The sequence below is a fragment of the Ranitomeya variabilis genome, chromosome 1 (genome assembly GCF_051348905.1).
Source record: "Ranitomeya variabilis isolate aRanVar5 chromosome 1, aRanVar5.hap1, whole genome shotgun sequence".
Taxonomy (NCBI): Eukaryota; Metazoa; Chordata; class Amphibia; order Anura; family Dendrobatidae; genus Ranitomeya; species Ranitomeya variabilis.
In genome coordinates, this window is record NC_135232.1 from 1,095,117,191 (window position 1) to 1,095,405,548 (window position 288,358).

Consider the following 288,358-nt stretch of genomic DNA (forward strand, 5'->3'; position numbering starts at 1 on the left):
ATATGCAGCACAGCCCACAGAGCACTATATACAGCACAGCCCACAGAGAACTATATACAGCACAGCCCAGAGTACTATATACAGCACAGCCCACAGAGCACTATATACAGCACAGCCCACAGAGCACTATATACAGCACAGCCCACAGAGCACTATATACAGCACAGCCCACAGAGTACTATATATAGCACAGCCCACAGAGTACTATATACAGCACAGCCCACAGAGCACTATATACAGCACAGTCCACAGAGTACTATATACAGCACAGCCCACAGAGCACTATATACAGCACAGCCCACAGAGCACTATATACAGCACAGCCCACAGAGTACTATATACAGCACAGCCCACAGAGCACTATATACAGCACAGCCCACAGAGCAATATATACAGCACAGCCCACAGAGCACTATATACAGCACAGCCCACAGAGCACTATATATAGCACAGCCCACAGAGTACAATATACAGCACAGCCCACAGAGCAATATATATAGCACAGCCCAGAGTACTATATACAGCACAGCCCACAGAGTACTATATATAGCACAGCCCACAGAGTACTATATACAGCACAGCCCACAGAGTACTATATACAGCACAGCCCACAGAGTACTATATACAGCACAGCCCACAGAGCACTATATACAGCACAGCCCACAGAGCAATATATACAGCACAGCCCACAGAGCACTATATACAGCACAGCCCACAGAGTACTATATACAGCACAGCCCACAGAGCACTATATACAGCACAGCCCACAGAGCACCATATACAGCACAGCCCACAGAGTAGTATACAGCACAGAGCACAGCCCGCATCTCTTCTCTTCCTCCACCTTCCCCAGCCCCCCCCCCCCCCCCCCCCCCCCCGAGAATGGCCCACAGTCCAGTAAAAAAACAAGAAAACACTCTCCTCACCTCTCCTCGTGCCCCGTGTTGCTTCCTGGTTCCTGCTCCTGTCTCAGCAGCTGCAGTCTGCCCGGGACACAGCAGGTGCGTGATGATATGACGTTATCGCGCACCAGCAGTGTCAGAGGCGGAGCGGGGAATGATGGGAGAGGGAGCGTCTGTAGACGCTCTCTCCTCCATCATTGCATTCAACTGTACCTAGTTGAATGCGACGGCGAGGGGGGGAGTCGGCGGGGGCGGGGGGAGGCGGATCGAGCGGCCCACGACTGGCACCGGCCCTTCTGGCATTTGCCAGAAGTGCCCGATGGCCAGTCCGGCCCTGCCAGCATTCAATCCCAAGGGGGCGGCACCCGGATTTTTCCAGCAGCAACTTAGAGAAAGAATGGTTCAACAGTTAGGCTATCATTCGGATAAAAAAATGCCTCGTTCTGCTGATGGATGGGGGTCCCGGCAGCCGGACCCCACTAATCAGTGAGTTTCCACTTCTACGGATAGGTGATAACTTGTTTTCCCCAGACAACCCCTTTAATTTCATCCACATGCTGTGTTTTTTTTAATATGTGGCATTTGAGCAGAAGCTGTTTTTTGTCACAGTTTTTAAAGGGAACCTGTCACCCCCATAATCGATGGTGAGGTAAGCTCACAGTCATCAGGGGCTTATCTACAGCATTCTGTAATGCTGTAGATAAGCCCCCGATGTTACCTGAAAGAGGAGAAAAAGAGGTTAGATTATACTCACCCAGGTGCGGTCCCGGTATGATGGGCGTCGCGGTCCGGCGCCTCCCATCTTCTTACTATGACATCCTCTTCTGGTCTTCACGCCGCGGCTCCGGCGTACTTTGTTTGCCCTATTGAGGGCAGAGCAAAGTACTGCAGTGCGCAGGTGCCGGAAAGTTCAGAGAGGCCCAGCGCCTGTGCACTGCAGTACTTTGCTCTGCCCTCAACAGGTCAGATAAGTACGCCTGTGCTGGAGCCGCGGCATGAAGACAAGAAGAGGACGTCATCATATGAAGATGGGAGGCACTGGACCGGACCTGAGACACCCATTTGACTGGACCGGACCGGGACCGCCCCTGGCTGAGTATAATCTAACCTCTTTTTCTCTTCTTTCAGGTAACATCGGGGGCTTATCTACAGCATTACAGAATGCTGTAGATAAGCCCCTGATGCCGGTGAGCTTACCTCACCATCGATTTTGGGGGTGACAGGTTCCCTTTAAAGTCTTTGTGCAGAATCAGCCCCAGATTGTAGCGAAACCTGCACCAAACCTGCAGCAGGAAAAAAACTAGGCAAAATCCTTGTGTAACAAGTGGGGATTCTGCTTCAGAAAAACTTGAGAATATGCACCAAAAAAATACGATGTTCTGGAAAAAAAATTAAGTAAAGAAAAAGAAAAAAAAAAAAGCTTTAAAAAAGCAGATTTTTTTTTTAAAAAAACCTGCTCCCGGGTTTATGAGATTAAGAAACAAGGGCTGGAAATAATAAATAAAATATAAAGTAAATAAAAAATAGAAGAAAAAATAGCAAAAAACATAAAAAAATAAATAAATGTAATGAGCGGATTCTGCTTTAGAATAGGTAGAGACTAGTTGGCCCGTGTGAAATTTTCGCACATAGGTTGTCAGGGGCGCAGGTAATTTCTGGAAAATCAAGCTGGTCAAATGTTAATGTTTTAATGAGATGATGAACACAGAGAGGTATTTATATATGTAGATTGGAATACAATAAATTGGTTTGATAAGTAGAGGCTAAAAAAATGTCTTGGGGTTGTGGTGCCACCTGCAGGTTATTGTTTTTCTGCTGGTTTCTGAAATGAATGTTTAAACTGTATTTTTTTATCAAATCGTGAATGTGTGGTTTGTTTGTGTCTTTTCTTGCTGAAGGGGGCAAGTTTACCTTTAAAATGGTGTATTATTTGTGTGTTTGGGGCGAAGTAATCACTGAAAAAGCAGTGCATGTTTACTGTGTTTGCATATGTGACTCACCTGCAGTGAAGTGTGCAATCCTCCAATGTGCCTGACATAGGCTGGGCAAGAACTTCGGCAAGCTGGAAAGACCCCAATGCAAATGCCACCCGGAGGTAATGAAATGGTGTATCATTTGTGTGTGTCGGTGGAGAATAAACGGAGCAAGTGTGCAATTGAATAGGCAGTGCATGTTTACAAATGTGTTTGCATATGGGACTCACCTGCAGTGAAGTGTGCAATCCTCGAATTTGCCTGAAATAGGCTGGGCAAGGAGTTCGGCAAGCTGGAAATCCCCCAAGGCAAATGTTAGGATTTGTTTGTGATGTCTGTAAGCATCTTTGTGGTAGTGTGCTTTGGACTAGTGTGGTGCCAACCGCAGGTCATTTTTCCTTACTGCAGGTTTATGAAAATTAATGTTTAAACTGTATTTTGTGATCACATCGTGAATGTGTGGTTTGTTTGGCTATTTTCTTGCTGAAGGGGGCAAGTTTACCTTTCAAAAGGTGTATCATTTGTGTGTATGGGTGCAGTATGAATGGAGATACAAAGTAATCACCGGAAAAGAGAGTTTAGAAATAATATAGAAGGATTTGGTGTGGAAAAATTGGCACCAAAAAAACCCAAAACGCAATGTATGAACCCAGCCTAGAAATGCAGCTGATTCTGAAAAAAAAAAAAAAAAAAAAAAAAAAAAGCCACATACGGCTACTGCAAAATAAAAAAAAGTGGATTAAAAAAACAGGAATTAAAAAAAAATAAATAGAAAAAAAAAATGTTCATAGCTTTAAGGGGTTAAAAACAAGGAATAAAAAAAATAAAATAGAAGCTAAATGAATAAAAAAAAGGAGGAAGAAAAAGTAAGAATATAAAAAATAGATATTGAAAATGTTTTGTGCTAATAACAAGGCACTGGACAGAGCACAGGTAAATCGCATGCGGTTCTTGTTACTGTAGCAGGTAAATGAAAGGCTGCACTGAGGGCCACTCCACCGGTCAGCAGCCGGACCAATCAGCTGCCTGCATTCGTATCAACACAAGCGTCTCCTAGGAGACAGGAGGAGGCGGGGCCAGGCTGCAGCCGGGGCCGGAGGAGGAGGACGGGAGGCGGCGGCGGCTATTGTCAGCTGCGGGAGAAAACTTCTACGTTACAAGGGAGGGAGAGAAGTTTTGAAATGGCAGCTCCGGTGCAGGGCGGGAGGCCGGGGAGCTGAGCGCCACTACCGGTAATGTATGCATGTGACCTGGGGTGTGGGGGTGACGATGGGGGCGCTGACAGGATCTATTGTGCGTGCTGAGCCCCCCCTTACATGTCATGGGGCCTGGCCCACCTCTGTGCTGCACTGAGGACTGCCCCAACTGTAAGTGCATGGTCCTGGGGGCTGCCCCCTCTATCCCGGGACCCCCATCATGTGACCCTGAGCTAAGTGCATGGTCCTGGGGGCTGCCCCCTATATCCCGGGACCCCCATCATGTGACCCTGAGCTAAGTGCATGGTCCTGGGGGCTGCCCCCTATATCCAGGGACCACCATCATGTGACCCTAATATAAATGCATGATCCAGGGGGCTGCCCCCTATATCCAGGGACCCCCATCATGTGACCCTGAGCTAAGTGCATGATCCTGGGGGCTGCCCCCTCTATCCCGGGACCCCCATCATGTGACCCTGAGCTAAGTGCATGGTCCTGGGGGCTGCCCCCTATATCCAGGGACCACCATCATGTGACCCTGATATAAATGCATGATCCAGGGGGCTGCCCCCTATATCCAGGGACCCCCATCATGTGACCCTGAGCTAAGTGCATGATCCTGGGGGCTGCCCCCTCTATCCCGGGACCCCCATCATGTGACCCTGAGCTAAGTGCATGATCCCGGGGGCTGCCCCTATATCCAGGGACCCCCATCATGTGACCCTGAGCTAAGTGCATGGTCCTGGGGGCTGCCCCCTATATCCAGAGACCCCCATCATGTGACCCTGAGCTAATTGCATGGTTTTGGGGGCTGCCCCTATATCCAGGGACCCCCATCATGTTACCCTGAGCTACGTGCATGATCCTGGGGGCTGCCCCCTCTATCCCGGGACCCCCATCATGTTACCCTGAGCTACGTGCATGATCCTGGGGGCTGGCCCCTATATCCCAGGACCCCCATAATGTGATCACTCTCCTCCTGATCTAATAAGTGCATGGTCCTGGGGTCTGCTCTCCTCTATTTCAGGGACCCCCATCATGTGATCACTCTCCTTCAGATTTTAGTGCATGGTCCAGGGGGGCTGCCCCTATCTATCCAGGGACCCCCATCATGTGATCTCTCTTCTCATTAAGATTTTTCACATATTATATGGGAGGAGATACAGTAAAAAGGAACAAATAGAGAAAGTGGAGTGTGGTGATCTCTCTCCTCCTGAGCTTCATTACCGCAGTCAGTGGCTCTCCAGATGTGTGGAACTACAACTTCCAGCAGACTCCTATTGAGATTATGCGATTCCCACAATGCTCCTTTTTGGACCTCCAGCTGTTGGGGAAACTACAACTCCCAGTATGCATCACTGCAAGTCCAATTCTTCTTCAACTTCTCCCACTCCCAACTCTCCAGGTTGTAAGGACATGCTGGGAGTTGTAGTTCCCCAACAGATTACAGACCCCAGTGTTAAAGGGGATATTTTAATTCCCTGTATGTAGTTATGATTGTTTATTGACTCTTGTCCCAGGAGCTCGCACTCTAGATACAGAGAGTCCTGGACTGCAGAGCAGCACTGAGCGCTTGTATGTTCATCCGCTGTATGGGGGCCGCACATACGTCAGGGGGACGGGTCATAATGCTACCTGCTGCCTAATTACACCCCTCGGACAGATGGCAGCGCCCCCGGGAGGTACACCTGAGGCTGCGACACAATCGCTCCCGTCATCCTGTGCACCCACCATTCCCAAACTACAGAAGTATCCCCCTGTGTAACCAGGGACGTGTCAGTGATGGGTGCAGAAGGGGCCCCTGTGCCAGGACAGTACACGGACCCTCTGCACCCCAGTGTATGTGTGACAGGAGCCACTGTCTGCTTTGGAGCTGCTAGTGGCCCCATTCCCCTTGGGCCCCGGTGTGGCTGCACAGGTTCCTCCAGTGATACTGTATCTCCGGCCCTGGAGAGAAGGAGAAATGAGATACATAGATTAATGGATGAATTATTCGTTACATAAATTCGATTAATTAGAGAGATATTAAATAATTAGAGAGAGAGCTGAGATACAGTATCTATCCATCTCATATCTATGTAGATAGACCAGTGCAGCACAAGTACCTCATCCACACAAGTGCTGATTAATTAGATCAATAGAATAATGAGATTTATATATTAGATTAATTAGATACAAAGATTAACGAGAGATTAGACAGATTAATGAGAATGTATTATTTATCTCTCTGTCTAATTAATCTATGGATCTAATGCATCTCTCATTAATCTGATATAAATGTGTATCATTATTCTAATGTATTTATGTATTTGATCTATCATCATGTCTATCATCTTTCTATCTATTTATCTATCTGTCTATTATCTATCTATCTATCCAAAAAAAAAAATCACTCCAAAAACTTTACGAAACAATCATGTGTCTCATCTACTTCTGTGCTGCTTTAGTTCCCGGTCTCTGTATATCTCTCTATGTATTCCTTCCTTCCTTCCTTCCTTCCTTCCTTCCTTCCTTCTCTCATGTCTTTTTCTTCTCTTTTTCTCCCTTTCTGATCCCCACACATTCCCAGTAGAGGTGTACTCATTTTCCTATATATTGACCTATGCAGTCCCTGTTTGATCCGTACTATGGACGATTTGTTTCCAATAGCAACCAATCAGATCAGATCTTTATCAGACAGCTCTGATAAAATGAAAGCTGCTCTGTGATTGGTTGCTACGGACAACACACACAGGTTTTAGTTTTGGCCCCTCTGCATGGCTTCGTATGTGCTGCAGGCGTGGACTCGGCCTGGAGGGGGGGCAGAAGGGTATACATGGATAGGTGATCAGTTTCGTAAGCCTGAACGACCCCTTTAACTGTATGCATAGATAGTAGTGAAGAGCTGGTACTTACCTACCCTAGCACTGGACCAAGGGAGGGTGAGTACGCTCTTTCCTTTTTCTTTTTTTTTTTTTTTTTTACTGCTTTGATCAGTTTGGGGTCTACTTTTGTAAAAGTGGGAAACCACTTTGATCAATTAAATCAGAATTTTTTTTGAAGATTGAAAAAAAAAAAAAAACCAAAACAAAAAAGACCAGCACCCAAAACGTGACAAAAAACTCAGGATTAGGGATGAACTGACTGGTGAAAGTTGGGTTTCGTCTGGTTCGACCAAATTTTAGTTAAAAGTTCAGTTCGGGTACCTGAACTTGAACCTGAACCCCACAGAAATCAATGGGGACCTGAACCTTGGAGCTGGAAAATCTGGGTGAAAAAACGCTGAAAGAAGTGACCTGATGCAGTTTTCTGAAATCTCATAGCGTTTTTCTTTTACTGTAAAACGCAGCTTAAAAGTTGCCTAAAAAAAGCAGCAGAAACCCAACGTGTGATCATAGTCTTAGGTAGTGAATTCTGCACAAAATAGAAAATGCTCTTTATTTTTGTCTTGAATTTTCTTTGCAACTTTTTACCTCCTAAATGTTATATGTTCTGCAAAAGTGTCGCCAAATTTCAGATGTTAATAGAACTCCAAGGAACAAACTGGAGAACACTTCCGCAAATATTTAACAATTTTTTTATTTTTTTTTTAAAGTGGCAATCGATGAATCAAATATCTGGAATCTCCAAAGCACGACCGCAATGATTGATTTGACATAAAAAAAACAAAACAAAAAAAAACACAGGGGACCAAATTAAAAGCATAATGAGGCGCAAATGAACAAAAACAGGCAAAAACCACCAAGAACCAGACAAAATAATGTGCAATCGCGACAATGAATCAGAACCTTAGTTTTTAATCTTTTTTTTTTTTCTTTTAACAACGATTTTTCGGCCAGAAAATTTGGAAGAGGATCTGCTTGAAAATTCATATAAAAACCCACTTTGACTACTTTTTGATGTGCATTTTGAAGAGGAATTGTTTTAAAAAGCCACATAAAAAAGCAAACTGTGTGTGTGAACATAGCCTTATTGTTTCCTCCTCTATGGGAAAGAAGTGGAGACTTGGCCTAAAGAGCCGATCTTGTTCACAACTGTGGGTTGCTGAGAGACAAGGTGAGAACAGGAGGCATTTGGGGACGAGTCTCCGCTGATTGTGTATTACAGGCGAGGAGGAACAAACATTGCAGAGTGTGGCGAGACTGCTGACACATTGTCACGACTTTTCTGCATCCTCTGCAGCAGTGTATAGTGTCGTGTGTAATTAACGCCGAGGAATGTCCGTTGTTACCTCTGGTAATTCTCCGTATCCTGATCAGAAGCCACAGGTCACAATGCCCAGGAACTGGTTCGGCCTGTTTGCAGTGAATTATATATTTGTTTTTGTTTTTTTTTTGGTGACAGATAAGTGCATGCGGTAATGCTTGTGTTATGGAATGGTTGGAGAGACAAACATAAAGTTCCAATAATCCTCCAACTTTGTCTTGAGAGTAGTGATGAGCGAGCGTACTGGGATAAGGTGTTATCTGAGCATGCTCATGTCCTAATTCGGCATGCTCCAAAAATATGCTTGAGTCCTCGCGGCTGTTAGCTGCAACACATGCAGGGATTGTCTGTCTGTTAGGTAATCCCTACATGTGTTGTGGCTGCCGAACTCCCGTAAGACATGCAGTGGCGGGGATTCGAGGATATTTTTCAAGCACAACACTCTATTAAGACACGAGCATGCTCAGATAACGCCTTACCCGAGCACGCTCGCTCATCACTACTTGGGGGACTCATCAGCGTGCTCCCGCCACTACATTTTTTGGTTATTACATACCCCCTCAAAAAAAATCCATTGCATCTCGGTAAAACCTTTTTAGGGTGTGCACACAATGACTCTTTTCGCTGAGTTTTTGGAGCTGAAACGTTCCGAAATCTGTGTTTTGCTACTTTTTTTTTTAACAGCTTCAATGTTTCGAGACCATGAAGCAGCTTCCACAGGAAAGTTTTTAAGGTTAAATGGAAGAACCATCAAATTCAACCTATAACCTAACATGTGGATCCAGAAGGTAAAATTACCCCATATTAGGGGGAAACTTCCTTCCTGACTCCACATACGGCAAGCAGACTAGTTCCCTGGATAAAAAAAAATGACCACAACGCTGACAGCGAAGACGCTTCAGGGAAAAAGTATGCTGGCATTTTCAGAAAGCAGCTTAACATACAAAAGCCATGGCAGCTCTGCTGGGGAAACAAGGGAGGAACAAAGACGAAGTGTGCACATACCCTTCAGCTATGCGCATGCGGAGGCCCCGATTCCTGAAAACCCAGCTCCTGATGACAGTGCTGCGCTGGAGTCATCTGCTCCTGATGACAGTGCTGCGCTGGAGTCATCTGCTCCTGATGACAGTGCTGCGCTGGAGTCATCTGCTCCTGATGACAGTGCTGCGCTGGAGTCATCTGCTCCTGATGACGGTGCTGCCCAGGAGTCATCTGCTCCCGATGATGGTGCTGCCCGGGAGTCATCTGCTCCCGATGATGGTGCTGCCCGGGAGTCATCTGCTCCCGATGACGGTGCTGCCCGGGAGTCATCTGCTCCCGATGATGGTGCTGCCCGGGAGTCATCTGCTCCCGATGATGGTGCTGCCCGGGAGTCATCTGCTCCCGATGATGGTGCTGCCCGGGAGTCATCTGCTCCCGATGATGGTGCTGCCCGGGAGTCATCTGCTCCCGATGATGGTGCTGCCCGGGAGTCATCTGCTCCCGATGATGGTGCTGCCCGGGAGTCATCTGCTCCCGATGATGGTGCTGCCCGGGAGTCATCTGCTCCCGATGACGGTGCTGCCCGGGAGTCATCTGCTCCCGATGATGGTGCTGCCCGGGAGTCATCTGCTCCCGATGACGGTGCTGCCCGGGAGTCATCTGCTCCCGATGACGGTGCTGCCCGGGAGTCATCTGCTCCCGATGACGGTGCTGCCCGGGAGTCATCTGCTCCCGATGACGGTGCTGCCCGGGAGTCATCTGCTCCCGATGATGGTGCTGCCCGGGAGTCATCTGCTCCCGATGATGGTGCTGCCCGGGAGTCATCTGCTCCCGATGATGGTGCTGCCCGGGAGTCATCTGCTCCCGATGACGGTGCTGGAGTCATCTGCTCCTGATTCATTAAGAGGCACGGAACAGCTTCAATTGAAAACTTTTGCAAAAAAAAAAAAAATGTCGCCACTTCTCACACGTAAACACTTAAATCGGGGCCAGAGATTTTTTTTTTTACTAAGCTCGCGGAGCAGAAACTTAACTGAATGATAACGTTTTTTGGGGAATTTATTATTATTATTTTTTTTTTTAGGAGGATTTGGGGTGTTAACGCTGCAAAAACACTGTGTGCACATAAGCTTTAAAGTGACCAAGACCCCTGACACTGGCTCAGTGAATAGTGCGAGTCTCTACATTATGCGTCCAGATAGTTTCTCCTTCATTCAGTCTCCTCCTGTGCCACCGTCCTTCTGTGTCCTAATCTGGGCTCGTCTGTCTGGAGATTAAAGCAGTATATACACCATATATATATATATATATATATATATATATATATATATATACAGGTCCTTCTCAAAAAATTAGCATATAGTGTTAAATTTCATTATTTACCATAATGTAATGATTACAATTAAACTTTCATATATTATAGATTCAGTATCCACCAACTGAAATTTGTCAGGTCTTTTATTGTTTTAATACTGATGATTTTGGCCTACAACTCCTGATAACCCAAAAAACCTGTCTCAATAAATTAGCATATCAAGAAAAGGTTCTCTAAACGACCTATTACCCTAATCTTCTGAATCAACTAATTAACTCTAAACACATGCAAAAGATACCTGAGGCTTTTAAAAACTCCCTGCCTGGTTCATTACTCAAAACCCCCATCATGGGTAAGACTAGCGACCTGACAGATGTCAAGAAGGCCATCATTGACACCCTCAAGCAAGAGGGTAAGACCCAGAAAGAAATTTCTCAACAAATAGGCTGTTCCCAGAGTGCTGTATCAAGGCACCTCAATGGTAAGTCTGTTGGAAGGAAACAATGTGGCAGAAAACGCTGTACAACGAGAAGAGGTGACCGGACCCTGAGGAAGATTGTGGAGAAGGACCGATTCCAGACCTTGGGGAACCTGAGGAAGCAGTGGACTGAGTCTGGTGTGGAAACATCCAGAGCCACCGTGCACAGGCGTGTGCAGGAAATGGGCTACAGGTGCCGCATTCCCCAGGTAAAGCCACTTTTGAACCATAAACAGCGGCAGAAGCGCCTGACCTGGGCTACAGAGAAGCAGCACTGGACTGTTGCTAAGTGGTCCCAAGTACTTTTTTCTGATGAAAGCAAATTTTGCATGTCATTCGGAAATCAAGGTGCCAGAGTCTGGAGGAAGACTGGGGAGAAGGAAATGCCAAAATGCCTGAAGTCCAGTGTCAAGTACCCAGTCAGTGATGGTGTGGGGTGCCATGTCAGCTGCTGGTGTTGGTCCACTGTGTTTCATCAAGGGCAGGGTCAATGCAGCTAGCTATCAGGAGATTTTGGAGCACTTCATGCTTCCTGGCACCTGCTCACAGTGCCAAAACCACTGGTAAATGGTTTACTGACCATGGTATTACTGTGCTCAATTGGCCTGCCAACTCTCCTGACCTGAACCCCATAGAGAATCTGTGGGATATTGTGAAGAGAAAGTTGAGAGACGCAAGACCCAACACTCTGGATGAGCTTAAGGCCGCTATTGAAGCATCCTGGGCCTCCATAACATCTCAGCAGTGTCACAGGCTGATTGCCTCCATGCCACGCCGCATTGAAGCAGTCATTTCTGCCAAAGGATTCCCGACCAAGTATTGAGTGCATAACTGAACATTATTATTTGATGGTTTTTTTGTTTGTTATTAAAAAACACTTTTATTTGATTGGACGGTTGAAATATGCTAATTTATTGAGACAGGTTTTTTGGGTTATCAGGAGTTGTAGGCCAAAATCATCAGTATTAAAACAATAAAAGACCTGACAAATTTCAGTTGGTGGATAATGAATCTATAATATATGAAAGTTTAATTGTAATCATTACATTATGGTAAATAATGAAATGTAACACTATATCCTAATTTTTTGAGAAGGACCTGTATATATATACTGAGAAAGTGACTAGCCAGGATAGAGGCTCCTGCTGCGGATCAGACACTGTCGCCTCCATTACCGATGGCCCCAGGACAGGATCTTCTTGTAGTAAGAAAATTGTAAGATCTGAGATATATATCTGTAGAACTGTATAAATAATGAAAAAAATATCAAAACAGATCTTACAATGTTCTTACTACAATAGAAATATATGTATTATAATGTCTGTATATTTCTCATCTCCAGGGCTCAGGACAGACCCCTTCGTGCTGCTCTTTACAAAGTGTTGGCGCCTTTATTTGAGCGCTGCTGCCTGTCAGTTATTTCGCCCTTTTACCTGTCCGGGTCACGTGCCTGCAGCAGGTGACAGACGATCCTGTGCCGGCTCCATTAATAATTCACTCCGAGTCTTATTTCAAAGACTTGAACAGGAAAAACGATGATCCGGTGGCAGGGGGCGAGTGTGTACAGCGCACATGTCGGGCTCCTATCTGCCACACTTGTATTCCTCGATTTAGCTCACAGAGTTTTTAGTTTTTAATTATAATCATATATAAATGCCTTGCTATTTACATACTTCTGTTATAAGGTGGACGAGATCAGATTTCAGACTCTTTTCCCCCCAAATGTACAATATCATGGCAGAATCTTAGATTCTCTATTTGCTTTCTTTTTCTTTTGTTTTTTACATTTTTGTTTTCTTCCTGCTTCGATTTAAAAAAAAAAAATAAAATAGTCCGCGGAATGTATGAGGATTGTGGAGAATGGAATCCATCGGGCAGCATTGTATTTCTCATGTGGTTCATATTACAAACCTGTAGTAAAGACTGACTTTGCTGTGATCTAATGTGTTTCATGTACATTGATTTTTATACTCTGCGGATATTTTATCCCGGAATTTCCTGGGCAGAAAATCCGCAGCCTATTACAGTAGCAGCACAGTGGATGAGATTTGTCTGAACCTCACACACACCGCGAGAAAAATAACCTGCGGTGCAGAGATTCTAAATGCAAACTAGACTTTATACAAACTTTGCATAAATCAACAGTAAAAGTGAATATTGGAAGAGTATCGGAGTAATCTTCTTTCTTTCCTACTTAGGAGCCACTTCTTCCCCTTCCTCCTCAGCTCATTATGCACTCTGAAAAAACAGCTCCACTCCATCTTGCTCGGACAGGGCAGTGGTGAGGGGAGCAGGAAGGAGCGAGGAGCAAAGTGAGAGACACGGAAATATCGTGCTGTTGATAACCTGATGTGTATGGGACATAACGATCGCATTCGAGATAATTCTGTCCCCATTATTGTTTGTCAGAGTCATTACACACAGAGTGATCTATTCCAAGTGTTTATTTCTGTTAATGTTGATGATTACGTCTTACAGCCAGTGAAAACCCAAAAGTCATTATCTCAGTAAATTAGAATACTTTATAACACCAGCTTGAAAAATTATTTTAAAATCTGAAATTTTGTCCTACTGAAATGTATGTTCAGTAAATGCACTCAATACTTGGTCAGGGCTCCTTTTTTACTGCATCAATGCGGCGTGGCATGGAGTCGATCAGCCTGTGGCGCTGCTGAGGGGTTATGGAAGCCCAGGTTGCTTTGATAGTAGCCTTCAGCTCGTCTGCATTGTTGGGCCTGGTGTCTCTCATCTTCCTCTTGACAATACCCCATAGATTCTCTATGGGGTTAAGGTCAGCGCGAGTTTGCTGCCCATCAAGCACAGTGATACTGTTGTTTGTAAACCAGGTATTGGTACTTTTGGCAGTGTGGACAGGGGCCAAGTCCTGCTGGAGAATGACATTTCCATCTCCAAAAAAGCTTGTCGACCGAGGAAAGCATGAAGTGCTCTAAAATTTCCTGTTAGACGGCTGCGCTGACTTTGGTCTTGATAAAGCACAGTGGACCTACACCAGCAGATGACATGGCTCCCCAAACCATCACTGATTGTGGAGACCTCACACTAGACCTCCAGCAGCTTGGATTGTGGCCTCTCCACTCTTCCTCCAGACTGTGGGACCTTGATTTCCTAATGAAATGCAAAATTTACTTTCATCTGAAAACACCTTGGACCACTGAGCAACAGTCCAGTTCTTTTTCTCCTTGGCCCAGGTAAGACGCTTCTGGTGTTGTCTATTGGTCATGAGTGGCTGACACATGGAATGTGACACTTGTAGCCCATGTCCTGGATACGTCTGTGTGTGGTGGCTCTTGAAGCAATGACTCCAGCAGCAGTCCACTCCTTGTGAATCCCCCAAATTTTTGAATGGCCTTCTATTAACAATCCTTTCAAGACTGCAGTTATCCCGGTTGCTTGTGCACCTTTTTCTACCACACTTTTTCCTTCCACTCAACTTTCCATTAATATGCTTGGATACAGCACTCTGTGAACAGCCAGCTTCTTTAGCAATTACCTTTTGTGGCTTCCCCTCCTTGTGGAGTGTGTCAATGACTGCCTTCTGGACATCTGCCAAGTCAGCAGTCTTCTCCATGATTGTGGAGCTACTGAAACAAAATAAGGGACCTTTTTAAATGCTTAGGAAGCCTTTGCAGGTGTTTTTTGATAATTATTCTAATTTACTGAGATAATGACTTTCGGGTTTTCATTGGCTGTAAGCCATAATCATCAACATTAACAGAAATAAACACTTAAAATAGATCAGTCTGTGTGTAATGACTCTATATAATGAGTTTCACTTTTTGTATTGAACAACTGAAATAAATTCACTTTTTGATGATTAATTCTGTGAGAAGCACCTATAGGTACAAACTGCCATAATCCACTGACTGTATTGCCCACCACATATTTATTGTGCATTATGTCTTGTATTTTGAAATTAAGAAAATACCTTGATGTTTTTGGTGGCCCAACAATAGGAACTTTTAAAGAGTCTCTGTTAATATTTGTTCTGAATTTGCTTTTCACTGGTATAACCTAATCTGATCATAGATATGAGCATTACCATAGAATTAATAGTTGTGCAAAGCCATTATCTAAACTCCTGATGATCAGCTGATCGCTGCTGGTCAGTGCACAGTTTTCTTGCAGTGGCCACTGCTGGAGAGATTTGGTATTGCACTCTGTCTATTGAAGTGAATGGGTGACTATAGGTGGCGGGCAGTGATGGGCGAGCGCGTTGGGATAAGGTGTTATCTGAGCATGCTCTGGTGCTATTTGAGTATCTTCCGCGTGCTCAAATAATGGTCCCCACGGCTGCATGTCTCGCTGCTGTTAGACAGCTGCAACACATGCAAGGATTGACTAACAAACATCATGTACAGTCAGACATGAAACTTTTTCCGTGTCCCCCATGTCCTTTCCCTAGCAGGCAACAAACCCAACTTGTTCTTGCTTAATATCATCAGCAATCCATAGTGTATAATTATAGTCTAAGCCTTCTCCGAACCTGAAACTTCAGAACTGACCCAATTTTGCTCCAATGTTACACCTAAGGGGGTCAGTAGGGTTGTTTGATGATGTCCTCGTGTCCGTCACTTTGACCATCTGTCATCTGGAGAACACAAAGTTGTCACCAGTCTTCTACTTGTCTTTTTATTGTTCCCTCCTTTCAGGTGACCTTCTGTAATGTTGACCTTGCTCAGCCCAATCCGGTTCTCTGCTGATTTGCTCAGCCACAGAGTCCGCAGAATATTAGGGCATCTATTACATTATTACATGACCTAGTAAAACTACCGCAATCTAACGCTAGGGAAGCACACTGCTGACCACTATATACCGTACTAAGTAACCAATAAAACTGCATTGGATTCCTATTTTTGCAGCATAGCCCACGTGGCCCCGCTCCATTAGCTGGATTATCACCCGCTAGCTTAGTTTTATTAAAGAATATCTACCCCTTTAACTAAGGCGTCATATAGGAAATATTGCGTCTCCAAAATTGTTAAGCTCTTTGGCATAAATATTTTTTTATTAGCTGGTGTAAATGCCGCTGTTCTCCTGAATCCGGCGTTGTTTTTCTTCTGTTGCTCCGCCGCTCCGTTCCTGAGATATGTCCCCCTCTCCCATGCATATAAATCCATTATTTTTAGCATGGTCCTCAGGAAGACTTTAATATGAAGAGCTGGTGACCACACCCATTTGACTGAAAAAGACCTTATTTACATACAGAGAAGAGGCAGCCATATCTTTGAAGCAGAGAGGCGCCGGAACAAAACAAAGTCATGTCTCTCTATACCTTTGTAAAATGAATCTGTCGAGATTTTTGCTATGTAATCTGAGAGCACAATGATGTAGGGGCAGAGACCCTGATTCCAGCGACGTGTCACTTACTGCTCCGCATTCTGTCCTTTTCTTTCAAGCACAGTTTTCTCTGCTGCAGATCTAGCAGAGCGCAGACTGCTGAGCCCTGTATAACCCGCCCACACCACTGATTGGCTGAAAGCTGGTAATCAGTGGTGGGGGCGTGGCTGGACTAGGAGGCACAAAGCAGCTAGTCCTATAGTGATAATCTCCTGCTGATAAAACAATGATTTTATTGAAACTGCAAAACACAGCCGAGTAAGTGACATATCATTGAAATCGGGGGGTCTCCCCTTCCATTATGCTGCTCTCAGATTACATGGCAGAAAACCTGGAGACGGATTCCATTTATATCATCTGTAATCTAACAGTTCTCCTTACATAAGATCTGTCTGCATGACCCACCTTTAGTGTGAAGACCCTATGTTTTGCAAGTTCACATATTTCAGCTTCTCAGACCTTCAAGTACAGTATATGAAATATTGGCATTGGCCCTAGTTGACTATAAAATGGCTAGGGGGCACATTTCTAGGGGTTTTCTATTGATATCTGCAGACGTTTTCATAAGCGACTGGCGATGAGGAATGGACATCATCTACTTGAGTGTAAAAGTAGGAGTAGGAGCTGGTCATTTGGATATTTTCTTTAGGGTACAGTTTGGGTACCCAATGAATGCAAACAATGCTAAAAATCCAAATGTCACCAGTTATTGAATCGCCAATCCGCCCCCGGAGGCGATATATTTCCTCGGAAAGCCTATAAATATTTTGATTAAATTTGGACCTTTCTACCCAATCGAGTATTCATTTTACTTTCCCGTTAATAATCATCTTGAGAAGAGTACATTTTGTGATTTCCACTGTGAGAACCTTCAGGGCACAAGAGAAATGGTCCACTTATTAATGCATCAGCGTGGCTTATATTACTTATGCTTTTACCTACCTGTTAGAAACGTTTGGTTAAAGGGGTTGTCCAAGGTCAAACGAACATGGCTGCTTTCTTCTATAAACAGCGCCACACTCATCTACAGGCTGTCTGTAGTATTGCAACCCTGTCTCATTCACTTCACCGACTGGACAAACCCAATGACAAGGATAACTGTTTCTGGAAGAAAGCAGCCATGTTTCTCCAATCACTGGAAACCTCTTTTTCTCATAACGGATATGTTTGACATTTCTAGGACTTGAAGCGGATTCAGCGGAATACAGCTGCTTAATGTGTTTTGTATTTTTGTTTTCTAGGAGTCTTTGCCATACAGGGGAGCTCCTAATATTTTATAGAAGATTGCTTCACCCCATTGATCACAGAAATGCATAGACCGGGCGAGCCCACCAAAAACTGGAATAAAATGCATCTGCCCCATAGATTGAGGAGTGTTGAAGTTGCTCGAGGGAGAACGGGCTATGGCTTCACCCTTTCTGGACAATCTCCTTGTGTCATTGGTAGCATCATTAAAGATAGTCCTGCTGAATTTGTAGGCCTTAAACCTGGAGATCACATATGTGCTGTCAACGACATCAGTGTCAAGAACGCATCTCATGACGACGTCGTCAAGCTGATCGGCAAATGTTCTGGAGTACTTCACATGGTGATTGCCGAAGGGTTCCGTCATGTAGATCTATGCTCAAGCGATGAGGAAATTGCTTTCTATGAGGGCAAGACTTCATTAAAACCTAGGCCTGATTCCAAAACTTTGGGCATAAACCGAGCGGAAAGAGTTGTTCAAGAGATGCAGTCGGGAAGAATCTTTAGTATGATCTTTGAGAACCCAGTAGGTGGTGGGAAATCCGACCATCAAATGGAAAAACCAAGATCAAGGTCAATGTCTGCATCTTGCTATGAAACGAGAAGGGACAGGCCAAATCACAATCTTGACTTGCTTTCGAAAGACGAAATATCGAAGATGATTAACTGTGACTCTGTGTTCTCCAATGGTGTGCAGAACCTCGAAGACTTTGAGTTGGATGCGAGCATCCTAAACGTTGGCATGATAGTTGGTTACCTTGGTTCCATAGAACTTCCTTCTACAAGCTCTAACCTCGAGTACGAAAGCTTACAGGCCATCCGAGGATGTATGAGACGGCTCCGAGCAGAACAAAAAATACACTCCCTAGTGCTGATGAAAATCATGCATGACAACATTCAGTTGTGTAACGAGAAGACCGGCGTCATAGCTGTGTACCCAGCAGAAAAGTTGGCATTCAGTGCCGTTTGTCCTGATGACAGAAGGTTTTTTGGACTCGTAACTATGCAAAGTAGCGATGACCAAAGCTTGGCGCAAAACGAAGAAGGGGTTTTGAGGACCTCTTGTCACGTCTTTATGGTAGACCCTGAACTGTTCCACCATAAAATACATCAAGGTATTGCTAGGAGATTTGGATTTGAATGTACTCCAGACCCAGATACTAATGGTTGTCTGGAGTTTCCACCCTCTTCTCTGCCCGTTCTACAATTTGTCTCAGTTTTATACAGAGATATGGGTGAGATGATAGAAGGGGTCAGAGCACGAGCTTTCCTAGACAATGATGCTGATGCCCAACAGAACAACAGTACCAGCAGTAACAGTGATAGTGGCATCGGGAATTTTAATCAGGAAGAAAAGGCCAACCGGGTGTTGGTGGTTGACTTGGGCAGTGCGCCAAGTAAACATATTCCTCATGCTATTTGGGAAAATCCGAGTGGAAGATCGCCGAACCAATCTGTCCTACACTGGAACGGTTATTCCAATGAGGATGATGGGCACTTTGTAGCACCACATGGAGCAATAGTTGATAAACCTCAAAACTTCAAAAAGCATTTAGGACCATCTGCTCGAATTGAAGTCCCGGTTATCCCACCCCGAGGACCACAGCCAGCCCCCAAAAAATTCAGCGCTTTGGAGGGTCAAAAGAAATGGCTGCCTGTTCATGTAATTCAGGATTGGCAACAGGGGAATGTCAGTGACCATGAATCCTATGCGGACTCAACCGACGGTTGGTCGAGTGTCAATTGCGGAACCTTACCTCCGCCCATGAGTAAGATTCCAGCGGATAGATACAGAGTTGAAGGGAGCTTCGTACCGCCTACTACTCGCAAAGAAGTCTGGCCCAAGAAGACGTTTGACGTACACCACATATTTGGTGTCGGACATGGTTCCAAAAAGTCAAGAGAAGACAGGAAGGTAAGATTGGAACAAATCTATTGTGTAGATACATTTTACCTGGCTGACTAATATCAGATTATCGTACAAACTGGAAAAGTTATATAAATTGTCATTATAGGTGTTATTTGAGAGATTACAAAATTGATGGCGTCCCAATATATCTATTTATATCTATGTATATAACTCCCTAATCGACCGCTATAGGGGAACAGTGAGTGAGCCCCCCACCGTAGGCAGTCCTACAATGGCCATCCATTGAGGACCATCTCTTACTGCACTCACAGTAATAATGCAGACAGTAGTGCAGATTGTGTAGAATTAAAATGCAATTTTAAAGGTTTTTTACCTTCCTAGGAATAATGTAGGATATTAATGCATAATTAGTGGTATTCCAACCTCCAGTACCCAAACTGATCATCAGAATAAAGGAACGTAGCCCATGTTAGAACTTCATATCTTAAAAGGAATCTGTTGGCAGGTCTTTGCTATTTAATAAGAGATGTAGGGGCTGAGATCCTTGATTCTGGTAATGTGCCACTTACTGGTCTTCGTGTTTCAATAAAATCAGTGTTTTATCAGCAGGAGATTATCACTACAGGACAAGCTGCCTCATGCCATCTAGTCCTGCTGGTCTGTGTAATCCCACCCCCACCACTGAAAAGTAGCTTTCTGTAAATGTACAGTGTACAAGAGAGCTGCCAATCAGTGATGTACGGGTGGTATCATAAAGGTTTCAGCATTTAGAGCACTGCTAGATCTAAAGCAGAGAAAACTGTGATTGTATCAAAATGACAGCATACAGACCAGCAAGTGACAAGTCGCTGGAATCAGGGTCTCTGCCCCTTACATCATGCTCTCGGATTACATAACAAAAACCTCCTGGCAGATCCCTTTAATCCTTTTCCAGATACAGTGGGGTATCCCGGCACAGGCACATATTCTGCTGATCGGTGGGGATTCTGGTGGTCATATTTCTCTTGTACATGGACATCTATACTCTGTACAAAGGATATCTTATTTCATAGGATTGAGATCACTGCAGAGGCAGATTTCATTTTCTGCTTCCCAAAGTCCCTTGTGCTGCGTGATATCAGGCATTTTGGAAAATCTATCATTCGCTGATGGCTGTTTCGCGTGTACATTGTGGTAATGTGAGTTTTTTGGGGGGGATTACTCCTTGATTTCCTAGTTTTGGCAGTGATTTTGGTTGGACGCCATGCATATATCATGCAGAGCAGTCTTGTCTCTTTATGTTAAGCTTGGCTCCTGTTGCGCTTTTTTCTTTTATGGAAACCATGTGAAGCTGTAAAATGATTCACTTCTGTGGATGGCAGTAGGAATAGCTGCGTCCTGGCGTCTGGTTTTGATGGTTTATCTTTTGCCCAAGTGGCAGCCGAGTCTGGCCGGTGTATACGGTAGTCTGTTTTGCCTCTAAAAGTCCAGTAGGTTCTTAGTAAATCATTTATTATAGTGACTTTATTTTTTATTGGTCAAAGGGTTTCCAACATTTTTGGCACCAATACAAGATAAAAGTCGTCTGAACCTGCTAATTTGCATAATTGGCCAAAAATCGAGTTTGTATAAAGGCATTCTGGATGTTCTCCGACAGATTATGTCTGGAGACATAAGGATCCGGCTGTTATTTGTCCGTCCCTTTTGTTCTGCTTGGCTGAGCGTTCATGTGTATGGTGGAGTCAGGAGAGGTAGCTGTTAGCCGAACAATCATTCATGTGTATGGCCTGCTTAAAGGGGGGGGGGGGGGGTTTGGTATTTAGTCTGAGAGCAGCATAATGGCATAATGTAGGGCAAGAGATCCTGATTCCAGAGATGTCGCTTATTAGGCTGTGTACTGTAGTTTCAATGCAATCAGTGTTTTATCAGCAGGAGATTATCACTGCCTGACTAGGTCTCACGTGCACTGTAGTCAGGCTAATCTGTGTAACCCCGCCCCATCACTGATTGGCAGTTTACTGACAAAGTACATACACATCTCAGTATTCATAGCACTGCTACACGTACAACAGATAAAACAAGGATTCTATCAAAACTGCACCAAGCATTCCAACAAGTGACACATCGCTGGAATCCCGCTCTACTGTGCTATGTAATGATGCTCTCAGATTACAGAGCAAAAACCTGCTGACAGATGTTCCTTTCATGTTATGTATTCTTGTCGAATACAGCTGAGAAAAAATATGCAGATCTGCACGGCCTCATTGAATATTGGTGCGAGTGCAATCTGAGTGTATATATATATATAAATTTTTGTTAACACATTCTATTTTGCTAACAGCAGTCATTAACCCGGGCGAAGCCGGGTAGTACAGCTAGTCTAATATATAAAGCTGAATGTGTGTGTGTGTGTATGTATGTATGTATGTATGTATGTCCGGGATTGGCATCTGAACCGTAGCAGCTACAGCCACAAAATTTTGCACAGTCACACGTCTGGACCCCGAGAGCGTCATAGGCTATGTTGTGAGGTGAAATTTTAACCCCGCGCTTTCCAATTCACCAAACAATTTTGCCCCTATCTACATAATGGGGAAAAAGTGAAAGGAAAAGTGTTGGAGGCGTCGCAGCTACAGGCACAAAATTTTGCACAGTCACACGTCTGGACCCTGAGAGCGTCAAAGCTATATTGTGAGGTGAAATTTTAACCCTGCGCTTTCCAAGTCACCAAACAATTTTGCCCCTATCTACATAATGGGGAAAAAATGAAAGGAAAAGTGTTGGAGGCAAATTAACAGCTGCCAGATGTGAACAAGGGGGACTTAAAGAATGACAGCGATGGCACCAAAGAGTATATACTGTACAGTTGCTAAGGTGGGGCCCCAACATGGGATAATCACACCACCACGGGGATATGAACACACACACAAAATGCGCCACACACTACCACGTGCTCGAACACATATACCACCCTCAGTGCACATTTCACCACACATACACCAACCTCGCCACATAAAAGTAGAAACACAAAAGTCGCCGCTCAAAACTCGCCACGCGCAAAACTCTCCACATGCAAAACTCGCCACACGTGCAAAACTCGCCACACGCAAAACTTGCACACGCAGAAAAATTGCCACACGCAGAAAAATTGCCACATGCACAAAAGTTGCAACACATGCAAAAGTTGCCTCACACAAAACTTGCACATACTCAAAAGGCACCACACATAAAACTCGCCACGCGCAAAACTCGCCATGCGCAAAACTTGCTGCACACAACTTGCTACACTAACCTGTCACATGCAACTCGACACACAAAAAGTTGCTACACGCATGTCGCCACACAAAACTCATCTCACAAAAGTCCCTACATGCATGTCGCCACACGCAACTCAACACACACAACTTGACACACGAAACTCGCCCTAAAACACACACAAGTCTGGTATCCTTCAAAAATAAAAATCTGATTAATAAGCAGACAAACTACAAGAGCAACAAATGTACCATATAGGAATCCGGCAGCTGTCAGTCACATGACCAGTCTATTATGTGTATGTGTGAGCTAATATATACTGCCAGGGGGTGGGCTTACTGTTGGCTGGGGATTTATCAGGCTGCCATTTTAGCTTACAAATACTGAGGTAAAAATACTGACCAAATAACGTGTGAACGAGGGCTAATACAGGAGGAGATGGCATACAGCTATATACTATATACAGGAGATGACACACAGGTATATACTATTTACAGGGGAGATGACACACAGGTATATACTATATACAGGAGGAGATGACACACAGATATATACTATATACAGGAGAGATGACACACAGGTATATACTATATAGAGGAGGAGATGACATACAGGTACATACTACATACAGGAGGAGATGACATACAGGTATATACTATATACAGGAGGAGATGACACACAGGTATATACTATATACAGGAGCAGATTACCTACAGGTATATAGTATATACAGGAGGAGATGACACAGGTATATGCTATGTATAGGAGGAGATGACATACAGGTATATACTATATACAGGAGATGACACACAGATATATACTATATATAGGTGAGATGACACACAGGTATATACTATATACAGGAGATTACATACAGGTATATCTAATATATAAAGCTGAATGTGTGTATGTATGTATGTGTGTATGTCCGGGATTGGCATCTGTACCGTCGCAGCTACAGCCACAAAATTTTGCACAGTCACACGTCTGGACCCCGAGAGCGTCATAGGCTATGTTGTGAGGTGAAATTTTAACCCCGCGCGTTCCAATTCACCAAACAATTTTGCTCCTATCTACATAATGGGGAAAAAGTGAAGGGAAAAGTGTTGGAGGAAAATTGACAGCTGCCAGATGTGAACAATGAGGACTTAAAGAATGAGAGCGATGGCGACAAAGAGTATATACCGTACAGTTGCTAAGGTGGGGCCCCGACATGGGATACTCACCACACACGGGGATATGAACACAAACACAAAATGCGCCACACACTACCACGTGCTTGAACACATATACCACCCTCAGCACACATTTCACCACACACACACACCAACCTCGCCACATAAAAGTCGAAACACAAAAGTCACCACTCAAAACTCGCTACATGCAAAACTCGCCATATGCAAAACTAGGCTCACGCAAAACTCGCCACACGTGCAAAACTCACCTCATGGAAAACTCACCTCATGCAAAACTTGCACACACAGAAAAATTGCCACATGTACAAAAGTTGCACCACATGCAAAAGTTGCCTCACACAAAACTTGCACATACTCAAAATGCACCACACATAAAACTCGCCACGCGCAAAACTCGCCATGCACAAATCTTGCTGCACACAACTTGCTACACTAACCTGTCACATGCAACTCAACACACAAAATGTTGCTACACGCATGTCGCCACACAAAACTCATCTCACAAAAGTCGCTACATGCATGTCGCCACACGCAACTCAACACACACAACTTGACACATAAAACTCGCCCTAAAACACACACAAGTCTGGTATTGTCCTTCAAAAATAAAAATCTGATTAATAAGCAAACTACAAGAGCAACAAATGTACCATATAGGAAATACGGCAGCTGTCAGTCACATGACCTGTCTATTATGTGTATGTGTGAGCTAACATATACTGCCAGGGGGGAGGGCTTCCTGTTGGCTGGGGATTTATCAGGCTGCCAATAGCAACCAATCACAGCTCAGCTTCTATTTTGCTACAGTTAATTAACCTGAGCTCTGATTGGTTAATATAGGCAACAAAGACATTCTCAGTATAACAAAGCTAATATATGTTGTGAAATGCTTCTATTTGCTTAGTTTTTGCCTTTTAATAATTACATTTCTATCTATTTGTTTTGTGGTTTTTGTGTGCAGAATAAATTTTTGTTAACACATTCTATTTTGCTAACAGCAGTCATTAACCCGGGCGAAGCCGGGTAGTACAGCTAGTATATATATATATATATATATATATATATATATATATATATATATATATATATATATATATATATATATATATATATATATATATATATATATATATATACTGTATACGTGCGTGCGTGTGTGTGTGTGTGTGTGTGTGTGTGTATGTGTGTGTGTGTATATATAATATGTGTTTATGTATATATATATATATATATATATGTGTGTATATATCTAATATATAAAGCTGAATGTGTGTATGTATGTATGTATGTATGTATGTCCAGGATTGGCATCTGAACCGTCGCAGCTACAGCCACAAAATTTTGCACAGTCACACGTCTGGACCCCGAGAGCGTCATAGGCTATATTGTGAGGTGAAATTTTAACCCCGCGCTTTCCAATTCGCCAAACAATTTTGCCCCTATCTACATAATGGGGAAAAAGTGAAAGGAAAAGTGTTAGAGGCGTCGCAGCTACAGGCACAAAATTTTGCACAGTCACACGTCTGGACCCCGAGAGCGTCAAAGCTATGTTGTGAGGTGAAATTTTAACCCCGCGCTTTCAGTACAGTTGCTAAGGTGGGGCCCCGACATGGGATAATCACCACACCACCACGGGGATATGAACACACACACAAAATGCGCCACACACTACCACGTGCTCGAACACATATACCACCCTCAGCGCACATTTCACCACACATACACCAACCTCGCCACATAAAAGTCAAAACACAAAAGTCGCCGCTCAAAACTCGCCACGCGCAAAACTCTCCACGCGCAAAACTCTCCACATGCAAAACTCGCCACACGTGCAAAACTCACCTCATGGAAAACTCGCCACACGCAAAACTTGCACACGCAGAAAAATTGCCACATGCACAAAAGTTGCAACACATGCAAAAGTTGCCTCACACAAAACTTGCACATACTCAAAAGGCACCACACATAAAACTCGCCACGCGCAAAACTCGCCATGCGCAAAACTTGCTGCACACAACTTGCTACACTAACCTGTCACATGCAACTCGACACACAAAAAGTTGCTACACGCATGTCGCCACACAAAACTCATCTCACAAAAGTCGCTACATGCATGTCGCCACACGCAACTCAACACACACAACTTGACACACGAAACTCGCCCTAAAACACACACAAGTCTGGTATTATCCTTCAAAAATAAAAATCTGATTAATAAGCAGACAAACTACAAGAGCAACAAATGTACCAAATAGGAATCCGGCAGCTGTCAGTCACATGACCAGTCTATTATGTGTATGTGTGAGCTAATATATACTGCCAGGGGGTGGGCTTACTGTTGGCTGGGGATTTATCAGGCTGCCAATTTAGCTTACAAATACTGAGGTAAAAATACTGACCAAATAACGTGTGAACGAGGTCTAATACAGGAGGAGACGACATACAGATATATACTATATACAGGAGGAGATGACACACAGGTATATACTATTTACAGGGGAGATGACACACAGGTATATACTAGTTACAGGAGGAGATGACACACAGATATATACTATATACAGGAGAGATGACACAGGTATATACTATATAGAGGAGGAGATGACATACAGGTACATACTACATACAGGAGGAGATGACATACATGTATATACTATATAGAGGAGGAGATGACACACAGGTATATACTATATACAGGAGCAGATTACCTACAGGTATATAGTATATACAGGAGGAGATGACATACAGGTATATACTATATACAGGAGGAGATGACACACAGATATATACTATATATAGGTGAGATGACACACAGGTATATACTATATACAGGAGATTACATACAGGTATATCTAATATATAAAGCTGAATGTGTGTATGTATGTATGTCCGGGATTGGCATCTGCACCGTCGCAGCTACAGCCACAAAATTTTGCACAGTCACACGTCTGGACCCTGAGAGCGTCATAGGCTATGTTGTGAGGTGAAATTTTAACCCCACGCGTTCCAATTCACCAAACAATTTTGCCCCTATCTACATAATGGGGAAAAAGTGAAGGGAAAAGTGTTGGAGGAAAATTGACAGCTGCCAGATGTGAACAATGGGGACTTAAACAATGAGAGCGATGGCGCCAAAGAGTATATACCGTACAGTTGCTAAGGTGGGGCCCCGACATGGGATACTCACCACACACGGGGATATGAACACAAACACAAAATGCGCCACACACTACCACATGCTTGAACACATATACCACCCTCAGCACACATTTCACCACACACACACCAACCTCGCCACATAAAAGTCGAAACACAAAAGTCACCACTCAAAACTCGCCACGCGCAAAACTTGCTACATGCAAAACTCGCCATATGCAAAATTAGGCTCACGCAAACCTCGCCACACGTGCAAAACTCACCTCATGGAAAACTCACCTCATGCAAAACTTGCACACACAGAAAAATTGCCACATGTACAAAAGTTGCAACACATGCAAAAGTTGCCTCACACAAAACTTGCACATACTCAAAACGCACCACACATAAAACACGCCATGCGCAAAACTCGCCATGCACAAATCTTGCTGCACTCAACTTGCTACACTAACCTGTCACATGCAACTCGACACACAAAAAGTTGCTACACGCATGTCGCCACACAAAACTCATCTCACAAAAGTCGCTACATGCATGTCGCCACACGCAACTCAACACACAACTTGACACATGAAACTCGCCCTAAAACACACACAAGTCTGGTATTATCCTTCAAAAATAAAAATCTGATTAATAAGCAGACAAACTACAAGAGCAACAAATGTACCATATAGGAATCCGGCAGCTGTCAGTCACATGACCAGTCTATTATGTGTATGTGTGAGCTAATATATACGGCCAGGGGGTGGGCTTCCTGTTGGCTGGGGATTTATCAGGCTGCCAATAGCAACCAATCACAGCTCAGCTTCTATTTTGCTACAGTTAATTAACCTGAGCTCTGATTGGTTAATGTGGGCAACAAAGACATTCTCAGTATAACAAAGCTAATATATGTTGTGAAATTCTTCTATTAGCTTAGTTTTTGCCTTTTAATAATTACATTTCTATCTATTTGTTTTGTGGTTTTTGTGTGCAGAATACATTTTTGTTAACACATTCTATTTTGCTAACAGCAGTCATTAATCCGGGCGAAGCCGGGTAGTACAGCTAGTATAAATATATATATAAATATAAATATATATATAAATAAAAATATATATATATATATATATATATATATATATATATATACACACACACACACACACACACACACACACACACACACACACACACACACACACACACACACACACACACACACACACACACCCCAACACAATGTCCTGGTAGATTTAAAGAAGATGTTGCATTAGAGACAGTGACCCCGATTCATCAGAGTGTTTTCGGCAGAAATCGGTTGCCAAATTGTTGCACAAATCGAGATGGAGAGTTGCGACTTTTGATGACTTTTGATGATTTCACACCACTTTCATTGAGCTTTGACAAAATGGGCAGAACGGGGACGATACACCACAGCTCCTCTAATTCATGTCGGTGGAGCCGGGACTGCTCGGTGGTGGAGCTGCACAGCACCGCTCCGCTGACGGAATAATGGCCGCAGCCGGGTACTATTGATTTGAATGGGTGGTGGATATGCAGTACCCAGCCGCGGGCATAATGCAGTTGAAGGAGCTGGGCTGGACTCTGACCAGCTCCAGCCACTGACGACACCAGGAACTGATCGTTGGGGGTCAATGTGGGGGGGATTGTCGCACTCCCACGATCAGACGTTCATACCCTAAGGATAGGCCATCAATATTAGTCTCGGATAACCCTTTTATGTATTTGCAGCAGAAATTGCTCCACCAAAACGCTGCAGTTCACAGTACAGCTGCAGATCATGCATCTCCATGACAACAGACCACAAATAAACACTGCGTAGTCTGATCCTGCAGTCATATTCTCTGCGATCTTGTCTTTCATTTCTGACTAATCAACAAAATGTACGTTACCACGTAATACAAGTATATGTCTGCCGGATTATTCTTCACAGCGTTTATTTGCTATGTTACCATGAAAATACAGTTATTAGGCCTCATTTCTCAAGTGTCTAAAGGAGAACTGGATTGGTTGCCCATAGCAACCAATCAGAGTGCAGCTTTCATTTCATAAACTGATGTGGTAAACTGAAAGCTGCTCTGTGATTGGTTGCTATGGGTAGCGAAAACACTTCTCCTTTTCCACACTTCTGATAAATCTCCCCCCTTAATGTCTGCAGCGGAGCTGTGGAAACAATTCCATAGTTAATTAAGACCTGATGTGAAGTTGCTTCATTTTTCATATTAAATATAGTGGGAAAATTAACCCTAAAAAAAGTAAAAATTGGATGTGAAGCCGAGCGTCCGTATAAAAGCATGGGGGTCAAAAAGCAGCATGGGCTTCACATAAACCAGGGGCAGATAGTGAAAGTAAGCTGAAGCCGCTCATTATAGTTGGATCTCTTAAAGGGGTTGTCCAGGTTTAGGGTACATGTCTGCAGTCAGTGCATGTGATCGTAGACATGTGAATACTCGCGGTGCGTGCTGCCAGGACTCGCCCCGCCGGAATCGGGTGGTCATGTGACTGCACGTCTGTGATTTGTAAACTTCCGGCCACATTCTGACTAGACTTGGCCAGCCTCGATCAATACACTTGTACTGACCACAACCGCGCATGTCTAGTCGGCACGTGACTACGTGTATGTACTGTAAATCATATACTTGTGGTTATGGAGAATCCTGACAGCCCACATACTGCTTGCTGTAAGGATTCACAAGTCTGCAGTCTACTGAACACATCGATATTGACTGGTTCAGCCAGTAATGTGTATGGGGGCGCTGTATGACCGATGGTCGGGGGAGATGTCGATCATGAATGTCCAGTTACGAACTGCTGATTGCATTTTTTCCCCCTAAGACAAGTTCCGGACGAGAATACAGGAGCGTTCGGCCGAGGGCTGTGAAGTCTGTGTCCATTTTGGTGGAGTCTGGAATAAAATGGACCGACACTTAAAATATATAATGCACTGGGTTCAGTAGTATAGTGCTGCAGTTGTTTTTCATAAGAATTTGGGATAGTTATGAAATGTACAATAAATGTCTGTTCTGTCCCTGATCTAAGGATCTGGGTTTTTGAGTGAGATGAATCTGTGCTGCACTTTATGTACATGCTCAGTAGTGACCAGTGCTGTGGAGTCGGAGATGAGATGAATCTGTGCTGCACTTTATGTACATGCTCAGTAGTGACCAGTGCTGTGGAGTCAGAGATGAGATGAATCTGTGCTGCACTTTATGTACATGCTCAGTAGTGACCACCAAAGCGGTGGAGTCGGAGATGAGATGAATCTGTGCTGCATGTTATGTACATGGTCAGTAGTAAGGCTGTGGAGTCGGAGATGAGATGAGATGAATCTGTGCTGCACTTTATGTACATGCTCAGTAGTGACCAGTGCTGTGGAGTCGGAGATGAGATGAATCTGTGCTGCACTTTATGTACATGCTCAGTAGTGACCAGTGCTGTGGAGTCGGAGATGAGATGAATCTGTGCTGCACTTTATGTACATGCTCAGTACTGACCAGTGCTGTGGAGTCGGAAATGAGATGAATCTGTGCTGCACATTATGTACATGCTCAGTAGTGACCAGTGCTGTGGAGTCGGAGATGAGATGAATCTGTGCTGCACTTTATGTACATGCTCAGTAGTGAGGCAGGGCTGTGGGGTTTGGAGATGAGATGAATCTGTGCTGCACTTTATGTCCATGCTCAGTAGTGACCAGTACTGTGGGGTTGGAGATGAGATGAATCTGTGCTGCACTTTATGTACATGCTCAGTAGTGACCAGTGCTGTGGAGTTGTGGTCGCTATAATGGTCATGGAATCATGGTTGTGGTCATGGTCGTGGAGGCGGAGGTTTGGCTTACTGACTGCACAGCCCTGGTTCGGTCGAACGAGCGCTCCTGTGTATGGAAGTGTCGGCTAAGATGGCTGTCAGCTGAACGATCGGCTAAAGCATTGTTTGTTCGACAGCCAACTAGTGTATGTGGCTGGCTTACAGGGGTAACAAACAGCAGCAGATGTTCTATTTTTCTGTTGTGTTTTTTCCGATTTTTGATAATTTTTCTTGTTTTCACTGTCTACACTTACTATCATTCTATATACCAGACACAGCTCTTTAATTGGAAACACAAAATACTGTTCTTCATGATGTGCCCAGTGTTCTCCGTTGTCTAAGTCATGACTTGTGAGATCGGAGGTCAGGACTAGGATTTATTACGATTCTCCCAGTTGCCGCATAAATATTGACATTGAGATAATGTTATGGATGTTAATATTTAGCCAATGTTTGGACACCGCATTTCAATGATGATTTATGTCAAATTACAAAATCAATTTCCTGTAGTGTGTAACCTATAAGCTTGCAGGGCGCTGTATATGGGGAATTGTTGTGGTTATTACACTATGATCGCAGGATGGTCAAATGCTGAGATCCCCAGCGATCAGCTGTAATCTGCTGGGAAAATTAGCTGAAAGTGTTCAATTTCCCTACAGCACCACCACAGGGGAATGTAGGTATTGCATGGTGCTCATTAAAATGGGTAGGCCGTGTAATAGATGAATATATTGGGTCTTCCAACATTAGAAATGATTTTTGCAGACACTGTTCGGTCTGGTGAATAGATGATGGTCCTAACCTTGGACTTTCTTATACTGACTCACTTACTATTTCAAAAATGTTTTTCCCAATCAAATAGGTTTGATTATCCTCTGGCTTCTCGGCCCTTCCCAGGTTCATGCACCATAATCAGCCAGCTATAATTCTTTGGCATAGGCAGAAGTGCTGTAATGCACATGTCTATACTTACATACCCGTGCCAACATGGTCACCTGCATCGTGATTATAGGCATTGGGGCTGGCTTTATCCATTTTTATAGCATTTTGTTTTCTAGATACCAAATTTTCTGTCTTATTGTTATTTGTTATATGCGTATTTTACAGAGTTCAAAATTTGGCCTGTCCAGTGGGATGGTCCCAGGCCCCCAGCGCTCCTCGGGACGTAGGTCGCTTGGACGATCAAAGAGGTTCAGTGTCACGAGGTCTCTGGACAACTTGGAGGTAAGAAACGAGCAGTCGTCATATTGATGGGAATATGTCTTACAGTTTGCTTTCAAGAACATACTCTCTGGCAATTAAGAATTTCTTGCTGTGGATATTACTCCGAAATTTGCCTATAGGCAAGGCAAAAGATATGATGCACCTTGTTTTTATTTTTATTTTTTATTCGTTATGTGTATACAGATTTCCTGCACACTAATGCATCTCCGTGGTTACAGACTGCAAATCATCCTGTTACTGAACTGATGTGTTGGGCTCACTGACCAATACATTTAAGCTATTCGTGGGGAGCGTATACGTCCATAGAAGGACCTGAGCCTCCGTGCAAATTTAATAACCGTACCCTCGCCCACCATGGGGTGTTTGCAGCAGTAGTGTGAAAAGAGCTTTATGATCACCTCAGCCGCCAGGGCCTGTGAATACTGCATCTCCGGAATCTATGCCCCTCATGGCTGCAGCAGCAGAGCTGTGCACACAGACTGGGGACATTTTTGCAAGACTTCGTTTAGACTATTTATTTTACACGTTAAGATGTCAGCACTAGAGATGAGCAGACCCATGGAAGTTTGGGTTCTGGTGCGCTACCCAATCTCTGTTCCAAAGTTTGGTATGGGTGCCAGAACTTTACCTGAACCCCATTTAAAACAATGACGACCTGAACTTTTCAGCTTTCCCATTAACAGCCCCACTTCCACATCTGCATCCCAGCTTCTATCACTAACCACTTCCCTAGGCCTCTCACAGCTCTCAACCTCTGAAACACACAAAGACGGGAACACCCTGGACCTGGTCTTTGCCCGGCTCTGTTCAATCTCTTACCTAGATAACTCACCACTTCCCCTCTCTGACCACAACATTCTCTCCTTCACACTCACAACTCCTCGCCCACCCCAGCACTCTCCTACCTACCAATCAGAAATCTACAAGCCATTAACCCTCATACACTTTCAGACTCCTTACACTCATCACTGTCCCCAATCTCTTCTTTCTCCTGTCCTGATCTGGCTGTACATCACTACAACAACACTCTTAGAAGCACCCTGGACCAAGTAGCTCCCCTCACCCTCAGAACCTCCAAACACAGAGTGAAACAGCCCTGGCTCACATCGCAAACCAGATTTCTCCAGCGATGCCCTAGGTGTGCTGAACGCTTATGGAGGAAAACTCGCACACCAGGAGACTTCATACACTTCAAATTTATGTTAAGGACCTATAACTCTGCCCTTCACCTTGCCAAACAGACCTACTTCATTACTCTGATCTCATCACTATCCAACAACCCCCAAGAAACTTTTTGACACCTTTCACTCCCTCCTCAGGCCAAAAGCACAAGCCCCTATCACAGACATTTGTGCTGATGACCTGGCCTCCCACTTTATAGAGAAAATAGACAATATCCGTCAGGAAATCCGCTCCCAGACACCAAGTGCAATGACTCCCATTCCTCCCTGCATCTCCCCTGGCTCACTCTCCGCATTCGATCCCATCACAGAAGAAGAAGTCTCCAAGCTCCTCTCCTCTTCTCGTCCGACTACATGCACCACCGACCCCATTCCCTCACACCTCCTCCAATCTCTCTCTCTCCAGTCGTCACAACTCACCTAACTACAATTTTTAATCTCTCCCTTTCCTCTGGCATTTTCCCCTCCTCCTTCAAACACTCTATCATTACTCCATTACTAAAAAAACCCACCCTTGACCCATCATGCGCAAACAGACAGACAGGTCTCCAATCTCCCCTTCATCTCAAAACTCCTGGAGCGCCTGATCTACTCCCGCCTTACCCGTTACCTCTCCACTCATTCCCTCCTAGACCCTTCACAGTCCGGGTTCCGCCCCCTACATTCAACAGAAACTGCACTCATCAAGGTGACCAATGACCTTCTGACAGCAAAATGTAACGGTGACCACTCTCTGCTCATTCTACTCGATCTTTCTGCAGCTTTTGACACGGTTGACCACCCTCTCCTACTCTCTAGGATCCAGTCACTAGGCATTAAGGACACTGCTCTCTCCTGGTTCTCCTCCTATCTTTCTGAACGCTCCTTCAGAGTTCTGTTCTCCGGCTCCCCTTCATCTCCTCTTCCTCTCACTGTTGGGGTACCTCAGGGCTCAGTCCTTGGCCCCCTTCTCTTCTCCCTCTACACGGCCCCAATTGGACAGACCATCAGCAGATTTGGCTTTCAGTACCATCTTTATGCCGACGACACACAACTATACACGTCAGCCCATGACCTTACCCCCGCTGTACTACAGAACGCCACTGACTGTCTGTCTGCAGTATCTAACATCATGTCCGCTCTCTATCTGAAACTCAACCTCTCCAAAACTGAACTTCTTCTGCTCCCGCCTTCTACTAGCCTCCCTAAATCTGACATCTCCCTCTCCGTGGGTGGCACCATAATAACACCCCGGCAGCAGGCACGCTGTCTGGGTGTTATGTTTGACTCCGATCTCTCCTTCACCTACCACATACAATCTCTTGCCCGCTCGTGTCGCTTACACCTAAAGAACATCTCTAGAATACGCCCTTTTCTCACCATGGAGACAACAAAAACTCTCACTGTCGCCCTAATCCACTCCCGTCTGGACTACTGCAACTCTCTATTAATTGGCCTCCCCCTCACGCGACTCCACCAAAATGGACTCTGACTCCACAGCCCTACCGGCACCGCAGTGAGAGCTGCCGCAGTCTATGAAAGCCTCTCACTGGTCGTAAAAAGACTGTGTTTGGATGCCAATGAAACAGAAAGCCTGTCCTAAAAATGCTCTGATAATGCCTGGCTGTAGGTGACTGGGGTTCTGATTTTACCATACGTATGCATTCACCTGCTGGTGAACACATATTAAATAGGGATCCATTTGAGATGTATTTTTTTGGGTGAACTGAGACAAATGATCCAACTCCTCTAACAGAGCTAGACTGCCCATCAGTATGAATCAGGACTATCCACAAGAAACACAGGAGTTCACCAGAGCAAGTAGCACTATAACTGGCAGCAAGTAGCAGGATTTCAGGAGCTTAAATAGCTTGCAGCCCGCCCAGAGCAAACGATAACTGAAGACTAGTCCTGAGCTCCCAGCTAGGTGGTACTACAAGTCTCAGAAAACCTAGGACTAGCTTCGTTGCCAGCAATGAAAGAATGGCATTGCGCAGCAAGAGAGGAAGACAGACCGATGTCACAGTGTGACTGTATAGGAGCTTGTTCCCCAATTAAATGATACTTTTTATATAGAGGTCGGATATGGCAGTCATGAGATATCTAGCTATATGCAAATCAGGCTGAAAGTGCGTTGGAGGCGTGTCAATTCACTTGTAGGAAACAGTCCCAGCCCACGGATCTTCATGTGTTTTATTCTAGATTTCCCCTGTCTGGCTCATCAGATCTCTACATAAAAGGTATCATTCTGATTGGGGGACAAGTGCCATACAGTGGCACTACTACTTCCATATGTAAAAATATTCTGATGGGTTCCTTTTAAGTTTCTGCACTAGGATGGAGGAACGTTGGGGTTTTATTTAGTATCTGAGCTCAGGGAAAGTGCAAATGACGGTCATATGAAAGTGCCTGTATTTTACCTGAAACGGTTTACTGTCTGCAGGGGATTGTATTGAATTACATCAGCATGTTACAAAGCATAGCACCGAGATTAAAGGGAAAGAGTAGCGCAGACTCCGTGCGGCAGTGCAGCCAGTGTAATGTTTCTACAGGGTTGGGCTGTTGTGGTTGCACTTGGCAGCGAGGCTGCAGCTCCACATTTTTATCCAAAAGATGTGTATACCAGCCGCTAAAGGGCGACACCCAACCCTGAGCATAGTACTTAGGCTGGCCTCACACTCAGCGTATGTAAATACGGTCCGTTTTTTAGGCAGGGTGTGTCAGCGTATTTTGCGCATGGCATCCTCCGTATGTAATCCGTAGTATGGCATCTGTACTGCGATATTTTCTCGCAGGCTTGCAAAACCGACATCTAATGGATTTATGTGCTCAAATGTTCGTTAAAACATATATACAGTATATATATATATATATATATATATATATATATATATATATATATATATATATATATATATATATATATATATATATATATATATATATATTATATATATATATATATCATTGAGACACACATAGATATATATATATTCTGTATTTATATTTAATTCAGCGCGATATATGTGAAAAGCCGGTAATTCAATTGCCGGCTTTTCATTTCTCCTTCACAAACCCGACATGATATGAGACATGGTTTACATACAGTAAACCATCTCATATCCCTTTTTTTTTTTTGCATATTCCACACTACTAATGTTAGTAGTGTGTATGTGCAAAATTTGGGCGCTGTAGCTTGTAAAATAAAGGGTTAAATGGCGGAAAAAATTGGCGTGGGCTCCTGCGCAATTTTCTCCGCCAGAGTGGTAAAGCCAGTGACTGAGGGCAGATATTAATAGCCTAGAGAGGGTCCATGGTTATTGGCCCCCCTGGCTACAAACATCTGCCCCCAGCCACCCCAGAAAAGGCACATCTGGAAGATGCGCCTATTCTGGCACTTGGCCACTCTCTTCCCACTCCCGTGTAGCCGTGGGATATGGGGTAATGAAGGGTTAATGTCACCTTGCAATTGTAAGGTGACATTAAGCCAGATTAATAATGGAGAGGCGTCAATTATGACACCTATCCATTATTAATCCAATAGTACAAAATGGTTAATAAAACACACACACACACATTATTACAAAGTCCTTTAATGAAATAAAGACACAGGTTGTTGTAATATTTTATTAGACTCTTAATCCACCTGAAGACCCTTGTCACCTGAAACAAAGTTTCAAAAAAACAAACAACAATATTCCATACCTTTCGTCGTTATGTCCCACGATGTAAATCCATCTGAAGGGGTTAAATCATTTTACAGCCAGGAGCTGTGCTAAAGCACTCGCTCCTGCCTGTAAAACCCCGGGTACTGAATGGAAAGCAGTTTGATCTGTAGTTACCTTGAGTCCCGGTGATGCGCCCTCTGCTGGATGTCCTCATATGTACTCGAGCGTGGGAACTTTTCTAAGGCTCCAGTTCATGAGGACATCCAGCAGAGGGCGCCTCACCGCAACTCAAGGTAACTACAGGTCACCCTGCTTTCCATTCCTTACCTGGGGTTTTACAGGCAGGAGCGAGTGCTTTAGCACAGCTCCTGGCTGTAAAATGATTTAACCCCTTCAGATGGATTTACTTTGTGGGACGTGACTGATCATCGGAAGGTATGAGATATTGTTGATTTGTTATTTTTACTTTGTTACAGAACGAGGGTCTTCAGGTGGATTAAGAGTCTAATAAAATATTACAACAACCTGTGTCTTTATTTCATTAAAGGACTTTGTAATAATGTGTGTGTGTTTTATTAACCATTTCGTACTATTGGATTAATAATGGATAGGTGTCATAATTGACGCCTCTCCATTATTAATCTGGCTTAATGTCCCCTTACAATAGCAAGGTGACATTAACCCTTCATTACCCCATATCCCACCGCTACACGGGAGTGGGAAGAGAGTGGCCAAGTGCCAGAATAGGCGCATCTTCCAGATGTGCCTTTTCTGGGGTGGCTGGGGGCAGATGTTTGTAGCCAGGGGGGGCCAATAACCATGGACCCTCTCTAGGCTATTAATATCTGCCCTCAGTCACTGGCTTTACCACTCTGGCGGAGAAAATTGTGCGGGAGCCCACGCCAATTTTTCCCGCCATTTAACCCTTTATTTTAGCAGCTACAGCACCAAAATTTTGCACATACACACTACTAACATTAGTAGTGTGGAATATGTAAAAAAAAAAAAGGGATATGAGATGGTTTACTGTATGTAAACCATGTCTCATATCCTGTCGGGTTTGGGAAGGAGAAATGAAAAGCCGGCAATTGAATTACCGGCTTTTCACTAACACCGCTGCGTATTTCTCGCAGGTCACACTGCTTGTCCATGTGGAATCCGTATTTTTCTCGCCCCCATAGACTTTCATTGGCGATTTTTTTTTTGCGCAATACGGTGACAAACGCAGCATGCTGCAATTTTGTACGGCCGTAGAAAGCCGTATATTACGGATCAGTAAAATACGGCTGATAGGAGCTGGGACATAGGGAATCATTGGGCCGTGTGTTATGCGTATTTTACGGACGTAGTTTATGCGCTCATACGTCCGTAAAACTCGCTAGTGTGAGGCCGGCCTTACACTATAACAACATGCCCAAAATACAATGATGGCATACTGATACGCCGCGTATAACAGGACACCCGGACATTCACCCCGGACACAGACATACACCGCGTGCAACAGGACAACCGGACATTCACCCATTATACACTGGAGCATCATATTAGGGGCCCATTATATATGGAACATTATATTAGGGGCCCATTATATATGGAGCATTATATGGGCCCATCATACACTGGAGCATAATACATGGGGCCCATTACGGTATATATGGCGCATTATATGGGGCCCATCATATACTGGCGCATCATATAGGGTCCATTATATATGGAGTATTATATGGCGTCTATTCTGTATGGAGCATTATCTGGGTCCTATTCTGTATGGAGCAATATATGGGTCCTATTCTGTATGGAGCAATATATGGGGCCCATCCTTTTACTGTATGGAGCAATATATGGGACCGAATATATATGGAGCAATATATGGTGCACATTATATATGGAGCAATATATGGGGCCCATCATATACTGGAGCATCATATGGAGCCCATCATATACTATATGGAACATTATATGGGACCCATTATGTGTGTAGCATTATAACGGGCTCATTATACTGTATTGAGCACTATATGGGGTCCATTATTCTGTATGGAACAATGTGTGGGGCCTATTATAAACTGTATGGAGCAAAATATGGGTCTCGTTCTGTATGGAGCAATATATGGGGCTCATTATTCTGTATGGAGCACTATGTGGTGCCCATAATACTGTATGGAGCAATATACGGGGCTCATTATTCTGTATGGAGCACTATGTGGTGCCCATAATACTGTATTGAGGACTATACTGTCCAGTTTCTGAGTTAGTGTAGAATCTACAGTAGATATTGCTCACGTAATGTCAGAAGTATGGTAAGTGAAATCTTTGGAATTGTATTATACCTGTATTTTTCTGCCGTATCATGAATCGTGATATGTGTTAAAGGGGCCCACTGAGGCTCTTTCACCCGTGGCCCACAAAAACCTGGAGCCGGCTCTGGGGATGAGGGTGCTATACATACCAGGATGGTGATGATGGGGGATATTCGTATTAAATTTACCACTTTTTTTGCATCAATTTTTTGTCTTTTCCTCCTCTAAAGCCTAGGTGCGTCTTATGGTCTAAAAAATACGGAATATATCAGTGAGCGAGTGAGTACGTGGTGGCCATAATACTGTAGGACTGCATTACATTTTATGGGGGGGCTGCATTACATTCTATTGGGAGACTGCATTACATTCTATGGGGGGCTTCATTACACTCAATGGGGGGGCTGCATTACATTCTATGGGGGGGCTGCATTACATTCTATAGGGGGCTGCATTACATTCTGTGGGGGGCTGCATTACATTCTGTGGGGGGCTGCATTATATTCTATATGGGGGCTACATTATATTCTATATGGGGGCTATATTATATTCTATGATGGAGCTTCATTATACTATGAGGGCTGCATTATATTCTAATAAGGGGCTGCATTATATTCTATGAGGGGGCTACATTATATTCTATGAGGGGGGGCTTCCCCAACCCCTGCTATGTCATTAAGACGTGTAATACCATATATTATACCCTGATATTAGCGTGTTTTACTGCACAATTGGTGGTCTTGTATTTATTTCTATTTAGCTACATAGTGGGCCCCAAGATTGATTTTCTCTGGTGGGCCTCACGGTCCTCCAGTCCGATGCTGCCCTGATACGATCACTGCCAACTCCACAACACCAGAAGGAACTACTAGCTGCCACTACCAGTTGTTTATACAGGCCAATTGAACAGCCGTTACAAATAGTGTATAGCTTTAGCGGTGCGGTTTACAGAGCAAGAGGAACAGCACTATCACATTTTATATATTTAATCCGGAAAGGTAGGCTGTGTTTGTAAATAAAGAATAAAAAAATACAAAGATGTTACAAAATGGGAACAAAACAATACAGAATATGCAATTTACATAAAAGGGATAACAAAAGGGAAGAAAAAAAAAAAAGTACCAAAACCCAAATTCCGATTTTTATTAGATCAAGGTTACGCCCACATACCTCGTCTGGGTGAGCTCATGTGGGAGTTGGTTGTGGGATGAGCTAGGTCTTTTAGAAGTCTGAGATCCCCAACTATCAGGCTATCTTCAGGTCTCAGGCAGAAATATGTTTAAAATAAAATGTTCCTGTGCTGAGATAATCTTATTAATGTGCCCCTGCTGTGTACTGTGTAATGGCTGTGTCTGACCATGCAGGAACTGATCATACCACAGCTCCTGGGCAGAGGAGGAAGCAAAAGAGTATACAGACAGAACAGCATGGGATCACAGCTGATTCTTTTTGTGAGCCAAAACATTTCCCTGCCTGTTTTTACAAAATGTTTTAACTCAAAGAAAGAGTCATTTGTGATCCCGTGCAGTCCCTCTTGCGTCCTCCCCTGCCCAGGAGCTGTGGTATGATCACAGCAGGGTCCGGGTCAGACCAGGACAACATCCAAATGTTTTTTGTGATTTCACAATGCTGACACTATATACACAGCAGGATATACCTGCTGTATACAGTTGTACGTGTATACGTGTGCCAGAGCCGGCTGTACTGGTGTGCGCCTTTAGCTCTGTGATTTTCCTAGCCTCGGTGGGAGAATATAATGCGATTTTATAGGTCAGCAGGAGAACCTTTTGAAGACATGAATAATCTCAGGGATAGAATGGAGCCGGTTAACAGGCTTTCCTCTGTGTCGGCGGCAGTCAGTATAAACATACAGAATAGCGCCCAGCTGGGAACTTCTGACCCGCTGCCCTAGATGTGGCCAAGTGTCTATGGTCTCCTCGGAGGAACACAGGAGCCATTGTCCTCCGCTCAGGGAGCTGTAATTTGGTTTTTCAATTTACTTTCCAGCCCTGTTTCTTTTTGGCCGGGTTGCAAATCGCTTCAAGGGTTTCTCTTCGGTTTGCTTTCTAGCAATGACCTTGACTTGACGTGGCTGCTGATTCCTACTGAAAATGCTTCTGTCACTTATGTGGTCCCCGGTCATTTATTAACATTTGGTTTTTTTCCGGAGCGTGTAATAAACTTGATCCTTTATTTAACCCTTTCCTACAAAATAGCTACATTGACGTATTGTCAAAAGAAAATGTGCGGGCATTGCCACTGTTATACACAGAATCGCTCCCACCGAAGCTCCGGGATCAGAAAAGTAAAAGACCCTCACATTGGCCGCAATGCCTCATTTGTTTTATTTTAATTTTTAATCTTTTTTTTTTTTTTTTGCCTTGTTTTCCCTTTTTGTCCCATCTGCCTGTAACAGCAACTGGAGTTCGCTCTGATCGCTGCTGTGTAACCATTTAAATGCTGCTTTCAATTAGCGACAGCAGCATTTAAATGACTTGATTGATCCCATCAGCTCCAAGTGACTGTATCACAAGGAGCCAACGGATCATCATGACAACTGGGGGCTGGCCGATGGCCACAAAAGCTGCAATCTTTATCTTCATGTGGCGCCATTTTCTCTTTTCTCTATATACTGCAATCCAGTAGAATTGATGTATATAGAACAAGCTATCAATCAGTCACAGGTTCACAATAAAAAAAAAGGTTTAAAAATATGAAAAATACAGAAAAATGTTTTTAATCATCTCTCATTAAAAATAAATTTCAAAAAATTTGGCATTTCCATGTCTGTAAAATTCTTAACAAGGAAAATATAAAATTGATTTAACCATACGGTAAATGATATAAGGTGAAAAAAATTGAGAATTGAAAAAACAAGAATTGCATTTTTCTTGTTGCCACATCTCTCTTAAAAAAATAAAATGCCATAAGGAACCATCAAAATGTTGTTTATACCTGAAAACTCCATCGTTAATAAAGTCTCCAAAAAAAGGTGACATGGACCAATTTTTGAAAATAAATTTACAATTTTATTTTACCACTTTTAAAAGGCTAACCTGCAAGTTTGCTAATTCCCTCTGTTGTCGGGTTATTGTTATCACATAGTCTACACTGTCCAAACAAAGCAAAAAAAAACCAAAATAACAATGGTGGAACTGTGATTTTTCTTTCACCATTTTATCCTGCACTTGGAGTTTTTTCCCCAAATTTTTCAATGCTCAACCTGCTTTCCCACCCCCCCAAAAAATAAATTGTCCTATGTCTAGAGAAACATAAGTAAAAAAAACACAAAAAAACGTTGGTTCTTGTAAGACGGAACGAAAGAGCAAAACCACAAAAATTTACTTGAAGATTTCATGATCTTCAGCAGTGTGTTTTTCTAGGTTTTCTCATTACAATGAATCTGTCTGGATGATTATGCTCTTGAAAATAGTTGTAAGGCTGTATAGGTTATAGGACAACAAGAAATATAATACCTGTCTTGTAGTAATCCGATGTGTCAGCACTGAGAAATCAAGTTTTGAAGCCACATGCTAATAGTCCTGAAAGTGCACTAGAGGCGTGTCGCAGAGAAAAATTAAAATCTGTACAGACCTCTCCAGAGAGGGGGCATATCCCCTTCACATTGAACATATGGGAATAATTATAACTGAGTAAGAAATCTGTCACTTTCATCTCCATTGAAGTAGAGGCTCCTGCAGTGATCAGGTAATTACAACAGGAATTTTGCTCTAGGAAAAAAACATTGGGTCTAAAATTCAGTTAAAGACTAGGAACCACGCTTCTCGGGCATAAGCTTATTTTTTTTTGCTCAGAGAAGTTACCGCAGACCAGTCGGAGCCAGTGGTCAGTGATGAATATTGATGTTTACATTGATCCAATAGGTATGGGAGATACATTTTCATCGTAGTATCGAAGGGACAAACATAACACATTCACACACATCACCATAAAGCCATCAGAACCCTTCTAGCTTATTACCATTCCGATGGATGATGCTATACAGGCCATGTTTGATCTCTATGTAAAGGTAAAATCTCAGTACGCAACATGATGATAATATCCACCACCTGGGACCTCCGGGGGTGAAGATATCCTGTAAGTTGGGAATTTCGTAAAATTCTAACAGGCCTAGCACGTCCCACAATCAGACCCCACATGAAGTCATCAAGGGGAGGTATATGGGCGCAACATTGGACTAATGAAAAACAAAAAGTGGGTTTGGTCACTGTTCATTCTGGAAGTCAGAAGTTCGCTGTGAAAGAGTTCCATTTTCACAATCGGAGTGCTTCCCTCAACAAAGATAGGAGCCATTCCTGCAACATCAGGTTTAGTACTTCTTTTTATTTTATGTAATTGTATATATATATATATATATATATATATATATATATATATATATATATATATATATATATATATATTATTGTTTTGTTCCCATTTTGCATAATTTTTGTATATTATTTATAAACACTGCCTACCTTTCTAGATTAAATACAGGTCCTTCTCAAAAAATTAGCATATAGTGTTAAATTTCATTATTTACCATAATGTAATGATTACAATTAAACTTTCATATATTATAGATTCATTATCCACCAACTGAAATTTGTCAGGTCTTTTATTGTTTTAATACTGATGATTTTGGCCTACAACTCCTGATAACCCAAAAAACCTGTCTCAATAAATTAGCATATCAAGAAAAGGTTCTCTAAATGACCTATTACCCTAATCTTCTGAATCAACTAATTAACTCTAAACACATGCAAAAGATACCTGAGGCTTTTAAAAACTCCCTGCCTGGTTCATTACTCAAAACCCCCATCATGGGTAAGACTAGCGACCTGACAGATGTCAAGAAGGCCATCATTGACACCCTCAAGCAAGAGGGTAAGACCCAGAAAGAAATTTCTCAACAAATAGGCTGTTCCCAGAGTGCTGTATCAAGGCACCTCAATGGTAAGTCTGTTGGAAGGAAACAATGTGGCAGAAAACGCTGTACAACGAGAAGAGGTGACCGGACCCTGAGGAAGATTGTGGAGAAGGACCGATTCCAGACCTTGGGGAACCTGAGGAAGCAGTGGACTGAGTCTGGTGTGGAAACATCCAGAGCCACCGTGCACAGGCGTGTGCAGGAAATGGGCTACAGGTGCCGCATTCCCCAGGTAAAGCCACTTTTGAACCATAAACAGCGGCAGAAGCGCCTGACCTGGGCTACAGAGAAGCAGCACTGGACTGTTGCTAAGTGGTCCCAAGTACTTTTTTCTGATGAAAGCAAATTTTGCATGTCATTCGGAAATCAAGGTGCCAGAGTCTGGAGGAAGACTGGGGAGAAGGAAATGCCAAAATGCCTGAAGTCCAGTGTCAAGTACCCAGTCAGTGATGGTGTGGGGTGCCATGTCAGCTGCTGGTGTTGGTCCACTGTGTCAAGGGCAGGGTCAATGCAGCTAGCTATCAGGAGATTTTGGAGCACTTCATGCTTCCTGGCACCTGCTCACAGTGCCAAAACCACTGGTAAATGGTTTACTGACCATGGTATTACTGTGCTCAATTGGCCTGCCAACTCTCCTGACCTGAACCCCATAGAGAATCTGTGGGATATTGTGAAGAGAAAGTTGAGAGACGCAAGACCCAACACTCTGGATGAGCTTAAGGCCGCTATTGAAGCATCCTGGGCCTCCATAACATCTCAGCAGTGTCACAGGCTGATTGCCTCCATGCCACGCCGCATTGAAGCAGTCATTTCTGCCAAAGGATTCCCGACCAAGTATTGAGTGCATAACTGAACATTATTATTTGATGTTTTTTTTGTTTGTTATTAAAAAACACTTTTATTTGATTGGACGGTTGAAATATGCTAATTTATTGAGACAGGTTTTTTGGGTTATCAGGAGTTGTAGGCCAAAATCATCAGTATTAAAACAATAAAAGACCTGACAAATTTCAGTTGGTGGATAATGAATCTATAATATATGAAAGTTTAATTGTAATCATTACATTATGGTAAATAATGAAATTTAACACTATATGCTAATTTTTTGAGAAGGACCTGTATATACCATAATCTCACTGTCAGTTATCAAATAGTAGTAGAAGCAACCCCGTCCATCACCTGTCACTCAGTTGCGTAATTCTGTTATCCTTGACAGAGTGTGTTTAGCTACTTAGTGCATCAATACGCCTCCAAAACACTTAAAGACTTCTTTTCATGTGACGTCAATGCGTGATTTCTCAGTGCTGGCACATCGGATTACTACAAGATGGGTATCATTCATATTGTTGTACTAGGACCTATACACACATACCACTAGTTTCATTAGTAAAACCATCCTGACTGGTTCCCTTTAATGTACTGCCATACTTAGCTTAGGTGTTTGCACTTTGCAATGTACACACTCTAGTGATATGTCTTCTAAAGGTTTACAATAGTTGTAAGTCACACAATTGTGCAGGTCTGTGTTTTTCCCAAGAGGCATGACATCAGGACCAATGTGCAACAAATATGTAATTGGTTTACCTGGTGTAAATGGCGCTGTTCTCCTAAATCCGGCGTTGTTTTTCTTTTGTTTCTGCACCTCTGTGTTCCTGAGATATGAGTTTTTCTTTACTGTTCGTAAATTAATCTTATTAGACAACTGGGTGTGGTCCTATTGAATCCACCCATGAAGAAGTATTTTGTCATGCCACGCCCACTAGGATTAAAAGACTAGATTTATATGCAGGGGAAAGGTGCCATATCTCAGGAACGGAGAAGCGCAGGGACAAAAGGAAAACATCGCCGGATTCAGGAAAACAGCAGCATTTACTCCAGGTACAACAATTACACATTTTTGGCAAGCAACAGGTCCTCTTTAAAGAACATTTATTGTGGTTCATACTGGGATATGGAAGGAATGCTGTGATTGGTGGAGATGGTTGACAGTAAATAGTAATATAAAAAATAAGAAAATATATAGGTTTCTTTAAAGTAGTATTTCTTCACTGGGCTTCTTACTTAAGATGCTGTGGACATGGCGCCTTGTCTGAGGAGATATAGCATATGGGCTTTAGTGCTAAAGAAGTTCCCTTTAATAATTCAGACTCCGAGCTCATGTTTATGCAGTGTATAAATCCAATCTTATCCTACTATTACCGCCAAGCATCAAAGCGGATGACTGCAGCTCGTACCCTCCACCATGTGAAGAATATTTATACCAGAAAATGATGATTATGATATAATAGCCCCAGATAACCGGCAAAAGCCGGAGAAACATTGTTGTTCTCGGCATCTGTATCTTAAAGATAAAGTTCTGGTCAATATTATTGGCACCGCTGAATTAATGATATGATCTAATGATATAATGTACTCCAGGTAAAATCTCTTCCAAAATAAATCGGTGAGCGAAACTGCTCGGTTATATATAAACTTACATGAATGATGCAGAAATGCTCAAGACCCAAATAAAAAAAATAAAAAAAAGTTAAAACCTTTAACCCCTTAGTGACGGAGCCAAATTTTTTAAATCTGACCAGTGTCACTTTATGTGGTAATAACTCTGCAATGCTTCAACAAATCCCAGTGATTTTGATATTGTTTTTTCGTGACACATTATACTTTATGATAATGGTAAATTTAGGTCAATATGTTTGGTGTTTTTTTATAAAAAATATCAACAATTTGAGAAAAATGTAAAAAAATTTGCAATTTTCAAAATTTGAATGATTATCCCTTTAATCCAGATGGTCATACCACAGCAAACCATTAATAAATAACATTTCCCCCATGTCAGCTTTACATCAGCACCATTGTAAAATGTTGTTTTATTTTGTTAGCATTTTAGGAGGATTAAAAATGTAGCAGCAATTTTTCATGTTTTCAAGGAAATTTTCAAAATGTATTTTTTTAGAGACTTCTCCATGTTTGAAGTGACTTTAGAGGTCTCATATATTGGGAAACCCCCAAACGTGATACCATTTTTATATCAGCACCCCCTGACGTATTGAAAACTGCAGTCATGTAGTTTATTAACCCTTCTGATGCTTTACAGGAATTAATGCAAAGTGGCATGACAGAAATGAAAATGTGTATTTTTACCACCTAAATGCCGCTAACTTCTGAACAGATTACTACAGCCGTTAGATTCTTAGGCCACTATTTGGTTGTGAATTGCCATGACAAACATCAGGACCACAAAATCATGATCTGGGGGCACCAATTTGGATAAAGAGGAAGCCCTCACACTCTTTTAACCATTTATAATGATGTAGTCACTATTGACAGCAGCATCTAAGGGGTTAAACAGATATGGACGGTGCAAACACTGATCGTGGCTGATGCAGCAAGTTGTCAGCTATAGTGTACAGCCGACAGCTGCTGGATTGTTACCTGTATGGGGAGACTATTCTTTTATATCTCAGGTCCGTTAAGACGTATTGGCGGTCATTAAGGGGTTAAAAGAAAAAAAGATATAAAATTGTAAACAATGTCAGCACATGATTAATGGCACCTGCTGTTCACAGTGAAGCAAAGGACAAAAGCAGATTAATCTGTAATTAGAAATTAAAAGGGAATTCGTCAGCAGATTTTTACTATGGAATTTGACAGCAGCATGAGGTAGGGGTAAAGTGCCTGATTCCAGTGATGTTTCAGTTACTGGGCTGCTTGCTGCAGTTTTGATAGAATCCTTGTTTTCTCTGCTTTAGATGTAGCAGGGCTCGGAATGCTGAGCCCTGTATAACCCCGCCCACACCACTGATTGGCAGCTTTCTGTGTACATTGTCATCGAGCTGCCAATCAGTGATGGGGGCGTGGTTGCAAGATTAGTCTTACTGCTTTGCTCACGACACCTATTCCTCTAATGATGATCTTCTTCTGATAAAACACTGATTGTATTGAATCTACAGCAAGCTGCTGAGCAAGTGACACATCCCTGGAATCGGGTTCTCAAACCCTACTTCATGCTGCTGTCAGATTACTGAGCAGAAATCTGCAGAAAATTCCCTTTAACACCTCCATACCCACTTAGATAATTTGGCCAAATGATCCGATTCCGGCAGGATAGGCCGACAATCTAATGTGTATGAGGGCCATTATACTCTACTATAGGCGGCTCTGGACCCCGGGAGTGAGGGTGAGTAAAAGCTTAGTTTGTTTGTTTTGTTGCCCACCTTAGCATTTAGAGCAGTAATCTTTAAAAGAGGACAACCCCTATAATCACCTCATGAATGATGGTTTTGATGCTTAAAAAGTTCCATTGTATTCCCTGGTCGTTCTTCACAATGGCAAAGACAAAAAGAAGTTTGAGTAGAAATGAGATCACCAAGCACAAGCAGTCTAAAAGGTACAAGGCTATCTCCAAAGACTTTGGCATCGTGGCTTCAGTAATTCACAATGTTGTGAAGAAGTTTACTACTTATCGAAGAGTTCAGAATCTTCCAGGACATGGTGGAAAGGCAGAGGATAGTGTTGGTTTGTGATGAAAATTGGCGATCCTGCTCCATTAAGCCCCAGTGAAGAGGGAGAACAATGGTCCTTTCTTTGTTGTAACCTGACCACTCGGGAGATTAAAGCCGGGTTTTGGCGCCCCATTTTTGGACCAGACTGGTACATGTAAATGTCGGCAGCTACTGCACCCATCCGTAATGTGGATTAACATCTGGATCTGTACGTGGAGCCAGTCACGACCAAAATTCACGCATGTTACTGACCCGTTTCTTTTCTCATACGGCCACCAAAGGGTTTGACATTCTTCTGCATCGCAATGCAAGCCGGAATCCTGGCCTCTTCTCTGCTACATTATGTTGACCTCAAGTTTGGGCCAAGGAAATGGTAATGTTTTTTTTTTTTACTACCTAAAACCACAAGGCAGGGAGAACTACTGTACGGGCGGCTTCTTGGGTGCACGTGGATTCTGGACCACACTTAGTTCACCTGGTGCGAAGACCGAGATGGGAGATAACCGTGCAATAAAAGAAAAGCATAAAGAAGCCAGACATGTCCTAAATATTAAAACGGATAGCTGTTTTTGTTTTTGGTTTGTGTTTTTTTGGGTGATGGGATGGTAAGCGGGATGGTTGGGCATTGAGAATTCCTTGCCCCTCTGCCTGTGTCGGTCCTCTCTGTTCAGTAACCTGGGCCTGATCGGATGGACAAAAGAAAAACATGATTTCCTAAAATCAAATATAAACTGTTAGTAATACAATAAAAGCCTCCAATTAACCTTTGTGAATGTTAATGTGTTCCAGCATGGCGACAGCCGCGCTCCGCTGAGCCGCTTTCCTCAGTACGGATGTAAGTGTGGATGAAACATGACCCAGGTTCAAGAAGTCCATTACTCTTCTCGAAATAATTCCATTGTTTTCTGAACATCAAGAAACTTTGGGGGAAAATGGCACTACTCAGGCTAAACTCACACACGTATAGTGATCTCCACCGAGCACGATGTCGGGAGTTTGTCAGAATCCACAAAAAACAGGACTCGCGACAGAGCCATTCACTAGTATGAGGCCTTTGGGGTCAGAGTAGTCACTGACTGACCTCCGCCCAGGGAGTATTTGTCTTCTTCAGACATACACGAAAATGTAACAGGCCAGGTTTTGTGCACACTGGAGAAAAGACGGGTTTCTGTCTGAATCCATTTTATTTTTTCAGGGATAACGTCAGAAACCATTATGTAGAACAGTGTATGTGTGTGACCCTAGACTCATGTAGACCTGCTGAGTATAGCGTCTTATTGACAATTCTGTACGGAAATAAAAGCATATAGGTACTCTCTCCAAAAGGGAAAGAAAACTATACGTCTAATGCAAACTATAGAGGTAGCGATTGTGCAAGTCACGGGTGGGCAATGAATTCTCCCACGGGGCCACATGAGAGACCGTGACTGTTGTGGAGAGCCAAACCAATAGGCTGAAATGAATTCTGCTCAATATTAATATTATTGATAATTACCATATATTAATTGTATCACCTAATAATGAGCAGCATTAAGTGTGCTGACATCCCCCATATATCGTTTGAACCCCAATACAGCCCCTTCTATATATCGCATGAGCCCCCTCAGCCCCTTATATACTGTAAGAGCCCCCACACAGCCTCCCCATATACTATAAGATCCCTCACACAGCCTCCCTATATACTGCATGAGCCCCCATAGCCTCCACGTGTCCAGGATGAGGCCCCCACAGCCTCCCCATGTCCAGGATGAAACTCCCATAGCCTCCCCATGTCCAGAATGAGGCCCCCACAGCCTCCCCATGTCCAGGATGAGACTCCCATAGCCTCCCCATGTCTAGGATGAGGCCCCCCCACAGCCTCCTCATGTCCAGGATGAGGCCCCCATAGCCTCCCCATGTCTAGGATGAGGCCCCCCACAGCCTCCCCATGTCCAGGATGAGACTCCCATAGCCTCCCCATGTCCAGGATGAGGCCCCCACAGCCTCCCCATGTCCAGGATGAGGCCCCCACAGCCTCCCCATGTCCAGGATGAGACTCCCATAGCCTCCCCATGTCCAGGATGAAACTCCCATAGCCTCCCCATGTCCAGAATGAGGCCCCCACAGCCTCCCCATGTCCAGGATGAGACTCCCATAGCCTCCCCATGTCTAGGATGAGGCCCCCCACAGCCTCCTCATGTCCAGGATGAGGCCCCCATAGCCTCCCCATGTCTAGGATGAGGCCCCCCACAGCCTCCCCATGTCCAGGATGAGACTCCCATAGCCTCCCCATGTCCAGGATGAGGCCCCCACAGCCTCCCCATGTCCAGGATGAGGTCCCCACAGCCTCCCCATGTCCAGGATGAGGCCCCCACAGCCTCCCCATGTCCAGGATGAGACTCCCATAGCCTCCCCATGTCCAGGATGAGGCCCCCACAGCCTCCCCATGTCCAGGATGAGGCCCCCACAGCCTCCCCATGTCCAGGATGAGGCCCCCACAGCCTCCCCATGTCCAGGATGAGGCCCCCACAGCCTCCCCATGTCCAGGATGAGACTCCCATAGCCTCCCAATGTCCAGCCAAACATCCTATACACATGGAAAAATGAACACCACATACTTGAAATGAACGTCACATTCCCCTGACGCTCTGCTTCTGCTCCTGTCTCTGTGCCTCCGGTGCGCTGACTCTGCACAGTACACAGCTGACGCGATGATGTGACGTCAGCTGTTTCACTATCTGATTGGTGGAGGAAGTGCCTTCCTCCACCAATGAAGTCAGTGCAGATGGAGACAGCGAGCGGGTCGGCGTGGGAGGGTACGGTGCCCATGTGCCACTGTTTTACAGCCCCTCAGCTGTCTCGGTCCGCTGGGTGGACTGGGACAGCCAGAGGATCGGATGTGACCCGCAGGCCACACTTTGCCCAGGTCTGGTGTACGTCAATGACTATTTACCGAGCCTAGCATCGTGACGAGGAAGCCATTTCTAGATACTTGCCCCTCATCAGTAGAGAGCAGAGTTTGGGTCACAGATTTAGTCACCTTTGACATGGTGGGAAAAAAAAAGACAACCAGGGAAGTTATTTGCATTGATTTACTTAAAGAGGCTTGTCCAGAAATAGAGTACTTATTGTTTAAAGGAAGCCCTGTATTTATCATCAGCTATAGTGCTAATCTGCAGATTTATCCATGTATTTAAAGCAGTATTTAACAGTCTACACACCCCTGTTGAAATACTAGTTTTTTTTGTCATGTAAAAAAACCTGATTATAATTCCCTCTACCTTGACTAAAACTCCAGTTCCAGCTTCCGAAAAACAGCCCAGCGCATAGTGATGCCTCCACCATGCTTCACTGTGGTTATGGTGTTCTTTTGGTGATGTGTAACGTTGGCTTTGTGCTAAACATACCTTTTGGAATTATGGCTACAAAGTTCAACTTTGGTCTCATCAGACCCTAACATGTTTTCCCACATGTTTTTGGCAGACTTGATTTAGGTTTTGGTAGAGCCATAACATTTTTATTTTTTGGTCAATAGGGCCAGGTGAGGGCTTGTTTTTTGTGGGACGAGTTGGTTGTACTTTTGAAAGACACCATTGGTTTTAACATATCATGTACTGGAAAATGGGAAAAAAATTTCAAGTGCAGTGACATTGAAAAAAACGTGCCATTCCACAAATTTTTTTTTTCTCTTAACCATGTTCACTAAATGCTAAAACTGACCTGCCATTATGATTTTCCAGGTCATTACGAATTCCTAAACTCCAAACATGTATAGGTTCTTTTTTATTTAAGTGGTCAAAAACATCAATGTATGGTAAAAAAAAAAACAGAAAAAAAACGCCATTTTCCGAGACCCGTAGCATCTCCGTTTTTCATGATCTAAGCTTGGGTGAGGGCTTATTTTTTTGCACGCTGAGCTGCCATTTCTATTGATACCATTTTGGTGTAAATACAATCTTTGTTCACCCATTATTGCATTTTATTGCAATGTAGCGGCGACCAAAAAAATGTAATTCTGACGGTTTTAATTTTTTTCTTGTTACGCCGTTTACCAATCAAGTTAATTCATCTTTTAATTTGATGTATCGAGAATGGGGAGAAAGGGGGGTGGTTTGAACTTTTATATTTCTTCATATTTTTAAAAACATTTTTAACTTTTTGCATGCTTCAATAGTCTCCATGGGAAACTAGAAGCTGTACTACTTCAATCACCTGTGCTACATAGAGGCGATGATTAGATCACCTGTGTGTAGCAGAAATGCTCACTTGCTATGATCGCCGACCACCGGGCGGCACTCATAGCAATCCGGCTATGATAACCGTAGAGGTCTGCTTCAGACCTCTGGTTGTCATGCTGACCCATCGGTGACCCGCGATCATGTGACGAGGTCACCGATGGGCGGGATTTACAATGCACTTCTGGTAAGCGCCAGTTAAATGCCGCTGTCAGAAATTGACAATGTCCTTTAACTAGTTAACAGCCGCGGTTGGATTGCGCTTCCACCCACGGCTGTTGTGGGCACCTGTATATATCAGCTGACACGTGCCTGGAAAGGTGCGGCTGCGTCCGATATTGCCGTACTATTATGCCCGTTGTTGGACAGAGGCTAAGCCACTTGATGACTCTCTTCACAGTGTTCCATGATCTATTTAATGCCGTGGAAAACATTTTTGTACCCTTGCTGTGTGGTAATCTGTTTTACGGACTATGGTTTTTGCTGCAAAGTGCAACTGAAAAAATGTCAGGAAAATCCTACTAGAACAGCTAAACTTTATATAGGGTTAGTCAGAATCGCTGTGCACCAACTAAGATTTAACACAAGTATAAATGTGACTGGCTAATCCTGAACACAACCACGTCTCAAGGTATGAGGGCGTTCACACTTATGCAACCACATTATTGTAGTTTTATTATTTCTATTTCATTCCTCAAAATGATTTGTTTGTTTCTCCATGGATTTGTATGTACTATGGGTGGCATAATTGTTCTGAAACGAGTCTTCTTGATTCTTTTTATTACATGATGGAAATATTTTAACAAGAGTGTATAAACTTATATATCCAGTCTATATGTGGCTTTTAGTTGGAAGTGTGGTTGAAGGGAGAAAATTAAGTTACAGTACTTTCTCCCTTCACCCTGACCAAATACTGAACGTGGCCTAATGCTTCTAGTGTGCAGGGGCGTGATTACAGTGTGATAACTGATCATCGCTGAATCGAGTGGCTGCAGGGAGAATATAACTTTATTTTCTCCCTGCACCTACACTTGCTGTTAGAAAGCCGCATCTATATAAAACTGTATTTACCTGCAGATTAGCTTCATGGCCGCAGCTAAATGCAGATTTATTTATTCTTTGCCTGCCTTACATTTTCATTGTTTTCAAGATCTTTGCTTTTGTTTTGTTTTTTTATACCTCATCTCCTTTCTGGATAAATGGAGGGTCACAGAGAGAGGGAAAATCAGCAGTATGTGCATAAAGCATAAAGTAGATTGTGCCTTCCAGCAGTCGTATGGTAATAGCGTATTTACAGCGCTGGGACAAACGGCACAATGTGGATGATTCCATACTTTATACACCAGAAGTTTCCGATAGCAATGATGATGTGTACTGGGAGAATAGCTATAAAATCCATGTTGTTGTTGTTGTGTTCTGGATGATACGTTCTCTCCACAGCTCGTTCTGTAGTGTTCGCCGTGCCGAGATCAGTGCTGAGCAGCATACGGAATTCCGAGCCACCACCAGACTGCGAAATAACACTGCACAAATAGAGGAAGCTGATTATTCTCCAGCGACAGCTCCACAATTTGCTCATCCTGTGTAAGATTATAAACATGTGGCGCTTTCTTCCAGAACCAGCCCCACTCTTGTTTGTAGGTTATTTCTGATATTCCAGAGACTGGACATGGATATGAGTAATGATGTCTACGGAGAAAATAGCCACATCTTTCTGATCTCGTACAATACTCGTCAATTGAAGTTGAGCAAAATTATTTGCAGAGCCACATCCGTGGTTGCCATACCAGAGCCCTGCGAGCCTCCTCACTGGCGCCCTTTCTGATGTCTGGTGCAATAACATGTCCCTACTAATCAGAAGATGTGCCGAGGTTGCCGGCAGGTAGGAGAAGGTCGGCAGGGCTCCGGTCCAGCAGCCATTGACTACAGATGTGGCCATTGGACCAGGGTCCTGCAAATCTTTTTGCCCAACTCTATCATGAACACAACTTAGTTTACAGCCTACATATAGAATAAACCTACTGTTTATTTTTTTTAGTGTTTGTACCTTGTTTTACTGAGCTAAAATCTGCCTATTTACATTACATTCCCCGTGCCTGCCTAGTTTTGGCAATACAAGGATGCAATATTGTTCCAATACAGCAGAGCTCAGAGAGCTGCAAAATGTGGGTGAAAAACAGGATGCAACTCAGGATCAGTAATGTATGTATACAGTGAGTGCACCAGCAGAATAGTGAGTGCAGCTCTGGGGTATAATACAGGATATAACTCAGGATCTGTAATGTATGTACACAGTGACTGCACCAGCAGAATAGTGAGTGCAGCTCTGCAGTATAATACAGGATGTAACTCAGGATCAGTAATGTAATGTATGTACACAGTGACTGCACCAGCAGAATAGTGAGTGCAGCTCTGCAGTATAATACAGGATGTAACTCAGGATCAGTAATGTAATGTATGTACACAGTGACTGCACCAGCAGAATAGTGAGTGCAGCTCTGGAGTATAATACAGGATATAACTCAGGATCAGTAATGTAATGTATGTACACAGTGACTGCACCAGCAGAATAGTGAGTGCAGCTCTGGAGTATAATGCAGGATATAACTCAGGATCAGTAATGTAATGTATGTACACAGTGTCTGCACCAGCAGAATAGTGAGTGCAGCTCTGGAGTATAATACAGGATGTAACTCAGGATCAGTAATGTAATGTATGTACACAGTGTCTGCACCAGCAGAATAATGAGTGCAGCTCTGGAGTATAATACAGGATGTAACTCAGGATCAGTAATGTATGTACACAGTGACTGCACCAGCAGAATAGTGAGTGCAGCTCTGGAGTATAATACAGGATATAACTCAGGATCAGTAATGTAATGTATGTACACAGTGACTCCACCAGCAGAATGAGTGCAGCTCTGGAGTATAATACAGGATGTAACTCAGGATCAGTAATGTAATGTATGTACACAGTGACTGCACCAGCAGAATAATGAGTGCAGCTCTGGAGTATAATACAGGATGTAACTCAGGATCAGTAATGTAATGTATGTACACAGTGACTGCACCAGCAGAATAGTGAGTGCAGCTCTGGAGTACAAAACAGGATGTAACTCAGGATCAGTAATGTAATGTATGTACACAGTGACTGCACCAGCAGAATAGTGAGTGCAGCTCTGCAGTGTAATACAGTATGTAACTCAGGATCAGTACAATAACGTGTGACTCAATCAGCAAAATAGTGATTGTAGGTGTGGATTATAGTGCATGTTGTATCTCACAATCAGTCGAGTACTGCATGTACACCATGACGCCACCAATAGAGTAGTGAATACAGCTCTTGTAATTCAGGATCAGTAGAGGTAAAGTATTTACAAAATGATCGAACTTTTAGGTAAATATGGGTCTTGTAAAATGGTTCTCAAGGGTGATATGACCAGAATGTTGTTCTAATTTTCATTAAAAATACAATAGGTTCCTAATATGTATGGAAATAAGTATTTGATCCCTTGTATATGAGCATCTCTGCACAGGTCTCTGCACAGGTCTCTGCACAGGTCTCTGCTCATTCCTCGTACGTGTCATAGAGGGGTTACTGCTGTATCGCACCGGAGACGTGCAGCAAATAAAACTGTCCGATATTTATCAAACGTCAGAATGACGGTAGCGGAATCCATTATAAAGATTAATAGCGCGGTACGACATGATTGATACAACTGGAAACATCAGTACATCTCTGAGTAAGAGACATTCATTCATCACTGCAGAAGAAAAAATTAATTAACTGTACAAAGCAGTGCAAGGATTTCATTAGTTGGATTTGCAGCATTCTCAGTATTTTTATTATTTGTGTTTTTTTATTATTTATTTTTGGGGGATAAATGAAATAAATTATCTGCGTGCACTGAACAGAAACCTCATTTTAAAATAACCTTTTAGGCCATTTTTTTTAATTTAATAAGCGATACAGATGGCATCTTTTTTTACCCTGATGACCCAACTCATCTATATATTTTATCAACCGCCCCTTGATTTGAATGAGAACTGGTGTAATGCTTTATTTGTCCTATTGTGGCGCTGCAGAGATGTTGAAAATTTGCTGCTGGCTCTCATACACAATAAGGCTAATTATATGGGGTCCTGTGACCTGATACCCTGTTATTAGCTAATTTATGGGAATGGTCCAACAACTAGTATAATATATTTTTTTTTACCTGTTTTCTCATATTTAAAATATTCTCTTGTTGCCAAAGGGAAAACGAATCTGTCATTCCACGAGAATTTTTTCAGTCTTAGAATCGGGATGCTTGGACACTTGAGCCCATTTCACAACAGACAGTAAAGAGAGGCTCCTTTTACGGTACTAGTGTGAAATCTAGCTTGGTGTACTGACATCTAGTGGCCATCATGAATACTGCAATATCAGAATTAATTTATACATACATGGATTGTCATGCAAAATAGTGCTCAGTTCTGCAACCTCCTTATTATTATGTCCCCTAATATAAGGGGTGCACATAATAGCGTACTGTTTGGAAACCGACATGACGGCTGTTGACATGTCGTCAGAGAGCAGAGAAAGGGCAGGGACAGACAAATACTAATGGTGTACTGTGTGTTCATCCCTGGATCCCCGATATTGGTTGGCAAAAAGAAGTTCTGGCAGATATCAACTCTGAAGCCTGAAGAATTATGAATGCTTCTCTGGAGTATTTTTTTTGCTTGCTGCCTGTGTGATTGATGAATACTGGATACAAATACTTCTAAAATTCTATTTATATAATTGGGACTATCACAAATACATTCATGTTTGATAATTATTACAATTGTTAGAGTTTTCTTTGAAAGTCCTTGGCTTGACTGCACCAGTTGCTGCATTAGGCTACGTTCACATTTGCGGTCGGCGCCGCAGCGTCGGGCGCCGCAGCGTCGCCGCATGCGTCATGCGCCCCTATATTTAACATGGGGGCGCATGGACATGTGTCGCACTTGCGTTTTGCGCCGCATGCGTCCCTGCGGCGCCCGCGTCCGGGCGCAGAGGACGCAGCAAGTTGCATTTTTGCTGCGTCCAAAATCAATGAAAAAAAGGACGCATGCGGCGCAAAACGCAGCGTTGTGCATGCGTTTTGCTGCGTTTTTGTTTGCGTTGTGCGTTGCGGCGCCGACGCTGCGGCGCACAACGCAAATGTGAACGTAGCCTTACTAAACATCCAAGGGCTCATGCACGGCCATATTTTCGGTTCAAGTGCAATCTGACAAAACATCAGATCGTACTCTGACTACGGGGCCGTGCACATGTCAGATTTTTTTTCCATGAACTGTATATAAAAAAAAAAAAAAAACATAGCTGCAAAAAAAATTAATAAAGTGCTTTTTGTACTGGACGTATAATGTGTCCCGGAATACAGAGGAAAAAAAAGCATGCGGATTTGTATACCTGCAGTAACTAGGTTTGGCCACTAGATGTCACCTTTGTAACTTTAATAAGTAAAATGACCCCCAATCACTTCTGTACAGTGAAATGTCCCGTCTTGTGTTCAATGCTGCCTCTCAGAATGCTGACATTTTTTTTTTTTCCATGTGTGGTTTTCTTACATTAACCTTTCTGCACACAAAATGCATCAATAAGGAATTATTTTATTTAGGAAGATACCAGAACGCTGACCTGAGCGTTGCCATAAATATAATTTATTCTGATTGCTTTGCACTCCAGAGCGGAGCGTGCGGCCGCATAGGAATACATGGAGCTGCATGCTCCGCTCCCAAGTGCCGGCGGCAGAGCCGGGTGTTACCATGCGAGACTCGGCCGTATTTCACGCAAGTATGAGCCCTAACATTGGTAATAGGGAACTCTAGGCAATTAAGTGGGCTTTTGAAGAGTGGTGACATTTTCTGGAAGGGGCAGTTCATCCGGTTATGGTAATCGCTGATCATAAATCTTTTATATTTGTAATCCGCTAAGCATCTGACGCCGTGACAGGCAAGATGATTGTCGTTTTTCACCAGATTCAACGTTTTGTGACGTATAGACTGGGCAATAAGAGCCTACGTCTCCTGGGGGTGGAGATAATTACTAACCGGTTCCTATAGTACAGAAAAGGGTGGTTATTGCATCTATATGTTCCGATCTTGAGAACGAGGTGGGGGATGTCCCTGCTGCCTCTCCATACCTGTGGATCTCCAGTTTCGAAAGTTTTTCTAAGTGAACATCATGATTCGATCTTGGCCAGACATCCTGGTAGTAAAGCCACCACAATTCTCCTTACTCTGTGTATTTGTGGTCTGACGTGCACAAGGATGTTTGGGAGTATGTGTCTGCCTGCAGTGTTTGTGCAGTTTCCAAGAACCCTCATACTTGTTCGTCTGGGTCTCTCCAACCATTGCCGATTCCCAGTAGACCTTTGACTAACTTATTGGTAGATTTCATCACTGCTCTACCTGTATCTGCAGGTAATACAGTTATTTTGGTGGTGGTGGACAGATTCAGCAAGAGGTCTCATTTCATTGCACTACCTGCTTTACCCAATTACAAGACCTTGGCGTAATTTTTTATCAAAGAAATTGTGAAATTATATGGGATTCCTACAGATATTGATTCTGATCAGGAGTGCAATTTATTTGCTAATTTTGGAAAGCGTTTTGTGCCGTGAGTCTGTTGGTAAGTGCTCGTTCTTCGTGGCATACGGGTTTTATCCTCCGTTCTGCTGTTTTATTAGCAATCGTTCTTCAGAAGTACCTGAAGAGGAACAGTTTTCATTATCCATTACATCTGTGTGGAAAGGGGTTCTGAATAATTTGAGGTTCCAAATACAAGTGTGGCTGATCGGAGACATTTGGTGGGTCCAGACCGGTGTGTTGGTGATTTGGTGTGGTTGTCCTCGAGGAACTTTGAGTTGAAGGTTCCTTGTTGGAAACTTTGACCCGGGTTCATCGGTCCTTAAAAGATTGTGGCTGTTGTCAATCCTGTAGCATTCTGCCTTGTTTTGCCACCCACTTTTAGGATTCATAATATGTTTCACCTGTCTCTACTCAAAAAAATACGTTGCATCCTCTGAACCATCACCACCTCCCCGTTCATTGTTGATGGGAATTTGAAATTTCAGGTTGATTCTCGCTTGGTTTGTCAGTCTCTTCAGTATCTAGTACACTAGAATGGTTATGGTACTGAAGAGAGAATGTGGGTACCATCAGCATCTGATGTCCATGCGGTCTTTTCACTCTGCACACCCTGATAGACCTGGCCCTGAGGTTCTGAAGGCCCTTCCTAGAAGGGGGATACTGTCTATGGTTTACCACGACAGAGAGGGGCCAGAAGACCGCATTGTCTGATTTCACATATTCCTGCACTAATTAGAAGCACTTCAACCTTCATATTAAATAGTGCAGGTTTCTGCTAGCAGTGTAGGTGTTAATCTGTTCAGTTGAGAGTTCCTGGAGCTCTCCTGCTTTCTCAGCTGTTCAGTGTTGGTAACTCTCCTCTGCTATATATACTTGCCTTTGGCAATCGGTGACTGCCGGAGTTAGTTTCATACTGCCTGGTTCTGAAGGTGTTGGTTGTTTGAGTAGGCGTTTGAAGTGTTGTTCAGAAGACTGTTGCTTGCTGATTTCTGTGTGCATATCCTTATCCTTTGTTTTTTCCTTTCTTTTACTTCCCATTGTTCCACTCTGTTTGTGAGTGCATATTTGTATGATTGGTATTTTAATTTATCCTTGTACGTCTTCCCTTGTTAGTCTGTTTTTTGTATTCTTATACACGACATGGAATGGACTGGATGATGGAACCACTGTGCCGTGATTCGAAGAAAGCCTGGAGGGGCTTTACTAGGTGCCTCACCATGTCCGACTTCGGATGCACGGCTGCTGACGATACCGCGATCTGAGGAGGAACAAGGGAGGTGGGACCAGCTCTATACCAGGACTGACCTTGGGTAGATGGCAGCTGACCCCAAAGGGACAGGAGGCAAGAATGTCCAGGGATCGTAGACTTGGCAAGCACAGGCAGGCACGGCTGATGGACTGGAAGGTGGGCACGGCTCATGGGCATGTAGGCTGGCATGGCTGGTGGGCAGGTATGCAGAAATGCGAGCACTGGGACCTGAGAAGTAACAAGAGTGTTATAAACAAACTTGCAATGTTGCACATGCACCTCCCATCAAGTGGATGTGCCTTATATAATGAGTGTTTCCCTGCCAGTCCCTTTAAGAGCACGCTGGGCGTCAGCAGCCGGAGCTGTAAGTGCAGGAAGGAGGCCGTGGCTGTGAGTGAGTCGGCTTCTTTGCCGGGCAAGAGTCGGAAGGCAGAGGGGACAGATAAAGGCTGATTTAGGAGCTCAGCAAGGCACATGGCCCTGGCATCTTCACCATCAGAAGTAATCCAGGGAGCAGGGATAGCCAAGGTGCCCCTAACCCTGGGATATCCTCAAAACATTACTGTGACAGGAAGTTTTTTTACTTTTAACAATCCTTTTGTTTGGTAAAAATGACCCAGCATTGATTCGCTGCTGGTTATCCAGGTACTTTGGACCTGCAGCGATCAGCTGCAAACTCTGTGAGAGCCAAGTGTTAATTTCTTCTACAGTGCCTTCAGAAGAAAATTAAAGTTTTACATATTACCCTTTTCAAATAAATGGATTTTTGTGTATCGTTCTCCAATCTGGTGATTTGATGAGCTCTTGAATGAAGAATCCCTCTCCCCCTTTATTAACTTACAGTTCCTTTAAGGTATTTGAGAATTGGTTTTGTAAACTTTCAGTTCTGTCTCTTGCGGGACTTCCAGCCTCGTTTCTACTCTACAGGGGATTCCTTACATGAGATTACATAATGCATTTCTTATGCCAAATGTGGAAGTACTATATTGAGCAGACATCCCTTTTATAATAATGACTTTTATCTTATAGGAATACAGAGTTATTTATGTTTTATTAATGTGTAACTCAATATGTAGTAAGAAATAATATATGGCCCTCTGAAAAAATGGATAAGGGGCCTGAGTAGCGTTCCAATCTGTACCGGTAAGTAGATGAAAACTCGGCACTTGGGTAGGTGTAATGAAGAAAGGGTTCATGCAGTCCAAAAAATCCAGAGTGATACTAACATTTCAGTCTTATCTGTACTTTCATCAGAATGATGCAGATCACTGTGTACAGCGCTACACGGCCAGCGACATCCATCCTCCAGCATTATTCTGATCAAGATCCAGACATAGGTTGGAAACATTAATATAATTTTGGATTGCATGAATAAATACCCAGAGGTGGTAAGCACCTGCTGCCCTACTCATTGCGCTCACCCCTCTACTCTCCCCAGTTGCGGGCTGTCTCGTGGAGTTGCCTCTTGTAGCATTTTTCTACACTGCTGCACCCTCCTGCTGCTGACAAGTGTTCACCTTTCTATAGGCATATGCAGCCATTGTGTCCTGCAGAGGGGAGATCCTCTGGCCTATCCCCAAGCAGTATTGGGTTTATTAGGCAGCTCCTCCCACCACTCCTCGCCTGATCTAATCGCCTGATCTAATGTTCTAGTTCAGTTTCTGTCTAGATTCCTGTAAGGTGCTTTTTTGTATTGTCTCTCTCCTGTTTTCTGACCCAATTTGCATACCCGTTTATCCTGACCGTGGCTATGTATATTGAACCAGTGCTGCCTGCTATGTCCTCGCATTGCCTTACTACGTCTTTGCATCCATCCAACTGTACTTCTTACCTGTGTCTGTGACCCTCCGGTCAGCTGTATAGGTCCTCAATTTAAAAGCAGTGGACAACCTCTTTAAGTACACCTTCCCACCTGCTTGGTTTCTATAATAAGGAATGGGTAGAAAAAGGTAGCGGCCCTTGTCTAGCCAAGGTGTGGCCCCAATATTATGCGGTTTTCATGTACTTGTTAATGTGTGTGCTTTTTTTTTTTTTTACAGGTAAATTACAGTTTTGCCTGACATTAAAGGGTTCTTCCCATGTTACCTATGATGGCTGAAATGGGAATATCTGACTTCAGTAACAGCCTTGCTAGCTGGGCCAGGCTGTTTACATAACTCCTGTAGAAGTGAAAGGGAGTAACAGAGTAGCACAGCACTCTATGATGTTACATAACTTGGAGTTTTTCATAACCCTATCCACTCCATATCCATATTCTCGTCTCCGCTATGAATGGTTAATTCGAGATTACCCTTTGAACAATATTTGAAAACAACACCATATTGTTTATCCATTTTTGCTTATGAATAACCTATGTATATACCTGCAAGAAGAGCATTTTTATCAATGGATCTGTTTAGATGTTTTCACATACACAATGTTTTATTTGTTTGTGATGCTATAAATCACGTCATTTTATTTTTGACATGTTATTTTGAAGGCTGCTCCTGAGTGCTATGCAAAATATGGCTGCTGAGGGTGCGGCTACAGCACTCAGCTCTAAGTGATTATGACCAAAACTATTCCATTAATAAAAGTTGTCAACCAAAGAGGAAGCATCTGGATTTTACAGTCTAGTTTCATAATGATTTTAATGGATATGCAGAAATTCAAGAATTTAAAATTTTGTTGAAAATATATTTTGACATGTTTTCTACCATTTCTACATTTTTTTTGGACAAATGTATGTGACCATGGCGGTACCTAATCTTTGTAACTGTGTATTGCCCTATTTCCCTGGTTATTCAGATATACTCCTACCCAAGATGTTAACATAGGGCTCCTTAAATAAGAGGAAATCTCTTGGACCACTAACATAGCAGGCAGGACCCATACGGTTAGTAGTAGTCACACATCACTCCCCCTGAGATGGTATTCACTTTATCAGTGGTGGCAAAGATCCGTACTGATAGATAAGATTTGCACTATTTTTTTTTTAAGTGCGCTGAATCTGTATACTGTAGCTTGCTTGATTTGACAATGTGGCTGTAATGCATTGGCTAGTACCATTTTAGGGAACTGTGGCTTGCAATGCTATTTGAGACTGGTATCGTTATGCGAGTACTATGGCTGGCTCTGTTTTGGAAAACTGTTGTTCCCATTGGTAACAGGTCCAATGTAGATATTTTTTTTTTGGGGGGGGGGGGCTCTGACTTTAAATTTATTACTAGCACCATTTTAATACTGTTGGAGAGCTGTGGCTTAATACATTGCCTTTTTTGATGTTTTGTTTTAAAATATAATGGGACATTTGATGTTCACGCTGTTATAGTAGCATTGTGACTGCCTGTGATGATGTAACAGGTCCACCGTAACTGTTATTAGTCGGTACTGTTCACTTACGAAAATAGCTGGAAGTGTTAAGAGTGCACTTACTAAATTACCACTGGGTAACTGGTAGCGGCCACTGCAGGTAACAAGTGGTATTACACGCCCTATATATAATAAGGCAGTTTTGAGTCCTCCAGAAAGATGGCTGATTTACTCCTTATGGGTATATAATCTACTATATAATTGTCTAAGGTCCACTTCCGTCTTTCTGTCTGTCCTTCTGTCTGTCTTTCTTTCTGTCACGGAAATCCCAAGTAGCTGATTGGTCGCAGTCCGGCGGCAAAATGGCCGCTCCTTACTCCCCTCGAGTCAGCGCTCACACAGGGTTAATGGCAGCGCTAACGGACCGCGTTATGCCGCGGTGTAACGCACTCCGTTAACGCTGCTATTAACCCTGTGTGACCAACTTTTTACTATTGATGCTGCCTATGCAGCATCAATAGTAAAAAGATCTAATGTTAAAACTAATAAAAAAATAAAAAATAGTTATATACTCACCGTCCGTCGGCCCCCGGATCCAGCCCAGGCCTTTCCCACCCCTCACGACGCTGCGGTGACCGCTCCATGCATTGCGATCTCGAGAGATGATGACGTAGCGGTTTCGCGAGCCTGTACGTCATCATCTCGCGAGTCCGCAATGCACTCTTGAGACCGGAGCGCGCGAGGAGCATCGGTAAACGCTTCGCCTGGATCCGGGGGCCAACGGAAGGTGAGTATAAAACTATTTTTTATTTTAATTCTTTTTTTTAACAGGGATATGATGCATAGATACATTGCTATATACTGCGTGGGCTGTGCAATATACTGCGTGGGCTGTGCAGTATACTGCGTGGGCTGTGCAGTATACTGCGTGGGCTGTGCACTGTACTGCGTGGGCTGTGCACTGTACTGCGTGGGCTGTGCACTGTACTGCGTGGGCTGTGCAGTATACTGCGTGGGCTGTGCAGTATACTGCGTGGGCTGTGCAGTATACTGCGTGGGCTGTGCACTGTACTGCGTGGGCTGTGCAATATACTGCGTGGGCTGTGCACTGTACTGCGTGGGCTGTGCACTGTACTGCGTGGGCTGTGCACTGTACTGCGTGGGCTGTGCACTGTACTGCGTGGGCTGTGCAGTATACTGCGTGGGCTGTGCAGTATACTGCGTGGGCTGTGCAGTATACTGCGTGGGCTGTGCAGTATACTGCGTGGGCTGTGCACTGTACTGCGTGGGCTGTGCAATATACTGCGTGGGCTGTGCACTGTACTGCGTGGGCTGTGCACTGTACTGCGTGGGCTGTGCACTGTACTGCGTGGGCTGTGCACTGTACTGCGTGGGCTGTGCAGTATACTGCGTGGGCTGTGCAGTATACTGCGTGGGCTGTGCACTGTACTGCGTGGGCTGTGCAATATACTGCGTGGGCTGTGCACTGTACTGCGTGGGCTGTGCACTGTACTGCGTGGGCTGTGCACTGTACTGCGTGGTCGGCCGTGAACAATCAGTGACAGGCGCATCCTGTGTATTCAATGTATTATTCTAAAATCTTCATAAATAAACTACATACATATTCTAGAATACCCGATGCGTTAGAATCGGGCTACCATCTAGTAATAATAATAATAATCTTTATTTTTATATAGCGCTAACATATTCCGCAGCGCTTAACAGTTTGCACACATTAGCATCACTGTCCCCAATGGGGCTCACAGTCTAATATATTAATATATGGGCAAGTATTGTTCAACTTTTACTTAAAAAAAAAAAGAAAATAAAAAAAGATATAAATAACATTGAATGGGTTAAAGTGAAATATTGCATTGCTGTGAGTACAGGGACTGATTTGTGTGGTTATATAGCAGTTTCTCTCCGGTACACAGTGCATTACATTGCTGAGCCCCGCTATGAGCTCTGTGCAGCAGTCATTATATACCAGCCATGATAGAGTAAATGTTATACTATAACCAGTACGGGGTTAAGTGCTTTGTATGTGGGTATGATACAGTAAACCCTGGCATTATTTTGGCTGCCCTCGCTGCGCCGCTCCGCAGGTCGCCTATTTTCATGTCTTCCTGTCAGAATCTCGACTGCTGTTTCATTATCCTCCCAGACCATTTAACAAAACTGAAGTCCTACGCTGGGTATTATATTGTCATCCATGATTACTGCTCAGAATTCCTCCTCCTCTTCTCTATTGTACGCCACCTGATACAATGGGGCACTTTTATGTATAACATCTAGAAGATGGCGCACGGTCACTGAAACTTAGTTTTACCAAGGCATTCTTCTACACAGACGAAGTTCCAGGATGCTTTCCTGGCCAAGGCAAAGTGGCTTGTTAGCATCCTCTTCTTGTTTTTTTCCGATAGGAAGGGTTAAAGAGTCTGTACTAAGCATGTAATTGTGGATTTAGCGTGTAATGGTGGATTTTACATTGCCGATTTTGCAGCATTACACACGACGGTCATTTAATATCCTTTTTTACATAGGCTGACCGCACTTGGAGGTTGTCTATTACTTTTACACTGATGACCTGTCCTTAAGAAAGGTCATCAATCTTTGATCGGCCAAGGTCTGACACCCGGCACCCCCGCAGATCAGCGGTGTCGGCAGCCGCCGGAAGTACTCCTTTGCAATGGCCAGGGCTTGGTACTCCACATCCGCCTCCTATACTAATCAATACAAGGCGGATGTGTAGTACCCCACAGCGGTCACTACAAGTAGACGGCCAGCTTGACACATAAGTATTTCCAGCCTCCGACACCGCTAAGAGCTAAAAAAAACTTGGTACAATGTAGAGTTGAGCAAAAGATTTGTAGAGCCCCAGTCTAGTGGCCACATCGGTAGACCTTGGCTGCCGGATCATACCCCTGTGAACTTTCACCAACGTGCCAGTATCCCCAGCTCCTTTATCATTGTGGCAGGACACCAGTCCTCCTAATTTGCAGACGTGTGAGGGATGCTGGCAGAGGAGAGTCGCAGGGCTATGGTTTGGCCACCACGGACTACCAACCTGGCCACTAGACCAGGGTCATGCTAATTTTTTGGCTCAACTCTAGTACAAATGTGATTTATGCTGGATCACTACCAGATCCATACCATGCCTGACTTTGTTGATAGCCATAGGAATTGGCTAGAATCAGCCTACCCTATTGTGCTATGGACCCCAAAGGGAGCCTGGTGTCTGCCATGCTTGCTGGATTATCTACAGGGTAGGGCAACCTAAATATGTTTTCACCATCAGAGGCGGCATGTGCCCAGGTGCCAACAAACTACTCTGATTTAGCTAGGGTAATTGGGCTAGGGCAGCAAAGTGAAACTTTGTTCAGGGTTATGGAAATACTAGATCTGTCTAGACCCCAGGTCCTTTGCTGCAGACCTTTCTGTAAACCAGATTGCAGAGATGCCAAATGACGGCGCCTCTTCCCCCAACACCCCAAATTACATTATTACCATCCATTTAAATAGATCCCATGAGATACTTAAGCCAATTATCAAAGAGGTGCTGTGGAAACCAGGCTTAAGGCAATTTCTCCGGCTCTGCAGTTTTCAGTCACCCTCTCTCTGGGAAAACGTTCCATTTTAGTGACTGGGATTCTCATAGAGGGAAAAATTAGTGAAGAAGCCATAGCATTAAAAGCTATGCACAAGATAGGTAACCACACGTATTCAGGAACCCGCACTGATCCTGAAGCAGAGCTCTAAATGCCTTGCTGGAATAGAGCAGTCACCGTGTGCTCACTAATTCTTGTTCTGTGGGAGTCTCTAGGGTTGAGCGAAACGGATCGGTCATTTTCATAAGTCGCCGACTTTTGGCAAAGTCGGCGTCTCATGAAACCCGACCCGATCCCTGTGTGGGGTCGGCCATGCGGTACGCGATCTTGGCGCCAAAGTCGCGTTTCGTATGACCCATTTTTTCAGCCAATGAAGGAGTGTGGGCAGAGTGACATAGGGGTTAGGGGCGTGCACGTCTATCATTATGTTATCGCTTGTGCGCAGTAGGGATTTGCAATGTGTAAAGGAGAGAGAGAGAGAGAGAGAGAGAGAGAGAGAGACTGACTTGCAAAAAGTCGGGTTTCGCGAAACATGACTCGACCCTAAAAAAGTCAAAGTCGCTCAACCCTATGTGGGACTACCGCAAAATGCAGAGGGCTGTACTTGGCTAACTCTGGCAGGGTCATAAAAAATGAATGCAGCAAAATTACACAGGTGAGGCCTCCTTTCCATTCCAACAGAGCATTTTAGAGGCCTATTTTCTGCATTTGTGGGTGTCTGACCCCTGGCATCACATCATCACCAATTGCAACGTTTGACTGTTGGGGATAACCGTTTTGTAGCGCCGGTGTCCCTGCAGGCTGCCCCTCTGCTCCGGCAAGGACACCGACCGCAGCCCAGAACTCCCTCCTTCTCCTGCAGCTGCTGCCCGGGGTCTGCGTATGGCCCGCAGATCCCCGGTCACTGTGTTTAGGGCACGCGTACCTGCCCTCTTAAGGGGATAGCTTGTGTCGTCCTAAACTGTGCCCAGCTAATGTCTGGGAGACACTTATTATTTAAGGCACCTCCACTTGATGGGAGGTGCCTGTGCAACATTGTTAGTCTGTTCTCAAATTTGCTTGCTAGTTCTCAGGTCCAATTCGGCTAGTTCCCACTAGTGTCTGTCCCTAAACCTTCTTGCCAATATGTGACTTGTCAGTCTGTATTAAAACTGGACCCGCCTGCACAAGCCGTGCCAGTCTGTATATCAGCTGGACCCGCCATGCCAGTCCGTATATAAGTCTGGCCCACCTGCACCTTCCGAGCAAACTTGTATCAGCCACACTAATCCGTTCTGTCAGTGCCTGCCTGCATCAGATGCCCTCTCCCTCCTAGCTGTTCCAGCTACCAGTCCATTGTGCGTCCTTGGTCTGTCTTGGAGTAGCACCTAATGTTCATTGGGTGCCAAGCCTAACCCAACCCTCAGGGGCTCTAGTGAAATATCAGGTGCTTACCTAGTCACGTCCCTCCAGGCTCTCCTCGGACCACAGCACAGTGGCTCCACCACTCCCGTTACACATTTAAGTAGTTCAACCCCTTTATTCTAGGGTTTGAGTTCTTAGCAGGAGTTCTGGTAGTTGTATCCGCACTGTTCAGGATCTAAGGGCATATCCTGACTATAGTGAGAAAACCCCTTTAATTTATTACTTAAAAGTATATTCTTCCTGAACACTGGGGGATCTGACCTCTGGAACCCCCACCAATCCTGAGAACAGGGGTTTTGAAGAACCCCGTGCGACCGGAGTTTTGGTTGTTCATGCTGCTCCATTCATTCTTATGGGAGCGCCAAAGACAAGCCGAGGGCAGCGGTCCGCTATCTCCAGCGTTCTCTTTAGGAAAGAACGGAGCCACAGTGCGCATGTTCGACCACCGCGCTCTGGTTTTCGGGATTGGTGTGGTCCCAGCGGTTGGACCCCTTTTTAAAGGAATTTCCGTTTTAACCATTTTTGCAGCTTACTACTTTAGGTCGCTGAATCATTAGTTACATTCATAGAGCACATACATAGACCGCATCGGCACCTACAAACCTTCCTTATAATGTTCTCTCTTTTTTTTTTTTTATTGACAAAAATTTGCTGAATTCCCGAATTAGCTCTTTGTGCTTCCTCTACAAACACCCACTTCTCAGTAGTATTTTAGAAAACCTGAAGGTTCTCGTATAAAGCTGATGGATCTGGATCTGCCGCTGGTCTCCTCTCTGGTGATAGTTGGGGTTTTTGGGTTGATTATGGTGATACCACCATGCTGGTAATTCGGTGTAAATAGTCGGAGAAGCTCAGGACAGCTCATCTCATTAATCGCACCTCTTCTGTCCACAACGAGAAGTGAGAAATTAACACATTGAAACTATCACTTTTTTATTTTTTGTTCATTTAAATTAGGAAAATCAAAGTGTATTTTTGTTTCTCTGCACTGGAAAGTACTGTGCATACCCCTTTCTGTCAGGACAAATTGAGTCATTCTTTTATGTCTTCCATAAAAAGCTCAGAAAAAAATATCTAGTTTTGTGAGAAAAGATTCAGTATAGCTTGTATTTTTTTTTCATTGAAATCCCTGATCATTCTGGACTTAGGAGTCCAGTGGGCGGTCCTAATCGGTTGTCTCTGAATGCAGAAGGGGCTGGAATTAACTAACATTAAAGGGAATCTATCACCAGATTTTTGCTACCTCATTCAAAAGCAGCTTGATGTAGGGGCAGAGACCCTGATTCCAGACTCCAGATCACTTACTATTAGGCTGCCGTCACACTAGCAGTATTTGGTCAATATTTTACATCAGTATTTGTAAGCCAAAACCAGGAGTGGGTGATAAATGCAGAAGTGGTGCATATGTTTCTATTATACTTTTCCTCTAATTGTTCCACTCCTGGTTTTGGCTACAAATACTGATGTAAAATACTGACCAAATACTGCTAGTGTGACGGCAGCCTTAGTGATTAACGAATATATTAGTTGCTCGGGTTTTCCAGAGCACGCTCGGGTGGTGTCCGAGTATTTGTGACTGCTCGGAGATTTAGTTTTCATCGCGGCAGCTGATTGATTTACAGCTACTACCCAGCCTGAGTACATGTGTTTTTTTTTTTTTAAATAAAATCACTATTGTAGCAGCTGCAGATTATCACTAGAAGACTAGCAAATTTCTACTACTGATTGGCAACTTTCTGCCTATGCACAGTGTACATAGAAAGCTGCCACTCAGTGGTGTGGGCGGGGTTATACAGAGCTCAGCATTACAGAACTGCTAGATCTGCAGAAGATAAAACAGGGATTTTATAAAAACTGCAGAAGCAGCCCAGTAAGTGATACATCACTGTAATCGGGGTCACTGCTCTCAGATGGGGTTGCAAAAACCTGGTGAGATTCCCGTAAATTCCTTCACATTCTGATGTTAGGAGTCCAGTGGGCGGTCCAATCAGTGATTTGATAGCTGTTCTTTTAGAAGTGTGCATGCAGAGATAACTTTTTGAGAGAGGGACAACCCGCTGGACTCCTAAGACCAGAAGCAGTAGAAATTTAAATGAAAAAAATTAAAGTTATATATTGTTTTGTGGGAAAAGATTCATTACATCAATCTGCTTTATAATCAGCTACCCACAGACTGGACTGATTTTAGGATGTGATTGGTTCCCTTTATGTAGGCATATGGTCCCCTGACCTACTGTGTTTAAAATATCCAAATATAATCTTTCCAAGCTGTATTGTTGGATTTTATTTTGGATTTTTAGTTTTCAAAAAACCCAAAATTGTCATATATATTTTTTTTTTTGCTCAAAAATATGGAATTTTTGGGTGATTTTGTGTCGGCAAAAGTCACAGTTCTCCCTCCAGTAGATGGGTGGCAGAATAAAAGAAAGGTCTAGACAGAAGTGTGTGTGTGTGTGTATATGTATATATATGTGTATGTGTACATTGCGCAGCCCGCGTAGTATATTGCGCAGCCCGCGTAGTATATTGCGCAGGCCACGTTGTATATAGCACAGCCCACGTTGTATATTGCGCAGCCCACATTGTATAGTCACGTAGTATATTGCGCAGCCCACGTAGAATATTGCCCAGCCACGTAGTATATAGCACAGCCCATGTAGTATATTGCCCAGCCACGTAGTATATAGCACAGCCCATGTAGTATATTGCCCAGCCACGTAGTATATAGCACAGCCCATGTAGTATATTGCCCAGCCACGTAGTATATAGCACAGCCCATGTAGTATATTGCCCAGCCACGTAGTATATAGCACAGCCCATGTAGTATATAGCAATGTGGGCATCATATCCCTGTTAAAAAAAAAAAAAAAAAATAGTTATATACTCACCTTCCAGAGCCCCCGGATCCAAGCGAAGCGGTTACCGACGCTGCTCGTGCGCTCCGGTCTCAAGAGTGCTTTACGGTCTTGCGAGATGATGACTTAGCAGTCTCGTGAGACCGGTACGTCATCATCTCGCAAGATCGCAGCATGGACCGGTTACCGGAGCGTCGCGAGCTGGAAAGGCCTGTTGTCGATCCGGGGGCCGACGGACGGTGAGTATATAACGATTTTTTATTTTTTATTATTATTATTTTTAACATTAGATTGTTTTACTATTCATGCTGCATAGGCAGCATGAATAGTAAAAAGTTGGTCACACAGGGTTAATAGCAGCGATAACAGAGTGCGTTACCCGCGGCATAACGTGGTCCGTTACCGCTGCCATTAACCCTGTGTGAGGGCAGTATGGAGAGCGGGCACTGACTGCGGGGAGGAAGGAGCGGATATATATATATATATATATATATATATATATATATATATATATATATATATATATATATATATATATATATATATATATATATATATGTGTGTGAGCGTGTACACACACACACACATATTTCTGCCACAAACCAAACTGACATTAGACATCCCATGATAATAAATCCCCCCCCTGGAGTGCTGTCCTGTACACGTCTGGAGGCCTCATTTTCGGATGCGTACTGCTAATTTTATTATTAAGCACAGAGAGAATAGAGCCATTGATATGTAATTCCTGAATGTTATTTCCTATGGAGACGGGTGAAGCAAAGGGGAGCTAAAAAGAAATAACGCATGACATTGAAGGTGTCTGGCAGGCCAGCTATACAGAGCCATGTACCCTGTGTGCACTCACAATACATAGCTATGCGTAACTACAGATCTCGTTATGTTCCTGCAGGAGGTCACAGCGGACCTGCACCCCCTGCTGATTGCTTTATATACAGGTTGAGTTGTTTTTGTTTTGTTTTTTTTTGCTTTCCTACTTTTAGGAATTGGTGCACTGACCCCTTTCCTGAACCCAAAGTTTATTTATCTTTAATAGGAACCTTCCAGTCTTTATGTTGGCCAAACCATAGGCAGAATAATACAGCTCTGGCAAAAATGAAGAGACCACTGCAAAATGTTCAGTTTGTCTGATTTTTCTCTTTATAGGTATATTTTTGAGTAAAATGTAAATTGTTCTTTTATTCTATAAACGTCTGACAACATGTCTCCGAATTTATTTTCTGAAAAGGAGAAATGGTCTAAAGTAAAAAACAAACAAACAAAAAAAAAACCCCCCAGTGCTTACAGACCTCAAATATGCAAAGAAAACAAGTTCATAGTCATTTAGAAACAACAATACTAATGTTTTAACTCGGGAAGAGTTCAGAAATCAATATTTTGTGGAATAACCATGATTTTTAATCCCAGCTTTCATGCGTCTTGGCATGTTTTCCACCAGTCTTTCACACTGCTTCTGGCTTTGTTTGATGGTTAGGATCCCAAGGGTTATGGTTAGGGTTAGGATCCCAAGGGTTAGGGTTAGGATCCCAAGGGTTATGGTTAGGGTTAGGGTTAGGGTTTGGATCCCTTTATCACCTTGATGGTGGGGGGTGGCTTATCAGTGACCTGGTGACCAGGACATTCTAATAAAAAGCTACCCCTAACCCTAACCCTAGGGATCCTAACCCTAACCCTAGCTAATTCTATTAATAGTGTGTTTTTTAGTTGATTTTGATGATTGGCAGCTGTCACACACTTCTCAGCATGCGTTTCAAAAACGCCTACGCGGGAAAAAACGCGGGAAAACGCCGCGTTTTGCCGCAAATTTTTTTTTTCCGCAAAACGCATGCGTCTAAAAAACGCGGCGTTTTGCCGCGTTTACATGCGTTTTTTCACCACATGCGTTTTTTAAAAAAACGCTGCAGATCAAATCGCAAGTGTGAAACCAGCCTTACACTCCCTGTCCCAGGTCCACTCATGTTAGCGAATCTGCAGAAAACCGGTGTGAAAATGCCAAAAGTTGCAAAATATTGCATAACGCTGCACTGCGCAAGATTGTTGTTATTTTTCACACCAGTTTTCTGACATGAACACATCGATGAATTGGGCCATGTTTCCCTGCACGTTTAACTTTGATTTTCTCATTGGTCATAAATCAGATGAGGAGAGATCGGAAAAAGACAGATAGGAGAGACTCCCTATTAGTCTGTTATAGAGGGCTCACTGCATTTGGGTAAGAAAAACGCCTTTAAAAATGAGCTGGAATTCGGAAAGGAGTCTTCTGGGCAGCGTTTTACATGTAGGTAGAGACCTGTCATTCAGGACAAATAGGGCAGGTAGAAATTGCTGGGAAAGGCACCGCCCAGCGGACTCCTCTCCCTGTGCCCAGCCTTTTTAACTGAAATGCCACAATGTTTCATAAAGCCATGAGGGACCTCGCCTGCTACTCATGGTTTATGCATCGTGGAATGGCTGACCGACCTCGCCTGGCTGACCGACCTCGCCTGGCTGACCGACCTCGCCTGGCTGACCGACCTCGCCTGGCTGACCGACCTCGCCTGGCTGACCGACCTCGCCTGGCTGACCGACCTCGCCTGGCTGACCGACCTCGCCTGGCTGACTGACCTCGCCTGGCTGACTGACCTCGCCTCACCGATTCCCTTTAACCCTCTAACAATATCTGCCATACATTTATAGAGGACATGTCACCATGGCAAAAGTGGGCAGTTTGTTTGCTTTTTTTTTTTTTAGTTTTTGAAATCCAACATACAGTTCTACAGATTTGGGTCTAATTATTTCTGTATGCCAATTTTTATGGTCTTTTACCAAGGAGGCGGTGCTCACAGGATATTCTGGGGCATGTATTCAGGCTGCTTTGCATATTTACCTTATAAGCAACACCTCCTTGTAAAGACTATAAAAATTAGCACCAAATGAAAAGGGCCATATCACTGGAACCGTGTGGCGGATTTAAAAAGAAAACAAATGGAACACTCAGGAGCAGCGGGAATGTAATGAGAGCAACAAATGGACACTTTCGACCTGGTGACAGTTCCTCTTTAAAGCTGATGTATGCTTTGTTTATATTTGGCTGACTCAGGAGCTGAGCCTGCTTCATACAATGCATGTTCTGGCTGTGTTACACAGCTGGCAGCTGAGAGCAACAGCTGTCATCAGAGTTAACGCTGATCACACCAGCCAAGCATAAGGGGGAATGTTTGAGAAGACCTTATAGTGAGGGGGATGTATGAAGAGGCAGTATGGGGAGTATGTGCAATGTATGATGAGACAGTATGGGGAAAAATGGTAATGTGTGAGGAGACAGTATGGGGAGTATGTACAATGTATGATGAGACAGTATGGGGAAAATGGTAATGTGTGAGGAGACAGTATGGAAAGGTGGAGATTTAGTGACAATGTGTAAATTCTGTAAGAAAAAAAAATCTATATTTATATATTTGCAATATACATTCAGATCTCTAGGCCTAATCTGTATACTGAATCAATGGGAGTCATTGATGACGAACAACAAGAGACCACAAAAGCCTTTTGATAGTGACTGTATTCCAGTGATTATTTATTTTTACCTCTTCGATTTAATTCAGACACAGAAAGATCTTTGTCCTATCACATGTTGGATGTAAAAATAAAATAAAACTAGAATAAACTCAGTGGGAGTCATTTGTCAAAGAAAAACGGTTGTTGTTGCCCATAGCAACCATTCGGAACTTGAGTTTAAACTTTTAAACCGCTATAGTACAATGAAATCTGCACTGTGATTGGTTGTTACAGGGAACAAAGTTTCTTTTTCAGACCGGCCTGATCAATTCGCCTACAATTAATGCTATCACAACGTACAGAAGTGAGGGGACAGATTCAGCTCTGCTACATGCGGACATGTTTATACCCTTGTAACATAATGGCAGGTACACGTGTAATCCTAATGATTTGCCGCTCAGCTCTTTTTACACTAGAGGATATTTTGCCTCTTTAGTGTCTTGGGTGCGTCTGTTGCTTCCCGTCTTGATCCTGACACCGTTATGAAGTCACTTAGTAAGAATGCCTTCCGGATGAGAGTCGCTGAGATAACTGTGCTCGTAACAGAATTCAGCAAATCTTTTCAGATTCCCATTGAAAATAATGTAAAAATCATATATATATTTCTGCTTATTATTGTGCTCGAGGCCTTTATACCCGCACTGGGTGTCTACTAGCCCTGAACAGGTAAAGGGTATATATTACCCATCGCAGCCAATCGGCAGATCAGAGAATAATAGCCGTGATCTGATTGGTTACTGTGGACAATATATCTAGTTTTGGCCATTACTAGTTTTATACACAAGACTTAATACCGGTTTGTCCAAGTTTGGGGTACAAGTCAGCATCACTGCAGACTTTTACCCTCACAGTGAGCATAATGCACACTGTCAGGATTCTCTGGGGCTAGGAGGGGGCAGTCATGTGCCTGCAGGTATGTGATTTGCATTCCCTCTGTCACATTCTGACTAGACAATTCTGTATTGAGCGAGGTTGTGCACGTCTAGTCTGCATGTGACCGAATATATACTAATTACATACTTGCAGTCACGCGCTCACTCCCTGCTGGCGTTCTGGATAATCTTGACTGTGCGCATTGTGAGGATTCACAAGTCTGCAGTCACTTAGATTGTCTGCAGACTTGTACCCCAAGCCCTGACAACCCCTTTAAAGGTTTTGTTGTGTATGGGAGAGGTGGATGACATTGCTGACTGTCAAACGATGAGCTGCAGCGCCGTTCGGCTGATAGCCATCTAATGTTTATGACTAGCTGTTCTCAAGGTTTGGAGCACAAGTCTGCAGTCGCTCTATGTGACTGCAGACTTGTAAAGTGCACGTACGGTCATGAGACCGCAACTATTTGATTTGCATACTCCTGGCCACATTACAACAAGACGTGCCCAACCTCGCTCACTTGTATTGAGCGACGCCGCGCACGTCTAGTCGGCATATGACCGCATTTATGAAAATGGCACACTTGCTTTCACGCACCCGCTTGCTCCCAGGAGCAAAGAATCCTGACCGCGCAGAGTGACAAGTCACATAGTGCGACTACAGACTTCTACGCCAAGGCTGGACAACCCTTTTAAAGGTTTTTTTTTTTTTCCTGCCTTTTTGAATACATTTTTTTTCACTAAATGCATTCATTTAGAGGCTAAAAATCATTTTTGCTATTTTGTTTTCATTAAAAATTTTGCACCGTTTGGCTTTTACAGGTTCATTGTTTCCCTCTTTTTCTTCTGTAGCCTCTGTATTGTACAGCCTATTGCTGGCTGCAGAATGAGTTAACTGAGAATCCATCAGTGAGCTCATTGTAACGGTCTAAGGCCAGTCTCACACGTCCAGATAATTCCGGTACCGGAGAAATCGGTACCGGAGTTGTCCGTGTGCTCACGTAGGCCATCCGTGTGGGATCTGTGTGATGTCCGTGAGTACGTTTTTAAGGTCCGTGTGCTGTCCGTGTCCGTGTATTGCAACAATTTTTACAATTTTAATCCTATGACAGGAGAAACGCACATGGACAGCACACGGATGCCACACGGACGGCATCCGTGTGCGGTACGTGTTTACACGGACCCATTGACTTTAATGGGTCCGTGTGATCCATGCGCTCCCACGAACACTGACATGTCTCCGTGTTTTGCACACGGACACACGGTCCGCGAAAAATCACTGACATCTGCAGAGACACATTGATTTTAATGTGTCTACGTGTGTCAGTGTCTCCGGTACGTGAGAAAACTGTCACCACACGTACCGGAGCCACTGACGTGTGAAACAGGCCTTAGGGAAGGTGCTCATATCGCTTTTAAAATAGAAGATTTTTTTTTAGGAAGACCGGGGGTGTTTTTATTGCCTTCTTTTGTCTTTTTGAGCCATTTTTGCAGTGTTGATGTTGCCGGCTTTTCTTTCATTCCATATTAGGCTAGTTTCACATTAGCGTTTAAATCCGCAGCGTTTAATCCGAATACGCAAGTGGTGGAAAAAACGCATATAAACCCATACAAACGCGGCGTTTTTTTGACGCATGCGTTACCGCATGCGGTTAAAAAACCGCTGCGTTAGTACGCGTTTATATGCGTTTTTTCATGCATTTGCGTTTTTAGTGCGCATGATGAGAAATTTCACAAGAGAAAAATCAAGATAACCAGACACCGCCAATGGGACAATAGAGGGCGTGTATTACGGGATTTCTTTATATAGTCCCCTGAACAGCTGGAATCTTCAGATTTTGCTCCTGTATCCTGTGTCATGATGGATCTTCGCATGGAGAGCTTTTATTTCAACCTGGATTTAAGCATCAAGCTGTTTCTTGCCTGTGCTTTAGCTTGGGAGCAAGACAGAAATCGCGAAAGATGGAGACGGAGACAACGTAGGCGTTTTTGGAGACACCCCATTATCGAACTACGTGAGAGCCGTGGAGCCTATCACACGCTGTATGGCGAGCTTAATGCCAACCCGGAGAAATTCCAGGAATACACAAGGATGTCATAAGACTCGTTCCGGGATTTGCTTTCTCGTTCCAAGGAGCCATACGGCGACAGGACACCCAGCTCCATAGAGCGATTCCACCCGAGGAACGTCTGCTGGTTACATTAAGGTACGTTCCAAATCTAAACCAATCACAGTCCAAATTTTTGGTGTTCTGACATGTATTTTTGGGGTATTTTCCTTTCTTTCTTTAGCGTAACCACACCATAAATAGAATAGTTTTGTAATTTTTTGGGGGTTTCTTTTTCTTACAGATTTCTGGCAACCGGAGAGAGTTTATCATCCCTCCACTTCCAATACTGGCTTGGAATATCCACCCTGTCCGGAATAGTTGTGGACACCTGCCGGGCTTTGTGGAATGTTCTCCGGGATGAGTTTATATCCCTACCCACCGTCGACATGTGGCTTGAAATTTTGGAAAAATTCTGGAGTGTGTGTGATTTCCCCAAGTGTTTATCAAACCTGCCAGAACAGGAGCGGAGTACTTCAACTATAAAAAATATTTTTCTGTTGTGCTCATGGCAATAGCCGATGCGAACTGTCGCTTCATTGCCGTGGACATTGGAGCTTTTGGCCGTGGCAACGATTCCCAGACTTTTAAGAACTCTGATATGGGCCGCCGTGTGTATGGCAAAAATTTCAATTTTCCCCCACCACAACCTCTCCCCAACACTCAAGGTCCACCGATGCCATTTGTTATGGTTGGGGATGAGGCCTTTCAGATGTGTGAAAACCTACTGAAGCCCTATTCCAGTCGGGACTTGAACCACACTAGAAGGATCTTTAACTACAGACTGACCAGGGCCTGAAGAACTGTAGACTGTACCTTTGGCATTCTGGCCTCTAAATGGCTCATTCTTGCATCAGCCATAAATCTAAAAGTGGAAACAGTCGACGAGGTGGTCAAAGCCTGTGTGGTTCTGCACAATTATATAATGGCTAAGGAGCAACCCAACATTGAACTGGATGAACCAGTTGCACACCCACTGCCCGATTTCCAGCATCACCTGCTGCGGTCAACTGCAGCCGTTGGTCACATGCGGGACCAATTTGCTGCCTTTTTTGATTCAGATATTGGACGTGTGTCATGGCAGGACAATGTTGTGTAAATGTCCTGTTGTAATTTTATCTGTACAAGTAATTTTCTACAATGATAATAATATGTCTCATTAATAAACTTTAGTTTTGGTTGTGTTGACCGTGTCTCCTATCTTTTTCCTCTACAAACCAAGGCTGTCCTAAAACTGGCAGTATTTAGTCTGTATTTAATATCAGTATTTGTAATCCAAAACCAGGAGTGGGTGATAAAGGCAGAGGTGCTAGTTATTATGTTAATATCATAATTTACCTCTAATTGTTCCACTCCTTGTTTTGACTTACAAATACTGATCTAAAACACTGGCCACATACTGCTAGTGTTATGGCAGCCATGTTGCTTTATTGGTAGGCTTGTTGACGTCATTGCATCCTGATTCTGTTCTGCTGTATCCATTGGACAGAGACTGAAGAGACAATCACTGTCACACTATCTATACTCATCAAGTCAGGTGTCAGAAATAATGAATTCATGATGCACATATACAGGCTCATGAATTCACTACTTCTGACACCTGTGCAGGTGAGCATAGATATGCCGTGTGTGATCACCATCGTCCCTTCACTTTGTGTGGAATAGATTATGTACACAGAAGAGAAAATGGAGGTTATACAAGGCAGTTCTACACTGACCAGGTCAGGTGTCATAACGAATGAGTTTTTTGACACCTGACCTGTTCAGTAGAGTTCTGCACTGTATGTCCGCCATTTTCTCTTCAGACTGCTACACTAGTCAGACTAAGCAGAAGGAAGAGATTATGAAGATAATACAAGTATACATTTTTTGGCCCACCTCATATCTCTATACTAAAGACACACAAAACTGCAGTCTTTTTTTTCATAACTACTGGAGATATGATGTGGCCAAAAAATAAAGTGTGTGGCAAAGTTTCTTATTTGGCGCACGGTGTGTGTTGCCGGCGGAGGAAGACACAATAAACCAAACATAATTGGGGCAAATCACATTTTTTTTATTTTTTAACAACCAAAAATTTATTTACTGCGCCGGCTTGGGGTAGAGTGATGTAAACGGGGGGTGTGAAGCACTGAGGCCTGGCTAACCGTGGACGACGCAGAGGTGGCAGGAGAAGGGGCAATGAAACTAGTAGGGTCTGGAAGTTCGGGGATGGGGCTTGACACATGAGAGGCTTGAGACGCACTGGAAGGGTGAGACAAACCTGACATTAGACACATTGGGAGGTGAAGGGGGAGGAATACTAAGAGTCCTCTGTTTTTTTTTTTTTTTTTTTTTTTTTGGGTTTGCCGGGTTCTGGGAAGCCTTGGTGGGCTCATATGGCGTGGCGTAGTAGTGGGTGACCTGTCAGGGTCCGGCTGCACCATGCCAGAGTCCATAGTGCTCGTAGAGCGTGCAGCCATGCCAGAGTCCATAGTGCTCGTAGAGCATGCAGCCATGCCAGAGTCCGTAGTGCTCGTAGAGCGTGCGGCCATGCCAGAGTCCGTAGTGCTCGTAGAGCGTGCGGCCATGCCAGAGTCCGTAGTGCTCGTAGAGCGTGCGGCCATGTCAGAGTCCATAGTGCTCGTAGAGCGTGCGGCCATGCCAGAGTCCATAGTGCTCGAAGAGCGTGCAGCCATGCCAGAGTCCATAGTGCTCGCAGAGCGTAAGGCCATGCCAGAGTCCATAGTGCTCGTAGAGCGTGCAGCCATGCCAGAGTCCATAGTGCTCGTAGAGCGTAAGGCCATGCCAGAGTCCATAGTGCTCGTAGAACTTGCAGCCATGCCAGAGTCCATAGCGCTTGTAGAGCGTAAGGCCATGCCAGGGTCCTGCTGCATCGTGGTGGTGGCAATACGGAAGGCCATGCCAGGGTCCTGCTGCATCGTGGTGGTGGTGGCGGCGGTAAGGAAGGCCATGCCAGGGTCCTGCTGCATCGTGGTGTCAGTGGAGGAGGTCCAAGCAGGAGCAGCGGTTGTCATGGTGGTGGCGGTGGGATGTCCAACTGCACTCGGCATGGTGGTGGTGCTGTAGTGGTGTCCGGCAGTGCTAGGAATTGAGGTGGCCGTGCAGTGGTATGCAGCAGAGGTCGGCATTGAGGTTAATCGTGACAGTGAAGGCACAGGTGGATATGCCCCCACTGTCTGCTGGAAATACCGACTCTGCTGCATAGCCTGCACGTAAGCAGCATTGTAGGCCTGCATGACACTCAGCTGGAGATCAGGAGTAAGGTGTTCCAACATGCCCTGCTCAATTTGGTTAAAAAAATGATGTGCTGGCCTCTGGAGGTCGGCTTTCACTTGGTCAAGGCTTTTGGTGACCTCCTGGATACGTGCATTTCAAGAGGTTATGTGAAATATCCATTCGATCACTCAAAGCCTTGATTGCGTCGTGTAAAACCGAGCTCAAGTGCAAAAACTCGGGCATGAGTGACTTCTCCGATGCCCTCTGCCGCTGCCGGGAGGAGCCCCCCAAAAAAGGGGCAGTGGAAGAGGACTGCGAAAGGGGAAGACCTGATGGACCAGCTCCCTGGTCTCCAGTTAGTGTGGAAGGCCCACTTGCTGCAGCGCTGCTGGATGGCTGGGACGGATCCGTGGCTGTCGGATGAAGGAACGCTCCAGAACCTGGGCCAACAGTTGTGCTCAATGTGCTGTGAAAAAAGGAAAAAGAAAATTAATACCAAAAATTAACCAGACGCAAAATCCTGTGGAATATAAAAATACAGATTATGGCTATACAATACAACCTAATGCAAGGGAAAAATACTTAACGTTCTCTGGGCAAGGACCGGTCTTAAAAATGCCAGAACGCGATGGTATTTGTATTTTCTGATCCTTGCTCCTGAACCACTGGGAACACGGCTCTCTTGACGCGGGTCCTTGTTGAAGCGGTCCTTCATCGAACGCCAACGTGTTTTGACTTTGGCCACTGTTAAAAAATTTAAAAAAAAAGTACTTTTGGCCGTGCTCAAACAACTGTGTGTGATGAGAGAAACTCCTGAGAGTTTCTTTCATCACACACAGTCGAGTGAGCACGGCCAAGGTCTCTGCTGCTTCACACTGCAGTGCAATACTTACCAAATGCATTTCGGACCCGTGTCGCGGCGTTGTCCCAGCCATCCCACATCTCTTTGGCCACCTCATTCCATAGGCGCCGCATCGTCACGTTGTTTGAGTGCAGTGGATCCCGGGTGTCCCACAACGGGACTCGCTCCTGGACCAGGGAGATGAGGAGGTCATTTTCAATTAGGTCCTCATCCCGTTCTGGAACCTAAAAATTAAATAAAGTCATTAAATTTTAGTGAATTAACATAAGGAAAAAAAAAGAAAAAAGATGCTGAGAAATGGCATGAATAGGAAAGTCAACATACAAAAGGATTCCAGAAGAAAAAAGTTAAGAAATACGAATGGAAAGAAAGGAAGATTCAAGAATATTACACTGAGGATTCAGTAAACAGTCAGCCTTGTATACGTACCCGCTGCCGTCTTTCCACCCGATCTTGACTCCGCTGCTCCTGCCCAGTCTGTGCCGCAGTTGAAGAAGAGCTCTATAAAAATGAAAAATTCAAATTGTCACATGTGCAGATGTGACAGTGAATACTTACCAATTTGACGGGGCAAATACTCACCTCACTGACATGCTCGACTTCCGACTGCCCAGGACGAAACTCCTCATCGGAAGAAGAAGAAGACATTCTGATGCATGCAGAAAGAAAGAAATGCAAGAAATTAGGACATGTAGAGACAGAAAATAGAAAATAAAGGCATTGGATAGGATATACTCTCATTGTTCAGTGTCTTGTTTTCCTCCAAGATGTAGCCTGTGTCTGGTCTGCTTCAGTGTCTGCTGAGTAGTGACCTGCAAATGTCCACTCCCTCCCTTTATCACCTTGTATGTGGGGGGTGGCTTATCAGTGTCTAGACATGTTTTTCTCTATTGAAACGCATGCGTTCACGAACGCAAGCAAACGCATGTGCTTGTGAACGTATGTGTTCATATAGACTGCAATGTGTTTTTTTGCCACAATCCTTGCTCAATCGACCGCATGCGTTTCCAGGCGGCAAATTGACGCCTCTAAAAATTACTACATGTTGCATTTCCGCGCCAAGTCGCAAACGACGAAACGACGCATGCGTCGTCAAACGCTGCAAAACGCGAAAAATCAAAAACACATGCGTCCCTAATGTTAAATATAGGAATACACAACGCATGCGGATATATGCGGTAGAAACGCTGCAGACACAACCGCAAATGTGAAACCAGCCTTACACAGTGGCAGCTTCCAAGCCGGCTGGAGAATGCTTAGGTCACGTCTTTTAACTGCTTCATGACTTTCGAATATTGAAGCGACAAAAGACGGAACATGTGCACAGCAAGTCGTTTTGCAGTGCCGTATATTCATTCTTTTTTTATTCTTGATGATTGTTTTGTGCTTTTTTTTTTTTTTTTTTTTTTTCTTTTAGGCAGGTCCCAGGTGACCTGAAAAATATGTTGTGTGCACATACCCTATGTGTGTATGCTCAGTATTTGCCGAGTATTTTTCTGCATCCAAAACCTGCTCTTAGCAGTAAAAATTAGTGTACAACGCAGGTTTTGCTGCATTTTTTGGTATTTTATATTTTTTTTTGGATGACTTTTGTGACTTGTCTGCAGTAGATGTTTAGTAAAGTTGGTTTTAATCACCATAAACCGCACTAAAACCCGCAAAGAAGGTGTAAAAGCCAAACTGCGCATCATGGTTCCGTGCTAGTCACATCGATCCCATTGGATCTCGGCCCCGCTCTCCTGTCTGACACTCAGCTGAACACGGTCTCAGAAACCCTCCTTTGTTTTTGTAGCGGGGGAATCTGTCTGGCCACAAACCCTCCTGGCCGCGGCTGGAAGGATAGAGATGTTTTCTATGCAGGGTAATATAATGTATGGTAAGACCACGAAGGGGAAATTTCCTAAGGGATTTTGCCAGTTTCTGGATTTAAAAAAAAAAAAAAAAAAAAGTGCACACATTTTTTTTAAAAGAAAACTTTTTTGCAACTTTATTTAACTGTTTCTGAAAATTTGAGTAGGGTTAGCGGAATAGAAAAGGGCCCTCATAATCTCAGAAATGGACTACAAGTTATACCAGCCCTTAAGTCTGGCCTAGAATTGATTTTTGGGAACGTGAGCGGAAAAAAGATGCAATGTATTGGTTAGGAGGCCTATGCCTTTTAGTAAATTTGTCACTTTGTACGCTAGCGGGTTCTGATTTAAAGGGGTATTCCACGCTTTTCTGCATCGGTCACGTGTATGATTGAGAGGCATCGTGTTCCTATCCTATGTTAATGAATGGGACTGGTGCCAGATTTCACGTTGCTCCTCTGTCTCAGGCTCTGTCTTTTAGACGCCAGCGAGCCTGCACCAACACTACGGCTATTTTCAGACAAAGGTATCTGTGTACGGATCGACTGCCGGCCTCCCAACCTGCAGTTAACAGCTGGACCATAGTCCAATATCTACCACGGAGTAGCATGTATTCTGTGTATTCTGCATATAACCGTGCCGCTAATCCTTCTGCTGCGGCTACACAGCCACTTTACGTGACACAGGTTGGGCAACCTCAGATGGCTCTGTGCTGCAGTGCAGGGTATCGCCGGGAATAGGGTTGCGTTGCGACCAGCAAGATACTGAAACTGTGACAAGTCACAAAAAAATCCAACATCTGCTGACATTTTGCAAGTTGCTTGTCCTGGTACCTTGCGGGTCACAATGCATCTCCATTCATCTGCAGTTTTGCTGTGCATAGTTATCTTTAGCTGTGTGACTTGTGTTGAGGCTAAAATCCCCATAATTCCAGTCTTAAAGGGGTTGTCCGGCCTTGGGGTACAAGTAGTCAGACTGTGACTGCAGATTTGTGAATTCTCTCTCCGTGCCGCTGACATTCTCAGGTGCTGGGAGCGGGCGGGTGCGTTATCGCAAGTATGCAGTTTACATGCATGCAGTCACATGCCGACTAGACATGAGCAGCATCGCCCAATATAAGTGAAGTGGGCGAGGTCAGACATGTCTAGTTGGAATGTGTCCGGAAGTATACAAATCACATATTGGCAGTCTTATGAACCAGAGAATAATGACAGCGTACACTGTGAGGATTTACAAGTCTGCAGTCACGTAGAATGACTACAGACTTGTACCCCAAGTCTGGATAAAAACATTACATGGCTGTTGGCTGAACGATGCTGCGGCCGATCGTTTGGCAGACGGCAATCTCTCCCATACACGGGGACGCTCGCTCAGACGAGCGCTTCATGAGAAATCCGCCGACTGACAGAACAAAGCGATCGGCTGTCAGAAATCTTGACATAAGGCACAGCTTATGGATAAGAGTAAAATAAAACTCATCTTTGCTGATACTATAAAAAAAAATGCTGCGGATTTTACTTGCGTAAAAATCCTCAACCAATCCGTGATGAATGAGCCGAGGACGCGTCGGCGTTCTGAGCCGTGGATTCATCTTTTGTGTTTCAGATACGTTTCCCTTTTGGGATAAACCCGTGCCCAAGACTGCTCCACATGACTGATAACCTCCTGACCGTCCGCCGCGTGTAACACGGAACTAATTCCCTTCATGAAAGAAGCGCTTTTGGCCATTATGACTTGTTCCCAATTCCGTGTAATCTTGGTGACACAGAACCCACTCCCTCCGCCTGCCGAGTCCTAGAAATTGCAGGCAGCTTCTGATTTATTCCCAATTATCAACTTTTTAAGAAAGGTGGAGAGGCCAAATTTAGCTTCCACTTCTCCTCCGCCAATTGTAATATTTAGAAATGAGCAAGGGGATTATAATGATGAAGCCGATGAGTGTTCTTACACCCCACTAATCTCAGCCCTTGCTGGAAAACTGATGGATGGAAGGGGGCGGAATGAATACAATGGCTAAAAATATCACAACAAAGGCCGCACCTTGGGGTTTTTTTTTTCTTTTTCTGAAAAGAGGATCCCTTGAATGGTTGTCAGCGATTGTCCTGTTCTGTAAAAGGGGGGAGGCCTGAGTGTTTAACATGGGCGGAGAAAGAAAAGGGGGCAGAGAGAGCGAGGTGCTGGCTGAGCCAGGCTGCATTTCACTGTGCTGAACTGATGAAGCAACTGGATCATCTGGAGACAAGCTGCAACGTAGAATAGGGGGGCTGTGCTGACCACCATGAAGGAGACCTTCATTGAGGACCTGCTGGGCACTGAGGACACCCTAAACACCAGCCGCTTATCGGTGAGTGCCAGCTGTATACTGCCTGTCCCTACTCCTTAAAGGAATCCTTTATTCTCCCCACCAGACCTCATTATGCTCTGCAGACCTGGACTATTTATTTATTTTTTGTTACATTTACTAATATAGTTGCAAAACAAAATATGGCAAAGCTAGCTCTGCAACACTGTCAAGTTTTAAAGTTTACAAACTTTCACTGCCCAGACTGAAACTTTTTTTTTTTTTACATTTTTTATTTTTGTAAGCACTTTTAGGTACAGTAAAGAGGCACGGGGCGTAGATGTGAGTTTGTTTTCATACATGAAGGGGAGGTGGGGGGGGCAAGTCCCTGTAAGGAATAAAATGCAGCTTTTGTTGAGAATTGCTCCTTCCAGCCCGGGCCACATCTGTGTGTAGACATGAAATTAAATTGTCTGTCTCTTAAGAAAAAAAATCTCATTAATTAGCAAGTTTCAGGCAGTGTTGGTGTCGGAGCAGCATGGGGCAGCGCAGAGCTGGATTTGTCATCGTTGGGGTTTTTCAGGACATTATTTTATGACCTGACCCTATGAAGGGCTGTGATACATATAGCCAAGGGCTAGACGGATTAACCCATAGCTTTCCCAGTCCGAAAAGACCCCATCCAAGTATTTTCATTCAATAAATCCATTGAAGGTTGATTTTGTCCAGCAGGAATGCAGTTAAATTTTACTACTACTGCTTTATGACCAGTGTTTTTTTTTCTTTTTAATTGCATTTGATGCTTTTTAAGATTTCTATTTACTGTTTCTTTTTGTATCTTTGTTGTCTTGTACAAGTAGATGGTTATTTTATTTTAAGTAGATTGTCGTTTTTATTGGTCTGTGCATCATTTTCTGGGAGATATCTAATTTGCGTTGTTTTTTTTTTTTCCCCATTGCCAATAAGTCTCCATACACAGCTGGTCCCTCTGCCATATCCTGGGACATTTTCGTCAAAATATTACCCAGCTCTGTACGCAATATGGAGCACTCAGTAAAATAGTATGGTTATAAAGTTACGTCACTAACCCTGTACGTACATCAAAAACTGTTACGTTCTTATTGATGGCTACCTCGCATATTAGTAATATGGCCCTTTTTGGTTAGCCCACTGAAAAGAGAGTATGGGCTTAAGGGTTCGTGCAGACTGACGTTTTAATCGGACAAGTTTTATGTGGCTTAGATGGAACACACTTGTACCCATGTTATTCTATGGGGCTGTGAAAAGGTCCAATTTTTTTCGTTTTCCTCGAACTGCGTGGTCCGAGGAAAAAAGTGACCGCATGCAATTTTTGCCTTTGAGACTCCGATGGCACTTACCCATACTTGACTACGTGTCCATGACAAAAAAATCGGATCGCACACGGAGTCATCCTAGTACAGTCTGATTTTCATGGACCGACATAATGGAGAAGGTGGAAAAAAGTGCTCCCCTTCCCCCTACCTCCAAGAAAATAAGATTTGAGTGTGATTAGCATAAAGGGACCGATTTTCTCAGATGGAGAGAAAGCGGTCATGTGAACCTAGCCTAAGTATCATTTGCACTGAGCAACCCGTGACCGTAAAGGGCTCCCGATTGGCTGGGTAAGGCTATGTGCCCACCATCCGGAAGCAGCAGGTAAATATGTATGTGTGCACTAAACTGTGCAGATTTGCTGCATTCAATACATTTCTATTGATGTAATTTCTGTTATGGAGACTCGCGTCTCAGCAAGGAAAATTGACATGCTGCAGTCCTGAAAGACGCACCGCATGTCCGTGTCCACGGGTGATCCACAGGCGCACATGCACGCATAGTGGATATGCATTTTCTAGAAGTCCCATCCATTACACTGTCCCAGCTGACCGCCGCGGGTTGGACGCTGCATAAATACACAGCGTCAAACACGCAGCAATTCCTGATCGTGGGCATGTACCCTAATAGGTTGGCTATCCGAAAAAAGCTAACATGCTTAATACAGAGTAAAAAAATTAAAAAAAAAATGCTCTTGGGCCGAATCATCATTTGCTGTTTTGTTTTTTTCTTCAATTTTCTTTTTCTTTTTTTTTTTTTTTTGTCCTGTGATATTCATTGCTGTTTTTGTGCCAAATTCTTCAATATGGTACACGTGGCTCTTGAATTTTTTTGCGCAAAATGAAAAAGGCTTTTTTTCTTTTTGGTCTTTTAAAGCTTCTTGCAGATATTTAACACAAAAAGTCAGAGATTTTTTATTACATTTGTGCATTTTAGTCTATACATAAATATATTATAGTGAGGGGGTGGGGGATTGGCGTACATTTGTACAAAAAACATCTGGAAAAAACCCCCCCCCCCCCCCCACTCCCATCCCTCCTCTAAACAATCAAATATATAAAATACTAAGAATAAGGTGTAGATTAAACACCAAAAAACTGGTCAAAAAATGCAATAATGATTTGGTGCCTTTTGTGTGATGGAGGCTAAATCTCTTGTAGTGCATGGTATGGCGCCATTTTTACACGGCGTGCTTGGGCCCCTTTATAGTGTGCAGGACAATGAGCTTGTTTCTTAGGCTTCATGGCTGTAGATCATGTCGTGATCACGATATTATGGTTCCCCCCCTTAGTGTTACCCTATGTGCTGGTACGTAAGATGTCTGATATTGTCCGGTTTTATTTCAATCACAGATAGCAGACACATGAATTCTGATAGAGCAGCGATGGCGCGCAGCGGCCCTCAGCGAAGGAACGGTCCAATGATACATCCCACGGTTATTGCCATGGATCGGCTCCAGAACTGGCCATAGGTGCTAGTCCAACAACTCTCATCCCCTTGGTGCCACCGGTCATTATTTTTTTTTTATCAATTCATCTATGCAGCTGCTTGTTTTTGAGTGGACGTACAGGAAGGGACGGGTAAAAATCCAATTTCTCCAGTCTTTGGCTGACATCAGAGAACAGTCTGGCAGTCGTCATATTATCAGCTGATCCTATCGTGATCGGTGGAGGGCTGTCTAGACTGGATGCAAACGCTCAGCTGTGAGACGTATAATTAAATGTCCGCCGATCGGTGCTTGTTTAGACCGGCCGACCGCACTTTGCACGCGCACAGAAAGAAATCCAACTCGAGCTGCCGAGAGCAATGATTTTTGCGCCGGCTTAAAAACCATTTTACCCGATGACTAGTTTTTTGGGGTTTTTTTTGCTTGTTTATCGGGTGATTGGCTGGTCAATTATCAAAAAACAAGCATTGGTAGGGATGTTGCTTTCCCATTATCGGCCACGGAGACTACATCCTTCAGCTTAAAAATGCTTTAAAAAACCCACAAAGACTGATTTCTTTTGGAGGAAAGTTTAGTTCCATGTACATATAGGCCCCGATTCATTATTGCCTTTGTGTCTGTTTTTTGTTGTTTTTTTTTTTTTAGTTGTGTGTTTTGCGTCTGTTTTTGTTTGCATTTAATTCAATATTCAAATTTTTTTTTTTTTTCATAATTTTCCGCTTGGTGGGTGGTGTTTAGCAATTCCAGATGTTTTCGTCTAAGTTTTAAAAAGTCACAAATTTTGGCGCACCTCCATTCCCCTCCATGTATCTTTGAGTATGGTTTCTGGCACTTTTTTTTTTTTTTTTGCCACGTTTTGCGAAACTTGTGACTCTTTATCGTAAAAACAGTTCAAGATAGACCATTTTTGACTCTGTGCCAAATTAATGAATCACGTGCGTCATTTTGAAGAAGTTGAAGCAACGAATACCACAAACCAAAAAGGAAAGTGGCTTAAAATAAAAAAAAAAATAAATAAACCCCACAAATGATGAATCACATAGACATAAACTGTCCGTCCAATGTAACTCTCCCGCTCAATCATTACATGACCTGGGCAACCGGTTTGGCGGCATAGCACCGTGTCTCCCCGTGCCCAATCTGAAGAATGAGTGACATTACAGGGACACTTTATGGCTATGTTCCCACAATGAGCTTTTGGTAAGTTTTTGATTTGCATATTTTCTGCACCTATTAAGTAAATTAGTTATATTGCATGTTTTTTCATGCGTTTTTTCTCTTATTGGTGTGTCATGTTATGGATAAAGCTGCTTTGTTTTTGATACTTCAGGTGCTTTCACATTTCATTTAGACACCTGTTCAGTAGCTCACGTCGGGGCTTATGTCCGAACCCCCTGCAAAGTGGGATTTGGACGCATGCACCAACGGGTCCATAGACTATAATGGTGAGGTCAGGACGAACGTCTGCTCTGACATGCATCATTTTTGGATGTATACGCCTACTGGAGACGAACACCCAGCCATAATAAACTGCGTCCGAGTGTCCATATCCAATATGTGTATACACCCAAAAATGTCGCATAGCAGAGCGTACGTTCAGTCTGTCACCACCATTATAGTCTATGGCCCCATTGGCGCATGTGACCGAATCTTGCTTTACCTGAGAAGGGTTGGGCATAAGCCCTGACAGGGGCCACTGAACGGTTACCTAAATGCAATGTGAAAGCACCATTTTTGGTATTTGACAAAACCTTATTGATACAGTCCTGCATTTTTTTTTACCTGTGGATTTTTCCACATCTAATGCAAGTCTATGGTAAAAATCAGGATAGAAAACTCAGCGTACACGCAAGAGAAACTGACATGTTGCGGAATTGACACTTGCACCGCAGGTCAGTTTAGGCAACATAAAAAAAAGTGCAGTAAACAGGAGATTTCTATAATTCTCATCCACTTTGCTGGAACCGTTAGATGCCACGTTCACACATTCAGTATTTGGTCAGTATTTTACCTCAGTATTTGGTCAGTATTTTACCTCAGTATTTGTAAGCCAAAACCAGGAGTGGGTGATAAATACTGAAGTGGTGACGTGTTTCTATTATACTTTTCCTCTGGTTGTTCCTCTCCTGATTTTGGCTACAAATACTGAGGTAAAATACTGACCAAATACTGAACGTGTGAATGTGGCCTAATACCGGGTTTTCAGTATGAAAAGAGACTTTTTTTATTCACTGCCTGTAAGCAGAGGCTTACAATTGTTGAAGGTACATACTCAAAGTAGGTTGTAAATCACTGTTCTCGGACTCTGTGTCCAAGGACAGAAGTGCTGACCGCCATGTCTACATGAGACTGCAGACATTGCACTGGGAGCATTTGTCATGGGGTAACGGTAACTCGGGAACTTGTATAAGTGTACTTTCAGCTTCAGGAAGGACATGTTGTATATGTCCGTCAGTGTATATGTTTACTGACATGACTGTGCCGACAAGCTTGTGCCTCCGTCCTCACGTTGTCACTTGGCATGCTTTCCCCATGACTGGTCTGTACTACTTATATATGGAGAATCCCAGGTGTTGGCTCAGTCACAGGATCACAGACGTGTTGACACACGCCAAGGCCGAACGCTGCAGAACCTCTCCAGCTGTGCTCCTCGTCATTCCTGATCTGGTCCTGGAGCAGTATCTTCACCTCACCATCTTCTTAGGGCCTGGGGCCTATGTCTGCCCGATCTAATGCTAGGATTGTAGTGGTATCACCAATCCTCCGCTATGACTGATCTCCGTATCGCCTGTCTCATGAAGATGACATGGAGGAGGAGAATTCCTTTTCCTCTGGATGAGCAGGTATTGATTTTTACATTGGAGGGAGGGTACCATGATATAAAGTTATATAAGATTGTGAAGTATTGGGGTATGCTCACATGGAGTTTTTGGACAAAGATTTTTCTGACTGTAAAATCCAGTTAAAAAAATCATGCTGTGTTTTCTGACACCGTTTTTGTGAATACAGCACTTTTTTTTTCCCCCGGGTTCAGTAGACAAATTTGGAGCAGAAATGCCCTAGGAATTGACAATGTTGCTTCCCCTCCACTTGAATGAATAGGAGGCTTATTCAGGGGCCATTATTATCACGTGATATGTTTGCGATACATTTTTTTTGCCGCAGTGTTAATGCTTTTTCAGACCTATATAAACACAATCAAAGAGTAAGTGAAGCAGTTTTTCATGCGCAACTTGGAGCAAAGCCACATGAAAAAGGAACATACCTTTAGGCTATGTGCACACGGAGCCTTTTAGGCCTCTGACGAATTTTTCCAGGCGAAACCATCTTGGGAAACCGCTGGAGGTTGTTTACCTGAAGCGGCGTCGGCGGCAGCTTTGTGGATCCGCTGTAGGTGTCTTCCGCTCTGCACTGTGATATAGATAGAGATCAGACGGATTCCAAGCGGTATCGTCTGAAGAATAGCCACGTCCTTTCTTTTAACCGCGTCAGGGTTTCCGAACCCTTTAGCAGTTCAAAGAAGTGACATAAAACAGAACGTATGCGCAGCAGTGGGGTTTTGATATTGCTGTGCATAATATTCATTTTGTGTGGCACTTTTCCAGGTGGAGTCCTGAAAAAAAAAACAACCCGCTGCTTCACCTAGACGGCTAGCTAAGGAGTTTTTTGAAGATCTCTTTGGAAAGAATGGCTAGGTTCATACTGAGTTCCTGATTCATCAAAACTTTTATGCCAGTGTTTGAGTAAAAAGCTTTGAAAAGTCGCATAACTTTGTCGCAACTGACGGCTTCACTAAAATTATGCAACTTTTAGCGTTCTTGCAGCATTTTCGCCCAGCTAAAGCAAAATTGGGCAGAGCTGGGATAGGGGCGTGGCGACCACTCGTCAAGTTTGTGGCGGCTTTATCTATGCCACAATTCTTACTCCAGCAGTGACCAGAGTAGGACTTCTGTACAAATCTTAATGAGTCGGGAGCGGCTGACTCCAACACATCTCTTCATCAGGACCAGTGTGAACAACGCCGGTCTTGATGAATCGGACCCCGAGTCTGTATGCTGAGCTTTGGAAAAGGATTTGGAGAGTTTCCGAAAAGTCTGTGTGCAAGTCTTGGAAATCTCGTCCTGCTCATTTCTATGAGAAATCCACTTTGCTGTTTTTATATGACGATTTTTTTTTTTCTTCAGCTTTTAATGATCTTGCAAAACACTAGTTAGAGAAAAACAAGTGATGCCTCTTATTTGAAATGCATCCTAATAAAATCTTCTCACATCTAAGAGCTGTCGAATCATCAGGCTGCAAAAATTTTTAAAAAACCAAAACCACCTAAATGTATGTCCACGTGCATTTGTACATTGACCCCATGATCATCTTCACCACAGAATTTCTTCATTGTTTTTTGTATAAATTTTAAAGTGGTTTTTGAAAGGTTACCACCAAAATCTGTGCCTTTTTTGGTGGTCTTTTTCAGGGACAATAAGACAGGCAGATTTTTGCTTATAAAAGGTCGCTGACCATATACATGTCGGTCAGTGAAACTATAAGGGGCAGGATGACCCTGAAGACAGTCATTCTGCCTCCATAGAGTATGCTAGATGTTCAGACAGGCAAAAACGATCCAATCAGCCACCTAACGAGCACCGTGCTGATTGGCGTCGTGTTTGCAGGGATTTATGATTGGAAACGAGGAGGCGGTCAACCAATGTGATTGCTTGATCGCCAACAACTAAATTGGCGTTTACCTTATTCGGCAGGTGATAAGTGGCAAATCTTTTTGCAATCATTATTTTGAGACTTTGTTAATGCTAAAATCTTTTGTAAACTTGTTTAGTCAGTGCCTTTGTGTCTCAGTTTGATTTCCGTGGTGAGGATGGCAGCAGTGACGTGATTGTACTGCTTGAGCCCTTTTCTCGTCTTTCCCAATTTCAGTCGGATTCCAAGTGTCATGGGAACCTATCTCAGTATTGGTGGAGCAAAAAAAAAAAAAAACCCCATGAGGGTATTATGTACAATTTACTAACATCTGGCCGCTTTTCTTCTAAACATTTCAAAAATGCACAATTACATGCCTCAGAAAAGCCCGGCCTCCTCCATAAATCTGTCCCTACAAGGTGTGTAAGGTATGTTCACGCGAGGTGAGGAGCAACGAAAAACAAATGTCTGGATTTTGTTGCAGATTTTCTGTGGATTTTAACCTGTGTATTGTCACTCAATGCAAGGAGAAACATTACACCTTAGACCTCAATCCAGAGCCTGTCACCTAGCCAAATCAGTTCTCATACTTTGCACTGAGAAGGGGCAATACCCCGAAACACTGTGTCTGCAAATTGAGATTCTGATTTGACTTTTATCCTGAGTCACATTTCAATGCTCGTTAAAGGGTCGATAGTGACTCGTAGGATTGCTGTTTTCAACAAGTGGGCTCACTTCTAGACCTTATATACCATGAGGTTACCAAGCCTGTGAGTGTGTTTTCTACCTGGTTGCGGCCTTGTCTACAGGAAGGTTTACCGGGCCAGATTTTTGCCCATTTAATTTGAGGTTGAAACGACGCTTGCCAATAACCAATATCCAAACGATCAAAATACAAAACTTGCACTGGTTTAAAGGTCCCCTTGTGGGTAAATAGAAGCTGTTGGCCAACATGATTGTTCTGTTGCCATACACGTTTCATCAGCAGATATCCCCTCTGTTCCTGAAACGCGCCACTGACATTGATTTGCATACCCGTGTAGCTTATCCAGTCAGGCGTTGATCAGGAACAAGGCTTCATAGTATTAGAAGTGTATTCCCATCGTGCCCTGTTGATGTCCCATCAACTCACAGAAAATACCATGGCGTAAAACGCAGTGAACCGCGTCAAGCAAATCCACCCTCCTAGGACATTCAGTGGTGGAGCAGCTGCTATACATCTGTAGGGGAGGGGAGCAATATATACGGCCATGCACATGCTTGTATGGCAGACCACTGTCTCTCCCCACTCTCCTATTCACTCAAGCACTTGTGTTTTCAATGGGGAGAGAGGAGAAAGCCACTGCCAATCACTCTTATCTCCCCTGAAAGCAAAAGGCGTTGAATTTCCGACTGCCCGAGTCTTCTCTTGCCCGGCATCATGAGTCGAGAGGTCCCAATACACCCGGCATCATGAGTCGAGAGGTCCCAATACACCCGGCATCATGAGTCGAGAGGTCCCAATACACATCAGCTGGCGGGCCGGCCGGTGCCATCAAAATCATCAGCTTAGCCGATTTTAATGTGTATGGAGGCCTAAGGCTGTGAAATAAATCTTGTTAACTTCTAAATACCCTTGATGTCTGAGGGTGTTGAATAACCCTTGTAAGCATTTCACCTTTATTAAATTGAGTCTGGTAACATAGACTTTGAGCATCACAGCTTCTCTTAAAGGGTTTGTCCCTAAAAATCTGCCCCCAGGCAGCATAACCTCTAACGTAATTAGATAATATATGCTTGCCCTTTTGCTCCCTGCCTTTATGGTGTCACTCTTTATCACCTCTGTGTACTTCGGACTTCCCATAGACCGCACATGACTGCTGCAGCCAATCGCTGGCTTTTGCAGTCTTGTTTACTTCTGCGGCCAATGATTGGCTGCAGCGGTCACGTGGGGCATATGGGACGTTACCGCAGGAGGGTGTCACTACTTGGCTCGTCTACTTCGGGAGACCCCGATACAGCAGAAATTGGTGAATTCTACCAACTTTGATCTAGTATGTATGGGGGTCAAGGATAAATTTGGACGCCAGTGTGCCATGTGTGAATGGAGCCTGAAGCGTCGGGCGTGCATGATAGCCATCTATCTGTAAATGGCACCAGAGGGAGACTTTCATTTTTTTTTTTTCACGGGGTTATGTTGCATAGTTATTGCCTAGGAGCCATTGGCCTGATTCCTATTATCAGGGCGTCCACAAGGATAATCCGCACCTTCCCAGAGATCTGCAGCACTCCCGCCACGGATGTGCTGTTTGCTGCGGCCCCATATTATGGCCTCTTGGCTTTGCTGGTGATGGTCACCCGGACTCTCACATTACTCATTTGCTCTATTACTCGCCATCAGAGCCGTATAATGATATTCGGCTTTCCCGTGTGTCCTGTTCACACACTGAGTGCTTCTCCATGGACTAATTATTTAGATGAGGTCCCATCTCCATGAACAGATCCATGAATGTTTGTCTATGCTAATAGCAATGTGTACTGTGGGGGATTTTGTTTTGGTGGAAGCAGCATGGGATGAGATGAGACCCTTTAATTAGCACAAGGCTCCAACACAATGGATGACTCTAGGGCGCTGGAGGAACAATTCCACACTTGGCATAACCTTCCCGAATGACAAAGAGGAGGCTGGCTTTGGATTAGTGTGGCCTGGGTGGTGGGGGAGTAATTTGTAATGTTCATGTGATGATTAGAGGGATTTGTGGACTTCCATACCCATGATTTCCACCCTACATAACGAGATGGTGAAAAAAATGGTCATTCTGATAGGTGACACATATATACCGTACTTATTTAAAGGGATTTTCTAGTTTTGTTTTTTTTTTTTTCATGCAATGAAAATGACATACGAAGCATTTGGACCGGTGCTGAGGCAAAGCTGCTACTAACGCTATAGACTTCTCTGAATTTAATCAGCAAGGTATTGAGACGTCTGGGAACACTTACATGTTATGGATTTTGTATTCCTTAAGTGCTTGTTTACACTTTGCATCTTTGCTTATTTTTCCGTGTGTTTTTGCCATGGAAATATGTAACATTTTACAGTCACCAGCAAAGTGAATGAGATTTGTGTAGGGTTAATGTGAAGGTTAGGAAGGTGCCCGGCTGCCGCCGGCTTTCAGTTGTACAGATTTGCTGACTCTGATTTCGTCACCGATCACAGCACTGTGAGCAACGGTTGTAAGAACGGCCTGACACTGACTGATAGCCGGTCTGCACTGATAAACTATAGACTTGGCTGTCAGTTAAAGTGACGGTGTCTGCTTCCAGCCACCACTCTCTGTGCTGTGAGCGGTGACTGTAGCTGCTCGGGCACACCTCTATGACTGAAAGCTGGCCGCTGCCTGGAAAAATAAAGTTAATTTTCTCCCAAGTGTCACACTTTCAGCACTGCAGCCAAGCACCTGCATGACTCTATTTACCTGAAGATTAACCCTATATCTGCTCTTTAATAGTGTAATTCAACCTGACGGGTTCCCCTTAAACTTAAAAAAAACAACAACAACAAAAAAAAAGACTGATGTAGGAGCTGTTGTAAAAACGCCAATGAGAACACTTCAGGAAAAATACTGCCTGCGTTTTACTGAATAGTCTTTGCCTTGGAAAACTCAACGGGTACGTCGGGGTCTAAAAGAGGCCAAATGGCGTGTACATATCCTCAGGGTGGTGAATTCTACCCCGGGTCATGTACGGTTTTATATAATTTTAGAATGTTTGCTTAATCTCCTCCTGCCATTGCTTTTCCCACAACAAGCTACACAGGGAAGGGAGGTAGTGACTGAGAAGAATGAATTGTCTGAAGTTGGAAAGTTTAAAGGCCTCCCAGACACATTGGATGAAAGTTGGCAGAATCTACTGATTTCTGCGGGATCGGCCAAAAATTTGATGTGTGTGGTTGTCTCCTGACTTTTTCCCGATGGATGATATAGTGGAGACAAGGGTCAGGCTTTTTCTTTTCAGGAGAGGTAAGCTGCTGCCAGAGGAGTGTGGCAGTGGCTTTCTCTGGCTGACTGTGCATGAACTCTCTTCCGACCTGAGCACTTCTGCAAATGGGGGATTAGGAAGAGAAAGTAGTCTGGCTGCCAGCTTTCTCTCCACCTTATGTTCTGTTTCCCACCCTGCAAATTTTGTTGTGGATATTTCTGGGGCTGAAAAAGCGTTTCCGATCATCTGAATGGGGGTGTTTCTGGTGAATGGGCAGTTGCAGAACTTTTCACTTTTACAGTTTTGGAGATGATTGGATGGATTCCAACATTCATTCCGTGGATGAAAAAAGTCCTGGGGGGACTGAAGTTCACTGTTAAAGGAGTCTTCTGGATTGATATACATAGAGCTATGTAAACGTCTATGACTTCTTCAAGATCACTGCTGATCAATGAGATCAGTAAGGATGAGTGTGATTGCGGCGGATGAGTGTGATTGCGGCGGATGAGGGCGATTGCGGCGGATGAGGGCGATTGCGGCGGATGAGTGTGATTCCGGCGGATGTATTAAGTTCATCTTAGCCCGTCTACAATTGTACACTTCTCAGCTCTGCAACGGACCAGCAAGTCACTAACATCCGTGTTGGCAGCGTAAAAATGTTCGTGGTGTTGGGGAAGGAGACAGTGGATTAGAGGAATTTCAGTGGTGTTCTTGTCCATGTCTTGGCTCATTTGTGGGCAAGGTTGGTATAAACTGTCCTCCCCCCCCCCCCTTTTTTTTTTTTGCCGAGAACACTGAAAATTTGCCCAGGCTGCTTTAAAAATGTTTTGATTATTCCAGCAAATTTGGGACAGGTGACATGTAGCCTTTTTTGCCAACGCTCGATTCTACGGGATTTATTTGGATCCTCCATACGTATTTGTGCTGGAGCTTCATGTTCCTACCTGTACGGACACATGTTGGGGAACGGCCGTCCTCACCAGACAGGGAAGTCTTCGCTTCCCAGTTGCCAAGAGCGTTGCGTAATCGAGCAGATCAGCAGAATTCCTCGGCGTGTAGAGACGGCGTTCGGGGCCCGGGACGTCCTTCCTGCCTCATCGTTATGGCAGTGCCCCGGAGAAACTCTCCTCTAACATGCCGCGATTGAAGAAAGGAATTTGGAGAAAACAGACCTTTAATATTTTTGATGATAAGGTGAGAGGCGAACGTAAAACTTGTATGTGGAGAGGGGGGTGGGGACACCGATCCATCACCTTTTGTCACTTCAGACAATCGCATAAATGGCAGTTCCTCATTACCGATTTTCTTTTCTCTACTACTAATTGCTTTTACTTTCAATATTAGATTTATCGTACGTATACGATATTTGCTGCAGCTTAGACTCGGATAAAGGACTATAATTAAGGAATAACAATAAGTTTTGTCATCTACAGCAATGTAGTAGGGTTGGCCATAGGTGTACGATAGGGGCGTTTGCACCACTGTTTTTGGAGTGCTTTCCATTGGATGCAGTTTTTTTTTCGGAAGCAGTTTCCCCTAGAAATGTTGGTGTTGCCCCAGATCTTCAAGCAAAATCTAAAATGATCAACAAGCTGACAAAAAATGGAATTTTCCATCCTAAATTGTGTCCCCGTATTATTACTGTACACTACAACCCTCTAATTAGCTGGGATTTAATTGTTGTGTTTTATACATGGTAAACCGGCTGGTATAATCCCCAGTACTAATAATTCATGCAATGCATACATACCATGGAAATATATTTAATTTTTTTACTTATATGCATGTATTTGAGGCTGAAAATTATTTTTGCAATTAGGTTTCATTTAACATTTTGCACCATCCGACCTCTGCCGGCTCATGTGGCCCCGATTCATTAAGACTGGTATTTGGCTTTTTGTAGCCCGTTATGTATTTCTCTACACATTCCACTTTTATGTGTCGGCAGTTCTAAATCAGCAGAGAGGGCCCCCCCCCCCAAAAAAAATAAAATAAAATAAGTTAGCCTCTTCCATCAAGTTGTAAAAATGAGCTCACTAACGGTTTCACAGTTAACTCACTCTACAGCCAGCAATAGATCGCCAAAATTATTTTTAGACCCAAATACATGCATATAAGTAAAAAAAAAATATTGCTCCCAAAGCTGGACAACCCCTTTAATCTCTGACCTCTGAGCATGCCCTCATAACCGGAGGGTCTCCAGTGCAAGAACATTATAAGGGCCCCTAGCTTATCTTAGTGAATGATTAATGTTGTGCAAGTCTGGGTCAGACCAGTGGGATCTTGGTTGTTTCTTGAAAACTAAAGGATTGGGCATGTTGAAATTCATCTGTCTGATCCTTCTACTGCCCAGCATCTGACATCAGGGGAGAGTCGGTAGGCCGCCATAATCATTTAATAATAATATATTAGACAAAATATTGCCAGAATCCATCCCTTCCTCAGCCCTCAATCTACTAAAACTCTTGTGCATGTCCTCATCATCTCCCGCCTCCATTACTGCAACACCCTCCTCTGTGGCCTCCCCGCTAACTCTCTTGCACCACTCCAGTCTGTCCTCAACTCTGCTGCCCGGCTAATCCACCTCTCCCCTCGCTACTCCCCTGTTTCTCCCCTCTGCAAATCCCTCCACTGGCTCCCAATTCCCCAACGAATCCAGTTCAAACTACTAATACTGACCTACAAAGCCATCCACAACCTGTCCCCTCCCTATATCTCTGAACTAATCTCCCACTATCTTCCCTCACGTAATCTTCGTTCCTCCCAAGACCTCCTACTTTCCTCCACACTTATTCGTTCCTCACACAACTGCCTCCAAGATTTCTTCCAAATATCCCCCATCCTCTGGAATTCCATGCCTCAACATGTCCGATTATCCACTACCCTCGGATCCTTCATATGGAACCTGAAAACCCATCTCTTCAGGAAAGCCTACAGCCTGCAATAACCATTCTGCTGCCTCACCACCACCAGAGCTGCCGCCTCACTAACTACTCGTGCTGCCGCCTCACCAACCACCCGAGCTGCCGCCTCACCACCACCCGAGCTGCTGCCTCACCACCCACCCGAGCTGCCGCCTTACCACCACCCAAGCTGCCGCCTCACCAACCACCCGAGCTGCCGCCTCACCAACCACCCGTGCTGCCGCCTCACCAACCACCCGTGCTGCCGCCTCACCAACCACCCGTGCTGCCGCCTCACCAACCACCCGTGCTGCCGCCTCACCAACCACCCGTGCTGCCGCCTCACCAACCACCCGTGCTGCCGCCTCACCAACCACCCGTGCTGCCGCCTCACCAACCACCCGTGCTGCCGCCTCACCAACCACCCGTGCTGCCGCCTCACCAACCACCCGTGCTGCCGCCTCACCAACCACCCGTGCTGCCGCCTCACCAACCACCCGTGCTGCCGCCTCACCACCCCCCGAGCTGCCGCCTCACCAACCACAGTGTACTGTAAACGATATCTATAACTCTGTACATAACCCCTTTCTCATGTACAGCACCATGGAATTAATAATGCTATATAAATAATAATAATTAATAATATTTTCCTCTAGACCTGAGATCTAATGGGTATGGCCAACTTTACATGTGATCTAGTGGGAAGCTGCATTTAAAGGGCCGGTGGCCCTTATGGCATATGCCCTGTTTATGGTGACGGGGCCATTTTACCAGATCTTGACAAACCTAACCGCCTTCTATTTGACTTTGGCTTTTGTTTGCCCGACAGCTGCTGGTTCGGAAGCAGTGATCTTCCTGTCACAGGCGATGGCCCCACATAAAACACAGGCTCATGTATAAGTCATTAGTGTTAGAGGAGGCGCACTAGTTACTCATCTGCCAGCAAACAAATGGCAGCAAATGGGGCCCAGGACCCTGTGAGGACCCCCCTTCCTGCCATTATGGTATCTCTGGGGTTATCCTGGGTAGGAAGGAATGGTGGTCACACCTGAGGTGACAAATGGTGCCACATGCCTGTGACTCACTGAAGAGGATGATTATGTGTTTGATCCCTTAGCTTGGATGGGGCAGATGATGAACGCTGCCGTCCGCTCAGCCCTGTCATTTATACAGTGCACCATTCATCAAAGCCAATGATTCTTCCTCTGTAGGGTTCTTTACAGGTCGCGAGGTCAAGAAAGGAGCGACATCTTCAAAAACTCTTCTGCAATTTCTTAGATATATCTATGTCTGGGGAAACGTGGCGACTACCGATATGGCTGCCATTAACAGATGGGGTCACACCAAGAAAATCCACATCGAAAACCATGGAAACTATTCAATGGAAAATCCACTTTGCTGTCAATACTGCAAGTTTTTGTTTTTTTGTTAAGAGGTTTTTCTTTCCCGCTGAGATTTGAAAAACTTGTACAAAAAACAAGGAATCTGCTCCATTCTCGAAATGATGCAAAACGTCATGTGGGAAAAAATAAACTTAAGGAAAAAAAAACACTTTTGCAATTGGGTTTCGTAAAAAATTTGCGTTGTTTTGGCTTTTCCAGATTATTTTGTTTCCCTGCACTTTTAACTTTGATGTGGTCACTGGTCATATGTCGACTGAGTGAAGCAAATAACCATTACAAAAAATCTCCTCCCGTCAGATTGAGCTCGCTGACGGATACTCTGTTAACTCATTCCGCAGCTGGCAATAGACAGCGCAGCACAGAGAATTGATGGCAAGCAACAAACAAAATCCAACTGCAAAATTTAATTTTTAGCTGCAAATACACGGCTGGAAAGCCTCTTAAGGGAATCCCTCTTGAAAAACTTCTTTTTTTCTCGACTACAAAATTGTGTGTCTACATCATAAGGATCCCATAGGGGGTTTTCCTCCCAGAATTTACAGGAAAAATCTATTTTTATTATATATATTTTTTTACTATTTTTAGCTTTTGAAGCTATGAATAGGTTTTTGTTTTGTTTCTGGGAAAGTTGGGTGACCACCAATACACCTTCCTCATTGCGGCACCAACTTGTCAACTCTCCTGAAACGTCCCGAAAACGTGGTGTGATCGCTATGGTGGGAGATATATTTTTGCGAATAATACTGTAGTTTCATAGAGGATCTAAAAAAGTTGACCAGTATGAAGTTATTCCCTGCCGGGGTTTTTCCTCAGCTTTCAGAGTAGTATTCACGCACTGTGGATTCATATGCTTCAAAAGGGAAAAAAAAAAACCTTAAACCTCAAGACTTGACAATCCTTTTAAGTCTGTAGTCGATCTATGTGACTGCAGACTTGTGAGTCCTCGCAGTGTGCCCTGTCAGGATTCTCTGTTGACAGCAACAGGAGCTGGCAGTCACGAGACCGCAAGTATGTGATTTACATACATACATACATACAGTCACGTGCCGACTAGACTTGTGATGCCTCGCTTAGTACAAGTGAATTGAGCTAGGCTGGGCACGTCTAGTTGGAATGTGGCTGGGAATATGCAAATCATATAGTTTCGGTCACATGACTGCCCGCTGTCGTCATACAGTCCTGACAGTGCGCACTGTGCACACTGTGAGGAGTCACATAGTGACTGCAGACTTGAGCTACAAGCCTGGACAATCCCTTTAATAGCAAAACAGAAATCATTCTTCTAGCTGTACTGACCACAGAATAAATCGATGATCCAGTGCGTTGTTACTTTCCCCTGAAGCTTGCCCTGAGTATAAAGTCCACTGCTCCTCCTTGCGTATTCTGTTAGAGCGCCCCCACCTGCCATGTTGCTTTAGGGCTGTCTGCGATTACCTGGCAGAGGGGCCCTTGGTCTCCCCCAGACTTCAGATCCTGGGGGGTGACCTCTGCTCTGATCTGTGTTTCTCATCCGCCGTGACCTTCCTGTAGGACGGTGACCAGATGCCAGGCTCGTGCCCGCTCTGCCCGCCCCTGGGGTAGTTCTGGGAGTCAGTCACTTACCAGGGAGGGCATTTTGTCTTTTTTGTAAGTATACCACTGTAAGCTGTGAATCACGTTTGACTGTTTGATAATTGCACAATTAATCCTGCTCCCTGACTGCATAGGCATGAGCAAACAGGACATGATCACCTGTGCCCTTGCAAAAATGAGGCCAACTTAAAGGGGTAGTAAGCCGTCGCCTAATTTGTAAACTCTGAATCCGCCATCAGTCAATTAACCCAGAACTTTTCTTATTCCAGCTTAGAATTCTACAGATTGCCAATAAGCTCTGTGTGCTCACATTCACCAGGTTCTAGACAGAATCAGTCTCCTTCCCCCTCTGGGATCCTTCTTAATTTCCCGAAGGGCTTTTTTTTTTTTTTTTTTTTCATGCATTTTTTACCACGGGGAAAAAAAAACAATCTTTTACAGTGCAAAGATAGTGAATGGGATTTCTGAAATCTCATGCACATGCTGCTTATTTTTTTGCTTGACAATTTTAACCATCAATGATTCTTTTTTTTTTTTTTTTTTTTTCCCGAAATCTGCATCTTTCACACACTTAAAATGGTTATCCGGTCCAAGTGTGCCGTCATTCAGTGCGGCTGTTCGGCTGGGGTGCTGAGTGTCTGTTTTTGCCTCTACTTGACATGTCATGTTTTATATTCGGCTTTTGTTTTTGATTCCTCCGGGTAAGAAAAAGTTCAAAATTGATCCTGTCCTCAAAGTTCTGAAGGACCCAAGAGCAAGACATTTAATCCATCATTGATTTGCCTAAAGCGATTTTTTTTTTTATTATTTTTTAACATTTTTTATTTATTTTTTGTCTCGTTACTCTTCGCCTGACTAACAATCCTTTTGGTTGAAATCATCGTTTTTTTTCTACACCTCAGACTGCTGTGTACGGATACTTACAAAATCTCCATTTACTTCCAAGAAAGTGGCGTTCTTGTACTCGTGAGTAGCGGACGTCGTGTTGTAGCCCTCGCCGGGTGTCGTGTCGTCTGAGCCCATTACAATTAGTCATCATCATATTCCTATTACTTAGATTTGGCCTTCTTTCCTATCATTTTGTGAAGTGATATCAGCTGAGAATATTCTTCGGTAAACAGCCCGTGTGCCGGCACCGGGAAGTCCACGGTGTTCATGTGTATGAGAAAACCGGCAAAGGATAACAGGCAGCCGCGTGATAGTTCCCTAAATTTGGTTTTCTCATGTTTCATCCTCGGGAGCGCCCTGTATGTTGGATGGAGACGGTGGGCTTCGGAAAAGTAAAATTTTGGACCGGTGGGCTGAAGTGTACGCCCTTCGATGCTGCGTGCTATACAGTTTTGATGGTGCACTCCAGATATCTGGCCAACACTTACAAACGCACTGCTCATGCTCGGCCACCGCTGACAGTCTACAGAGGTGGTAGGTAAAAACCCATCCAATCCCAGTGCAAAATGACCTTGGAGGCACAGCCCAATGACTATGGACCCGTAGGATCTGCATGTTATGCTTTCTGATATCAGTGGGGTTGCATAGAGTTAGAAAAACTGTCTTCCAAAAACTGCTCCATTTAAAGGGAATCTGTTGTCACAAAATGACTGCTCAAACCAAGCACAGACACTCGGCGCACCCCTGCCATGGCCAAAAGGTTCAGGGCACCTTCCACCTACCGTACTTGTTTTCCAGCAATCTCTGCCCTTCTCTTCCTTTATAAACCCAGAAGTGTCCATCAAAGAGGGAAGGCGAGTGTCAGAGAGCGGTGGGAAGGTGCACTGAATTGTGACACTCTCCATCCCTAGATTTGTCCGTTCACCTCCCTATTCCGTTCCCGCTACAGAATATCTGCCGAATGCAAATCATTCCGAAGTATTTTTATCCAAACCCTGATTAGTGTTTTTTTTTATTTTTTTTATTTATTTATTTATTTTATGCAAAAGCAGCATTTTTCCCCCAATAAACTGCGAGTGACTGATAGGACCCGAGACTCTGATGATCCGAGGAGGAGTCAGTCGCTCTGTTGTTCCTGGCGGGAGGGAGGAGCAAAGCTGCTAATCAGATGGATGTGTTAAGCCGGGACTGTATCATAATCTATCTTGTTTTCCAGACTTCACAGATATTCACCATTTTGAATTCTAGATTTTAATTTAAACAAAATATATATATATTTTTTATTTTTTTGGGAGGGGGCGTTGTAATGCGTTTTTGCACCCATTCATGTCTCTCTCTTCTTTCCCGCAGGCCGCCACAGTCTCCGATGGAGGTAAGACCACTTTCTGCTTATTATTTGAGAATTATTTTGCCTAGAATGAAATGGACTGATGTAGCAAAGCTGATTTTGTTTTCCCATGTACAACTGGATCTGATTTATTTATTTTTGTATTTCACGTTTTAAGTGGCTCCTTTACATCCCATTATTCTGACCCGGTGCTGGGTGCCAGGCGATGGGGCGCTCATCGTCCTCGCCTATGTTTGCAGCAGGGGTGGACAGGTTGGGACGGGCAGCCCGGCATGTCTCTGCCATGTGATCGTTTACTGCGGAGAAAGTTGGGTCCTTACTACCATGGAGACGCCTTGTCTTTAGTCCGTAGCCTCCGGCACAATCCTCTGCGTGTGCGAACAGGCAGGTTGTCAAACACTTTTTTCCTTACAGACGGCGAAAAGAGCCGCAGCAGAGTTGTCTATTGTCTCTGTCATCAGCTGTGCTCTTCATGTACCCTGATTAACTCCATAAATCCCCACCGCCCGCTCTGTGGCTCCGCAGTTGAAATGGCAAGTAAATGGTTAATGCAAAAAGCTGTTTTGCACTTTGATTTTCTTATTTTTGGGGGTTGATGGTTTTAGGCATCTCCTCCTCATACAACGCCTATTCCCTATCCAAAATATTAGTAATGTACTTACCGGATTTTTGCTTAAATATTTTCAATTTTTGGGGTGAAAACAAAAAAAAAAAAAAAAAAAAAACCCTTGAAACAAAAAGTTCTATTTGGCCCAAAAAAAAAATCTGCCATAAATATAAGTACCAGTTCTGTCGTAATGTTGTTGGACTATAGTTTTCGGGATGTGGACGATGAGCTAAACGCGCCAATAATATAATAATATATACGGTAACTTTTGATTTTCTAAAAGTCAGACTTTTTGAGATAAGATCGTGGGTCTATGGTAAGAAATATGATTATATATATATATATATATATATATATATATATATATATATATATATATATATATATATATATATATATATATACATATATACATACATATATACATATATATATATATATATATACATATATATACACAGTCATGGCCAAAAGTATTGACACCCCTGCAATTCTGTCAGATAATACTCAGTTTCTTCCTGAAAATTATTGCAAGCACAAATTCTTTGGTATTATTATCTTCATTTAATTTGTCTTAAATGAAAAAAACACAAAAGAAAATGAAGCAAAAAGCAAAACATTGATCATTTCACACAAAACTCCAAAAATGGGCCAGACAAAAGTATTGGCACCCTCAGCCTAATACTTGGTTGCACAACCTGTAGCCAAAATAACTGCGACCAACCGCTTCCGGTAACCATCAATGAGTTTCTTACAATGCTCTGCTGGAATTTTAGACCATTCTTCTTTGGCAAACTACTCCAGGTCCCTGATATTTGAAGGGTGCCTTCTCCAAACTGCCATTTTTAGATCTCCACAGGTGTTCTATGGGATTCAGGTCTGGACTAATTGCTGGCCACCTTAGAAGTCTCCAGTGCTTTCTCGCAAACCATTTTCTAGTGCTTTTTGAAGTGTGTTTTTGGTCATTGTCCTGCTAGAAGACCCATGACCTCTGAGGGAGAGCCAGATTTCTCCCATTGGGCCCTACATTATGCTGCAAAATTTGTTGGTAGTCTTCAGACTTCATAATGCCATGCACACGGTCAAGCAGTCCAGTGCCAGAGGCAGCAAAGCAACCCCAAAACATCAGGGAACCTCCGCCATGTTTGACTGTAGGGACCGTGTTCTTTTCTTTGAATGCCTCTTTTTTTCTCATGTAAACTCCATGTTAATGCCTTTGCCCAAAAAGCTCTACTTTTGTCTCATCTGACCAGAGAACATTCTTCCAAAACGTTTTAGGCTTTTTCAGGTAAGTTTTGGCAAACTCCAGCCTGGCTTTTTTATGTCTTGGGGTAAGAAGTGGGGTCTTCCTGGGTCTCTTACCATACAGTTCCTTTTCATTCAGACGCCGACGGATAGTACGGGTTGACACTGTTGTGCCCTCGGACTGCAGGGCAGCTTGAACTTGTTTGGATGTTAGTCGAGGTTCTTTATCCAACATCCCCACAATCTTGTGTTGAAATCTCTTGTCAATTTTTCTTTTCCGTCCACATCTAGGGAGTTAGCCACAGTGCCATGGGCTTTAAACTTCTTGATGACACTGCGCACGGTAGACACAGGAACATTCAGGTCTTTAGAGATGGACTTGTAGCCTTGAGACTGCTCATGCTTCCTCACAATTTGCTTTCTCAAGTCCTCAGACCGTTCTTTGGTCTTCTTTCTTTTCTCCATGCTCAATGTTGTACACACAAGGACACAGGAGAGGTTGAGTCAACTTTAATCCATGTCAACTGGCTGCAAGTGTGATTTAGTTATTGCCAACACCTGTTAGGTGCCACAGGTAAGTTACAGGTGCTGTTAATTACACAAATTAGAGAAGCATTACATGATTTTTCGAACAGTGCCAATACTTTTGTCCACCCCCTTTTTTATGTTTGGTGTGGAATTATATCCAATTTGGCTTTAGGACAATTCTTTTTGTGTTTTTTTTTCATTTAAGACAAATTAAATGAAGATAATGATAGCAAAGAATTTGTGTTTGCAATCATTTTCAGGAAGAAACTGAGTATTATCTGACAGAATTGCAGGGGTGTCAATACTTTTGGCCATGACTGTATATATATATATATATATATGTGTGTGTGTGTATATATATATATATATATATATATATATATATATATATATATATATATATATGTGTATATATATATATATATATATATATATTATATTATATTATATTATATTATATTACAATTTTCTATATTTACCAGTATAAATATATATATATTTATTTATATATTTATTTATTTATTTTAGCAAATAAAAATTACGCACTCTTTAATGGAAACTTGCAATATTGTAATATTTTCTGTAATCTTATTTATTGTAAATCTCCTCTTGCTGTCATACCAAAAGGAGCCTTCATTGTTTACCCACAGGCGCAGGGGTCATTACAGCACCAGCAGTGCACCCCCCCCCTGCAGACAAGCCGTGCAGGTTTTCATTAAACGACATCAAGCAAAGAAATTGATGTAGAACATTTTTTTTTTTTTTTTTTTTTAAATATTGCTCAATTTTTCATTATACAGACATTATTTGCAGAGACGGTATTACCCTTTTTGGGGGAATTCTTTCTTTATTCCAGTTTAAATGCATGTATTTGGGGCTAAAAAAAAATGAAATGATATTCGCGATAGGGTTTCATACTGTCTATTGCTGGCTGCCAGGTGAGTTAACTGAGAATCCATCAGTGAGATCATTTACGCGCCAGAGATACATAACCTGTTTAATCTGTTATTCCCTATTATCAGCCATTTCTGGTTGCCAATGGGAATACCAGTAGAAATTAGTTTTACCGTTTTTTTTTTTTTTTTTTTTAAATATCAATCCTCAGTATTATATTTACACCCATCTTTGTGATTATTGGCATGAAAGCTGCAGGATTAGTGGCCCTTTAGATTACAGAGGGCCCTATATTCATCACGGTATAGATGTGCCGCCATGCCTCCTCCCCTGGACCGCAGACTGAGCCTAGCAGTCGATTTATAGATTTTCTTTCTTTTTTTTTTTATTTTATGCACTAAAACCAAACCTCCACACCTGTATCAGTCTTCTCCTAGGATTTTGGGCTGGAACAAGTTTAAGCATCCTGCTAAAAATGGGTAACAAGAGCCTAAACTGTAAACTTTTTAAAGGACATTTTTTTTTTCTTTAATGTGTTTTTTGGGGGGATAAAAAATATTTGCTGTTTATTAAACTTTCCTGCGCAGTTCTTGCCCCCTTTAGCCTCTGTGTTGCATTGTTTATTGTTGGTGGCAGAATGAGTCAACTGGAAATCCATCAGTCAGCTCGCTATGATGGTCTGACCAGGAGTTTTTATCTTTTATGTGTCTTTCTGAGCTTTTATCAGATGATTGATGACCAATGACCACCAGGGCTGTGGAAGTCGGTAAGCCAAACCTCCGACTCCTCAATTTCCATGAGTCCGACTCCACCAAAATGGGCTCCGACTCCACAGCCCTGATGTGACCACATCAATGTTGAGTGGGCAAGGAAACGAGGAACCTGTAAAACAATAAAATGGTGCAAAAATTTTAATCAAGCTCCATTGCAAAAATTTTGAGTCTCAAATTCATGCATTTAAGTGATACAAATTAAAAGGGGCTTCTTTTCTTTTTACCGGGGGAGAAAAGATTCAGACATGTTTGTTCGGACAGCCGATCCTTTTATGCCGCCGGAGGTGCATGACCGGACCTACTCCACTCTCCCCATAGAGAAGCCGTGCACGCTTGATCAAACAGAGTGTGCACCTGTATGGCGAGGTTGGGGGGCCGAATGAGCTACTTTCTGACCCAGAAATAAGAGGCAAGACCTTACACTGAGTTACTACCCATAAAGGACCCGGCCATGTTTCCCGGTTGCCACCTCCTGATGAAGGCGCCCTTCCCCGGCCTCAGCGGCGAGGTGCACAGTCACACTATATCAAAATGAATTTATCCAAACCCAATCAGATCTCCGCTTCTAATCCCATTTTTATGATCTCATGAGAATATATTCTGATTTTAGAGCCCTGCATCTGTTTTGTTCGTCTTACTAATTATAAAACTCTTCTGCATACATTTGCTTGGAAATGGTGGCAGATGTGTTGTCGCATAAAAAGGATAATTTATACTTCTTTTTTTTTTTCCCTTCCCCTGCCTTGATTAGCGGATCATACTCTTACCACTTTATAATCAGCACTAATCAACATTTCTTCACAGTCAAGATGGGGAAAGTTATTTTCCATTTTTTTTAAAAATCCGAATAGACATTATTATTTTATTAGATGCTGGTTACTGAATATCATTGGCCAGATATGATGACTGATACTGATCATATTGGAATTATTAGGGTACGGTCACTACAGACCTCCCAAAAATATGTAACAGTAGGTACCGCTGCAAGAGGATCAGACACCAGGTCAACGGTGTCCAGTTTTTGCTCTTTTTATAGCTGCTCCTCGCCTGAGTATTGTCTTTTTTTTTAATATCTGCCATACATTATCAAGGAGAGATATGAACCTTTTTTATTTCTTGCTCCTTTTTTATGGTCTTTTCTAATGCGGTGTGACTCATTAGATTCCTCGGGGGCGTGTCTTTAGATGCTCCACCCACCAAAACATGCCCCCGAGGAATCCAACAAGTCCCATGGAAAGGTAATCAAAATTATCACTGAATAAAAAGGTGCATATCTCATTAACCGTATGGTGGATTAAAGGAACAAATGGAAAACTCAATGGAGCATTGGGAATAAAAGATTAAAAACTGGACACGTTGGACCTGGTGGCATGCTCTCTATAAGCTCAGTTGTGACATGTGTGCTCATAGCCATGTATAAATACCGCATGAAATACAACAAACCACAAAGAGTGACACCATGTAGCTTTTTTTTTTCCTGTTTAAAGGGGTTGCCTAGGCTTGGGGTGCTCTAGTCTGCAGTCACTCTGTGACGCAGACTTGTGACTAGTGCACGTTGTGAGGATTCTCCGGGAATGGGCGGTCATCTGACTGCCTGAATGGGAGTTGCGTACTCCCTGCCACATTCCGACTAGACTTGCACACTGCATCACTCAATACACTTGTACAGAGTGAGTCTGCACACGTCTAGTCGGCACTTGACCACAAGTATGCAAATCACATATTTGTGGTCACGCAATGCAGAGAATCCTGACAGTGTGCACACTGCGTTCTGTGAGGATCACAAGTGTGCAGTCACATAGAGTAAAAACAGACTTAGCGGTATACCCCGAACCTGGACAGTCCCTTTAATTTTGGATTTTTCTAAAATGAAAATCCATGTCAAAATACTTTGTGTGAACATACCCTTATCATGTGAATGGTTGACCACTCCCTGTTCCTACAGTCCCCTTTACTTCTGGAGACCCCGTCACATCTTGATGCCCTCGTTGCCCTGCAGTAAAGTGTTTGTGGAGTACAACGTACTGGTAATCTGAGTATATTCCCCATTTCTTTGTGCTGCTGTGTGCACAGCCTGGTTCTGCGCGTTGATATTATGGACTGGATGGAGAACGTAATCTTGTTTTTTCTCCTCTGGGTGCTCCTATCTTATCAGTAGAGTTGTGTCCTGATTCATCACACACTTTTCCGGGGTCATATCGGTTCTTGAACACAAGACTGCTCTGTTCTTCTGATATTCTATGAAATCTGTGACAGAGACAGATACGGAATTCCTGGAACGCAGCACCGTGCCGAATCCCGGCCGAGGTTTATGAAGCGATAGGGAGTAAGTGTTTTCTGTCAATCAGAATGTTGTATAATGAGTAAATAACATTTGTTTTTCATTCTACTCCCTATAATGTATGATACAAAATGCACAAATTTCAGAAGCAGCGCCACTCTTGGCCTTAGGTTATGTCTGGTATTGCAGCTTCGTTCAATTCTTTTTATTGAAGCTGATGCTACAATACTATACACAACCTATGTGTGCTCTTCCCTTGCTTCTCTCTGCTGACGCCACTCGTTAAATTTCCAGGGGTATCGGTGTAGTAAGCGGCGTCAGCGGGGTGGAACCAGGCAGGCGACCGCACTCAGCCACCATGGTGGGGAACGGGCAGGCTGTGTTTAGGCAGCACTCTCCCAGGGAAGTGAGCCATGTCAATCAGAAGCAGAGGAAGCCCCAGTATATAAAATGAGGGAGCGTAATGGCGCATCGAGCTCTTGGTCACGGCAAGTGTGAACCGTACCACCCTCCTTTGCGTACAAATTATTCACCAGTGCAATGCTAGTTAGATTTTTAAATGGGCGAAGCCCCTTATATCACTGTATAGCTCATTTACAGTCCATTCCAAAGGTGACCGACTACTGCTCCCACAATTGAAAAAACAGCAAAGGTCCATATTTGTGTGTCCAAATCTCTGTACCTGAGCCTTTCCCACGGGTGGAACAGAATGCTTTCATCGGAATAGTAGTGTGATCTATCATGTCATGTAGGACAGGCCCCCATACACGATATTCAGCTGTTGGCCAACAATTGTAAAGTTGACCACCATCTCTCCCGACTCCTTCGTCCACCAGAACGATCAACTGAGCCTCTCCTATATTCTCTGAGAAAGACGCTGCCAGACTCCTGGTGGCAGCAGATCACCAGGAAGATGAAAAAGATTGGGTGCTAAACTTCAGGCAAGAGTCAGGAGGCCCTATACACATTACTGTCGGATGAATGATCCTGGCTTTAAAGTGACATCACCTTAGCAATTAGAGATTGTCCCTTTCTGACAAACACTTTTTGTTTAAAGTGGAGGAGGATGCCTCATTGTGTGGACCTTTTTAGTGATCACCTGTAATCTGTAGAGCTACCTACAATAAAGTGTGTAATTTCTCTACAGCGCCCCTTCAGGTGAAGTAAAACTTGACGTGGAGCCCTTTGCTGTCCATGTAATGTGGGGTCCTCCCAAATAGAGTTTTTTGTAGACCCTACTCTGCTCTAGATAATTGATTAAGGGACTCCTTTTTAAATATTTTGCCTTCTATGGAGGCCATTGATAGACTGGTATTGCCCCAGTTTTGACGATTGTTGATAACCCTACCCTCTCATTAGTCCACTTTCGCAACAAAAATTTTCTGTGTGTTCTTGATGACTCTCGTTTGCTCTGCATACCCCCATAAAGTACTATAACGTTGTTGCATTGGGCATTGTTGACCTCGGCATGGTAAACCTGCGGTGAGGACACACATGGAGCTTCGCTGAGGTCTAAAAAGACTTGGTTAATGACTTGATTTACATGGTCCTTTAGGCAGTTAGAGCTGAAGTTACAGCCATTACTGTGAAATCCCTGAGGAGTTTCTTGTTTTCATTCTTTGTCTGACTTAGTGACCTGATAAAGTTCTACAAGAAGACTGGCGATCATCTTCTAGATGACTGCAGAATTATCTAATTGCCCAACTCCCCTATTCATGACTTTCAGACTCCTCTGGTGGTGGCTTTTTTCAGGGAGAACAAAAGGATAGTCAATCTGAAATCGGATATTGTAGAACTTTTACCTGCACAATCTGTCTGGGGGGCACCCATTCACATAAGACTGTTGGACAATCCTGTCACTATCCGTGACGTTAGTATAATGTGTGTGATTAAATCCGTATCTGTTGACCATATTATATTCAGGGTGTTTTGGCATGACTGATCACCCATGACAGCACCACTGGAGAAATGGGATCCTCCCTACAAGGACAGGAAACCTACAGAATAAAAGGGTGGCACCTCTCCACCGCATCTGTTGGTTTCTTGTCCTTGGAGAGGGAACCTACATCTTAGTTGTCCAGGGAAATGATCATTGTGGGAAATTAAGACTTACGGTACTCAAATCTTGCCCCGGTCACCTGGGTAGCGGTATGGCACTGCTGTGGCCGGAGCATGTGGATCATGGAGGCGCCACCTTGGTTCCAAGGGGAAAACAGCTGGTGAACGCATGCTGGACGGCAGCAGCATAGTAATCTGATGTCTGCTGGACGCTGCTTTAACTTGAGCCTGCACATAGGCACGGTGCATAGATTTGTGAAGGTCTTTCTGGGCTAATCCTGGGAATCCAAAGGAAGAACAACTTTAGATGTTAGAAGTCTGAGTGTATATCTCAGCCGCAACAACTTGGTAAAGATGTCAGTCACTTTTTATTTCCTTTCAGGCTCTTACAAAAAAAAAAACCTATAAAGCCACACTAGCTAATTGGATTAAAGAGGCAATAGGGTTAGTTTATTCCTCAAATGGTCAGTTCCAGGAGATCTGAAGGCTCATTCTACTACAGCTAGTACAGCCTCCTGGGCGGAGAAAGGGGATGTCTTCATCAAGCGACATGGTCTTTACCTCGTACCTTCTATAGACAATATAGGCTTGATCTGGGTTCTTCTGCTGATTTTTCCTTTAGGCCGGTGTCACACTTGCGTGTGCAATGTGAGAAACTCGCTCATCAATACCCGGCACTGCCACCGGCGGTTCGGACCGGAGCATTCAGCTGCATAGAAATACATTAAGCCACACACTCCGGTCCCGAATGCCGGCGGCAGTGCCAGGTATTGATGCGAGAGTCTCGCGCGGGTTTCTCGCATTGCACACGCAAGTGTGACACAAGCCTTAGATGAAGGCTTTTACAAGTTGTGTTCCCACCCTAAGTTTAAAGTTTTTCTGTAAATATCTCAGGTGTAGCTGTCATGGGTGATAGGAAAAAACTAAATTACTTACCGGTATTGGAATTTTACAGAACCCATGATAGCACCCTTAAATTCCTTCCCATCACTGGTGATGGATGATTATTTCGTTTCCTTTGTGGCTTTGGATTTACGTAGCGTTTAGAAGAAAAAAATCCTTTTGGTCTTTAAAAGTGTATTACAATTGTGTACTATTAAGTCGTGTCTTCTCATGCTCTGTAAGCAATTGATGTTGTGGAGAGGCGCCGCTCTTATTTTGTAGGTGTCCTTGTAGGACTGATCTCCCTCTCGCTGGTGGCGCTGTCACATGTACTGGAAAATCCCATTACCAGTAAGTAATGATTGGTCATGGGTCTCGTGACTCAAATTGAGTCTTGTATGTGTTTGAGGCTGTTGCGATCAGGTCAGGAGACCCGTGACATGTCCAAAAATTTAATGTCTGTACAGAGTGTGAAACCGGCCTTTGAAAAATTAGAACTCCTCCTTGAAGACGGTCAACAAGACACTCCGACAGATCCTGTATCTGTTCTGTGGCATAATATTGTCAATAGTTGGTCTTCTTATGTAAAGATGATCTGGACTCGTGTAGTCTAATACATCAGGAGCTTATTGAATGGTGCCGGGTGTTTTATATCTGAAAATTTTAAGCCAAAAAATCTTTTAGGAGAGAATTTCCTTGTTGATTATTTCTAGGGAAAGTAGTTGTCAAATTTTCCATTTTATTAGAGGAACTCCCTGATCCTACAAAAAAAATATTGCTTGCTAATTCTTCAGATTGCTTTGGGGTCTGACTCATCGCTAATCATATGAAGGGGCTGTAGTGAGATTTGTGTCCTCTACGTCTAGTGGAATTACAACTCTGAGCATCTTGGTCTAATTGAAGTGAACGGTTCTGGGGACACAAGATGAAGAATACACAAGAACATGTCAAGTAAACGATGACATTTTACATTAATTACATAATTCTTTTCAACTTTTATATTTTTTCCACGTTGAAAATAAAAGTAAATGAAAGTTCTGTGTATAAAGCAGAGCGCGTGTAACCTGTAGTAGATGGCTGGGAATATCTGCCGTCTTATGGAGATTATATTTCATCGTAAGCGCATGGCTCCAGTCCAGATTCAGGACTTTACTAGGAGTTCTTGTAAAACTGGCGTCCTTTGTGGTGAGTTTTCCAGCTCTGGAAGTCGGGTTTCGCAGAGTGTCGGTTTGTCTAGAGGTGTAAAGGTTAAGAAGCCGGAAAAGGAGATTGACATAGATTTACAAGTCTTGGTCCATCCGTGGCTTCTCCAAGAAAACCTCTGAATATTTAGTATGTTCCCCGGGGGACCCATGATGCTAAATTCCAGACAGACCAGGAAGAAGGGACATAATACGGTACTTAACATGGGATAGACCTCCCCTTATTATAGAAAATGTAAAGGGCTTGTATTTGGGTGGAGAAGAGAGTTTGCGTTTTATTTATTTTTTTATGTCCCCCAATAATGGCGACACCGTTGTCTATAGGTCGTGCCTGGTATTGCAGCTCAGCCAAGCCATTGAGTGACATTGGTTCTGTTTCTCAAGAAACAAATGAAGTTTTTCTTTTTCAAACTCACACCACTTTTATTAGTGTCATTTTAATATATTTTGTCCATTTATTCATTTTTATTATTTTTTATACTCCGCTGTTTCCAATTATGCTACTGATAGTTTGCACACTATATGGGGACCGAACGATCGTATAATCCTTCATTCATCCTCTTACAGTTCCCGCTGGACAGAGTAAATGGATTTCTAAACTACTGCGGATCTACTTGTTATATCGACACTTGATTAAAAGGGCAAGTCTACGCTGGGAGATTTAAAGAGGACCTGTCATTTCCAATAAATATGTAATTTATTTACCTTGGTATAAATGCCGCTGTTCTCCTGAATCCGGTGTTGTTTTTCTTTTCTTCCTGTGACTCTTCGTTCCTGAGATATCGCCCCATCTTCCCTGTATATAATTCTAGTCTTGTCCGCCATGTGGGCGTGGTCCTTAACGCTACTTTGTATGTGTCGTCTTGAAGACCACGCCTAGTTGTCTAGCGGGACTAGATTCCTGTGCAGAGAAGAGAGGGCCGTATCTCAGGAATGGAGAGGCGTAGGAGCAAAGGAAAAATGACACCGGATTCAGGAGGACACTGGCATTTAGGCAAACTAAAAAAAACATTTATGGAACGTGACAAGTCCTCTTTAAAGGGATATTCCCATTTCCTACAAATTCATAAGAAATGTCATAAATGCATATTAGAGGTGGGTCTCATCGGTGCCACAAATGAAAAGAATGGGACTACACCTCTTATACGCAGAATTTTTTGTTCTATAAAAATACCGTATGACAAGCTCGGCTCTGCTAATTAAGTTCAGGATCCTTGGCATTGCAGAGACCGGGTTGTGATGGCAATCATTAGGAGGTGCCTTGAGTCATCTCCCCGTCAGTAGTGCTAGGATTACAGAAGAATAAAGTTGGTCGATGAGTTTTTCTCTTGTTATTGGTCGCGCCTGGCTGTGGCTTTAATAATTGAGGCCTCTTTATCTGCGGCAGGCTAAAGGTCCGCTTTATTAAATAATTCAGCAGCCTTCCCATGCTGCTTTGTTGAGGGCACTATCGGTTTTCACTCCTTCTTCCAGCCATGGCGGAACGGGGGGGTGAGGAAAATCAATTTGTCCGTACGGCAGAGCTGGAAAATGAAATGGATTAGTCCTTACCGTGGAGCTATTAGCGAGGAGCCATGTGCCATTTTACAGTCTGCACGCGCCGGGGCCATGGGGGCTAGCAGCTGAAGTGGGCATGGATTCTGATGGCTGGTTCTCTGTGAGCGAGTTGAAGTATCTGGTGAGATGGCACACGGGTTCCTACCAGCTGTACCCAGGTAAAAGGCTTATCCTTGTGTGCTGGGGGTCACTTACTTTTTTTTTTTCTTTTCTGGTTTGTGTGAAGTGTTTGTGAAGTGTTTTTCCTATTTACCAGAACAAGCTCATTCCGAGACTTGTGTTGACTCTGTACCACGGACGCACGTTTTTAACAGGAAGACGGTGATGCAAAACCCCATGCAAATCAATTAAACAACTATTAATTCTTTGCATACTAATTTCCAGGACCATTTGTTGGCAGACAGAAGCATCTGTGCGAGTAGCATACAACTAGCTCAGAACTAGCCGAGAAGAGTTTGCAAAACAGAGCAAACTCAACTTCTAGGAAATTACATAGGACTGCTGATGAACTTACTGCATAGCCTGAATTCAATAATGGACCTCATCATTTGCATTTTTTTGTGTTATGGATTTTCATAAATATAGTGCACTAAAAAAAAAAAAAAAACACAAAAAACCTTTTTTTTTTTGTCTTAACTGGAGCCTAAGGGGCCAATAAGGTCCCTTTTAACCCATATGAGAAGACCATTACTATTATGGACCAGTGATGGTTGTGGATCTTGTTAAGATTTTGTATTGGGGCCTACGAGATTCACGTTACACCATCTGTATCAAAAATGGTACCCCACCGTGCAATACCTGCAGTGTAGAGGTGGCCATGCTGGCAACCCCGGGCTCTATTCATTTTTATAGGTTGGAAAAATATTGAATATTGGGATAACCCTTTAATTCCAGGCCCTGACTCCCGGTGGGCCAATCTGAATGTCTGTATTTAAAGGGATTGTATAGGATAAAAAAAAAAAAAAAAAAAACTATATGTCTATATATATATATATATATATATATATATATATATATATATATATATATATATATATATATATATATATATATATATAATTTTATTTTTTTTTAATCCTGTACAATCCCTTCAAATACAGACATTCAGCCACCTCTACACTCCAGGTATTGCACAGTGGGGCACCATTTTTGATACAAATGGTGTAACGTGAAGCTCGTAGGCCAGAATATATATACTTAAAAAAAAAATTATATATATATGTATTTATTTTTTTAAATTTCGGCTTTACATGCCCTGCAAACATAAAGCCCACAAGAAAAAGTTTTTTTTTTTTTTTTTTCCCCTGATGACCACAAGCTTTATGTAACTTGCAAGAGAGGTATTTGACCCGGCAGGCTTTCCGTACTCGGGTGACAGACGGCGCCATTCTCCGTTAAATCTGGTATTTATGATGAGGTGAAAAGCAGAAATCGACATTTTACGGGATATTTCACAGAGCGTGGAGATGGCTCTTATCTGGGATAATATCTTGGGCGGATCAGAGAGATACTAGATAAACACTGCCTTATTCTCACAATGTTCGGAAGATGTATATCATGTCTCCAGGAATCCAGCGCACATGAGAAAACAACAATTTCATGTTTAGTCAGAGCGAGGAAGGTTATTTATAGAGGAGCAGAAATGGGGAGAAACAGCACATGAATAATGTTATAATAACCGATCAGACATTCTGTAGGCAATTGCCAGATCCTTTAGAAGAAAAAAATCTGCTCCCACCAATATAAATCAATCAAATCCCAGCTGTCAGGTTAAAAATATAGAATCTGGCTTTCTCCGCACTGCTAACGGAGTCTCATTTCTTAACACACCATTGGATTATAAAATGGCAAAGAAAACCTGAATAAGAAAATATCCTACCCTATAGCAGCAGATGTAGCGTTAATATTTCACCCAACAAATATTTCTCAATCACTTTTTTTTTTTTATGGCTCCCAGGAGAATAAGCTGATCACAGTGATCAGTGGTAACACCTAGCATCAAGTGTTCAATTCCTCCGCAGCACTCCCACTGGAGAAGTGGAGTATTACACAGCTCTCCTTTAAAGCTCAGTGAACAGTAGATGTAATGAAAGGTCAGGCTGAGTCCTCCAGAGTGAGAGACACTCGCTATAGCTGCTCCCAAATCTGGCTCATAGATGAGAATCCTAAATTAGAGACCTCTTAATTTAAATTGGTTGTCCCAAATTATTATAAAAAAAAGGCTAGTACCTAGAGTACTTGATTAAGGGTTTCCCACACCAGACAAACCAAATGCCTCAAGAGTTGCATGGTGGAGACCTAAAATGTATCTTTTGCCCCATCCTTTTCTTTGTAAGATCGTATTTTAGTTACACCAAGTAGTGATGAGCGAATGTGCTGAGATAAGGTGTTATCCGAGCATGCTCGTGTGCTAGCCGAGTGTCTTTGGCGCACTAGAAGAATATGTCCGGTCCCCGCGCCTGCATGTCTCGCGGCCGTCATGTCATGAGATATTTGAAGTATACGTCTTATCCTGGTAATATTAAGAAAGCTTAAAGGCCAAGAGCAATTTTTTGGCAGATCTAGCACAAAACCACTCATTCAAGCCTGGGGTCCTTGTGACCGCACGGCCGGAGACTTGTAGAGGAAACCCAGGCCTCTGGTTAGGAAAGTGTCCAGTGAAAGCTGGCTAGATGCAAACTCTTAGAACTTGAGTTTCTTCCTCCTGGACTTCTTCTACATGTCACTTCTCCTGTTCTGTAGTGAGCTGGATGAGTGCCTCGGAGACAGAAATGTGGAAATGAGGACAAACGTGAGCTAACCTATGAGAATTGGCGTGTAATGATAGATTCAAGCCGGACTTGTAAGCCAACTTGGATGCCATCACCTCCATCGTTTGTGTTTTTATGTTTGTTTCCAGTCTTTTTATGTGTCTTGGCTAAGTTTGACAACATTTATTCTCACTGTAGTAAAAATCCTTAGCCAAACTGTAGGTTGACTTTTGGCTCTGTAAAAAGAAAAAAAAAACACCCAGACCCTTTCCTACGAAGTGCTGCCAGATATAGTGCTCAACATTGAAATTGCAGCATCAAGAAGCTAAAGTCATGGAATTGTGGAAATCAGACATGTTAATAATATACAAATAATGTAAAAATGGAAACCATTTTTTCTAAACATCTCGATTTATTCAATATGAAAGCCACATGCAGAAATCCCCGCACTTACAGCATCGGCTGCTATCTGTGAGGGTATTAATGGTTGTCTGACGAAAGTTCTGCTGCTCAAAATGCACTTGGGCAAATCAAGATCTGCTGCTGGCAGCTCCCTTTTGGAATTGACGACCAATGATGTCCCAGATGTGCTCGATGGGAGACCAGTTCATTAAATTTCTCCCCCACCTTCGCAGCTTTGCTATGATCATCTCTATGCGCGAGGATTGGTGCACAGTGGCATGACACTTGGTTTAGAGCATGAGCCAAGAGTCATTAGCATGATATACTGGTGTGACTCCAGCCTAAGGCAGCAAACGGTGTCTACAGGAAACATCCCAATGCGTTTGCACGACACTGGACTCTGAGTTAGACATCAAGTACAGGTGCTCCATTGACATCACCTCTCTCAAATTCTATGATGGTGCAGAACCAGAAGGCATTGGAGGCTGGAATGAAGGTGTATCCTGTTCTGTGATAAGTCCCGCTTTTGTAGACTGGTCTGGAGACCACGTGGACAACGCTATGAAAAGGTTTCCACAAGGGAATGCCACACCAGTCCGAGTCCTTGTTGGGTGGTATAATTTACGGTAGCCGAACCCTTTAGTCTTCATTCCAGGTACACTAGCAGCTCAGCGTTACATTGATTTGGTCACTGAACTAGTGGTGCAGCCATATCTCAAGTGTCCCATAAGCCATTTTTTCAAGATGACAACGCCAGCCCACACATTACTTGCACTACTTGAGCAGCCTACATGGCCTAAATGTGCTACCATAGCCTGCAGGGTCACCAAGACTGGTCTCCCGTCGAGAACATATGGGACGTAATTGCGCAGCATTTGCAAAAGGAGGATTGTTCTTCTTCTACAGTACCTTTTTTTTTGGTTTTGAAATTCAAGATGTTAATTTTTCAGCGCAAAGTGAACAAACCGGTGTTTTGGCTTCTTGAATGTGTCTTCTACCTACTGTTGGTTGTCTACAATAATCAATCAATTGGGAGGAGACTGGAATAAGCACTAAAACAGTGCGGAATAAAGTTGAATAATTAATACAGCCATTTTTTACACTTTTTGGTCTAGATCTTCTTTTTGTTTTAGACCTTGCTGTGAGCATAATAATAAAAAAAAAACTTGACTGATGTGTTCAATTTTAGCTGTCTGGCATGATGTCATCTAAACCACTTATCTTCAGATTGATCTTTATCCATTTGGTAACAGGCTCTAAAGGCCTTGATACACATTAGATAGCCGAATCTCCCGACAGCCAGCAGCCACTGCCCCACAGAAAACAGACTGCTCAGCCAAGTGTTCCTATGCTCCGAGAGAGGCGCTTACCTCTCTGGAAACTGATTTACTCCTCATGGAACAAAATGATCGGTTGTTAAAATTCAACAGACCTGATTCTTCTCTCTCCTCACATATGTTAGAGGATAGTCGGGGGAGGTCTACATACACTTGACTTCAGATGGGCAGTCAGTCCCACCATAATTGGCAGGTTCTTCATTTTCCATTTAATGTGTTTGGGAACCTTCATAGCCCAAACTTGTCTTGTGGAATTTTTAATTGCCCAAAGCCTTTGCTCCAAGAAAGATATTTCCATAAACTTTCACGTTCTATTCGCCACCAGTATTTACCAAAATTGGGAAGACTTTCAAATTACCCCAACACCCATTTTTTTTTCTAAGGCCAAAGAGCCTTCACGAACGTGTAAATTAGGCGGCATTCATATATCTGTGTGTCAAGGTCAGAGTATGTCCGCCGATCCCCTGTACCTTGACAGTCTGAGGCTGTCCAGTTTGGGTCAGGAGACCCATGGCTGGTCCTTGAATCATTGATGGTGGTCTGAACGTGAGACACAGATGTGTGAATACAGCTTTACTCACCACAAGACTGACCATAGTACAAGTGGTAAATGCCAGTTTCTCCTCTCCCTAAGACTTTATATGGGCTCCTTTAAAAGGTATTTCATTATTAAAATCCTACTAAAATCAGATCATATAGTTTTCGTCAGGCTCTGTGGACAGTCTTTATCATGTACTTGCCAGCTTCAAAAAAATGACCACAGTAGATACTCGCTGATAACAAAAACAAAAAAACAAAATAAATATTGACCCAAAGAACAAGCGCTTAATGAGGTCTCCTCCAGCACAAATTCTAACATCTGTTTGTCCTCACCAATTCGGGTTCATGTAGGGATAATGTTATGTCAATGGCCGCACCATCTTATAGGCAGAGTAAGCCCTATCCATCCCAGTTTTCGAGCTTCGGCCTATTGTACATCTTCCATGGTTGAGCACATTTGCCCGATGCGTCTCCTCGGTTGCTCTGCAGAATTTCTTGGCACATACTAAATAAACAATAATGAAAATAACAGGCCTTTTCTGCTCGTAGATGAATATGCACGATTGTGGAAAGCCCTCTTTTGTTGCACATGGCCCGTTCACATAATGATAGGTCTTCGGCACATTCTCCTTTCTCTAGTCAAGTTGATTGCCCATTGACTGCCGCCCTGCACATGCGGCACAGAGGGGGAGGCTTAATTATCCTGACGAGCTTCTCCTCCACTGTCTTGTGGGCTGTGTGATGATTTGATCGCCTGCTGTCAGAACGGGTGCATCCCCTATGTTGGATCACTATGTAGCCAGATTTCTCTTAAGGGTGTACGGTTATTTGCCAAATCTGAGATAAAAGTTCTGATACTGTAAGATATAACCTTGGTGCACCGACTATGGCAGACCCTGTAAGGACTGAACTAGAATTTACTGTTTTCTGCAGAGAACAAGGTTATAAAACACATTTATACCTATATTAAATCACGTGATTGTTCAGCGTGTCCTTGCCATTGTTTTATAGTGTCACTTTTCTCAAATAATATTTGCACATGTTGGATGAGAGAAGGTTTACAAGGTTATTTTATTGGATGCCAGACAAACCATGTTCTCCATAATCAGGGTGTGATCGCTCTTATTGCTTTGTGTGTTTTGTATCTTCCGTACAGTATTTAGATTTTTTTTTTCCATTTTCTGTAAATATTGTTATAGACATTGAGAAAAAGGTGTATACAGGCATAAAGGCTTCAGTGCCAGCCCACTAGATTGGTTGGCTGGGGTCCTGCAGACTTTGATTGGAGCTACTTTGCTCATTATCAACCATGAGCCCATTATATCTCTTATTGTTGGGGAAACAATGGACCTCCTTGTAGCAATCAATGGACGCCCAATGGACCTACAATGTAGAAATCCATGTGCTTCCAGTGGACCTACAATGTAGAAATCCATGTGCTCCCAGTGGACCTACAATGTAGAAATCAGTGGGTGGCCAGTGGACCTACAATGTAGAAATCAATGGGTGGCCAGTGGACCTACAATGTAGAAATCAATGGGTGGCCAGTGGACCTACAATGTAGAAATCAGTGGGTGGCCAGTGGACCTACAATGTAGAAATCAATGGGTGGCCAGTGGACCTACAATGTAGAAATCAGTGGGTACCCAGTGGACCTACAATGTAGAAATCAATGGGTGCCCAGTGGACCTACAATGTAGAAATCAATGGGCGCCCAATGAACCTACAATGTAGAAATCAATGGGCGCCCAGTGGACCTACAATGTAGAAATCAATGGGCGCCCAGTGGACCTACAATGTAGAAATCAATGGGCGCCCAGTGGACCTACAATGTAGAAATCAATGGGCGCCCAGTGGACCTACAATGTAGAAATCAATGGGTGGCCAGTGGACCTGCAATGTAGAAACCAATGGGCGCCCAGTGGACCTACAATGTAGAAATCAAGGGCGCCCAGTGGACCTACAATGTAGAAACCAATGGGCGCCCAGGGGACCTACAATGTAGTAATCAATTAGTGTCCAGTGGACCTACAATGTAGTAATCAATGGGCGCCCAGTGGACCTACAATGTATAAATCAATGGGTGGCCAGTGGACCTGCAATGTAGTAATCAATGAGTGCCCAGTGGACCTACAATGTATAAATCAATGGGTGGCCAGTGGACCTACAATTTAGAAATCAATTAGTGTCCAGTGGACCTACAATGTAGAAATCAATGGGTGCCCAGTGGACCTACAATGTAGAAATCAATGGGTGCCCAGTGGACCTCCTTGTAGCATGACTGTGTATACAGATGGATTTCACTATGTGAGTAGGATCACCCTCCTGAATCATTCATACAAACACCAGGGATTTTAATGAATATAGTCCAATTGTACTGAATTTTTTGTTAAAAAAAAAAGCAACAACAAAAAACCGGTCTATATATAATGCTTCTCCTTCTTTGTGCTGTGCTGTCAGCAGATCAGACCGTGTGTACAACCTGACAGGTTCCTTTTAGGACTGCAATTTAAATGAGTCTGATGAACCCATGGACACATTGGTGCCCCAAGTGTTTGGGGAAAGAAGGATCGGGTGATTGGACATAACCGGAATCCTTTAGTTCTCATGGAAAATGAGCCGCCATCAGAGGAGACTGCTAAAGGCTTCCTCAGCTCTCCCCATTCAGAACTTATGTATTCTTGAGTGAGAAGAACATGCACACATCTATGGCGGGGTTGGGAGGAACGGCTGCCTGCAGCTATCCAAAGAGTTTTCCCGGCTGTAGAGTTTTTCTCTATCTGGAGGACATGTGTTGTGTAAACACAGAAGCCGTTAATGTTCATGGGCACAGTGTTATGCCTTCCTTCTCCTATGGTGGCGCTGCAGGGATCCTGATCAGGTGATCTACAGTACTCCAAAAAGTTCTAAATAAATCCCCTATGAAATGCCATCTAGTGCACGTCAGTACTTCCTAACCATACTGGCCACTACCCATGTACTTCTTCTCTATGGAAATGAATGACTGACCTACCTACGTTGTACTTCATGATTTTCTCTTTGGTTTTCTGGTAGAACTGAACAGCACTGATCTTAAAGGATGTATCAGCGAGAACAGCCTGAGCAGCAATGCCAGCCTGCCCAGTGTGCAGAGCTGCCGGAGGCTCGGAGAGCGGCGGGTGGCCAGTTGGGCTGTGTCGTTCGAACGTCTTCTTCAGGATCCAGTTGGGGTTCGATATTTCACGGTTAGTACGTTTCTGTCACTGATGAGAAGTGACGGAATTACTTTTTGGGGTGAAGTCTGGATGGTTTATATGGTGAGCATCCTACGAGAAAACTGCAGTGGTCCTGGTAGGCCGTGTCCAAATTGTGGTAAATTGGTTGTCAAATTGAGCGGAAAACAATCTATAAAGTTTCAGAAGGCATGACTTATCCCAGACACGTGCTCGGAGGAGAGCCAAGAGCAGCCAAGGGCACGCGGCTTGGTGAGGCAAACTGGTGGAAGGGAACTGTCATAAAGCAGAGTAATTGCCAAGTGCTCTTCAAGCCATGAGTGGAGCAGCTGCTGCTAAAGTGCCTCATTAAAAAATGGTCTGACAATCAGTCTGCAGAGAAGAACAAGTTGTATGTGGAAATTACAATAATGCGCTCACTATGTGAGTATTCCGGTTCAGGCTTGGTGCCTTCTCTAAAGGTTGTGAAGACTTAAATGGTTTGCACCCAGATTAGAAGTTAGCGCCCTACGCCTAGGATAGGGAATACAATCAATGGGGGTCTGACCTCCGGTGCTTCCGCCAATCCCAAGAACATGGTTCGAAGAGCCCATCTGAATGGAGTGGAGGTTGTGCATGCATACCTATGATGCATTCTTCTGGTCTCCATCTCTCCCATTAAGAATGAATGGAGTGTAGCTGCGCATGCTCACTCTTCGCTCCATTCTGAAGGGACGTTTAGGGTCCCAGAGGTCAAACGCTTCAATGGTTAGGGGATGACTTCTAATGTTGGTACATATCCTTTAATTGGAGTTGTCTGGCAAAAAAAGAGTATATTCATCTCCTTCTCTTGAGGATCCTGCTTGTCCAGGCGGGTAGACATCTTAATGGAAACTGTGTAATGCTTCATTCGCCCAGTGGGGGTGCTGTAGGGAAATTGTCTGGTGTCACTGCCAGGTTCCCTCGGCGATCATTGCTGATCCCTTTTATTATTAAAAGGGAGACTCGTGGAAATAAGATTATTGCTGGTGGAGTCACACACATGTGCAGGAGGTGATCTATGTGCGCTCAGGTTTCATTGTAATCTGTATTTTGTGTCTTGACCCCCTGCAGGAATTTCTAAAGAAAGAATTCAGCGAGGAGAACATCTTGTTCTGGCAGTCCTGCGAATATTTCAGTCATGTTCCAGCTCATGACAAAAATGAGGTAGACTGCTTACGTAATGAGTGATATTTCTGCAGAACCGTATTTCACCGCTCTGTCTGGGCTTTGTGTATACCAAAAGAAAATCCTAAAATAAATGCAGAAAAAAAACACAGAACTGTTTGCTCCGACTAATATGTAGAAATCCTCTCTCCACTGCATAAAAGCATGAGGCACATTCGACCTCGTGCCTTAGTTGTTAGAATATATTAATTACTGCTATAACATAATGTTGTATATATTATTATTAGTAGTAGTAGTAAAAAATGAAAACAAATATACATTATTACCGTTTTTAATAATAAAATTTGTCTAATTATTATTTATTTTATATCTATCTATCTATCTATCTATCTATCTATCTATCTATCTATCTATATATATATATATCAAACTATATATATATATATATATATATATATATATATGTGTATAAAATATATGTATATATGTATATCTATGTATATATGTATATCTATGTATGTGTGTGTGTGTGTGTATATATATATATATATATATATATATATATATATATATATATATATATATATATATATATATATATATGTGTATATATTACTATGTATATATATGTATGTATGTGTGTGTATATATATATATATATATATATATATATATATATATATATATATATATATATATATATATATATATATATATATATATATATTATAATTTACTTTTTTTTTTCTTTACTTACTACGGTAGCTGTCCTATCGAGCCCGGGAGATATTTAATAAGTTCTTAAGCAGCAAAGCGACCACACCAGTAAACATTGACAGCCAGGCTCAACTGGCCGATGACATCCTGAACGCTCCGCACCCTGATATGTTCAAAGAACAGCAGCTCCAGGTACGGCTGCAGAAAATAAAATATTCGGACCATGTTCCTGTGTGCGAAAACCCTGCTCTTTTTCCTTTGCTTTATTTTAGTGCAGACACTTGTAGAAAGAACTGCTCTGTTTATTGCACGTTTGCTGTGCTTTTATTTGTGTTTCTCTGTCTTTTATGGACATTAAAAAATAAATAAAAGTTTTAGTGAAATCCCGTGCACTTTGCTTGAACTCTTTCCCGCGGTGGATTTTGTTTAGAAACAAAATGCAGCGTATAAAGTGTTGTACATAAGGCCACAGAGCCAAATAATGTTATTATTATATTATTTTTTTAATGCCCGTCGTCCTGTGACACATTTTTATTTTTGTTCCTTTTCAAGCTCATTAAATCCTCGGCCTGCTTTCAAAAGCTTTATATTGCTACCACTAAGTGCATAAACTCCTTTAGAGTAGGGACCTGTTGTTAAAATTCTGTTGTCTTCCATCACTAGAACAAGACAAATATATATATTTTTTATATAATGTTTTTCTATATTTATTGGTCTGTGGAATTTGTTGAAAACACTAAATAGGTTTTGTCTTTGTTTGTAGATTTTTAATCTTATGAAATTTGACAGCTACACGCGGTTCCTAAAGTCTCACCTGTACCAGGAATGCATGCTTGCCGAAGTGGAGGGGAGATCTCTACCAGACCCCCAAGAGGTACCAAGTAGTCCCACCTCAAAACATAGCGTTGGCTCTGACCGCTCAAATATCTCTACACCTAAGAAGGTATCTATATTTTTTGTATTTTTTTTTTTAAAGGGAATCTGTTAGTAGGTTTTTGCTCTGTCATTTGAGTAGGTAGCGGTTAAACACTGACTTCAGCTATGTGTCACTTATCAGGCTGTGTGCTGTTTACTTACAATGAAGGTTTTATCACTAGGAGATTATCAATGATCATATGAGCTGCCTTGTGCCAAGGTGTCCAACCACGCCACCTCCTGTGATTAGCAGCTCACTGTCGCAATTTGCATGTCTGTGTAGGACTGATGTTTGGATGCTGCAGATATCTCCAGGACTGACTATAAGTGGAGACTTGTCTCTGTGAGTGTCCTGGAATGTCCGGACTGGTGTCTTGTCTGGCAAGCTTCAATCTCCAGATAGTGAGGGATGAGCTGTATAAATGGTCTCCAGTGCTTTGGGTGGTCTGTCAATCTCCAGATAGTGAGGGATGAGCTTTATAAATGGTCTCCAGTGCTTTGTGTAGTCCATTCCACGAGATAAGCAGAATGTCAGCGTTGCCACCCACTGGTGTGAGAGAAGATAAGAATGTCATCCCTTAAAGCGCATGCTTTTGTTACTGAAGTATTTGGCCTGACCTGTCTTTCCTGTACTTGTTCAGCAAGCCAGCAAGAAAACCAAGTCAGGAAGATCGCTAAACGAGGAGTCTGGAGGGGAGGATGAGAATGAGAAGAGGAAGAAAGGCACGTTCTTTTCTTGGTCAAGGAGTAAAAGCATAGGGAAGTCTCAGAAGAAGAGAGAGAATGGAGAGATCCCAAACGGTAACTATATAATACTGCTGTGACCTGCCGAAAAAAAGTACCGTAATACTCAATGTGACTAGCGTGTGGTCAGGATTAGGAGAGGGCAGCGACTTATCTCCCCTGGGAACAAAAGGATCGGACGTGTTGAAATCAAAGTGCCTGATCCCTATTTGCTCCCACTGCTGCTGTATTGAGTCAGGAGGGGCCATATGCACACAGTCAATTAGTCCCGACCCGGCTCACTGTAATACAGCTCCTGTTTAATTTATGAGATTGTGCTTGGACTTACTGCTGGGAGAGAGGAAGAGAGAGCTGCCTGGTTAACTAAGCTGTACATGGAGAGCGCAATGAGCTTGTCTGGGGCCCTCAGTTTTTCATAAACTTTTATATTCCATGGCTGGCTATTGGATTTATTTGAGTGCGGTACTGTTCAGATCTGGGAAACCTATACAAAGGGAACACAACACCAGAAAATAACCTACTGTTTAAAGGGAAGTTACAGGATCATCCGCACAAGGAACACAATGACTTCCCTTCCAAAAACATTGTCCAGAGCATGCCCATAAAATACTTCTGTGCGACTCAATAGACAGCGCCTTTCTATGTATCCAATATTAAAGGGGCATTCCCATCTGCAAGATCCTATCCCAAATATCTAGTAGGTGTAATATTCGTAACTACCTGATTCACTATGTCACTTACCCCATGTACAGGGCATTGCAGTAGCTTAGCCTTCCATGGTTACGACCACCAGCAACTAACTGTTATGGATACCTAAGCTACTGTACTCTATAATTTGTAAAGCGCTGCGGAATATGTTGGCGCTATATAAATAAAAATAATAATTATTATTATTATTATATTACTGTAATGCCCTGCACATGAGGAAAGAGACATGGCAAATCAGAAGAAATATTCTACATGTATATGTGTGTATATATGTGTGTGTGTATATAATATATATATAATCTACTGCAGGACTGCTCTTCAGCTCTGGACAATCAGGCGGAAGCTTTTCTTGTTACCTTTCCACTCATTTTTTTTATTTTCATGAACCTTTTTCCTGGCAGAATCCTCCATTAGCAACGGGGCTCCCTGCAGGAGGCGAGGGTCGCAGGGTTCTGTATCCTCTTCAGCGAGTCTTGAGATGATTAATTGTGGCAGTAATGGCAATGCGCTGGAGGTAAGGATCACATTAAAGTTGTAATTGTTTTACAAGACAAATTCTTATCGTCCGTCTTGACATGGGGCTCTGCCTTTATAACCTTGCGTTACTGACTACCCGCATGTTAGCAAATGACTTGTGGGCACGTCCCCTCGGGGGGATTGTAAACTTTACATAGCTGGCTGGTTTAATTCTGAAAGAACTTGGACGTGAATCCTTCCTTTCCATCTGTTCTGGCTTCTTTCTGAGGAATATTAAATGGCCTTTAGTGGATTACAAGACTAATTATTTGTGTGTTGTCATCTAATTTTGGACATTACCTTACATATGCTAAATTAATAAAATGTATAAACCTTATGCTGTGTAAGAAAAAAAGAAAAACTCGAATCCTACATATTTCTAGTGTCAAAACTAGTCTTTCATTGACATATCTTCAAAATGACAAAAAAAAAAACTTTTATAGGTCACTTTCTCCCATAAGTTCAAGCTACTCTGCCTCTCCTGCTTTTGCTACTATTCTTGTCTTCTGATCTAACCTCAGGATGCTCAATACCTGTCCAGGGCAGAATTGCATAAAACTAGAACATCATGGTCCTTTCAGCCACATATGGTTCCTATCAAAAGATTTAAATAGTGGCAAAAGCATAAGAGGAGGAGTAGTCTGATCTTTGTGGGAGGTAGTGACCTGTAAACTCCCAAAAAAGTTGGACGATATAAGTGTGTTGCTGTGAGTGGCAGTGACCAAGTCCATTTTTCATTGTCCCTGTCACATGCCATCATGTCCTCATGATCACAGTTGCATGAGCAGACTGGTCACTGCTCTCAGAAAAATCTGCTCACTCCTCTCCTGCTGCTTCCATCATTCTCATTTTCTGATTGGTCACAGAATGTTGTCACCACCCACTTTATAAAATTCTGTCACATATTCTAATATTTAAGAATCTGCTTCATCTTTAATATGATCATAAATTAGGAAATTACCTCTAATCTCCATGGAAAGATCACCATGGTAGTTATTGTTACTGTTATTGTGAAGCGATTTTGCAGGACCTGGTCAATCGGACAAGTCGGTAGTCTGTGTTCGCTGAACAGGAGCCCTGAGAACCATCTCTTATGTGACTGCATGTATTTTTTTTCGATTAGCCGGCCTGGCTAGACTGGCTAATCAAAGGAAACTGGATGCTGTCCGAAAGGATGGGGTTCTGGGGGCTCCTATCGAGCAGCCACCAGTTACTGAAGTGGCCGAAGGATCGGGTCTTGCAAATCAATTCGCATCAATTCTAGTCACTGACTACTGCCTGCTATTACATTTTTTTTTTCTTTCATTATTTTTTAGAACTATTTAAAGGGAATCTGTGATCAAATTTCTGCTATGTAATCTGAAAGCAGCATGATATCCTGATTCCAATGATGTGTTACTTACGGGTTTGCATGCTGTCATTTTGATACCATCACTGTTTTCTCTGCTGCAGATCTAGCATAGCTCGAATGCTGAGCTGTGTGTAACCCCGCCCACATCACGGATTGGCAGGTTTGTCAATATACAGTGTACACGGCTGCCAATCAGTGGTGGGGGCGGGGTTACACGGTGTATTTGACCAGGAGACACCTAATCCTGCAGTGATAATGTACTGCTGATAAAACACAGATTTTTATTAAAACAACGCACAGCCCAGTAAGAAACACATCACTTGAATCGGGGTCTTGGCGCCTACATCTTGGTAATCGTTTTCAATTTTATTCAATTCTTCTCTCAATTACGAACCATACAGAATATTTTTCATACCTATTGTTTACGATTTTAGTGTGTATAGATATATCTATCACACAGGTTTGCATTTGGTGCACCGTACAGGTACCCTCTCTTGAGATGGTAATTGAGGAGCGTTGTCTGAATCCACGGTTCTGCTGTCTGCTCCTTTATTACCTGTCACTTTTCTATCCCTTCCACAGTTTGAATCGTCGAGAGTTTCTTCTTCCGAGAAATCCCCCAAGCATTGTTGTATTACCCTGCCTGACGGCTCATCCTGTGCCATGGCGGTGAAAAGTGGCCATTCCATTAAAGAAATCCTAAGCAGCCTCTGCGAGAAGAGCGGCTTCAACATCGCAGCAGTGGACCTGTTCTTAGTCGGAGGCAACAAGGTATTATACTTGAAAAATCATCAAGAGTATTTCATTTCAGCAGAAAAAGGGGATATTAAAGGGGTTGTCTCTAGTTTCTATCTTCTAGGGGGTCTCCGCTCCTTTGCCTCTCGGCTTCCTGCTTGCATTGGGGGAGCACAAGGGCACTGATCTTGTGATCAACCAAGCTGGCAAGCCGTTATGTCAAATAGCTTGTAAGCTCACACTCATCACCTAGGAAACTGACCACCTCGGAGACTGCAGAGGTGGCCGGTTACCAGAGTAGTACACAATAGAATTAAAAATCCCAATATTTTTCAGAACCGAAAAATATATATATTTTTTTAAAATAAAAGTTAAATTGCAAAATTGCTTGTTTTTACAAGCACTTTTAAAATGTTACTCATTTAATGAGATGAAAGAACCCCTTTAATAACTTACCGTTGTTATAGTAGAAATTGTTTAATTTGGCAATTTGCTAAATGTAAACTCAAAGCTTGATGTAAAACTTGCTTCTTAGAAAAGCTATCGTAAAAAAAAAAATGATTAAATACACTTCTCACACTGGCCACTGAGGATTTTTTTTAGAACCAGACTTTCAGGATACGATGACTTTCAGGAATCAGCTGTTTTTCCAGGATAACCTTGTATGCGGCTTGATTCATACAAGAACAACCTGCCCAATTCCAGCCTTGCTGAAGCATCCCCAGATCATCACCGATCCTCCACCAAATTTCACAGTGGGTGCAAGACACTGTGGCTTGTGCCTCTCCAGGTCTCCTTCTAACCATTAGAGGACCAGATGATGATCTGGGGATGCTTCAGCAAGGCTGGAATTGGGCAGGTTGTTCTTTGCGAAGGACGCATGAATCAAGCCGCATACAAGGTTATCCTGGAAAAACAGTTGACTCCTTCTGCCAATCTCCAGACCTGAAAACCTCTGGAATGTAATCAAGAGGAAGATGGATAGTCACAAGCCATCAAACAAAGAAGAACTGCTTACATTTTTGCACCAGAAGCCCATGTGAAAGACTGGTGGAAAGCATGCCAAGACACATGAAAGCTGTGATTAAAAATCATGGTTATTCCACAAACTATTGATTTCTGAACTCTTCCTGAGTTAAAGCATTAGTATTGTTGTTTCTAAATGATTATGAACTTATTTTATTTTTGCATTATTTGAGGTCTGCAAGCAATGCATTTTTTTTTTTTATTTTGACCATTTCTCATTTTCAGAAAATAAATACAAAATTTGTTGCTTGGAACTTCGGAGACATGTTGTCAGTAGTTTATAGAATAAAAGAACAATTTACATTTTACTCCAAAATATACCTACAAAGAGAAAAATCAGACAAACTGAACATTTTGCAGTCTCTTAATTTTTGCCAGAGCTGTATATAAGCTTTCACCTATTCCAGTTTGCTATCCTAGCCCTGTATCTAAATTCCATGGTCAGGGCAAAGCGGTTTCTTCCACCTATCCCCTTGGGCACATGTCCGGCAGACCTCGGCCCTGTGCAGCTCGGAGCCGCTACATGTCCGTTAGCCTCAGGTCGTACAGCAGGGAAGGCGTTAATTGTCTTTGTGCCTTGTACAGAACTGTACACCAGTCCCACCCGGCAGCCTGTGATTTGTGCCCACCGGCCCTTCTCAATGTGTAATTTATTGTATGTTTCTGTTTATTTTGTCTCCGCTTATAATGAAGCCTCTCGTCCTGAGCCAAGACAGCAGCATTCTGGAGTCCCGGGATCTAAGAATAGAAAAACGGACTTTATTTCGGTAAGAGAAACAAAATGAATCTAGCAAATGTAAATCTGGGCTGCGGAAAAGTTTTTCCACTCAGACCCTCCTGGCAGCAATGATTTCTTTTTAGCCGTTTTTATAATAAATGTGCACTCAAGATCATGAAGATCTGTGGTCTTGAGCTTCCAGCCTAGCAATCTCCCGGGGATTATGTCTACAATGTATCATTCACAGTGTGCGGCGAGTATAGGATTAAGTAGGCAACAGTAACGCAGAATTAAAAGAATAAAATAAAATGTGGTATCCCTTTTTTAAGAAAATCTTTTAATTTTTGTGCAAAAAGGCAAAAGTAATCTATGAGGTGTTGAAGGATTAATGTTCAAGGAATGGAACAACATATGGATTAATATTAAGTAACCTTTTCTTCTTTCTATTTAGTTTGGACCTTGTACCAATTAACAGGTCTGTTGGACTGAAAGCCAAACCAACGAAGCCTGTAACGGAGGTCCTGCGCCCGGTTGTCGCAAAATACGGGCTGAATCTTGGCGAGCTGGTGGCGAGGCTGGTAAGTGCGCCATTTGATTAATATTTTTGTATTGAGGTTCTACATAATGATTTTTTTTAATGTATTTTATATTTTTTAATTTTTCTAAAAAATGGGGTTGATTAAATTGGGGTAAGGGTTCCAGTTACCACCTATTCTGAGAAATGCTGCCAACTAGGGGATCAATGGGGGTCTCTGCTGTTGGACACTCACAAAGTTGCCAAAGTGAGGGACTTTTGTTCCTTGTTTGAATGGAGTGGTTGTCCAGCATCGGTCCCATAGAGAATGGGGTTCCGGTGCTGGATAGACATCGTGGAGGTTGGACCCCCACTGATCTGCTACTTATCACCTATCCTGATGGTCTGGATCTTACTGGAATATCCCGTTACTTGGTGAGATGCTTCTTGCACCATCATCAGGTGTTCCCTCCAACACCTGGCAATGACTAGAATAGGACAGGTGCACAATGCCCCCAATGGTGCACACATCCCACCAGCAATCTGTAGATGCGACCTTATCTGCACCGCTCGTGACCAGCACCGGAGTAATCATCTAAATACATTTTGTTTAGATCTGTTACTGTTTTGTCAAAAATAATATAAAAATATTATGCTCCGACATTTTAACTTTCTTTCTGTTCTATTCTTTTTTTTTTTTTTTCTCTTTTTTTCATGGCTATTTATACTTTTTTTTTTTTCTTCATTTTTTATTAAAGTCACGCTTGTATTTATAGTTTTGCAGATTAAAGACTGAGTCTTTTTTTATTTTTTATTTCATAATTTTCACAAAAAGTAAGAAACTGGTAATATATCAGAAATCTGCTTCGTTCTCCTCCTGGACTGATCATTCATTCTCAATTCAGGGGTAAAAATCTGTTTTCGGCGAAGACAGATTTCTCCATTAACTGAGAGAGGAGATGACAGTTGGTGCTTATAAGATTCTATGGAGGAGGGAGGAGCTAGAGGCGACACAGACATTCTGCTGCCAGTTCTCCTGAAACAATTGTTAGTTTTTCATAGAATGTTATGAGCACCAACTGTCATCTCCTAACTCAGGAATGGAAAAGTTGTTATTCACCGACGACACATTTTACCCATGAATTGAGAATGAAAGATCAGTCCAGGAGGAGAAAGAAGTGGATTTCTCTAATAAAATATATTGCAAAAGTTTAAATGGTACTTTTGATTTATGAAAAAAAGAAAATGATGGTTATTCTTTAAATATTTCATAGTTTTGTTAATAAATGTAGCCCCACCATTCTCCCCACAGCACCCCCAAAAAAATATTAAAACCAAAATAATGTAGTAATTACACTGTTTGCAGAGCGGAGAACAGGAACCCTTAGATTTAGGTGTCCCAATTTCTACCTTGGATGGGCAGAGGGTTGTATTGGACGAGAAGGAGAGCTCCAGAACTAAGGGTGAGTCCTTTAGTAATTTTATACAGTATATACCGTATATACTCATGTATAAGCCGAGGCACCTAATTTTGCCACAAAAAACTGGGAAAACGTATTGACTTGAATATAAGCTATATGCATTGTCCCCCCATCCCTATCCTTGTTTGCATGGCTCCTTATCCCCATCCTTGTATGCGTCGCTCCTTATCCTCATCCTTGTATGCGTCGCTCCTTATTCCCATCCTTGTCTGCATGGCTCCTCATCCCCATCCTTGTCTGCATGGCTCCTCATCCCCATCCTTGTATGCGTGGCTCCTCATCCCCATCCTTGTCTGCATGGCTCCTCATCCCCATCCTTGTCTGCATGGCTCCTCATCCCCATCCTTGTCAGCATGGCTCCTCATCCCCATCCTTGTCTGCATGGCTACTTATCCCCATCCTTGTATGCATGGCTCCTTATTCCCATCCTTGTATGCATGGCTCCTCATCCCCATCCTTGTATGCATGGCTCCTCATCCCCCATCCTTGTCTGCATGGCTCCTCATCCCCATCCTTGTCTGCATGGCTCCTCATCCCCATCCTTGTCTGCATGGCTCCTCATCCCCATCCTTGTCTGCATGGCTCCTCATCCCCATCCTTGTCTGCATGGCTACTTATCCCCATCCTTGTATGCATGGCTCCTCATCCCCATCCTTGTCTGCATGGCTCCTCATCCCCATCCTTGTCTGCATGGCTCCTCATCCCCATCCTTGTCTGCATGGCTCCTTATTCCCATCCTTGTATGCATGGCTCCTCATCCCCATCCTTGTCTGCATGGCTCCTCATCCCCATCCTTGTATGCATGGCTCCTCATCCCCATCCTTGTCTGCATGGCTCCTCATCCCCATCCTTGTCTGCATGGCTCCTTATCCCCATCCTTGTCTGCATGGCTCCTTATCCCCATCCTTGTCTGCATGGCTCCTCATCCCCATCCTTGTCTGCATGGCTACTTATCCCCATCCTTGTATGCATGGCTCCTTATTCCCATCCTTGTATGCATGGCTCCTCATCCCCATCCTTGTATGCATGGCTCCTCATCCCCCATCCTTGTCTGCATGGCTCCTCATCCCCATCCTTGTCTGCATGGCTCCTCATCCCCATCCTTGTCTGCATGGCTACTTATCCCCATCCTTGTCTGCATGGCTCCTCATTCCCATCCTTGTCTGCATGGCTCCTCATCCCCATCCTTGTATGCATGGCTCCTTATTCCCATCCTTGTATGCATGGCTCCTCATCCCCATCCTTGTATGCATGGCTCCTCATCCCCCATCCTTGTCTGCATGGCTCCTCATCCCCATCCTTGTCTGCATGGCTCCTCATCCCCCATCCTTGTCTGCATGGCTCCTCATCCCCATCCTTGTATGCATGGCTCCTTATCCCCATCCTTGTATGCATGGCTCCTTATCCCCATCCTTGTATGCATGGCTACTTATCTCCATCCTTGTATGCATGGTTCCTCATCCCAATCCTTGTATGCATGGTTCCTCATCTTCATCCTTGTATGCATGGTTCCTCATCTCCATCCTTGTATGCATGGTTCCTCATCTCCATCCTTGTTTGCATGGCTCCTCATCCCCATCCTTGTATGCATGGCTCCTCATCCCCATCCTTGTATGCATGGCTCCTCATCCCCATCCTTGTATGCATGGCTCCTCATCCCCATCCTTGTATGCATGGTTCCTTATCCCCATCCTTGTATGCATGGTTCCTTATCCCCATCCTTGTATGCATGGTTCCTCATCTCCATCCTTGTATGCATGGCTCCTCATCCCCATCCTTGTATGCATGGTTCCTTATCCCCATCCTTGTATGCATGGTTTCCTCATCTCCATCCTTGTATGCATGGTTCCTCATCTCCATCCTTGTATGCATGGTTCCTCATTCCCGTCCTTGTATGCATGGTTCCTCATCTCCATCCTTGTATGCATGGTTCCTCATCTCCATCCTTGTATGCAGGTTCCTCATCCCCATCCTGGTCTGCATGATTTCCTCATCCCTGTCCTGGTATGCATGGCTCTTCATCCCCATCCTGGTATGCATGGCTCTTCATCCCTATCCTTGTATGCATGGCCCCCCATGAGAAAAGCATAAAATAAACCTCCTACTTACTTTCCCTGCATGCCGTCACTGCACCTTGTTCCGGCGACAAGCCATCACGTGTCCCCGCTCATTAAAAGAATGAATATTCACCTCTCTCCATGCCTATGGGAGTGGAGAGAGGTGAATATTCATTACCTTAAGGAGCGGGCACCCGTGATAGCTCAGCTGCTGCTGGCACTGTGCGCGCTATAGTAGAAATGAATATTCATTGCCAGCACAGTGAATATTAATTTCTCTTTAGCAGCGGGCACAGGCTTTAGCCGCCGGCTCCTGCCTCCGGTGACCCGCTGCTTTCCCTCCCCCGCCAGCTTCTCAAACAATGACTCTTGTATAAGCCGGGAAGAGAGGTTTCAGGACAAAAAAATGTTCTGAAAAACTCGGCTTATACACAAGTATATACGGTAAATGCTACATGCTGATATATCTTTTTTTTTTCCCCCTTTTTTGGCACTAACAAGGCATACTTGACTCCTTTCTAACATTTTTATTTTTTGTCAAACGCTTAACATAATATTTCTATAAATTGGCTGCTGTGTTTGGTTTTCTCCTATTCTGGAGACTGATACAAGAATAATTTTTTTTGTGAAAATCCGATGCACTAAAACCACATTTCCACACCTCTGTGTCATTTATGATCCCCGCACTTTTTGGCCTCTGCTGTGAATAGTCTCTTTATGTTTTACGGAGCTGAATTATGTTTTAGTTAAAGTCTCGGATTGTATCGTTATTCCATTGCAGACAAATCCAAGAACCCAATGATGAAATCGACTCCCGCGCTGACTAACTCCAGGAGTAATAATTCCATGGTAATTACACCATTGATCTCCATATTAAGTTTATGATTCTTAAGGGAATTCCATTTTTGCTAGTTTTCATTTTGCAAATGAAATGGGTTTTTTTTTTTCACCTTTTTTTATTACATTTTGCAGTAGAAATCTACATAATGCATAAAGTTTGTTTTAAATATCAATGGAAAATTAAATTCCAAAAAGTTTGCGCCTTGCCAGAAGGGAGCGCGATGTGAGAGTTCAGATGGGTTACAAACCAAGGTTGCTGTTCACCGTATTTTTCCCTGGTCTTTTCATGGAAAATCAGCAAAATTTTAAAGCTGTTTTAGAGATGCGTTATTGAAAAGCTTGTTCTGGTCCCCGCGGGACTGTTCGACACATGCAGGCATTGTCTAACAAACAGGCAATCCCTGCATTTTTTTCCTCTGTTAGGGTATGTGCACACGTCAGGATTTCTTGCAGAAATTTTCCTGACAAAATCCGGACATTTCTGCCAGAAATCCGCATGCGTTTTTTTTTTGCGGATTTTTTTGCGGAATTTTTGCGGTTTTCTCCTGACACTCCAAAATCATGGGAAATCCGCAAAAAAATCCACAAAAATAATGAACATATTGCTTCTTTTTCCGGATTGCGTTTTTTTTGCAGAAAAAAACGTAACATTTGCACAAAAAATGCGGAATGCATTCTAAATGATAGGATGCATAATGTATGCATTTTTTGTGCAGAATTATAGCGTTTTTATCGGGGAAATCTGCAAAAAAAAAACGCAAAAATTCCTGAAGAAATCCTGATGTGTGCACATACCCTGAAACAGCCACCAAACTTGCAACTGCGGGGACTCAGAACATGTTTTCGAGCATGCCGAAGACACTCTGTTAGCACACGAGCATGCTCAGATAACACCTTAACACCTTATCTGAGCATGTTCGCTCATAATTATTCATGACCCTTGGGTCAATTCTAGACATTAACGCTGCCCTGGGTCAGTGTTTTGGTCTTTCACGACATCTGCTCTTGTCTTCTGAGCCTGGCATCCTAGGTGCCTTTGACTCGTACTAGACCCTGCAATATCATGATGTGCATCTCAGGAACTAGTAAGAATCGTAAGCACCCATAAATGAAAGCCAGCTGCCATAGAGGACTAGCCTCGACGCTGGACCTCAAATAGATCATCTCTAGTTTTTTCCCAACACCCTTACACTGAGGACCCTCTAAAGTGGGATGTCCCACAACAAATGGCAAAGGAGAAGAAACCATCCAAGGCTGGATTGTCTTTCCCCAAAGGGCCTTTAGTTGCTACGTAATTTGCCTTTATGGGATGCTTGGGTGTACTTATGAGAAAAATTAAATCAGGACCCCCTTTTGGTGGTTTTTGATAGCACTACTTCCCATCTGCTAAAGTGAGGCTTGCAGGCAACAAGTCCTTTTTCTCATCTCTGTGATTTTTGACCTGTTCCACCAAGGATCACCCATGAAGTGGTAATGTCTACTGAGATTGTTACCACTCATTATCATGAAGCCAACCTGGGTAAGGTCCATTCTCTTTTTGACTCCCCAAACCAGCTGCATTGGGCTTTCTCTATGGCAAGTAGCTCCTTGTCAGGTCATGAGGTTAGTCTTGGTGCTCTTTTGGCATTGGGTTCTAGATATTTGCTCGTAAACAGCCGTCCTCAGCAAATCCCTTCCTCATCTTTGTCAGGGACTAGGGTTATAGGACAGCACAGACAATTATATTGTAGCGTATGTCATAAGGTTTTAGTATCTGTGAAATTAGAGGAGATTGGGATACTCACAATCATGATATTGGTCAAGGGAGAAGATCGGCCTCTGGTGAAATCTTCATCCATTCGACTGAAGGGCGAATACGGCAAAGGAAGCAGCAGAGATGTCCGACAACAGAGAAAAGATGAAGCTGTTATGAGGATGGGCAAAAAGAAGCAGCATAAGATTAATCTGGATGAAGCAGAAGGTAAAGGCAGGAATTGTGGAATTACATTTTTTTTCTGTGCAAAGCTGTAAAAAAAATATATACTGAATGCCAGAATCCTCGTATTGTGTAAGATTGTTTTTGAACATTATTTTAATATGTCAACACTATTACTTTGTTTCTTTCTAAGTTACTTTTTAGTAGTGTAATAGTTTAACATGACGTCTTTAATGAAGAAATTTTATTTCATAAGCTTTCCGAATTACCTATGTAATTATGTGTAAGTGTAATAATGTAGTTGGCGATCTCTGTCGCTCCCAGTTTCCAGCGGTGCTCCGGTTCTCTTCTTGACCATGTGACTCGGCTCACACAAGGATTTATGTGTGAGACGGAAATTGCTTTCTCTGTAAGTTTATGGAGCCCTGTTCTGAGGCTTCACAGCCTTACAGTGAAGGAAGTCGCTCCGCCCTACACAACAGTCACTGTGCGAGTCAGCAAAGAAGAGGCGCGCTCATGTGGGATTGGAGTCGCGCTGGAAACTGGAGAAGGCTGCAATCCGTAGGTATAACAATACACTTAGGCTGTGTGCACACGTTCAGGGTTTGCAGCAGAAAATGTGCACGTTTTTGCTACCTATTGTGAGATTTTCTGAGATCTTTCACTTTGCTGGTACTGTAAAACGCGGTGTATTTACTCTGTCGTCCCCCAATTAGAGGCTAAGAGAAAGAGATTTTACGGTGAGTACACAAAAATCTCCTTTCTTGCACAAAATTCGTACTGGGAAAAAAAAAACGCGACGTGTGTGTACATAGCCTTACACATCATCACATTAGGTCAATTTATGAAATGTATGTTTATACGAATATATATTATGCGTGTGTGTAGGAGGGCAGTATGTCGTCTAATGATGGGACGGGACGCGTGTAGTCATGTACCTAAGGCCTGTTTCACACGTCAGTGGCTCCGGTACGTGTGGTGACAGTTTTCTCACGTACCGGAGACACTGACTCACGTTGACACATTAAAATCAATGTGTCTTTGCACATGTCAGCGTGTTTTCACGGACCGTGTGTCCGTTTGAAAAACACGGAGACATGTCAGTGTTCGTGGGAGCACACGGACCCATTAAAGTCAATGGGTCCGTGTAAAACACGTACCGCACACGGATGTTGTCCGTGTGCCGTGCAGAAGACAGCGCTACAGTAAGCGCTGTCCCCCCAGCTTGTGCTGAAGCCGCCATTCATTTCTTCTCTCCAGCAGCATTCGCTGGAGAGAAGGAATGAAAAATCATTGTTTTTTTTTTTGTTTTTTTGTTGTTAAAATAATGTTCCTGGAAACCACCCGCCCGCCCGCCCGCTGGAAATAAAATACTCACCCAGCTCCCTCGATGCTTCCTCTCAGCGTCGCAGCTCTTCCTGTATGAGCGGTCACGTGGTGCCGCTCATTACAGTGATGAATATGCGGCTCCACCTCCCATAGGGGTGGAGCCGCATATTCATCACTGTAATGAGCGGCACCACGTGACCGCTCATACAGGACAAGCTGCGACGCTGATAGGAAGCATCGAGGGAGCTCGGTGAGTATTTTATTTCCAGCGGGCGGGCGCACAGGGGGTGGGAGGGGGTTGGTTACCGAGAACTTTATTTCAACCGCAAAAAACCGCAATGATTTTTCATTCCTTCTCTCCAGCAAACACTGCTGGAGAGAAGAAATGAATGGCGGCATCAGCACCCAAAGCAGGGGACAGCGCTTAATGTAGCTCTGTCTCCTGCACGGTCCGTGTGGTACCCAGTCGGCACACGGGCGGCACACGGCTGCCGCACGTGTGCCACACTGATGTGCCACGTGAGCACACGGACACGGATAACTACGGTACCGATTTTTCCGGTACCGGAATTATCTGGACGTGTGAGACTGGCCTAAGCTGTAACCGCGTATAACAGTTCTGCCCTAATGGAGATGAGCTAAGAAGGAAGATCTGAGAGCTACCATATAAATCAGATCTTCATCCACTCATACTGACTTGTGTTTCCGTTTGACTGGACAGCCCCTTTAAAGGGAACGTGTCACCCCCCCCAGGCGTTTTTAACTAAAACAGCCACCTTGTGCAGCAGTAATGCTGCATTCTGACAAGGTGGCTCTTTTAGTTCTGGGTGCTGTAACTGCCGAAATAATCCGTTTTGTAATTTGTCCTAAATACCTTTTCTTCAGTCAAGGAGGCAGGCCTTTCCCCCCCTGCTGCAGATGCCACACAGCCGTCACTCAAATCTTCCTGGCGCCGCCTCCTTACCGCTGTTTTGAAATGAGCCGGCGCCTGCGCTCTTTTCTCCTGCCTTGGGCAGGCGCAGTGAGCGCTGCCCGTCCTCATATGCAGTCTAGCTGACTGCGCCTGTTCGGCCGCCCTGCCTGTGAATCCCAGCCCCGCAGTGAGAATAAATCAGAAGACACTGCGGGGCTGGGATTCACAGGCAGGGCGGCCGCACAGGCGCAGTCAGCCCAAGGCAGGAGAAGAGAGCGCAGGCTCATTTCAAAACAGTGCTGAGGAGGCGGCGCCAAGAAGACATGAGTGACGGCTGTGTGGCGTCTGCAGCAGGGGGGAAAGACCGGCCTCCTTGACTGAAGAAAAGGTATTTAGGACAAATTACAAAACTGATTATTTCGGCAGTTACAGCACCCAGAACTAAAAGAGCCACCTTGTCAGAATGCAGCATTACTGCTGCACAAGGTGGCTTTTTTAGTTAAACATGCCTGGTTGGTGACACGTTCCCTTTAAACTCACATATTTGGCCCCAAAAAAGAGCTCTTGTTCAGTATTTGGCAGGACAATGTATGCATTCTTTTACTTTATTATTACAGTAATAATATAGAATTCAAAAAAGAAAAATTGGAAAATAAACAGAAAATCAACGGTGAAGAAATATAGAACTGTAATATATACATTAGTTACATAGGTTGAAAAAAAGACCGTGGTCCTTCAAATTCAAACTTTATCCACCAAAATTTTCTATATTTATTTTAGACCTTTTTTGTTGTTTTTATGGTATTTTTGACAGAAAAGAGCACATTAGTTGTTTGTTTGTTTTTTACTTTATAGGGGTTTTCCAAGGTTTCAAAGCCATTATGGGTACACATGTTGTGTTTTTCTTATTTCTTCACACTGGCTGACTTTTTTTTTTTTGAATGATTTTGGCCAAAAAATAAAAAAAAACGCTGTTCTTTGCCTGCAGGTTTGTGTAAAACACAAAAGACCTTGTGATATCAATGTGAGACGAATTACATCCTTTACTACATAGACCGGCCATGGGTCTCCTGACCCGAACTCTTCAAGTATAATAGTCATATATGAGGCTACCGAGCTCGATTTAGGAGACCCGCCGGCCAGTATGTGTATCGTGGTCGGAGTATGGACCACAAAATACAGATGTGTGAAGATGGTCTTGGTCATGATGAAATATTGTTAATTTGTTACTGTTTTTTTGTTTTGTTTTTTTAACTCAAAGCTTTCTTTGAGTTGATTTCTAAAGCGCAGAGTTCTCGGGCAGAAGACCAGAGAGGACTTCTCCGAAAAGAAGACCTGGTGCTTCCAGATTTTCTCCGTCTGTCTCCACTTGACGCAACTTCTTCCGGCCTAACATCAGGAAACTCCACCAAGAGGAGACCAGAAAAGAGTACTAGCCTTGACAAAGGCAACAGTGGATCATCCAGTGTATTTATAGGTACGCAAAACGGTGGAGAAAAATCCAGCAAGTACAGCGGACTGGATAAAAGAGACAAACATGACATTGTGCCACCTGCTGGAAGGAAAGCCTATGCTCCATTTAACACTCCATTATCCCCGATTCCACATGTTCAAGAAAAAAACATTCCCAAACGAGAAAGACTATCCAGAGACTTGTCCACTGGAAATATCCAGACTGTGGAAGATGACAATGTCGCCGATCTCACCCTAGTAGCCGAAGGAGACATTAGCAGTCCCAATAGCACTTTACTACCATTACCCCCATCACCGCCTCGTGATGTCAGTAAGCTCTCCGAAGCCAACTTTTCACCCCCAACTCCATGCTCGGGCAGTCAAGATAATTCTGGATATCAGAAATCAGGTATTTCAAGATTTTAGTGGTGTGTTTTGATTATTATTTTTTTTTTTAAGTTTACAAAGCCCTCCTTTAGTGCAAAAAAAAGTCTCCTTTTATTTTATATTCTTTGCACTTTTAAACATTGCAGAATTGCACATTTTTTTTAAACTGCATGTGTCTGTTTATAACACTATTTCCATTGTGGAAAAAAGTTATTTTTCAAGTGCCAAGTTTCTCCTTTACATGCCACATCTTGTATTTATGACCGATCTATAAGGATAGGCTAAGGATAGTGATGTAAATATTACGGTACATGGATTGTTAAATATTAAGGAAGCCATAATTTACAACTAATGATATTCATTTGTACTAAGTTGACCTTACGGAAGCCAAGTAGTGTTGACTTATATTGGTACCCTGTGATTTAAAGGGTAACTCCACTTCAATCAATCCTGTGACGTGTCATTGAGATATTTTAGAAGATAATGATTTTTGTTGGAGGTCCTCAAGCTATGTCTCCCATCAATTCCCCAAACCACTGATGGATACTAGACCACTCCTCTGCTTATGGTAGAATAAAATAACTCGTAGGGTTTGTTCACGCTGACTTTTTTTTTTTTGAGTTTTCGGAACAGGGACTCTCAAACTTTGTAATTTGGTTTTTGAACTCCCCTGAGTATTTTTACAGAGTCTTTGAAGCAGATACTCTCCATACACTCAGCGTGAACACACCCTTACATCGTGGAACGCTAATGAGCTTCTCTGTCCCATCATTGGTGGTGGTTCTAGGTCACTGATCCCCCATCAAAAATGCGAAATTCCTCTCAAAAGTTTTGGTGACTTTAGGACTATTACTACCATGTTCTACTTTCAAGGGTTGTCTCAAGATATTTCTTCAAGAGCAGAGACTTGCTTGTTTGCCGAGAGGAAGGGGCGTTGCTGTCCTGAATGGTTGACTGTTGGGACCAGTGGCATGGTTGAGCCGCTGGCCTGATCTATGGACTCTATTTCTGGAAGCGGTGGCAGCTTCATCTCTGCAACATCGGAGTAGTCCAGGGGCGCTGAAGCTGGTTGGATCTACCAGTCTTGTCAATCTACAGATCAGTGCTTGCAAGCACGTGCTCCTTACCTGGGAGACCATCCACCACCAATTAGGCTGCAGAGGTGGTCGATTAACTCGATAACAAGTAGTGAATTATACAATGAAAGATCCTTCTGATCTTAAAAAAGAAATAGCTTTTTAGCAATTTATGGTGATGCGAAAACCCCCGTAATACAACAAAACTAATTATGACTCTATTTGGTGGTCAATTTTTGGATCCAGCCTGTTTTTATGATATTGAATAGTTAATCAACAGTTCAAAAGCTATTTGAGGGCCATGGAAATTTAAAAAAAAAAAAAAAAAAAAAATATTTTTCTACAACTATTAAAAAAAAAAAAAAAATTCTTAAATTTGTATATATCTTATTTTTTTTATTTAAATTTTACTTTTTGATTTTTTTTTTTTTTTAATTCTGTGAATTTTTCCTGTAAATTCTACAATGACGATATCTTCTGCCCGGCATGTTCTCCCGAGATTCTCATGGTGTATAGTTATCTGTACAGTTTTTATTGATCCTCTTTTCTCTTTTGATTCCTCAATTGAAACCTTGCTATAAAGTGTGCCTTTATCAAGCATGATCTGTGTGTTCCTTCCGTTGTATCATTTTTATTTTTTTCTGCTGTGGTCTGTCAATGATTTTAGATAACGCACTGAATTTTCTTAACTCTCCTTAAAGGCATTCTACATTTCCTTTATCTTCAGACGTAACCACTCATCTTAACATTTACCCATACTAATAGGCAGCTGTTCATAAATTATTCTCTGATCAGAGGGAAAAATGTTCATTCAACTAATGGATCACAATTAATAAATTGGTTTATTTTGTAATAATTTTTTTTTTTTTTAAATAGCCAATTAAAAGTAGCTTTTAATCTGAATATTTGGTATGAGGAGGAAAGAAAAAAAATGTTGCCTTGAGTTATTAAATTAGATCAATTTAATTTTGGGACCAGATAAATGGGGGAACATTTTTTAGTTATTTTTTTATAAATATAAATTAAACATTATGGAAGACTTGATCTCCTACACAACCACTCTGATAATGGTATGTAGCGTTATGACCCACAAATCCCTTGTTAATGGTCACTCCTCTTCCACAGTTTCCCACTGTACTGAATAAGGTGACCGGGTGTCAGTGTCATGGTCAGAAAATTGTTCCTGGAGTGCTGCTTTCCCCCAAAAATTTGAGGGGCTTTTGAGGCACCTGGAAAATTTTACAAATCTTCCAGAGTCTGTGAGTTGTCCCCTTTTTATGTTCCAAGTGAGATGGTAAAATATGGTAATAAACAAGATATGTTGCCCCATCTCTTCCTTCAAAACTGGAAAAGAAATTTAGCTTCGGGATGATCTAGTGACTTCCGTAGCCTCTCACTTCTGCTGACGTTGTGTGACCCACAACCTGCCGAAACGCGTGGATGTACCTCATCTTAATAAATAGGATATGTGCACAATACCTGCTTATCATACACTCACTGCGGCCTGGCTTGGAGTGTGGATCGTAAGGTCATCCACACAGGTAACTTATGATGCTGAAAGAGCTTGTCATGTCCCAAAATGCTGTTAATCTGCAGATATAGCTCTATACTGATGAGCCGACTGTCAAGTCCGTGCTGGTGCACGTTTACAGCCACCGCTCCCCATGTACTGAGTGTTGACTGAAGTCACTCCAGACGTTCCTTTATGACTGAAAGCTGGAGGGAATAAAGTGCATTTTCTCTTTGCAGCCAGGCTATCCGTGCAGCAGCCACACGGCTTTACAACGCTATTAACCTGTAGATTAACCCCAAACTTATAGGTTAATATTGTTTTTTGAAACTACAGGTTCCCTTTAAGTGAGAGGCTGTGGATGCAGCTGCATAATCCCTTTTAAAGCTTACAGAAGATACACAGACACTCTTAAATCACTGAGTGGAAGTTAAGATCCCCTCCTGAGTACAGCAGTCTGCCTTTCTTTTTTTTTGTGTTAGGACCCATCCCAATATTATGCCGACAACAGCGTACGATAACAAAACAGTTTTTGTTCATTTTTTTAATTTTGCTGTAATCTGAGACTTAAAAAGACAAAAAAAACCATAGGAGCTTGGCAGTTCATCCAATCAAATCCGTGGGAGCTTGGCAGTTCATCCAATCAAATCTGTGGGATCTTGGCAGTTCATCCAATCAAACCCATAGGAGCTTGGCAGTTCATCCAACCAAACCCGTAGGAGCTTGGCAGTTCATCTATCCAAACCCGTAGGAGCTTGGCAGTTCATCTAACCAAACCCATAGGAGCTTGGCAGTTCATCCAACCAAACCCGTAGGAGCTTGGCAGTTCATCCAATGAACTCATAGGAGCTTGGCAGGTCATCCAGCCAAACCCCTAGGAGCTTGGTAGTTCATCAAACCAAACCAGTAAGAGCTTGGCAGGTCATCTAACCATACCCATAGGAGCTTGACAGTTCATCCAACAAAACCCGTAGGAGCTTGGTAGTTCATCCAACCACACTATAAAGAAGGGTGACAATACTTTCCATTTGTCTTCATGAAGAGCGACCATGGCCGGACATGTTGTGTAGCCTTATTTTTTGTACTTACAATAGAGCAGGCCCACTTTTTTGCAGTAAAGACCTTATTCAGTGCCCGTTTCTATAGTATGTAGATGCAGAGAGCTCCATCATAGTCACGCCCCACAAGTAGACATCGGCCACCTGTACAGAACCTCGATCTGTAGAATTCCTTTAAGGGCAATCAATTGTGTTTGCACTTTAAAAAAATCCTGAACTGATCTTTGTATATTGCATGTAATCCCAATATTGTGTGAACTGTAGCCTGTGCTCGTCTCCTCCTATTCTGTAGATCACTTGATCTTGACTGTAGAGATTTTGTGTGCATTTTGTATCAATTCTCTCAAAAAAATAATAAACTGTCTCCATTCTCTATCTTTCTCTTTCTTTCTTGTTTGTTCTTTCTCTATTAATTTTTTTAAAATTTAAGTTTAAAGAAAAATAAAAGCTACTTAACCCATTCATTTACCCTGCATCGTATCATCATATACCTAATTACTTAACGTGAGTCCATTCACTCTAACGAAGCACACCGGGAATGTGATGGAAGGCATCTGATTCTAAAAAGACGTCTTAAAACGGAAAGTCTCAAGGTGAAAAGATTGCACAGAAGGGCGATGCCAATAATTATTGGTTTTCATTTCCATAGAGCCATAAACTTAACTGTTACATGGTAAAGACAGTAATATGAGTTTTGCACTCTATTTACATTTTTTCACTCCCAATTTTGGCCCAGAGTGAAACACATGGCCAAGCTGCAATACCACCTGCAACCTGAAGACCGCGTCTTTTCCTATCCAGCGGAGTTGAAATTTCCTTTTTTTTTTTTTAATACTATTTTACTTTTTATTTTTGCTAATCTAATTTGTGCATGGTGAGAACTTGGAGTAATTGCACCACACTGTGAAGGAGTCTCTCAGATTTAAAAAAACAAACGCAAAAATGTTCACTCTTGCCACTTTGGCTTTAGGGTACCGTCACACCGTGCAATTTTCGTCGCTACGACGGCACGATCCGTGACGTCGCAGCGTCGTATGAGTATCGCTCCAGCGTCGTAGACTGCGGTCACACTTTGCAATCACGGCGCTGGAGCGATGCCGAGGTTCGCTGGTAACCAGGGTAAACATCGGGTTACTAAGCACAGGGCCGCGCTTAGTAACCCGATGTTTACCGTGGTTACCAGCGTAAAAGTAAAAAACAAACAAACCGTACATACTCGCCATCTGATGTCCGTCAGGTCCCTTGCCGTCTGCTTCCTGCTCTGACTGAGTGCAGCCGTACAGTGAGAGCAGAGTGCAGCGGTGACGTCACCGCTGTGATCTGCTCTCACTTTCCGGCCGGCGCTCACAGTCAGAGCGGGAAGCAGACTGCAAGGGACCTGACGGACATCAGATGGCGAGTATGTACGTTTTTTTTTTTTTTTACTTTTACGCTGGTAACCACGGTAAACATCGGGTTACTAAGCGCCGCCCTGCGCTTAGTAACCCGATGTTTACCCTGGTTACCAGCGAACGCATCGCTGGATCGCTGTCACACACAACGATCCAGCGATGACAGCGGGAGATCCAGCAACGAAAGAAAGTTTCAAACGATCTGCTACGACGTACGATTCTCAGCAGGATCCCTGATCGCTGCTGCGTGTCAGACACTGCGAGATCGTAACGATATCGCTAGAACGTCACGAATCGTACCGTCGTAGCGATCGTAATTGCACTGTGTGACAGTACCCTTAGTCTCAGATTTCCTGTCCATGCTGCAAGAAGGCAGACTCCTTATCAGAGACCTGATTACAATGACTGATAACTCTGTTATGCACAACTGATAAAACAATCCAACCATCACTCTAGGAGGTGGTATCACAGCTCACTGCCTCCCCTTCCCTTCGCAATGGCTTTTGCACATGCGGATTAGATGCTACAATCCAAAAGATAGGATTAGGTACAATGTGGCTAATATACGTGTGAATATCCTGAAACAGGAAGTTAGTCTAAAAAAATAACCCCAGTGGCCAGTGTGAAAATTACAAGATTTCTAACTTTTATATTTAACCTCTTATCACAATGGATGGATGTATCGGTCATGGAGCACAGGTCTGTTCTTCCGTCATGCGGATTTCGCACAGCTCAGGTTCTGTACTAATGCAATCAGCAACTGGAGCCCAACTATGACACACAGGCTTCTGCTGCAACTGCTAGTATTAGTGTTCTTGCCGATCCTTACAATTTAACCCCTAATATAGCACATGAGCAGTTGGAGGGAACGCACTCCCTCACTCAACCCATTGGCACCCCGCAGTGCAATCATGGGTGCTGACGAGTTTCTATTGCTACCGGAGTCCAGACAAAACTCTAACATTCATCACAGCCAATCAGATCCCTCCACGGGAGTGGCCTAATAGACTAGCTGTCAATCAAACACTGGCCGAGAAATATTCAGCACTGCTATATTAATATAGAATATAAATATTCTCTTAAATTCTAGTTTACCCCCTAAAAAATGTTTTAATCCCTTCATGATGTTGGATGTATAGGTACATCATCTGTCGTGTCCCTGCATTTGATGCAGACTCTTTCCCTGCACATGACAGCTGATCTGATCAGCTGACATGTTCTTCTAACAGCCGTGGGTGGATCCGAGATCCACCCGCGACTGTTAAGTTAAATGCCCCTATCAATCTCTGACAGCGACATTTAATGTGTTGGCCGGAAGCGCGTCACAAGACCTGACCATCTGCGCCCTTCTCGCGTGATCGCAGAGCGCCGATGAGTTGTCATGACAGCCGGTGGTCTGCGGAAGGCCCACCGTGCCTGTCATTGTAAATCTCCTATGAATGTTGGCTTGTTGCCGGCACAACTATGTATAGCACAGGCAATTGGATGATCACAGCTTCAAGTCACCTTAGGGGACTATTAAAAGCAGTAAAAAGAAAAAAAAAAGTAAATATGAAAAAAAAAGTTAAAATCACCCCTCTTTTGCCCCATTCAAAATAAAGTAAAAAGACATATTTGGTATTGCAGAAAAGTATGATCTATCAAAATATAAAGTAAATGAATCCGATCAGTAAACGGCGTAACAAGAAAAAAAAACACAAAATTGTTTTTTGGGCCTCAGCAACATTGCAATAACAAGGTATCTACCCCAAAATGGTATCAATAAAAACGTCAGCTCGGCTCACAAAAAACTCCAGATCACAAAAAATGGACACGCTACACTTTCTTTGAAAATTTCTGAGGTTTTTTTTCAGCACTTAAATAAAAAGAGAACCTATACATGTTTGGTATCTGCAAACTCATATTGACCCTGAGAATCATAATGGCAGGTCTAGCATTTAATGAACATGGTAAAAAAAAAAATTGTAGAATTGCGCTTTTGTGCAATTTCCCCGCACTTAAAATTTTTTCCCCGTTTTTCATTACACTATATGGTAAAACGGTCCTGCAAAAAAAACAAAAAAAACCAAAGCCCCTCACACGGTCATATTGATGAAAAAGTAAAAAAGTTATTTCTCTGGGAAGAAGGGGAGCAAAAAACGAAAGTGCAAAAAACGGTAAATCACAATGTAGTGAAGGGGTTAATCTGGGGAAAAAATAGTGAGCTAAAAAAAATCCACAATTTATTTGGTGAGCAATGACATGTAGTATAACACTGTCAATATAGTACTGTGAATGCTGCAAACATTTAAATAAAATAAAAAAAAACACCAAACTTGATCAAAAAGAGTTATGTATTGAAATATGGCAGCCATTAATAGTACACCTTATCATGCAAAAACAAGCCCTCATACAGCTCTGAAAAACGAGCCAAAAAAGTTATGGCTCTCAGAACATAATGCAAGTAGAAGTGATTTTCTTCTGCATAAGTAATGTGAAAAAAATATGAAAGTTGGATTTTACTGTAATTGTATTTAACTCCTACAATGGTCTACTGACGAAAAAAAAAAAGGTCTTGGGGTATGTGCAGACGATCAGTAAGCGCTGCGGGCGGGACGCTGCGGACCTCAGCAGTGTCCAACCCGCATTTCCAGATGTTACAGCATAATGGATGGGATTTCAATAATAATAATCTTTATTTATATAGCTCCAACATATTCCGTAGCGCTTTACAGTTTAACCGTTTCAAACACAACAGTCATAGGTAACAATGTTAACAATACAATAATTAAAGCACAATAAGCCGCCCCTGCTCGTGAGAGCTTACAATCTACAATGAGGTGGGGGGATACAAAGTACAGGTGTGTATTTACAATGATGTATTTACAATGATGGTCCAGCCATCTTCAGGGGGTGGGGGATAGATGGAAGTAGTGAATGGGCTACACACACACACATAAAATTACTGATTAGAGAACGTGATGGGCCGCTCTGAACAAATGTGTTTTGAGGGAGCGCCTAAAACTATGCAAATTGTGGAAGGTCCTAATATCTTGGGGTAGAGAACTCCAGAGGATTGGCGCAGCACGGGAGAAGTCTTGGAGTCGGGAGTGGGAGGTACGGATTAGTGCAGAGGTTAGTTGAAACTCATTTGCAGAGCACAGAGGTTGGCTAGGCCGATAGACAGAAATAAGGGAGGAGATGTAAGGGGGTGCTGCACTGTGGAGTGCTTTGTGGGTGAGAACAAGTACTTTGAGTTGTATCCTGTAATGAATGGGCAGCCAGTGTAACGACTGGCAAAGAGCAGACACGTCTGAATACCGATTAGCCAGATGGACGACCCTAGCTGCCGCATATAGACTGGAGAGGGGAAAGTCGAGTGAGGGGGAGGCCAATTAATAGAGCGTTACAGTAGTCCAGGCGGGAGTGGATCAGGGCGACAATGAGGGTTTTTGTTGTTTCCATGGTGAGAAAAGGGCGGATTCTAGAGATGTTCTTTAGGTGTAAGCGGCACGAGCGGGCAAGGGATTGTATATGGGAAGTGAAGGAGAGATCTGAGTCAAACGTAACACCCAGACAGCGCGCCTGCTGCCGGGGTGTTATTATGGTGCCACCCACGGAGAGGGAAATGTCAGATTTAGAGAGGTTAGTATACGGCGGGAGCAGAAGTTCAGTTTTGGAGAGGTTGAGTTTCAGATAGAGAGAGGACATGACAGCGGACAGTCACTGGCATTCTGTAGTACAGTTGGGGAAAGGTCAGGGGATGACGTGTATAGTTGTGTGTCATCGGCATAAAGATGGTACTGAAAGCCAAATCTGCTGATGGTCTGTCCAATTGGCGCCTTGTAGAGAGAGAAGAGAAGGGGGCCAAGGACTGAGCCCTGAGGTACCCCGACAGTGAGAGGAAGGGGAGATGAAGTGGAGCCGGAGAACAGAACACTGAAGGAGCGGTCAGAAAGATAGGAAGAGAACCAGGAGAGAGCAGTGTCCTTAATTCCTAGTGACAGGAGCCTAGAGAGTAGGAGAGGGTGGTCAACAGTGTCGAAAGCTGCAGAAAGGTTGAGAAGAATGAATCAAGAAATCCCATGCCCACTATGCGTCCAGAGACGCCCGCGGTTCACCTGCGGCGACAGACATGCAGTGCGTCTCTCCAGACCACAGCATGACAATGACTAAACTGAATAGTGAACATTGTTTGAAGAAAAGAAAAAATCCAAAATTGTTGAGGTTTTTTTTTTGTACATTTCACCTTCAAAAGAAAAAAGAATTAAAGTGTCCACTGTACCAGAGAATGGTACCACTGAACACTAAATCTTGCCCTGCAAAAAATAAGCCCTCATACAGCTCCTCTAATGGAAAATTGTATTCTGAAGACTGCGCCACAAATAATAGTCATGGACGAAAGTGTTGGTTCCCTTGAAATTGTTATGGAAAATGAAGCATTTGTCCCTGAAAATGATTGCAGTACACACGTTTTGTTACACACCTGTTTATTTTCTTTGTGTATATTGTAGCAAAACAAAAAACAAGAAAAATAAAATCTAAAATATCTCAAAAATGGGTCAGACAAAATTGTTGGCACCCTCAACGTAATATTTGGTGGCATACCTTTTGGAATAAATTACTGCAAATCCCTTCCTATAACCAACAACAAGCTTCTTGCACCTCTAAACTGGAATTTTGGACCACTCTACTTTTGCAAACTGCTCCAGGTCTCTCTTGTATTTGAAGAGTGCCTTCTCCCAACAGCAATTTTAAGATCTCTGCACAGGTGTTCAATGGGATTTACATCCGGGCTCATTTCTGGCCACTTCAGAACTTAACAGCTTTTTGTTTCTATCCATTTCTGGGTGCTTCTTAATGTATGTTTGGGGTTATTGCCCTGCTAGAAGATTCCTGACCTCTGATGCAAACCCAGCTTTCTGTCACTTTTCACACTACATTCGACCCAAAATCTTTTGGTAATCTTCAGATTTCATGATGCCTTGCTCACAGTCAAAGCAACCAATGCGAGAGGCAGCAAAACAACCCCAAAACCATATTTGACCCTCCACCATATTTGACTGTAGGTACTATGTTTTTTTTCTTTGAAGACCTCATTCCATTTTCAGTAAACAGATCTTTTTGGTAAAACACATCATTCTACTATCTTGGTCTCATCTGTCCACAAGACGCTTTTCTAGAAGAATTTTGGCTTACTCATGTACATTTTGGCAAACTGCAGTCTGGCTTTTTTATGTGCAATGATGTCCAATTTGCCTTTTTTCTCACTTTTCTTTGTCTTTGTGTGTGTTAGAAAACCACAAAAACTGCAATAATTTTCTGGGAGAAATGCTTCATTTTCTGGAACAATTTCAAGGGTGCTAACACTTTTCAGCCATGACAGTAAATAATTTACTATCACAGTATATTGTACAAAAGTAGTAAAACCCAAAACTATATATACTCTGTATCGCTATAATCGTGCGTACAGAATCAAGTTAATACTTTATTTGTGCAGCACATGAATACAAAATGCCAAAAAACTACATAATATGTACGCCAAAATTCTGCCACTGACCAATCCATGTCGTCCTGCAAAAAACTATGCCCTCCTACTACCATGTCGACAAAAAAAAAAAATGCCAGGTGTCCCAGTTGATGGGTATCTTTGGTTATGGTTTTGGTAGCTCTACTCTCGGCTTTGTGCTTGACATGGGAAAGTTTTCGGAGACCAATGCTGTACGTGAAGAGAGCAGATTTAACTTCTCTTTTCATTAGCTAAGCCAGCCCCCTTCTCTTTTCTATGAATTGATCGTGATAGAGAGGGCTGACTCACCTACGCAAATGAGAAGTCAGCCGGCAGCAGCTTCATACACATCACTGGTCTTGTAACAACGCAGGAAACTATCTCTTGTCGAGCATGGTAGCAGGAGGAAAGCGGAGGCTCCAGAGCAGATGCATAATAATCAGAGCTGACATAATTATTCATATATTATGATTTTTATTTTTTCACGTTTATTTTTAGTTTTTTTTTCCCAAGACAGCTTTTATTAAAAAAAATATTTAGAATTGAGAGTCCTCAGTGGTTGATACCTTTTAATGGCTAACTGAAAAGATGGTAACAAATTGCAAGCTTTCGAGACTACACATCACTTCATCAGGCGAAGACTAAAAGAAATTCTGAAGAATCACATATTTATACACAACACAGCACTGAAAAAAAAAACCATGGATAAGAGAGGTGACATGAAACAGAATTACCATGAGTGATAAACAGTTATGTCCGTAAATATTGGGCCAGTTCTTAGATAAGGATTGTTGTATTGTCCTCTGATTGGGGTCTGGTTCTGTTGTGATGACCCCACATGGTCTGAGGGGCAAGTTCCTTAGTTGATGTAAAAAAGACATAAATCCATGCGACACATTCATTCCTGCAGTGAGACTGTCAAAGGTCATCATCAGTTTATATTCCCAGACTATTCTGTCTCTCTTAGATTTGAAGCTACCTTTTAACACAAGTAATTTCATGTCCATGATGTTATGATTTGGGAGACAAAAATGTATTGCCACAGGTAGATCCATTCTTTTTTCTCTTATTGTGTGGCGATGAGAGTTCATCCTTGTTCTCAGTTTCTGCCCTGTCTCCCCCACATACAGACCCCCGGTTGGACATTTAGTACAAATGATTAGGTACACCACATTAGAAGTGACGCAGCTGAAAGTACCTGGGATCTTGTAGTCCTGATATGAATTGGGGATCTTTATCTTGTCCGTGGTCATTATAAATGGACAAGTTTTACATTTTTCTGATTGCAAGGAAAGGTACCTGCAGCTGTTGGAGAGGACAGGGAGCTCTTGACAATGATGCTTCTTCGATTTGGGGGCTGCCTAAAACACAGTAGTGGGGGGTCTGGAAAAATGGATTGTAAGCGGGCATCTTTTTGCAGTAAAGGTTTTTATTTCCGTGCAGCTCCCCTTAGCACCTCCAGATTTGGATTGTAGGTAACTACTAGAGGCACCCGGTTATTTTCTTCTTTAGCTTTGTAATGTAGCAGGTGATTCCTTGATATTCTGGTGGCTCTTGTAATCTGGTTTTCAATTGTTCTTGGATGGTAGCCCTGATCCAAAAAGGTCTTTCTGAGGCGACCAAGGTGTTCATCCCTATCCATTGGGTTGGAACATATACGATTGTATCTGATGGCTTGGCTGTAGACAATGGAGTTTTTTATGTGTTTTGGATGGAAACTGTCCCATTTAAGGTATGTTGGACGGTCGATTGGCTTATGATACAGGGATGTCTCTATTTTATTGTTCTGCAGCTTAATGATGGTGTCCAAAAAGTCAATTTCAGTACAGGAGTAGTTGAGTGTCAAGTTGATAGTAGGGTGAAATTGATTAAACTGTTCATGGAACATCTTTAGCTGTGGCTCAGACTCCGTCCAGATGATTAAAATGTCATCAATGTAGTGGTAGTACGCCAGAGGCCTGATGGGACATGAGGACAAAAAGTCGCTTTCAAGCTTGGCCATGAAAAGATTTGCATACTGTGGGGCCATTTTACTTCCCATTGCTGTGCCAGTCTCCTGTAGATAGATCTTCTTGTCAAACTCAAAGTAATTGTGGGTGAGGATGAATTTTTTAAGTTTCACCACAGAATTTGCATCAGTCCCTGTGTTTTCCAGGAAGAATTTGCAGGCATTTAATCCATCCTGGTGTGGGATATTGGAGTACAAAGATTCCACATCCATGGTGGCCAGGATGGTTCCTTCTGGTAGAGGACCTATTGCTGATAGTTTATTCAATAGGTCAGTTGTGTCCTGAATGAAGCTTCTTCTGATTCATAACAAGGAAAAGAAACTACACAGATTGTACCTCAATTCAGGACTCTATGCAAACAGATACAAAACAAAGCCAAAACCTGACAACCTCGACAACCACTCCATTCCAGACACAAAAGCATCTAACTGTGTCATTAATCTCTCAGATTATAAGCCCAACAAAGTGGAGCTGGCCGTGCTTTCCAGAGGACTCTCATTTTGTCCTACTAAGGCCCTGGATAAAACTGAACTCTGCAGTGATATGGAACATTTTTTCAGGAGACTGCGCCTGAGGGAATATTTCAATGATACAGAAGATTCAGAACCCACCTGGACTGAAGGAAAAGGGATCCTAACAACAAAGAAGAGGTCAGACTGGACACCTCCACCTGGACGCAACCCTCATTTGGATAACTATGTAGACTCCTTCAGATATTTGATAAAATCCACCATCATAGATACTAACAGGACACAAGCTTCCAACATCAGTGCCCAGGAGAGAAAGGCCATACAGTCTCTGAAAATCAACAAAGAAATCATCATCAAACCTGCTGACAAGGGGGGTGCAATAGTCATGATGAACACATCAGACTATATGAGGGAAGCAAACAGACAACTTATGGACACACGCTACTACAAAAAATTGGAGTCGGATCCTACACAGGACTATTACAAGGAACTAAACAAGTTGGTATCTTGTCTGCCCGACGTATCCATAAGAGCCAATGACCTGATACCAGAAAGTCCAAGAACAGGGACATTCTACATGCTTCCCAAAATCCACAAATCTGGAAACCCAGGAAGACCAATTATCTCATGTGTGGGCACCCTTACTGAGCAGGTATCTGGATGGGTAGAGGGTGTTCTTAAACCACTGGTAAAGGATACACCCAGCTTCATTCAGGACACAACTGACCTATTGAATAAACTATCAGCAATAGGTCCTCTACCAGAAGGAACCATCCTGGCCACATTGGATGTGGAATCTTTGTACTCCAATATCCCACACCAGGATGGATTAAATGCCTGCAAATTCTTCCTGGAAAACACAGGGACTGATGCAAATTCTGTGGTGAAACTTAAAAAATTCATCCTCACCTGCAATTACTTTAAATTTGACAAGAAGATCTATCTACAGGAGACTGGCACAGCAATGGGAAGTAAAATGGCCCCACAGTATGCAAATCTTTTCATGGCCAAGCTTGAAAGCGACTTTTTGTCCTCATGTCCCATCAGGCCTCTGGCGTACTACCGCTACATTGATAACATTTTAATCATCTGGACGGAGTCTGAGCCACAGCTAAAGATGTTCCATGAACAGTTTAATCAATTTCATCCAACCATCAACTTGACACTCAACTACTCCTGTACTGAAATTGACTTTTTGGACACCATCATTAAGCTGCAGAACAATAAAATAGAGACATCCCTGTATCAGAAGCCAATCGACCGTCCAACATACCTTAAATGGGACAGTTTCCATCCAAAACACACAAAAAACTCCATTGTCTACAGCCAAGCCATCAGATACAATCGTATATGTTCCAACCCTATGGACAGGGATGAACACCTTGGTCGCCTCAGAAAGACCTTTTTGAATCAGGGCTACCATCCAAGAACAATTGAAAACCAGATTACAAGAGCCACCAGAATATCAAGGAATCACCTGCTACATTACAAAGCTAAAGAAGAAAATAACCGGGTACCTCTAGTAGTTACCTACAATCCAAATCTGGAGGCGCTAAGGGGAGCTGCACGGAAATTACAACCTTTACTACAAAAAGATGCCCGATTACAATCCATTTTTCCAGACCCCCCACTACTGTGTTTTAGGCAGCCCCCAAACCTAAGAAGCATCATTGTCAGAAGCTCCCTGTCCTCTCCAACAGCTGCAGGTAACTTTCCTTGCAACCAGAAAAAATGTAAAACCTGTCCATTTATAATGACCACGGACAAGATAAAGATCCCCAATTCACATCATGACTACAAGATCCCAGATACTTTCAGCTGCGTCACTTCTAATGTGGTGTACTTAATTATTTGTACTAAATGTCCAACTGGGGGTCTGTATGTGGGGGAGACAGGGCAGAAACTGACAACAAGAATGAATTCTCACCGCCACACAATAAGAGAAAAAAGAATGGACCTACTTGTGGCAATACATTTTTGTCTCCCAAATCATAACATTATGGACATGAAATTACTTGTGTTAAAAGGTAGCTTCAAATCTAAGAGAGACAGAATAGTCTGGGAATATAAACTGATGACGACCTTTGACACTCTAACTGCAGGAATGAATGTGTCACACGGATTTATGTCTTTTTACATTAACTAAGGAACTTGCCCCTCAGACCATGTGGGGTCATCACAACAGAACCAGACCCCAATTAGAGGACAATAAAACAATCCTTCTCTAAGAACTGGCCCAATATTTATGGACATAACTGTTTATCCCTCATGGCAATTCTGCTTCGTCACCTCTCTTATCCATGTTTTTTTTTTCTGTGCTGTGTTGTGTATAAATATGTGATTCTTCAGAATTTCTTTTAGTCTTTGCCTGATGAAGAGACCTGTGTAGTCTCGAAAGCTTGCAATTTGTTACCATCTTTTCAGTTAGCCATTAAAAGGTATCAACCACTGAGGACTCTCAATTCTAAATATTTTTCTATCTACTGGCTAACACGGTACCAAGATATAGATCTTTCCTGTAGCTTTTATTAAAGCAGTTTTCATGGTTGTTTTCGAAGTTGATGTGTGAACTCTTAAAATAAGACTTCTTCTCGATGGTAAGAGACCAAAACAAAAACAAATTGTGCTTCCAAGGAGATTTTTATTTAGGAAAAACACCGATTTCTGGAGAAGTTTCCCATATGACATATGAGATCAGGATGAGGATGACAATTTGTGTGATAAAGTGAGCTCTGCATCAGGCTCAGCCAAAGTGTTTGGGAGTTTATCTTGTCCTAGGAGTGATAGATTAGGACAGGGAGGAAGTAAACAGTTAAATAATATGTGATTGTTTTACAAGTAGAGGAAGATTGTCCTTGAGATAAGGACCAAATGGGCCAAGTGAGAGGTCATTCATCCTGAGCCTATAGAAGATCACTTTGGCTTATAAACAGTCTGTCAGTGAGTGAAGAACACAATGCACTGGTGAATTTAGGCATCGCGTTGAGTGTTTTCAGTGGATATTTTCTAAAACAAAATCCACAATGAAGTTGAAAAACAAAACAAATGCCTAAAGCAAGAACAATGTCAAAGAGGAATCTAAATGCAAATACAGCCTGCAGAGTGAGACTGTGTATACTGCTGACCGGTGTAGCAGGTTTGCAAGGAATGACAGACAGACAACCTAGTGGGCCCCGTGTATGATGTCAATGTGTGAAAAGAGCCTATAGTCTATATTGAGGTCTTGACATATTATCATAAACTCATCCCTCAGTGTGAAGTTCAGATGAGTCCAACAGGTCTCTTCCATCCAACGAAGTCTGAAAACTCTCCACAAACATCTTCGCTGAGCAGTAAAAATGACTCCCTGCCGCCCTCAAGGTTTAGCACTCACTGACGCTAAAGGCTATCTTTACACCCAGGTTTGGTGCTTTTTTTTTCCCTCCATAAAAAAAGCTGCTTTTTACAGTACTACAATGCTATGACCTTTCAGTAATCTGCACACGTTTTTTTTTTTTTTTTAGTTTTTCTTGACTGAATTTGTAAACTGTAGTGTTTTTTAAATCTGCAGAATGTAAATTTTTTAGCATTTTTTGCAGCATTCTCTTCACCGGTAGAAAGCAACGAGAAAGTGCAAATAAGTTTTACTACGTTTTGGGTGAATAAAACTAACTTTATTAAACGTAAAACGCAGCATAATTTACGTTTTGAACTCAGCATTTTTTTGCTGCCAAGAGGGCAGATTTTGACTGAAGAAAAAGAATGCTGCAAAAATGTGAGTAGCCTAGGGCCATCCGGTAGATCTCCCTCATTATCGGTCATCCTTAAAAGATTCTCAACCTGTGGACTAATAGTAATTAAGGCCCCCTTATACATTAGACCAATGTTGGCCGATATCAGTGGACTTGGCCAATAGTGTTATAGCTGCCACCCTAGCCATCATTTCAACAACAGCTGTCCATTGTGTATGGAGCCCCTAAGTGTATCAGTACATATTTTTATGGGTACCGTTCATCCATCCTTCCAATTAGGGGCACTATTTTAAACTCCTGGGCTTCAGTGCAAATTTGGCAGCAGAGTTCCCTCACGCGTAGGTCTTTTGATTCTTTATGTAGTGGAAGCCTTCCATCAGGCACCATGGACTGGGTGTGACTGGTACATCCGCACACCCTTCAGCTATGTCTCTGTTCTTGCTGCATCTCCGAAATTCTAGAAGTCAACAGACCCTCAATGTTGCGGACATTTCATTGGGTGTAAATGACAAGGACAAGCTAAAAATGCCTTCTCTTTTCCTAATACGCAAACAGTAAGGGCAACCCCAAGGGCCACAGTTGTGCTGCTTTTTTGTCACTCGATAGTGCTGTTCCATGAAACTTTGATTCCATTTTGAGATTGTCACATACCCATAGTAAAGCCAGTCCTACACGAGAAAAGGTGTTCAACTCCATCAAACAATAGGGTTTCAACAAGGAGCGTGGCATGGTTCACTGATTTACCTGTCCGGCACCAGCTCATTTTCTGTAGGAACAAAGGATTGGGCATGCGGAAGTTGAACGCACTTTTGTTGTTTTTCTTAACCTCTACCATTGAAGCACTGTTGGGAGGTCCACATTTATATTAAAGGGTGTTGTACAAAGTTTGTGAGTTATTCCCTCCCTATCCATATGAGGGATAATTTCTCGATCACTTGGGTTCCAAGTGTGTGGACATTCTTGAATCCCAAAAACAATGCTTTGCAGAGAACATCTGAATGGAGCGGTGGTCAAGCATGTGTACCTCTACTCCGTTGTGACGGGACTCATGGATCGCACCTTCCTAATGTGTCACAACTCCTGTAAGGAGCCCAAACACATAAGCGCAAAGATGCTGAACTGACCAGCCAGCTTGTGTATCAGGCTGTGCCAACTCTCCTCCGATGGCAAAGGTCGAGCAAAAAGATTGGCAAGTTGGATTCTTTGGGCTCATGAGCATATAAATCAGATGTGTTGTATGATTTTTGATTGGATATCATACGGACAATACACTGACCCATGTTTTCCAATAGGGCTGTTCAAATGAATGATTTATCTCTTGGGCCGTCTGACCGTGAGAATAAAAAACATGGCTGCATGTAGTATCTTCTTCCCAGTCTCCGATGACTCAACCATTCAAGTCTATGGGAGCACAGAAAAAAATCAGATCCCACAAACAACATTCGTGTGGAACATATAATAAAATCAGATCCCACAAACAACATTTGTGTGCCAACCGATATACTGTATGTCTATTATGATAAACTTTGTGAAACTGTAGATGTATGGAAATGGATTTCAGATGGACATCACACTGAAGTAAAAAAAACAGACACATGGATGGTGCACGGATGAAAGTAAGATAAGTTGTCCGAGTTTCCTGGATGAAACTCAGATGATTTTTCATATGCTTGTCTGACCCTTAAAGGATATTTCCATCTCCAAGATCCTATCCCAGTATGTAGTAGGTGTAGTAATAATAATATTAGTAAATACCTCCAATTAGAAATGTAGCATAGCTTTTCTGATTTGCTATGTCTCTTTCCTCATGTGCAGGCATTGCAGGACCTTAGGCATCCTTGGTTACAACCACTAGCTGTCTCAATATCAGTGGTCGTAACCATGGATATCTAAGGTCCTGTGTGCTGGGATAGTTTCCGATGGCCAAACATGGCAACATTTCAAGGACCACATAATGGCGGTGTTACCTCCTGATTATAGTAAATCATTCCATAATCACCATGGAGCTCTGCCTATATTCCAGGAGAACCATCCAAAATTAGTCCCAGTAGCAGCATCCATATTGTCAGGTGCAGGATGGTGAAGAAAAACTTACCGTACCTGGAAAAAAAAAAAAATAGCCAAAATTTTGCCTGTTGTTCTCTGCTATTGGTCATGTAGATGAGCGTGGGACCAAAAAATGGGCAAAAACCAGGACAAGCTATGGAAATCAAAAGTTGTGGCTGCTATAAATTCTCACTTCTATGACTGTAGATAATAAATGTCCTGCGTTTTCCATAAAGGTCTCCTAAACTAACGCTTATGTTTGAGGTTCCATTTATAGACCTCTTCCAAATGACTGCATTGCCCCGATGTGTAACCAATTCTATACTGGATATAACCAGGGCCTGTGGTACTGTAAACTTGATTCAGTAGAAGTCCAAGCTTTGCACCTAAAATATTGACTGTTAGGCAAAACACCATTCTGAATTACAGATCTAAAGTGAATCTGTCTCCTGATTTCACAATACAAACTGAATAAATTATTAAAGGGAATCTGTCTGCAGGTTTTGCCATCTAATCTGAAAGCAGCATAGTGATCCTGATTCCAGTGATGTATCACTTACTGGGCTGCTTGCTGTAGTTTTGATAACCTGCTGATAAAACTGTGATTTTATACTAGAGGACTAGTAAACCTGCTTCCATGTATTCCTCCATATTCATGAGCTCTGTTTAACCCCGCCCCCACCAATGATTGGCAGCTTTCTGCTAATGCTGTCAAAAGGTTGTGTCGGCGGGGGTATACAGAGCTCAGCATTCAGAGAACTGCTTGATCAGCAGATAAAACAGTGAATCTATCAAACCTACAGCGAGCAGCTCAGTAAGTGATACATTGCTAAGTCTCTGCCCCTATATCATGTTTTTTGATGAGGGAGCAAAAACCTGGTGACAGATTCTCTTTAAATAGATCTCCTAGTCAGGATAAAGTTGGTACACTTACTTTCAAAATCCATGGCAAAATAGTTGTATAATCCATTTTCAAAGCTTATACTCAATAGCCATCTACCCAGCTAGCCTGACAGCTCCTCAGTGTCCCACCTCCCTGCTGAGATCTCGCAATGCTCAGTACAAGTTGTCAGGCTGGGTGGGAGGAAATTGAATATAGTATTGAGACATGAGCTCTTACTCAATAGCTGGACCAATAAAATAATAATAATTTTCATATCAGAATTATACAGCCATTCTGACATGATTTTTTTTTAACGCAAGTACACCAGCCTCCTAAGGTCTACTCGTAAGAGATCTACTTAGTAACGTATGCCATTTTTATTGAGAGCTCACTATAAAAAAAGGTTTCCCAATGCTAACTTTTATGACCTATCTACAGAATAGCTGATAAATGTTTGATCTCTGTATGTCCCACCATTGGGAACCTCACAACTGCTAGAAAATGGCCCCATTTTCCTTGCAGCATTTGAAAATAAATGGAGCATCTTGGTTGCTGGATTTGTCTATGGGATTGACTAAGATAAGCCTGAATTTAATGGCAGCATTCATGAGCGACCATGTCTCTCCATTCATCTCCCCAACATTGAGGAAGAATAGGGGATCGGCACCACCAGTGATTAATCCCAGAAGTGATAAATGGTTTCCTGATCTATGACCTTCTCTGACCGAGCAGCCTTCTCATTCATGTGATGCAGATCTGTCGTTTAGGGCATGAACAACTTTAGTTCTACAGCACCCGACATTAATTGGGAAAATTCAATATGGGGGACAGCTTTCTACATTTGTTATGCTCCTCACGAAAAAGGCTCAGATGGTCTTCAGAAAATGGTCTAGATGGTCATGTTCTGCTTCCGAAATCTCTACATTATGGCTAGCTTTACCGTATAAGTGACAGGTAGGACGTGCTGTGAGTGTGACGCATTTGGTACTCTCATCTCCTATGTAATGCTGCCCCTTCTGCGAAAAAAGAAATCTAACAATTAGAAGGATCCTTTGGAGCTTATTAAGCATTGAATAAAGAGCTTTTTCTAACAATCGTGAACTATTTCTGGCTGACAGAATCCAGTAATTGTGCCGGTCTGCGGGCAGGGGCCCAAATTGCATTTAGCTTACCTGGAGTTTTCCCAGGACTCTATTCTCTAAGGCTGAAAACATTGGGTATTGAATGCCAAGCCGTGCCTCAGACGACGTTGTGCCAGTGTATAACATGGCTTCATTCATACACATAATCCCTTACCGGGCAGCCATGACACATTGCCAATAAAAGACTGGATGCTTCTAAATTGTGAATTAGGGAACCAAACACATGTTCCTTGGAGTCACATTGAAGAGAATTTGGATTTTTATTTTTTTTTCAGTATGTGTATTATACTGTATTTTAGTATGAAATTATGTTTTCAAACCCCTTCTCAATTACTTTATTCCCCCATGTAAAATAAATACTGCCTGTACTCGCCTCCAGTGTCGTCGGTGCCAGTGCCGTTCCACCAATGTCAGCGCCGGGGATTACATGACATTGGCTGTAGATTTCATAAGGTATAACAATCAGCCTCTGCTAATGGTCGCTTTACTCTCGCTTTCTGGAGAAAGTCAGAACTGCTGCTGCTCTCTTACTTCCTCCGAATATCAGTTTTGTTCAAAGGGAGAGAGAGTGAAGTGGTCCCTGGGCTCACATAACATAAGAAGGTCACGCAAGCCCCGGGAAACCCCACGCTGATATCTTTGGAATGGCCGCCAGAGGTGAGTATAGGGTTGTTGTTTTTTAATTTTACTTTACACAGGGGAATATAGTAATTGAGATAAGGTTACTGGACAAGCTCTTTAAGGATTTAAAGAAAAATTTCATGAAGTTTTGTAGTAATATTGCATCCTGATAGACTCCATAGCCATATGGCTATCCTATCAATATCATTATTCAAACGTTAGTTTCTAAGCTAGTCCTCTGTTCATATATGGACCATTTTCAAGTTCTCTTTTAGCGCAATGCTGATATGGGAGGATTCTCTGTTTTTTTTTTTTTTTTTTCCAACATGCTATGTCTTTAGAGAATTGATTGGTGGACAACACTAGTACAGGCCATTCCCAAGAGCAAAAGAAGATTCCTGGGAATGGGGGCTAGCTGCTAGACTTGTGTTTCTTGGGTCCACCAGAGAAATTTAGTTACTAGTAGAAAGGAATTCGCTTAGAATAGTGCTAACTTCTTCTGCAACATTGGTGTCCATTACTGTTAGGACTTGCACATACTACTCGTACTCCATTGGGTAAGTCCAACCCTGGTGGCCAGTGTGGACTGCTAATCTCAATGGAAATTAGATTAATGTCCAACAGAAAATAGGATCTGACAACTTTACATTGGAGAGCGGTCATTTTTCAAACAGTATTTTTCCATTTTTTTGGGTGATACAGTTGGGGTGGCCGTAGTGAGACAACCCTACATTTAGTTTAGTCAGTGAGGCCTTCATATTGCTGCATGCTGGGCTTTCCTGAGATCACTATGTTGCAGTTGTTGTGTGTCCCATTGCTCTTAAATAATCACATGCAATGAATTATTCACCATTTTTTAGCATTTTTCTTGCAAACCTACGCTCTGGACCCCAAGTTCATATCCGCTTGGAGCAATTTGTACATGTTCTCATCAAGGTTTCTTCTAAAGTAGACCATGTAAATAATTTTAGGTTTGTATAAGACACTGGTATAAAAATCCTTAATATAAAGAGCAACCCTAATTTCTAGCTCTACATTATGTAAATTGTCTCTTCAGAGAGGAAGAGGACTAGAAATCTAGTGCCACCTATTAGAAGTAGCGATCCTAACAGTCAATGTCGACCCCTTAACGAGCCTTGTCACATGACTTAGGATAAAAGCCAAACCAGAATCTCAATTTGCAGACACTGTGTTTCGGGGTACTGACCCTCGTCAGTGCAAAGTGGAGATCTGGTTTGGCTGATTGAGAGGCGTCTGACCGGGATCCAAGATGTATCGTTTCTCCTTGCAGAGAGTGACATGTTAAGCATGTCGAGACAAACTTGTTGAAGGGTCGACATTGACTGTTAGGATTGCTACTTCCAATAGGTGGCACTAGAGTTCTAGTCCTCTTCCTCTTTGAAGAGACAATTTGCATATTTCCCAGAGAAGCATTGCGGCTTTAAGTCTCCTCACCTCGACATGATTAACATGTCACTCTCCACAAGAAGAAACGATACTTCTTTGATCTAGCTCTACATTTCAATCTCAAATTTTACTTGGACCAGATATATTAATTTGCAGAAGGAAACTCAAAAATGATGAAGGACCCATTCACACTGGCATTAATCATCTCTGTTTTTATTTTTTCCTCCATCTCAGGTCACAAGGACAGAAAGAAAAAACTGTCTAGAAGCACAGAGAGTTTTTGGGAGCATTCACCAGACATAAAGGACAAACCCATCATCAGATGCAACAGTTCGGTTTATCGCCCCCAAGCCGGTAGAGTCATCGATGTGGATGGAGTCAAACGCACCCCAAGAAAGCATGACTCTCGGGAAGACCTGGGAAATCTAAGCTTTGAGGGCTACATTTCTGAACTAAAATCTTGCAAGGGACGAACGAGGACGGGGGTGTGCAGGACATCAGATCTCCCACCAATGGTCACCGCTAAGAGCGAGAGAAGCAAAGATTCGGACACAAAATACAAAGCTACTTTTGTGTAAAAAAGGCCACCAGTGGCTATCTGGAAGTTGGATATATTTGGTGCAGAGGAAGTAGCTCCTACTTTGCCGTAGTTTCTGAGTGGGCCCAAAGATTCCCTATGCCACAGAGGAAGACATTAGTATTATAAATGGCACATTAGTAAGGGGTCTTGTAACAGATTTGGCAATGGCAAAATGAGCTACGACACTGCCATAAGAATGGTCATATGTCTTCTTTTTCCAAGCCGGTTAAGGTCCCCGATTGTTCTCTATTATCTTTATCCATGGATGTTTGTGTTTGCTACTTATTTTGCCAATTGTTTTTTCAGAGATTCACATAAATAGACGTTGAGCTTTTACTCTCTTAGGTCCCCTTCACACATCCGTATAAAATAGATACCGGAAAAAGACAATATCAGTGTTTTGGATCAATGTGTCATCCGTGTTTTTTCGTATGGATAAACTATGAATGAAATTACAAATCTACTCCTATACTTTACAATTCATTCCGTGTGCTATACGTGTCTTTCACGGACCCATAGACTTGTATTGGCCCTTGTCATTCATGCTGCCAGTAAAAAACGGACATGTCACCGTGTGGTACACTGTCCGTGTTAAAATATGGCATATGAAGATGACCCTAGGTTATAATGGGTACGTGAAAAAGATGGGTGCCACATATACTGGAAACACGTACATGTGAAGAGGGCCTTAAACACGTTAGACCGTCGGCCAAACCCAGGACAATTTATTGTGGGGGAAATTACAACCCGGCATGTCCGATTTCAGACTGCCGATCTCCTGCAGATATGTCAAGACTGGCGGCAGATAAGACAAGTCTGGCGGCAGCTTTCTAAACATAGGAGTGGTAGGCTGAACAAGCGCTCCCGTGTGTGAGAGCCGACCATGACGGCTGCCGGCCAAATGATGGTTCGGCCGATAGCCATCTGTTGTGCATGGCGGGCTTTATGAAAGGTTGCTATATTTTAGCATTGGAGGGATACATCGGTTTACCTGTTTTATCTTTGTCATAACCAAATGAAAAACTCTTCAGAATTGGATATTCTCCTCCAAGTCCACAGTCATGTACAGTACCTATCTACAGTGGGTGCGGGAAGTATTTAGACCCCTTTACATTTTTCACTCATTTGGTAAATTCAAAAAAGTTCATTTTTTTCTCATTAATGTACACTCTGCACCCCATCTTGACTGAAAAAAAAAACAAATGTAGAAATGTTTGCAAATTTATTAAAAAAGAAAAACCGAAATGTCACATGGTCATAAGTATTCAGACCCTTTGCTCAGACACACACCTTTCTTTATAAGACCTCACAGTGAAAAATGTAAAGGGGTCTTAATACTTTCCGTAGCCACTGTATATGACGCGGTATTGTGTTGATGCAGTCTAAATTTTCCACTTACTTTAAGGAAGATGGTATCCATCTTCTGGAGAACTGGGAAGGTTCTCATACTATAAACTGATTACAAGGTGTTCAGTTCTCTTGCAGCGCCACCACAGGGGAAATGAAGCATTACACAATTCTTTTGGAATCAATATACTATCTATGTGATGCATGAACACGGGTCCTCCAGGGAGATAATCCATCCTCTACTCTGGTTAATAGATGAGGTTCATGAATAGGTGGCATGTCTCTACTGACTCATAATTAATCAATAGGCAAAAGAGTAAAGCTCTAAAAAATGCTCTTAATTGATTTTCATTTAGGAAAATGCCCGCGTAAAAATGTTTATAAATGCAGAATTTTAATCGGTGCTGCCGGTTTCAGTGGGGAAAGGAAAAAGCCGGCACCAAGCTCCCCTGAGAACAAAAGGATCGGATGTTGAAATTCCAATGATTGGATCCTCTTCTCCCCAGCCATTATCTGTCAGGGAACATGAAGGAGACCTCCATCCACATCAGGTGGTTTATGTTTCTGCCAAAATAAGCAGGTTCAAATAACTTTTATTTATTACATAGGGGCCTTAAAACCTTACATCATATTATGGACTAATGGAAATTGTTGGCAATGTATGTAGCGATGAGCTATTTATCTACATCAACACCATATAAAGCGGGATGTCTATATATTATGTACGATGCTCGAAGGAGATGAATGCACTTTCTCATTGTTCCTTTTATTGTCATTATGAAAATTGTCTTTTGCATTTCATCAAACACATAAAATCTTTTATCCATGACATTTGCAGCGATAACTACACTCAACAATGGGGGAGAGGTGTGAGAGTCACTTAAATTATTTTATGCTGTAATTTAGCTGCTTCTGTCAGGTTTGAGATGTTGTCATGATGCTGTCACTAAGAATTTAATTGTGTCTGAAAATAAAGATATTTTTATACTTTTGTCTTCAGATTGAGCCCTGGCCTTCACATGCACAGTCAGATGGCAGGAATTGGGAGTAAAGGTTGGATGTCTCGTGTAAAAGAGGTGCAACTATACAAAAATTGCCAAGATCTCCTGCAAAATCTTTCAAAATGTTATAAAGAGTAATTGGGCTTAACCTCTGGTTGACATAGCGGGACATGGTGAACATTACTGAAGCTTCTTTCTGGTACTGAGCAGCACTACCACACCCTCAAAATGGGTTCTCACCACCCACCCAAATAACAGATGTAGCCTACCTGGTCTGGACCAATTTTCTCCAGTGGTCCCATAGTACCCGCATGGTCTCTCTTTGTAGTATCTTTATCTTAGGGCCATCAGGTGCTGAAATTCACAGTGACTACTCTATTATTGTGCAAAGCTCTGGTAGCACACCAAGGAGTTGCTTATACACCAAATACGACTACGAAGTACCATTACTGAATTATCCCACTGCTGGACAACCCTTTATTAATGGGTCCTCGGAGGTAGAAGAAAAATTGATGGTCACTACCCGAAACCACATCTCTTTCATAGTCAGTTCTGTGGCTCCTGCCGATCTCCTAGGATCAACATTTGTTGGGGACTAGTGATGAGCGAACGTGCTCGGATAAGTGTTATCCATGCTTGTGTGCTACTTAAGTGTCTTCCGCGTGTTGGAAAAATATGTTCGATTCTTAGACAATCAATCCTTGCACGTGTTGCGGCTGTCGAAACCAAACCAGCCACCAAACATGCAGACAAGGTGACTCGAACATATTTTTCAAGCGTGCAGAAGGCACTTGGTCAGCACACGAGTATGCTCGGATAACACCATATCTGAGCATGTTCGCTCATCTCTAGTGGGGACGTCACATTGATCCCAAGGGACCGGGATTGAACATAGCACTGACTACGAAGTAACGGCATTGTTTCGGGAGGTATTGCTTTTCTTCTACCCCTCCTTGGACCCTTTAATAGGAGAGCTCACATGTGGCTGCAATCTCTGCACCCTGTGTGGTTATGCCACGCCATTCAGTAAGGAAAGGATTCCTACCGGAGCTCCCATCTCTGGTGACAACAGGATCACTTGAGCCGTAATGTTTGCATGACAGAGGCCCTTAGAAATGTGCGTCTGTGTGTTTGACGTTCACCTGCGATCTGTTCTTAGTCTGCAATTATCTGGAGAAGAGTTTATTGGAATAATGGAAAATGTGAGGCAGCTGCGAGCTGTTTTGTGTGAGAGCGATGACAGTAATGGGGCTGATGATGCTATTGTGAATGATAATGAATATAAAAATATTTGGGAGGAGGAACGCGATCAATCTTCCTGCAAATCCTATTCAGATTCCTCACAATACCAGAATGTTTCCCAGTTTACATCACTTCATTCACTGTTGCGTTCTCGATGTAGAGAGATGACACCATTATCTATCCAGCATTGTACACTACATTAGCATTGTAAAGCCTGAAGTATGCTCCTGGAATTACAGATGCAACCAGCGGACCACATCTGTTGCAGATACTCCAACGTTTCTTCTGGTTGTCCTAGGACCATAATATAAAACATGTAACCTAGAGATATTTTGCAGAGGAGACATAATCTCTGTCTTTCCTGCATTTCCATACACAAATTACAGGAAACCGTAATCTATCATCTATTGGATCAATGTTGTCTCTGATTTTTACATAAGTAAATGCAGGAGAGACACAGTATTTGTCTTCACTGCTTCAATAAATTAAATGAAGGTAACCTCTCTGCTTGATATCCGTGAATTGGAATCCAGTCGATGAAACCTGCCCTAATTATTACTAACTACACGGTTTGTTAAATGGGTTCTCCGACCTTCACCCAAAATTTTCAGGTGATGTGAAAGGTTTTAAAATAAGAAAATGAGGCAAATGCCTGGTGGTCGAAACCCACTTAAACCACCTAAGTTCTGCCCCCTAAACACTCTGACCCTCACATGCCTGTTCACATCTAGGTGCGATTTACACAAACCATGCCCCTTGTGAATTTCCTGGGACTCTATCTGAAAAATTAGAACAATTCTGAGAAATTTAAGACTGTTGGCAGCTATTCAAGGCACATCCAAAATAGCCAACAATCTAGATATGGTGCAATCAAAAGGTGTCTGGCTCCTCACCCCAACCCACTTTCAGTAGTTGACTTTGCTAGCAAAAGTAAAAGGGTTCTTTCCAATATAGTGAGTATCTGTTGGAAACGGGAAAACTTACTGATTGCTGAGGGTCCGAAAACTGCGACCCCGGTGATTTAAAAAATGGGGCTCTGTAGCCACAAGAACCAGGCTCTGTAGAGCACCGTCTTGAATGATGCTGAGGCGTGGATGATTGACCTCCTCTGCATTCATTGGGTCTGCCAAAGAACGTCGAGTAAAATGCTCAGGTATTTCCTGCAGCCCCATAGTCAATATCTTGGTAATAACAATTTAACTAAATTCAGCGTCCTCTCCAGTAGAAAAGAAGCATCATATTGTGGCCATTTACAGGTACACCATAGAGGGAGTTATTCTCGTAAAGATGATTCTCATTCAGCTTCATCAAGGAGGACTTGAGAGTGTAAAACCTCCCTTTATGTCCATATGCTCTAATTGGCAACTTGACAGCCCTAATAACCTAAATACTGCAGAAAATAAGAGTTTCTCCATACAATCAAGAGTTAATCTATACAGTTGTCTCCTGCTATTATTTATACCAACTGGTATCTTGAACACCCTCTGGTATTTATACCAGTGCAGATGGTGGGCGACAAGCAGCGAAGCTTTCTGTGATGCAGTATCATTAGGATAACGTGGGCTTTATGGAGGAGTATAGTGATGGAACTTTTTTTCATATTGAATTTTAAATTGTAAGTTAGAATTTATCTCTATTTATATTTTTTATTTGCTATTGCTATTCCACAGTGGTGTCCAGAGATTGCCATTTGATGAGTGCCGGTCTGCAGTAGGGCTCACAGTCTAATCGCCCCTCACACAGCAGGAAGACAATTCATCTATTAGTGTTTTGAGGTGATGATAGCCCCGAAAGGGAACCTAGGGTAGCAACCAAGGATATCATGAGTCATAAACCGCAGCTGTTTATGGCTTCCTCTGAACTTCTGCCGGTTAAAAAGCCGGTCTGGGACTAGTCCAAGGTTGCTCCCCAGCTTCTTCTTCCTGCCATATTCCCATGGACTGACAGTCTAGGCACATGGGGCAGGGGGACACCAACAGGGACCGGCATCGGATTAGTTTTCCGAGACACATAAGGGGCGATTCATTAAAGCTTTTTTGCCAGATTTAAGGCGAAAAAAAGCTTTGAATAGTCGCAATGTTTGTGCACAACGCGATGTTGCTCGAACAAATGCAACTTCTAACATTTTCATGCCATTATAGCCCCAAGTCTGACAAAGCGGGTGGAACTTAGGATTAGGACGTGATGGGGTGTGGTAAACTCAAATTCACAACGAGTGATGGCGTTTACTACACCACAAATTTTACTTCAGCAGGGACTAGGGTAAGATTTGTGGCGAGCCGCACATAGATGCCTTTATTGAATCAGGAACATCTGCTCCAACACACCCACTCATCTAGACTGGTGAGAGAGTCATTGGTCTTGATTAATAGAGGCCATAGTTTCCCGTCAGCTTTTCAAAGCTTGTTTTCTCTGATACATTGCATACATACAGTAGGTGCTACCTATATATATAATTGTCTAAGAGGTACTTCCGTCTGTTTGTAACTTCCGTCAGTCTGTTGCGGAAATCCCGGGTCGCTGATTGGTCGTGCCCGGCAGGCCGCGACCAATCAGGGATATTGGGGCGGGATTTAAACACTGCTTCATTTTTACTATTGATGCTGCATATGTTAAAAATAACAACAACAAAAAACCCAAAACATTATATTCTCACCTTCCGGCGTCCGCGGCAGCCTTTCCCGCTCCTCGTGACGCTCCGGTCCCAAGAATGCATTGCGGCAATGACTCGAGATCTCGTAGCGGTCTCGTGAGACCGCTACATCATCACGGGTTATTGCCGTAAGGCATTAAAGGCATTACTGGGAGCGGAGCGTCGCTGGATCCGGGGGCCGCCGGAAGGTGAGTATATACCTATTTGTTATTTTAATAGTTTTTTAAACAGGGATATGGTGCCCACATTGCTATATACTATGTGGGCTGTGTTACATACTACGTGGGCTGTGTTATATACTGCGTGGCCTGTTATATACTGCATGGGCTGTGTTATATACTATGTCGCTGTGCTATATACTACGTGGTTGTGTTATATACTGCGTGGCTGTGCAATATACTACGTGGGCTGTGCAATATACTACGTGGGCTGTTATATACTGTGTGGCCTGTGTTATATTCTGCATGGCCTGTGTTATATACTATGTCGCTGTGCTATATACTACGTGGGGTGTGTTATATACTACGTGGCTGTGCAATATACTACGTGGGCTGTGTTATATACTGCATGGCCTGTGTTATATACTACGTAGACTCTTTCACCCGGGGCCCTCAAAAACCTGGAGCTGGCCCTGGCTTCACTGATTAGTCGCGCCCGGCCGGCCACAAACAATCCGCAACAGACGCAGTCCTGCCGCTGTGTATTCATTGCATTATTCTGAAATCTTCATAAATAAACTACATACATATTCTAGAATACCCGATGCGTTAGAATCGGGCCACCATCTAGTAGAGTATATATTCATATAACCAATAGGAAACCACTACTATGTCACATGACTATCAAACTTGAAAAGGATTATAACAAACAGAAAAACCAACGAAACATAGAATAAAGATAAAAATAGGCACAACCATTTAGATACAATGCAGAGTCTGAGACATTAATAACGGAACATACGGTAATTTCTTTGCAGGCATTTAAATCTGCAGGATAACAGGTTTTTAGGTAAAATATCCAGAACATCTCCCTGGTCGTCAGTTGCCTCCTGATGTCTCCTCCCCTTGGTAAGTTCATTATCCTTTCAATTCCGGTACTCTGAACGATGTTGTACGTTTCTCATGACAAGTAATAAATTGCTTCGAAGCAGAAGAAATAGCATGAATAGAACTGAAAAGAGAGGCAATGTCCATTAAATGTTCTGAAATCCTCACTTTAAAATTTCTCGTGGTACAATCAATATAAATTAAATTGCATTCAACACATTTGATGACATCTACCACGTTCTGAGAGTTACAATTAATATATTGTTTAATTTTGTGTCCTACATCTATTATTCTACTATATAATTGTCTAAGGGTCACTTCTGTCTTTCTGTCTGTCTGTCTGTCTGTCCTTCTGTCTGTCACGGATATTCATTGGTCGCGGCCTCTGTCTGTCATGGAATCCAAGTCGCTGATTGGTCGTGGCAAAATGCCCACGACCAATCAGCGACGCGTACAGTCCGGAAGAAAATGGCCGCTCCTTACTCCCCGCACTCAGTGCCCGGCGCCCGCATACACTCCTCCAGTCACCGATCACATAGGGTTAATGCCGGCGGTAACGGACCACGTTATGCCGTGGGTAACGCACTCCGTTACCGCCACTATTAATTAACCCTGTGTGACCAAGTTTTTACTATTGACGCAGCCTATGCAGCGTCAATAGTAAAAACATCTAATGTTAAAAATAGTAAAAAAAACAAAAAATCATTATATACTCACCTTCCGCCGCCTTTCCCCCTCCTCGCGATGCTCTGGCCGGTCCATGCAAGTGGCACATTCCGGTCCCAAGGATGGTCTGCCAGAAGGACCTTCCATGATGTCACGGTCATGTGACCGCGACGTGATCACAGGCCCTGCGGGAAGGACCTTCCATGACGTCGGTGTCACATGACCGTGACATCATGGAAGGTCCTTCTCGCAGGGCCTGTGATCACGTCGCGGTCACATGACCGTGACGTCACGGAAGGTCCTTCTGGCATACCATCCTGGGGCCGGAAGCTGCCGCCTACGGTCGTCACGGTCATGTGACCGCGACATCATCACAGGTCCTGCGTGAGAAGGACCTGCCATGACGTCACAGTCATGTGACCGCGACGTCATCACACCCTGGGACTGGAATCTGACGCCTGCACCGCGCACGAGGCCAGGACTTCAACGGGCCTTCAGAGAGTGAGTATATGTTTATTTTTTATTTTAACTCTGTATACTACGTGGCTCTGTGCTGTATACTCCGTCGCTGGGCAATATACTACGTTGCTGGGCAATATACTATGTACGTGGCTGGCCAATATACTACGTGGCTGGGCAATATACTACGTCGCTGGGCAATATATTACGTGGCTGGGCAATATACTAAGTGGGCTGTGCAATATACTACATCACTGGGCAATATACTACGTGGGCTATGCAATATACTACGTGGGCTATGCAATATACTACGTGGCTATGCAATATACTACATGGCTGGGCAATATACTACGTGGGCTTGCTGTATACTATGTGGCTGGGCAATATACTACGTGGGCTGTGCTGTATACTACGTGGCTGGGCAATATACTACGTGGCTGGGCAATATAGTACGTGGCTCTGTGCTGTATACTACGTGGCTGTGCTGTATACTACGTGGCTGGGCAATATACTACGTGGCTGGGCAATATACTGCGTGGCTGTGCAATATACTATGTGGCTGTGCTATATACTACGTGGCTGTGCTATATACTACGTGGCTGGGCAAAATACTACATGGCTGGGCAATATACTACGTAGCTGGGCAATATACTACGTGGCTGGGCAATATACTACGTGGCTGGCCAATATACTACGTGGACATGCATATTCTAGAATACCCGATGCGTTAGAATCAGGCCACCATCTAGTTAATATATACTGTATGTGGCATGGCTCGGATTGGAGATTTGATCCGCTGACCTGTTGGTTCTCCTGTCTGCTGAGCTATTTCCTTTTTTTGATGGACAAATCATGATGATTCCAATTGTCTTTGTTCCTCCTTCTTGGCTTGCTCCTCTCCAGCTTTTTTCCATTTTCCTGTTTTGGTCTGCCCTATCACATTCTGGGTTGGGGTTTTATATATTCACCCTTCACTGCACTTCCTTGCTGGCTATATCTTTAGTTTAACTTGGATTTAGGAGTTTTCATATCTTCATGCACACTTTCCTCTCTTGTTGGCAGTGTGCTGCTGCCTCCACTCTTGTTCCTCAGAAGGTACTAGAAACCCCTCAATGTTTTTGGGAGCCAGATCCGAGGTACTGTTTATGAGACTGTGGCTATGTGTGGCTAGTGTCTTTCTAGTCTGTACAGGGACCAGTTGGGTGTGGGTGCTGCATCTTCCTGCAGTAGGTCGTTCCTTTTTCCGTTACCTTTGACTGAGTGAGTGTTACATTAGTAACATTATATTCATATCATGAAATTTCCACCGAAATGCCCTCACAAGCATTCTCACATTAATTTTCGATACCACAGCAGTTTGTGCTGCAGAGCTGTGGAGCGCCCGCCAGGGCCATGGGGATACTCGGTACCGGGCCGGTTCTTAAAGGGGATGTGGGATGTGGTGCTGAGCACTCCATGGCTCAGCACCACCCTACATCTCCTCTCTGGTCTCAGTCTACCAACCTACCCGTGCCCTCCGCTCTGCTAATGACCTCAGGTTAGCATCCTCAATAATCAGAACCTCCCACTCCCGTCTCCAAGACTTTACACGTGCGGCGCCGATTCTTTGGAATGCACTACCTAGGTTAATACAATTAATCCCCAATCCCCACAGTTTTAAGCGTGCCCTAAAAACTCATTTGTTCAGATTGTCAGATTGGCCTACCGCCTCAACGCATTAACCTAATTATCCCTGTGTGGCCTATTAATAAAAAAACAACAACATAATCACGTTCCTCCATCATGTTCTCATACACTTTATGCAGTTAATAGCCTCTGTGTCTGTACTGTTACATACTTAGGTAGTTAACTGGTTCATGCAGCTTTACATGAACACCCGAGCCTTACACTATGGCTGGTCCAAATAACTAAAGCAATTGTTACCATCCACCTCTCGTGTCTCCCCTTTTCCTCATAGATTGTAAGCTTGCGAGCAGGGCCCTCATTCCTACTGGTATCTGTTTTGAACTGTGATTTCTGTTATGCTGTAATGTCTATTGTCTGTATAAGTCCCCTCTATAAGTTGTAAAGCGCTGCGGAATATGTTGGCGCTATATAAATAAAATTATTATTATTATTATTATTATTATTATTGGTCACGACAGCAGTGACCCGATCTGTGGCCCTGGGTGTCCAATAAAAGTAATGATGAAAAGGGTAAAAATAAAGTTTGTTGTGGAAAGGGGAATTGTTTGTGACGCCATCCGTGGTATTCGGCAATGAGATGGTGGCCGACGCTGCAGTTCAGGTCCTCTGGGGCAGATGGTGATGCAGCAGAGTTGGTACAGCTCTCCACGGGTAGAGCTAGTCCCCAGGGCAGATATAGGCGTTAATTGTCATGATGGTGGTTGTGGTAGTTGTAGTGCAGGGCGAGTGACGCAGGAATAATTCAGAGGACACAGCTGGGTGCAGTTTTCAACTCTTTACTCAGTTTTTAGTTGTAATCCCCAGCCGGGGTGCTGTGTTCTCTAGGTCAGTGATCCAGCCAGCTCTCAGGTAGTTTGGAAGGCACTTTACCAGGACCCCATTCTTATCCTGGCTTTGTCGCTGCGCTGGCTTTCTCCTCTCCTGCCCTGCGCCTTCACACACAGTCTCCTAAGCCAGCAGCCTCAGATCTTGTTGGGCGACACTCTCTGTTAGTCCCCTGGATCCTATTTGGCTGCCTTTTCAGCTAATGTTTTGGATGTGGCTGCAGCACATGCAGATGCTGCCGCCTCCGGCTTGCTAGCTGAGTCTTGTAGTCCTCCACTAGTCTCGGGGGCCGGTTCCCCACTGCGACCTGGTCCCTCCACATGGCAATGGTCAGTGTGGATTTGGGGCCCCACGGGTGGATTGCTCACTACCCGTGCCCCTAGGACCCCTTCTCTCTCTCTCTCTCTGTAGCGTCTCCTTTCTCTAGCTCCCTCTCTCTGGGAGCTCCTTTCTGCACATCTCACTTTGTCTCTTCCTCCCCACTCACTGACTAACTCTCTAGACCTTTTATGACTCCTCCTACTGTTTCCATGGCATCTCTACTCTCTCCACCCACACCCTCTACTTAGTAATGCTCTCCAAACTGGGATGAGGCCATCCTCCCATGGGGTACGCCCAGATGCCCTGACTGAAGTGGTGTGGTGTTGGATGCTGGTGTTAGGGTCCTGGGTAGTGTCCCCTCCTTACCCGAGAGCGGAGTCCCACACCTCTGGATGAGGTGCAGTACCTCTGTGGCGACCAAACCTCAGGGGCACCGCAGCTGCTCTTCTTGAAAGAGTTGTTCAGATAAAAAAATATTATAGTTAGGTGAGCAAAAATCTACAACTTATTAATATACTATGAAGCCGATTCTTCTAGACTGGCATAAAACACACTTGCGCTACCCCAGACTTGCTGGAGTAAAAGGCGCCAAATTCATTAAGAGGCACATGCAACTTAATAAATTTGATGATTCTTCTAAGTGTGTACATCTGCTGTCCACCATGGCAGAAATGCTCCTTCACTCAAGGACTAGTGGAACATTTCTGGAGTACAAAAAACAATATCACTTTTCATTAATTTTTCATTTGATGGGTTGTCCCATGTGGCTCATTCTCAGATCTGTCGGTAGAGCTGACTCATACTGTCATGAACATGATCACAGTATCAAAATGTTTGCATAACTCGCCGTTTCGCTAAAATTATGCGCCATTTTGAGGCTTTTACGCCAGTTTTCTGTCTAAGAGATGCTCTAATTTTCAGTTACAAACTCCAGTCTCCAGAAATGACAATGAACAACCTTTTCTTCACTAATTACTGCCAATTAAAATGTTTTAAACTGGAACCTATGAAGTTGGATTTGTTGTCTAATTGTGAACGTAGTGTTTGTGACCACCTGGAGAACTTTGGGTCCCTCACTAATTCGAAGAACGAGGCACTGGAGTGTGCATTACTGCTACGTTTATTGTGAATGGGACCAACGTAGATGGTAAAGTGCTATACTTGGCTATCTCCAGCAGCTTCATAGGCCATGAAGTGGTGCACACATGTGGGACCATGGCTCCATTTAAACGGAGGGGTGCCCCAGATCACAGTTCTCAGTATCAGTGTTTGGGGGCTGATCGGTATGACCTCCAGCAATCAGCAAACTATCACTTCACCTGTGGATAGGTGCAAATTGCATTTACGGTACATTCCCTATAATCAGAAATACCCCCCAATCCACCACCACAAAAGGCTTTATTAAACTATATAATTTGCTTTATACTTTCCAACTTTTATCTACTGAAATTTTATACCTTTTGGGGAAAGGAAATTTTGGCTTTTGTGTATTTGGTTCCAATGAAAAATCATTAGGTCAATTAATTATTGGCTGATTCTTATCTCGGACATCTGCCCTAACTTATTGTAGCTGAATTTTTGGAATAATGAAGCAGTTTTTAGGTCACGCAGTTAACCCATATATACAAGTATATATAGATATTTCCATACTCTTTCCATTCTTCTTTGCTTTTCTGTCTGTTTGCTTCCACAGTCAGAATATGGCATCTCATGTGCCAACGTGAATGGTAGACGAGGAAGCATTGCTAAACTAAAGGATAAAGTTCCTCATTGCAACCCTACTGAACCTTGGAATTCAGCAAAAACATCTTCTCCGACGGTTTCCATTTACTTCAATTGTGATATCAGTGCTATGGAAATTTTGAAGAGACGGGACCCAATACCCCATGTGCAGGACCAGGACCACCTACTCTACCCTCACAAAGAGGGTGAGGAATTGGTCCGAATGGGGTAGTGAAGGTAGCACAGACCAGGCTCTTTAAATTAGGCATCATTATATGGGGGCCTAATTTGATCTTTCCTATACAGCCCCCTCTTTTCGATTACAAACAACCTTTTTTGTATTTCTTTTCACATTTTTCAGATTTCGCATGTTCTTTATCCCAGAAAGGAAAGCTCTGCTGATACCAGAAAGGAAATATGTTATCAGGACGACTGAGTTGGACATTGTTCTTCAAGTATTTTTAGAAGAACGAACCAGAACAATTCCAATGCCTGTTCTACGTTCTTCCTCCACAATGCCTGCCATAAACACCCACATGGGGCGTCATCGCTGCACCAGCTGCAGTTTGTTTAGGAGGTCAATGAATGGGAAGAACGGATGAAGGCTAGGACGCAGTCGTGCAGGAATATCATCCTATACAAGTATGGTGAGGCTCCAATTACAGCCTTTCAGGAGGGTAAATATTACTGAAACTGATAACGTGCGTCTATATCAACACAACAAAAATAATGAAGGGGTTGAGAGAAGTGCATATAAGGCAGAACATTTTTTAACCCCATCATTCCGACTGCGTCCCGCGGCTGACAACTTTCCATTGTTTGCATCTTCTCCTAGCATTAAGAGCTTGATCTGCAAAAAAACAAAAAAAATGTCAAAACACTGTTACGATTTATTGCTCGGCTATTCGGACCTGTAATATTTTAAAAAGACTTTTTAGATACAGGATGGATAGTATCACGCTTTTAACACTACAATATTGATAATGGAATATAGGGGTAGGGACAATACTGCAATCATTCACGGGGAGAGGGAAGAACCCTGAAAGGTGAAATAAGACATTTCCTTTCCTGGGCTGAAGATTAGAATAAGAAAAATGCCAACCCAATTATTTCTACCGTATATTGTTAATATGAAGAAACGGGAAAAGTATTTTTGGGGCAAAATGAATATTCGGATGATTGCCAGGTGACAATGCCAAGTAAAAAAAATCACATGTGATGACCTGGTGTTGCAACAATGGCAAGACGTGGTCCAAGTATAGGAGAATCCGATAACTAAGACTTAGGCTGTTGGGGCTACCTCCTGTGAATGTGCTACTAATGGTCTACATCGCTTTGGCTAGCCACAAAAGTCCCATTTCTAATTGGATGCAGTGGAGAAATGGGCAACTAAGGACGCTACTTGGACAACCCGTTGTCAAATGTCCAAATACCCCAACACCAACATCGCTAGTGCGGGAGGTGAAAATCAGCTTATTTAACTCCGGGGTATTGGGTAAGTAGTGAACAGCCCCTTTAAAGATGAGAGGGTTACCTCTAGGGCATCACTACTGGATCTACTCTATTGACCCCTTAGCTATGCGGGTAAGACTGCTGATTGCCAGAAGAAAAAGGATTACATTGTTCCTCAGAGGAATCACAATTTACTCTAGGGGTCCTATTACTGACATTATCAAATGGGTATGTACCACCACTGGTGATATCACTCGGAAACCTAGTATGTACTGTGACCAGACTGGGAAAAAAAACTATGAAATACATTAATTATCATTGACTTGATATGTAGAAGGAATAATGTCATCTTGTTTGGAAACTCTTGGTTGGTCTCTTTGTTTAGTAGAAACTAGTGATGAGCGAATATACTCGTTGCTCGGGTGGTCTCCGAGTATTTGTTAGTGTTCGGAGATTTAGTTTTCATCGCAGCAGCTGAATGATTTACAGCTACTAGCCAGCCTGAGTACATGTGGGGATTCCCTAGCAACCACGCAACCCCTACATGTACTCAGCCTGGCTAGTAGCTGTAAATCATTCAGCTGCGGCGATCAAAACTAAATCTCCGAACACTAACAAATACTCGGAGGTCACCCGAGCAGGCTTGGGAAAACCCCAGCAACGAGTATACTTGCTCATCACTAGTAGAGACCCTTCCTGTGCAAGGATCCGCCCCTGCTTAAGACCTCTCATTGCTTCTGGTAGAGAAGACTGAATCAGGGCAAGAGAAATTATACACTGGAACAGCAGGATGGACTAGTGGGCTCTAAAGGAGATACAAAGACGATATAGTGGAGCTGGAAAAGTATTGACTGGTGAAGCAGAGGCATTATCAAAAAGTAGCATAGTTGATACAATGATGTAGCAGAGTTGTTACCATGATATAGCAGTTGCTACAACAACATTGCAGACTCATTCCTGTGATGTAGTAGCGTTGTACTGCAATGTAGCATTGCTGGAACCATGATCTAGCAGAGTTGCACCCTAATGTAACAGTGCTGGAACAAAGGTGTTCTCAGCACAAAGTAATGGAAGCATGCAAACTACCTGAATTCATAGGCGGTGAGTGACCTGCCTCTGAGCCGGGTTAAGTAATCGGGCAAAATGACCTTGAACTAGGACAGGTGAGTAACAACTATTCAGTCATGATAGCCACATAGATAAAATTTAAAATCCCCCATGATAAGTGTTAAAAGTGAATGGCTTTATTCTGGCAGAGTTGGTGCAACAAATCCTGTAGAACCTTTGATTGATCATATAAAATTAGGCATGTGTGACGCTTAGCCACTAGCCACTTTTGTAGAAGGACATTTATAGAGGACCTGTCACCAGGTGAAAAGTAGTCAGTTTTTGCTCTTATTTAATGTCTGCTGCTCTCCTGATTGATCTGTTTTTTGTTTGCTTGTTTGTTTGGAATCCACTATAAGGTTTCAGAGACATGAACCTTTTTACTTAGTGCTAATTTTTAGGCTATGTGCACACGTTGCTGATTTACTGCGGATCCGAGCATTTTTTTCCTTGCAGAAACGCTGTAGATGCGCAAGTGATTTGCAGTACAATGTAAATCAATGGAAAAAAAATGCTGTGCTAATGGTGCAGAAAATTCCGTACGGAAAAGCTGCGGATTAAAAGAAGGAGCAATGTCACTTCTTTTGTGCAGATCTGCAGCCTTTTTGTACCCATTCCATTATAGAAATCCGCAGGGGTAAAAACGCATGAAATCCGCACAAAATCCACAGTAAATCCGCACAAAATCCCCATAAGAAACGCATCAAATCCGCACCTGCCTTTTCTGCCAAGAGATGCAGAATCCGCACAAAAAAAATTCCAGAGGCAAATCCGCAACATGTGCACATAGCCTTATGGTCTCTACAAGGGGGCGGGGCTCATTGGATCCTCTGGGGTGAGTTTTCAGGATGCCGTGTAAAATAATTTTTTCAGTCACGCCCCTTGAAAAGACCAATAAAACTAACACTAAGTTAAAAAAAAGGCCCATATCTTTGGCACAGTATGATTTGAAAAAAAGGAATACTCAGGGGGAGTAGTGGCAATAAAAAGCTAAAACTAGCCATTTGTGACTTGGCTACAGGCCCTCTTTAAAGTGAATGTATAAACACAAAAATATTTAAATTTCTTCTTTTTTTCTGGTTTGGTGGTTTTAATTTTTTTGTCATGATCTATAAAATAAGTTTAAAAAAAAAATTTGAAGTTTTTCAGCTAAAACATGCAGACACTTTCTGTTCTTTGCTGCTCACTTGGTTGCTTTGCTGTGTAGACTGGGGCAGAATGAGCAGTCATCTTCTTTTAAAAGGAATATATAATCACAAAAATATTTACATTTAATATTTTTTTTTTGGTTTGGTGATTTCATTTTTTTTGTCACCATCCATAAAAAAAGTTTTGAATAAAACAATGAAACTTTTCAGCCAGAACATGCTGGCACTTTCTGTTCTTTGCTGCCCACTTGGTAGCTTTCCCACATAGACTAGAACAGAATGAGTAGAGTCATCTTCCCTTAAAAGGAATATATAATCACAAAAGTACTTTTTATTTTTTTCTGGTTTGGCAATGTTTATTTTGTCACTATCCATATGAAAAATTTTGATTCAAAAATTATAATTTACAACCAAAACATACAAACACTTTCTGTTGTTTGCTGATCCCTTGGTAGCTTTGATGTATAGACTAGGACAGAATGAGCAGAGTTATCTCCTTATCACTAGAATGCAAGTTAATGTGGAAGAGGTAGCCCATGGCCTTGCAAATTTATTAGATATATCCACTGGAGTTGGATGTCAATTATAATGAAAATCTACATCTGCACATCGCTGGACTAGATTTTGGTATGTTGTGCATTTAAACTGGTCTTTTAGTAAATGCCCCCCTTTATTTCTAATATTTAATTAATGAAACTAATGTGAAACACATTTCTATTCCTTTTAACCTATTTGAAGGGGAAAAAGAAAATCTGCACATGAGACACATATAGATGTGTCTCATGTGCAGATCTTTGATGTTAATGTACAGATGTAAAAAACAATAACGCATGACACAAAGTGTATCCCCATAATACCACACTGCAGGGACATTTATTCTATGCTATTCACATTGCGCTATTCTTTATATCCATGCGGCTTTCCTGCTGGGCCTTGCAAAATGCAATTAAAAGAAAGTGGAAAGAAAAAGTCCATAGATGTATAGAATAAAACAGCATGGCACTATGCATTCATCGACAGAGAGTACAGTGCCCTTCATGTTACATGTAAAAGGTAGAGAAGGTTTTCACCCATCTTGGACTTTTCATGTTTCATTTTTTGCATTAACCTTGGATCCTATTAAGTTTTAATTAATTAAACTTTATAGAATTAGTGAATTTGTCTGAAGCGTTCTTTTTGTCTTCATGGCAGTATTTTAGACCTTATTTACAGAGGATCTATCGCCAGGTCAAAAGTGGTCAGATTTGGTCTTACTTTATTTCCGCTCCTTTCCAAAGTATTTCCATTTTTTTTTCTTTTTTTAAAAAAATTTGTTATATGATTCTAGAGATACAGGCCTTTTTATTATGTGCACCCAATATGCAAATTTTTATAGTATTTACCAAGAGAGCGTTGCTCACAGGGTATTTATGTAGCGCAGCGTTAAGACCCACCCTCAGAGACTCCTGTAAGCATCGCCCACTTGGTAAAGATGATAAAAATTAACATATTAGGCACACAAAATAAAAAGGTGCAAGATGGATTAAAAATAAAATAAAAAAAACCCCCAAACAATTATGCAGGAGAGCAGCAAGAATAAATTATGAGCAAAAATTGGACACTCTTTACCGGGTGACAGGGCCTTATTAATCCAAAGCTGACAGTACAAACTAAGCACATAGGACTGTGGAGACCTGCGTGTCGTAACCAGCGCCTTCACCCTCCCATCAATCCCGTAATGAAACACACACAGTCCTAGGGGGGTTGAACAGGTCGTTCACAGTTTATTAATTACATAAACAGAGAAAGGCAATTACATTTCGTAACGGGCGGCTTGCGCCAAGCTCCTGTCTGTGTATACACACTTTGTTGAGCGGGCACCATCCAAAATCTTCTCGTGCAAGAGGGGATCACCATATGCATACCAGTAGGCAATAGTAACAAACAAGAACAAGCGTATGCACAAAAGTAGGGATCACAAAAATATCGAAGCCAATGTCCGTCAGGTGAACTCCGTCCGGTCTTAGTAGTGCTGTGTTATCGCCTTGCAGCTGGTGGTGACGAATTACGATACCGCCCTTTCCTCTCATAAATTTTCCGATTGAAGCATTAAATTTCCTCCTTTTGCGCTCGATGGCTTTTTTTTATCTCTTGCGCCCCGCCAGACGGCCCGTGGTATCATCTCTGACCACACCAGTATCATATTCGTAAATAAACAGCCAAACCGTTCCATATCCGTTGTCATCCATTTGTACAGACCGGCCACCTTTTGCTTGACTACATCATTGCCACCCACGTGCAACACCATTATCACCAGGCGTTTAGCCCTCCTTGCTATGCCAACCATCTCTTTGATCACCTGTTTCCATTGGAGGCCTCTGATACCCCTCCAGTTAACCAAAAACTGGACACTCTTTACCGGGTGACCGTGCCTTATTAATCCAAAGCTGACAGTACAAACTAAGCACATAGTTTTATAGTCTCTAAAAAAATTGCATCCTCCGTTCTGCAGAAACCCGATTTTAAAGAAGACCTGTCACCATGTCGCCAGTTTTTGCTCCTATTTTATTCTCTCTTTTTATGCTCTCCTCAGTATTATTTAATCTGCTATGAGGTTCCAGAGATCTTATTATTTTCTGCTACTTTTTATGATCTTTTCTTTACCTGACAGGATCCTCTGGGGCATGTCCTTAGGTTGCTCTATGAATCATGCCCCCATGCAAACACCATAAAAATTAGTACTATATAAAAAGGCCCACATCTCTGGAACCGTTTGGCAGATTTAAAAAAAAATTAAAAAAACAGTATACTCAGGAGAGCAACGGAACTAAAATAAGAGCAAAAATTGGTCACTTTTGACCTGATGACAGTTCTGCTATAATTAGAAATGCTAAATAAGCTGCTCAGTGCACCCTGCTCATTACTATAACACTTAAAGAGTAACCATCATTTTCATTTTCTTTACATAAATCAGTAGTACACATGTAAATAAGCAACTTTGTAATATATGTCTATTAGGGATGGGCGAAGCCGTCGTGTTAGGCTGAATTTTTAAAAAAAAAGTACTTGAACCCAGACCTCATTCAAATGAGGGGGGTCTGAACATCCGGTGGTTACCACGCTGTCATCTGCGTGACAGCGCGGGAAACATCGGCTCTGATCGCCGATAACCCTACACACTAAATGAAATACCGCCGGTTGATGAGAGTATTCACCAGCCGGTGCCTGTCCATAGTAATAAATATGTCAGTGAGATAATTAGTGCAGTGCATGTGTATTTCACTGTACATTGATTTAGCTTATAGATAAAATAAAAAATAGCATGGGGTCCCCCTTAGTTTTATTAACCAGTTGAGGGAAAGCAGACAGCTGACGGCTGGTTTTATTATTCTGGGAAGGGGCCAATATCCATAAAGTTTCCCAGCTATTAATATGAGAATCACAGCTGTTTGCATTGCCTTTACTTGGGGGGACCCCCCCCAAAAATGACATGGGGTCCCCTACATATTTAATAATCATCAAAGGCCAAACAGAAAGCTGCGGGGTGATATTAATACGTTGGGAAGGGGCCATGGATCTTGACCCCCTCCCAGACTAAAAACATCAGCCCTCGGCCACCCCAGAAATGGCGCATCCATTAGATGCACCAATTCTGTTGCCTAGCCTCGGCTCTTCCCACTTTCCCTGGTGCATTGGCAAGTAGGGTAATAGTTTTGGGGTTGATTTCAGCTGTTTTATCTCTGCTGGCATCAAACCCAGTGGTTAATAATGGAGAGTTGTCTATCAGACGCCCCTATTACTAACCCTGTAAGTTTAAGTCATAAAACACACACACAGAGCAAAGGCCTTTATTTGAACAAAACACTCCCCAACCCTCTTTCACCCATCTATTAAAGTAAAAATAAAAATAAATAAAATTTATACTCACCTTTCCGCTGATGATCCATAATGCTGATGTCACACGACGAGTCCCAACCCTGCTACATCTGGTTCCATTGCTGAGCGGTGACAAGTGTTACAGCTCAGCCCAGCAACCAGCTCACACTAACCTGAGTGTGAGAACGCGGCTGCGTATGACCAGCAGTGATGTCATTAAGGTTACCGCTGGTCACACACAGCCGCGTTCTCACAGTCAGCCTATTGTCATCTGGTTACCGGGCTGAGTTGTAACATTTATAACCGCTCAGCAATGCAAACAGATATAGCAAAGCTGGGGATCGTCATGGGACATCAGCATTATGGATTATCGGTGGACAGGTGAGTGTAAATTAGATTTTTTATTTTTATGCTAATAAATGGGTAAAAGAGGGTTTTTGTGGGGGAGTGTTTTGTTCAATTAAAGGACGTTGCTCTGTGTGTGTCTATTACTTTTTACTTACTGGGTTAGTAATGGGGGTGTCTTACAGATGTCTCTCCATTACTAGCACCAGAGCTTAGTGTCAGTGGATATAAAACAGCTGACATTAACCCCAAAACTGTTACCCCACTTGCCAACGCACCAGGCCAAGTGGGAAGAGCCAGGCAAAGTGCAAGAATTGGCACATCTAATGGATGCACCTTTTCTTGGGCGGCTGTGGGTTGCTCTTCTTAGGCTGGGGGGGCTAATATCCATGGCACCTTCCAAGTCTAAGAATACCAGCTCTCATCTGTCTGCTTTAGTTTGGCTGGTTACCAAAAATGGAGGGAACCCACACTGTTTTTTAAATTATTTATGTAATTAATTAAAAAGAATGGCATGGGGACTCCTCTATTTTTGATAACTAGCCAAGACAAAGCTGACAGCTGAGGGCTGCAGCCTGCAGCTGTCATCTTTACCTGTTCTGGTTATCAAGGCTAGAGGAGACCCCATATATTTTTTTTTACACTGCAGCCTTTCAACAAGCTTTGTTCGTGCAGCCAGACTCAAACAGTAACACGGACTTTCGGGAAAAGTCCATGTTCAGGGTCCAAGCACAGACCCTAAGTGTCCAGTATGGGCCTCGAAAATTTACCGTTCGGGTTTGCCCATCTCTAATCTCTATCAAAGAAATTTGTTTATTTCACCTTCTGGACTGATCTTTCACTCTCAATTCATGGGTAAAATCTGTAAAACAGATTTTCCCATTACTGAGATAGGAGATGACAGTTAGTGCTTTTAAAATTCTATGGCAGAGGGAAGAGCTAGAGGCAGACACAGAAATTCTGCTGAAACAACAGTTACAGTTCTCCATAGGACCTTATGAGCACTAACTGTTATTTCCTATCTTAATTATAGGAAAATTTGCCTTCACTGATTAGAGATTTTACCTATGAATTGAGAATGAATGATCAGTCAAGAGGAGAAAGAAACAAATTTCTCTGATAAAATACATTTCAAAGCCGATTATTTTCAGGTGCACTATTGAATAGGATTTTGAGAACGAATGATTAGATCAGGAGGAGAAAGAAGAGGATTTTTCTACTAAGATATTTTACAAAGTTTTTTATTTTCTCATGTATTATTTTTTTTTGCAGAAGTAGAGTACTATATATATATATATATATATATATATATATATATATATATATATATATATATATATATACACTGCTCCAAAAAATAAAAACACTCAAATAACACATCCTAGATCTGAATTATTGAAATACTCTCATTGAATACTTTGTTCTGTACAAAGTTGAATGTGCTGACAACAAAATCACACAAAAATCATCGATGGAAATCAAATTTATTAACCAATGGAGGTCTGGATTTGCAATCCCACTCAAAATTAAAGTGGAAAATCCAATTACAGGCTGATCCAACTTCATCTGTGCAAAGCAGTCATCAAAGCAAAAGGTGGCTACTTTGAGGAACCTAGAATATAAGACATATTTTCAGTTGTTTCACACTTTTTTCTTAAGTATATAATTCCACATGTGTTAATTCATAGTTTTGATGCCTTCAGTGTGAATGTACAATTTTCATAGTCATGAAAATACAGAAAAATCTTTAAATGAGAAGCTGTGTCCAAACTTTTGGTCTGTACTGTGTATATATATATATATATATATATATATATATATATATATATACACACGCATATATAAAATGTATCCGGAATGTATACAGAAAACTATGGGCAATGCACAGCAATTATGGGGTTTGCTACTAATTAGGGCAGTAGGTGACACAAATGCTATTAGTGATTCTGATACTAAAGTGCTGACCTCTGCTGGTCAAAAAGAGCAGCACATTGTTTTCTTTGCTAAATATCTTTGTGAATGTGTTCATTGTAAGGAGAATCACTGTAATAAATCATGTGGTGTTTTCTGAGCAGGATATATTTAGGCTATAACTTCTTGTGCCAGCAATTGTTGCTTTTAATTTTAGTGTATAGGAAGTAGATAGTAAGATCTGTGCTGGAATTCCTATTGGACAATATAGATAGGGTGCTAGCAAAATCTAGCTGCAAAGGAAAATGCCTTTTGTGGCAGGAGACAATATGGCAGAGATATTAATACTGTGTGCAGTTTATAATGTTTAGAATTACAGTGACTCAAGCTAAGAAGTCTGTCACCTCTTTTCCACTTTTTGCCAACTTTTATGCAGCCTTTTGGTTCACTTCCTTTGTACATTGATCTATTTTTTGTGCCAAATGTAGCTCATTTGAAACCCTACCCCCTCTGAACTAAACTATAGGTGTCTTTAGCTTCCATTATTGTATTGTAAGTCCACACTTGAGGATCTGTGATGACTTCTATGTGTAGATTCTGTGTATCACGACACTGAGGGTGGCACTATTACATAGCCTTTTAAAGGACATGTTACTTGCCATAAATATGTAGTTGTTTTATTTAATATAAACTCCGCCGTTCTCCTGAATCCAGGGATGTTTTTATTTTGTTCCTGCGCCTCTCCATTCCTGAGATATGGCCCTCTCTTTCTCGTATGTAAATGTGGCCTTGTTAGCAAGTAGGCGTGGTCGTCAAGAACACGCCCACATAGACTAGTTGAAGATCACACCCACTCTGCTTTAAATGCTAGATTTACATACAAGGAAGAAGGGGCCATATCTCGGAAATGGAGAAATGTAGAAACAAAAGAAAAACATCTCCGGATTCAGGAGAACAGGGGCATTTACGCCAAGTAAAAAAGTTACATATTTATGGCAAGTGGTAAATCCTCTTTTACCAGATATGCAAAGATTAAAGATGGTTCTCGTGTTAAAGTTGTGTGAGATTAATCTAAGATCTTTCCTAGGGAAGCCTTTTCTTATGTCTGGGATGTGTGCAGCCCAGTCCCAGGTGCTCCAATACATAGGCTGTAATTTCCTAAAATGCATTTTAGGATTTTACAACCTAGGGACTGCAGCACCCAGGACTGGGCTGCACACCTATGGCTATTTCTAATTGATTACTTACCTCCAGTCCGGATTGCAATTTGGAGGAGTGCAGCAGCACAGAGCAGCAGCCCCAGTAAATGATTATTGCTCCAGCCACACTGAATGTAGAGCTGTGCCTACATACTTTACAAGGTTAGTGCTTTACTGTTCATCAGTTCTGTTTGATGGTCGTATAACTCGGGGGTGGGGATCGCATTACAATGGTCGGCCTGGCCGTCGACTTTCCCGACCCGTGAGTGACAGCGGCATAGAAATACATGCTGTCAGGCTCAAGTCGGGTGAGATAATGTCTAGTCCGCGCATTGTGTTGCGATCCCTGTCCGAGTTATATTGCCGTCTGCCTCTTCCCTTGGACTCGGAGGGTGGGGCATGACAACAAATAACCCTCCCCCAAGCTTCAATCTCAAGAAATGTTGCTTGAAATGGGGCGAGGCAAGGGCAATATTACTCACACTTCACATTAGCCTTCCATCAGGACAAGGATACCCTTTTCACAGCAAGAGCTGCAGGCTTATACTGTTGAGGGACTGTGTTGGGTACATACCAGATGGCGATGTCACAATTCTTACAGTTATTTAATACTGTACCGTGTGACTTCTTTGGTACATTTTTCAGTTCTTCCTGTAATCCAAAATTTTGTGTAGGTGATGTGGAATATCACAAGCAATACAGTTGATTCTTTCACAATGTCTGAACACTGATGATTCTGCTGAAAGCTTGAATCCGCCGCGGCCCTAACACCTCCTATGTGCTGGCTTGGCCTAACGGGAGACATTATAACAAAGCCTCCGTAGTGCTGATGTTAGTGCTAATGTGAAAACATAGTGTCACGGGTGTGTCAGATGCAACAGTCGCTCTACAACTGGCTGCAGAAGGTCTCTGCATTTGTTATTACAGATGTCTCCTTAATCCTTCTGACTCTTGGACACAGCGGCAACCTTCCTACGGCTCTAGTTGAAACACCTGGATCTGGGTGTTTATAAATAAAGTCTGCTGCAGAGCGTCGCCGGTAATATTCACATTTTTCCCTTGTGAAGGCTTGGAGATATAGCAGTCAGCTAACTTTCTCTCTGGAGCTGTTTGAGGACGTTTGATGTTACCTGTTATGACCCCAATGGCAGAGGGTCTCAGGAATAATGCTAAGTCAGTAAATACAGAAAACCAGCTCATAGGGCAGTGGTAACTGGGCTGACCATATAACTAATCCTAGCACCACAAATACCAGCAGCCGGGGAACGTTCCTACGTTGATCTTAGACGTCTCGCGTCAGCCGGAGAGCTAACTACCCCTAGAAGGGAAAAGAAAGACCTTTCTTGCCTCCAGAGGAAATACCCCAAAAAGTTGGATAGAAGCCCCCCACAAATAATAACGGTGAGGTAAGAGGAAAAGACAAACATAAGAATGAGCTAGGAATTTAGCAAAGAGAGGCCCACTAGCTAATAGCAGAATATAGAAAGATAACTTATATGGTCAGCAAAAAATCCTATCAAAAATATCCACACTGGAAATTCAAGAACCCCCGAACCGTCTAACGGCCCGGGGGGAGAACACCAGCCCCCTAGAGCTTCCAGCAAGGTCAGGAATCACATTTAGTACAAGCTGGACAAAAATGATAGCAAACAAATAACCCAAAAAACAAAGAAGCAGGACTTAGCTTAATTTAGCACGAACCAGGACCAGCAAACAGGAGCAAACAGAATGTGTCTGATAACACCGATGCCAGGCACTGGACTAAGGTTCCAGGAGGTTTATATAGCAACACCCCTGAAGTAACGACCCAGCTGGGTGCAGACAGAGGGAAGGAAATCCCAGAGTAATATAACTAGTAACCACTAGAGGGAGCCAAAAAAAGTCTAATTCACAACAGTTACCACTCTGACTCTGCTCAAGCTAAGTTCATTCCCCTTATATATCTATCTTTTTGTCTTTAGTTTACAGTGGGGACTGACCAGTGTCATCCCCTCCCCTTCCCTATCTAGGGCTTAGCTCTAGGGCAGTGTTTCCCAAACTCCAGTCCTCATGGACCCCAACAGGTCATGTTTTCAGGATTTCCTTAGTATTGCACAGGTGATGGAAGTATCAGGAGTTCTCTCACTTGTGCAGCACTATGGAAATCCTGAAAACATGACCTGTTGGGGTCCGTTAGGACTGGAGTTTGGGAAATACTGCTCTAGAGAGATACAGGGCTTAGGTTTCCAGCTCGGTGATTGGTGAGGAACAAGATTAGGGAAGATAGGGCAGGAATGGTGTTATTAGATCTGCCTAGGGGCCTCCACTCACCCTTTCCCTAGTGCCTCGGCTTCCTTCCCCTCATCCCTTTGTGTTTCACTTAGTCTTCCCACATTGTGCGTGCTACATAGTACCAAACACCTCTCCATCAGACACATATTAGTGAGGTCCCAGGGGATGTATGCCGTTAAATGATTTGTATTTATAGCAATAATCGCTTGCTACAATTCTGTCGCTATAGTTATAACTTTGATTTATGAAACCAGTATAGATTTTGGATGTCCATCAACGCTGATAGACCTGAAGTGAGCCAGCATGGTGGCGTGGGATGATCTGTGGAATAGCGACCTGAGCTCACTCTCATCATTGTCATTACTGCCTGTGCTGCGCTGACGATATCCTAGCTGCTGAGATGAGGATGACACTTTCCTTATAGAAGGTGCACATGGATTCCTGAAGCGTTGCTCTGATCAAGTCTGCAGTCTGGGAAATTCACAGCTAATGACTAAAGCAGCATTTCCAGTGTGATCACAATCCTATGTGTGAGCTCAGGGGGTCACGATTAATGCTCAGTACTGACGCAGATCGGCATCATTACAGGCTGTTGTGCGGCTGGTAGATGCCTGCGCTCAGACGGAGGACGGATCCTCCTGCCCCATAATGAGTCTGGAGCATCTGATTGACCTGTGAGTATTCTGTTTGCAGTCTCCACACGCTGCAACGGCCATTAAAAGAGGTCTCGGTACATAGGCAATCATTCGTCCTGTTACTCTGAACCGATACAATCATAGGACACGATGCCGCCTCTAAATGGATTTTTCGTGTTTCTCGATAAAAGGGTCATGAAAAGTTATTGTCAGTACCAAAAGATGGGAAAAAGAGCTGAGACATACGGTGCGGGGGATGTGTCTAACGGCGGATAGCCTAGTTAAAGAGTTAAAAATGATCATCATAAACTGTATATAACGCAAATGTAATATTTTTAAAACCACGGCAAACTGAATTAGCATCCATTAACCTCAATAAAGTTCTAATTTCATCATCTCAATAAAAAAAGAGAATTCTTAAAGGGGTTATTCACATTGTGCAATATTGTTTTACTACATGGATCGAGAAACAGTGGGAGAGAGCAGTCAGCAAGTTTTTCATTTTGCAATAGCTCCCCCGCAGGTGAAATGAAGCATTACATTGGCAACTGACTGGGTAATGCAGTGACATATGTGATCTTCTAGAACAATTTGCATATTTAATTTCCCAGAGGAGCACTGCATGACCTATAAGTCTCCTTACACTGGCATGTCAGGCAGGCTACTCTGCACAAGAAAATACATTACCCCTTAGAACCCAGTGAAAGGGCTCTCATGCAACCCAATAACGGTTGATCTCTTGCTTTGCCCAGAGGAGGGGCAACCCCCCCGAAACAGGTGTCTGAAAATAGAGATTTGGGTTTGGCTTTTACCATAAGTCATGTGGCAAGAAATATTATCTGTGTAAACAGATTTGATAAGCCAGACAACCCATTTATGGAGGGTTTCATTGACACGTTTTTAGATTTTACCACTTAGATATGTACAGTACTTACTTAATGGTCCAGCCAATATTGATTTGCATTTTTACCGCTAGTGAAACTTTATAGTTAGAAAGATAATAAGTGGTCAATAAACATCAAAGCTACAATGGAAAAGTTTTTGGACAAAGCATCTAAAAGAGTAACCGTCGTTTTAATTGTCATTTAATAAATCAATAGTGCACATAAAAATAAACAACTTTCTAACATATCTGATCAAAGAAGTTCTTTCTCCTCCTGGACTGATCTTCCACTGTGAATTAATGGGAAAAATCTATATGCAGTGATGATAGATCTTCCCGTTATTCAGATAGATGACAGTTGGTGCCTTTAAAATTCTATGGAGAAGCCAGAGGCGACATATACGCTGCAAGTTTTCCTGTAACGACAGTTAGTGTTCCATAGAACTTTATGAGCAGCAACTGTCATCTCCTATGTCAGTGATGGGAAAATCTGTATTCACTGAAGACAAAATTTTACTTGTGAATTAAGAATTTTGAGTATAAAAATTTTGTCTGAGAGGAGATAGAAGCAGATTTATCTGACACGATATGTTACAAATGTTCTTATTTTCATGCTTACTATATACGGTATATATATTTATATAAATATCCCCTCTTCTCCATTATATAGTTTGATATTGCAAAGATTTCATTGTGCCTGCTATTGAGTTTTGACTTTTTTTTTTGCAAAATTTACACCGCTTACACTTCGCCCACCAGATCAGTAGTTAATAATTAAATGCTAATTCTTTCCTTTGCCTGCAATGTGCTTAGAGAGACAGAAGGGAACAGCAGGAAATCACAGCTGCTTGCAAAACACCAAGATGACCATTTGACCATCCTTGGAATATTTACTTTAGCTCAAGCCCACAGCAAACTTTTATCACTTGCGGGAGGCAAGGACACAGCATGGAGGCCGCCTGCCGCTTCACGTGGCTCTGTTTCTTGGTGATTGGCATAGGCCAGGTCTGCAGTACAGTGGTAAGTAAATGAACGTGTGTCTTTTCTTTATATACAGTGTCCTGCACAGGGCTTATAGTCCACAGGAAACCACAAATAAATTCTTAAGCCTTTCGATGACCAGGAAATTTTTTTTTAAGTTTTTGACTTTTGTAACTGTCAATATTTTTTTGGGGGTTTTAAATCTGTGCAACAATAATTTTAGATTTGAATTTCTAGAAAATATTTGTCCAAACTAGGAAGTACATTTTTTAATAGAATATGTACCCAAAAATGGATCATCTGGTCCAGTTGGCTCAAATTTGTCACTTTCCTACTGTTGAAAAACTATAACTCCCAGCGTGCCCTGACCATTACAGAGTTGTCATTTTGCAAAAGTTGGTGAGCTGAGATTGTATAGTGATGCCAACTATGTGCATATTGTCAGGGGCATAACTATTGTGGGTGCAAGGGTTGCAGTGACTCCCAGGCAATGGGGTCTATTTGGCCCATATGAGAGGACCAATAATAATAATAATTAAATATTCATGATATTCAGGGGTCGTCTTGGAAATTTTGCATTGTAAAGTGTTGCAGGATATGTTGACGCTATAGAAATAAAAAAAAATATTATTATTAGGTTGAATTTGTCGCACTGCATATGGTATAACATCTGATGTCCTTATTACATGTCAGAACAAAGGTCTTATTTAGTTTTAGTGCAACTTCCTCTCTTAGTTTGAATGTGGCCTTGGCAAATGCAAATTTTTGTTTCGGTTGATAACAGCACGTCGTGGTAGTTGGGTCAGATTGGGGTACAAAGATTGATTCTACCATGTTTGGAATGACAACATACATTTATTTATTATGCTTTGTTTATATAGCGCTATCTTATTCCGCAGCGCTTTACACACATTATAATAATAATAATCTTTATTTATATAGCGCCAACATATTCCACAGCGCTTTACAGTTTAACAGTTTCAAACACAATAGTCATAGGTAACAACATTAACAATACAGTAATAAAGCAAAATAAGACAAAATAAGACGACCCTGCTCGTGAGAGCTTACAATCTACAATGAGGTGGGGAGATACAAAGTACACGTGTGTATTTACAATGATGTATTTACAATGATGGTCCAGCCATCTTCAGGGGGTGGGGGGTAGATGGAGATAGTGAATGGGCTACACACACACAAACATAAAATGACTTTGATTAGTTAACGTGGTAGGCCGCTCTGAACAAATGTGTTTTGAGCGAGCGCCTAAAACTATGCAAGTTGTCGATGGTCCTAATATCTTGGGGTAGAGCATTCCAGAGGATTGGCGCAGCACGGGAGAAGTCTTGGAGTCGGGCGTGGGAGGTACGGATTAGTGCAGAGGTTAGTCGAAAGTCATTTGCAGAGCGCAGAGGTCGGTTAGGCCGATAGACAGAAACGAGGGAGGAGATGTAAGGGGGTGCCGCACTATGGAGAGCTTTGTGGGTGAGGACAAGTACTTTGAATTGTATCCTGTAATGAATGGGCTGCCAGTGTAACGACTGGCGAAGAGCGGACACGTCCGAGTAACGATTAGCCAGATGGACGACCCTAGCTGCCGCATTAAGGATAGACTGGAGAGGGGAAAGTCGAGTAACAGGGAGGCCAATTAGTAGAGCGTTACAGTAGTCCAGGCGGGGGTGGATTAGGGCGACAGTGAGAGTTTTTGTTGTCTCCATGGTGAGAAAAGGGCAGATTCTGGAGATGTTCTTTAGGTGTAAGCAGCACTAGCGGGCAAGAGATTGTATGTGGGAGGTGAAGGAGAGATCGGAGTCAAACATAACATCCAGAGAGCGCCTGCTGCCGGGGTGTTATTATGGTGCCAGCCACGGAGAGGGAAATGTCAAATTTAGGGAGGTTGGTAGAAGGCGGGAGCAGAAGAAGTTCAGTTTTGGAGAGGTTGAGTTTCAGATAGAGGGCGGACATGATGTTGGAGACTGCAGACAGACAGTCAGTGGCATTCTGTAGTACAGCGGGGGTAAGGTCAGGGGATGACGTGTATAGTTGTGTGTCATCAGCGTAAAGATGGTACTGAAAGCCAAATATGCTGATGGTCTGTCCAATTGGGGCTGTGTAGAGGGAGAAGAGAAGAGGGCCAAGGACTGAGCCCTGAGGTACCCCGATAGTGAGAGGAAGAGGAGATGAAGTGGAGCCAGAGAACAGAACACTGAAGGAGCGTTCAGAAAGGTAGGAGGAGAACCAGGAGAGAGCTGTGTCCTTAATGCCTAGTGACTGGAGCCTAGAGAGTAGGAGAGGGTGGTCAACAGTGTCGAAAGCTGCAGAGAGATCAAGGAGAATGAGTAGAGAGTGGTCACCATTACATTTTGCTGTCAGAAGGTCATTGGTCACCTTGATGAGTGCAGTTTCTGTCGAATGTAGGGGTCGGAAACCGGACTGTGAAGGGTCTAGGAGGGAATGAGTGGAGAGGTAATGGGTAAGGCGGGAGTAGATCAGGCGCTCCAGGAGTTTTGAGATGAAGGGGAGATTGGAGACCGGTCTGTAGTTTTGTGCATGATGGGTCAAGGGTGGGTTTTTTAGTAATGGAGTAATGATAGAGTGTTTGAAGAAAGAGGGGAAAATGCTAGAGGAGAGAGAGATTAAAGATTGTAGTTAGGTGAGTTGTGATGACTGGAGAGAGAGACTGGAGGAGGTGTGAGGGAATGGGGTCGGTGGTGCATGTAGTCAGACGAGAAGAGGAGAGGAGTTTGGAGACAACTTCTTCTGTGATGGGATCGAATGTAGAGAGTGAGCCAGGGGAGATGCAGGGAGGAATGGGAGTCATTGCACTTGGTGTCTGGGAGCAGATTTCCTGACAGATATTGTCTATTTTCTCTATAAAGTGGGAAGCCAGGTCATCAGCACACATGTCTGTGATAGTGTCTTGTGCTTTTGGCCTGAGGAGGGAGTGAAAGGTGTTAAAAAGTTTCTTGGGGTTGTTGGATAGTGAGGAGATGAGGGTGGTATAGTAGGTCTGTTTGCGAGGTGAAGGGCAGAGTTATAGGTTCTTAACATAAATTTGAAGTGTGTGAAGTCTTCTGGTGTGCGAGTTTTTCTCCATAAGCGTTCAGCACTTCTAGAGCATCGCTGGAGAAATCGGGTTTGCGATGTGAGCCAGGGCTGTTTTATGTTTGGAGGTTCTGAGGGTGAGGGGAGCTACTTGGTCTAGGGTGCTTCTAAGAGTGTCAATGAAGTGATGTACAGCCAGATCAGGACAGGAAAAAGAAGAGATTGGGGACAATGATGAGTGTAAGGAGTCTGAAAGTGTATGAGGGTTAATGGCTTGTAGATTTCTGAATGTGTGATAGGTAGGAGTGTGCTGGGGTGGGCGAGGAATTGTGAGTGTGAAGGAGAGAATGTTGTGGTCAGAGAGGGGAAGCGGTGAGTTATCTAGGTAGGAGATTGAAAGACCAGGTCCAGGGTGTTACCGTCTTTGTGTGTTTCAGAGGTTGAGAGCTGTGAGAGGCCTAGAGAAGTGGTTAATGATAGAAGCTGGGATGCAGATGTGGAAGTGGGGCTGTTAATGGGAATGTTGAAGTCTCCCAGGATAAGGGTTGGTAGTTCTGAGGACATGAAGTGCGGCAGCCAGGCAGAGAAGTGGTCCAGGAAGTGGGTGGGTGAGCCTGGGGGCCGGTATATGACCGCTACTCTGAGGGAGAGGGGACGGAGGAGCCTGATGGTGTGGACCTCAAAAGAAGGGAATGAGAGTGATGGAACTGGGGGTATAACCTGGAACGTGCATTGTGGGGACAAGAGTATGCCGACTCCACCACCAGGTCTGTTTGTGGGTCTTGGGGAATGGGAGAATTGAAGGCCACCATGGGAAATTGCAGCAGGGGATACAGTGTCAGAGTCCTGGATCCAGGTTTCAGTGAGGGCCAACAGATTGAGAGAGTTGTTCACAAAGTAGTTGTGCAGGAAAGGAAGCTTGTTACATACAGACCGTGGATTCCAAAGAGCACAATTGAAAGGGAGAGATGAGGGAGTGCAAGTAATATTAATAAGGTTAGTATGGTTTTGATATGAGGTAGGGTAGCAGTTGAGGATGGGGGACCGGGGTTTGGGGAGATGTCCCCTGAAATCAGAAGGAGTAGGAAGATAAAAAGCAAGTAGTTTTTGGAAGTGTATGAAGTTTTTTTGTGCAGTGTGTTTGGGTAAGATGGGCTGAGGTTTTTCAAGAAGGTGAGAAGTGCATGGGAGAGGGAAGGAGTGAGGGGCTGATGTATATGAGTCGTGATGGAGGGGGGATTGGGCAGTGAAAGTGGATCGCAAGGGAACATAGGAGGATAGGAATAAAGCACATGGATAGAAGGGAGAGCAGAGTGTGGGTTACCTGACTCCTGCCCTGACTAACTGCCATGGAATAACTGCTGTATCACGACGCTTATCTTTCTTTGCTTCTGAGACGCGTGTACCCCCACTTGCGTGCACCCTTTATCATCAATGTCTCCATTGGGGCTCACAATCTAAATTCCCTATCAGTATAACTTTGGAATGTGGGAGGAAACCGGAGAACCCAGGGGAGACCCACGCAAAGACAAGGAGAACATAGAAACTCCTTGCTGATGTTGTCCTTGGTGGGATTTGAGCCCAGAACCCAAGTGCTGCAATTTTAACATGATATGGAAATCTGCAGGGCAGGGACAAGGTATTTTGGTGCCGCAGGCAGATGAATCCGATGGTGACCCCCGCCCGCTTAACCTTCAGTCACCAAGTGAAGAAATGGGTCAGTGACTAAGTTAACGGGTCCCATAATGCCAGCTTCCTCCCACTCTGACGACCACTTCCATTAGAATTGTTACTTTTTTCTCCCAAAAATACCAGCAAAAGTAAAGAAAAGTTCTGTATTTTAGGGGTGAGGCTCAACAAGGAGATGTTTTCAAAGTTATGTATAGAATCATTAATTGTTTACAGACAATTTGCACAATACAATGGACACATAGTGATATTCATCCATGGAATCCTATATTTTAAATGTCAGACCCAAAGACAGTCATAGAAACTAATATTTCTTATCTATAATGGGGGCCGTTTGGTTTCAGTTAAGGAAACTAAGCAGACCTGTTATACTGTAGATAAAAAGATACGTCTGATGGTTGTTACGCCCAGCCTTTGACAAATAGAGTTCCTGTATGGATAGTGGATCTGGTGACGTATTCATGTACGGATGATGATTCTTTTGACAAATTCATGTAGTGATGTTTGACAAACGTGAATTCAGTGGAGTACAGGGAGTGACCAACGGGTGGGACGCAGGTAGAGAGAAGGGTGCACGGAGTCAGTGACTAACACTAGGGTTGAGCGAAACGGATCGGACAAATTCAAAAATTGCCGACTTTCGGCAAAGTCGGGTTTCATGAAACCCGACCCGATCCTAGTGTGGGATCAGCCATGTGGTCGGCGATCTTCGCGATGACATAGGTCTCGGTCCCCACCCTCTTAGAGAAGGGCATGACAGTGATTGGCTTGCTTTCTGCGGCGTCACAGGGGGTATAAAGGGGCGTGCACGCCGACCGCCATCTTACTTCTGCCGATCTGAGCTTATGGAGAGGTTGCTGCAGCTTCATCAGAAGAAGGGATATAGTTAGGGAGGGAAGTTTACCCCCCAAACTGCTAGTGCTGTAGCGATTTCCACTGTCCAACACCACCTTTTTTTGCAGGGACAGTGGAGGCTATTTTTATGCATCAGCTCTGTAGCTTATTAGGCTGCCTCATAAGGCTCCCTGATAGCTGCATTGCTGTTTGCACGCTGCTGTGCAAACCAACTGCTTTTTTAAAAGCAAAAATCCTGTTGCTCCTTTCTGCACAGTTATCTTGTTTATTTGTCCACACTTTTGTGTTCAGCAGTCCTTTTTATTGCTGCCATACTTGTCCTGAGATCATTGTAGGGAGATTGAAATTGTACTACAGTCCTTGGATTTTCTCATATATCTTCCAGCCACTTGCTGCCACTCACATTGCGTTGTTTTATACACTGGGCCCGAGTTTTGGTTCAGTCCCCCCCCCCCCCCCCCCAAAAAAAAGGGAGATTAAAATTCTCACAAAGTGGATATATTTCAGTCCTGTTAGTTTGTCGTATATCAGCCAGCCACTTGCTGCCACTTACATTGCGTTGTTTTATACACTGGGCCTGAGTTTTGGTTCAGTCTCCCAAAAATGGGAGATTTAAATTCTCAACAAGTTTATATACACCTTCTACCTTGTTTTACAGTACCATATAACGGTTGTTATTTTGGTTAGATTTTCCAAAAAATGAGGAAGTCTGGTGGAAGAGCCCGTGGGCGTAGGTTGCCAGCTGGTACTGATGGTGGTGCTGCATCTGGTGGTAGTGGCAAAAGCACAATAGCACCTAAGGCTGGAGGTGTTGAGCCAGCATCATGGGAGTAGGAAAACATCTTTTAAAGCCAGAGCAGCAGGAAAAAGTTTTGGCTTTCCTTGCTGACTCAGCCTCTAGATCTTTCACCTCCTTTTCAGAAAGTTCCAAATATAAAAGCAGCGAGTCGTCAGTGGATGCTCCCGGTCAGGAACAAGACGTTTTCTTGTGTCCTTCACCCAAACCAAAAGTGAAGGATGCGTCAGGCGACACTACAGGTTACTCCATGGAGCTCTTTACACATACCGTGCCTGGGTTAGAAAGGGAAATTGTTAACTGCCCATTACAAAAGGAATAATAGGAGAAATGTAATGGTACAGTTTATTACACAATTTCTCCAGAGTACACAAATACTCCATATGTGGTCAAAAACTACGTTTGAGGCACAATGCAAAGCTCAGAAGGGAAGAAGCGCCAAATTGGAGTTCAGATGTTGCTGGAATGGTTGGAAGGTGCCATGTCACATTGGCAGAGCCCCTGAATGTGCCAGAACAACGGAACCCCCCATAAGTGACCCCATTTTACAAACTTGTCATGACTCTGGATGGGCTGGTTCAATTAGTCTGCATGTCTTTTGTTCTGGGGCGGCTATTTAATGCTGGTAGTTCCTGGGTTCTGAGTTGGTTATACTTCCGTCTACTCGGTTTGAGATAGCTGACCCAGGTTATTCGTCTGCAATCGTGCCTCTGTGCTGGCTGTGAATGACCCGGTTTGCCCCCTGACTACTGCCCCTGTTTTCTGCTGGGTACTTCTCTGTCTGTCCTGGCTTTCTGAACCTTTGGCTTGCCTCTGACTAATCTACTGTTTTGCCCCTTGGTACCTCGCTCCCCCCTGGCTCCCAACCCTCGGCTTGTCCTTTAACTACGTCTATGTCTTAGTACTCTGTATCCTGTGTCTTTTGGTAGACCCTCCGTTCTCGTGCGGTAGCTCTGCCCCATCGTCCCTGCAATGATCACGTGACCTGCCTAGTTCAGGTCCTGTGTGCACTGCGTCCCTCATTCCTCCCTCTCCCTGCGCTCCTGCTTGCGCCCCCTTAGGCTGCCTCTCTGTGACACCAGGCAGCGTCATTACAAAACTACACCCTCCAATGAATTAATCTAGGGGTGCAGCGATTATATTGACACCACAGGTGTGTCACAGAATTTTATACTATTACTTCTGGAGACATGCACCCGCAAATTAAGCGGGCTCTCATCACTACAGAAATGCAATACATGTGGACGCTAAATGTGGTTTAGGCACACTGGGGCTCAGAAGGGAGAGGGGCATTTGGATTTGGAAGAGCAAAATTCACTGAATTTCTTTTGCGGGGAGCCACTTCATGTTTCCAAAACCTTTGTGATACCACTCACATGGAAGCGCCCAAAATTTCCGTTAACAGATGACGGACCTCAGTGGGGACTTTTTTTGTGGATTGAGTTAAAGCTTTTATTGGGCACATTTTACATAACGTTTGGGATCACATTTATCTGGCGCTCTACGTTGAGCACTTATGTCAGGGATTCCATCTATATCTCCGAATGATGTGATACAGATGAAACTTCGGACAGATCCAATCAATATAATGACGCAGCAGAATTACCCTGGACTCTGTCTGGTCTCTGTTCAGGGATATCTTTTGTGAGGGACGAAGGAGACTCTATTTTGTATTTATTAATTTGGGCACAATATATTATCCAGAGATCTCCTTCTGCTCCCGGAACTGTGGCCCTCACCCATGGCATAAGTACACAAATTCCCAAAAGAACAGGAACATGCCATATGGCCAGAGAATTAGAGGCCAAATGTTAATTAACCCCTTAAGCCCCAAGGGTGGTTTGCACGTTAATGACCGGGCCAATTTTTACAATTCTGACCACTGTCCCTTTATGAGGTTATAACTCTGGAACGCTTCAACGGATCTTGGCAATTCTGACACTGTTTTCTCGTGACATATTGTACTTCATGATAGTAGTAAAATTTCTTCGATATAACTTGCGTTTATTTGTGAAAAAAATGGAAATTTGGCGAAAATTTTGAAAATGTTGCAATTTTCCAACTTTGAATTTTTATGCCCTTAAATCACAGAGATATGTCACACAAAATGTTAGGGGTCGAGTTCCCGCCTCTGCACAAGGGGAATCTCAGGCCATCTCCGCTGCGGTCTCCCATTCTTCTCCTGCCGAGGTGGAGCCTGCTCAGCGGAGACATCAGTCCCAGCGTCTCGCTCAGTCTGACTCTGTACAAAGGGTTACTGTTGCTTTTCCAGCTTCTGCCATTGAAGCCAGTGCTGGGCAGCGGCGAGCAGACGGTTCTGGGACTAAGTCCTGCTTTTCTTGTTCTGAGCATGCCCAGAGTAAGATCTCTCAGTGGAGATCGAGGGTCACATGTTCAGATACTGCAGCTAAATCCATTGGTCCTCCAGGAATGTCCTGAAGGTGCTCAGGCTCTGTAGCAGCCTCTCATTGGTCCTTCTAGGAAGGTCCTGTACTTGCTGCAGCTATTTAAGGCTCTCATGACCGCACGGCCATGCACTAGTATTGAATCAGTTATGTGCATGCGCCAGTGTGGTCACATTTATGTGTGTTCAGGGACTCGGCTGAAATAAGCCCCTAGAATGCCGGCACCTCCGGCGAGGAGATTGTGTGCGTGGATTTAGGGCCCCGGCTGAAATAAGCCCCTAGAATACCGGCTCCTACGGTGAGGAGATTGTATGTTTGTGTTGCCACACACTGCCATCAGCTCGGCAGTTGCTGGATACCCCTGTGAAGTCAAAAGGGTTCCATGTTTCTTAGTTGCAAAGGTCTCAGCTGCTGACTCGGGGCATCCTCAGGCGCGGGCTCAAAAGCCACCGAGGGTCAGAGTGAGATCTGGCACAGCGTCTCTGTGAAGTAACAGAGTTCGCTTCTACCGCCATAAAGGGCCGCCATTTGCCAGCAGCAGGTTCTCTCCTGCACGGTGGACCCCTGGCTGCTTACGCACCAAATAAAATCTCTCAATTAACTCGGTGCGTTCCCCCAGCCCTAACAAAAAATAATTAATAAGTAACATTTCCTACATGTCTACTTCACATCAGCACAATTTTGGAACCAAAATGTTTTTTTTGTTAGGGAGTTATAAGGGTTAAAACTTGACCAGCAATTTCTCATTTTTACAACACCAATATTTTTTAGGGAGCACATCACATTTGAAGTCATTTTGAGGGGTCTATATGATAGAAAATAACCAAGTGTGACACCATTCTAAAAACTGCACCCCTCAAGCTGCTCAAAACCACATTCAAGAAGTTTATTAACCCTTCAGGTGTTTTACAGGAATTTTTGGAATGTTTTAAAAAAATAAACATTTAACTTTTTTTCACAAAAAATTTACTTCAACTCCATTTTGTTTTATTTTACCAAGGGTAACAGGAGAAATGGACCCCAAAATTTGTTGTACAATTTGTCCTGAGTACGCTGATACCCCATATGAGGGGGTAAACCACTGTTTGGGTGTATGGCAGAGCTTGGAAGGGAAGGAGCGCCGTTTGACTTTTCAATGCAAAATTGACCGGAATTGAGTTGGGACGCCATGTTGCGTTTGGAGAGCCCCTGATGTGCCTAAACATTGAAACCCCCAGAGGTGTATCTAGGGTTTCTGGCACCCGGGGCAAAGATTCAGTTCGGCGCCCCCCCCAGAACGTATGCGATTTTCACACTTAGTCATGTACCGACGAGCTCCTCTCCCTTAAGCTCTCAATATTCAGTGAAAAACTGCGAGAAGCAGAAGAGAAGCTCGTTGTCACAGGACCACAAGTATGAAAGTCGCATATGAGTGAAGTGTCCATGTGACGACTACTGGAACCTGCAAGCTGAATCCTGACATCGCAGCTTCTGAATTCTCACAACTAAAGCACTGCACACTTTTAGGATTCTCCCTTGCCAGTGGACAGTCATGTCAGCACAAGCATGTGATTTGTATACTTCTGACCACATTCCAACTAGACGTGCCCGGCCTCGCTCAGTTCATTATCATTGACTGGGGCCACACATGTCTAGTCAGCATGTGACCGCATGTATGTAAATCACCAGCACGAGAGAATCCTGACAGTGTGCAGGGCGCACTGTGAGAATTCAGAAGTCTGCAGTCACAAAGAATGACTGCAGACTCATCACAAACCTGGACATCCCCTTTAATGCTCCTAACATAAATAAAAACATGAGAGTTAGTCAGTATCACAAATAACATTTACATCCAGGTACCTTATAGATGACGTCGCCTCTGGAGCCGTTCTTCTTTTCTTCATCTTGTCCAGACCCCATGATGAGTTTTCTCATCCACAGCTCGTCTCTGCAGACTTCCATCTGCTCCGCTCTTTTGCAGAAAATCTCCACATGATGCCCCTAAAGATACAAGTCTCATTATAATGCTCCTGAATAAAAAATTGCCCCTCACTATATTGTCTGCATAAAATATGACCCCACACTGTCCCTCTTATGGTACATGCTCTTTACACGGACCTCTCCTTTCCATACCGGCCCCCTCTTCACACTGTCCTCTCACACTGTGTCCCCCTCTATAGGGCCCAGTATTTATACTGTACTTTCTCATCACACTCCCCCTCCTTGGTATACTGTCCCCCCCTGGCTGTGCCCTTACACTGTCCCCTCATGCTATGCATGCACACATCCCAACACCCTCACTCCCCGTACTCTGTCCACATACGTTTTTCACATCGCTACTCATACTGTGTCTGCATACATTCCCCCGTTTGCTCCCCAAACTGTCTGCACCCATCCCCCATACTGTTTCCTCATACATGCCCCCATCTCCCCCTTTGCTCTTCATTTTGTGTCCTCAGATCTCCCCCACACATTAAATCCCCCCATCCCCATGATAAATCTCCCCCCACACACATTCAATCCCCCATCTCCACTCCAATTCTCCCCACACACAATACATACCCCCATCTCCACTCACATTAAATCCCTTCCCCACAATAAATCCCCCCATCTCCACTCATATTAAATCTCCCCCCCACAATAAATCCCCCCTCCCTACTCACATTAAATCTCCCCCCACAATAAATTCCCCATCTCCACTCACATTAAATCCCCCCCCCACAATAAATCCCCACTCACATTAAATCTCCCCCCCACAATAAATCCCATCTCCACTCACATTAAATCCCTTCCCCACAATAAATCCCCCCATCTCCACTCATATTAAATCTCCCCCCCACAATAAATCCCCCCTCCCTACTCACATTAAATCTCCCCCCACAATAAATTCCCCATCTCCACTCACATTAAATCCCCCTCACAATAAATCCCCACTCACATTAAACCTCCCCCCCACAATAAATCCCCCCATCTCCACTCACATTAAATCTCCCTCCCCACAATAAATCCCCCCATCTCCACTCACATTAAATCTCCCCCACAATAAATCCCCTCTCACATTAAATCTCCCCCCCACAATAAATCCCCCCATCTCCACTCATATTAAATATCCCCCATCCAATAATATATCCCACCATCCCCCCTCACATTAAATCCCCCCACCCCCCTCACATTAAATCCCCCCCACAATATATCCCCCCATCCCCACTCACATTAAATCCCAACACAATATATCCCCCATCCCCACTCACATTAAATCCCCCCACAATATATCCCCCCCATTCCCACTCACATTAAATCCCCCCCCACAATATATCCCCCCCATTCATTTCCCACTCATATGAAATCCCCCCTGCACCTTCAGTGTCTTCAGCTCCACTGGAGCACTTACCACCGATCTGCATCTCCTCCTTTGCCGCGCAGGTGAGTGACGTCAGCAGCGTGATCACATGACCTGATCACGCTGCTGGCGTCGCTCTGACCCGGCAGTCAGAGCTTCAATTGTACTCGCATCTCAGATACGAGTACAATTGAACACTGGGAGCCGGCGCGCTGCAGCTTCTCTGTGCCGACTGTCAGCTTGACAGTCGGCACAGAGAACAGCTGACTCCCAGTGCAGGGGGCGGCAGAATGCAGCCGCCGGGGGAGACACTGCGGACCGCTGCTTTAGGCGGCCCAACTGCGCCCCCCTGCCGGCTGCACCCGGGGCACATTCCCCGGCTGCCCCCCCTAGATACGCCACTGGAATTCCCCACAAGTGACACCATTTTGGAAGGTAGACCCCCTAAGGAACTTATCTAGATATGTGGTGAGCACTTTAACCCACCAAGTGCTTCACAGAAGTTTATAATGCAGAGCCGTAAAAATAAAAAATCATATTTTTTCACAAATATGATCTTTTCGCCCCAATTTTTTATTTTCCCAAGGGTAAGAGAAGAAATTGGAATGCAAAAGTTGTTGTTCCATTTGTTCTGAGTACGCCGATACCCCATATGTGGGGGTAAACCACTGTTTGGGCGCATGGCAGAGCTCGGAAGGGAAGGAGCGCCGTTTGACTTTTCAATGCAAAATTGACCGGAATTGAGATGGGATGCCATGTTGCGTTTGGAGAGCCCCTGATGTGCCTAAACATTGAAACCCTTGACAAGTGACACCATTTTGGAAAGTAGATCCCCTAAGGAACTTATCTAGATGTGTGGTGAGCACTTTAACCTGCCAAGTGCTTCATAGAAGTATATAATGCAGAGCCGTCAAAATAAAAAATCATATTTTTTCACAAATATGATCTTTTCGCCCCCAATTTTTTATTTTCCCAATGGTAAGAGAAGAAATTTGACCACAAAAGTTGTTGTGCCATTTGTTCTGAGTACGCCGATACCCCATATGTGGGGGTAAACCACTGTTTGGGCGCATGGCAGAGCTCGGAAGGGAAGGAGCGCCATTTGACTTTTCAATGCAAAATTGACTGGAATTGAGATGGGACGCCATGTTGCGTTTGGAGAGCCCCTGGTGTGCCTAAATATTGAAACCCCCCACAAGTGACACCATTTTGGAAAGTAGATCCCCTAAGGAACTTTTCTAAATGTGTGGTGAGCACTTTGACCCACCAAGTGCTTCACAGAAGTTTATGATGCAGAGCCTTCAAAATAAAAAATCATATTTTTTAACAAATATGATTTTTTTGCTCCCAATTTTTTTTTCCGAAGGGTAAGAGAAGAAATTGGACCCCAAACATTGTTGTGCCATTTGTCCTTAGTACGCTGATACCCCATATGTGGGGGTAAACCACTGTTTGGGCGCATGGCAGAGCTTGGAAGGGAAGGAGCGCCATTTGACTTTTCAATGCAAAATTGACTGGAATTGACATGGAACACCATGTCACGTTTGGAGAGCCCCTGATGTGCCTAAACATTTAAACCCCCACAAGGGACACCATTTTGGAAATCAGACCCCCTAAGGAACTTATCTAGATGTGTTTTGACAGCTTTGAACCCCCTAGTGCTTCACTACAGTTTATAACGCAGAGCCGTGAAAATAAAAATTCTTCTTTTTTTCACAAAAATTACTTTTTAGCCCCCAGTTTTGTATTTTCCAAAGTGTAATAGGAGAAATTCGACCCCAAAAGTTGTTACCAATTTGTCCTGAGTACGCTGTTACCCCATATGTGGGGGGAACCACCGTTTGGGCGCATGGCAGAGCTCGGAAGGGAAGGATTGCCATTTGGAAAGCAGACTTAGATGGATTGGTCTGCAGGCGTCACATTGCATTTGCAGAGCCCCTGATGCACCTAAACAGTAGAAACCCCCCACAAGTGACACCATTTTGGAAACTAGACCCCCCAAGGAACTTATCTAGATGTGTTGTGAGAACTGTGAACCATCAAGTGTTTCACTACAGTTTATATCGCAGAGCCGTGAAAATAAAAAATCATTTTTTTTCAACAAAAATTATTTTTTAGCCCCGTTTTGTATTTTTCCAAGGGTAACAGGAGAAATTGGACCCGAAAAGTTGTTGTGCAGTTTGTGCGTTTGATGCACCTAAACAGTAGAAACCCCCCCACAAGTGACCCCATATTGGAAACTAGACCCCCCAAGGAACTTATATACATGTGTTGTGAGAACTTTGAACCCCCAAGTGTTTCACTACAATTTATAACGCAGAGTCATGAAAATAAAAAGTATTTTTTTCCCACAAAAATGTTTTTTTTAGCCCCCCCCAAATTTTTATTTTCCCAAGGGTAACAAGAGAAATTGGATCCCAATAGTAGTTGTACAATTTGTCCTGAGTATGCTGATACCCCATATGTTGGGGTGAACCCCTGTTTTGGCTCACAGGAGAGCTCGGAAGGGAAGGAGCACTGTTTTACTTTTTCAACACAGAATTGGCTGGAATTGAGATCAGACGCCATGTCACTTTTGGAGAGCCCTGATGTGCCTAAACAGTGGAAACCCCCAATTCTAACTGAAACCCTATCCCAAACACACCCCTAACCCTAGTCCCAACCATAACCCTAACCACACCCCTAACCCTGACACACCCCTAACCCTAATCCCAACCGTAAATGTAATCCAAACCCTAACTTTAGCCCCAACCCTAACTTTAGCCCCAAACCTAACCCTAACTTTAGCCCCAACCCTAATCCTAACTTTAGCCCCAATCCTAACTGTAGCCCTAACCTTAACTTTAGCCCCAACCCTAACCCTAACTTTAGCCCCAGCCCTAACCCTAAGTTTAGCCCCATCCCTAACTGTAACCCTAACCCTAACTGTAGCCCTAGCCCCAACCCTAGCCCCAACCCTGTCCCTAGCCCTACCCCTAACCCCAAACCTAACCCCAACCCTAGCCCCAACCCTAGCCCTAACCCTAGTCCTAACCTTAGCCCTAACCCTAGCCCCAACCCTAGCTCTAACCCTAACCCTAGCCCTAACGGGAAAATGGAAATAAATACATTTTTTAAAATTTTTTAATTTTTCCCTAACTAAGGGGGTGAAGGGGGGTTTGATTTACTTTTATAGCGGGTTTTTTAGCGGATTTGTATGATTGACAGCTGTCACACACTAAAAGACGCTTTTTATTGCAAAAAATATTATTTGCGTTACCACATTTTGAGACCTATAATTTTTCCATATTTTGGTCCATAGAGTCATGTGAGGTCTTGTTTTTTGCGGGACGAGTTGACGTTTTTATTGGTACCATTTTTGGGCATGTGACATTTGTTGATCGCTTTTTATTCTGATTTTTGTAGGCAGAATGACCAAAAACCAGCTATTCATGAATTTCTTTTTTGGGGGGGGCATTTATACCGTTCCACGTTTGGTAAAATGGATAAAGCAGTTTTATTCTTCGGGTCAGTACGATTACAGCGATATCTCATTTACATAATTTTTTAATGTTTTGTCGCTTTTATACGATAGAAACTATTTTATAGAAAAAATAAGTATTTTTGCATCGCTTTATTCTGAGGACTATAACTTTTTTATTTTTTTGCTGATGATGCTGTTTGGTGGCTCGTTTTTTGCGGGACAAGATGATGTTTTCAGCGGTACCATGGTTATTTATATCCGTGTTTTTGATTGCGTGTTATTCCACTTTTTGTTCGTCGGTATGATAATAAAGCGTTGTCTTTTGCCTGGTTTTTTTTTTTTTTACGGTGTTCACTGAAGGGGTTAACTAGTGGGACAGTTTTATAGGTCGGGTCGTTACAGACGCGGCGATACTAAATATGTGTACTTTTATTGTTTTGTTTTTTTTCATTTAGATAAAGAAATTTATTTATGGGAACAATTTTTTTTTTCTTTATTTAGGATTTTTTTTTTTTACACATGTGGAATTTTTTTTTTTAACTTTTTTACTTTGTCCCATGGGGGGCATCACTGTATAGTGACATATCGCTGATCTGACACTTTTCAGATCACTGTGTCAGATCAACGATCTGACATGCAGCGCTCCTGGCTTACCAGCGCCTGTTCTGAGCAGGCACTTGGTAAGCCACCTCCCTGCAGGACCCGGAAGTAGCCCCGTGGCCATTTTGGATCTGGGGCTTGCAGGGAGGAGACACTCTGTACAAGGTGAGCACATCGCCTTGTACCGATCATCTCAGGGAAGCACGCAGGGAGCCCTCTCAGGGAGCTTCCCTGTACCGCCGGAACACTGCGATCATGTTTGAGGTCCGTGACCGCTCCTGGCACATAGTGTTGGATGTCAGCTGTGATAGTCAGCTGACACTCGGCCGCGCTCCCCCCGTGAGCGCGGCCGATCGCATATGACGTATTATCCCATCACTGGGAATTAAGTCCCAGGTCACCTTGACGGGATAGTACGTCATATGGGATTAAGGGGTTAAGGAAAGGAGGAACAGAGCTGCGACCCCCTACTATCTTTTGTGGAAGGCGCCCAACATCAATCAGCTATCAAAGGAAAGCATAGACAATTGGACACCAACACCTAGAGATGAATTATGAGGGTACAATGCATCTCAGGGTTAAGTACAATATACCACAAGAATCCTGGGAGCCTTCCTCACACACCCCTGTGTCTCATCGTTCTCTAGCTGTCCCAGAACTATCGAGACTGGCTCTCCAGAACCACTTAGCTGACCCAAGTTTGGACTCTCCATATTGGTCCAGCCCCAACGAACCCTTTGAGACGTCAGTTGTCTCATTTGGACTTCCCATTAGGAAGTTATGACCCATCCTAGATATTGGGAATTATTTCAGCTAGGAGGTCAAGGGATGAGATTGGGGTGGTGGCAAATATGGGAGGGGGCAAGCTAAAGGTTAAAACCTAGCTTCACACCTTTAGCCAGTGTCTTTGTTCTGCCATGGAAGCCGCGTTATGTCAGTCACGCCTGGAGACAGACCAGAAACTAAGAAAGTACCTGTGGACTCAAGCGCTTCCCTGGGCCCACATGTTAACGTGACACATACAGTTAACTGCAATCCCATACCTGTAACCTACCTTTATCTGTACTTCAGGATGCAATATCTGTATATTACCCTGTATATATTTATATATTATCTAATGCACCTTTCGGCAATTAAGATATCAATTAATTTTGGCTGCTCTTTTACCTCGAATCCCGATTTTCCATGTCCATGAGTCCGGCTAGTGCTTATATGCTACCTGGGGTTGGTTTCTGACCAGATATAAGCTTGTTAATCGACCGGGCTTATGTCTAACAAGGAACTGGTGGCAGCATACTATTCTGGTGTTACTGGGGGATCCTGGCAGTGATGGACCGGAGGTTTATATATATATTCCAGGCCGGGGACCGGTGATATGTACTGTATGCCGACCTCACTGCAGAGTGCCTCGATAACCAGTACGTAACAGGGCAGCCTCTCCGGCGACTGCTTATCCTAGGTGCATTTCTCAGACTGACCTGAGGGTAAGGGGTGGCGCCAGAGAGCTGCGACTGTGTAAGCTCTGTCTCTCATTTTTGTCACATCTTTCTTTTCAGAAGTGCACAAAACTGTGACCTCACCATGCTTTTATGCATGCTTAAAAAGACAGACACTGCCAGATGATAGGCCAGACAGCATCCACAGAGTCTCCATCTGCTTCATAATAGGGAATCTTCTGTTGGGGTTACGTCTGTATCATGTATTTACACTAAAACTGCAGTCTAAGCGCTCAGCATCGATTGAATGATCAATGTGAGAGAAGCCTTATTGTGATTTTTGGTGGCAGACTGAACAAAGTTTGAGGGTCCAGGGGAGCATAGCTAGCGGACCCTTGATCCAAGATACCAGGGCTCTGAACAGTCTGGAGAGAATTAACTATTTATTTGAAAGTCGAGGTAGGCCACACTGTTTTTAGTTTCCCCTTTGTCCTGTTGTGCCTTTCCCTGCTGGATTAAAAGGCACTAAAATGGCTGGAGGGTCCTACACCCTCAGTTGTGGAGTGAACTATATCCAGGACTATGGACTGACGACAAGACTATGTTACTGTTCCGGGGTCCTTACCAAGAAGGACCGGATCGACTCTTCCTCACAAGAACATGTTCTTGAGTTGTTTACAGTAAAAATGCATTACATGTTGTGTGGTGGTGTTACTGCCTTTTGTGTTTTACAGGTTATGGATGACTGAGGACGGCCATTGTTAAAGAAGGGGGAAATGTAGGGAAGTGGAGATGCTGTGCACACCCTTTGGGGAGTTTGTTGACACTATTATGTCCTTATCTCTCCACATGCAGACATAGCTTGAAAAAGGCCTTTCTGCCAATGAGAAATAAACATGTTCACAATAACAATTTTTTCTTCTTTTGTGTGCCGAAGTGTATTTTTTTCATGATTGAAGTTTTTTCTTCTGGGCACCTACTCTTGTCGAGCAGTCAACAAGCATATGATGTCTCACTTTTTCATATTTAGATAAGTTATGGAGCACTTACACATATATATTATTATATTTTAGCACAGACCTGGATATGACAGCCGTGTGAAACCTGGGGCCTTCTCTGCTATAAGACAAATGCTTAATATTACAAGCAAGGCAAAAGGTAAGACGCAGGTATCTTTCATTTGTGCTTTCCAACCTACTACTAGTTTTATTGTCATAACAAAGTTGTTAAACACATTATCCGTGCAACAATGAAAATGTCACAATCTATGTGCAAAAAATATTTAGCATGGATATATATCTCTATCTCTTTCTCTGAAAGCATCAGTACGGGAAACTGCCACTGATACAAATAATAACTTCACCAAAAATGCAGTAAAGATCCCATAAAACATGAAAATGTATTAAATTCATTAAAATGACATATTACAATACAGGACAAGTAACCAGATACAGAGTGAAACAGATGAGGCACTATGTGCCGGTACAGTACACCAAAGGACTCATGTCCACCTCACTGCAGCATACATACTATTCCTATTCAAGGGGGCTCATGGCACTATAACAATGATCAGTGTCCACAAATTCAGAAATAGCCATATAAGCCAGCATGGCCATAAGCGCCCATATACGCATAGAATTACCTGAAAATTGTGCAGTGAGAGGTCCAGAGTCCACCCCGATGCGCGTTTCGGAGCGCTACGCTCCTTCCTCAGGGGGCACAACATAATGGTGACACTGGTGAGTTTATATAGCGCCGTACCGGAAGTATCATGGCACGCGCGGCACACCTGTTACCCGATCCGCCGCAAACCGGATTTTCATCAATGTGATGCTCCTGGGTGTTGCGCTTGCGCTGTGTACAAGTTTTTTATGCATTTTATTCATTTTATTCATTTTTGTTTATATATATATCTATATACAGATGTATCGTTTTTTGGAAGGTTCCATGCACATGGTGAAACGTTGTATTTCTATGTACCGACAATGTGATGCATTCTCCAATCAACACTGTTATATGTGTGGGACTTTCTCCATATGGATATCTGCACTTCCATTGATATAGGCTGCGGGCCGCGAATGACTGTTCACTATGGCGTTTGTCATATGAGGGGTTTCTTGATGTTCAGCGGCCTTTTGAACTTTCTTTGTTCTATTATCTTTGCATGTCCCCGTTTGCTTATTATTGTTCATTGTTTTTTGTGTTATGCATCCAATTGTTGGTATAGTTAGTGTCCGGAACGATGAGCAAGGCTTTGCCCTTACCTTTACCTACTCAAAGATGGCCGCGACTGCATTGCGCATGCGCACTGTTCGCGTTCTTCCGCATCTCGCGTCTCCCTGGCTACCCGGTGGAGGATCACGTGAGGCCCCACGTGTTTCCTGCCTCGGCTGGCGGGGCGAGCGCGGTTTGCGGCGGATCGGGTAACAGGTGTGCCGCGCGTGCCATGATACTTCCGGTACGGCGCTATATAAACTCACCAGTGTCACCATTATGTTGTGCCCCCTGAGGAAGGAGCGTAGCGCTCCGAAACGCGCGTCGGGGTGGACTCTGGACCTCTCACTGCACCATTTTCAGGTAATTCTATGCGTATATGGGCGCTTATGGCCATGCTGGCTTATATGGCTATTTCTGAATTTGTGGACACTGATCATTGTTATAGTGCCATGAGCCCCCTTGAATAGGAATAGTATGTATGCTGCAGTGAGGTGGACATGAGTCCTTTGGTGTACTGTACCGGCACATAGTGCCTCATCTGTTTCCCTCTGTATCTGGTTACTTGTCCTGTATTGTAATATGTCATTTTAATGAATATTTAATAAATGTTCATGTTTTATGGGATCTTTACTGCATTTTTGGTGAAGTTATTAGTTTTATTGTCAGCATGGGTCCTGTATTTGCATCCTGTAAATAAAGCAAGCACCTTGGAGCAGTGAAACAGAGGCCAGATTTTTCTTTCTAACTTGCAGGTGTGGTGACCTGTGAACTACTCTTTCATTTCCAAACCTATTGATTTTTAGGCATTTCAAAATGTAATCTCCAGGACGTGCAGTGAGTTGTAGTTTTGCAACAGCACAAGATGCCCAAACTGGGGAACACCGCTCAATGCAATCACGAGCACATTTTCTATCTAAATCACACCTCACCACTTGTGCACTTTACACTTTCCCATCCCACCTCCTCCCCAACCCAACCACTGTGCTTATCCCAATCCTAACCCATCTCTTCAATTTATTAACCTTTAGCATCTTTCCTTCCTCTTTCATGCAACCATAACAGCTGTCCTGAAGGAGACAACCTCTACGTCAAGCTTTGCCCCAGATCATTGCTCACTTTTGCCTCCAAACTCCTTGAGCAGCAAGTCCACATTGAACTTTCCTGCCATCTCTCATCCAACTGAATCTTCTACAATCTACAGACTGGCTTCTGTCACAGCCACGCAAAACTGCCCTTAACAAAACTACAAGGACTTACTAACCACCAAAGCCTACAGACAACATTTTATACTCCACCTGCTAGACCTGTCCTATGACTTCAAGACAGTTGAGCACTTCTAGTACAGATCCTCTTCTCCCTTGGTATCAGAGATCTTGCCATCTCCTGGATCTCTGCATACCTCACTAACTGCACATTTAGCATCTCAATTCCACACTACCTATTCATTCTGCCCTCTCTCTATTGGTGACCTTCACTGTTTTGTCTGTGGACCGTTACTCTTCTCCAACTATACCTTTGGCTTGGGACAACTTATAATGGCTGTCATGGCTTCCAGTGCGACCAATCCAAGCGCATTAGGGGACTCCGTTCTGTAACTTTATGTTGTCTTCACTTTGTGGCTGAGTTGTAATTTTTCAGGAATACCATTCACAATTGATGGTGGAATATTTAAGGCAGAATAACCGGGTGAACACCTATTATCTCTTTCCATAACTATTGGGCCATTTCCCCATCCATTAGTTTGCTAAGAGTACAGGTCCTCTGTATCAGTGCCTGCTCTTCCTTTCTCTGCTTCTGTCGTCAGGCAGCACCCCAATCTCGTGGTGGACGATGCAGGTCAACAGTTCTCGTTCTGTGTCCTCTGTGACTTGTAGCTACATCCAGGCTGGGTGATATATCGTTAACTTCTGTCAGTGCGTACCTCATGCCGTGTGGTCTGGGTGTGGTTGCAAGCTATTTAAGCTCCTGAAATACTTCTCTCCACTTCCAATTATAATCTGACTAGATTCTGTGAACTTGTGTGCCTTGCAAAATTCCCACTGGACATGCCTGATTCTGACCTTGGCTCATTTTCTGACTATTTTGTATGAGTTTCTCCCTATATTGACCTTCTGGCTACCAGACCATTCGCTTGCTTCTTGTTTTTTTCCTCTGGAAAGCAACTTTTCCATGGAAGCTATCCCGTGGAGCTCATTATAAAACCAGATCCCTGTACAGGAATTAAAAGGTGATGACCGGAGTTCCTCTGGAATCTGACAGACGGAGAGGCTCGCACCAAGTATGTCGAAGGTTCCCTTTTTGAGGCTGTGGCCTCTGACAGATGTAACATACATGTTCTCTCAGCCCAGTATAAAAAAAGATCAGATTTTGGCAAGATTATAAGGAAGAAATGAGGGGCACAAGCCTTAGCCATCACCACCCTGAGACATATCTGTATACCACATGTTTACTGTATGCATTTATCAATTAAACTCAATGGCATTTTTATTATATGGGGGCCAACAATGATGACCAAATTATTGTAGCAATATTTCAAAGGGCCCAAAATGTAAAAGGGGACACTCTTATAATGTTCCCTATAGTATCGCATCATTTATTCATTACAGTCCTATCCGTTACAGTTGTTATTTATTTGAATAGGGTATAGACACGTGTCACCTTTACCATGACCATCTCTCGTGAAAACAAGGATCTGCTAATAGCTGTTCAGCAATCCTGTTCACAGAGATTAAGGCTACGGTCACACTATCAGTATTCGGTCAGTACTTCACATCAGTATTTGTAAGCCAAAATCAGGAGCGGGTCAAAAATTAAGAATTGATGCACGTGTTATATTATATTTTTTCTCTGATTGTCCCACTCCTGATTTTGACTTACAAATACTGATGTAAAATACTGACCAAATACTGATCGTGTGACCGTACCCTAAGGTGTAAACCCATATATGTAGCCATATCTTTTGAAGATTTAGGTAATGACGGGCTTGGTTCTCTCCCTTTAACTAACTCAGTGGACAGTGCCATGATCATGTTACATTTGGCTCTATAAAAAGTCTAGATGAGGTCTACATTGGAGTCTAGATGAGGTCTACATTGGAGTCTAGATGCGGTCTACATTGGAGTCTAGATGAGGTCTACATTGGGGTCTACATTGGGGTCTAGATGAGGTCTATTTTGGGGACTAGATGAGGTCTACATTGGAATCTAGATGAGGTCTACATTGTGGTCTAGATGAGAGCTACATTGGAGTCTAGATGGGGTCTACATTGGAGTCTAGATGGGGTCTACATTGGAGTCTAGATGGGGTCTACATTGGGGTCTAGATGGGGTCTACATTGGGTCTAGATGAGGTCTATATTGGGGTCTAAATGAGGTCTACAATGGAATCTAGATGAGGTCTACATTGGGGTCTAGATGAGGTCTACATTGGAGTCTAGATGAGGTCTACATTGGAGTCTAGATGAGGTCTACATTGGGGTCTAGATGAGGTCTACAATGAGGTCTAGATGAGGTCTATTTTGGGGGACTAGATGAGGTCTACATTGGAATCTAGATGAGGTCTACATTGGGGTCTAGATGAGGTCTACATTGGGGTCTAGATGAGATCTACATTGGGGTCTAGATGAGATCTACATTGGGGTCTAGATGGGGTCTACATTGGGGTCTAGATGAGGTCTACATTGGAGTCTAGATGAGGTGTACATTGGGGTCTAAGTGAGGTCTACATTGGGGTCTAAATGAGGTCTACATTGGAATCTAGATGAGATCTACATTGGGGTCTAGATGGGGTCTACATTGGGGCCTAGATGGGGTCTACATTGGGGTCTAGATGAGGTCTATATTGGAGTCTAGATGAGGTCTACATTGGGGTCTAAATGAGGTCTACATTGGAATCTAGATGAGATCTACATTGGGGTCTAGATGAGGTCTACATTGGGGTCTAGATGAGGTCTAAATTGGAGTCTAGATGAGGTCTACATTGGAGTCTAGATGAGATCTTCATTGGGGTCTAGAGAAGTCTACATTGGGGTCTAGATGAGATCTTCACTAAATTGTCTATTGTTCTCCATCAACCTTGATCCGGCCCTCTTGGAGACTCCAAGAAGCATAAACTTTCTCTATGGTATGTACTGACTTGACAGGGGTTTATACAGTGGAGCTTAAAGGGAATCGGTCAGCAAGTTTTTGCTATTAATCTGATAGAACCTTGTAGGGGCAGAGACCCTGATTCCAACAATGTGCCAATTAATGGACTGCATGTTGTTGTTTCTATAAAATCAATGTTTTATCAGCAGTAGATTATCACTAGAGGACTAGTTGTCCTGTGTCATGTAGTTCTTTCGCTCTGCGTAATCTCGCCCCCATCACTGATTGCCAACTTTCTGCCTATGCGCAGTGCACACAGAAAGCTGCCAATTAGTGGCATGGGCGTGGTTATATGGTTATACGGAGCTCAGCATTCAGAGAATTGGTAGTTCTGCAGCAAATAAGGGACTTTATCAAAACTTCACCAAGTGATACATTGCTGGACTCATGGTCTTTTATGATGCACTCAGATTACGCAGCAAATGATGAAAGCAATGGCTGGATGTAAAAGTACTGAAGGATCTGGGAGAATTAGGCTGCAGTTCAGACAGATCACTCGCGGAATACACTGTGCTGTAATGGGAAGAGACAGCTCGGTAATGGGACAAAAGTACAAAGTAATAGGTCCCTCTGTGTTCCTGCTAGAAGGGGTCAGCCGGCTTTGATTTCCTATAACTCATGCCTCATCTAGGTCCTCATAGACCTACGTATAGAAAGGAAAGGAAATAGCTTGACAGTAGCTCAAAGGAATGCTACCAGCAATTTATATTACTGAATATATACAAAAAATGTCATACACTAAAGGAAAGCATTAATTTCACCTAAAGACATAGTGTAAAATCATATGTCTATGTCATTGCTAACTTAAAAGGTGTATTCCATAGAAATCTTACCTTATGTCGGTGTTACTCACCTGTCATGGCTCCAGCGCTGGGCTTTGTGTCCTTGAGTGGCTCCCTCTACTGTTCTGAGTTTACTCTGGCAACTTAATGCACACATGATATAATTCTGTCAGGCCATATGGACCAACTTGGGTGGCGACACAGCACGACACCACCATCTGAGAAACCCAGATCTGCAATATTGCAGGGTAACTCAGCCATACCGCTGTGCCAGCTCTGCAACTGGACTCTCAGCTGTCATGACTCCACTCCTGGGCTCGATCCGGTGACCCCTGGCTGGTGGTTGGTTTCCCTCTCTGTTGGATCACAGCCTGTACTGTCTCTGTCCAACTACTGATAATGGTCTTGCCTTTGCTTTGCTTTCTTTGCTGTGTTGCTTCCGTGCAGGTGTTTTCCACTTCTTCGTTTGGTTTGTCCTATGATAAGGGACTATTTATACTCACCATGAACTTGCAGTCTTTGCTGGCTATATTCCAAGTTGGATGATGTTTGGTGTTCCCTCTTCTCGGCTAGGTATTATCTTACCTGACTAATCTCTGTTGCTTTTCCTTTGGTTTGTTTGTGCATCGTCCCACCAAGTGCCCTTTCATTTCTTTCATTTTTGGGGTCTGTGAGGTTTTCCATGTATTCTGTTTGTTGTTTGGTTCTAATTATTATCTCCCATCTTTCCTGAGTGACTGTATGAACATGTCCTTAGCCCCACTTCTCACCCTCTGCTTGTGTGCACTACTGTCTGTTGGAGTACACACTGTTTGTAATTTAGGGTGCAGTTAAGGACACTCAGGATGAGCCAACATTGAATGGGGGCGCCACTGCATAATGTTAAGTTGCCAACCTCTGCGGTCAGACAGGGACAAATCAGGGCCAGGTTAGGGATTGTCTAGTCTGAATTGGAACCGCAAGTGTGCAGATTTATCATCTCCCCTGGTACATACATAACCCTTGTGAGTGTGTGTACACAGCCATAACATCAGCTCTGCTATACAAGTGTGCCAGTTCTGCTTTGGACTCTGAGTTGAAAGCACATTGCTTAGTCAACTCTGCTATATACCAGTGCCATTTCAGCACTGGTCTCTCTGGCAAACTCGGCTTTACACATTGTTCAGTAAGTTCTACAATGCTGCTATGCCAGTTCTGTATTGGACCTTCTGAAAAATTCAGCTCTGCCAAGTCGCTGAGTGAACTGTGCTATCCCGATGTGCCATTTCTGCATTGGACTCTCTGACTAACTCAGCTCTGCTACATTGCCGAGTCAGCTTTGCTTCTTAAAGTGCCAGTTCTGCCTTAAAACCTAATGTTTAAAGGGAACCTGTCAGCAGATTTTGCCGCTATAAGATGTGGCCACTGCCTTTCAGAGCTTATCTACAGTATTCTATAATGCAGTAGATAAGCCCCTGGTCTGACCTGCAAGTGAAGAAAAATAGGTTATATTATACTCATTCAGTTCGATGGGTGTCGCAGGTCCGGGTCCGGCACCTCCCATCTTCTTGCAACGACGCCCTCCTGCTTCTTCACCGCTCGCCGGCACCGGCGCTCATGCGCAGGCATACATCTATGCCCTGTTGAGGGCAGACCAAAGTACTGCAGTGCACAGGCACCGAGAAAGGTCAGAGAGGCCCAGCACCTGCACACTGCAGTACTTTACTCTGCCCTCAACAGGGCAGATAAGTACGCCTGCGCAGGAGCGCCGATGCCGGGGTGCGATCAAGACGCAGGAGGGCGTCGACGCAAGAAGATGGGAGGCTCTGGACATGGACCTGCAACACCCATCAAACGGGACCACACAGGACCGCCCCCCGGGTGAGTATAATATAACTTATTTTTCTTCAAAATCTGCTTACAGGTTCTCTTTAACTTAGCTCTGCTTCTCTGTATACTCAATACTGAATTAGCACTTTAATTTAACTGGACCAGTTCTGCCCTCAAATCTCCAGAATATTACCACCACAAAGGGACCAAATAATACCACATACAAGGGACAAATACAGTCACGCCATGAACACACCACATAGTGACCAAATAATACCACATACAAGAGACAAACACCACCACACCATGACCAGACCACATAGTGACCGAATAATACCACATACAGGAAAGAAATACCACTACACTATGACCAGACCACACATTACCATCACACAGTGACCGAATAATACCAGATACAAGGGACACAGTCACACCATGACCAGACCACATAGTGACCAAATAATACCACATACAAGGAACAAATACCAAAACACCATGACCAGACCACATATTACCATCACTAGGGACATTATACACAGGAGCTCTGTATATAGTGTGTAGGTAATACAGTAATCACCAGTGACTTTATAACAGGATCTCTGGATATAGTGTATAGGTAATGCAGTGATCACCAGTAACATTATACACATGATCTCTCTATATAGTGTATAGGTTTTACAGTGATCACCAGTGACATTACAGACAGGAGCTCTGTATATAGTGTATAGGTAATACAGTGATTCACCAGTGACATTATACACAGGAGCTCTGTATTTAGGGTCAGTGTATAGGTAATACAGTGATAACCAGTGACATTATACACAGGAGCGCTGTATATAGTGTCAGTGTACAGGTAATACAGGGATCATCAGTGACATTACACTGTGTTCCAAATTATTATGCAAATAATATTTCCTCATATTTTCTCTAAATTACCTATCTGAATTGCAGTCATTGTTATTTTCCAGTCATCTACTATTCTGGTATAATTGCAATGTTTTTGAACAATCTGCCTATGAAAACAGTATATTTTTTTAAAAAAAATAAACACTCAAAATGCATGTTCCAAATTATTATGCACAGCAGAGCTTTCAACCTTTTTTTTTATTTTGAACAAAAAAATTGTCAATTGTGAAGTTATAAGCATTATCAGCTTATTACAAAATGAAATCAAACAGTTTTCAAGTGAAAACTTTATTCTAGGTGATGTTACATTTGCACATAGGACCCCTTGTTCGAAAGAAGCTTCTGAACTCTCTCGTCCATTGAATTTGTCAGTTTTTGGATGGTTTCTGCTTCAATTGTTTGACATGTGGACAGAATCCCCTCCCAGAGCTTTTGCTTAGATGTGAACTGCCTCCCGCCATCATAGACACTCCTTTTGATGATGCTCCAGAGGTTCTCAATGGGGTTGAGGTCAGGGGAAGATGGTGGCCACACCATAAGTTTGTCCTCTTTTGTGCCCATAGCAGCCAGAGATGAAGATGTTTTTTGCAGCATGAGACGGTGCATTATCATGCATGAAAATGATCTTGCTGCGGAAAGCACGGTTCTTCCTCTTGAACCATGGCAGGAAGTGTTGTTTTAGAAACTCCACATAGATTATGGAGTTCATCTTTACCCCTTCAGGGATCATAAAGGGGCCGACAATCTCTCTCCACATGATTCCAGCCCAAAACATTACTCCACCTCCTCCTTGTTGGGGCCTTAGCCGTGTTTTCATGGGGTGTCCATCAACCAGCCATCCTCCACTCCATCCATCTGGACCATCGAGTGTTGCACGGCACTCATCGGTGAACAAAACAGTTCGGAAGCCAGTCTTCATGTATCGTTTGGCCCACTGTAGCCATTTCTGCTGGTGTGCAGTGGATAGAGGTGGTCGACAGGATGGCTTACGCACAGCCGCAAACCTCTGAAGGACCCTGCATCTTGTTGTTCTGCGGACGTTGGAGGCACCAGCAGCTTCAAAAACTTGTCTGCTGCTAGGACAAGGCATTTTTGCAGCTGCTCTTTTAACCTTATGCAATTGCCTGTTGGAAAGAGTCCTCAATTTTTCCTTATCAGCACGCACACGTGTGTGCTGGGAATCAGCTACATACTTCTTGATTGTGCGATGATCACCATGAAGTGTCTTGGCAATGTTGATTGTAGTCATGCCTTGACCTAAATACTCCACAATTTGTTGCTTCTCAGCAGTCGACACATCCTTTTTCTTTCCCATTTTGGCAAAAAATGTAGGCTGCTTAATAATGTGGAACAGCCTTCTTAAGTATATACTAAAAGAGAACACCTCATATATAAATGAAGAGAGACACCAGAGGGGATAATACCTTCACACTCATATATATACCGATAAAGAGACACCAGAAGGAGCAGTTCCCAATATAACAAATTTTATTGAATCTAAAATAGTAATCACATATAGCAAATATCATATAAGAATAGTTACAAGAGATACAAATCAGGTGGTGAGACCACCTACGACCCGGTGACCGCAGAAATCAAAAGACAGAAGCAACGGGACTCTAATATCCAGACCATAAATCAAATAGCATGGAGTGCCATACCTCAGACAGTGGGCCTGGGTAGAACCATTGTGCAAATATGCCTGAGAGTATACACAAGTAACAACATGGGCCTAAGAAGATGACAGGCTAGATGCCCCAAAAGAAATGACTATGATACCTGAATAATGGAGCCCCAACCCACTATTGCACACATCCCAATGGCCTCAGATAATAGCACTAGTCCCAGTAAAATGCATCTAATGTGGTGGGCACATAATACCTGCAGTCATGGTGGTCTAGGTACGGTCCCGTCGCGTTGAAAACCTCGACGCGCGTTTCACCACACCAACAGTGGCTTCGTCAGGAGGTAAGTAAGCGTCGCTAGTAAGTCCCCTTAAATACTAAAGGAGAAATGGTGTGATTACCTCCAGCCTTGTGCGGCACGCCTCCGCCATGATGCGACACGCCAGTGGAGAGCGGCGCTCAAGGTGCGCGTCACCACGTCACGTGGCTAGGTCAGATGACCAAACCCGCGACCATGGCAACGCATCACCCTGATAGAGCGCCACCCACCTTCTTAAGTAGTCTAGCCTTTATTTGGACACACCTGCCAAACTAATTTGCACAGGTATCTGCAATTGCTTTCAGTGATAGAAAGAGCCCTGACACACATCACCATCAATGAGTTTAAATGACAAACAAAAAAATTCTAACCTTATTACTCCTAAACTCTATGTGCATAATAATTTGGTACACAGTGTATACACAGGAGCTCTGTATACAGTGTATAGGTAATACAGTAATCACCAGTGACATTATGCACAGGAGCTCTGTATATAGTGTCAGTGTAAAGGCAATACAGTGATCACCAGTGACATTATACACAAGAGCTCTGTATATAGTGTCAGTGTACAGGTAATACAAGGATCACCAGAGACATTGTACACAGGAGCTCTGTGTATAGTATATAGTGTATAGTTTGCACGTACATGCAATACACTGACTTGCCAGTCACGTCTTTAGTTGAAGTCCTTTATCGTCGCTTTTCTTCTTCATTGACACAGACCACCATAACTTCTTCCAGGCAGAACTCATCTCTACAGAAAATAACACACAGTCATCCACAGCTGATCACTTCCAGAGCACATTCCCCACTGTTTCGTCGACCTCTACACTACATCAGATGAAGTAAATGTGAAGAGCGGAACAAAAATGGTTACCTCAATGAACCAAAAAGAATTTGTGATCAATATTGACCTGTCCATTCAAGGACATTTTAGCCATAGTGTGAAATCCTATTTTTTGTTTGTGAAACTGCCACTTAGGCGAAACTGTACTGTTTTGTTTGTTGTGAAACTATCACATAGCCGAAACTGTTTTCTTTTGTCTTCTCTTTTCTCTCTTTGTTTAAACAAGCAAAACTTGTATAACCACTGAAACTACCTGTACAACTATATAAAGAGGGGATAGCACCTTGAAGGCAGGCGTGCTTCAGAGGCTTCCCAGTGATATACTATACGAGACGTGTCTTGTGTATTATTTCTGGTGATTCCCCACTTCCAAAGGCTTCTCCGACTGAGTGTGGTCCCGACATAAACAAGCAACGTAGTGCCGCCCTACACAGTAACAAGACCCCTCTTATGTCCCCTCCCATGGAAAACAGTTTCGTAAAAAGTAAATTATATTACAGTAGTAATAATTTTCCTAATTGGAACCTAAAGAAATTATGTCCCTCACCTGTCACCATAAAGTAATAAAATGTGTTCCTCATTCTGGCCCCCAAACAGTAATTAAGTCCCTCATCCTGGCCCCCTTTATTTAAAAATATCATCTAGCCTGGCCCTCTTTATTTAAAATATGCCCCAGTCTGGCCCCCTATGTCCCTTGTCCAGCGTGGCCCCTTATACCCCTTGTCCAGCCTGGCCTTTATATGTACATCCTGGCCCAGATATCCATCCTGGCACCTATATGTGCGTCCTGGCCCCCATATGCCCCTTGTCCTGGCCCACATATGTGCATCCTGGCTCCCATATATCCATCCTGGCCCTTATTTGCCCCTTTTCCTGTCCCTCCCATATATCCATCCTGGCTCCAATTTGCCCCTTGTCTTGGCCCCATATATCCATCCTTGCTCCCTCATATATCCATCCTGGCCCAATATATACATCCTGACCCCTCTATATATCCATATTGGCTCCCCCCATATATCCATCCTGGCCCCTCCATAAATCCATCCTGGACCCACCATATATCTATCCTGACTCCCTCATATATCCATCCTGGGCCCTCCTTATATCCATCCTGGGCCCTCCTTATATCCATCCTGGCTCCCCCATATATCCATCCTGGCTCCCCCATATATCCATCCTGGCTCTCTATATATCCATCCTGGCCCCTCCATATATCCATCCTGGCCCCTCCATATATACATCCTGGCCCCTCCATATAACCATCCTGGACCCCATATAGCCATCTTGTCCCCCCATATATCCATCATGGCCCCTACATATATCCATCCTGGCCGCTCCATATATCCATCCTGGCCCTCAATATATCTATCCTAGCCCCTCCATATATCCATCCTAGCCCCTCCATATATCCATCCTAGCCCCTCCATATATCCATCCTTGTTCCCCCATATATCCATCCTGGCTCTCCCATAAATCCATCCTGGCTCACCGTATATCCATCCTGCCCCCCCCATATATCTCTCCTGGCACTCTCTATATATCCATCCTGCCCCCCTCATATATCCATCCTGACCACTCCATATATCCATCCTGCCCTCCCTCATATATCCATCCTGCCCCCCATATATCTATCCTGGCACCCCCCCATATATCCATCCTGCCCCCCTCATATATCCATCCTGGCCCCACCCTATGTATCCATCCTGGCTCCTCCAAATATGTATATATCCTGGCCCCTCCATATACCCATCCTGCCCTTCCATATATGCATCTGGGCCCCTCCATATATCCATCCTGGCCCCCCATATATCCGTCCTAACATCCCCATATATCCATCCTGGCTTCCCCGAATATATCCATTCTGCCCCCCCCCCATAGATCCATTCCGTCCCACGCACCATGCCACATCTACAAAAGGAAAAAAAAAGAAGATTCTTCTTACCTGTCTGCGCTCCTGGCACCGAGTGGCGTCCTCTTCCTCCTCTACAGATCTGGTGCACTCATGTACAAATGGCTACCGATCTAGCTGAGGTCGGCGGCTGACGCAAGTGCGCCCATTGCAGACGCCGCATTACAGTGAGTTCATACGCCGTCAGTCACTGTCATATGAAGGCTGCGACAGGTGTGCACACTGCTGTCTGCCTTCGCTGGGTTGGCGGCCTATTGTGAAGGGGCAGTACATTCAGTTGACACAAGCAGGCCCCCTTTGCATCCTGCACGGGGGCCCGCCAAATCCCTGGGGCCCACTGGAGAATTCTCCGGTGTCCCGGTGGGCCAGTCCGACTCTGGGAACAGCATGGGGAAGACAACTGGACACATCTCTGACTCCCAGGTCGCTGCTGGGAGCAATGTTGTCAGAGTATTACTCCACTTTTACGGACTGACAATAAAACATACAAAACGGAAGATAAAATGGATTTTACAGGTAAAAAATGTTAGGGAAACATTCTTTCCTGCATAATGACTTGTATATAAGGCAAAAGACAAAAAAATGCCATCTCTCACGGTACTTCCCTGTCATTTTTAGCAATAAAAAAATAATTGCAAAAAATTACATGGAGTCCCCCTATTTTCTAATAACAAACTAATGCAAAGCAGACAGCTGCTAGCTGGTAAGGTGGTAAGGTCGGTAGATATTGGCCCCTTCCCAACAGACACAAAAATCCTTTATTCACAGAATCACTCCCAGGTAAATGAACTTCTTCTCCCATTTATAAAAAAACCCCAAACCCATGCAGTTTGACCATTTCTCATTTTCAGAAAATAAATACAAAATCTATTGTTTGGAACTTCGGAGACATGTTGTCAGACGTTTATAGAATAAAAGAACAATTTACATTTTACTCAAAAATATACCTATAAAGAGAAAAATCAGACAAACTGAACATTTTGCAGTGGTCTCTTAATTTTTGCCAGAGCTGTATGTATATATTGCCTAAACTATAAAGGAAATGTGCCATCTTTAACTTCAGGCCTTTTAGAGATCATTTCATCTTCAACTTGCTTAACTGTTCACAATAACAGTAATTTTGACCAGGGGTGTACAAACTTTTACATGCCACTGTATATTTCATTAATTTCTAGGAAAAAAATGGAAGAAAGCTATAGCACTTAAAGATGACTCACAATTGTTGTTTAATGGGGCATGCAATAATTTGTGAAAACTGACAAGATCTGTCCCCAAACGGCTAATAATGACCGGGCCTAGTAATGCAGTAATCTAGCAGCGTTGGATTTCTGACAACTATAGGGTCCCGGACCCTTGTGGGCTGCTCTAGGGTGACGGCACCATCATTACTTGTGCCATTGACATCGGCCTCTGTAATGTCTGCTATTGTACATAGTGGGACAGATTTATCAAAATTAGGTTTTGTCTCTGTTGCCCAAAAGCAACCAGTCACAGTGCAGCTTTCATTTTACCAGTGCAGTGGAGGACATGAAAGCTGCGTTGTGATTGGTTAGTTTAGACAATTTTGATAAATGAGGCCTAGTGTACATATTTCTGACATACTTCTTGTGCTGACAATGGAATATCCGTCATTGTTTTATAACAATTTACAGAGTTATTTCAATTTTCTATTTTCAGTTTTCACAGAAGAGGGTAAACATTGCAAGTTTCCATTTCTGCTGGGTGGACGTTTACGATTCTCCTGCCTTCCTCACCGGTTAATGAAAACCAAAAAGTGGTATGTAAGTTGTGTCGACACAATGGGACCCCCAAAATTCCTATTATCTTAGTTGCCCATAGCAGCCAATCACAACACAGCTTTCATTTGTTAAACATCTCTGCTAAAATAAAAGCTGAGCTGTGATTTGTTGCTATGATTAACAAAGACTAGTAACGACGTTAAACCAGATAACCTCAAATTGCTGAGTCCCCTCTATTGGGACCTCCACTGCCCACTAATATGGAGAACCCCTTTATGCCCAATCCTCATGATCAAAACATCCTAAGAGAAGTTCTACTTAACTCTGCAATCAGCTCAAAACTCCCTGGTGGGCTTGTGGTAAAGTATAGTAGCCTATCCGAACAGGCAGAGCTGCAGTGTCAATAATGGTGTAGGAAAATCAGACACAACTGTCTCATCTAACTAGCTACAGTTAAAGGGAGCCTGCCACCCCCAAAATGAAAATTTAGCTACTTACACATTTAGAGCAGGTGAAATAAGTATTGAACATGTCAAAAATGTTCTTAACTGATATATTTCTGAAGGTGCTATTGACATGAAATTCTCAGCTGATGTCGGTAACAACCCATGCATTCCACACAGACAAAGAAATCAAACCATAGGTGTCCATTAATTAAGTTGTGTGTAATAATGATAAATTACACAAGGAAAAGTATTGAATACATGTAGGAATAGGGTCAAAAACCATGGAAAGTTATTACATCAGCTGAAATCTATCAGTAATTGGAAAGTAATCCTGCCATTCAGTAAAATATAATATCAGTTGGTTAAACTGATGGCCTTTAAAAAGGTGTCTCATTACCAAGGTGCCACACAAGAAACATTTCATGCTGGGTAAAACCAGTGAACTGTCTCAAGGCCATTGCAACCTAATTGTTGCAAAACACACTGATGGCATTGGTTATAGAAGCATTTCTTAACTACTGAAGGCACCATTGAGCACTGTTAGAGCCATAATCCGTAAGTGGAAAGAACATCATTTCACCATAAACTGGTCATGACCAAGTGCTACCTTCAGACAGAGGAGTAAAAAGGAATTATCAGAGGAGTCGTGGTCCAAGAGCCAAGGACCACCTGTGGAGAGCTACACAAAGTCCTGGAATCACCAGGTACAATTGCTCCAAAGAAAACTATAAGTAATGCACTCAAAACGCTTTTGCTGAACAAAAGGCATGTTCACGCACGTTTAAAGTTTGATCAACTGAAAGAATATAGTCTGGTCAGATGAGACCAAAATTTAACTCTTTGGATACCATAGTACACACCATTTTTGGAGGTCAAAAGGCACGAGTGGGAAAGGCAGCGCTGTAAGTCAAGATTAAGTAGAATGCTGGATATGCAAATCGGAGGTAAATGAGGCACCAAGCTATTGACTGCGCCTAGGATGCGCCAAAACACCCTCATTTGCATTTGGATTGAAATTGAATTTAGCTGCAACTACAGTGTATATTTTCTGTATGTTTTTAATACGGGCTAAGTCCCTTATTTAATTGTATTAAGTGTAACTGCCATTTTATTTTATTTTTCCATAAATCAATAGTACATGAAAAATACAAAACTGTCAAATATCTTATCAGAGAAATCCGATTCTTTTTCCTTCTGGACTGTTGGTTCATTCTCAAAATTCTCAATTCATGGGTATAATGTGACTTTCGTGAGGACAGATTTTCCCATTACTGAGATAGGAGATGACAGTTGGAGCTCATAAAGTTCTATGGAGAACTGTAACTGTCATTACAGCAGATCTTGCAGCGGAATGTCTGTGTTCCGCTAGCTCCTCCTCCTTCTCCTCCTCCATAGAATTCTAAAAGTACCAACTGTCATCTCCTATCTCCGTAATGGGAAAATCTGTCTAAACTAAATAAGGATTTACCTATGATTTGAGAATGAATGATCAGTGCAGGAGCAGAAAGAAGCAGATTTCTCTGATAAGATGTAATACAAAGCTGCTTATTTTCACGAGTACTATTGATTTCTGAAATAAAGATTAAAACGATGGATACTCTGCAAGTGGCTGAATTTGCATTTTGGGGGCTGACGCATTCTCTTTTAAAAAGGAATTAACTTCTTCTTTGCCCTATTTAAATAATAACCTTGACGACATTCCCAGAAGTCAAACCAATAGTGTTACCGAATACTCTAGTTGTGTGTATACATTGCATTGTATGAACCATCTGACTTCATATGTTCTCTGTCATCGTATCAGGTGTGCGACAACACATAACTTTGACCGGGACAGAGAATGGGGAATCTGCATCCAAGATGTCAGGAGAGAGATTGGTAAATCTTTATATTTTATAACACTAATTTCCTACCATTTATAAAGTACAATCAGATGTTGTCCCCTCTCATCTTTTGAGACTTGGTAGAAAAAAACGATCGTGTCCCACAAATCACGACAAATAATAAACATCAACTTTACGTTTCTTTTGATAATAAACCTACATTTTAACAGCAAACACATACAAGCGCACAGAAATATATGTGAATCCCTAACACATCACTCATATGTGCAGGCTGGGAATCTTATTAGATATCAAAATTATATGGTAATAAGTATGTGTCCTCTCCACATCACATTTACAGGAGCCTTTATGAACTGTGAGAGACAGAATCTAAAAAAAATCCAGAAAATCACATTGTATGATTTTTACATAATTAATTTGCATTTTATTGCATGAAATAAGTATTTGATTCAATAGAAAAACAGAACTTAATATTTGGTCCAGAAACCTTTGTTTGCAGTTACAGGGGTCAGACATTTCCTGTAGGTCCTGCAGCAGGGATTTTGACCAACTCCTCCATACAGATCTTCTCCAGATCTTTCAGGTGTCAACTCCCTTCAAAGATTTTCTATTGGGTTCAGGTCTAGAGATTGGCTAAGCCACTACAGGATCTTGAAATGTTTCTTACAGAGTCCTTGCAGTATGTTTCGGGTCATTGTCATGCTGGAAGAACCAGCCAGACAGCTCTCTGGTCTTGGCCATGGTGGAGAGGTTGGAGTGTGATTGAGTGTGTGCACAGGTGTCTTTTATACAGGTAACGAGTTCAAACAGGAGCAATTAATACAGGTAACGAGTGCAGAGTAGGAGGCTTCTTAAAGAAAAACTAAAAAGTCTGTGAGAGCCACAATTCTTGCTGGTTGGGAGGTGATCAAATACTTCAAGCAATAAAATGCAATTTAATTATTTAAAAATCATACAATGTGATTTTCTGCGTTTTTGTTTTTAGATTTTGTATCTCACGGTTGAATTGTACCTCCGATAAAAACTACATATCTCTCCATTCTTTGTAGGTGGGAAAACTTGCAAAATTGGCAGTGAATCATTTATTTATTTTCCCCATTGTAGATGATCAAAGGGAGTTGGTGAGTGCTCCTTCAATGGAAGTCTTCAAACAGAGGCTGGACAGACATCTGTCTGAGATGGTTTAGTGAACCCTGCATTGAGGAGGGGGTTGGACACGATGACCCTGGAGGTCCCTTCCAACTCTGACATTCTAGGATTCTATAAAGTTAGGATTGTCTCAGGGAGGACACTGCACATTATCACTATAATGCAAAAATGTTTGGATTGCTTCAACTTGTAACCTTGTCATGGCCTTACGGAATACCGATGTGCTGTAGAGAATATCATTACTCCAGTATTGAAGAAGTTCTGGATTTCTGACTTTGCCCATATGCAGCACAATGGCCCAAAATGTCATCATTTCTGCTGAATTTACGGGGGTCCATCTGGCGTATGATGATGTGGGACTTTGGGTGAAAAATTGATGGACATACAAATTTGTCTGGGCCACCATAAGATTTATTATTTCCTCGCTGAAAACGCAAGGCCTGCAAAGTCAAATTAGATTCCTGAGCTGCCGATGAAATCCGAATAACAGGCTGATAATTTCCTGGGGGTGGGGTCCATATGGGAATGATGAAGGAGTTGCCTGGGTTTGAGGACACCTTGCTGGGGGTCCCTCCTCACTAGATGAGGAGGAGGAGGAAGAGAAGTAGAGGAATGTGGGATCATCTTCATTAGCTGAATTCGTGTCAGAGGCAAGGAACGCGTATGCCTCCTCTGGTGAATAGTGTCTTCTTGACGATTGGGACATTTTTACTTTATTCTTCAAACTACTGGGGATGTGTGTGTAAGTGGTGGCTTTGCAAACGAAAAATGGACGTCACTAACACAGAAACTTACGCTCCTGTAACGGACATCAATAACGCTGCGACGTACGCTCCCCTAATGCACTAGCTAAGACTGTTTTGCAAAAGAAAAACTCTACCTCTCTACCTGTAAAGCTACCCTGTACTAACTACTACAATTTTTCTTTCTAAAAATAAAAAAATCGGACGTCACATACACAACGACGGTCTGCTACTCTAGCTAGCAAAAAAAGTAAAAAGTCCCTTGCTGCAGACTCTACTGCGCTTTGTGGAAACGCAGCTCCCGCAGCGCCATACGGTGCATGTCGTGAAGGGGCTAAGATCAAAATGAGGGTTAAGGAAATTGCTGGCAATATTGATGATTCCTGTTGCTACTTTGCTGCTATGGCCAAGATTGAATGCAGGTTTCTGTGATGTTTAGATGCCTCTAGCAAACATTGAAGAAGCTATACCATATGTAAAGTATGCCGGAAGCTAGAACCGCCGCGAAAACGATGTTAAAACCTCCGACGTACTAACTGATTTAGGAATAAAGTCGTCAGATTAAAGATTTCATGTGCAAATAGCCTTAGGAAGTTTTGGAGGAGTTTTAGTTTCCTGAAGCGCTTTTGAAAAGTTTTTTCAAGCGCTCAAAACATGTCAGCCGTGGACTCTGTTTTCTTCTTTATCACAATTATTTTTTTTATTGAAGTGGAAATAAACTATTGAAGTAGTCAATTCCCAATTCTGTACCCTGGCCTTTATACTTTGCGATGAAGCTGAAGAAATACCCCTGTGTCGGAGTTGTTGTAACACTTTTTTTTTCTACTATTTGCTGCAAAACTTCTATCTCTCTTGACTATGGGCTATATGGGCTCGATGGTTTAGACGTCTAGATTTTCCAAGTTTGGTGTGACTTTTGCACCTCTGGAGTGACTTCTATAAACCAGGACTTCTCTACAAAAAGAATGCGTTGCCATTATTGGCTATCGGTTTATTTTGGAACTTGTCCACTGCTGGCAGGGATGAAGCTCAGACTGGAATTTCCTGGTTGGCTAACAAGTGTTAGTATAGAAGGTGGCTATAAATACAGTATATGATGTGGGGCTTTCCTGAGAAATGGATGTGGTATTCCGCACCAAATGAGTAATATCTCTCCCTCTATGTATCATAAGCCACCACAGTAAACCCACATAATACTACACTTCATTCACTGCCTATGATAATGGGATTAGTCGCCCCTATATTAAATTCACTAGGATATGTTGTGATTAATTCTCCTTGTTTCTACTAAAACACAGCTGAAGTTGTAAATTTGTGTAATTATCTGACTCATTTTTAAAATATAACCTCCTTCTGACCCACAGTAATAATGCCATCCTTGTGAGCCTCAGTAATAATGCCCTCTTGATCTACAATAATAGTGCCCTCATTGTGATCCACAGTAATAATGCACTTCTTGTGACTACCAGTAATAATGCCCTCTATATGATTAACAGTAATAATGCCCTCCTTGTGACTAACAGTAATAATGCCCTCCTTATGATCCGCAGTAATAATGCCCTCGTGATCCACAATAATAGTGCCCTCATTGTGATCCACAGTAATAATGCCCCCTCGTGACTACCAGTAATAATGCCCTCCTTGTGATCCGCAGTAATAATGCCCTCGTGATCCACAATAATAGTGCCCTCATTGTGATCCACAGTAATAATGCCCCCTCGTGACTACCAGTAATAATGCCCTCCTTGTGATCTGCAGTAATAATGCCCTCCATATGATTAACAGTAATAACGTCCTCCTTCTGATCTACAGTAATAATGCCCTCCTTGTGACTAACAGTAATAATGCCCTCCTTGTGACCCACAGTAATAATACCCTCCCTGTGACCCACAGTAATATTGACCTCCTTGTGACTAACAGTAATAATGCCCTCCCTGTGACCCACAGTAATAATGCCCTCCTTGTTACACACAGTAATAATGCCCTCCCTATGACCCACAGTAATAATGCCCTCCTTGTTATCCACAGTAATAATGCTCTCCTTGTTACCCACAGTAATAATGCCCTCCTTGTTACCCACAGTAATAATGCCCTCCTTGTAACTAACAGTAATAATGCCCTCCTTGTGTCCCACAGTAATAATGCCCTCCTTGTGACCCACAGTAATAATGCCCTCCTTGTGACCCACAGTAATAATGGCCTCCCTGTGACCCACAGTAATAATGCCCTCCTTGTGACCCACAGTAATAATGCCCTCACTGTGACCCACAGTAATAATGCTCTCCTTGTGACTAACAGTAATAATGCCCTCCCTGTGACCCACAGTAATAATGCCCTCCCTGTGACCCACAGTAATAATGCCCCCCCTGTGACCCACAGTAATAATGCCCTCCTTGTGACCCACAGTAATAATGCACTCCTTGTGACCCACAGTAATAATGCCCTCCTTGTGACCCACAGTAATAATGCCCTCCTTGTGACCCACAGTAATAATGCCCTCCTTGTGACCCACAGTAATAATGCACTCCTTGTGACCCACAGTAATAATGCACTCCTTGTGACCCACAGTAATAATGCCCTCCTTGTGACCCACAGTAATAATGCCCTCCTTGTGACCCACAGTAATAATGCCCTCCTTGTGACCCACAGTAATAATGCACTCCTTGTGACTAACAGTAATAATGCCCTCCTTGTGACTAACAGTAATAATGCCCTCCCTGTGACCCACAGTAATAATGCCCTCCTTACTACCCACAGTAATAATGCCCTCCCTGTGACCCACAGTAATAATGCTCTCCTTGTGAGCCACAGTAATAATGCCCTCCCTGTGACCCACAGTAATAATGCCCTCCTTGTGCGCCACAGTAATAATGCCCTCCTTGTGAGCCACAGTAATAATGCCCTCCTTGTGACCCACAGTAATAATGCTCTCTTTCTCACCCACAGTAATAATGCCCTCTTTCTCACCCACAGTAATAATGCCCTCTTTCTCACCCACAGTAATAATGCCCTACTTGTGAATGCTCTCTGGGAGCCATCTTGCAGGTGTACTAATTATACTAAAAGCCTCTCGGCTACAGGCTGAGGGCATTTCACTTTAGGTGCGCGCTGCCCCTTTAAGAGTAGGGGAAAGCGTGCACACACTACAGCAAAGGACAGGGAGCACGCTGGGAACCACACCGCAGGGCCGGGGCAATGAGTATACTGCTGTGCCTGCATGGTGGGGGAAGGGGAGTAATTCAGGGGCACTGACAGCTGCCTTAGAGAAATATGCTGCTTTCTTCCAGAAACAGCGCCACTCTTGTCCATAGGCTGTGCCTAGTATTACATTCAATCGAATAGGGCTAAACTATAGTTTCCAGCTTTAACTACACTGATAAACTATGTACAGTGGACTGGGCAGATATCTAATTGGCAGTAGAAGACTCCAATTTACTTGTCTTGGACAGAAACCTATTCCCCCGTCAGACGCAATACCTGTAACACCATTGCCCAAAACCGCCAGCAAGGCCAAATAACTCAACTGCATCCGATACTACAGTGTTACTTCCACCGAAAATGAAATACACATTTTCTCCTTGCCTATATTGGGGGCCATTAATAACGACCGCTTGCACTTTGGACATAGGGACCATGGGAATCGGCCCGTTATTCATTTCACAGAGTTTCTGAGCTTGCGAAAACTGTTACACAAAGATTTTATTTATATATATGTCCATGTATCACTGCGCAGACACAGAGCCCAGAGCTGCCAAGTGCTCATGACTTCTAGGAACAGGCCAAGGACCGACTCGGTTTTGCTCATGAAAGTTTTATTTCTTCTTACTACTGTTCAAAAGCAAAATCTAACTTCACTAACTAACTGCAATGGCAGGAAAGTATAAGCTAAAGGGTTATTCTCATCTTCATATATGAAGAGTGTGGTGGATAGGGCTTGTAAAAACGAGCACTTTTGCAATTTACTGCTTATTAAAATTTGCATCCATTCTTGAGGAATTAACACTTTATGTTTCATTTGTTTACAACTTGTTGCCTGGGACCTATTTGTATGGACGTCTGTATAAGCTCTAAGGCTGTCGAGTGATCCCACCTAGTGATGAGCGAGTGTACTCGTTGCTCGGGTTTTCCAGAGTACGCTCGGGTGACCGCCGAGTATTTATGACTGCTCGGAGATTCAGGCCATGTGCACACGTTGCGGATTTTCCCGTGGATCCGCAGCGTTTTTGACACTGCGGATCTGCAGCAGTTTTCCATGCGGTTAACAGTAGCATGTTAACCTATGTAAAACCAAATCCGCTGTGCACATGCTGCGGAAAAAAACGCACGGGAACGCAGCATGTCAATTCTTTGTGCGGATCTGCAGCGTTTCTGCACCCATAGACTTGCATTGAGTCGGGCACATCCGCAGCAAAACCGCAGATGTAAAAAAAATCTGCGGTTAAGCTGTGGGGGAAACGCTGCAGATCGGGAGGAGGGAAGTGTTTGGGCGGAGACTGTGCGTGTATGTGTGTGTGGGCAGGGTCTGCGGGCTGTCCATGCGTCTGCTGGGGCTGTCAGGGGTCTGTGCGGGGCTGTCGGGGGACTGTGCGGGGCTGTCGGGGGTTTGTGCGGGGCTGCTGGGGTCTGCCGGGCCTGTCAGGGGTCTGTGCGGGGTTGCCGAGGGTCTGCCAGGGACTATGCGGGGCTGTCGGGGGTTTGTGTGGGGCTGCTGGGGTCTGCTGGCGCTGTCGGGGGTCTGTGCGGGGTTGCTGAGGGGGTGTCTTTGGGTGTGTGTGTCGGTGCAAGCATCATCCGATGGGACCACAAGTCCCATCCGGCTATGCCTGCTACAGTGACAGTGATTAACACATTAGCCAATGATGGGACAGTAGTAGTCCCATCATCCGGCTCATGTGTTGAATGTAAAAAAATAACAAAAACACATATACAGTACATACAACATATAACAAGTACATACAACATACAGTACATACAGTGCATACAACATACAACGTGCAGTACATACAACATATAACATACAGTAGGAAATAGTTCCTACTCTCACTTGTGGCACTGCTGTGTGGGAAAATTCCCACGCAGCTTTGCCATAAAGTGAGATCAATTAACTCAGGTAATCTCTTCAGTGATGCACTTCAGGAGCCATTGTCTCCTGTCAGTGTGTCACTGGAGGCCCTATAGAGCAGTGACATCACCAGATGTCACTGTTCTATAGGGGAGATCGTCGTGGGACACTCGTTATTAATTGGACTACGGCGGAAAGGTAGTATACGGTTGGTTTATTTTTTTGTAATTTTTTGCAGGCGATCGAGTATGGTAAGTATGGTGAAATTAAGAATATTAAAATACTTTTTTCTGGCTGTGTCTTTTTTTTTTTTTTTTTTTAACTCTTTCACTACTATAGGAGGATTAGTAATGTATAGGTATCTTATTGACGCCTCTCCATTATTAACGAGGCTTAATGTCACCTTACATTTGCAAGGTGACATTAACTCCTTATTATCCCATATCCCACTGCTACTGGGGAGTGGGAAGAGAGGGGCTAAGGGCCGGAATTGGCGTATCTTATAGAGGCGCCATTTCTGGGGCGGCTGCAGGCTGGTATTTGTAGCCGGGAGGGGGAAAATATCCCTGGCCCCTCTCTAGGCTATGAATATCAGCCCGCAGCTGTCTGCAAGGCCTTTCTGGCTATAAAATACAGTAAAGGGGGACCCCACGTCATTTTTTTTGGAGGTCCCCCTATTTTAATAGCCAGTAAAGATTACGCAGACAGGTGCAGGCTGATATTCATAGCCTAAAGAGAGGCCATGGATATTTTCCCCCTCCCGGCTGGTAATACCCATGGCCCCTTCCCAGGCTACAAATATTGGCCCCCGGATGTCGGCTCCCCCCCACCCGACGCAGAAAATTGCGCAGGAGCCCACGCCATTTTTTTTCCAAAAATTAAACATAGTGTTCATTAATAAACATCGGCCTTGCTATTATATATCTATGGATAAATCTATATATGGATATCTATGGATATATCCATAGACATATCTATAGATATAACTATGGATATATCTATCTATAGATATATTTATAGATAGATAGATATATCTATACATACATAGATATATCTATCCAAATATCTATCTGGCTACTTTCACACATCAGGATTTTGCCATCAGGCACAATCCTGCGAGTTTTGAAAAAAACTTTTTTTTTCCTCCGAATCCGTTTTTTTTCTCATAGAGTTGTATTAGCGCCGGATTGCGCCTCATGGCCACACGTTGGGCCAAACTGAACCCTAAATCTTGTGTGATGGAATCCATGCGCCTCAGCCATAGATGTCTGTTTTAGAACGCCGGATACGAATCCGGACTGAACTATTACCAACACTGACATCCTGACACTACAACCCACCAGCTCTTGATTTGGAAGGGGAACTAATTCACTGATACACAAAGAACAAAACAATGCTGAGCTGAAAGTGGGTGAAAACAAAACCGCCTCGTAGTTCAAAGAGCAAACAATACGAGTAGCTGCTACTAGCTGTGACAGCAAACTGTACGAATTCGGCCAACGGGTCTCAGCTCGAATGTATTCATTTCTCCAACCCTTCAGGGCTTATTTTAACAAAAACCTTCAGTAACATCACCCCAACCCATTAGTTTAAATGAAAATGCCACTCCAGAAAGCTTAAGCTGGGCAACCTAGCTTGAAACCTCGGAAATTCTCATTTTTAACAAACATCTAACAGTATACTCAAGATGGGAGGGATCTATGCAGCTCCCAGCAGCCGCAGACGACTCCTGCCATGCCTTATCATGACCATGCTGCTGCCAAGTCACCGAATTGCTTACAAGCGACATCAGCTGAGCGGTCCACTAGGTCCCATAGGCATGCTGGGCATGGGGTGCCCTCCAAATCTGCACCCGGATGCCACCTGCTAAAGTCATGCTATAGGAAACAAGAAATCGAGTCAGCTACAATGTTTTTAACACTGGAATCATGGCAAGATCTAAAATAGATATTGTATTCAATGCACTGCAGCTCCAAAAGTCGTAGCAAAGCGAGGACCGGAAGAGACGATGATGACAAATTATTGATGTATTGTACAACTCCCAAATTGTCTGTCCAGAAGCAAATATGTTGACTGCCGAACAATTCTTCACAAATTTCAACAGCCCCAGCCATGGGGAACAACTCCAGCAATACAAGGTTCTCACACAAGCCTGTGTCACACCCTGCTGCCGGCCACGAAGAAGCGCACCAGGTCAAGCCAAAAATTTCCCCAAAACCATGGTAACCAGAGGTGTCAGTAAATAACGTTAGCTTTGAGTTGCTCCGCTCACTCGACATACAGCACATGTGACCATTGTATTTGTCCAGGAATTCGTGCAATACCATGAGGTCTGCTTTCAAGGGCTTTGTAATGCAAATATAATGGCTCCGCGAGTAGCCAAAGAGAAATGTTGATCTACTGTTATAAGGGACCAAATGTCCATGTACTGGTTACTGCATATTTTATTCTTTACCTCATCATCCAGGTGAGATCCCAATGGGCTAACCCCACAGAATACAACGTCTTTATGTATACCAGCCATAGGGGTGAATGGGTTTTAGGAGCTGGGGGCAATTTTTCCAGTAACGTTTTTAGAACTGCGGTCATATCTGAAACCCCGGCCCGCAAAGCTCCAGTATATTGAAACTCACCAGGAGGAGCAGGAACCGCAGATGAAGGGATGTTCAATGCAGGCTGTGCTTCCTGGAAACCAGGCCGTGCTTCCTGGAAACTCTGCTAGGCCCTGACCTTTTCCTTTTCGAATGAGAGGTATCATCAAACTTCCCTGATCGCTCGTCGAGCCATCCGATGATGGAGAGCACCATCTTGAGGATCTGGAGCTACAATTTTGTCCTGCATTCCTAGAGCCTAGTTGGATCTGTAGCATCAAAGAATTGGGCATCATCCTTCCCAGACAAGACAGGCTGCTGCCTGTCATTGGTTGATCCCACAATAACTGTGCTCACAGTGGGAACACGACACAAGGGGCTACAGACTGCTCTGAGGAACATGACCTACTAGCATGTTCTCCCATAATGGCAGCTGCAGGGATGCTAGGACAGGGAAGGAGAGCAGGAACTCAATGGGGGGGCTCACTTCGGGAGTAGTGCTGAAGGCAAGAGACATATTGAACTAAGTATCTTAGGGAAGAGGAGGGCTCTGTCTCAGTCAAGCCGGGGGGCTTGTACGCTGAGTAGTCCTCCGGCCTCCAACAACAGGAACCTTTGCAGATAGGGCTGGTGCAGTAGTAAGAGCTGAAGGGAAGCCCAGGTTAAGCAAAATGTGGCTCAACCAACCTTCACCCTAATTTTTCGGCTTCTGTTTGAAGAGGGAAATTAAGGACTCATTGGCTCAAGCCATGGACCTGAGTAGGACTGTAAGACGGGGTGGTAGTTGTGGCAATGAGCTGTAGTGTTCCCACACCCTGGCGCTCCACAGATAAAATACAATGTCCCTTCTGCTGCATGTGCAGTATGCGGAACAGTACACTCACATTTACTGTCAGAGTCCCCTCGGCTTCCTTCACTCAGGCTCTGCATCCATGAGCTCCACAAACCATTTCAGAGACAATGTCCTTTTTCAACAGTTCAACTTTACTGAGCAATAGGGTTTCTATGACATATGCAGCACAGTATACACAGAGTTGCATCTCTCCAGCTTTCCCTGCCTTCCTGGTAACCTATTCTTCCCGGCAGTCCCTGCCTCACTTCTGGCACTCTCAGCCTTGTTTTTGGATTATCTCTATCCCGCTCCTAGACAATCTCTGTCCCATCTCTGCTTTCAATTCCACCAGCTTCCTACCATCCCCTGGTCCGGCTTCAATAGGAAAAGGTGCCAGGCTCGCCATCTCAGCTTCACCTGCCCTGGTTGTAGACCCTGGATCCTCCTTGGGTTGGTCTTTATTCACGCTGGTGACCAGCTGCATGTCACTCAGCCTTGGGCCCATTCCTGCCGTAGCAGCCTTATTCCCCATGGCTAGCAAAACTGTCTTTTCTCACTGCTGCATCCTCGCTGCATTGAGCCCTAACCAGGAAGTCCCTGCCTATATCCCCCTGCTCTATACTGCATTGCTCCATAGCCTCTCCCAACTGGAAAACCCCATGCTAACTAAACTTAAACTAATACTCCTATTCCCTATTTCTAATATTCCCCACTATTCTAACCCCACTATGACCTTATGCTATCTTCTATCTTATCCCTCCCTCTATACCTAACATGCGTCAAATACATCACATTACAGGACATAAACAATACAACAACAATACATTAACATTATACGTCAAGGTGCCGCACATGATACATGTGTTCAGCGTCCACAGGGCGGAAGACACCTGATGGACTCGGTCACCTCCTTAGGCCGGGGTCACACTTGCGAGTGCAATGCTAGAGACTCGCACGAGTCTCTCGCCTCAATACCGGCACTGCCGCCGGAACCGGACCGGAGCGTTCAGCTGCATAAGAATATATGCAGCCGCACACTCCGGACCCGAGTGTCGGCGGCAGTGTCGGGTATTGAGGCGAGAGACTTGTGCGAGTTTCTCATATCACACTGCAAGTGTGACCCCGGCCTTACAGGATGACCGGGGGTACACCTCACAGTGAGTGACACACGTCCATGCGTCTCCAGTACAAAGAGGAAGGTGAAGGGATGACAGAGATTTATAAATGGGCTGGCTGAACCAAGTAGCCTGAACAAGTCGGGGGGATTGTTCAAGGGAAAGGGTGAGGGATGTATTAGACATAATGGCCAACCTGAGATGTGAATGGGGTGGGTCGCTGAACACTTATAGAACACACCACTAGATGGCACCCAACAGTCAATATGCCCCCTCCTTACTAAGATGGGATGCTTTTACATGTACGAGAAAAGTGTGAGTAACTTGCACCTGACTTGCTGTGGCCCCGTTGCAGTCTGGTGGCTGGATAGATTGGACACGTTGTGCATTGGTAAGTCTGCTATAGGGGTAACTTATCAAGATATTTGGGCGTATGAATATCGTACAGGTAGGGCATTCACCTTCAACGTTACAATAGAAGGTTAAAGGGGTTTTACAGTTTGGGAAAACTCCTATACCCCAGTGGCAAACTGTTTTTTTTTTTAAAAATAGCAAAAACTGGGCTTGGCTCAACTTCCTCGGGTTCAGTGACGAGTCTCCAGCTCTCTGCTCTTGGTGTCTGTTATTGTCTGCAGCTCTGATGTCACAACGAGAGCTCTGCAACCAAAAGTTGAGCTCAGCGGGTCTGCCGAAGCAGGCAGCTCAAGCCGCTAAGCTCACTGATTGGCTGCAGTGCGGACAATAACAGACACCCAGAGCAGTGGCGGAGACTCAGCGCTGGACCCGCTGATGATGAATAAAATCAGTTTTTTAATATTTTCTTTAAAATAAAACACAGCCCATAAAATGGATTTTCAGAAACAAGAAAACCCCTTAAACACTTTTCTCTAGAACTATTAGGGCCCACTTATATCTGGTTCATCTTCTATGTATAACCTTGTATTCTTTTCTGTAGTACTTCAAGATCATTGTGCAGCAAAACCCTGTGAGAATGGAGGCATCTGCACTAATATGCCAATCCTAAACACATACCACTGTAGGTGCCCCGTGGAGTACTCCGGGCATGACTGTGAGATTGGTGAGTACTGATGAAGCTGACATTTGTAATGTGTTATATACCGTATTTATTTCAGATGAAAATAATAATTGTATTTTGGTACCCATGCCCCCAACATGGCCTCGCCTTAAGGGCAGGTCCACACCAGCAAATGTTATCTCATCTGAGAGAATCGGACCGATAATGCAAATTACACTCTGATCAGATTGTCAGCAAGGAGTGATCTGATTCTCTTTGAGTAGGAGAAGATGGAGAAAAAAAAGTCTCCCTCTTCACGATTCTGTGAGTCAGTGGCACTCACACGTCATCCAAGTGTGGTCTTATGGTTTCCACGGACTCATTGACTTACATGGCCGAGTGGGATCCGAATTTCAGATCAAACTTGGGCATGCAGCAATGTTTCCTCAGATCGGCTTGGTCCGATAAAAAAAATCAGAATTTTCCACGGCGCCTTAGAATAACATTTGTCTGAGTGCAATTTGATGTTCTATTGTATTTGGACAGAAGATAAGGCCATGTGCACAAGCCCTAAGACTGAGAACCTGAGATGGTTTCTTCTGATATCAGTGGTTTTACTCATCCTTTATTTCAGCAAAGTGTTTCGATGAAGCTCATTATGTGCACTATGACAATGGAGACACATGGGCCAGAATTCACAAAGGGACGGTGGAGCAATGTACCTGTGAGAACAGCAAGATTGAGTGCCACAGCGGAGAAAGATACTCAGGTATTGTGTGCCCGTGGGCAGTGTGTAACAAGAACGTGGGGCTCAGGTCAAATACTATAGTCACGGGTGGTGGCCATGTCCGGTGCGTTGCACTTGTGATGCAGTAGTGAGAACATGGTTAGGGATGTGCAGGGCTGACACAGATTCTGTTCCTCTAATGGCTGGTTGGTGACGTGGCATATCCCATCATGATAAATAAAGAGAGCAGGAAAGTAGTAGTTGCAACAGGAACTCACTTTACTGCTAGATTCAGATGGCGGTGCAAAAAGCTTTAAGAGAACTTGTTAGCTTCATCAGGCCCCTCAAACCACCACCATGTATTTATTGCTACCCTTACACCCTTCCTAACATGCCAATTTTATTGTCTTTATTATTTTTTTTATATGCAAAAAATCATTTTTAGAACTGTGGTTGTGATATGCTAATTAGTGGATGATTAGTCATGGGGATGTTGTTTTCCCCAGACTTAGTTGGTGCACTGCACATGCTGAGGGAGGCAATGGTGACATAGGAAACAGCTAGGCTCAAAATTTGTCTTTAGTATGTCACTCTTGCCTCCCGGGGTATGCGCAGTGCACCGATGCAGAGAGGGTGCGTACACCTGGCTCACTGCGCATTGTCAGGGAGACATATATTTGCAGAGAGCTGGCAGTGATGCCTCTCTTGCAAATCATGTTTCTCATACTGGTGCTATAACATGACTGATGAGATGATTAATCTGGGGAAAACACGAGGCCAATTGCTAGCAGATTCTCCCTGCCCTGCTCCCCATGACTGACAAGTCTCATCCTAAACAGACTGTACACAAAGGAAGAGACTGATCAGTCATGGAGAGTGGGCGGGAAGAAGCTGCCGAGAACTTGTCTCTTGGACTAGTCACCAAAGTGTCATAGTCACACGCCGCAGCATTTTGGAAGATAACATACTGTACATGGCTGAAATGACCCAGCCGGACTCTGATTCACGCTGCCCCTGGATTGAGCCACATAAATCAGACGTTAGGTCCCCTTTATGGCAATAAAGCACTAAAACATAGCTAATACGGGTGACTGTCCTGATAACTTTTTTGCTATAAACAATTGGACTTACCGTAATTTAATGTCCTTCTGAAACATGAATTATCCCTATTACATTCCACTGATTACCTTAAAGGAATTATACGGGATTGTTTACCATTGTTTCTTTCTCTATAAACCTGTCCATGGATTGTGTCAGTCGTATTGACTTTAATGGAAGTTTGCTGTAATACAAGACACAACCCATGCACAGGTGAGGCGCTGTTTCTAGAAAAATAAGTTTACCATAGATCCTTTAATTGACCCCATTAGGGATAATATCATTAAAATGATTTGTAGTATATGTAGAACTGACATGTTTGTGTCTTCAGCTTGCAGTGTGAATCCGTGTCTCAATGGTGGAGCCTGTCGTCTGATGATTGGTACCGGCAATCCCGTCTGTAGCTGCAGGGGGAGATTTGTTGGCAAATACTGTAACATTGGTAAGACAAAACCTATTGAATACATTTCCCTTCAATGGAATCTGTTTTTGTGACCCTATCTGAGATGTAGGGGAAGAGAGGTAGAGGTGCCGCAGCCCCTCAAGACTGACGTGATCAATGCTGGTCTTGATGAATTAGGGTCTAGAAATGTTTGGTTTCTTTACATTCTCTTTCCCTTGCCATCTACAGTTAGATAAACGTTGGGACAATATCACACACATTAGACTGGTTTTACCAAAATCAGTGGGTAATAAAGGCGTATAGCCACTTATAGATGATGTCCATACTAATGATGTTCATAACAGCAACCATCTAAATTACATGATAGTTTCCCTAGTCTGCTCAGGCTGCAAAATTTAAGGAAATGAAGGGATGGGCATACTGGATTTCTATATTGTGGTTGGTTGACAAAGGTTTACTCCCTAATCAGAACTCATGAATGCTCAACAGAGTCTGGGGAATGTCAATATGTAGGGGGTGATCGTAAGGAATAGTTTTTACCTAAGAAACCCAAGTGTCATTTACGGCCAGGTTTAGGCTGTGTTCACATCATATTTATCAATAAGATTTGAGGAGAAGAGAAATAAACCAGCTCACCCGTGATGCATTAGTTGAACTTTGGGAGCATGGACCCTTTGTGTCCAAACGTGTATACTCCAAAAGAAGAAAATTGTCCAGCTCCACCGAATCCGTGAAGATAAAATTTCTTTATTCACAAACTTGTAACATAGAGGGTACAAACTTCAGCACAAACCATGTGGGTGTGAATCTCAACGTGTTTCTGAAGACTAAGCTCCCTTAATCATGACATGACAATCTTCACGGATTCGGTGGAGCTGGACAATTTTCTTCTTATCAATAAGATGCCAGGAAAATTCCATAGGATCCCATTCACCCGGGTATATACCAAAAGAGTGTCTTTTTGGCACGCAATGGCCAAATTTTAATTTTGCTCTAAAGGATAGTGTAGCAGGGGGATTTTCTAATGCAGCAACAGGAGACGTACAACAGCATACACCGCCAAGTGGGCCCTATTGTTAAAGACTTCTGTATACCTCAGTATGGTATCCTGTTTACTAAAGTATACAGAAAAAGTTTTTTAATACTAGGACCCTAATGGTAATGTATTCCACTATGCCATAGGATAATTTATACTCTTCTGTTGGATGTATACATCAGGAAAGTCCGCTTGTGTACTCTTCTGATAAACTTAAAGGATTAGTCCTGCTATGTTCACTTCTGCACCAAGAGGTGAGCAAGGATGGTGACGTAAGGTTTACTTATACCTGTCAATCGCACGTGTGTTTCGGCAGGTATAAGTTCTCTTCTTGACGTGGAACCAACACTGACTAACCCTCCAAGCTCAGTCAGAACAGAGCCTAAATTAGTCCTACAATATCTCCTGAACGGCACAATGAAAAAGTACAATGAGGTATCCACATTTTAGCCAATGCCCAAATAAAACCACCATACCATTTCATGCCCAAACTAAATTCCGAGACAACGTCAAGATATCTGAGAAGTTCTCATTGCTCCACCAATAGCTAGAACGCAGGGACTGTGACTTTTGCACACATTTATGGTTTATTTTCACCTCTCTGGACTAAGGACTAGAAAAGTCCTAAAGAACCAAACGCTTCTTCTTGATATCTCGCACCCAAAGGATGAGAGTCTCCATACGTTGAAGTACATAGACACTGTGAATCACCTTCTTTACAATTATAAACCTCCCCCGTATACAGTGTGTCACATAATAAGAATATACAGCAGCACAGTCTCCAAAATAAGATGCAATATATTTTCCAAAATAAGATGTACGGTGACGACCGACATCCAGACATGACAAGCGCTCCCCGTTCTGCACCTCTTCCACCCAAATTGTCTATTATTCTTCTGTATGTGATGCCCAATTAGCTGGACTGAATCTGTCAGGTATTATTCATCCTCCTGGTTATCATAAATCTTCAATTTTGTTTTTAATGGCTCCGCACATATTGTTCCAGCTACCGTACGATGGACGTTTCAGGGAATTAAAATGATTTCATTTGCGGTCCGACTTTCAGGTTTTACTGTGGCTGCAAGAACCCCGTACGGCAGGTTATTTGCATGAGGAATAATGTGGATAACGTCACTCTGCAATTTACTAACAGAACATGACAGAGGGACGTTTTACTATTTTATTGCAGACTCTCCTACTGTCAATTATTACAGTCATGGCCGAAAGTGTTGACACCCTTGAAATTGTTCCAGAAAAGTATTTCTCACAGAAAATTATTGCAATTACACATGTTTTGTTATACACATGTTTATTTGCTTTGTGTGTATTGTAACAACACAAAAAACACAGAGAAACAATGCAAATTGGACATAAATTCACACAAACCTACCCAAATGGGCCGGACAAAATTGTTGGCACCCTCAACTTAACATTTGGTTCCACACCCTTTGGAATAAATAGCTGTAATCAATTGCTTCCTATAACCATCACAAGCTTCTTACACCTCCCAATTGGAATTTTGGACCACTCTTATTTTGCAAACTGCTCCAGGTCTCCATAAGGGTTCAATGGGATTTAGATCTGGACTCATTGCTGGCCACTTCAGAACTCTCCAACGCTTTGTTTACATCCATTTTGGGGGGCTTCTTGAAGTATGTTTAGAGTTATTGTCCTGCTGGAAGACCTAGGACGCAAACCCAGCGTTCTGACACTGCACACTACATTGCAACCCAAAATTCTTTGGTAATTTTCAGATTTCATGACAGATAGCCAAGGCACCCAATGCCAGAGGCAGCAAAACAACCCAATATATCTTTGAACCACCACCATATTTGACTGTAGGTACTGTGTTATTTTCTTTGCAGGCCTCATTCCTTTTTCAGTAAACAGTAGAATGATATGTTTTACCAAAAAGCTCTATATTGGTCTCATTTGTAACCTTGAGATTGTTGATATTGTTGGCTATCAACTCCTCAGACAACTAGTTCTCTTCTCTTTCTGTTCTCCACTCTTTCTGTTCTCCATGTTTAGTGTGGCACACAGACATACAATGCAAAGATTGAGTTAACTTCTAACCTTTTCATCTGGTTTCAAGTGTGATTTTCACATTGCCCTTTCCTGTTACTTGCCACAAGTGAGTTTGAATGAACATCACGTGCTTGAAACAAAGTTGTTTACTCAACATTTTGGAAAAGTGTCAACAATTTTGACCGGCCCATTTTGAGGGATTTGTGTGAAATGATGTCCAATTTGCCTTTTTTTTCTCTGTTTTTTTTGTGTTGTTCCAATGCACTCAAAGGAAATAAACATGTGGAATTGTAATAATTTTCTGGGAGGAATGCTTCATTTTGTGGAACAGTGATATGTAGACAACTGATAAATACAATGCCTGAATATCATTTTTGATATCTCTCCATTGCGGTGATGCTCTGCTATTATTCCTGGAAATGTGTAAATAAGTTGACAAATTCCAAGTGAAATGGGAACACCTAGTTGTCAATTTATTCAACAAAGGAACAGGAAAATAGACAATTCAGCCTTGTTATTTTATGGGCAATGCAAACATTTATTTAGGTTACGTGCACACAGGCCATACACGCAGCACATTTTAACTCCAGATTTTCCAGACAAAAATCTGCTGCGTATTACAGCAGCATCTTGGAAGTGATTTCAGAAAAACTCACCCACATGCTGCAGAGAAAATTCAAGAGGAAATTGTCCATGATGCAGATTTTAAATGGCAATTTATGCCGCAGATTTCAACCTTTGCAATGCAGAGAGTAAAATGTGCAGCTCGTCTACTGCTTTTCTGTAATTAGATCCGCAGCAGCCTTTGCAGCAGATTTGGATAGTTTCCGTGTGCACATATTCTTTAAAGGGAATCCATCACCTACTTTTTTGTATATAAGCTGGGGCCACCGCCATCAGGGGCTTACCTACAGCATTCTGTAATGCTGTAGATAAGCCCCCGATGTATCCTGAAAGATGAGAAAAGCAAGTTAGATTATACTCACCTGGGCGGTCCTGTGCGGTCCAGGTCCGATGGCGTCGCAGGTCCGGCGCCGGGCCTCTGACCTGCAGTACTTTGCTCTGCCCTCAACATGGCAGATATAGTACGCCTGCGCAGGAGCCGCGACAGGAAGTAAGGTAGAGGACGTCATCGCATGAAGATGGGAGGCGCTGGACCCGGACCACGACACCCATCGGACCCGGGCCGCACTGGACCGCCCCTGGGTGAGTATAATCTAACTTATTTTTCTTATCTTTCAGGATACATCGGGGGCTTATCTACAGCATTACAGAATGCTGTAGATAAGCCCCTGATGGCGGTGGCCGCAGCTTATATACGAAACAGTAGGTCACAGATTCCCTTTAAAGGCAGATGAAGATGAGAGTATTTTCTATCCGAGTGTGACCTGACAAAACAAAACGTCAGATTTTTTCCTCGGACCACGCTGGTTCAAGTAAAAAAAAAATCGCTGCGTGCCTAAGTTTGATCCGATATTCCGATCTCACTTAGCCATGCAAGTCAATGAGTCAGCGCAAACCATCTGACTGCACTCAGATGATATCTGAGTGGAGTCCAATTTCCACGGACTGACATAAATGAGAAAATGGAGAAATTCTTTTCTCCATCTTCTCCTCGTTTGAGCAATTCAGATCACACTATGTTTACACTTTTTTGATCAAACTTTGATCAGAGGGTGATTTGCATAATCGATCTGATGTTCTTGGATCAGAAAACATATACTTGTCTACATCTGCCCTAACAGACATGTTTTGAGAGCTGACCGGTACTTTATAAATGCTGCATCTACATGGATACATGTGTCGCTCCACACTGAGATTGCAGTGCTGCATGACTTTGTAATGTGTGACCGCAATACTAAATCTGTGGACCCATTCTGCCCTGATCCGTTATCTAATCAATAAAAACACCACACTGTGTGATGTTGGATATAATGACCACAGCTGCGTCATTTCTTGAATAACCATTATATAAGAAACATATAAGAAACATTAAACAGCATTAATTGCCTAGGATTAAGACCACCAGAAAGGTGAGAGGGAGGAATTGAAGGTTCAACCAATTTTTTTAACCACAACAAAACATCTCCTCCACACTTCCCCTAGACACACCGCACAAGCTCAGGAGCACCTGGCTGAATGTTGTCCAAGCCAAAATATCCCACTGAGGCCTAGCCCAGCAGGGACCCAATTACAATTCTGCCTTGTCAATCCCTTCCTTTAACGCTCAGACCCAAATATCATACCAATCATATTCAAATAGATTCCATCAGACCTAAGAAATTCCCGGAAAGGAACTTCCAAAGTACGGTGCAGTACCACAACCTCCCCCGAGACATGCAATGAAATGGGAAACCTCCCTTGCTATGGGCCTTTATAATCTTTTCAACCTACCTCCCACTTTTCTATGAGAGGCACGCCACAATGTCTGACCAAACAAACACCAATCCTGGGTGGAAAGACAAGAGCCTCAGGCAATTGTACTTGATTTTATGTATACGTTCTGGTGCCCAAATCATTCTTGCCTGCCTACAGCACCAAAATATCCGGGGCCTTTCCAAAGTAATATGAAAGTGCAATTCTGGCATTACCCTATTCCAAAGAAAGCCCCTGATACCGGTCCTTTGCACCAATGAGGTGGCTCTGGAGAGACTCAGTTGACGTCCCACCAGTCTTGTGTTGGCCTGCACAAACCCCAGTAAACATAAGAATGAACTAATACCCAGACCAAGAGAGGAGCTCCTGGAACACAAGAAAAAAGAAGAGATGCAATAAGTCCTGACATAAAAGAAAGAACAATTCACAAAAACAGTTCTCTTTATAACATGTGTGGTCTGATGTAGGACCAATATCTGTCAGTTTCCCAGTGATAAATCCTGCACTCAGCCTGCAGCCTCAGTTGCAACAACAATACAAAACGAATGAGATCCAAAGTCCGCCACATCGAGAAAAACGGCCCAAAAAATTAGCAAAAAATTGGTAAATTGGCAAAATAGACCCATCCTGCTGTATCAAAAAGGAACCCAGAGTGGAACCCCTCAACTCCAAAAATTAAGAAACCAATCTCACTGGACATTTAAAGATGCATTTTACTCCCCACAATTCCATCAAGCAACCTTTATCAGCTACATCAGTCTTCGAACATCTCAAATAACATACTCAGAACATAATACATCATTGATCACAAACCCCGATGACACAGAACATTGTTGCTCACAACCTCTTCCACCCGAAAGGTGCCAAAAATGCCAAACAACAGCCGTCCCAAATAAACGATATTCATACTCCAACTTGCACACTTCCATGAGACAGCATAGTAGCTGACCCAAAATTTTAAAAGATACCAGAGGCTGAAAATCCCTTACAATATTAGTGTTCCAAAGTGTTTTCAACCTTAGGTGAACCAGGAAGTCCTTTGTCACGACAGTCCATCGGAACAATTGAAAGGAAAAGGCCAAACCTTCTATTCTACCAGATACCACTGCAAATGATAAATCATGCTCAAAAGCTCTGTCAGTCATACACAGCAAAAATGGGTGGTCATCGTCCGATACTTGCTCCCCGACTGAATGCTACCTATACCAGGTTCCCGGAATGACGGAACTCTTCACTAAACTCAAGGCTGAATGGAAACAAGATCCCACAACCAATGGGGCCATATCGCTTCCAGCTGCTTCGCATCCGACACTAGCTCCCGAAACCAATCCCACTGGAAGCAAGACAATGCATCAGTTATTAAATTCTTCACACCAGGGACATGAGCAGCACAAAACCAGTAAGCAGAAACAAAACCAGTAGCGATCCAGCTAACAAGTTGTTTATATAATGTAGCACACCCAAATTGTCACAAAAGAAACTCACTTTCTTGTTCCTGAGTACAGCATCCCAAAACGGTTAAATCTACCACAATAGGAATTATTTCCAACAAAGCCAGATTCCTAATCAAACCTGTAGTTTTCCATGCTTCTGACCACTCCCCCACACACCATTGTCTATCAAAATAGGCCCAAAAACTGCAAGAACCATCCATAAACAAAACCAAGTCAATGTTGGACACTACCTTATCTAACCACACTGACCTTTCATTATGAAATTGAGGAAATTCAGCCAAAATCGCCAAATCCGCCTTGTGCTCCGTGTTCAGTCTTACAAAATGCAAAGGATGTTTTATACCAGCCGTAGCCAGAGCCAATCTCCTCGAAAAACCTCTATCAATAGGCAGGATTCTACAAGCAAAATTAAGTTTACCGAAAAGAGATTGTGATTGACGGAGTGGCAATTGTTTATCCTTCTGCAAACCTTTAAATCTAGTAACTTCATTGGTGGCAGACGGCATTCCATCCTAACAGCATCCAATTTAACACCTAGAAACTTTAAAACCATTGAAGGGCCCTCCATTTTTTCGGGGACCAAAGCAATACCAAAACGAGAAGCCACTTTTCAGCAGCAAGGAACAAACTGGAGAACCAGCCGGCCCGATACACAAAAAAATCATCTAAGTAGTGTAAAGCAGAATTCACATCAGATTCCTCATTTACTACCCATTCAATGGCACAGCTAAATTTTTCAAAGTAGGAACACGAGATCGAACAGCCCATCGGAGAACAGCCCATTGGTAAACAACAATCCACTAAAAGCAACCATCCCAAAAACAACCTTGGGTTCCTTCTTAAGAACCTCCCTCAATGGAGAAACCTGCAAATAAGACTAAAGAGGCTCCAAAATATATCCTGTAATGCTGCCAAGAGCAACCTCCTTTTAAACTTGTCCCTAACAACAACCAAGTGAATATGGTCCGAATGCAAATTAGCAAATTATTCAGTTGCACAAGATATGATTAAACATATCAAGGAATCTTAAAACCATAACAGCCATATCCCTATCCAGATACCTGTTTAGAAACAACATCATCCGATCTATATTCACTGGTGTCACCTCTTTTTGCAGAAGCCTTGCCTGACTTTCCCTTTCCTTTCTTGAAGCACTGTAGCTGTGGCTGTAGGACCCTCCACACCCGGAACATTCATGTTTAAATTTACAGGATTACGGGAACGGCATTCCCATTCATTAAATTACCAGCACAGGCCCTTCTGTGAACTGCTGAGGATACCACTGTATTAGCAGCACCCCCAGTGCTCCCAGAAAAAGACTGTGACGAACTGGGTGCCATCAAGTGTAACCACAAAATGATATCCTTATGGTCCCACCTTAATTTGGACGCACTGCTTTCCTTTGCCTAAACTGTTCATCATAACGATGCCATGCCGTACCGCCATAAATGCGGTATGCTTGACCAACCGAATCCAAATAGCAAAACAATGTCGAACAGTTGTCAGGAGCTTACTCACCAATGACGCTGGCCGATGTGATAAACACCTGTAGCCAATCATGAAACGTCTGTGGAATTAGGCTATATCACCTCCATTCCTGCTCATCCTTCTTACTTTCATCAGGCTTCATTCTATCCAGATTTAATTTCTCAAGCAGAAACAAAGAAAAAAAGTCAACATATTCATCTTTCCATATTTTTTCCCAAACCTCGTGTTTCAAATGAACACTTGAAGGGCCGTCAAAGCACACATAAACTTCACCCCTAACTCTATCATCCAAACGGATCGTATCCACTGTGGTGCCACGGGGAGCCGGTTCAGAAACTGTTTCACTGACCATAGCCCGTAGCACTACCCTGCTATACACTACTAGGCCTTGCCCCCTTGTGCCGGTGAAAAAGTCCCCTAATCATGCAAAAAAATTCCATCGCAACATCGGCAGCACTCACACGGTTACCAACACTCAGACTAGAATCCATCATACTCCTATTAACAGTCCACTCACCTAACTACACATCCGACACATTTGCTCTAGGTGCATGCAAACCACATGACTTACCAGGTTGACTACGAGGAATCTTCACAACAATCTCTATGATAATATGACATCACTCACATCATTGCCGGATGAAGTCTGTCCCTGTTCTTCTGAGGCAGAGTCAGACTCTGGGACATCGCAAAGTAAAACTGACGATGTACTGGGTACAAAGTCCAACACTGAAGAAAGAACGTCCCATCAGTGACCCCTCCTTTTATGCCCCCCAAATGAAACTCAACTACCCACCAATAAGGTAAGCACAAAAGTCTCCTCTGCTCCAATATCCCTCCCCTCAAATTACCACTCAAGCCAACACTTCTCCCAATCATCCCCTTAGTACCCAAAATTCAGACCTAACATACATCCTGAGTCATGAGGGCCTCCCTTGAGCTCTGGTGGGGCGTACAGTTCATGCCATTACTTTGCATCTAATGATTTCCTATAGTGTGGTATTGTGGCTTGTGACCCACCATGACTGTGGCACAGATTCGCAATTGTTTTCAAATGTATTGGATTTCGGTCGCAAGTCCCATGCGACTCAAATGACATAGACTTCAATGCAAGTTGCATGAGACTTATTAACAATTAAGCTATTGTTTTACAGCAAACTTCCATGAGACCCAAGTTGCTTTTGTTTGCATGCTTTGAGAATTTATGTTGCATGGCACAGGTCAGTCCCAGCCTAAAGTATGCCACTCATTTTTATGAAAAGTTTATATAAATGCACAATCCTATGCAGGGCTAATCTTCTACTTTTTGTTCCTCTCGGTTGTTCTTATGGCTTCTGACCCACTGGTAAAAACGTTTTTTTTTATTTTTCAAAATATCAACGTGGCATTCACTGTGCTGGCCGAGCTGCCAACAGTATGCACTCCTGACATTACCAACAGAATTGCAGCAGCAACAGGTAAGTATCCAATGAGTCACATGATCAACAGAATACAAAGCAGTAGGAAAGCTGGCTTACAGTGACTGTTTCAGCTGTAACCCAGCATTCCTACTACAAACCCCCCCCCCAAAAAAAAGTGAAGAAGAGAGAGAGAAAATTGTGCTGCTGAACTGCCGTATGAAACTAGGATGCTAGTTGAATAGACGTGTTAAGGGAAACAGAAGACTTTGGAAAAAAAAAGTCTGAGGAGTGGATAGAAGAGGTTAGAAGGTGAGAACTGCAGTCAATCTATTATGAAAAATGAGTAGGCGGCTGTACATAACAAGTGAGTGATTGATAAAAACAGTCATAGGCTTGATAAAAGTGCTACAATTTTCCACCTGTGTTGCACAAATGTTGTGTACTGCAGAACGTCCAGTAGTTTAGAAAATCATAACGTGTGGACGTAGAATTATTAAAGCTCATTTACACAGAAGATAAGTTGTATTCTTTGGCCTTGGGTGCTTGTTGGAATCTTTCCTGCTTGTGTGTAACTTTAGACAGATCATCCTTGACAGTAGGCGGTGGACAGTAAGTTGCTCACATTTGAGATACATAATTGCCAGACCTTTACAACAACTTTTCAAATTTTCACTCTAAATCTTTGGTCGTAAAGAATATATTATATTTTTGATAGTATCAACATTGACAATGCAGAATGTCTAACTTTGTTAAAATGACAATGACCATTTAAACAAAAACTTTTCTCTCGTTATACATTTATGTATGAAAAGACAATTTAAGAGCTGCTGGTCATTATTTTTAAATCTGTGCCTGTTTTGTTTTGTAGATCCAAAGCAGCGCTGCTACTACTATGACAATGCAACAGAATATCGAGGTGTCGAGAAGAAAAGTCGGTCAGGCCTTAACTGTCTAAGGTGGGATTCTGATGTACTTTATCGAGAGATCCATATTGGCACACAGGAAGACTATATTTTTAAAGGCTTAGGATCCCATCCATACTGCAGGTAAGAATTTGTAAACTGGATGCCGCTCAGTGCTTATCAGGTGTATATAATAATCAGATTATAATGTATTAGCTCAAAGTAAAAGGTCATCGATGATGCTGCCACTATCTGCAACTGGATAGTGAACTCTTACAATGCTTTTACATATTTTACTGCTCAGGACAGTGGAATAAATAAATAATTCCTATGCAAAATCTGTAACAGGGTCCCCATACATGCCATAAGTTAGTTTGTAAATTAAAGGGGACTTTCTGAGAAAAACCACACAAAAAAGTGACAGTGGATAATATTATAAAGCTTTTGTCAGATACGAGACATTAAAAAATAAATAATTAGGTGATTTCCCCCAAGATGACACAACACAAGTTTGATGTTCATTTTGCCAGAGTCAGCCCAAAATCTAGTAAAAGGGGAAACTGCGTCTACACAGTTTATGAATGCTAGACGGAGCTTTGTACCTGTAAGGATTTATTGTGAACTTGTGACAAATTTATCTTTGTATCCAATGGGCAACGAATCAACAAAACACAAATCAGCCCAAATATTTTTACTACTATACGTAATGGGATGTCATACTTGCGCTACCACTAGGGAATGCTTGTACTGATTAAAGGCACACTATGGAATTCCTTTAAATTAACCCCTTCCTTTACAACCAATAATGTTGCGTGCATTCAAATATTTATCACTGAGTTATCTCATGTCCAGTGCAGCTGCTGCATGAAATGAGCAGATTTCTCACTAGTAAGTAAGCTCAGACTGTTAGTTGCTTTCTCAATATAAGTGTATGAGAGACTCAAAGTGAGTGACTCCACTTGTCAGAACTGCAGTCACATGACACAGAAGAGGGGACTGGAGGAGTGCTGGGAATGGTAGAAGCAGTGATGCATAAGCATTTTAATTTATGCACAGTGCACATGTTCCTGTTAACTAAATAAAAGATTAAGGGTAATCTGTCAATAAGTGTCTGCTATGTAATCTGAAATCACCATGATATAGGGGCAGAGACCCCGATTTCAGTGATGTGTCACTTACTGAGCTGTGTTTTGCTGTTTCAATACAATCAGTCTTTCATTAGCAAGAAATAATGACTACAGGACGACTGTCCTTGTGCCTCCTGGTCCAACCGTGCAGCCACTCTACTGATTAGCTGCTTTCTCTCATTACACAATATACACTGAGAGCTGTGGAGTTTGCGGGGTTAAACACAGCTCAACAACTAAGCTCTGCTACATCTGCAGCAGATAAAACTGTGACTTTATCACGACTGCTGCAGATTAGTGTCACGCTGTGACTGTACATGAGATAGGGAAATGGTCTCTTCACTGTCACTAAGGCCGGGGCCATAAGTATCCCTGTTTCCAAAGGTACCTCTGAAGGTGAGGAGGTTTGGGCCACCAGCCTTACTGTTCTCCTGATATATCCTAAGCTGCCCCCTCCCCTAGGAGGCCCAGGACAGAAATGCTAGTGTATCAGCACATAAGACAAACAGGGGTAACAGAAAAGCCTCTGACATAGAAAAACACTCACCAAAAGCAGAGACGTATATAGGGAAGGGGAGGAACGTATAAACCAAATATGAATAGGACAATGAGGAAAGCATACACCGAAGAACAACACACAACAATCTCCAGCAGCAACAATGATCTCCAACTCAGCACAACGACGCCAAGGAACCAGGAAGTAGAACATTCACTGGCGAGGAAGAGAAAGCCTGACCAGTTATTATAGAGAGAAGAAATGACAGGATCAGGAGCAGCTGACAGATGAAGCTGCATGTTTCAAAACAGCATTGATAGTGTTGTTAACCTTTTCGGCACCAAAGAAAACAAAATCCATTTAATCTGGGATGCGAAACACACAGGCTAAATGGATGACCTGCGATTCACAATGCTTAATGACTTTCTAAGCCCAGATCTCCCAGGAGGATGTGACACACTCATGACAATTACATAGCAAAAACCTGTTAACAGATTCTTTTTAATTAAAAAAAAGAGTGCGCCTCTAAATAAGAAAGCAATAGTATCCTAAAGTTTGGGTCTTTAAAAACACAATAATGGCAATTACGTGTACATTTTTTTTTTTAAACGGTCTTTTTTTTAAAAAATTTTTTACAAGGGCATCTAAAACTATTTGAGGTTGATCACCTATATACTACAGTGCAATACTTTACCCAGACTGCAAAAGGAAAGAGGTGACAGAGGGAGCCAACTCCCTCTGTCTAAGGCCGGGGTCACACTAGAGAGAAATACGGACGAGGGAGAGGCGCAAAAACAACGCATTGCACTCGGACCAATGTTTCTCTATGGGGCAGCTTCCATCAGCCGTATATTTCTCTGCCGTATTTAGCCTCCAAAAATCTAAATCCGCCAATGAAAGTCTATGGGGGCTAGAAAAATATGGATTACACACGGACCACGCAGCGGTGTTCTATAGGAAAGCCGGTAATTCAGTGCGGTGTACAGTGAAATCACACTGACAGGTTAGAATAGAAGAGATAGAATAAATGTCTACACATAGAATATATATATATATATATATTCTATCATTGACACACACATATATATATATTTATATTTAATACAGCGCTAGATAGCTTAAAAGCCGGTAATTCAATTGTAGGCTTTTGCTATCTACCAAACATGACAGGATATGAGACATGGTTTACATACAGTAAACCATCTCATATCCCTTTTTTTTTTTGCATATTCCTCACTAATAATGATAGTAGTGTATGTGTGCAAAATTTGGGGGCTCTAGCTATTAAAATAAAGGGTTAAATTACAGAAAAAACTGGAGTGCAATTTTCTCCGCCAGAGTGGGAAAGCCAGTGACTGAGGGCAGATATTTATAGCCTAGAGAGTGTCCATGGTTATTGCCCCCCCCCCCCAGCTAAAAACATCTGCCCCCAGCCACCCCAGAAAAGGCGGATCTGTAAGGTGCGCCTATTCCGGCACTTAGCCTCTCTCCTCCCACTCTCGTGTAGTGGTGGGATATGGGGTAATTAGGGGCTAGACAGGTAGAGAGAGCACTAATCCCAGTCATTGCAGCCGGCTGTTAGCTTTTTGTCTGAAGCTGAGCACGTCATCCACACATACGATGGAAGTGTACGTAGAGATGCAGATAATCACATCGAAGTGCGGGTTAAGTGTTAACAGGTCGCCGCGGGGTTCAGTCGCATCATTTCAATATCTTTCCCATTGAAATCAAAGACTCTAATTATATAGAGAGATGTCTCTGCATGAAGTAAAAAACTGCACCATTATCTATCAGAAACTGGAATATGAAGATATCATCTACTTCTAGCATTGGAAGAATAAGTCGGAGAAGGCAGCATATGCCACATATCAATCAGATAGATGGCAGCATGTCAATCAGTTAGTAAACTTCTTCTGCCCTGACAGCTGTGCTGTGTCTCACCGTAGGCAGCCGCTTGGGATAAATTTGTAAACTATATTTTGCTTACTCTTATGATTACTACAATGTTTGAGTTACTGTCTCTTCTGGGTGAACTTGTCCAGCAATGGCCAGAAGGTGGCAGTACGATGCAACCTACGTAACTTCCCCGAGGCTCGCAGGCTTATTAAATATGACACGGAAATCCATCATATACAGTATGCTGCATAATTATTTGCATGTATTAATTCATTAAGCTGTTTAATAATGCTAATTTAAGCATTGCAGGTCTGCCCTATAGTGTTGCCCTGTGAGCCAGTGAACAAACGTGTCAAGGGTTTATTTGAAAGATTTTACGCTGCAATTTTATAGGCACAGGAGAATCTCGCGCTCATGTTTTAATTAGTATCCTAATTACAATGCAGAAAATTAATTTTGGAACACACATTTATCTTTCTTAAAGTAACCATACACTAATTAATTCCTGGCCAGAAAAAAAACCTAATAAAACAACACTGGTATGACGGCACTAAATATTTTAAAGGGCTAGCTGCCATCATCTTTATTTTCTTCGCTCAAATATATGGCACACACTTGGTAAAATAATCTACTTGTTACTGTGGAAGAAAAATTACTTTAATATCAGCCCGAGGTGTGTATATTCAATACCTGGAGTCATGGAGGCGGTGGTAGCACTATACAGAGTCATGAAGTCAGTGCTGATAACATGCCCATTCCTCTTTTCATAGCTCTACAACTGTGGCAAAATTGCGCTCAGAGGGATGTCAGTCAGAGATAAGAGCTACGACTCCATGACCGCATGGTTCTAGCTATGCCACCATGACTCTTTTAAAACATAAAAGACATCAAGGAATGTATGCAAGAAGAAAACCAGACAGGAGATTTGTACAAAAAGAGTACCAGTAAGGAGATGGATCCAAGAAGAGTACCAGTCAGGAGATGGATTCAAGAAGAGTACCAGTCAGGAGATGGATCCAAGAAGAGTACCAGTCAGAAGATGGCTACAAGAAGAGTACCAGTCAGGAGATGGATATAAGAAGAGTACCAGTCAGGAGATGGATATAAGAAGAGTACCAGTCATGAGATGGATATAAGAAGAGTACCAGTCAGGAGATAGATACAAGAAGAGTACCAGTCAGAAGATGGCTACAAGAAGAGTACCAGTCAGGAGATGGATCCAAGAAGAGTACCAGTCAGGAGATGGATCCAAGAAGAGTACCAGTCAGGAGATGGATCCAAGAAGAGTACCAGTCAGGAGATGGATTCAAGAAGAGTACCAGTCAGAAGATGGCTACAAGAAGAGTACCAGTCAGAAGATGGCTACAAGAAGAGTACCAGTCAGGAGATGGATACAAGAAGAGTACCAGTCAGAAGATGGCTACAAGAAGAGTACCAGTCAGGAGATGGATACAAGAAGAGTACCAGTCAGGAGATGGATACAAGAAGAGTACCAGTCAGGAGATGGATACAAGAAGAGTAGCAGTCAGAAGATGGATATAAGAAGAGTACCAGTCAGGAGATGGATATAAGAAGAGTACCAGTCAGGAGATGGATATAAGAAGAGTACCAGTCATGAGATGGATATAAGAAGAGTACCAGTCAGGAGATAGATACAAGAAGAGTACCAGTCAGGAGATGGATACAAGAAGAGTACCAGTCAGGAGATGGATACAAGAAGAGTAGCAGTCAGAAGATGGATATAAGAAGAGTACCAGTCAGGAGATGGATATAAGAAGAGTACCAGTCAGGAGATGGATATAAGAAGAGTACCAGTAAGGAGATGGATATAAGAAGAGTACCAGTCAGGAGATGGATCCAAGAAGAGTACCAGTCAGGAGATGGATTCAAGAAGAGTACCAGTCAGGAGATGGATCCAAGAAAAGTACCAGTCAGAACATGGCTACAAGAAGAGTACCAGTCAGGAGATGGATCCAAGAAGAGTACCAGTCAGGAGATGGATCCAAGAAGAGTACCAGTCAGGAGATGGATCCAAGAAGAGTACCAGTCAGAAGATGGCTACAAGAAGAGTACCAGTCAGGAGATGGATATAAGAAGAGTACCAGTCAGGAGATGGATATAAGAAGAGTACCAGTCATGAGATGGATATAAGAAGAGTACCAGTCAGGAGATAGATACAAGAAGAGTACCAGTCAGAAGATGGCTACAAGAAGAGTACCAGTCAGGAGATGGATATAAGAAGAGTACCAGTCAGGAGATGGATATAAGAAGAGTACCAGTCAGGAGATGGATATAAGAAGAGTACCAGTCAGGAGATGGATATAAGAAGAGTACCAGTCATGAGATGGATATAAGAAGAGTACCAGTCAGGAGATAGATACAAGAAGAGTACCAGTCAGAAGATGGCTACAAGAAGAGTACCAGTCAGAAGATGGCTACAAGAAGAGTACCAGTCAGAAGATGGCTACAAGAAGAGTACCAGTCAGGAGATGGATATAAGAAGAGTACCAGTCAGGAGATGGATATAAGAAGAGTACCAGTCAGGAGATGGATATAAGAAGAGTACCAGTCAGGAGATGGATATAAGAAGAGTACCAGTCATGAGATGGATATAAGAAGAGTACCAGTCAGGAGATAGATACAAGAAGAGTACCAGTCAGAAGATGGCTACAAGAAGAGTACCAGTCAGGAGATGGATATAAGAAGAGTACCAGTCAGGAGATGGATATAAGAAGAGTACCAGTCAGGAGATGGATATAAGAAGAGTACCAGTCAGGAGATGGATATAAGAAGAGTACCAGTCATGAGATGGATATAAGAAGAGTACCAGTCAGGAGATAGATACAAGAAGAGTACCAGTCAGAAGATGGCTACAAGAAGAGTACCAGTCAGAAGATGGCTACAAGAAGAGTACCAGTCAGAAGATGGCTACAAGAAGAGTACCAGTCAGAAGATGGCTACAAGAAGAGTACCAGTCAGGAGATGGATACAAGAAGAGTACCAGTCAGGAGATGGATACAAGAAGAGTAGCAGTCAGAAGATGGATATAAGAAGAGTACCAGTCAGGAGATGGATACAAGAAGAGTACCAGTCAGGAGATGGATACAAGAAGAGTACCAGTCAGGAGATGGATATAAGAAGAGTACCAGTCAGGAGATGGATACAAGAAGAGTACCAGTCAGGAGATGGATATAAGAAGAGTACCAGTCAGGAGATAGATACAAGAAGAGTACCAGTCATGAGATGGATATAAGAAGAGTACCAGTCAGGAGATGGATCCAAGAAGAGTAGCAGTCAGAAGATGGATATAAGAAGAGTACCAGTCAGGAGATGGATACAAGAAGAGTACCAGCCAGGAGATGGATATAAGAAGAGTACCAGTCAGGAGATAGATACAAGAAGAGTACCAGTCATGAGATGGATATAAGAAGAGTACCAGTCAGGAGATAGATACAAGAGTACCAGTCAGTTGGATACAAGAAGAGTACTAGTTAGGAGATGGATACAAGAAGAGTATCAGTCAGGAGATGGATATAAGAAGAGTACCAGTCAGGAGATGGATCCAAGAAGAGTACCAGTCAGAAGATGGCTACAAGAAGAGTACCAGTCAGGAGATGGATATAAGAAGAGTACCAGTCAGGAGATGGATATAAGAAGAGTACCAGTCAGGAGATGGATATAAGAAGAGTACCAGTCATGAGATGGATATAAGAAGAGTACCAGTTAGGAGATAGATACAAGAAGAGTACCAGTCAGAAGATGGCTACAAGAAGAGTACCAGTCAGGAGATGGATATAAGAAGAGTACCAGTCAGGAGATGGATATAAGAAGAGTACCAGTCAGGAGATGGATATAAGAAGAGTACCAGTCAGGAGATGGATATAAGAAGAGTACCAGTCATGAGATGGATATAAGAAGAGTACCAGTCAGGAGATAGATACAAGAAGAGTACCAGTCAGAAGATGGCTACAAGAAGAGTACCAGTCAGGAGATGGATATAAGAAGAGTACCAGTCAGGAGATGGATATAAGAAGAGTACCAGTCAGGAGATGGATATAAGAAGAGTACCAGTCAGGAGATGGATATAAGAAGAGTACCAGTCATGAGATGGATATAAGAAGAGTACCAGTCAGGAGATAGATACAAGAAGAGTACCAGTCAGAAGATGGCTACAAGAAGAGTACCAGTCAGAAGATGGCTACAAGAAGAGTACCAGTCAGAAGATGGCTACAAGAAGAGTACCAGTCAGGAGATGGATATAAGAAGAGTACCAGTCAGGAGATGGATATAAGAAGAGTACCAGTCAGGAGATGGATATAAGAAGAGTACCAGTCAGGAGATGGATATAAGAAGAGTACCAGTCATGAGATGGATATAAGAAGAGTACCAGTCAGGAGATAGATACAAGAAGAGTACCAGTCAGAAGATGGCTACAAGAAGAGTACCAGTCAGGAGATGGATATAAGAAGAGTACCAGTCAGGAGATGGATATAAGAAGAGTACCAGTCAGGAGATGGATATAAGAAGAGTACCAGTCAGGAGATGGATATAAGAAGAGTACCAGTCATGAGATGGATATAAGAAGAGTACCAGTCAGGAGATAGATACAAGAAGTGTACCAGTCAGAAGATGGCTACAAGAAGAGTACCAGTCAGAAGATGGCTACAAGAAGAGTACCAGTCAGAAGATGGCTACAAGAAGAGTACCAGTCAGAAGATGGCTACAAGAAGAGTACCAGTCAGGAGATGGATACAAGAAGAGTACCAGTCAGGAGATGGATACAAGAAGAGTAGCAGTCAGAAGATGGATATAAGAAGAGTACCGGTCAGGAGATGGATACAAGAAGAGTACCAGTCAGGAGATGGATACAAGAAGAGTACCAGTCAGGAGATGGATATAAGAAGAGTACCAGTCAGGAGATGGATACAAGAAGAGTACCAGTCAGGAGATGGATATAAGAAGAGTACCAGTCAGGAGATAGATACAAGAAGAGTACCAGTCATGAGATGGATATAAGAAGAGTACCAGTCAGGAGATGGATCCAAGAAGAGTAGCAGTCAGAAGATGGATATAAGAAGAGTACCAGTCAGGAGATGGATACAAGAAGAGTACCAGCCAGGAGATGGATATAAGAAGAGTACCAGTCAGGAGATAGATACAAGAAGAGTACCAGTCATGAGATGGATATAAGAAGAGTACCAGTCAGGAGATAGATACAAGAGTACCAGTCAGGAGATAGATACAAGAAGAGTACTAGTTAGGAGATGGATACAAGAAGAGTATCAGTCAGGAGATGGATACAAGAAAAGTACCAGTCAGGAGATGGATGCAAGAAGAATACCAGTCAGGAGATAGATACAAGAAGAGTGCCAGTCAGATGGATACAAGAAGAGTGCCAGTCAGATGGATACAAGAAGAGTACCAGTCAGGAGATAGATACAAGAAGAGTACCAGTCAGGAGATAGATACAAGAAGAGTGCCAGTCAGGGGATGGACACAAAAAGAGTACCAGTCAGGGAAAGGCACAATTACGGTTCCAGTCAAGGGATGGATACAAGAACCCTACTGCTCAGGGATTGGATACAAGAAAAGTAACTGTCATATTTAGATACCCGTCATAGAATGAATACAAGAAAAGTACTAGTCAGGTGATTGGTTTAAGAAGAATACAAGTCAGATGATTGGATCAAGAAAAGTGGCAATCACTGGATACATACAAGTACTAGTCAGGGGAAGGACACAAGAAAAATTCCTGTCATGGAGCGGATATAAGAAAAGTGACAGTCCCATGTAGATACAAGTACCCATCAGTGGATAATTACAAGAAGTAGATGAGTACAGGAGATGAGTACAAGAAAATTACCATACCAGTGATTGGATATAAGAAAAGTATCAGATGTAGATACAAGTACCCATCAGACGATGGATACAAGATAAATATCAGTCAGGAAATGGATACAAGTAAAGAATCAAGAAGAGCACCAGTCAGAGGATAGATACAACTACCCGCCAGGGGACGGACACAAGTAGAGTACCAGTCATGGGATGAGAAAAAGAAAAGTACAAGTCAGGTGATGGGCACAGAAGAGTACCACTCAGGGCATATATACTAGAAGAGAGCCAGTCAAGGGATGGATGCAAGAAGAGTTTTAGCCAGGACATGATTGCAGAATTTTTCAAGTTGCTGAATATTAGAGTACAGTCAGGGCAATCTTTGAAAAAACAAACTTGTAGCACAGCAGAAATAATATAAGGTATAGGGTAATGTGAATGTGAGAAATCCTGCAGTAAAATGACTCGGGGAAGATATAATTCTATCTTTACTTATGCACATAGGTTGAAATTTCTGCCTTATGCACAACACATCACAGGCAGAAAAATGTATATTTTGCTAACTATATATATATTTATAACTATTTTCTAGGAGCCCAGATAACGACGCAGCCCCTTGGTGTTATGTTATGAAGCAGAACCATGTGTCGTGGGAGGATTGCTCAGTATCTATATGCAGTAAGTAATCAGTATGCAGATTCTTGAATTTGCCTTTTTAAGCTCATGCTTTTGTAATAATACAACCCACATGCGCCACAATGTTTCCCCAAACCTCCCTTTCAGCCCACGCATGGCACAGAACTAAAGCTGGCAAGTGGCCACCAGGGCCTGCCAACAGTGGCGTAACTAGAGTCCTATGGGCCCTAGGGCAAAATTTAGACCTGGGTTCCCATCTTCATATTGGTCAGATGTAAGGGACTTTGTACAGTTCTAGATCCTATAAAGACATATGTGTAAAAGTGTACTCAATATCGCACCTTCCTGTATTAATGTCCTCTATCTTGTCCCCTTCCCGTAAAAATGTTCCTCTCTTTGACCCTTTCTGTAATAATGTCCCCCATCCTGTCCCCTTTCTGTAATAATATTCCCAGTCCCGATCTTTCTGTAATAATGTCCCCTGTCCTGGCCTCCATCCTGTAACAATGCTTCTCATCCTAGGCCTCTTCCTGTTATAATGTCCTCTTCCTGTTATAATGTCCCCCAACATGTGCTCCTTTCTGGAATAATGTCCCCAATCCCGAACTCCTTCCGGTAATAATGTCTCCTCTCCTGGTATAATGTCTCCTGTCCTGGGCCCCTTACTGTAATAATGTCCCTCATCCTGGGCCTCTTACTGGTATGTCACCCATCCTGGCCCCTGTCCTAGTGAAATAACCCCCATCCTGGACCTCAGTCTGGTGTAATGACTTCATTGTATAATAACCCCCATCCTGGACCTCTTTCTTTACAATGACCCCATCCTCGACCCCTTCCTTGTATAATGACCCCCATCCTGGGCTCCTTTCTTGTATAATGACCCCTATCCTTGGCTCCTTCCTTGTATAATGGCCCCCATCCTGGGCTCCTTTCTTGTATAATGATCCCTATCCTTGACCCCTTCCTTGTATAATAACCCCCATCCTGGACCTCTTTCTTTTACAATGACCCCCATCCTCGACCCCTTCCTTGTATAATGACCCCCATCCTGGGCTCTTTTCTTGTATAATGATCCCTATCCTTGGCCCCTTCCTGGTATAATGACCCCCATCCTGGACTTCATTCTGATATAATGATCTCATGTTCTGGGTCCATTCCTTGATTAGTGACCCCCATCCTGGGCTCCTTGCTGGTATAATAACCCCATTATAATGGCCCATCCTGGACCCCATCCTGATACAATGTCTGTTGTGAATTGGATTTTTTGGCTCCCTCTTGTGGTCACTAGCGACATGACACTTTGAGTTTCTTTCCTCAGCTTTGTACCCACCTGGCTCGTTAGTCCAGGGGTGTTGCTATTTAAGCTTCCTGGATTTTCAGTCTGGTGCCTGGCATCGTTGTAATCAGTTCCTTTCTGTTTGCTCCTGTCTGCTGGTCCTGGTTCTTGCAAAATAAGCTAAGTCCTGCTTCCTTATTTTTTGGTTATTTGCATTGCTCTTATTTTTGTCCAGCTTGTACTAAATGTGATTCCTGATTTTGCTGGAAGCTCTAGGGGGCTGATATTCTCCCCCCGGGCCATTAGACGGTTCGGGGGTTCTTGAATATTCAGCGTGGAAATTTTGATAGGGTTTTTGCTGACCGTATAAGTCATCTTCCTATATTCTGCTATTAGTCAGTGGGCCTCTCTTTGCTAAAAACCTAGTTCATTCTTACGTTTGTCTTTTCTTCTTACCTCACCGTTATTATTTGTTGGGGGCTTGTATCCAACTTTTGGGGTCTTTTCTCTGGAGGCAAGAAAGGTCTATCTTTTCCCTTCTAGGGTTAGTTAGTTCTCCGGCTGGCGCGAGACATCTAGAACCAACGTAGGTACGTTCCCCGGCTGCTGCTATTTGTGGTGCTAGGATCAGGTATACGGTCAGCCTAGTTACCACTGCCCTATGAGCTGGTTTTTGTGTTTGCAGACTTGGTAATAACTTCTGAGACCCTCTGCCATTGGGGTCATAACAGTATGCCAGGCCGACGGTGAATGTTTAATGCATTGCAGAAGTGGGATAATAAGAAAGGAAATTCTGAGTTTTTTTTTTTTTTTTCTCTTTCTTCCTCCCCTTTACCTCTGAGTGGCTTGAGCTTGCTGCAGACATGAATGTCCAGACTTTGATTACTAGTGTGGATCAGCTTGCTGCTCGTGTGCAGGGCATTCAAGATTTTGTTACCAGTAGTCCTATGTCTGAACCTAAAATACCTATTCCTGAACTGTTCTCTGGAGACCGATTTAAGTTTAGGAATTTCAGGAATAATTGTAAATTGTTTCTATCTCTGAGACCCCGTTCGTCTGGAGACTCAGCTCAGCAAGTTAAAATTGTTATCTCTTTCTTGCGGGGCGACCCTCAGGATTGGGCCTTCTCGTTAGCGCCAGGAGATCCGGCATTGGCAAATATTGATGCGTTTTTTCTGGCGCTTGGGTTGCTTTACGAGGAACCCAATCTTGAAATTCAGGCAGAAAAAGCCTTGCTGGCTATCTCTCAGGGCCAGGATGAAGCTGAAGTGTATTGCCAAAAATTTCGGAAATGGTCCGTGCTTACTCAGTGGAATGAGTGTGCTCTGGCCGCAAATTTCAGAAATGGCCTTTCTGAAGCCATTAAGAATGTGATGGCGGGTTTCTCCATTCCTACAAGTCTGAATGATTCCATGGCGCTGGCTATTCAAATTGACCGGCGTTTGCGGGAGCGCAAAGCCGCTAATCCTCTGGTGGTGTTGTCTGAACAAACACCTGATTTAATGCAATGTGGTAGAATTCAGACTAGAAATGAACGGAAAAATCATAGACGTCAGAATGGGTTGTGTTTTTACTGTGGTGATTCTACACATGTTATATCAGCATGCTCTAAACGCCTAACAAGGGTTGTTAGTCCTGTCGCCATTGGTAATTTGCAACCTAAATTTATTTTGTCTGTGACTTTAATTTGCTCATTGTCTTCCTACCCTGTTATGGCGTTTGTGGATTCAGGTGCTGCCCTGAGTCTTATGGATCTGTCATTTGCCAAGCGCTGTGGTTTTGTTCTTGAGCCGTTGGTAAATCCTATTCCTCTTAGAGGTATTGATGCTACGCCATTGGCGGAAAATAAGCCGCAGTTTTGGACACAGGTAACCATGTGCATGACTCCTGAAGATCGGGAGGTGATTCGTTTTCTTGTTCTGCATAAAATGCATGATTTGGTCGTTTTGGGTCTGCCATGGTTACAGACCCATAATCCAGTTTTGGATTGGAAGGCAATGTCTGTGTCAAGTTGGGGCTGTCAGGGAATTCATGGTGATTCCCCGCCGGTGTCTATTGCTTCCTCTACTCCTTTGGAAGTTCCTGAGTATTTGTCTGATTATCAGGATGTATTCAGTGAGTCCAGGTCCAGTGCTTTTCCTCCTCATAGGGACTGTGACTGCGCTATAGATTTGATTCCAGGTAGTAAATTTCCTAAGGGAAGATTATTTAATCTGTCTGTACCTGAGCATACCGCAATGCGTTCGTATATCAAGGAGTCTCTGGAGAAGGGGCATATCCGTCCATCCTCTTCCCCTCTTGGTGCTGGATTCATTTTTGTGGCCAAGAAGGATGGATCTTTGAGACCTTGTATAGACTATCGGCTTCTGAATAATATCACTGTTAAATTTCAGTATCCTTTGCCTCTGTTGTCGGACTTGTTTGCCCGGATTAAGGGTGCCAAGTGGTTCACCAAGATAGATCTTCGTGGTGCGTACAACCTTGTGCGCATTAAGCAAGGAGATGAATGGAAAACTGCATTTAATACGCCCGAAGGTCATTTTGAGTACTTGGTGATGCCTTTTGGGCTCTCTAATGCTCCTTCAGTGTTTCAGTCCTTTATGCATGATGTCTTCCGGAAGTATCTGGATAAATTTATGATTGTTTATCTGGATGATATTCTGGTTTTTTCTGATGATTGGGACTCCCATGTAAAGCAGGTCAGGATGGTGTTTCAGGTTTTGCGTGAGAATGCTTTGTTTGTTAAGGGCTCAAAGTGTCTCTTTGGAGTACAGAAGGTTCCCTTTTGGGGTTTTATTTTTTCCCCTTCTGCGGTGGAGATGGACCCAGTCAAGGTCCGAGCTATTCATGATTGGACTCAACCCACGTCAGTTAAGAGTCTTCAGAAGTTCTTGGGTTTTGCTAACTTCTACCGTCGTTTTATCGCTAACTTTTCTAGCGTTGTTAAACCTTTGACGGATATGACCAAGAAAGGTTCTGATGTTGCTAACTGGGCTCCTGCAGCCGTGGAAGCTTTCCAAGAGCTGAAGCGCCGGTTTACTTCGGCGCCTGTTTTGTGCCAGCCTGATGTCTCACTTCCCTTTCAGGTTGAAGTGGATGCTTCTGAGTTCGGGGCAGGGGCCGTTTTGTCGCAGAGAGGCCCTGGTTGCTCTGTAATGAGACCATGTGCTTTTTTTTCAAGGAAGTTTTCGCCTGCTGAGCGGAATTATGATGTTGGCAATCGGGAGTTGTTGGCCATGAAGTGGGCATTTGAGGAGTGGCATCATTGGCTCGAGGGTGCTAAGCATCGTGTGGTGGTCTTGACTGATCACAAAAATCTGATGTATCTCGATTCTGCTAAACGCCTGAATCCTAGACAGGCCCGTTGGTCATTGTTTTTCTCCCGTTTTGACTTTGTGGTCTCGTATTTACCAGGTTCAAAGAATGTGAAGGCTGATGCTCTTTCAAGGAGCTTTGTGCCTGACTCTCCTGGAGTCTCAGAGCCAGCTGGTATTCTTAAAGAGGGAGTAATCTTGTCGGTTCGGGGGTTCTTGAATATTCAGCATGGAAATTTTGATAGGGTTTTTGCTGACCGTATAAGTCATCTTCCTATATTCTGCTATTAGTCAGTGGGCCTCTCTTTGCTAAAAACCTAGTTCATTCTTACGTTTGTCTTTTCTTCTTACCTCACCGTTATTATTTGTTGGGGGCTTGTATCCAACTTTTGGGGTCTTTTCTCTGGAGGCAAGAAAGGTCTATCTTTTCCCTTCTAGGGTTAGTTAGTTCTCCGGCTGGCGCGAGACGTCTAGAACCAACGAAGGTACGTTCCCCGGCTGCTGCTATTTGTGGTGCTAGGATCAGGTATACGGTCAGCCTAGTTACCACTGCCCTATGAGCTGGTTTTTGTGTTTGCAGACTTGGTAATAACTTCTGAGACCCTCTGCCATTGGGGTCATAACAAATGTCACTTCATTGTATATTGACCCCCATCCCGGGCCACATCGTGAAATAATGTCCATTCTATTTTCCAAGCTATAAAAGAAGAATGATTCTTCTTACCTTCCTCTGCTCCCACAACACACAGCCTCCTCTTCTGTAGTTGGCAGCTGACTTCAGTGTGACAGCAGGGGCCGTGCCCGGCGTCACTGCCATGTGCTGCTCTCGACTAGCATGCCGATGTCAGCTGCTGGCCTCTGATTGGCCGGCGGCATGTCTTGCAGCGCAGGGTCCCTGCACCGCTGTACACTTCAGCTGAAAGTGTGTCCTCGGACGCACATCCAGCTAAAGTAGGTGCTGGCATTGGTGATGTTTTATGTTGACTCTTCATGTAGACTTGAAGGGTCAAGAAGTTGGGACCAAAATCGAAATATAATACGTATAGCTATGTGCAGTCACAGATGATCCTCCAATTGACCACAATTAGACACATGATTGCTATTTAACCCCATCTTGGAAAATACACTAAGGGTGAATTTGTAGAAATAATCATATATTGTGTATAGACAGATATACACACACAGGTTGCTGATTACTTTCAGCATGCATCTCAGAGCCTATACATCTCAACTGGGCCTACTATTGTTTTCTGTTCATATATAAGCTGGGATTAGGCTCCATTTTCTGAATCCCATCATTCCCAGCATACAGATCCCATTAACTGTAATAAAAATAATGCTGTATGCGGTGAGCTCCCCCTAGAGGTGGCTGAAGTCTGGGATTATTTGATTCAATGCTTATACTAATTGGTATTTGGACTACTGCATTCAATATTTAAAAATTTGGAACTCAAAAAAATAACTTTAGAACCATTAGTGAAAGAGTGTTTAAACATTTACTTAAAAAATAAATAAAGCTTTCATGTGTTGTATTTTATAGCTGACAAAGCCAGGAGAATAGTAATGGAAGATGAGGATACTACCTTATTAACTGTCACAAAGCCTAAATGTGGGATAAAACACGAGAAACGTGTTATGGCAAGAGGACGAATACTTGGTGGCACGTCAGCTCTTCCAGGTTCTCACCCGTGGTTGGCAGCAATTTACATTGGCAATGTATTCTGTGCTGGCAGCCTCATATTGCCCTGCTGGGTCGTCTCGGCTGCCCACTGTTTCGCTGACAGGTACATTGTGATGTTTTGTCTTCTTACAGTCTAGTAAACCAAAATGTAACTCCATCTATAGTTCAAAAGCCTACAGGGATAATACATATAATTCATCTGGGGGCAAAGATTTAGTTATCTGTCCAAGCCTTCTACCTACAGTGCCTTGCAAAAGTATTCGGCTCCCTGGAACTTTTCAACCTTTTCCCCCATATTATGCTTCAAACATAAAGATACCAAATGTAAATTTTTGGTGAAGAATTAACAACAAGTGGAACACAATTGTGAAGTTGAACAAAATTTATTGGTCATTTTAAATTTTTGTGGAAATTAAAAAACTGAAAAGTGGGGCGTGCAATATTATTCGGCTCCTTTAACCCCTTCCCGACCCATGACGCCACATAGGCGTCATGAAAACCCGTGCCAATCCGACCCATGACGCCTATGTGGCGTCATGGAATGATCGCGTCCCTGCAGATCGGGTGAAGGGGTTAACTCCTATTTTACCCGATCTGCAGGGAGAGGGGGAGTGGTACTTCAGCCCAGGGGGGGTGGCTTCACCCCCCCGTGGCTACGATCGCTCTGATTGGCTGTTGAAAGTGAAACTGCCAATCAGAGCGATTTGTAATATTTCACCTAAAAAACAGGTGAAATATTACAATCCAGCCATGGCCGATGCTGCAATATCATCGGCCATGGCTGGAAAACCTGAAGTGACCACCCCCCACCCCACCGATCGCCCCCCCACCGCTCCGTTATGGGGTCCGGTCCCCTCCGTCCTGTGCTCCGCTGCCCCGTGCTCCTGCCCGCTCCCCCGTCCTGCTGTCCGCTCCCCCCGTCCTCCGATCACCCCCCCTGTGCTCAGATCCACCCCCCCACCACCCCTTCATACTTACCGATCCTCCCGGTGTCCGGCCGTCTCCTCGCTGGGCGCCGCCATCTTCCAAAATGGCGGGCGCATGCTCAGTACGCCCGCCGGCCGGCAGATTCCTTACAGGTACATTTTGATCGCTGTGGTAGGTTCTACCACAGCGATCAAAATAAAAAAAATAATAAATAACCCCCCCCCTTTATCACCCCCATAGATAGGGACAATAATAAAATAAAGAAAATATATATATTTTTTTTTCCCACTGTGGTTAGGGTTAGAACTAGGGTTAGGGTTAGAACTAGGGTTAGGGTTACGGGTAGGGTTAGGGTTATGGCATGTGCGGATTTGGCAGCGGATCCGCAGCGGATCGGCCGCGGATCCGCAGCGGATCCGCAGCGGATCGGCCGCGGATCCGCAGCGGATCGGCCGCGGATCCGCAGCGGATCGGCCGCGGATCCGCAGCGGATCGGCCGCGGATCCGCAGCGGATCGGCCGCGGATCCGCAGCGGATTGGCCGCTGCGAATTCGTAGCAGTTTTCCATCAGGTTTACAGTACCGTGTACACCTATGGAAAACCAAATCCGCTGTGCCCATGGTGCGGAAAATTCCGTGCAGAAACGCTGCGTTGTATTTTCCACAGCATGTCAATTCTTTGTGCGGATTCCGCAGCGTTTTACACCTGTTCCTCAATAGGAATCCGCAGGTGAAATCCGCACAAAAAAACACTGGAAATCTGCTGTAAATCCGCAGGTAAAACGCAGTGCCTTTTACCTGCAGATTTTTCAAAAGTCGTACGGAAAAATCTCACACGAATCCGCTACGTGGGCACATACCCTTAGGGTTAGGGTTGGAATTAGGGCTAGGGTTGGAATTAGGGTTACGGGTGTGTTGGGGTTAGGGTTGTGGTTAGGGGTGTGTTGGGGTTAGGGTTGGGATTAGGGTTATGGCTACAGTTGGGATTAGGATTAGGGGTGTGTTGGGGTTAGTGTTGAAGTTAGAAATGAGGGGTTTCCACTGTTAGGGCACATCAGGGGTCTCCAAACGCAACATGGCGCCACCATTGATTCCAGCCAATCTTGCATTCAAAAAGTCAAATGGTGCTCCCTCCCTTCCAAGCCCCGACGTGTGCCCAAACAGTGGTTTACCCCCACATTTGGGGTACCAGCGTACTCAGGACAAACTAGGCAACAACTGTTGGGGTCCAATTTCTCCTGTTACCCTTGCAAAAATAAAAAATTACTTGCTAAGACATAATTTTTGAGGAAAGAAGAATTATTTTTTATTTTCACGGCTCTGCGTTGTAAACTTCTGTGAAGCACTTGGAGGTTGAACATGCTCATCACACATCTAGATAAGTTCCTTGGGGGGTCTAGTTTCCAAAATGGGGTCACTTGTGGGGTGTTTCTACTGTTTAGGCACATCAGGGGCTCTGCAAATGCAACGTGACGCCCGCAGACCATTCCATCAAAGTCTGCATTTCAAATGTCACTACTTCCCTTCCGAGCCCTGACGTGCGCCCAAACAGTGGTTTACCCCCACATATGGGGTATCACTGTACTCACAACAAACTGGGCAACAAACATTGGGGCCCAATTTCTCCTGTTACTCTTGTGAAAATAAAAAATTGCTTGCTAAAACATCTTTTTTGAGGAAAGAAAAATGATTTTTTATTTTCACGGCTCTGCGTTGTAAACTTCTGTGAAGCACTTGGGGGTTGAATGTGCTCATCACACATCTAGATAAGTTCCTTGAGGGGTCTAGTTTCCAAAATGGGGTCACTTGTGGGGTGTTTCTACTGTTTAGGCACATCAGGGGCTCTGCAAATGCAACGTGACGCCCGCAGACCATTCCATCAAAGTCTGCATTTCAAATGTCACTACTTCCCTTCCGAGCCCTGACGTGCGCCCAAACAGTGGTTTACCCCCACATATGGGGTATCACTGTACTCACAACAAACTGGGCAACAAACATTGGGGCCCAATTTCTCCTGTTACCCTTGTGAAAATAAAAAATTGCTTGCTAAAACATCTTTTTTGAGGAAAGAAAAATGATTTTTTATTTTCACGGCTCTGTGTTGTAAACTTCTGTGAAGCACTTGGGGGTTCAAAGTGCTCACCACACATCTAGATAAGTTCCTTGCGGGGTCTAGTTTCCAAAATGGAGTCACTTGTGGGGAGTTCCTACTGTTTAGGCACATCAGGGGCTCTGCAAATGCAACGTGACGCCCGCAGAGCATTCCATCAAAGTCTGCATTCCAAAACGTCACTACTTCCCTTCCGAGCCCCGGCATGTGCCCAAACAGTGGTTTACCCCCACATATGGGGTATCAGCGTACTCAGGAGAAACTGGACAACAACTTTTGAGGTCCAATTTCTCCTGTTACCCTTGCAAAAATAAAAAATTCTGGGCTAAAAAAATATTTTTGAGGAAAGGAAACACATTTATTATTTTCACGGCTCTGCGTTATAAACTTCTGTGAAGCACTTGGGGGTTCAAAGTGCTCACCACACATCTAGATAAGTTCCTTGCGGGGTCTAGTTTCCAAAATGGAGTCACTTGTGGGGAGTTCCTACTGTTTAGGCACATCAGGGGCTCTGCAAATGCAACGTGACGCCCGCAGAGCATTCCATCAAAGTCTGCATTCCAAAACGTCACTACTTCCCTTCCGAGCCCCGGCATGTGCCCAAACAGTGGTTTACCCCCACATATGGGGTATCACCGTACTCAGGAGAAACTGGACAACAACTTTTGGGGTCCAATTTCTCCTGTTACCCTTGCAAAAATAAAAAAATTCTGGGCTAAAAAAATATTTTTGAGGAAAGGAAACACATTTATTATTTTCACGGCTCTGCGTTATAAACTTCTGCGAAGCACTTGGGGGTTCAAAGTGCTCACCACACATCTAGATTAGTTCCTTGGGAGGTCTAGTTTCCAAAATGGGGTCACTTGTTAGGGAGCTCCAATGTTTAGGCACACAGGGGCTCTCCAAACGTGACATGGTGTCCGCTAATGATTGGAGCTAATTTTCCATTCAAAAAGCCAAATGGCGTGCCTTCCCTTCCGAGCCCTGCCGTGTGCCCAAACAGTGGTTTACCCCCACATATGGGGTATCATCGTACTCAGGACAAACTGGACAACAACATTTGGGGTCCAATTTCTCCTATTACCCTTGGAAAATTAAAAAATCCTGGGCTAAAACTCATTTTTGAGGAAAGAAAAATTATTTTTTTATTTTCACGGCTCTGCGTTATAAACTTCTGTGAAGCACCTGGGGGTTATAAGTGCTCACTATGCATCTAGATAAGTTCCTTGGGGGGTCTAGTTTCCAAAATGGGGTCACGTGTAGGGGAGCTCCAATGTTTAGGCACACAGGGGCTCTCCAAACGCGACATGGTGTTCGCTAACGATTGGAGCTAATTTTCCATTCAAAAAGTCAAATGGCACGCCTCCCCTTCCGAGCCTTGCCGTGCACCCAAACAGTGGTTTACCCCCACATATGAGGTATCAACATACTCAGCAGAAATTGCCCAACAAATTTTAGGATCCATTTTATCCTGTTGCCCATGTGAAAATGAAAAAATTGAGGCTAAAAGAAATTTTGTGTGAAAAAAAAGTACTTTTTAATTTTTACGGATCAATTTGTGAAGCACCTGAGAGTTTAAAGTGCTCACTATGCTTCTAGATAAGTTCCTTGGGGGGTCTACTTTCCAAAATGGGGTCACTTGTGGGAGCGCTCCAATGTTTAGGCACACGGGGGCTCTCCAAACGTGACATGGTCTCTGCTAGCGATGGAGATCATTTTTCATTCAAAAAGTCAAATGGCGCTCCTTCCCTTCCGAGCCTTACCATGTGCCCAAACAGTGGTTTACCCCCACATGTGAGGTATCAGTGTACTCAGGAGAAATTGTCCAACAAATTTTAGGATCCATTTTATCCTGTTGCCCATGTGAAAATGAAAAAATTGAGGCTAAAATAATTTTTTTGTGAAAAAAAAGTACTGTTTAATTTTTACGGATCAATTTGTGAAGCACCTGGGGGTTTAAAGTGCTCACTATGCTTCTAGATAAGTTCCTTGGGGGGTCTAGTTTCCAAAATGGGGTCACTTGTGGGGGAGCTCCAATGTTTAGGCACACGGGGGCTCTCCAAACGCGACATGGTGTCCGCTAAAGATTGGAGCCAATTTTTCATTCAAAAAGTCAAATGGCGCTCCTTTCCTTCCAAGCCCTGCCGTATGCCCAAACAGTGGTTTACCCCCACATATGAGGTATCAGCGTACTCAGGACAAATTGGACAACATCGTTCGTGGTCCAGTTTTTCCTTTTACCCTTGGGAAAATAAAAAAAGATCATTTTTGTGACTAAAAAGTTAAATGTTCATTTTTTCCTTCCATGTTGCTTCTGCTGCTGTGAAACACCTGAAGGGTTAATAAACTTCTTGAATGTGGTTTTGAGCACCTTGAGGGGTGCAGTTTTTAGAATGGTGTCACTTTGGGGTATTTTCAGCCATATAGAACCCTCAAACTGACTTCAAATGTGAGGTGGTCCCTAAAAAAAATGGTTTTGTAAATTTTGTTGTAAAAATGAGAAATCACTGGTCAAATTTTAACCCTTATAACTTCCTAGCAAAAAAAAAATTTGTTTCCAAAATTGTGCTGATGTAAAGTAGACATGTGGGAAATGTTATTTATTAACTATTTTGTGTCACATAACTCTCTGGTTTAACAGAATAAAAATTCAAAATGTGAAAATTGCGAAATTTTCAAAATTTTCGCCAAATTTCCGTTTTTTTCACAAATAAACTCAGAAATTATCGACCTAAATTTACCACTAACATGAAGCCCAATATGTCACGAAAAAACAATCTCAGAATCGCTAGGATCCGTTGAAGCGTTCCTGAGTTATTACCTCATAAAGGGACACTGGTCAGAATTGCAAAAAACGGCAAGGTCATTAAGGCCAAAATAGGCTGGGTCATGAAGGGGTTAACTTAACACTTTGTTGCGCCACCTTTTGCTGCGATTACAGCTGCAAGTCGCTTGGGGTATGTCTCTATCAGTTTTAGTACATCGAGAGACTGACATTCTTGCCCATTCTTCCTTGGCAAACAGCTCGAGCTCAGTGAGGTTTGATGGAGATCGTTTGTGAACAGCAGTTTTCAGCTCTTTCCACAGATTCTTGCTTGGATTGAGGTCTGGACTGTGACTTGGCCATTCTAACACCTGGATATGATTATTTGTGAACCATTCCATTGTAGATTTTGCTTTATGTTTGGGATCATTGTCTTGTTGGAAGACAAATCTCCGTCCCAGTCTCGCGTCTTTTGCAGACTCCAACAGGTTTTCTTCAAGAATGGTCCTGTATTTGGCTCCAATCATCTTCCCATCAATATTAACCATCTTCCCTGTCCCTGCTGAAGAAAAGCAGGCCCAAACCATGATTAACAAAAAATATGGAGGGCGCTACTACTGAAAAACTATAATAAGGCCAAAGGTGCATCAAGACCCAACAGCATGAGGCTAAGAAAAAGAATAAAGGCCATAGACAAGATGCACACTTAAACATCTCCAATATTCTATAAGGGAATGTTCACAAGCGTTTTATTTTTTTCCTGCATGAACAACAAAGAGTGTTGACAGCGTAAATGCTGTGAATGTTATGGAAATGTTTTATGTATTTTGTTATGCATTTTTCAATATATAAATGCTGAAATAATCGACAGGCTGCAGATTTAAAGAAGCGCATTGCAGCTCAAAAAAAAAACACACGGTGTGAATGAGATTTCAGATTTTTTTGCTACTGTAAAGTGTAGCTTGTTTTCTGCACATAAGAACGCTATGAGTGAACAAGCCCTAAGGTGGTACAAGAAAAAAATGTACACAAAGACAGGACATTATAAATACACCTAAAATGTAATTCATGCATATACAATTCATACATACAAAGGAACCACCTCAACAAGAAGAAGAAGAATGCAGGGAGCCACATTCATCAGTAAGTCACAGAAGCACATAAACAATATACTCAAAATAAAATACATCAGTGCCCTAAGGTAAAGACTATGCTGGCCCTATTTCAAACTTATGTAACAAACATAACATTAAAACAACATTAATATGACCAGAAAGGAGGGGGTGATTGAAGGTTCGTGACCTCCCGGCTGAGTATAGCACACACCAAAACTTCCCATTAAGACCTAGCCCAGCAGTGACAACTCTCGGAACCCATGGGAATCATCCAACCCTGCACTGGGCTTCCCCTTTCCTGCTTCAACACCACTCTCCTTTTCCACCAATCGCTGTGACATACTGAACAAAAACCCCTTTCCATCTTTAAAATGATAGTCCTATAAGGTTTGGGATGTTCCGTGTACAAAGGCCACCAGCGAAGAGGATGTGCCATGGGTGTTCCCTCCTTTTATACCCAGAAATAGAACCCTCCTTAACACCTATACCTTCCCCCCAAAATTCCTGTCAAACCAACACTTCCCACGTTTAACACCTTGTAAGACAATAAACATGGAAGAGCGCAGCATGAGAATCACCAGGTGGTTTAATTGGGATGTTTCAATGAAAGGTGGAGGGATTAGCCTCTCAGCTGGAAGGGTTGTGCACCCCTGCACAACTCCGGTAGCGGACGTCTCTGTGCACTCCTGCTCTGTTGCTACGGGACCGCTCCTGTGCTGCTGGGCTTCCTGGTCTGGTCACGTGGGCCCAAGGTCCAGTCACGTGATGCCACTATAGAGGATGTGACATCACTTCAGGTCCTGTTTCCTGGAGATGAACTCTATGGCCCCAAGCTGCTCCAGCCACAATCCCTCAAGGGGAATATTAACATTTTTGGGAAAAAATATGTATGTGGTCAATTTAAGGAGCGCTATGGCTATAGAGCGCACGGCAATAGATTAGTGGTAAACCTTTTATTAAACCACTACACGTTTTGCCAGTGGACTGCTACCTTCCTCAGGTGGATTTACAGACAGTGTGGGAAGTGACACATTAAATAGGGGTAGTGACCAATAGGATGGAAGCATTGAATGATGTCGATTAACCCTTTCTATACAAATATTATATTTCATTTTATCATGATATTGCTATATTTTACATATTTTTATTTCTATATATTGTACATTTTAAATTTTATATCACTTTATTTTTTGACTTTTTGTTCTTACATTTTTTTTATTTATTTATTTGTTTTGTTTTATTGCTGCATTTCTGACAGCTGACCACTTGTATAGAAAGGGTTAATCGACATCATTCAATGCTTCCATCCTATTGGTCTCTACTACCCCTATTTAATGTGTCACTTCCCACACTGTCTGTAAATCCACCTGAGGAAGGTAGCAGTCCGCTGCCGAAACGCGTAGTGGTTTAATAAAAGGTTTGTTTACCACTAATCTATTGCCGTGCGCTCTATAGCCATAGCGCTCCTTAAATTGACCACATACATATTTTTTTCCAAAAAACACATTTAAAACCTTAACAACACACCAACATTCTGGTTAAGCAAATCTCTATCTGACGGTTTCTATAGGCACACTAAAATGAATGAAAGAATAACTGCATTTCTAGAAAACTGAAAACACAGTTATACTTTTCTTATAAGATGCTGTGGAAAATGTGGTTGTCAAAAAAAAATAAAAATTAAAAATAAATATATATATATATATATATACACTCACCGGCCACTTTATTAGGTACACCATGCTAGTAACGGGTTGGACCCCTTTTGCCTTCAGAACTGCCTCAATTCTTCGTGGCATAGATTCAACAAGGTGCTGGAAGCATTCCTCAGAGATTTTGGTCCATATTGACATGATGGCATCACACAGTTGCCGCAGATTTGTCGGCTGCACATCCCAAAGATGCTCCATACAAGGCAGGATGGATCCATGCTTTCATGTTGTTTACGCCAAATTCTGACCCTACCATCCGAATGTTGCAGCAGAAATCGAGACTCATCAGACCAAGCAACGTTTTTCCAATCTTCTACTGTCCAATTTCGATGAGCTTGTACAAATTGTAGCCTCAGTTTCCTGTTCTTAGCTGAAAGGAGTGGTACCCGGTGTGGTCTTCTGCTGCTGTAGCCCATCTGCCTCAAAGTTCGACGCACTGTGCGTTCAGAGATGCTCTTAGGCCTACCTTGGTTGTAACGGGTGGCGATTTGAGTCACTGTTGCCTTTCTATCAGCTCGAACCAGTCTGCCCATTCTCCTCTGACCTCTGGCATCAACAAGGCATTTCCGCCCACAGAACTGCCACTCACTGGATTTTTTTTCTTTTTCGGACCATTCTCTGTAAACCCTAGAGATGGTTGTGCGTGAAAATCCCAGTAGATCAGCAGTTTCTGAAATACTCAGACCAGCCCTTCTGGCACCAACAACCATGCCACGTTCAAAGGCACTCAAATCACCTTTCTTCCCCATACTGATGCTCGGTTTGAACTGCAGGAGATTGTCTTGACCATGTCTACATGCCTAAATGCACTGAGTTGCCGCCATGTGATTGGCTGATTAGAAATTAAGTGTTAACAAGAAGTTGGACAGGTGTACCTAATAAAGTGGCCAGTGAGTGTATATATATATATATATATATACATAAAATATATATATTTTTATTTTAACTACTTTAATAGGCTACCAGCGGGCTAAATAAACCAAGTAGCTACGCCGCTTTTTCTTGCTATAATACCTCTCGGTACTCAGCTCTTTATAGTTTTTACCGTAATTGAAAGTGACTGTGTGAGACCAACTGTGCAGATAAAACTGCAAAGGGAATGAGTACAGCAAGAGCGGGTAATGTCTTTGTTATCTGCACTGATTCAGACTCTAGAAAAAGCAATGTTCTCAATGCACTGGCAGATAATTTGCATTTAGGATAATCTACCAGTAAAACTTCCAAAAGTGCAAAAAAAAAAAGTAGATTTCTCTGGAATAAGACATTGGATCACAGATATCAAGGTATTGTTTTATTCAGCTTCCCATGACCTGCATTGCCCATATAGACAGTTTAGGAGGGTTAATCCTATTGACAGACTACCTTTAAAGGGGTTTCTACATTTTTGAGAAATGCTAGAATAGGAACATTTGGGACGCTCTCCTTGATGTATATAACATAGACTGTATCATAAGTATCAACCTATTGTGATTTTTGTAGTAGTGCGGTGTCCTAGACTTCACTGGCTATGACAAATGATGAAGGAATTTCATATATCTTAGTGGGATATTTTAATAATCCTAACAATTTAAATTATCCACATATGCAATTCGTCCGAGATAAATACTCAAGTCTTTTTTTTGTTATTCCATCTTCAGCCCCCGGAAAACAAGCATCAGAGTGGTTCTGGGACAGCAATTCTTCAACAAGACGTCAGACGTCACCCAGACGTTTGAAATCGACAGATATATTTTTTATCCTGAATATTCAGTGTTTAAGCGCAACGAGCATGACATTGGTGAGTGACAATACCTTACATATCATAAGGGTATTAGTTTTTGTCGATGCAGTAGTGTAGCTATGGAGGTTGTAGAATAAGCAGTGGTGCCTGAGGGTGCCCAACACCCAAGGATCCCTTTGCCACATAAGAAGACACCAGTATTAAAAATGGCACATGGTAGGTGGAGGTCATGGTACCTATTTTGCATTGGTGACAGGGAGCTTTAAGTCCCACCTATGTTCCTAGATTATACCAATTAGAAACATGAGAACATTTAGAAGGACGTAAATGACCAGATGACTGACCAACACCGATGATCATAGGAACTGCTGGAAAATATACATAAGTCTTTCCAAAAAGAATGGAGGGACCATTACCTCAAAGAAATGACAATTAGAAGCCTCACTTGTACAATGGCCTTACGTGTTGGTATAGACCGCCTTGGCACACACATAAAGGGCAGACTTGCTCTGCGGGGATTCGCCGATTTCTGACATTATACATTCTCCCGGCCAGTGGTCGCGGTCTGCTCCATACACTTGTATGGAGCCAAGACTGTGCCCAGTCTAGTGATTTGGAAACAAAAAATCCGGCACTCTCAAATATTATGCAGAAGGGAATTTACAGAATTGTTATTGATCCACTGTTGACAAAAAAATTGTTGACGTTTCGGCCAATACCTAGGCCTAGGTATTGGCCGAAACGTCAACAATTTTTTTGCCAACAGTGGATCAATTAAAATTCTGTAAATTCCCTTCTGCATAATATTTGAGCGTGCCGGATTTTTTGTTTCTAATATTGGGAGTGGTACCCTATTCGTGCACCTCATCACATACGGAGTGCCGTGCAATTACCTTATTACAGTCTAGTGATTTGGCCGGCCAGTGGGCATGTCCGAATACAGGGCGCGACCTCGTTCCATACAAGCCCATTGCCCGGGAGTATGTGTAACTCATACATACCCTCCATTCCCAGTCGGAAAATGTCAAATCCCTGCAGCGCCCAGTGCGAGCGCTGGGGGAATTCTTAAGTCTGCAGTCACACAGAGTGACTGCAGACTTACTGATTTTGACCGGACAACTCCTTTCAGGCCAGAGAAACTCTTTGATTCTATGTATTTTCTCATTTGTTTTCACAAGGGTTAATGGCTCATACTATGTTTCTATGGCTTCCATTTTTTCCCCCAGTGTTAATAAGATTGAAAAAAAAAGATGGACTGTGTGCAAAGAAGACGCCATTTATCCAGACGATCTGTCTACCGGAAGATGGTATCACATTTGAGGAAGGGTACATGTGTGATATATCTGGATGGGGTCGTATGAATGAAGGTACATTACTCTGAATTTTGTCTACAATAATGAGGTCCTTCTTTGTCGTCATCAGTATAGATAGAACTGAGCTCCCCCCCCCAACTTTTTATACCTTGTGATCCAAATTCCACTTCCATTGATGGTCCATACCCTCGTAGAACTCAAAAATAGAGGATGGAATATTTAAATGTGGAAAGACAAGAAAAATTATATTAGAAAAGATGTGCTAATACAGATTTCAGCCGAATATAGGCACGAGTCTGCTTTCCTCCCAAAATGGCAGAAACAATTGTTTGCTCCTGTTTTTTGTCTAGTTTTGTGTGTTTTACTTTTTTTTTGTTTATACCCAATTCATTATTGTATTTACACCTTTTTTGAAGTCTATTTTATGTGTTCGCCTGTGTTTTTATTTTCCGCTTTGAGGTGGCAATTTAACGATTCCAGATGTTTTAGTCTAATTCATCAATTGCAACTTTCTAAATATTTGGCGAAACTTCACTCCAGTTCTCCTCTGGTGTATTTCCGAGTACGCCAGCATTTTGGCACATTTTTGCGACTTTTGATACCAAAATTCTCAAAAGCAGCTCAAGACAAGAAGAAAGCCCATTTTTGACTTTGTGCCAAACTCATGAAGCGTGTGTGCCATTTTGATGAATTTT

The 288,358-nt window shown here is 43.1% G+C and overlaps 2 protein-coding genes across 3 annotated transcripts in view; both read left to right on the forward strand.

Moving 5' to 3' along the window:
• The first annotated feature begins 3,957 nt into the window (after window positions 1-3,957).
• On the forward strand, window positions 3,958-171,724 carry RGS12 (regulator of G protein signaling 12). 2 transcript variants are annotated; one of them, XM_077280057.1, is made up of 18 exons: window positions 3,958-4,107; window positions 17,630-19,548; window positions 32,007-32,123; window positions 106,237-106,258; window positions 126,345-126,514; window positions 127,595-127,687; window positions 128,414-128,557; window positions 129,129-129,308; window positions 129,922-130,081; window positions 131,134-131,246; window positions 133,182-133,370; window positions 135,054-135,127; window positions 135,530-135,656; window positions 136,959-137,055; window positions 139,912-139,979; window positions 141,774-141,930; window positions 145,389-145,988; window positions 169,033-171,724. In XM_077280057.1, exons 2-18 carry the CDS (start codon window positions 17,698-17,700, stop codon window positions 169,374-169,376), a joined length of 4,506 nt encoding a protein of 1,501 aa, XP_077136172.1. In that variant the 5' UTR covers window positions 3,958-4,107; window positions 17,630-17,697; the 3' UTR covers window positions 169,377-171,724. The 2 variants fall into 2 exon arrangements, with proteins under 2 accessions (XP_077136172.1, XP_077136173.1); XM_077280058.1 differs by lacking the exon at window positions 3,958-4,107 and adding an exon at window positions 13,031-13,180.
• Window positions 171,725-197,952: 26,228 nt separating this feature from the next.
• HGFAC (HGF activator) overlaps window positions 197,953-288,358 on the forward strand; it is a 109,545-nt gene continuing 19,139 nt past the window's right edge. Inside the window, exons 1-12 of the mRNA XM_077280059.1 lie at window positions 197,953-198,172; window positions 216,815-216,899; window positions 231,978-232,077; window positions 234,287-234,360; window positions 246,774-246,896; window positions 247,468-247,602; window positions 248,990-249,100; window positions 259,712-259,889; window positions 269,689-269,774; window positions 275,863-276,106; window positions 286,268-286,407; window positions 287,577-287,717. Coding sequence (XP_077136174.1) covers window positions 198,101-198,172; window positions 216,815-216,899; window positions 231,978-232,077; window positions 234,287-234,360; window positions 246,774-246,896; window positions 247,468-247,602; window positions 248,990-249,100; window positions 259,712-259,889; window positions 269,689-269,774; window positions 275,863-276,106; window positions 286,268-286,407; window positions 287,577-287,717 — 1,489 coding nt within the window. The 5' untranslated portion in view covers window positions 197,953-198,100. The remainder of the gene's footprint in view (window positions 198,173-216,814; window positions 216,900-231,977; window positions 232,078-234,286; window positions 234,361-246,773; window positions 246,897-247,467; window positions 247,603-248,989; window positions 249,101-259,711; window positions 259,890-269,688; window positions 269,775-275,862; window positions 276,107-286,267; window positions 286,408-287,576; window positions 287,718-288,358) is intronic.

What these genes read in the sequence shown, in the direction of transcription:
- RGS12 (XM_077280057.1), top strand. Translation starts at nt 17,698, where the DNA reads ATGCATAGACCGGGCGAGCCCACCAAAAACTGGAATAAAATGCATCTG. An exon ending in TCAAAGAACAGCAGCTCCAG is followed by an intron (nt 128,558 to 129,128) that starts GTACGGCTGCAG and finishes CTTTGTTTGTAG; the next exon opens with ATTTTTAATCTTATGAAATT. An exon ending in CCAGGAGTAATAATTCCATG is followed by an intron (nt 139,980 to 141,773) that starts GTAATTACACCA and finishes ATATTGGTCAAG; the next exon opens with GGAGAAGATCGGCCTCTGGT.